Here is a 288,358-nt window from a genome sequence, read left to right on the forward strand (position 1 = left end):
CACCTGCCAAAACACACTCACTAAGTACTCATGCACAACTGGTGAGGAAATCAAAGCTTTAACAGCTGTAAGATCAGAAAGCAGTGAGGTGGACAGCAGTAAATATGTGCAAAGCCCGGTTCTGCCAACATCTGGAGAAATTCTTGGGAAATCTAGAAGTCCTCTAGAAACGGCAGCAACCATAGCCAGCACACATGCATACACACTCTCTCACCTTAGTATAACATCAGCAGAATCAACAGAGGCCTCAGCCTCCCTTGTCGGCACATTCAGACTGCAGCATCAGGACCACACTGAGAGCCTGCGTCCTGCAGCTGCCCTGGTAAGCAAAAAAAGAGATACTCTGCACTCTGAAGTCATACTCAGCGCTCTGGTTCCATCCAGCATGACAAACACAAACCTTCTCCTAGCCCTCTAACTGCAGGAGTGGATGCAGAGTTGGAACCTAGTTGCACATGTATAACTCCCTGATGGACTGAGTTGAGAAAACTGCTGTTCAATTACAAGATAACCACCTACTTGGTTTACTGGTTGATTGATCATATGCCTGACTTATACAACAACAACGGGGAATGCTGTATTTCTTTCACTTACATTTACCTTTATTGCATTTTTTTTTTATTTTTTTTATTATCATTACACATGCAGAGACAACAGAGAAACACAAATTGAACAAGAACAAAAACCCTCTCCCACCCCCCACCCTCTGCAGTCTCGAGGAAAACAAAACAAATAAACAAACAGAAATCACACCTTTCCTAGTCACGCTCCTCTATTTCTTGTGGCGCTGAGGTCATTAAGTCTGATATTTGTGCTGCTGTGTTTTTCCATGTGTAGTCAATGATTTGGCTTTGTTAATCCTTGCTGTAGAGAGCTCAAGCATAACTATGTCTAGAAAATACGCTAACCACTGTTTTATACAAAGCGAGTGAGGGGGGAGCCAGCATTGAGCTATCATTTTCTTGGTTGCTAGCCAAATCTTCCTCTGTCTCTCAAGCAGGTGTAATTTAGAGTCGTCATTAAGTAACAAAACAATCAGGTCAGTAGGAATTTGACATCCTATCACATCAGATATTATTGATGTTGTTTTATTCCAGAACTCATGCACCTGTTCACACTCCCAGGCCACATGCAGGAAAGTTATAGTTTGTTCAAGTTGACAGAACGTGCAATAGGGAGTTGGAATGACTTTAGAGACGTATCTCTTCTGGGGAGTCCAATGTGTCCTATGACATATGTTAAAGTGGCTATCGTGGTGATTTTGGTTCTTGGAACAGTGGAAAATGTTGTCCTAAACTGTCTCCCAATTAATTGCGTTCCCCTCAGGGCTCAACTCTCGCTCCCATTTCTTTACTATTGGGAGTTCTCCTATGGAAACTTGCATCGGTTTAGCATAAATCTTGGACACTAATCGTCTCACAGGAAAATCAAAAAAACATTTAATGACTGGGTGTGCCTCAAGACTGTTTCCTCATGGCACTCCATAACATTTTAGGGCTGATCTTAAGCAAAGATAAAAGAAGAAGGATGTCCTGGGGACCTCAAAACTAGCTCTCAGGTCTTCAAAACTCAACATACCTTTCTCATTGAATAGCTGGTCTAAAGTATAAATACCTCCACTCACCTCCAGTCACTCAACTGGTTACAAGCAAAGGATTTGTTACCAGACATTAAGTGTGCATTGTGCCATATTGGGGTATTTGAATGCCACTTATTTGTGTAGCGTAGTTGCTCCTCCACCTGTTTAAAGTTGGTCAATGTGTTGGTGATAATAGGGCCACTTTTTTGGACACACACCTGCAAAGGCAAGGTCTTGCAGTCTTAGACTTCCAGTGAGGTTTTGCTCCATTTCTGTCAATGCAACTGTAAATGAGGGGTCCATCCACACTCTGAGGGCTCGTAGCTGAAAGGCTCTGTGATATATTTTAAAGTTGGGGAGGGCCAAGCCTCTTGTGTTTGTGGTACGTTGCAGGGTAGAGTACTTTAGCCTAGGTTGTTTATTATTCCAAATATACTGCCGAATTAAGGTATCAAGTTTCTTCCAGAAATGTATTGATGGGGGTAAGGGGATCGTTGTACTTAAGAAATTCACAAGAGGAACTTTATGTTCATTTTAACAACAGCGATCCTGGACCGTAGCGATGCAGGCAGCGCAGACCAATTGGCCAGATCCCTTTGAACACTACTTAATATAGTTTCATAGTTGTCCTGGACAACTCGGTGTAGCGATGCTGTAGGTGATGCCCAAATAATTTTGCTTTGGGTTGGTATTGTTAACACTAATAGCTGATGTCATCTGCCTGTTGTTCAATAAAAGAAGATTAGATTTATTCCAGTTAATTTTATAGCCGGAAATTGAGCCAAAGTCGTTTCAAAGATCTTAAGAATTTTTGGGATAGAGTCCTCAAGATCAGAGATGTACAACAAAATATAATCTGCAAATAATGATAATCAGCTGCTATTGGATTTAATCTGGACATTACAGATTTTATTTTGCCTTATGGATTGGGCTAACGGTTCAAGAGAGATTGCAAACAGCATGGGGGAAAGTGGGCATCCCTGTCGCGAGCCCCGCTCGATGGGAAATGGCTGAGAATGCAAGCCATTGGTTGAGACTATGGCCGTGGGATTCGCATATAAAGTACGCACCATGTCAATGAATTTGGCCCCAAAACCAAGCCTCTCCATTACTCGCCACAAGTAGTTCCACTCTAGGCGGTCAAAAGCCTTTTCCGTGTCCACTGATGAAACTGCTGCCGTTGTTGGAAGGTTTCTGGCTTCTTCTATTACATGAAATAATCTGCGTACGTTGTCTGCAGCGTGACGCTTTGGTATAAAACCTGACTGGTCGGGGTGGAATAGCTTCTCGATAAAGCACTCTAGGCGGAGAGCCAAGACTTTGGAATAAAGCTTAATATCAGTCTCGATGAGGCTGATGGGCCTGAAATTTGGGCAATCCGTAAGATCTTTGCCGTTTTTGGGCATAACAGAAGTTAGCATAGTGTTGGTTTGTTGGTGGAAAGCACCTTTCTCTATGGCTGAAGTTAAAGCTTGTAAAATGGTAGGTCCTAATATGTCAAAATACTGTAGAAGAAATTCTGATGGAATGCCATCCAACCCTGGTTTTTAATGCTGATTTGAGTTCCTCTAATGTTATAGGTTGACCCAGTTCTTCTGCCTCCTCTGGGTCAAGAAGAGGCAGGTTTAGTTCTTTTAGAAACTTATGGCACTGTGTCGGATCTGGGTTGCAGGAGGACTCATGCAACTTTGAATAGAAGGATTGAAAAATGGCACTGATATCCTTAGGATTTGTTGAGACTTAGGTCTGTGCGGATGCTGTTGATAGTAGCTCTGGATTCACTTTCACTTTTTTTAATTTCAGAGCAAGCAATTTGCTTGGTTTACAGCCATTAAAATAATAATGTTGCCTCACTCTGTGCATTATGAATTCAGCTCTCCTTCTTAGCAAATCATTTAGCTCTGTTCGACTTGTGACTAGAAGAGTATGTGTAGATTTAGAAAAACACGTCTTAAGAGACTGCTCTAAAGATTAACAGCATTCTTCCAACTCCACAATCCTTGCCTCTCTTTTCCTCTTCAAGTTGACCGCAAAGGAAGATGTGAAATCTCTAATAAATCCTTTAGTTGTGTGCAGGGTCAGAAACTGAGTCGGTGTTGATTGATAACAGCCAGTCTGGATCTAAATTCTGCATCAAAAGCTGTGTTCTGGAGAAGGGAATTATTAAATTGCCACCTCCTAGATCTTTCTCCTAACATATCACAATGGAATGTGGTTATCAGCGCATTGTGATCAGACAGAATTGCTGGTTCTATTGCTATCGTGTGGAACATTGCCTTAAGCTCACTGGTGCATAAAATATAATCAATGCGGGAGTCGGTGAGGTGATGTGTGGAAAAGAAGGTGTAGTCCTTGCTAGTAGGGTTGTGCATCCTCCATATATCTGTAAGATGGTGGGATTCCACAACTGCTTTAAACATGTCTGATATATGTTTCTGGGCTTTTGTATGATTGACCCCTGATCTAGCCTGATTTAAATCTAGTACTGCATTCATGTCTCCCCCTATGATTAGTGAATATTCATTGAGAGAAAGCAATTCATTGGTTAGGCGCGGGAAAAAAACTTTCATCATATGTAGACGGTGCATATACCGATACAAAGGCTATTTTCCTACTCCTTATTGTGGTACATATATAAGATATCCTGCCTGATAGGTCTTTACTACTTTTGTCTACGGTGAGTGTGCATTTCCGCGACAGCAACACAATGGAGCCCTTGGTTTTGGTGTCGTCACTAGATGAAGCAGCAACCTTGAAGTATTTAGTTTTTACGATTTACTTATTTTAATAAGTGCCACATCTATATTCTTCCTTTTTAAATAGTCCAGAAATTTAGCTTGTTTGATTGGCCCATTTAGCCCCCTGATGTTAACTGAAAAGATTGAAAGCTCAGCCATCTTCAAAATTTACACGTATACATGTCTCGAGTACCCTACCGGAATTTGCTGATACATTTGTAGCAAAGGGTGAACTGTTAGATCTAAGCAAAAACATAAAAAATAAATCCCCTAACTCTCTGAGACCGCAGACCTCCTCCTCTATCTGTAAGATACGCATCAAACGCAGTTCGCGGAAAACTCCAGCTCAAAACTTCCCCTTCTGTCTAAAGTCACAGGTTAATTGAAACAGGTCTAGTGCACTCTTACGTCAAACATGAACAATGTTACCTTAGAACTATGGGGTGCCGAATGTAAAAGTTCGGTTACAATTTTTTAGCTGATAAATTTTCAACATTTAGCTCACTTTCCTCACATTTAGCGCATTTTCCTCACATTTGAGACAGAAATTATATATATATATATATATTATATCTAAATGTTATATCTAAATCTAAATGTTATATCTAAATCTAAATGTTAAATTTAAATCTAAATGTTATATCTAAATCTAAATGTTATATCTAAATCTAAATGTTAAATTTATATCTAAATGTTATATCTAAATCTAAATGTTATATCTAAATGTTAAATTTATATCTAAATGTTATATCTAAATCTAAATGTTATATCTAAATGTTAAATTTATATCTAAATGTTATATCTAAATCTAAATGTTAAATTTATATCTAAATGTTATATCTAAATCTAAATCTTAAATCTAAATCTTAAATCTAAATGTTATATCTAAATCTAAATCTTAAATCTAAATCTAAATGTTAAATTTATATCTAAATGTTATATCTAAATCTAAATGTTAAATTTATATCTAAATGTTATATCTAAATCTAAATCTTAAATCTAAATCTTAAATCTAAATGTTATATCTAAATCTAAATCTTAAATCTAAATCTTAAATCTAAATGTTATATCTAAATCTAAATCTTAAATCTAAATCTAAATCTTAAATTTATATCTAAATGTTATATCTAAATCTAAACATTAAATTTATATAAATGTTAAATCTAAATATTATATATAAATCTAAATCTTAAATATATATCTAAATACTATATCTAAATCTAAATATATATCTAAATGTTAAATGTTAAATCTAAATGTTATATCTAAATGTGTCGCCAAGTGTAAAGCTAAATATTTAGAAAATATTCAAATCCCCAAGGAAACCACGCCCACTGCAGTGGCTGCACCCAGTGATGCCCCAGCAAGGGGTATCTCTGCTGTAGCCAGCGGGTACTTGGAATGATTGTGGAGCAGCTTAACTAATCAAAATAATAACTGAATTATGATTGATTTAAAACAATATATCAGTTAAAACAGCGAAGTAATCAATGGTAGAAAAAAAATAGCTAAAAGTGGCCTACTGACTTAGCTAACAGTTGAAATGATTAGCTAAAAGTAATGGATGACTTTTGAAAAATTAACCATACTTCAAGTAAAAGGTCTAGTTAGTAGAATTTCTGACCAAATCAACCTAAATGTTTACAGTTCAATTGCATGAAAATGTAAGAATATTCACTTTAATATGATAAATAGTGTAAACACATTGGGAATTGATAGGGCGGGGTATGTGAGTTTATATGACAGGGCTGTGGGGGGAACCTCAGACCAGAAGAGTTGGAAAGCACTCATCTACAATATTTTATATTATTGGCCAACCGGTATATTACAGACATGCCTTAATAGTTGTGTTAATCACAATACCGTTGTTTGAATTACATATCTCCGTGTGTGACTAATGTCATCCTTCCCAAGCAATCTAACATTAGCCCAGCATGGATAAAGTCCAGCTATGCATCCAACATATTCATCCGAACACAACTAAAATGTCACAATCCAGCCACTTGTAAGAAGTTTGTAATACTGGTTACATAGCTAGTTATCGTGTTTTATTAACCTTAATTCTGTTTGCCAAGGCTATATTTTATTGGCTTGCAAAGTAGCTATCCGTTGCTAACTCTAACGTTAGCTAGCTAATTTATGTCAAAAAGCAGTAGCTAACTATTGTTACTGCCAAGATATGGTTTCATTGTAAGACAGTGTAAACACATGACAACACTTGACGAGTCTTACAACACCTCTCTGGTCTCTAGTGAAATCATATCTTGGCAGTAGTTAGCTAACGTTTCTGCTTTTTGAGATAAATTAGCGTTAGCAACGGATAGCTCCTTCGCAAGCTAATATAGCAACATAATTCAGGTTAATAAAATACGGTAATGTAACCAAAGTATTGAAAACTACTTACATGTGGCTATAGTGTGACAGGCCTACTGCTGTTCAGTCTCGCATTGCGAGACCTAGCTAACTTAGCTAGTTACAGTGCTGCGAGGCCTGTTCAGATGACATGTCGGCTGCAGTGTGTGAGCTAGATTGCTTGTGAAGGATGAGTCAAACTAACGTTAAACACACAAGGAGATATGAGTAAAACAAAACAACGGCATTATAGTACACATAAATATAAAGACATTTCTGTGATACAAGTCAATAATACAAAATACTGACCGAAGTGTGTTTTAATCCAGTAACATTGGTCGAACAGCTCCACTGTAGTCAGTATTTACTGTACCAACAGGTATTGACTGAAAATTGCGGTGCAGCGCGATTTGAAGCCACTGCAGTGGGCGTGGTTTCCTTGGGGATTTGAATATTTTCTAAATATTTAGCTTTACTTTACACACGCGATTTAGATATATATATTTAAGATTTAGATTTAGATATAACATTTCTGTCTCAAATGTGAGGAAAATGCGCTAAATGTGAGGAAAGTGAGCTAAATGTTGAAAATTGATCAGCTAAAATATTGGAACCGAACTTTTACATTCGGCACCCCATATAGAACTAGGTCTTAACCAGCTATTAAGTTCTGAAATAGGCTATGTGCAAAACACACCAAGTAGGAGTAGTAAACTTAGATTATAAGATGAATAGTCTGCATTCATCATGTTCTTTCAGTATAATTAAATGTCCCTTTAAAGCTTGGTTCCAAAACTTACATACTAGGTTTCAATCAGCTATTAAGTTCTGAAATAGGCTATGCGAAAAACACACTAGCCTAGTAAGAGTAATAAACATAGATTATAAACTGAATAGTCCACATTCATCATGTTCTTTCAGCCTACTTAAATGTCCCTTTAAAGCTTGGTTCCAAAACTTACGTACAGTGCCCTCGAGTCAAACTTAGTACAGTACTCCAGATACTGCTAGTCCATAGCCGCTCCAGCACCAGACGAGAGTTCCCCCCCCTCGTCCTCTGGCCCCGACGCTGGTACTCGGTCCAGCCGCGGAGCAGCTTGTGTGGATGTCCCGTCATCCTCCGTATCCAGCTCCCGACAAAAAACATCTGCATCCTTGGCTGTAGTGAAGGTGAGCACTCTCCCTCCGTGGGTCACTATCAGGGTGGCCGGATCAATAAGGAAGTTTGAGATGCCTTTAGCATGTAGCTTACGCTGAGCTCCTATAAATTCTTGGTGCTGCTGGATGGTGAAAGCACTGTAGTCAGCCTTAAAGCGTAGCGTTGCTTTAGAATCACGAATTGGGCCTTTCTGCTGTACTTGTCTCGCCCCCTGAAGGATTGCTTGGCAGTCCTGGTATCTCAAACACCTGAAAATCAGAGTACGTGTCGTTGTATCCTTGCCGTAGATTCTGTGCGCTCTGTCAATTTTGATGGTAGCCCTGTTCTGTAAGGAGGGGAGCCACACCGGTAACTGCTTTTGTAGGAACCCAACTGGGTCATCTTTTTCGCTGCCCATTTTGGCTAGCTTATACTCAAATTTCTTCTGGTCCTCAACACAGGCGTTCACCATGTTTCTCATCTGCCTGTTATCCCCTTGTGTCTTGTCTAGTCGTTGCACCAGATCACGTACCGTAGCTCCCTGCCTCTTGAGCTCTGTCCTGATGTGTTGCAGCGAGTTATCAATTTCTGCTAGCGCTTCCTTCACTGCGTTGCAGACCACTGATTCAAGCACACTTTGTTGCTTTTCCAGGGCCTTGGCATGTTTTCTATGTTTAAGTCCGCGCTAGCATCACTAGCCATATTAGCCGCCGCCACGTTGGTAGATTTCTGCTTTTTTGCTCTTGCAGGCATTTCCTGAGTCACTGTGGTAACAAATAAAACAATTGATGTCGGAAAAGAAGGAATAGACCTGTTTTTTAATGAAAATACGGAGGTGGGTGAGGAGCTCTAGCCCTGAGCGATAGACGGTGATGAACGATGTAACAGTTATTGAGACTTCGTATCACTTTTATTTTAAAAGCCAACTCCTCTTGTATCTTCCCCTCGATAACCCTCAGTTCTACTATGCCCTCTTCTGCCGTACAGTTAACACCAGTTACTGTTGGCGGAGCGGAAGTTTCGGCCTATTTAAAAGGAGTTACTTCAGATACTTTCCTGTTTTAAGTTTATTATAGAGACACACACACCCATACTAAAGGGCCCTCGTCTGGGTCAGGGAACCCAAAGGCGAGGCAAGAGACTTTGATTAACACCTTAGATGTCCCCTTATTCACGGGCGTTTTAACCTCCTATACAGAAAAAGTATTGCCCGAGGGAAGCTTCATAACCATATGATTTTCAGTAATACTCACAGTTTAAAGCTGCTCTTCGCGGAATCACCAAAAGTTCAAATCCGCTGAAAAATGCAGTCTCCGTTTAGTTGATCGATCCCGTTAACATCGTTAAAGAGGAGTCAAACTGCCTCCCGTAGGGGTGTTCCCCTACCGCTTGGCAGGTTTGAAGAAAAAGAGGAAAAAATAAAAGTCTTCCAAAAAGGCACAAAACAGATACGCGGGTTTTGTTCCCTAGTTCAAACTTGAACTCAGGTATTTTTATTTTAATTAAAGCAGAAAGTTAAAAAAGGCAAAAAGCTAAACAGAAAGAAAATGAACAAAAATGCACTAAGTCCCTAACAGAATAAAACTAATGCTCTAATACGGAGATTCTTTCAGTACAAAATGCCCCAAAAAGAAGAGACTCTATCATCGAGTTACTCCTATTTATACATACATTGACCAGTTCACTCCCACCATACCAGCAGGGGCTGTCTCACCATTTCTTGTGGCCTAATAAGGTATCATTTTTTAATGCAACCACAGGTTAACAGACACTCACAGGAAGCCTCACATGTGATGACGTTTTGTATCTTATGCATTGCTCAATCTAACAGCCTTATACATTACACAAGCAGGTGGTAATGCTCTTCCATCATATATGACAGCTTGACTCTCTTCTCCAAAAAGAAACAGGACAGTGTGAAGTTGTTCCAGTACATATGTTTTACATCAGCTCCCCATTACTTTCTCTCATACATGAACTCAATGTACCCCACATGAACTCTTCCCCTGTCTCAGCTGCAGTCTCTTACAGGAACACACAAACTTCCCCTCTGCATGAACTGCAGGCAGGCCTTCTCATACATTTACACTAAGCAAATGAATATAATGCTGTATCTAACATAGTATCTAGCATGATTCTTATTCTTAAACCAAATTATAATTACATTTATAAGCTGCAATATGATTATATCTATAAGCAGAAATATAGTTGTAGCTGTTTTTGGGCTAATAAATTTCTTAAAGCAGTAATATATTGTTTAGCTGTTTTTTGGTTTTCAATTGAACGCTTCGTTCAACAACGGTCACATGACCTCCCCTTCTTACAGCATTTTAGAGCCCTTTATTGCATTTTGAATTTAAATTTGTGAGCCTAGGAAGTATCAGCAGGAGAAAACTTTAGATTTTTGTTTTGAAATTAGTGATGTATAACCTAAAATTACGAATTTGTGCTTTTTAAAATACTTTTGTTACCTACATGTAGTAATTTACACTTTAAATTAAAGTTTTGTGCCCTCCAGTAACTCAATTATTCATGCTCTCATTCCATTTCTCCTTTGAGTAGTGTGTATAAGTTTTGACCATTAAACACCATGTTATCTTTATTTCATTTTTTTCAAGGTTTACTCCTTGACGCAGCGGCTGCGGGTTTGACTCCGACCTACGGCCTTTTGCTGCATGTCATTCCCCCCTCTCTCCCTTTTCATGTCTTCATCTGTCCTGTGAAAATAAAGGCCTAAAAATGCCCAAAACAAATAATCTAAAAGAAAAAAAAAAGGGGAGGGGGGAATTATCCAATTCTTATCAAAGCATGATTAAGTTTTAAAGGCACAAACTATTGAGAATGTAGTTACTAAAAATGTATGTATTTGTTAAGGTTGTCTCAAAAAAATGACAAACTTGTATCAGAAATATCCTCCCCTAACAAATCGAGGGCTCTGTACGGTCTTTGGTGTTTTTTTCCCCAATGTCTCCTCCCAGGCAGCGCGACAATAGAGGGTTTTCACGGCGCGTCATCAGACTCGAAGTCGCCATGTTGGAGGTACTCCGCATCACAACAAAGCACAGGCACTGAAGTAGATCCCGAACAGCGTTAAGGAAAATGGTTAATTATTGCCGTGTTGTAGGTTGTACCAATAGGTCAGACCGAGAAAAACATTTGGAATATTATCGACTTCCAAAAGTTATTAAAAATCAGGGAGAGGAATGTCAGAAGTTATCAGAGGAAAGGAGGTGCTTATGGTTGGCAAAGCTCAACCAGGATCTACGAGGGAAAACTCTGTCGTGTTCGGTCTTTGAATTGAAAAAAAACAACTATTGAGAGTCACTTGGCTACACTTTGAGTATCACAATGATATCATACAGTTAAGGTTAGGTTGATTAAAGACGTTATTGCATTATTTACTTTGGCCTTCACAACACAACGGTCGTTAATGACTTGGTACTGCGTCTCCCTCACCCATCCACACACCATCTGGTTATAAGCCTCCAAACTTTTGTAGGATTTAAGGTAGGGTGACCAGACGTCCCCGGTTTCGGAGACCTTTCCCCGGTTTTCACTGTGACTGACAGACCCGAAATTGGAATGAAATAGTCGTGCACCCTACACGCACAGGTTCAAGACAGCCAGAGCAAGCCTCAGAGCTCAGAGATGTTCTGGAATGCCCATTTTACGATGCTAAAATTACTGTTTATTTACATGGAGTCTGGTGGGATAAGCGAACGCAATTTCGCGGACTTTTTATGTTTTAAAAAATGATCTTACTCTTTAACAGAAAGGTCGACCTCCTTAGAAATACTTTCCATAATGTTGTCAGACACTTAGAATATTAATCTGAGTCTGTCAGTGGTAAAACAAGCTGTACAATTGACGTCCTATTAACTTACATTGTAGCTTGTTTCGCCGTTGCCGACTGCAGTGATCTCGTTTAATACTGGACCAATGTCAAAGGAAAATATTTCCTCAATAGTTTTAATTGTATCCGATACTCAATGAGCTGTTGCAGAAACAAGCCCAGCGTGAAGCAATAAAGCAAAAGCTGTCAGATAAATGTAGTGTAGTAAACATTACAACATTTCCCTCTGAGGTGTAGTGGAGTACAAGTATGAAGTAGCAGCAGGGGCGATTCTAGGATCAGACCTTTAGGGGGGGCTCAGCCCCTAATGAGAATGTGACATGGATATGGCGCATGCAAAAGTGTTAACCCCATTGCTGTGACAAATTGCAAGAAAATTAACATTGAACTTACATGAAATGTTATCATATTTGCATTCTGCATAAATCTCTGCACACCCATTATTCTCTGTGAAATATCTCACAAACTCTTCACTCAACACATGCATCGGTACAACAAGCGGTCCCTGAGTAATCCAGTTTTGAAATTGCAACATAATTTCTACATGATCTACAAAATTATAATGTATTCTCATGTAAACTATTTATGTCAGCACAGATATTTTTTGTAAATTGCTTAGCCAGTGTATTCCACCATAATGGTTATTATAGTGCCAGATTCCAGACAGTCCCACTTACTTATATATATATCCCACTTAGAAATATGAATATATATTTCTACTGGTATGCTTCCTAGTGACATTAATGCAAAAATATGAAAAAAAAACTATTCCACCTGTGTGTGCATGGTTAAAATTCTGAAGTGCAAAATAGCTCAGGCTACAGCACAAATATTCCCATCCAATAATGAATAATAATCAAGTCTAACCTCTGAATTTCTTTTCAAAGTGCACCAGATTGATGCATTTAAACATTAAAATACACAAAATTTTCTTACAGGGGAGCATGCCCATGGACACCCCCCTAGGGGAGCTTGTGCCCCAGTGCAGCTCTAGGTCTAGTGATGCCCCGTTTTAAGTTTACAAAGATAAAAAATGACCTGTTTTGGAGGTATTTATGCTTCTGAGCTGAAAATGTCCCGGCGAGAAAACCATGTAGTTGACTATATCGGGATATGCAACTGAGGGAAGAATCACCGGGTTGCCATGGATCCAAGAAGAGGGAGCCAACTTGTAGGGATCTGCACCGCCAGTAAACTGTAATTTCTCAAAATATTGTGCCTTTTTTTTCTGGTCCAAGTCCTTCCATGCCTTTGCATCTTGGACGCGTTTTGATGAGCTTTTCTGTTGTTTAGACATAAAGTATTAAAGTATCCAAAGTGCACAATACTCCATCGAGCACTCTGTACATTCACATAAAGGCCCTGACACACCAACCAGATGGGCCGACCGTCGGCAGAAAAGGCAGTCGGACTGATCAGTCGGGTCCCCGAGGTCCAAAAAGTGCCTCAGAACACACTGAGGCGACGCCAACTTGAGCGTACGCTCTGCGCGTGCGCGAAACGTAATACATCTCCATAGCAGCAGGCGGCGCTGCTCTGCTTTGTATTGTTTCCATTAACAGTCTGATTATTTTCCAGAAAATGAACACCGGCAGCTGATTGGACGAATGCGTCACGTGGTTCTTTTTTCTCTGGAAATTCACAGCCAGACTGTCATGGCGGCTTGTTCAGAATACAATCTCATATTGTACTAAAATAGTTCACCGAAACGCGTTTCTGAAAACATTTTAAGCGAGAAATAGGCTGTGCAGTTTCTGAATCTGTCTTCATTTCAGATAAACAAAGGTCAGTTTAAAAGATTTTCGTCAGATTTTGAGCGGCTCATCCGCTCCCCATTTCCGGGCGAGTCCTGACTGCCCTGTCTCCGACTGAGCATGTCGGGTCGGCCCAAATGAAGGCTGACGGCTCCTCGGACGGCCGACGGCACGGGACAGACTTCAGTGACATCAAAGTCTGGTGAATGTTTGAGCCGCATATTAATCCTGACATTTAAAGCAGCTTTGTTGACTCTTGGTGTTCACCTCGTGTCAAATCCTCGGTAGTTCCCTGGCAACTGTGTTCATAGAGCCATGAAGTCATGAAAGAAAATCAGTCATTTGAAACATTGTGAGTTTGAACTTGCACTGTCCAAAACGCTCATAATTCATTCTGAAAAGAAAGCAGGGGTCAAAAAAGTTCAAAGAAAAGAACAGTAAAACCTATAGATGGAAGTTCTGATAGAATAAAAGCTCAAATGATTGACAGCTACATACGGTTAGAGGAGGAGGTAGGGAAGTGTTTGTATTCTTATGTTAACCGCTTACTCTGCTCACCTGGCCCTCTGTCTCAGCTCCACCCCTGTAGCCTGAGGCCTCTCCTCTTCTCTCTCTGTGCCTTACTGTCATTTTCTCTCTCGCTCTTCCTGTGACAACGAGTCGCTGTCACTGGAGCCCTGCCAGTGCTCCGGGAAGTGATTTCTGCCACAGGTGGGTGGAGCAGAGAGGGAAAGAAAGAGAAGAGAAACTTAAGAGCTAGGGAAAGGTGTCAACAGAGACAGACAGAGAGAGAGCAAGAGATATAACCAGGCAGGGGAAAGAGACTGTAGGTGGTAGTGTGAGAAGTAGAATTACAGGTCAGAGTGATATTTTTATGTTCAGTGTTAGAGCTACAACCTGTTAAGGTAGAGTCAACTTAAAAGTTCTCCCCCTGCTTTCCTCGCCCTCTCTCCACCTGTGACCATGGAGCACAGAGGTTCAGCTGGGTGTGTTGTGTTTGTGTCCCAGGCCCCAGAGGAGCCCCAGCCTGGGCCCTGCCCCCGTGAAGGTGTCCCCCATGTGTCCCTGGAAACGCTGGACCAGCTAGAGCTGTGGCTGCAGAAAGCCCAGAGGAGCCTGAAAGCTGGCGGAGCGGCGGCTTCCACCATGCTGGACAGCGTTGAGCAGCAACTCCTCACCTGCCAGGTAAGCCCCGCCTACCACAGGAACCAGTGCACTCCGGGACTCTCAGTTCACAAGATAGATATCTGCAGTGTGATTAAAATAGGCTAAATGAGGCTGAAAAGTGAATGTTTTCAGATATATAGGTTATATATAGCTATTGTTTCAACAACATTAAAATCAGTCCCTCCAGGATTTCGCAGCCTTTTTTTGAGATTGCTGCTGCCCAAAATGCCTGATTTTGCGGGAGCATTCGCAAAAAAAGTTTGTTGCAATGAAGTTGCGGGAGACAGTGAAAGTTGCAAAAAAAGTTGTGATTTTTTTTAATTTTTTTTTTATAGTTCTTTAAAAATAAAAATAAAACTTGTTTCAGGGAGAATAAAACTACTCTGGTCTGAGTTTTCCTAGTAACCTTACCAAAAAGGCTTAGGATGCTGCAAATGTTGGTATAATATGAAAATGGCTGGTGGATTTAAGACAAAAAATAATAATGTATTGAATGAATCAAATTTGAACATATGTGTCAGTGGCTTGTTACATTGTTAGTTAATTTCCTATCCTGGCCTGGGACACACATTCATACGGTTTGATAAAGTACTTATTGGACTTCAACTTATCATTGCACTTACAATAACGAGCGTAGCTGTCCTCAATTTAGGTCATCGTGTCGTCTCATTTCCGGTTTTTCCTGCATCCACCGTGTGTGTGTGCCATGGATGTATTAAGAGAACGTGTGTGCGCGTCAGTAGCGGGGAGAACTGTATGAGCAGCAGCCCCGCCCCTGCCTGCTGCAGACAGCCGACAGGGTTGAAACAGCAGCCTCTGACTTTAGAGTGAAAAAATGTTACAGCGTACATTGATAAAATGTATACAGGTTGGCAGGGCGGTCTGAAATGTTTTGCATTGTCTTTCGCTGTACGTTTTGTTGGTAAATGTGAAATGTTTGAGTCTCGTCTTCATATCGGAAACAAGCTCTCTCACTCCCGCTTGGTCAGTGGCACTCAGAGTCACATTATACTGACGTAAAGTCTGGCACGTGGGACTGCTGGGATTGGTTGAAGTTGCGGGAAACTCCGGTGATTGGTCAAAATTGCGAGTCGCACCAAAGTCATGGTGATTGGTTGAATTTGCGTGAATTGGCGCGATCGGGACATCGTGAAATCCTGGAGGGACTGTATACAGGCATAGGAAATAGTCTCTGTAACACTAATCGATGTACATAGATAACTTCCGTTTCAGTTAACGATTGAACTTTAATAAGTATTTTTTGTTTTCATTGTGTTATTTTTAACCCTTTCATTTTGCAGTATCAGTTTACTTTTCTGATGTAGATTTTTAGTTTATTCTATCATTCTTGTCCCATTAATACTGTGTCCTTTTGAAAAGCTGTTTTTATATATTTTTTTAATCTTGACCCTAAGGAGACTAGCTAATGGAGATCAGATAAGGCATGAAGGAATTATGTTGAAACACTGGAGCAGAAACCTGTAGAGATTTCTAAACAAATGTAGCTCAATTTTAAGCTACATATCTGGACGTTTTTCGACCTGCAAATGACCAAATCAATGCTTCCTGGGCTGCTGTGTGATAAAAACATTGGTTGTTATTCATGATGAAGAATAAATGTCTGCTTTGAAACTATTGTTCTCAGGAAAACAGGCAACTTTAAACTCAGGTTAAATTGCAGAAACAGTGATTTAGAGTCAAGTTACAAACTAAGAAGTTAAACTAGTTTTTTTCAAATTAGCACTTGCAGTCTGAGGTTTTGCCGAAGAATAGTTACAATCACACAGCAGGTCACTGGTCGAGTCATGAGACTTTACAAACATTTCAAATTGCACAATGTTGTTTCAAGAGCAAAATATAAGTCATGAATCATTTCCAAATGATTGCTGACTATTTCAGATCTTGCTGAATGTCAGTTCAGCACAGATGTGTGTGTGTGTGTGTGTGTGTGTGTGTGTGTGTGTGTGTGTGTGTGTGTGTGTGTCATTGTCAGCTTCCTCCTGCAGCTAAATGTTATAGGTTTGACTCATAGGTCAATGGTCTGTTTGTTTTTACTATCTGATTGCTGATAGCATATTAGGGCCGACACATACGGATGTAAACACAAGTGCCATATTAATATATTTGGCATGTGTGCCTCCTTATTGCTCAGAGGGGCGATCAACATTCCTGAATAACAACTTCTCAGTGAGCGGAGTTCATTAACTGTCACCTGCTCTGATTTTATTACTCGGAAGTTGGCTTTAAGTCTGCTCGTAAATGGAACACCATTCAAAGCAGGACTGCTGGAGAAAGTGAAAGAACAACTGTCTCTCTAAACATTAACTCAAAGAGGTCTTATTCAAACATCAAACATTTTTACTGGGTTTTAGAATCCGCTGCGACTGTGTCACTCTTTGTAAGCCCTTATTATATATTGTACAGTAATGCTAGTTGGCTATCACCAGGTCTCACTATGTTTACTGTCCAAACATCAACCCAGAAAACAAATGGCTTGTGCAATTCACAGGGTAACAAACACTAAATGCCATCTGCCGGTATTTGCACTGAGGGTGTGGTGTGGCTGCAAAGATCTCAGAAATCAACTAATCTAGTGTTGTAGTTTTAAACTCTGCCGTACGCTCCCTGACGACCAAACACACATGGAACAACAGGTTGTAGAAGACAGCAGAGGCACTACCAACATAGTTACTTTTAGACTAATAAACAGTTTTTTAATGATCAGTTTATATTGATATTTGACACAGTGTATGGGTCAGTTAACATGTTGTTGCTATGATGCTGTGAAAAACATGCATCTCCAAAGTGTCAACTTTTCATGAGCTGACTAAAAACATTCCTGTTTTCAGGTCTTTGGCAAAACATTTCTCTGATAATCCAATAGGTTTATAAGTAGTTTATTTGCAGGAGAATTGTATCAACCCATAAACTGGCACAAGGTTTTAACTGAACAGTGATGATATGTGAAAACTCTGTAATGCGATTTTATTTCCATTACTCATTTATTCACACAATTGCTTCATCCTGTTTTGGTAAATTGATTTTTTCCAGTTAAAAGTGGGACATTCATAACTATTTAGCAAAAATACGATATTGAACCATTCACTACAGATATTTTTATGTTGTTGTTGTTGCTTCCAGAAGAATCATCCATCTACAGAGGGAGACAGAGTGTTAACATTTATATAAAAAATCCATGAAAGTGGATATGTTGATTTATGTTGAATGTAAAATGTGAATATAAAAGTAACATTTAAAGTAATATTTGCCTAGAAGTAAAAGTCTCACAAAATGGAAACACTCATGCAGAGTACCTCAAAAGAGTATCTAAAAGTTATGCATGTAAGTAGATATACTGATATCTCTGCTCAAATTGGTATATGAGTAAAATCTTATGTTTCAGTATGAAAACCCACAAAGTTTTTCGCCCAATGTATGGACAATTTTATGGATACATGTTAACACTCTGTCTCCCTCTGATTAGATTCTTCTGGAAGCAACAATATAAAAATATCTGTAGGGAATTGTTTGATATCGTATTTTTGCAAAATAGTCATTTATGGAAAGTCCCACTTTCAAATGAAACAATTGTGTGAATCATTGAGATCTTGTCTCCCATTCAAATTTACAAAAGAGCCTTCTTTCATCCGCTTTCCGACTGGAGGGATTTTTGCAGTTCCTAGAACATAACGTTCCTAGAACCCTTTTCTCCTGTTCTGACTGGACCAATTTGGGGATTATTGAGTTCCTCTGGCTGGTAACTCTTTCAGCTCCTACTTCAGGGCAGGGTCTTTTCCCTTTTCTGCATAAGGGGCTTTCCGACGTTTTCGGAGTTGAGAACCTCCATAAAGTGAGGCAACAGCCAGTAAGCGCCTGTCCCGGCCTCTAGCTCATCGCTCGGCCAGTCTTGCTCAGACACCTCGCTGTGAGCTGGAGGTCTCTCAGACCGCTCTCGTAAATAAGAGGCTTTTATTTCGCCGTTGACGGTTCGTTTGTTTAAATATCACAACACATGTCCATCATAAGATTAATGGGAACCTGTGGTTAACTGTCTTTTCGGAGTTAAACTCCACAAGCGTGTCCTGCGGCTCGCCGGCCGTCTCTCACACACACACACACACACACACACACACACACGTCCACAGCGCAGCAGCAGGCAGAGGCGGGGTCTGTTCCGAGTATAATAAAGCCCCGTCTGTGTTGAGCAAAACATTACGTGAATTACTACGAAAATGGACGGAACGCGGAACTCGGAAAAGTGGACTGATGCGGAGGTGCGGGCACTGCTGGCCATGTACGGCCTCCTCCATGCTGCTTTGTTGTTGTATGTGGTGATAAGGTCTAGTGGCAATGCTATAAAGACCGTTGCCGTGCTTGCGTCACTCCCTTACCCCTCCTACCAGTCCCTATGGCCACTTGGCCAGTGGGAATGCAAACGGAAAAAAAGATTTTGGGGGAGAGTAGTTCTTAGAACTGCTTAGAAGTGTACTTTTCCTCTAAAAAATACAAGTACTATCCGGTTGGAAAGCACCTAATGTGGTGGTTAGATGGCTGTGATTATAATAACAAAAGGTCAGTTCCTATGGCCACTTGGCCAGTGTGAATGCAAATGGCAAAAAACAGTTTTGGGGGAAGAGTAGTTAGCAGAACTGTTTAGAAGTGGACTGTTTCTATAACTACGTTCCTGTAACTACTTGGTCAAAAAGAGGCTCATGAGCCAGATCTAACTTTAACATGATATACTGTATGACCTTTGTGCTGCAGTATTCACAACTGATTAATTTACACACTGACACATTTCAACCTCAACGCCACACAAAGAAAATTGGTTGTGTGCAAAAATCTTAATTTGTTAAGTAAGTAAGGTAAGTAAAGCTGTAAGATGAATGTAGTGGAGTAAGGACAGTACTTAATGTAGTAAATGTAATTAGTTATATCACTATGTGACATGTATATGCTCCCTGCTCAGCACTTGAGTTCTGGTTAAAAATGATGTGTGTACTGTATAGGAGATGTTCCTGGAGATGGAGCGGGGGGTTGCCAGCCTGTCGGCACTGGACCAGCAGCAGGATGAAGCGACTGAGCTGCTCTCCTCCAAACTGGAGCTCCTGAAGGCCAACCTGCTCTCCTTCCAGCAGCTGCTGCAGGACAGGCAGGGAGAGGAGAGAACTACCAGCCACAGAGAGCCACAGCAACAGGTATGCACCATTGTTTGGATGGGTACATAGGTAGTAAGTGTAAGTTGTGGTGGTAGGATAAAGCACAAAAATGCAGCTAAAACTTAACACGTCACAAGAACACTTTTCAGTCAGCAGGCTGTCATACAAAATATTGTAGTTTGTCTCACTTTCTTAGTACCACACTTTCAAGTTTTTGTATCCTACATAAAGTGTCTCATATTGTTTTAAATAGTTTTTTGCAATCTATTAATTTTCACTTTAACAACAAGTAGAAGATGGATACATTTAGAGCTGTAACAATTCCAAATTAAGATGTACAAATAAATAATTGCAATTAATATAGTTGTCTCTTTCAGTCAAATTTTAAAAATATTACTTTTTCAAACAAATTAAAGTTTTGAATGAATTCCAGGATACATATTTTGGTTATATCGTTGTTATATGACAGCCTATGAAGTAAGGTGGTGTTTGGTGTTTTAAGCCCCCAACGTCGCCTTCTAGTGCCTACTAGGATTAGGCAATGGGTTAAGGTTAAGGTTAGGTGCCTTGAAGTCGACAGTCGCAGCGCTGCCTTGAAGTCGACGTTGGGGACTTAAAGCACCATCATAAAACCATGTATGTTTCTTAAATGAACATAAAATTGACAATAGTACAGTAATATATGGTCCTCTGAAAAAAAAAAAAAAAAGTGGGGGGTGTTGATGGTGGCCAGAAAAAAAGACTAATCATCTGGCAGATTTCGGGCCAGAAACACGGACAAGTTCAATTGATTGATGTTTCGAGTTGCTATGGCAACAAGTGACAGCTGCCGCTAGCATAGCTAGCGGCATAGCATAACGGTCCGACCAATAATCACTTGTATAATTATAATTTGGCATAGCTAAACAAAATCCACAATTACATCAACAGTCATACCTCTTAAGACCTTAACTAATGTTAGCAAATAATTACTGCGATTACGTAAACATTTTTGCCAAATTGACAATTATGTAATAATTGTTACAGGCCTAGATACATTATGATATCCACCGGAATGTTAGGCTCTAGTTTTTGACCCAGACTCAGAGACAAACACAACGGAGACAGAGAAGCAGTTAAAGAGTTTATTTACACAATCGGAATAAGGCAGAGAGGAAATAGTTCAGGATTGAGTAGCTTCCGATGGGGACGGGAGCCAGAGGTAGCAGACAGGTGAGTGGCCAGGCAGACTGAGACTGGACAGAGGTAGGCGGAGAGTGACCTGTCCCAACTCACCCAGGCGATCCGGTGTGGAGGTGATGAGAGCCAGAGGAACTCGGGCAGGCAGCTGAGTGGCGAGGTGAGCAGGCAGCAATGTGAGGTGAGCAGGCAGCAATGAGAGCTGAGTGGCGAGGGGACCAGGTCACAGCAGGAAAACAGCAGGTTCAGAACGGGATCACTGGTAATGTTGTAACGAACTGGTGTTGAAGAGGTGAACAGCCCGGGTTGATAACTGCTGGTTGATTAGTGGAATGTGCTGCAGCTGGCTGGAACAGAGCAGGAGAGAGTGGCCACGCCCCTTGACCTAGATCCTCTTTGAGACACTCGCCACAGCAGGTGGAGACAAACACAGACAACAAACACAGGAAAAAAGGGAAGGGGAAAACAGGCAGGGAACAGGGAAAACAGAGCTGACCCATAACACGGAAAGAGAAAGAGAGAAAAAAAGTACAAAAGACGAAACAGTTGTAACAAACAAACCAAAACCACAGAGCTCAGATTCATACACCAGAGGTTACATGTGCAATTAAAACAATCAAGAAAATCCCTGCAGCATGATGGCAGAGGCTAGCCTGGTCCTACCAGACTCTCGTACATTTAATTTGTACAGAGAGTCTGGCAACTCTCCATTGACAAGTGTTAACTTCCTTGAAGGCGGGTACTCTGTTTAAAGTTTAAAACTATTGGATCTGCCCAGAGCCACTCTGCATCTGCCCAGAGCCACTCTGCATCTGCCATAACCAATCGCTAACGTTTGGTCGTGACGTATGTCATGTGCATGGACTGGGAACTGTGTGGTGTATGGGAATGTGTGTTTATGTGTGAGCTGCTGGACACTTGAATTTCCCCACGGGGATAAATGAAAAAAGTCTTCTATTCTATTCTCTATTCTATCCTTCACCACTAACGGAGCAAGCTGGAAAATTAAACTTTTCCCGAACCCCATGGGCAGGAGGGCCACAACATCATGGCCACCAACAAAACTCAGCAAAGATTGTTCTTGCTTGGGCCTTAACTTCTGGATATTCGGCAGCGTTGCCACAACGAACTGAATGGCTTTGCTCGCATCTTTCTCTGCCGCCATTACTGGAACTACAACTCTAGCGCACGGCCTCAACGTCATCGTTCTCAGCCACTCCCTCTGTTCGCTGAATGGACCGCCAAAAATTTGGCTGGCGAAAACCCAAGACTATACCGCGGGCAAGTTTTTTTTTTTTGCAGGATGGTAGGGGAAGACTCATGAATATTCATTAGGGAACTTATCCCTGATTGGCTAACCCTGACATTCTTACCCTAACCATAACCAATCCCACTAGAGCAGGCAACAAGTACTAGCCATTCAGAGGGCGAGTAAGGCGGGTTCTTCCCCAACCATCCTGCAACAAAACTAAATTCCACATACCGTGGACATACTACCCAGACGTAGTACTGAAGGGAAATGAAAATTTAGCATAAGTACATAGGAGGGCGGAGCCAGGCTAGGCAGAGGCACCATGCTTTATGTAGTGCAGGAAGTTTCCAAATGTTGTAGAATTGGTCTGTAAGGTTCTCAAAACCAAGCAGCACTCTGTGCCAGCCTGTAACAGTTGGTACTTTTTCATTAATCCACTGTTATAAAATGTTGTGCCTCGCGGGCGCCCGGATAGCTCAGTTGGTGGAGCAGGTGCCCATATATAGAGGTTTACTCCTCGACGCAGCGGGCCCGGGTTTGACTCCGACCTGTGGCCCTTTGCTGTATGTCATTCCCCCTCTCTCCCCTTTCATGTCTTCAGCTGTCCTGTCGAATAAAGGCCTAAAAATGCCCAAAAAATAATCTTTAAAATGTTGTGCCTTGCAGCATAAGTAAGAATACAGTAGCCTACAATCCGTTATTGTTTTTTGATGTTACATATCAGCTTGGGAGGCCCAGGATAAGTGACACTGGGTCCATATTGCTTGTTTTGATGTGGATATGAGACGTTTGGATGTACGTCACGCTTTTTGTCAGACTAAAACCTTGAAAAGTAGTGCACATGTGAACAAAGTCTGAAAGAATATGGTAAAAATACAAATGATTGTGGCCGGGTTTGCTCGGTGGGTAAAGCAGGCGCACATATACTGAGAGGGTTATGTCTCGACGCAGAGGTCCAGGGTTCGAATCTGACCTTGGACGATTTCCTGCATGTCTCCCCCCTTTCTCACCTAGCTGTCCTATCAAAAATAAAAAAATTATCTTTAAAAAAATATATATACAAATGTTATTTTTATTTAGGTACATTTGCATCCGAATTCCTCTTTCCCACCAAACACAAGGTCAAGCTCTCATGATCCATCTCATCGCTTCCTGTCTCTCTCTCTCATTTTACTTGGACATTTTCATTTAAAAGATGTTTCTGCTGCTGACAGCAGAGCAGCTGGTGCACATGTGGCACTCACAAGTCACTCCCTGTTAATTATTAACACGTTTGCAAACGAACCACTAGAGGCTCATGGGTACCCCGTTAGTGCTTTCCCACTCAGCATGGAAGCAGGTGTGTTTAGTTGTTAGGAGGCTTTTGAGGCAAATCAAGTCAAAAGCATTCTCAAGCAAAATGAAAAATTATGAGTGAATGAATCCTGTTTGTAATATTTATGGACAGGATATCGAGGCGTAGTTGGGGTGGGGAGGGGTTGCAGTTTGGTGGGCTGGGGATCTCATTGCTGCTCTTTGCAGATTATTCAGCACTCACTGGATCGGTTCGCAGCCGAGTGTGAAGCGGCTGTGATGAGGATCAGCACCTTTAAATCTGAGGCCATGGTTCTCAGCAGGAAGCCGATGGAGTGCCTACTCTGGGTAGGGAATGAGTCCTTACCCCAAGTGAAGGAGTTCCAATAGCAAGGTATTGGAGTGAGGGGACAATGGAGCGGGAGATTGGTCGGAGAATCGGCGCAGCAGGGGGCGGTATTACATTCAATTTATTGCATTGTTGTGACGAAAAGAGAGCTGAGCCAGAAGGCAAAGCTCTCAATCTACCGGTCAGTTTTCATTCCTACCCTCACCTATGGTCATGAAGGCTAGGTCATGACCGAAAGAACGAGATCCAGGGTACAAGCGGCCAAAATGGGTTTCCTCAGGAGGGTGGCTCCCTTAGAGATAGGTAAGGTTGCCCCCTTGGCGCCTCCCTAGAGAAGTGTTCCAGGCACGTCCAGCTGGGAGGAGGGCTCGGGGAAGACCCAGGACTAGGTGGAGGGATTATATCTCCAACCTGGCCTGGCAATGCCTTGGGATCCCCCAGTCGGAGCTGGTTAATGTGGCTCGGGAAAGGGAAGTTTGGGATCCCCTGCTGGAACTGCTGCCCCTGCGACCCAACCCCGGATAAGCGGACAATGGAGTGCTAAACTTTAAAAGTCCACCTCTGCTGTTTTTAGTGTTTTTATATGAGAACGAGGCCTGCCTGTCGCTGTCTTTACCCTTGTGTTGTCCATGGGTCCAATTTGACACGTTTTTTTTGTATCAGAAATATGGGTTGCTTTCAACCAAATTGCCCAAAAAATTACTTGGATGCATGGATGTACGTTGTATGGAAGCCATACAATATTCTTTGTAGGTAAAATTAAAAATTACTTCCATTTAATTTGGGGTGTTTTATTCATTTTTATAGCATTTGAAAAATGTTTTTAAATGGTTTTAAAACAGTCTCCTGACTAAACTTTGACATAAAATCAAAATAAAAAAAAAAGGGATAATGAGGGGCAACCTCTAGCTCACCCAGTAAGAGCATTTGCCCCATGCTGGTTGAGTCCTGCAGCGGTGCAAGGTTCAAATCCAACCAGCTCCCCTTTGCTGCATGTCTATCCACTTTCAAAATAAAGGGAAAAGCCCCCAAAAAATAATCTTTAAAAAAAACAATTAGGCATAATGCTGTTTAAATTAGGTTTATTGACCATGAATATAAAAAAAGCGCCGAAAGTATAGAAAAAAAGCGACAAAAATGTTGAAAAAAGCAACAGAAAGTTAGTTTTCAATTTTGACCCGGAAGGACAACAAGTTCATGGTCATGGTAACGTATTGGTTTATTGTTCCAGGTTTAACCAGGTCAAAACTTGACAGTTGAATGGTTTTGCTTTCAACTCTCATGTCAAGTCAGGTCTGTCAGTAAGTAGGGATGAACGATTAATTATTTTTTTAATCAAAATCACGATTTGAATCTAATCGTGAAGACCACGATTAATCGAATATGCAATATTTAGTTGAATGTTTGGTATAACATTTGGTTTAACATTTTGTATTCCTCTTTTTATTAAAGTCAGGTCTCAGAGCAGTTCAGTCTTAAGTCCTCAACTGTGGTGGAGAATAAAAAGACAAACATGATGAGATATTTTTTAAACTGATAACAAGTATATTTTAACTTTCTTCTTCCTTCTTTTTTTTTTCTCTTTGCGTCTCTCCTTCATTTATCTCTCCTCAGAAGTTGGTAGCTCAGCCAGAGCGCCCCCTGCTGTCTCATCTGCAGCGCAGCAGCAGTGTTCAGGAGATCTTCTCCTCACGGAGAAACAAACTGCTCCGACAGAGCAGCCTGCAGCAGAAGAAGGTACAGGACTCTACCGACTTCTTCGCTCAAGGGTTTGACTGTTTGAATGTGACATTTTAAAGGATTACTAATACTGACATCAATATCAATACATCAGTGTCATATCTTTAAATTTGACCATTATCAATTAAATTAAATTTTATTTATAGCGTCAAATCATAACAGGAGATATCTCAGGACACTTTACAGATAGAGTAGGTCCAGACCACACTCTATAATTTATAAAGACCCAACAATTCCCCTCCCAAGAGCAAGCATTTGGTGAAACAGTGGTGAGGAAAAACTTCCTTTTTACAGGCAGAAACCTTGGACAGACCCTGACTCTTGGTGGCTATCTGCGCTGTCGGTTGGGACACAGAGACACTGATACAGATATACAGATATGGAGACATATGATTCATAATAATTATAGGAGTTGGTATGATGAACAGTAACAGCAGCAGCAACCATGATTTAGGTGTCACCCCAATCCAAGGAAATCTGCAAGGCAAGAAAGCATAAGGATTCCGGGGAATAAGCTCCCCACATTACTGGGGTATGAATGCACAAAGATGGAGAAAGAGAGAGGAGTACCAAAGGAAGTCCCCCAGCAGTCTAAAACTATAGCAGCATAACTAAGAGCTGGTCCGAGGCAAACCTGAGCCAGCCCTACAATGGTTGGTAGTTGAATCTGACAACTTAGTCTATATCCACGACCTTCCACTTCAGGGATTGTTCAGGTGCCGCCGGAAATTCCGGCGTATGTCCTTCTTTTCTGCCTGATGTCCGTTACCTTACACTTTCTTTGTGTTGGAGTTCTAAACTCTGGTGGATTTATTAGGACTATGGTTAACTGCTCCTCAGATCTCTGCAGGGTAAATCCAGACAGCTAGCTAGACTATCTGTCCAATCTGAGTTTTCTGTTGCACGACTAAAACTACTTTTGAACGTACACTTGTTCCACCAAAACATATTCCTTCCTGAGGCAATTTTGCTGCGGCTCCGGGGCTAAAGAAATGCCAGTAAACCAGAGCACGTTTCTCTCTCATCCCAGAATGCTGTGTGGACTAGCCAGACCTTCCTCCACAGCACTGCGAAGGAAGGTCTGGCAATGCAAGACTACTGACAACTATGAGCAGAAGCAGAGAGAGGGAGGGGGCGTGCCGTGACTATGGATACACACCCTCCTCCCTATAAATATTTTTTATTGAAAGCTCAAGGAAGAACTGATCTGAAGCTAATATGTATTGCCAAGCCAATTTGTTTTGGGAAACATTATTGCTACAGACCAATACAAAGCAAAACACAACAAGACATGGACTAAAAACTTGCCCTAGTGAAGAGTGGGACTGAATTGGAAATAAGCTTGGCCTGTCATGTATATTTCAGTTTCTAAATCTACTGCCACTGTGAACTTAGTTATTTAAATTACTGAAGGGAGGGGTGCCTGGGTAGCTCCCCTGGTGGAGCATGCGCCCCTGTACAGTACAGTATATACAGTATATAAAGATGATGTTGCTCTGTGCGGGTGATCCTTGCTGCTGCTGTTTGTGTCTCAGGAGTTGGAGCAGCAGCTGACTGAACAGAGAGGACTGACCCAGGCTATCGCTCGGGCGGGCAGCAGAGCTCCACTCCACAGCCAGCTTTTGCAGCGGTAAAACACCCTGTACCATCACTCTAAAATATAGTTTTATATATATTCTAAATATACATTACATTTTAGTTGATGTCTCTCTTATTTTTTCTTCTTCTTTTTTTTATTTTTACAATGTTTTTATTAATTCATCACTGCAGTTACAATTTTCCACAATTAAATTCCTCTCTCAACCTCTGCCATACTACAACAATCCAAAAACAAAAAGCAAATGATATGACAGTATCATAATAGCATCTCCCCTATGTCGTCTTCTTTTACAAACTGGTCAAATGGCCTCCTGATTTTCTCATACACCCCCAATTTGCCTCTCAATATATTTCAGTCACTCCATGGACATACATTGCACTATATTCTTGATCCAAGCACCAGTTGTAGATGCATCCATTTTCTTCCAGATGAGAGCTATAGTCCTTTTTGCCTGTAGTATAGCAAAATATATATATTTATATTCGTGGGGTTTAAGATTCAGATTTGTTGGTTACAGGTGCAGCAAAATCCTCTTATGCTTTGGATACATTGAACGCGTAACATATGCGGACTGTTAGCGGAGCAGATGTGTCGCAGAATGTATCTTTTAACTGGCTACACCTGCTGTGCACACACGGCGTAGGATTCTGTGAGTCACAGGCTAGACGGCGAGCTTTTGCTTTGAGATTGTTGTTGTTTCTTCAGTTTGTGGAGCTGGTGTGCCAGTTTAGGTGGTGATCATGTTAACTGGTGACATTTGCATGAAATCAGTGAATATTAAACAAGGCCCTGCCCTGCGTTCTGCTCTGCCTCCGCCCCTCGAGTGCCAGAGGTTCACATTTTCACGAAGTGTTTGCAAGTGAGACAAAATAATGGATATCGCTGAAAACATCACCAGTTTATGTGTAATACATTTAAGCATTATCCACACAAATACAACACATACTGTATGAACGGAAAAAAACCAAAATAACGCACTAGAGATCTAGCTGGGATACGAACCTTGGATGTCATGGACAAAAAAGTTGATGGACCAGCATCATTAATACCACTACACACCACTGAAATGATTTTGTGATTTATATCTATATATTGGACTTTTAGTCAAAGTTAACACAGGTTAACATATGAGAGAAATATATGCCCATGTTAACTGGTGATATCACAATTTAACATGGGCAAATGCAAGCCTCGAAACAGTAAAGTAGGTTCATCTTTGCCTCACATACCAAAAACTAAAAATGAAACACGTCAGTCATGCGCAAACGTGATCATTCATCATTGTTATTGTGGGCCATCTCATACGAAGAAGCTGTGTCACACGTCGAATGATTATAGTTGTGTTTAATTTCATTGGACCCATAGTATGTCTGTATCAACCCAGACTCACGATTTTTGTCTTATGGTAGCCTAGTACTTGATACACTATTGTTATGACCATATGGCCATTGAATGTTTTGCAGCAAAGTGCTGATCCTCGTTTTCTCTCGGGCGACTTAGTGTTATCTTAGTCTGGTTAAGTTATGAAGTGAGTTGCAGCAAAAGTCTAGTGATTTGAAGTGAAGAACATATGAAGCTTATTTTCTCAGAGTTTGACTTTTATTTATTCCACACATAATTTGTTGGCCTACTTTGACGACACAAAATGGTCATTAGTATATGATTACAAGATGTAGATGTACTGAGAGAGTTTGATAACATACAGATATGTTGCTGTTTCAGATTCCTAATATGGGTCTAATGAAATTAAACATAACTATAATCAGTTGACTTGTGGCACAGGTTGAAAGAGACTGTTTGTGCTGAGATAGGCCTTCACATTCTTCGTATGAGATGGCCCACAATAACAATGATAAATGATCACGTTTGCGCATGACTGACGTGTTTCATTTTTACCCCCAAAATGGAATAAAGTGTTAAGTGGGGTCATGCCTGTTTGTTGTACATCAGTTAGGTTTTGGTATGTGAGGCAAAGATGAACCTACTTTACTGTTTCGAGGCTTGCATTTGACCATGTTAAATTGTGATATCACCAGTTAACATGGGCATATATTTCTCTCATATGTTAACCTGTGTTAACTTAGACTAAAAGTCCAATAGATAGATAGAAATCACAAAATCATTTCAGTGGTATGAAGTGTAGTGGTATAGATGCCATAGAAGCTGATCCATCAACTTTTTTTGTCCATGACATCCAAGGTTCGAATCCCAGCTAGATCTCTTGTGCGTTGTTTCGTTTAATTTTTTTCCGTTCATACAGTATGTGTTGTATTTGTGTGGATAATGCTTAAACGGACATGTATTACACATAAACTGGTGATGTTTTCAGCGATATCCATTATTTTGTCTCACTTGCAAACACTTCGTGAAAATGTGAACCTCTGGCACTCGAGGGGCGGAGGCAGAGCAGAACGCAGGGCAGGGCCTTGTTGAATATTCACTGATTTCATGCAAATATGAAAATATGAAATATAATATTTTGTAAAAAGGGCCGCACACACCTCGCGTAAAAAATATAAATAGAAGACTGTCCTATTTTTACGCTTGTAGAGCAGATCTCCGCGGAGCATACGCATCACTATGTGCTGCTCTCATGTCCGGTGTAGCCAGTTCCAATGGTTATAGTGAAAGTGTAATGTTGGAACATCTGCTCCGCATACCTTACGGTTGCAGTGTAGCTGGCCCGTTAGGATCAAGTGGAATATTCACAGACTAGCTGAACATACATGTAGTTTTATTGATGTGTCTCTTCTTTCCAATTTTATTGTTTTCCTACACAATAATACTTCTTTATTTTAACCATTCTTTTTTTGCTTTCATTGAGACCTAAGAAACGTTTTTTTTCTTTTTTTACGTAAACAACTGACTCACAGAATTTTTAAGAAATGATTATCAGTGTCTGTAACAGGACCGAATAAGGCTGCAGCACAATTAAGAAAATAACGTTTAACATTTAAGAATAATTTAATTTTAAAATCAAATTATTTATCTTCTACTTTCTTAGATTGTTTGATTTGAATTGTCCAATTAGTGCGATTAAATTTGAGATTCATTTGCAGATTTGGAGAGAGAAAAAAACACAAGGTTCAAACTTCAAACAATCAAAGGGCCGCTGAAAGGAAGAAGGAAAGAGAGAAAGATGAAGTGTTAATTTCCAGCCTTTTCTCTCCGTGCAGGGGGCCTCCTGCTGAGGCTGATGTGGAGGAGGACTCTGCTCAGAAGAAATGGGACGGCCTTCACAGTGGGCTGCTGGCTCTGGAGGAGAGATGGCTGCTTCCCCCCGCCGAGGTAGCACCTTCCTCAGGAGAGCTGAAGTGCTTGATTATCACTTTCCAAATACAGAAGAGAAAGGAGAAATCGGTTTCCTTGTCGTGCTTGATTATCACCTTCTTTGAGCAGAAGGCACTTTGTTGTCTCTTTGGTGTTATGGGGACTCCTACAGGGCTTGATGAGAGTGGTGTGTGTGTGTGTGTGTGTGTGTGTGTGTGTGTGTGTGTGTGTGTGTGTCCGTCTTCTTATGTCTCTCTCTCTCTCTCTCTCTCTCTCTCTCTCTGAAGGTGATGGACTCATCTACGAGGCGTAGTGATAGAACAGCAGGACGCATGATTGGCTCACAAACCCTGAAAGAGCTCCGAACCCACATTAGCCATCTGAGGGAGCTGGGACTCACAGCGATAGAGCCTCAGGATCAGGTACAGAATATCGTTAGCACAGAATATGTATGTTGGGATGTGTGCTGAGACCACAGGTTCCCAACCTGTGGGTCAGCGCCCCTCAAGGGGCCATGAGATAAATCTGAGGGGCCTCTACGTCAGGGTTCTTCAATGTTTTTTAAGCCAAGAGAGACAGATCTACAGATCTTGTATATAATGAACTTGCATATTATACTGGGCCTACAACAGTGGTGGAATGTAACTAACTACATTTACTCAAGTACTGTACTTAAGTACAAATGTTGAGGTACTTGTACTTTACTTGTCTTTTCTTTGCATGCCACTTTCTACGTCTACTCCGCTACATTTCAGAGAGAAATATTGTACTTTTTACTCCACTACATTCATCTGACAGCTTTAGATACTAGTTATCTAAAGTAGTTTGCACACAAAACACCAACAATATAACGGCCTACAAGTCCAGCTGAAATGATTAGACCATTAAACACACAACAGTTTGGATCGTTTCAAGTTTCTAAAATTTCCTGATGATACTTACACACTTTTACTTAAATAACATGTTGAATGCAGGACTTTGACTTGTAACAGAGTTAGGGTGACCAGATGTCCTGAAACATTTGGGACAGTCCCAAAATCCAAGCAGTTATCCCGAATCCCAAATCCTGCCCTAAAAGTCCCGAAAATGATAGCAAAGTCTCAAGAACAGACTCTCGAGTAGTTATAGTCTGATAGAACATTAAAAACGTCCTGCAGCCAGCTCCTGTTGGCTGCTCATTGGCTGCAACAGTACGTAGGCCCTACGAATTTGATAACACGCATTGCTATTTTCATTCATTTATTCATTCATTCATTGTTGAAATGGAGGCTCAGGCTGGTGTTCCGAAGAATACGTAGCTAAAAAGCAAAAACGTCTCTGCAGGTACCGGGAGGACTGGGTAGGGAAATACCCCTGGATTACTGCAGTTTTACGTGATGCAAACAAGCGTTTTGCAATGTATGTAGGAAGGAGTTTGGTATTCACACGGGGGGGAGTCAGACGTCAGGCTGCATGCTAGCAGCAAACTATATATAACTAACAGCACAACTGTACAGACCAACACTTTGGTCTCATCCTTCTTTAAGCGGGAGGATGACTCCATGTATAATAAAAATGAATGTTAAGTGCAAGTAGCCACGAGAAGGAGTGATTGGATGTTGCTGATGTTAAAGCACAGTCATTGTGTTTGTTTTATTTGTTTCATAATGACATTGAGTTCATGATTTTACTGATTTTTTATTTGTATTTTCGGGTTTACATGACAGGCAGTAAAAATAATAAATAATTTTGGTGCAGAGTTTTGAAATTCATGTTAAGTGTTTAAATGGGCTGGCCCCAGGCGCCGTGTCTCAACTCATTACACAGAGAAATAATCACCGGACTAGTCCAGGAGGAGTAGCTAACCAGAGCTGTAGAGTCCCAATGTGCCGAACAAATTTTGGTTAATCCTAGAACAAAATGTTGAGAAGAAAGCTCGTTTTTACAAACAGACATATTACGAATCAGGCCCTCAGGCAACTAAATTACTTGCCCGACGTTTACGTAAAAAACAAGCGGATAGTACCATACATAAGTTGCGGGACCCAGAAACAAATCAACTAAAATATCATCCAGTAGAAATAGAAGCCATTTTCCTAAACTACTACAAAAAACTATATACCGAAACCTCCAGTACTAAAGTAGAAGCAATGGAACAATTTCTTATCGATCTGGATCTACCTCGTATTGGCAAGAGACAAAATGATTGTATCATAGCAGAGTTTTCACTGGAAGAGATAAATAATGCAATAGCCAACTTAAAGTCAAGTAAAACTCCAGGTAGAGATGGTTTTCCAGCAGAGTGGTATAGAACCTTTAAAGAAGAGCTAGCTCCCCTCCTACTGAAAGCATTTAATTGGATTAAAGGAGAAGGTAAACTCCCCCCATCATGGAAAGAGGCACTCATTACAGTACTCCCAAAGGAGGGTAAAGACAGGGAATATTGCAGTAGCTATAGACCTATTTCAATTCTCAACGTGGATTATAAATTGTACACAGCGACTATTGCAAAAAGACTTGAGAACCTTCTCCCGGAATTAATTCGATGAAGACCAAACTGGGTTTGTTAAAACCGGCAAACACATGACAATATCAGAAGGACGCTACATTTGATAGATAGAATAGAAAAGGAAAATAAAGCTGCGATACTACTAAGCCTTGACGCTGAAAAGGCTTTTGATTTAGTTTTGAGTAATGTACTTGGCTATAAGATTCCTTTCGTGTGCACTGTCTTGTTCAGTTCTTATAATGTACTGAAAATTCAATAAAAACTATAGTAATAAAAAAAAAAAGAACTGTTTAACACAAACGCCAAATTATGGCTTAAACAACAACAGAGATGTGAGGACTAATAGTTTCCCCTAGCAACACAATTTTTATGTACTTTTTTTTTTCTCTGTATTTTCTGAGAATTTGTTTTTGTTTGTTTTGTTGTTTTTTGTAAAAGTCTGACCAGGGACAAGGACTCCAAATTGGCGGAGGCTAGACATCCTAAACACCTTGCATCTTTCACATCTGGTTATGATAGTTATAGGTATTCCATCCATCCATCCATCCATCTTCATCCGCTTATCCGGGGTCGGGTCGCGGGGGTAGCAGCTCCAGCAGGGGACCCCAAACTTCCCTTTCCCGGGCCACATTAACCAGCTCCGACTGGGGGATCCCGAGGCGTTCCCAGGCCAGGTTAGAGATATAATCCCTCCACCTAGTCCTGGGTCTCCCCCGAGGCCTCCTCCCAGCTGGATGTGCCTGGAACACCTCCGTAGGGAGGTGCCCAGGGGGCATCCTTACCAGATGCCCGAACCACCTCAACTGGCTCCTTTCGACGCAAAGGAGCAGCGGCTCTACTCCGAGCTCCTCACGGATAACTGAGCTTCTCACCCTATCTCTAAGGGAGACGCCAGCTACCCTCCTGAGGAAACCCATTTCGGCCGCTTGTACCCTGGATCTTGTTCTTTCGGTCATGACCCAGCCTTCATGACCATAGGTGAGGGTAGGAACAAAAAACTGACCGGTAGATTGAGAGCTTTGCCTTCTGGCTCAGCTCTCTTTTCGTCTAACGGTGCGATAAATTGAATGTAATACCGCACCTGCTGTGCCGATTCTCCGACCAATCTCCCGCTCCATTGTCCCCTCACTCGCGAACAAGACCCCAAGGTACTGAACTCCTTCACTTGGGGTAAGGACTCATTCCCTACCTGGAGAAGGCACTCCATCGGTTTCCTGCTGAGAACCATGGCCTCCGATTTAGAGGTGCTGATCCTCATCCCAGCCGCTTCACACTCGGCTGCGAAACCGATCCAGTGAGTGCTGAAGGTCACAGGCCGATGATGCCATCAGGACCACATCATCTGCAAAAAGCAGCGATGAGATCCCCAGCCCACCGAACTGCAACCCCTCTCCCACCCCGACTACGCCTCGATATCCTGTCCATAAATACTACAAACAGGATTGGTGACAAAGCGCAGCCCTGGCGGAGGCCAACTCTCACCTGAAAGCGAGTCCGACTTACTGCCGAGAACCCGGACACAGCTCTCGCTTTGGTCGTACAGAGATTGGATGGCCCTGAGAAGGGACCCCCTCACCCCTGTACTCCCGCAGCACCTCCCACAGTATCTCCCGGGGCACCCGGTCATACGCCTTCTCCAGATCCACAAAACACATGTAGACTGGTTGGGCATACTCCCAGGCTCCCTCCAGGATCCTTGCGAGAGTAAAGATCTGGTCCGTTGTTCCACGACCAGGGACGGAATCCGCATTGTTCCTCTTCAACCTGAGATTCGACTATCGACCCGAACCCTCCTTTCCAGCACCTTGGAGTAGACTTTACCGGGAGGCTGAGAAGTGTGATATCCCCTGTAATTGGCACACACCCTCTGGTCCCCCCTTTTTTAAAAAGGGGAACCACCACCCCGGTCTGCCACTCCTTAGGCACCGTCCCAGACTTCCACGCAATGTTGAAGAGGCGTGTCAACCAAGACAACCCCTCCACACCCAGAGCTTTAAGCATTTCTGGACGGATCTCATCAATTCCTGGGGCTTTGCCACTGTGGAGTTGTTTAACTACCTCAGCAACCTCCACCAGGGGAAATTGATGCCAATCCCCCCCTCATCCTCCAGCTCTGCCTCTACCATAGAGGGCGTATTAGTCGGATTTAGGAGTTCCTCAAAGTGCTCCTTCCACCGCCCTATTACCTCCTCAGTTGAGGTCAACAGCGTCCCCATCCTTACTGTACACAGCTTGGATGATTCCCCTTCCCCCCTCCTGAGGTGGCGAACGGTTTTCCAGAAGTACCTTGGTGCCGACCGAAAGTCCTTCTCCATGTCTTCTCCGAACTTCTCCCACACACGCTGCTTTGCCTCTTTCACAGCAGAGGCTGCAGCCCTTCGGGCCCTTCGGTACCTTGCAACTGCCTCCCGGAGTCGTCTGGGATAACATATCCCGGAAAGACTCCTTCTTCAGTCGGACGGCTTCCCTGACCACCGGTGTCCACCACGGTGTTCGTGGGTTACCGCCCCTTGAGGCACCCTAAGACCCTAAGACCACAGCTCCTCACCGCAGCTTCAGCAATGGAAACTTTGAACATTGTCCACTCGGGTTCAATGCCCCCAGCCTCCACATGGGATGCACGAAAAGCTCTGCCGGAGGTGTGAGTTGAAAGTCTGTCGGACAGGGGCCTCCTCCAGACGTTCCCAATTTACCCGCACTACCCGTTTGGGCTTACCAGGTCTGTCCAGAGTCTTCCCCCACCCCCTGACCCAGCTCACCACCAGATGGTGATCGGTTGACAGCTCCGCCCCTCTCTTCACCCGAGTGTCCAAAACATATGGCCTCAGATCAGATGAAACGATTATAAAATCGATCATTGACCTTTGGCCTAGGGTGCTCTGGTACCAAGTACACTTATGAGCATCCCTATGTTCGAACATGGTGTTCGTTATAGACAATCCATAACTAGCACAGAAGTCCAACAACAAACAACCACTCTGGTTTAGATCAGGGAAGCCGTTCCTCCCAATCACGCCTCTCCATGTGTCTCCATCATTACCCACGTGCGCGTTGAAGTCCCCCAGCAGAACTATGGAATCCCCGACGGGAGCCCCATGCAGGACTCCACTCAAGGTCTCCAAGAAGGCCGAATACTCTGAACTCTTGTTTGGTGCATATGCACAAACAACAGTCAGAGTTTTCCCCCCCACAACCCGCAGGCGTAGGGAGGCGACCCTCTCGTCCACCGGGTTAAACTCCAACGTAGCGACGCTCAGCCGGGGGCTTGTGAGTATCCCCACACCCGCCCGGCGCCTCACACCCTAGGCAACTCCGGAGAAGAAAAGAGTCCAACCCCTATCCAGGAGTATGGTTCCAGAACCAAGACTGTGCGTAAGAGGTAAGCCCCACCAGATCTAACCGGTAGCGCTCCACCTCCCGCACAAGTTCCGGCTCCTTCCCCCACAGAGAGGTGACATTCCACGTCCCCAGAGCCAGCCTCTGCTGCCCGGGTCTGGTCTGTCGAGGCCCCTGACCTTCACTGCCACCCATGTGGCAGCGCACCCGACCCCAGCGGTTCCTCCCACAGGTGGTGGGCCCATGGGATGGAGAGATGTCCGCCACGTAGCTTTTTCGGGCTGTGCCCGGCCGGGTTCCGTGGCAAACCCGGCCACCAGATGCTCGCTGACGAGCCCTCCATCTGGGCCTGGCTCCAGACGGGGGCTCCAGGCTTCCTCCGGGCAGGGTCACTTCATCCCTTCCTCGATTTTTCATAGGATTTTTTAACCATTCTTTGTCTGGCCCCTCACCTGAGACCACTTTGCCTTGGGAGACCCTACCAGGAGCACAAAGCTCCAGACAACACAGCCCTCAGGTTCATAGGGACACACAAACCTCTCCACCACGATAAGGTGATGGTTCCCGGAGAAGAGTGTTGTAGTTATAGGTATTGTCCCTGATAAATAAACAATAAAATAAAAAAACCTGTCCGCCCCCCAGGCCTCCCCTGCAGACGGCTTCTATCAGATGCTGGACGAGGGTTTGTTTCATGTGTTGTATGGCGCGTCCCTGTCCCTGTCTTCCATCAACAACGTGCTGCACTCGCCTGCTGGGACGACCCATAAAGAAGACATGCAGCGTAGGCTGCTGCAGCTGCAGGTGGGACTCACCACACCAAACACTCAACAGCATTCACTTATTTTGGGGTTGGTCTCTTTTTAAATGAGAGGGTGGTTCAGTCGGGCCACTACATTGGTCTAGACTGAAATATAACAACTTGATGAACTGGCGCAAACACTTGCACAGACATTCATGGTTTCCAGAGGATGAATCATACTTACCTTTTTTTCTTTTCTACAATATAGTACAGACATGTGAACGACCAAAACTATTATTAAAGCCCTGAGAGGCAAGCAAGACATTTTTTGCAGGTTCATTTTTTTCCAAGGTTTTTTTTTGTTTTTTCATCTGTGAAAATGGCTAAAACATCTTTTTTTTTGCAGGCTAAATTTTTTTTTCTAAGCAAAAATCAGCCTGAAAATAAATCATCCATTTCCACAGATGACATAGAAAAAAGAGCCTGCAAAAATGAATATATTTCCACCCATTTTCACATATGAAAGAAAATGAGCCTGTAAAAAATATGTTTTCACAAATGAAAAAAATAAATTAATGAATAAAAACTTTGAAAAAATGAGCCTGAAAATAATATGTGTGCGCTTGGCTGTCAGGGCTTCCATAAACTATCCTCCACACACTCACTACACTTTTGTACCAGCTGTACTGATTATTATGCAAACTCACTCTAAATAGGACTTTCCTTGGATTGCCTTTTCAGAGTGTGTCAGCCGAGCTGGCTACTCTTGGCAGCGAGCTGGCCTCTCAGGGGTCAAAGGTCAACCGGATCCTGGGCTCAGCATGTGGTCAGCGGTGTGTGGATGATCTGTGTAGAATACTTCCTGTGGTCCAGGCTGCACTGACCAGCAGAGAGGAGCAGATCACAATCCTGCAGGACGATATCGTAAAGAAACAGGTAAGATATCATCATCACAAAAGGCAGATTTATGCTTCTGCGTTAAATCGACGCCGTGGGTATGTAAGAGATACTGACCCTACGCCGCAGCCTAACGTGCACCTCTCAAAAATGTCACTATACGTCACGGCGACGCACATCGCTCGGCCGTGGCCAGCGGTGGAAGAAGTTTTCAGATCCTTTACTTAAGTAAAAGCACTAATACCACACTGTAAAAGTACTCTGTTACAGGTAAAAGTCCTGCATTGAAAATGTTACTTAAGTAAAAGTATGTAAGTATCATCAGAAAAATGTATTTAAAGTATTAAAAGTAAAAGTACTTAATGCAGAAAAATCCTCCCATTTTAGAAACTGGAAACAATCCAAACAGTTGTGTCTGGTCTGATCATTTCAGCTGGACTTGTAGGCCTGTATAGTGTTTCATTTTTAATAAAACATCAGATTTTATAAACTACATGTGTTTTGTGTGCAAACATCTTCATTTGTAAAGTAACTAGTAACTAAAGCTGTCAGATGAATGTAGTGGAGTAAAAAAGTACAATATTTCGCTCTGAAATGTAGCGGGTTGAAGTAGAAAGTGGCATGAAAAGAAAAGACTCAAGTAAGATACATCAAATTTGTACTTAAGGACAGTACTTGAGTAAATGTACTTACTTACATTCCACCGCTGGCCTTGGCTTGGTAGCGTTGCATTTCCCCCTACTCATTTCCTGGTTCTCATTCTCCATAAATCAAGGAGAGGGATAACTTTTCCTGCTACAGATTTCCCACCGTCATCTCATTTTTATCTTTACTGTATTAGTGTTCTGTTTTTTTTGTTGCTGTATCAACAAAATAGTAAAATAATCTTATACATTATTATATGTAACATATTTGAATTACCAGTGTTATTTGAAACTTTTGTTTATTTAAAAAAAAAATGCATGCACGTGAAGAACCAGTGTTGTGTGTTTAACCAACAGATACAACTGAATGAGTTGCATGCAGTCTTCACTTCTAACCAGGCGACAGTTGATCAAATAATTAATGAATTCAATGGAACCCTGGACCTTAACAACCAGCTACAGGTACTGTTTCCAAAAAGACTCTTTCACTTTTACAAGCAACTCATAATCTGAGTGATTTGAGTGAACTGCTCTTGATGTTTGATGGTTTTAGGACTGTAGCGATTAAACGATTAACTGAAAATTAATCTGCAACTATTTTTAAAATCGCTTCTCTGGTTCCAGTTTTCAAATGTGAAGTAAATATAATTAAATTTAAATTCAACTAAATATCTGACTGTTGGTCAGAAAAAAAACATTTTAGATGGAAAAATGTGCTGGACATTTTTTCTCCTTTTTCTGACAGTTAATTAGGAAAATAATTAGCATATTTATATTTAAAATGATCGATACTTGCAGCCCTAGATGGTTTTTGGTTTCAACCTACCTTATTGACACTCAATACATAGAGGACAAAATTATACACTGTTTCAGTCTGCAGTATTTCACCAAAGTTGTCGTAGGTTACAAGCCTTTGTCATTATTACCAAAACTCACAACTATCACCTAAAAGCTCAGAGGTCAGGCATATAACCTTTTTACTTACAGTCTGTTTTGCATAAGTAAGCAAACGTTTCATTTGGATAAGGTGTCAAAAGGAAAAATACTATGAGCCACATTTCGCCTTCCCAGCACTGAGATACTGAAATGGTTCTGGATATAACCTACAGGAAAAACCTGACCTAGTTTTATGGGGTAACAGCCTACTGTAGTTCAATGTACCCTTATATGTATTATCTTTGTGTCATTGACATAACTAACAGTTATGTCTATTTCTCTCTAGAGGATCTAACTTCATCTAGGACTTCTTTCAGAAAAGCGACGAGAGATTTAACAAGATAGACCAGAGATCTTCAACAGGGGTTCCTCAGAGTTAGTGCAAGAGGGCCGCTAAAGTATGTTAGAAATATTTTTTAGAAAGTTTCTTTTTCCAAAAATTTAAATAAGTCTGAAAAATACATTAATATGAATCCAACATATTATAGCAAAGATAATTTGGCCTATTTGTGGAAAAATAAAATACACATTGACGATAAGCTTACTATAGGTAAGGCAGCCACTACAGTTAAGCTAAGAATTTACTGTGCTTTCCACATGTATGTTTAACATTAAACATGATGGATAAATAATATCCATTTATTTTCATCAATTCGGCGCAGTTTAATATGCAAATATATGTAATAGGGGGTCCCTACTTGGTCTCTCTTTCAGCATGGGTCCCTGGCCCAAAAAACATTGAAGACCCCTGAGTTAGACTGTTTGTCATAAGGTTATTATTCGTCCCTCGAACAGTGTACGTGTGTTCACTTTCCAGGCTGTGGTTCAGATGCAGGAGTCTCTGCAGCAGCAGCAGGTTGAGCAGGTGAGCTCCATACTGGAGGAGGCGGAGCGACGCAACCTGCCTGCCTTTCTCATCCAGCAGGCCTCACAGCTGCAGGTATGCTAACTGCTCTATGTCACATCTGGGACTGGAGTTAAGGAAGGTGCTTTGTGTGAGCACTAAGACATTTGGGAAGCTTACTCCCTTAAAAAAAAAAAAGGACCAAATAAGTGATCATTCAGTTGCCACAAATATATTTTGGGGTCCAAGCCCAAGGGGGCTGGGAGTCCCAGTACTGGCGGTGCTGGAAACTCTATTGTAATCGCTAAGATTATTATTTTTCCGGAGATAAAAGTGTTGCTGTAGCCTAAACTGTGCATGGTGGGGCAGGGCAATTTTCTGGACTGGTCCAGAACCCTGCAAGGACCTCAGGCACAAAAATGGACACACTTCTGCCAGCAGGGGCGCGCTATAATAATAAAAAAAGCGAAATTTGGAGGGGAGGAACTAGGGCCACTCCTGGGGCGCGCCTACAATCTTGTACTAATTGGTGTAAATGGGCGCCTATTACACCGAAAACAAATGCATTGATGCTTTGAAATGGATGTATGTCATGTAAATGGAAAGTTTCTTGCAGACCTTGCAGCTTACACATTGCAATATTTCCTGACATTTGCCTTGCCGCCATTGGCTTTGGGTTCAACTTCCCCGGACTCCGCAGGTTGCCGGGAGGGATTTTTGCTTGGGAGGCTTGGACCCCTTCATAACTGCTTGCAGTTCTAATTAAATCTTGAAATTGTGTTTCTCTTCTATGCGTAGGGTAAGCTGGACAGTTCTCTGGGTGGTGTTCGCTCCCGCTGTGAGGAGCTGAACAACAGTGTGGAGTTGCAGCAGCAGTATGAGCGGCTGGTCTACAGCCTGGAGGAGCTGCTCGCTCTGGGCCCTGAACGCCTCGCACAGCCCCCTGACACGGAGCTCGGCAGCAGAGCTCAGCTCCAGCAGCGGCTCAGCAGTCATACGGTCCGTCTGTGGGATACAGAGAAAATACAGTTTAGAGTGCTAATCTAAAATATCATCTTTAACATTACCCTTTCTGTAATCAGAAGTTCTTCCAGTTCCTGGGCTATCATTTTAGTATCCTGCAGTACCTGAGCCAGAGAGTCCCAGAGAGCGCCCTCCAGAGGTGGGAGGCTGTAGTGATGGGCCTACAGGACGAGGTGGCCCGGCTGCAGCAGCATGGACTGGAGAAAGGGACCATGATGCAGGAAACGTTACAGGTAGTGTATGGAATGAAGTTTTATTTATCTGAGGAGTAAGTAAGCATGAAATTAAACAACAAAAGATTATCCAAACAGCATCTTCTCACAGAGCCGCTGGCATGGCTGTGCACTCTTAAGCGTGATTTATGCTTCTGCGTTAAATCGGTGCCGTGGCTACGTACATAGGTACGTGACCCTACACCAGACCCTACGCCTGACATGCACCTCTCGAAAAGTGTGACTACACGTCGTGGTGACGCACATTGCCCGGCCGTGGCTTGGTAGCGTTGCATTTCCCCCGACTCATTTCCTGGTTCTCCTTCTCCAACATGAAATCAAGGAGAGGGTTAACTTTTCCTGCTACAGATTTCCCACCGTGGTCAGAAAGAACAGGGGAGACACTTTGTTTCTCCCACTATGACTCTAGAGTCGGTCCTCGCTCTACCACACACTCCCCACACACACACATGCCAGCCCTGCTATGCTCTTAAAGAGATCAACGCACACACCAACGAGTATAAACTTTAGGCCACTAACGTAGGCTACGCCGAAAGCTCTGCGTGGAGCCTCCGCAGAACCATAAATCACGGTTTAGTTTTCTTACAGTGACAGTTTGAAACTAGAATGTTTCTAAGAGCACATAATGGATTTTTCCACAAGTACATGAACATAGCATGATACAGTACCAAACAAGTAAAGTATTCAGTCACTTCTGAATCATCAATCATCAAGAGTAATCTGTTCATCCTAATGATTTTGTAGAGATTTTTTGCATGCACACACACGCACATGCACATAATGTTCTGGGTGAATTTTAATTATACAACAGGTGAAGTTAATTAAAGCCATCATTATGATAATTAGAAGAATCATTAAAAAAAAACAATCGCAGAAGTGATTTTAATAAAAAGAGACATCTCTTCTGACCGTCCTCATCTCTATCTGTCTCAGGTGTGGTCACAGTGGGAGGAGGACAACGCCTGGTCAGACTCCCTGCTCAGAGCCATTGAGACTTCATTTCCCAAGATGCACGAGGGGGGTAATTCTGAGGAGCAGATTTCAGAGAAGCTCTCTGTCTACCAGGTAATCTATTAATACATGTGTTCTTTCTGACCTTTGGGGGACAGAATGATGTTGGTGATGTACCAACAAGCAGCTGACCAGAGGACTGAGCACATTTGGCAATGTTCCATTCTGCTCATTTGGAGACTATTGGAGACTCCATGCTGTACTTTGTGCATTGCACTCAAAACCTAATTGGCTCAATTAAATACAAGCGAATGGGTTGTTTTCTGTACGGGTACATGATGTTCCTCGGATTTGATGTGAGTTATTAGCCGAACTCAAATTAATTTTGGTTCATATTACCTGTTGCTCTAATGTGGGATTTGAAATGTGTCTCTTATTTATCTGAAATGGGCTACAGTATGTGCTGCAGCTCGCTCAGTGGTCAACAAAGTGTCTATGTAGTAAAATGAGGTGAAGAAAGGGGCATTGAGGAATGGAGACATCAGAGCCAGGCTAGCTGTTTCCCCATGCTTCTAGTGTTTATGTAGTTTGGATCAACAAAAGTACATTTCCAGGATTAAGCCTAATATCACACACCGGAATTCAGGCTTTGCCCCTCACCTTCCGCTCTTGTGTGTTGCCGTTCTCAAAATCCCTTTGCTACGGGAAACAACAACAAACTTCGAGCTAGCTACAAGCTGAAAATGACAAGTTTTGAAGAAAATTTGGATCGTTCAACAAGACAGGCCTGCTTGGTTCTTTCAGGGAATGGTTGTAAAGATTTACAAAGAATATGTTTAGGTAATTTCCTCTCTAACTGGGACGTTTTGTTACCGATTGGTGGGATTGCTGTGGACAAAGAACACACGGCCATACACTGGTAAGAGTAACCATGTATCCAGCTAATTTAAATAGCTCACATTGCTGTATTGTGTCAACAGTTAACTGTATTTAATGTTGTATGTCCATTTATTTTTTTGCGGGATGCAAATGTTCCACCAAAACAAGTTCCTTCCCGAGACTATTTTGCAGAGCCACCATCGCTGCGTCCGGAGCTTAGCGCCGCCCAAGACCATTGTGATTGGTTTAAAGAAATGCAAACAACTCAAAGCGTTTTTTTCTCCTATCCCAGAATGTGGGGTGTAGCCATACCTCACTTCACAGCACTGTCTGGTAATGTGAGACTAGCCTTGATGCTAAGCTAATCGCCTCTTGGCACTAGACATGAGAGTGATATTGATCCTCTCACGTCACTCTCAGAAAGAGAGCGAATAAGTGTTTATAAAGTTTTGTCTGTGTGACAGGAGCTGTGTGGCGTTCTGGAGGGGAACAAAGCACGGTTCAGTGGGATGCTGGAGGCGGGGCTCTGGCTGCAGGGGGCGGGCTGTAGAGCAGTGGGTGTGTCCACCAGCCAGCTGGAAGCCCGATGGAGAGCGCTGCACAGAAAGGTGGAGCAGCAACGCACCAACGCAGACAGGAACAGGAAGCTGAGCCGCAGGTGAGAGATGAGGAACAAAGAAATATATTTTGCTGCAAAGTTAGAACTTTAAGGTTTACTCTTTGGTTTAGACCAAAGAGGTTTTGTGTATTAAGTATCAAATATAAAGGGTTACATGTGACATCAATTTTTTTATTTTCATTGAAATGTTGAAATTAAATTTTTCCCCATATTTTTGACTGGTGGAAATCTTCATCCTAGTATAAGGGTTTAGTTGTTTAGCAGGGTGGGTTATAATGCGATCCAAACTTTAATATTTTTGATAATAAAATGTGCACAGCATCTAATAAAAAAGCACCTAATAAGAATGTTAAAAGAAAGTCTAAATTAATCTATATATAAGATACAATTTGCTTTAAATAAATATGGGGCGCCCTGTTAGCGCACCTTGTGGAGCGTGCGCCCCATGCGCCAAGGCTCGGTCCTTACCGCAGCGGCCCAGGGTTGGAGTCCAATCTGCGGCCCTTTGCTGCATGTCTTCCCCCTCTCTCTCCCCCCTTTCCTGTCTACAACTGTCCTATCAATTAAAGACCAAAATGCCCCAAAAAATAATCTTACAAAACAAATATGTAGATGACACTGTAATCTTGTAGATTTGTTGATCAATGTTCTATTTTCCACCAATAAACAGTTTTTTTCGTGACTCTGCGGTACTGGCTGACTGGATGGGTGGGGCCAGGGAGTTGATTGACAGATGCAGTCAGCTCTCAGCTGAGGAGGAGATGGATGCTGAACAGAGGCGTGACCACTACCTCCAGTTTGTGGTGAGCAGACACCCACAGACTCACTCTTTGCACATAACAAACTCCACTGAGGAAAGAAATCATTTAAACCAGGAGTGTTAAAACTCATTTTCACTAGGAGCCACCCTGGAAAATGAAAATCAAAGGGCCAGACATGTAGAGTTTATTGACATGCTTTTATTGAGAAAAGTCAAATAACTTTGACTGTATGACTGCATGTCGCTTTTTTTTTTATTTTTTACCATTTGTTGCATTTTTCGTAGAAAAAAAAAAAATTCAATAGGGCCTTCACCGCTGTCGGCGCTCGGGCCCTATTGAATTTTTTTTTTTTTTTCCTCCGTCTGGCAAATTAATCGCCTTTTTGGGGACCTTAAAGGGATACTTCACAGATTTAGCATTAAGCTTTGTATCAGTAGAAACACCGTGCTTCCCTCCCTCATGTCCCCCTGAGAGGAAAAAAAAAATCTTCCGATGATGTAAAACAACAATTTTTGTGTCATCGGAAGATTTTTTTGCCCAGAGGCAAAGGACTACAGCCAGTAGTAGGAGCTACTTCCGCATATTTTCAACCCGCCCATAGGGGGTTGGACTGTCGTCTTTCTCCGAAAATTCCCGAACCAAAACGAGTGTCAGCCATCTTGAATTTTTGCTACTCCCTTCTCAGCAGAAAACTTTTAGATAGATAGATTTATTCATCCCGAAGGAAATTTTAGAATAACAGTTATGTGCATTCAAACTACCGCACACGTGTACCACCGGGATACATTGGTACAGATCGGAGAATATTACAGACAGAATACTCAACACAGCTTCGCTCGACCTGCTATGGAGACCAGCGGTGTTGCTCGATGCCTCTGGCCGGTAAAGGGACATCATCAGCGGGGAACGTTGAACGAGTGTGACGGTGGAAAGCTAACGCTAGCCGGCCACCTGTTCCATCAATCCTGCTTGCAAGTGTCCGCTCATTAGACAACAAACTGGACTACATCCAACTTCAACGAAACTCCCAACGCTAGTTCAGAGACTGCTGTGTTTTTGTTGTTGTGGAAACATTGCTGAACAACAGCTATCCAGCTACCAGGCCGGCTGCTCTGTCGCCGGGTAAGACTAGTGGAGGAGGGTTGTGTTAACACGGACCGGTGCTTGTATCCAACTAACTGCTAACTGCTGGTGGAGTTTGTGACTGTTAAATGCCGACCATTCTACATTCCACGCATATATGTGTTTATACTTGGTGTTTAATGTTGGGGACATTTTCGGCTCAGAAGCGTAAATACCTCCAAAAAAGGTAATGTTATCTTTGTAAAACTTAAAACGGGGACACTGCCCCAGGGGCGTCACAAGACCTAGAGCTGCACTGGGGCACAAGCCCCCCCTAGGGGGGTCCATTGGCATGCTCCCCTGTAAGAACATTTAGTCTATTTTAACGTTTAAATGCATCAATCTGGTGCACTTTGAAAAGAAATTCAGAGGTTAGACTTGATTATTCTTATCTATAGTAGGTAATATTTGTGCTGTAGCCTGAACTATTTTGCACTTCCGAATTTTAACCATGCACACGCAGGTTGAATAGTTTTTTTTTCATATTTTTGCATTAATGTCACTAGGAAGTATACCAGTGTATATATATATATATTCAAATTTGTAAGTGGGATATATATAAGTAAGTGGGATTGTCTGGAATCTGGCAATATAATAACCATTATGATGGGATACACTGGCTAAGCAATTTACAAAAATGTCTGTGCTGACATAAATAGTTTACATGAGAATACATTATAATTTCGGCCCAAAGCTGGAGACCATGTAGAAATTTTGTTGCAATTTCAAAACCGGATTACGCGTGCGAGTCAGTGCGACTATGTTTGGTCAATGTTTTCTTTCTTTCATTCCAATTTCGGGTCTGTCAGTCACAGTGAAAACCGGGGACATTTCCGGGGACAGCTCCAGCCGGGGACAGGTCACCGAAACCGGGGACGTCTAGTCACCCTAGTTTACAGCCCACCAAACGCTAATGCTAGTAGCTATGTGTTAGCTGAACTTTACGGAGCATATGTGTGCGCACTAAATGTAGCCTGTTTCGTATGTCGTTTTTATATAATGTTTTTATTTATTTTTAACTGTGTAACCACTTGAGCCACTGTGAAACGTTGTTTCGTGTATATGGTTGAAATGACAATAAAACATACTTGAGTTGAATGCTGCCTCACTGTCTGTCTGTAAATGGTAGGCGTGGCTTGGGAGTAGACGCTAAAGCAGCGAAGCAAGTGCATTCTGGGATTTGGTGTCTTTCATCCACATGAGCCAAAAACACATTTTCTGTCTTTTCTCGGCCTAGAAGCCACCAATTTCAAAAGAAAATTCACATTTCTACTACATAAGTGATCCAATTTAAAGATATATTCATCTTTCCAATGGTGAAATATCCCTTTAACATACTCAAAAACTCACCAAAATTGGCGGTCGTATCAAGCCTATTGAAAATGTATATATTTTAAGGGTTTCGGTAATAGGCCCACAAAAATTGAGCCCCTCCAGTACGTTTTAACGTAGACTAACGAAACGTGGTACGCATATGTAGCATGTCAAGACGTACAAAAAAGCTCATTGGAGCCATACCCTTATCGCAACAGGAAGTCCGCCATTTTTAATTGAAAGTTCGAAATTAGTGTGATTTTGGCCATTTCCACATGTTGGACTTTAACGAACTCCTCCTAGAGATTTCATCCAATCGACTTCAAATTTGGTCTGTGCCATCTTAAGACGTTAAAGACGAAAAGGGGCCTAGCTGTGGTGGGGCGGCCATTTTATGTGTTTGCCATCGAAACAGGAAGTGGGTGTACATTGACGAATTGGCTCGAAACTTTTCAGGATTCATAAGAGTCCAACCCTGACGACATCTACAGGCCAATTGGCTCAAAGTCATAGCACCCCCTAGTGGCAACAGGAAGTAGGCATAAGAGTCAAGGTGCTATACTTTAACTAACTCCTCCTAGAGATTTCATCCGATCGACTTCAAATTAGTTTTCTGCCATCTCAAGACCTTAACAATGAAAAGTTATTAAAAGCTTGAGATTTCGTCCAACGGTGTGGGCGTGGTGGCCATTTTGAGCATTTATCTATGATGAGCTGTTGTAACTTGAGTGTACGTTGTCATATCTGCCCAAAATTTCTCACGATTGACAAGGGTCCAGGCCTGAGGACATCTACAGGCCAATATTGACTTTTGGTTATAGTGATGAGTTTCATCATCCGACGACATGAAATTCATAATGTGTGGTCTACATGTGATACTGAGCCGCCCCCTATACTTTAACCACGCCCATGTACTCAGCCACGCCCCTTTATGGCTGTTTAAGGTTAAGTCTTGTGTGAGATATCATTGAACTCAACAGAGAGTTCCTTTTTGATTGGTGATGTTTGACCCGCCCTCTATGCTTTAGCCACGCCACTTTTATAACTAATGACCCGTTTGATGTACACTATTGTGTGAGGTATCATTGAACTCAGCAGAGAGTTCCATTTTCATTGGTCATGGTTTGGCACACCCCCAATGCTTTAGCCACGCCCCCTTTCACAGCTAAAGAACTGTATGACGTAGAGTTTTGTGTGAGATGTCATTGAACTCAGCAGAGAGTTCCCTTTTCATTGGTGATGATTTGCAGTGTCTGAGTGCCACGCAAATGCATGGCCGCAAGGAGTGGCGTCCGCCAGTAACCCCGACGTGCAAGGAGATGCGAGGGCCTGTCCAACGCTGCTTGCAGCTTTAATTTTTGTTGCTTTCTCCGACACTTTTGTCATTTTTTTCCAACTTCTGTCGCATTTTTGTTGACCTAAAAGCCCTACAAAAGTCAGCAAAAAAGTTCCTTAGCAAATCAAGCTAAGTAGGCTACCATACAGCCGACTTACAGCAACCTGTTTCACAGCCTGAATATGAAAACTCTCTGCTTCTGTGGGAATTTCGGCAAATCTGCCAACTTCTACTTTGAGTGTTGCTTAATTACAGTTTGAAAAACAGTTTTCTGTCTTTTTGGGTTTGGCGCACAAATAGATTAAATTTATTGTGAACCTGAAGTTGATAAAAACCTGAGAAGGGCCGGGTTCAGCCAGCAGGCCTTGAATTTGACACGTGTGATTTAAACCTTTTCAAATATAAGGTTTAATTAAATAATTACTAACTTTTCCCTTTATAAGTGGCCAAATTTGTTCTTCCGGAAGTTTTTTTCTTTGCATTCTGCAATAAATGAAATCAGCTTCAAGCAAGTCATCTTTCATATCACTATGATAAAGACTTTCTGAAGTCTGTCCACATAGAATCAAATAGATTAGATTAGAATTAGAGTATCACGTTTTGAGGTCAGTTCAGTGAGTCAGAACCTTCTACGCTCTGCAAATGTAAATGCTCCTGGGCCACCCTCCTATAATTGCACTTGGCAAAATGTTTAAATTATTTTGTTGTTTGTATAAGCTGAATCATGAGTTGAGAATGTCAGATATTTTGGCAACGACCCTGTCAACCCCCACAGAGCACATTATGCTAATGTGGAGAAGAGAATATAACAAAACCTTTCTATTTTAGGCTTTGACCAAAGAGTTTGAGGCCAAATGTGGACTGAAGGTGGCTGTGATCAGTGCTGGAACCCAGCTGGTCCAGCTGAGTGAAGAGGAAGAAGACTCTGAAAGAAATCCAGAGGACATAAAGACTTCACTATCTCAGACTTCAGAGCCAGATCTGGGCTCCATCCCGTCCCAGCTCAGACAGATAGAGCGGGACTGGTCCAGTCTGCTGGCCCATGTTCCTGTCGTCCAACAAGCCCTGCATAAGGTCAGGAGATTCCCCATGTAGTTTGTCACTTCCAGAAGCTTTATATAAATATATAGGATAAGATGTTTCAGAGGTGTGACTTATTTAAATTTGTAATTCTCAATTAGAATAGATAGTGTTTGTGGTTTCTTGGCCTCTTCTAGTTTTTCGGACTATTTATTGACTTTTTTATTGCATTATTTTGACCAAAATAACAAAAGGAATGGAGATTTTGTTTCTAAATGTTAAAATGTGAACCATAATTTGCTTCTTTGTGCACACATGTGGCATGTGCCTCAGAATGTAGAGAGGGTTGGCCCTTAATCACAATATTGGCGGTTCAGTCCTCCGGCCGCATCTCAAAGTGTCCTTGAGCAAGACACTGAACCCCATGTTGCTCCCCGAACGCTGTATGTAAAGCTGCCCACTGCTCCTAATGCTAAGGATGGGTTAAATGCAGAGATTGAATTTCACTACATTGTACTGCAGTTCTATGTGACGAATAAGAAATAAAGTAAAGTGTTTCACATGTACAGTAAAGAGCAGAGAGTTTGATATTTTAAAAACCACACCATAGTCTTCCTGTCACCAATTAGTTTTAAACATCCCCACCGTGCAGCACAATGCCATCCAAATGACTCTTCTCTCCCGTATTAGTGTGAAACCATTCTCCCCTCCATCTATCAAGATCTGTCAAGATCTTCTCTTTCTTCTTTTCTCTACTCTTCTCCGTTCTGCCTCTCTATCTCTGCCCATCTTCCCAGCATCCTCTTCTCTCAGCTGTCGTGCTATCAGTCCCTCTCTCCCACTTCTTCATCCCCTCTAATCTCCTCTTCCTGTAGTTATTTATTTTCTATTCCTCTCTTTTCTCTTCCTCACCTCCGTTTTTGTCGACTCTTCTGATTCCTAGTCTTTTTCTCTCCCCTCCCTCAACTTTTTTGCCTTCTAACTCACCTCCTTTTCAAGTTTAAGTTCAAATTGAAAGCTTATTTCAGATATACGCATCTTATACTGTAGGTCTGTCACAAATTAACAAATAAAGACTACACAAACATCACATACAGTCATGTGAACAAATTAGGACACCCATGCTAAAGTTGACTAAAAAGAGGAATAAAAAAATCATCTTTAGGAAATTGATCTTAATGCCTTAATTAAAAAAATGAGGAAGAATCCAATCTTTAAGGACACCAATTTTCTTTGTGAATGAATAATGTATCGTAAATAAATAAATGTTCTTCCTTAAAATACAGGGGGCATAAGTAAGTACACCCTTATGTTAAATTCCCAGAGAGGCAGGCAGATTTTTATTTTTTAAGGCCAGTTATTTCATGGATCCAGGATACTATGCATCCTGATAAAGTTCCCTTGGCCTTTGCAATTAAAATAGCCCCACATCATCACATCCCCTTCACCATACCTATAGATTGGCATGGTTTTATTTCAGTTAGCCTAATAGCTGGTTTGATTTGCATTGAGAGATGATTTTATGGAAAGTACCCCAATTTTTTCACATGACTGTATTCTGTGTATACATGTTAGAAGCAATATCATTAGCTTTTATCAATATGTAAAAGGAGTTAAACACTAGCCCAGATGAGATGTAACAACAATCTGATATAAACGTCAGAGCAAGGCCATTTACAGCCTAATAAAACGATAACATTGAATCAATCCTGAAGCTTACACCCGCCAATGGAGACACGGTCAGACCAGTATGGAATAAAAATAAGGGACATAAGAATTTCAATTTCAACAGGCACTGATTACTTAAAAATTGAAATATTTTACTTTGAAAACCATGTATCTGAATTATTTGTTCTGAATCAACCTCTTTGAAATTAAAAATAAGTATCTTGATTTGCAATTTCAAAAGCTGAATTTTTTTTTCTTCTTTTTTCAATGGTCACAAATTCAACTGAAAACTGGATGACTACCGGAGCCCCGTTGTTCTCCCTGGCAGTCATCTTTGATTTTAAATTTGCAAGCTGCTTTCTTAGATCACATGACTGACAGACCGTGCTCTGATAGGCCAGAGATTGGTTCGATTGCATTCAGGCTCGATTGCCTATCCTGGGTAGCCCGGCTGTTGCTATGTTAATTATTTTAAATTGAATATTTGGATCTGAATTTGTCCTGTTAAAAAAATAAAGTTAAATTCAGCTTTTGAAATTGCAAATTAAGAAATTTCATATTTTAATTTCGAAGAGGTGAATCCAGAACAAATGCATTCAGATACATGGTTATAAGTTTTCAGTGGCAGTTAAAATTCAAATACTTATGTCTCACTTGCTTTCATAGAATGGGACTATATTTTCAAGCAGGGGCAGCAGCACTTGCTGAATCTTTTTTGGCTTTTATGAAGAGTAGAAAAAGTTATTATTTTAAAATTCTTGAGGGTCAGAGAGTAAGTATTTTATTAATTCTATAGAAAATTGAAGTCATTCCTTCCTTCTCCTCCTCCTCAGCAATGGATGGAGACGTTGAGCCAGCAGGGGGCGCTGCTGGAGCTGCAGGCCTTGCTGGGAGCGGCCGAGTCCAGGCTGGAGGAGCATCGCAGCAGAATCAACCAAAACTCCTCCACCAACGCTGATCTGAGTCAGCTCCTGACATACTGCAAGGTACAGAAGGGCTGAATGATGGACTGCAGCAAACATCCTGCCGAAATGTCCGGATTACTTTAAGTGTAGTCTCATATTGCCAGACCTTCCTCCACAGCGCTGTGGGGAAGGGTCTGGCTTGTCCACACAGCATTCTGGGATGGGAGAAAAACGTGCTCTGGTTTATTGGCATTTCTTGAACCCAATCACAATCGTCTTGAGAGGTGCTAGCGCCGGATGGAGCAACGGTGCCTCTGCAAAATAGTCTCGGAAAATTACTTGTTTTGGTGGAACATATGCACGTTCAAAAGTTGTTTTAGTCGTGCAATAGAAAACTCAGATTGGACAGATGGTCCAGAACCTTGCAGGGTGAATCCAGACAGCTAGCTAGACCCCTGCAGGGTTTTGGACCAGATCTGAGGATCATTTAACCATAGTCCTCATGATCAGATCCACCAGAGTTTAGAATGCCAACACAAAGAAAGTGAAAGGTGAGGGACATCCGGCTGAAAATGAGGGACATCTGGTGGATTATTATTATTATTATTATTATTATTATTATTAACCTTTTGACGGATTCTCTCTCTCTCTCTCTCTCTCTCTCTCTCCCTCCATGACATTTTTCTCAGGAGATTCAGACAGAGATGTTGGCCCATCAGGCCACACTGGACTATGTGAGCCAGCTGTTACAGACATGCAGTACTGAGGAGGGCCAGAGGAGGCCCTATGAACACATGCAGTGTGCAGAGGAGCAGGGCCGTCTCCAGCATCAGTGGCTCAGTCTGCAGCAAACCCTCAACTCTCAGGTCAGAAAACAAACGGCAAACTAAAAATTGCATCCCCGTTTCCTCCACTTTCTTCCCTGTCTTGCGTCTTAGTCCGTCCCATCGTGGAAGCATGGGAGAGACATAGGAAATTATGCAAGGAGAGAGGTAATGTGTTTTTAGAGGGATGAGATGTCCTTCCCTCTGAAGCATCGTGAATTCGTCAGCTGTATGGGCGGAGTAAGCAATGGCTTTCAGCTGTACGGTTTCCAGGAAGGCTGCTCTCTGTATCCTCGCTCATAGCTCCTCAGAGATCCATCCTAGCTCCTTGGGGCAGGAATAAGAGCTTTGAGACGGCCTTCACAAAGGAGGAACAGAATGACTGGTTCAGGCGGGGGAGTGAGGAGATATCGCATAAAAGGACATGAGATTCAGCCAAGGTCTACTTATTAGGTAGAAGTAGGACAAAGAAATGTTAATGTTCCTTATTGTTGTAAACAAGGGCATAGGTTGTGTTTCAACATTGGGGGGGGACACATTATAACCGGGGGGTCTTGGGGTCCTCCCTGATAAAATTTGGAAACATTTCATTTGCTGCATTCTGGTGAATTTTTATGCAACAATTGAAGGTGCAAATGTCTTTATTTATGTAAATAAAATTATTATTATCCTGTAATGTTCAAAACCTTCTCCATATTCAAAACATCACACCTGTTTTGTGGATAGTTTTTTTTTTATTATGTTTATATTTTGAACATACAGAACAAACAAATACAATCGAACAAGAACCAAAATCCTCACCCACCCTCTACGGTCTCAAGGAAAACAAAACAAACCAATATACAAGAAAACAAAAATCACACCTTGCCTAGTCGCTCTCCTCTAATTCTTGTGGTGTTGAGGTCACCAGGGCCGATACCTGTGCTGCTGTGTTTCTTCATAGGTCTATAGTCAATGGCTTGGCTTTGTTAATCCTTGCTGTAGAGAGCTCAAGCATAACTATGTCTAGGAAGTACGCCAACCACTGTTTTATACAAAGTGAGTGGGGGGGGAGCCAGCGTTGAGCTATCATTTTTTTGGTTGCGGTTGAGCTGGCTAGCCAAATTTTCTTCTGTCTCCCAAGCAGGTGTAATTTAGAGTCGTCATTAAGTAACAAAACAATCGGGTCAGTAGGAATTCGACATCCTGTCACATCAGATATTACTGATGTTGTTTTATTCCAAAAGTCAGGCACCTGTTCACACTCCCAGACCATGTGCAGGAAGGTTCCAGTTTGTTTAGGTTGACAGAACGTGCAATAGGGAGTAGGAATGACTTTAGAGACCTATCTCTTCTGAGGAGTCCAATATGTTCTATGGGATATGTTGAAATGGATCTGCTGGTAATTTGGTTCTTGGAACAGTGGGAATGTCCCATACTGTCTCCAAATTAATTACGTTCCCCTCAGGACTCAGCTCTCGTTCACATTTATTTACTATTGGGAGTTTTCTTACGGATACTTGCATCAGTTTAGCATAAATCTTGGACACTAATCCTCTCACAGAAGAATCAACAAGCCATTTAATGATTGCGTGTGCCTCAAGACCTCCATGGCACTCCATAACATTTTAGGGGTGATCTTAAGCGAAGATAAAGGATGAAGGATGTCCTAGGGACCTCAAATCTAGCTCTCAGGTCTTCAAAACTTAACATACCTTCCTCATTGAATAGCTGGTCTAAAGTATAAATACTCCACTCCACTGGTTACAAGTAAAGGACATTAGGTGTGCATTGTGCCATATTGGGGTATTCAAATGCGACTTATTGGTGTATCGTAGGTGCTCCTCCACCCGTTTAAAGTTGGTCAGTGTGTTGGTGATAATAGGGCCATAGGCTAGCATGCACTTTTTTGGGCACACACTTGCAAAGGCAAGGTATTGCAGTCTTAGACTTCCAGTGAGGTTTTGCTCTATTTCTCTCCATGGGACTGTAGATGAGGGGTCCACCCACACTCTAAGGGCCCGTAGCTGGAAGGCTCTGTGGTACACTTTAAGGTTAGAGAGGGCCTCCCATGTTTGTGGTACGCTGCAGGGTAGAGTATTTTAGCCTAGGTTGTTTATTATTCCAAATTACAAATTACGGTGTCAAGTTTCTTCCAGAAATTTATTGGTGGGGGTAAGGGGATCATTGTACTTAAGAAATTCACACGAGGAACTATGTTCATTTTAACAACAGCAATCCTGGACCGTAGTGATGCCGGCAGTGCAGATCAATTGGCCAGATCCCTTTGAACACTACTTAGTATAATTTCATAGTTGTCCTGGACAACTCTCTGTAGCGATGCATGAATGGTGATGCCCAAATATGTAATTTTGCTTTGGGTTGGTATTGTAACACTAATAGCTGATGTCACTTGTCTGTTGTTCAACAGAAGAAGATTAGATTTATTCCAATTGATTTTATAGCCGGAGATTGAGCCAAATTCATTAAAGATCTTAAGAAGTTTTGGAACAGAGTCCTCAAGGTCAGAGATGTACAGCAAAATATCATCTGCAAATAACGATATTGAGTTGTTATTGGATTTAATCTGGACATTACATATTTTATTTTGACTTATGGCTTGGGCCAACAGAGAGATCGCAAATAGCATGGGAGATAGCTGGCATCCTTGTCGCGAGCCCCGTGTGATGGGGAATGGCTGTGAATGCAGGCCATTGGTTGAGACTATGGCTGTGGGATTCGCATATAAAGTACGTACCATGTCAATGAATTTGGCTCCCAAACCAAGCCTCTCCATTACTTGCCACAAGTAGTTCCACTCTAGGCAGTCAAAAGCCTTTTCCGCGTCCACTGATAAAACTGCTGCCGTTGTTGGAAGGTTTTTGGCTTCTTCTATTACATGGAATAATCTGCATATATTGTCTGCAGCGTGACGCTTTGGTATAAAACCTGATTGGTCGGGGTGGACTAGCTTCTCAATAAAGCGTTCTAAGCGTAGTGCCAAGACTTTGGAATAGAGCTTAATATCAGTCCCAATGAGGCTGATGGCACTCTGTAGGATCTTTGCCCTTTTTGTGTATGACCTAAATTAGTGCAGTGTTGGTTTGTTGATGAAAGGTGCCCATCTCTATGGCTGAGGTTAAAGTTTGTAAAATGATAGGTCCTAGTATGTCAAAGTGCTGTAGTAAAAGTTCTGATGGAATTCCATCCAACCCCGGTGTTTTCCCTTTCTTAGCTGCTTTTAACGCATATTTAAGTTCCTCTAACATTATAGGTTGACCCAGTTCTTCTGCCTCTTCTGGGTCGAGAAGAGGCAGGTTTAGCTCTTTCAGGAACTTTTGGCACTGTGTTGGATCCGAATTATAGGAGGATTCATACAACTTTGAATAAAAGGATTGGAAAGTGGCGGTGATATCTTTAGGATTCGTTGAGATACCTCGGTCTGTGTGGATGCTGTTGACAGCAGCTCTGGACTAATTTTGTTTTAATTTCAGAGCCAGCAAGTTTGCAACTAGGGCTGTCAAAATAACGCATTAATTTCGATAAATTAATCTGAGAAAAAATAACTTGTTAAAAAAGCAGCTAACGTTAGCCTACCGCTAGCTAGTAGCTGGATTAAACATGGTTAAAATGCTGACAGCTAACGCTAAACGGTGTAAAGTTTGACTGTGTTTTACTGTAGAGGATTCAACACCGGTAGTAACAATCTGCAGTGCGTTCAATGAAACTGGTAAACTACAGCCTCGTGATGCATTTGAAGTTATTGTAAATGTCCTTTTCCCATCTGGTGGTTGTTTTTGTCGTTCAACAGCAATTTACTAGTGAAATAAATTATTGTTATTGTTATACATTATTATTAAATCAGTTCATTTTGACCATATGGCCTTAGCAATAAACAAGCCGTTCTTTAATGTCACGACTGTTGTTTAGTACCCTTTTTTTTTCTTTTCTTTTTTTACTTTCTTAAAAAGTATCAGTCCAGGCACCGTTAATTATGTATGCGATTAATTTCAATTAATTAATCACAGAGTATGTAATTAATTAGATAACATTTTTTAACCTTTTTTTTTTCAACCATTAAAATAGTAATTTTGCCTCACTGCAAAAGTGCATTGTGGTCAGACAGGGTTGCTGGTTCAATTGTTATCGTGTGGAACATTGCCTTAAGTTCACTGGAGCACAAAAAATAAGCAATGCGGGAGTGGGTGAGGAGACGTGTGGAAAAGAATGTGTAATCCTTTTTAGTAGGATTGTGCATCCTCCATATATCTGTAAGATGGTGGGATTCCACCACTGTTTTAAACATGTCCGATATGTGGTTTTGGGCTTTTGTGTGGTTGACCCCATGGTCTATCTTGATTTAGATCTAGGACCACATTCATGTCTCCCCCTATGATTAGTGAGTAGTCACTGAGAGAAAGCAATTCATTGGTTAGGCATGGGAAAAAGCTTTCATCATATGTAGCCGGTGCGTATACCGAAACAAAGGCTATTTTCCTACTCCTTATCGTAGTACATACATATGATATCCTGCCTGGTAGGTCTTTACTAATTTTGTCTATGGAGAGTGCACATTTCCGTGACAGCAACACAATGATGTCGTCACTGGATGAAGCAACAACTTTGAAATATTTATTTTGTAGACGATTTACATCTCTTTTACGTAAATGTGACTCTTGAATAAGCGCCACGTCTATGTTAAATAGTCCAGGAATTTAGCTCGTTTGATCGGTCCGTTTAGTCACCTGATTTTAACTGAAAGAATTGAAAGTTAAGCCATCTTCAAAATTTACACGTCTTGAGTACCCTACCGGAATTAACTGATACATTTGTAGCAAAGGGTGAGCTGTTAGATCTAAGCAAAGTGTGGTGAAAACATAAAAAATAAAATAAATCCCCTAGCCCTCCGAAACCGCAGACCCCCTTCCCTCTCTGTGGCCGCATCAAACGCAACTCGCACAAAAACTCCAGCTCAAAACCTCCTGTCTAAAGTCACAGGTTAACTGAAACAGGTCTATTGCTTTCCTATGTGAACATGAACAATGTTACAAAAAACCTTAAAACTAAGTCCCAACCATCTATTAAGTTCTGAAATAAACAAACCAGCCATGTAGTATTAAACATAGATTATAAGATGCAGTCTAATCAAACACTCCTTATAACTTCACTCCCAAGCTCATATATTGTTTCAACCAACTATTAAGCTCTGCAATAGGCTGTGTGGGAAACAAACCATGTAAGAGTAGTAAATATAGATTATAAAATAAGTGTTTATCATGTTCTTTCAGTCCAGTCAAATATGTCTCCACAGCCTGGCTCCCAAACTCACATACCATGTTCCAACCAGCTATTAGTTTCTGCAGTAGGCATGTAAAGTGAGCAGACCGTGTCCATCATGTTTTCAGCCTAATTAAACATTCCTTTAAAGCGAGGTTGTCAAACTTACATGCAGTGTCCTCGAGTTAAAGTTGCACAGTGTTCCAGATACGCTAATCCACAGTCGCCGGGTCCGCCCGCCCAGGTTCCCGCATCGGTCAAGAGGTCTCCACGCCGCCCTCTGGGTCCGATGACAGCGCCCGGTCTGGTCGCGAAGCAGCTCGCGCAGGTGTCACATTTCCCTCCTCCATATCCAGATCCCCACAGAACCTGTCCGCCTCCTCGGGTGCAGTGAATGTGAGCGTTCTCCCTCCGTGGGTCACTCTCAGAGTTGCTGGATAAATAAGAAAGTTTGGGATGCCTTTAGCGTGCAGCTTACGCTGCACTCCTATAAATTCCTGGCGCCGTTGGACGGTGAGAGCGCTGTAGTCAGGCTTAAAGCGCAGCGTTGCGTTGGAATCATGAATCGGGCCTTCCTGCTGTACTTGTCTCACCCCCTGGATAATTGCTTGACGGTCCTGGTATCGCAGACATTTGAGAATCAGCATGCGTGTTGTTGTACCCTTGCCGTAGATTCTGTGCACCCTGTCAATTTCAGTGGTAGCCCTGTTCCGTAAGGAGGGGATCCATTTTGGCAACTGATTTTGCAGAAATCCAATTGGGTCATCTTTTTCGCGGCCCTCTTTCAGTCCAATGATGTGCACATTGTTTCTTCTCGATCTGTCCTCCAGTTCGGCTAACTTCAACTTAAATTTCTTCTGGTCATCAATGCAGGCTTTCATCGTGTTTCTCATCTGTCTGTTGTCTTTGCGCCTCGTCTAGTCGCTGTATTAGGTCTCTTACTGTAGTTCCCTGCCTCTCAAGCTCTGTCCTGATGTGTTGTAGCAAGGTGTCAATTTCTGCTAACGCTTGCTTCACTGCGATGCTGACCGCTGATTGAAGCCCATTTTGTTTTTCCAGGGTCTTGGTCATAATCTCCTCCATGCGTAGGTCCGCGTTAGCATCAGAATCCTTGATAGCCCTGTTTTTTCGCTCCTGTAGGCATTCCACTAAGTCACCGCAGCAAGAGATGAAATGGTTGACGTTGAATAAAAAAGACTAGACCTGGTTTTTAATGAAAATGCGAAGTTGGGCGAGGAGCCTCAGTTTCGAGCAGCCATGCGATCGTCGGTCACGTGATCTCTCTCTTTCGAGATAGTTTTTTTAGGAATCATGTACATCTTAACAATAAATCTGTTAGAGAATGAGACGTTGTTAAAGATTTAAGCTCCAAAGTTTAAAGCTTCATAAATATATCTTCTGTACATGTTTTGAGCCACCTGAATGGTTATTTTTACTTCTTTTGGGGAGTGGGTTGTCTTTCATATTTTTTTGAGGAGGACAAACATAAATATATACGTTTTATATCTATGAGGACAAATCTACATCTTCTAAATATTGGGGGGGAAATATCCCCTGCATCCCCCCTAAAATCTACACCTATGTTTGTACATATTCACCGTTATTATTTTTGTATTTATTTACATACTGTATCTATATATATTTTTTAAATGTTTGGAATAAAGTATATTTAATTAATTTCTGGCCAAAATATCAAGATCTTTTCTAACATGCTCAAGTTCTTCCTCGATCCTCAGAATGTCTGTCGTTGTTTGTGGTGTTCAGATGCAGGAGGTGGAGCAGGAGCTGAGGAGCAGAGCGCAGTGGGTGGCCTGGCTGCAGCAGATCCACAGCTGGATCACACATCACAACCTCTGGATGGACTCAGCTCAGACACCCAACAGCCAAACGGAGCTGCGAAGCAGCATCAACACCTGTCAGGTCAGAGGTCACATCTGTACTAGTCTCGCATTGCCAGACCTTTCTCCACAGCGCTATTGAGGTCTGGCTAGTCCACACAGCATTCTGGGATGGGAAAAAAACGTGCTCTTGTTTATTGGCATTTCTTAAAACCAATCACAATCGTCAAAAAGCTTTGGATGGAGCAACGGTGCCTCTGCAAAATAGCCTCAGGAAGGAACTTGTTTTGGTGGAACATGTGTACGTTCAAAGGTTGTTTTAGTCGTGCAACAGAAAACTCAGATTGGACAGATAGTCTAGCTAGCTGTCTGGATTTACCCTGCAGAGATCTGAGGAGCAGTTAACCATAATCCTCATAAATCCACTGGAGGTTAGAATGCCAACACAAACACTTTGTCGTAGTCTGTACTCTGACATCTGTACGAACAATCAGAACACCTCAACCAAATGTGCTATTTCAGTTTAATATTTCAGTGGTAGAGTCATATTACTTGAAGGCTTTTGCAAAGAAATACTGAAAATATATAATATTTTCTTTAAAAAAAAGGTCATATAAACAGTTTGCCAGATTGGATGTCTATACTAGAAAATGGGAAAGGTACCTGAACTTTCTGGAGGGCTCCTAAGAAGCTTTGTGCTGGGGAGAGACGTGCAATGGTGGAAGAAGTGTTCAGATTCTTTACTTAAGTAAAATTACTAATACCACACTGTAAAAATATTCTGTCCATTGAAAATGTTACTTACTAAAGTATGTAAGTCATCAGGAAAATGTACCCTCACATTTTAGAAACTGGAAACGATCAAAACTGTTCAGTCAATCAACATCAAAGTGTTTAACTGGCTAATCATTTCAGCTGGACTTGTAGGCCGTTATATTGTTGGATGTTTAATTTATAATCAACCATCATATTTTTATAAACTACGTTTTGTGCGTGTGTGTGTGTGTGTGGGGGTATGTTCATGTTGCGAATTGTATGTTTTGTATGTTAAATAATGTTAATCACAAACAGAAAAATATGATATTTTCATCTTGTTTTATTGTGTGTCAGGGTCTTGAGGAGAAGATCAGGCAGAAGTCTGCAGCTCTTCAGGAGTTGAGAGACAAAGTTGATGGCGGCCGCTGTGGTTTCGTCTCTCAGACAGATAAATGCATCCAGGCCTGCGCAGCTCTCACACAACAGGTGAATGACGCTGTGGAAAATGTAGAGGTAAAATGTTTTATGGGCGGAAAAGGAAAGTGATGCGTTTGGTTTAGTTTTTGTTTGTGACCAATACTTCTAGTTGTTATTTTCTTCTTCTCTAACCGTTACCACCATCAACAACCTTTACTGGAACATACACAAACTGTTTTACATAGCATCAATCAAAAATAAAAAAATATGCAGAATGTATCCATACATTTGGTTTGTAAACTAGGAAAAATGTGTGAGGTCTTTTAACTGGAGTCCTTGTTGTTTGGTCTTTGTCTTTCTCCCCCTATTATTTTAACATCCTGTCTGTTCTTTACCAGCACGACTCAGTAAAACAGAGGCTGATTCAGGCACAGCAGCTGTGGGATAGTTTGGAGAAGCGACTGCATCAGATGATGCTGAAAACAGTGAGAACATCTCAGACTCTTGATTATCACAACGGTTCTCAGCTCTCCCTACAGGCACACAGAGAGCGCCATGAAAAGCTGCAGGTAGGCCTGGTGCACCTCATATACATACATATCAGAATTGGACAGGAATTTAAATACTTTAACACCAGGGCTGGGAAGATATGCTTTTGTCTCGATTCAATTCTTTCTCGACACAGTTCATGGGTGCTGATTCGCTTTGTATTGCAATTTTTCATTTATTGCGATTTAAGAGGTATTGCTATTCGATAGTATTGCGATTTTCTTTACCTTCTTTAACAAAAACAAAAGTTGAATTAAAGCTGCACGCAGCATTGAACGGGCCCTCGCCACTTGCTCCGGGGGTACTGGCAGACGTTGCTCCTTGCGGCCGTGCATTTGCACGGCACTCAGACACTGCAAATCGTCACCAATGAAAAGGGAAGTCTCTGCTGAGTTCAATGATACTTCACACAATAGTGTACAAGAAATGGGTCATTAGTTATTAAAGGGGGCGTGGCTTAAGCATTTGGGGCAGGGCAAACCGTCACCAATTAAAAAGGAACTCATAGCTCAGTTCAATGATACCTCTCACAAGAGTCTACCTTAAACGGTTCACAAGTTATGAAAGGGGCGTGGTCTGTATGCATGTGGCTAGAGTATAGGGGGTGGCTCAATATCACATGTAGACTACACATTCTAAGTTTCATGTAAATCGGAATAACTTTTGCCAAGATACAACCGTTCCTGTTTCGACAGCCACCTAAAAGTAGGTTTCGCATATAGCGATTTTGCTAATTCATTTAAGAAATGAAAACGGCGCCATCTAAAGGCTGATTGACGCCATATTTGGCACACAGCCTCACATTTGGCACATGAGGAACAACTGTGTTAAGTTTTGTGTCCATCGGAATAGCCGTTGGCAAGATACAACCGTTCCTGTTTCAACACCCACCTACAGGAAGTTGGTCCTCCATAACTTACTTATTGTTTTAGCTATCAAAATTCTTTTGAGAACTTTTTGTCATGATGGTCCTCTGAGTCTATATGCAAGTTTTTGTGCCGATCGGACTCACGCCCAAGGAGTAGTTAGACAAAGTAGGTTCCCCATATATCGATATTTTGCTGATTATTCAATAAAATTAAAACAGTGCCATCTAATGGCCGATTGCCGCCAAGATTGGCACAGATGCTAAACCGGCCATGAGGAACAACTTTGTCAAACTTCCTGTTTAGACAGGGGGCGCTATAGAGCAACCATACCACTCCCAAGCCTAAATGTGAATTCAGATGAAAGAGTTAACTATTCTGCACATGCCTGCACAATTTTGTTTTCGTGCATCCTAAAGTCCTCAAACAAATGTTCGTAAAATGAAGATTTTTGCATGAAAACCAAGATTTTGGAAATTTTGTAATTTTTTCTAAAAATAGCTCCATCGACTTCAAGATGAGACCTATGTTCCCTCAAAATTTGGTATATTAACGTATTACTTTTTTTTCGAATTAAGGTGCACGTTAGAGGGCGCTATGGAGCCCCCTGGCAAAGCCTGAGTCCAATCACTGCAGAACTTTGCAATTTTCACCAGTTCTGATGTGTGCAAATTTTTGTGAGTTTTCGTGCATTCTAACCCCCTCAAAAAAGGACTTACAAAAACAATAGGTCCTTGCACTTTCAGTGCTTGGGCCCTAATAATACACTTCTAGAGACATTTCTAAAGACTGATTGTTTTCTAAGTCAGTCAGTCTGACATTTAGTTCATTTCTAAAGAAGAACATAACATGGATTTTCTGCTTTCGCTCTGATTTGCTGGAAACGGATATGATGTAATCGCCATCGGTGGTACCGTATAAACAGAAAATATTTAGGTCAATCATTGGTAAAATAATGAATGACAAAAAGATTGATTCCAGGGAAAATAATTGATTTTAAAAATTGTTGCAAAAAAATCACGATACATACATGTACGTGAATGGATTTGTTTCCCACCCAATATTTGATATAATTTCATACATGTAGAGCATGCAAAAATACTGTGAAGTTTCTGCCTCCAATGTGCAGAAAGAGGATGATTCATTGTTTGGAAATCGTACCTGTGATGCTTGACCGGTGTTTGTTGTGTTGGAAGCAGCTTCTTCATGCGGAGACAGAAGCCTCAGCGGCAGAGTGGGACCAACTGAGTCAAACTGCCTCGTCCCTCAGAGACATCATCAGTCCTGCTGCTGTCGTCCTCCTCACGCAGCAGCTGGACAGACAGAGAGACAGGTGAGACATGCAGACAGACACACGCACGCACGCACACACACACGCACATACACACCACACACATGCACCCACACACACACACACAAGCGTGCACACACACACACACACACACACACACACACAGTGACACTCCTCAATCAATGACTGAATCGTCCTCCTGTCCTCCAGTTGGAGTGTGGTGTGTGGAGCGGTGGACCAGCAGCTCCAGAGAAGTCGGGGCGTCCTGCAGGTGTGGGAGCTCTACGACCGGCTGGCTGCGTCTCTCTCCCAGCGGCTGCAAACGATGCAGAGTGACATCAGGTCAGCGCTGAGTGCAGCGCCTGCAGACCATAACACCCTGGAGCAGCTCGCTGTCAAGATACACAATGTTCAGGTAAGGACATACACAAGCAAGACTGAAAAATAACAACAAAAAAACAGGAAGTGTAAAAGAAGTATTTCAATTAATGAAACTTAGTGATTAAAAAAAATTGTGAAACAACGCTGTGGAGTAAGGTTTGGCTACACTACAGATGCATTCTGGGATAGGAGAAAAAAACGCTTTGGGTTATTGGCATTTCTTTAAACCAATCACAATTGTCTTGGGCGGCGCTAAGCTCCGGACGCAGCGGCGGTGGCTCTGCTAAATAGTCTCAGGAGGAAACTTGTTTTGGTGGAACATTTGCACCCTGCAAAAAAAAATGCCACATACAATATTAACTTAACTGTTGACACAGTACAGTAACGTGAGCTATTTAAAATTAGCTGGATACACGGTAAAACATCCGACCAGTGTATCGCCGTGTGTACTTTGCCCACAGCAATCCCACCAATCGGTCCCAAAATGTCCCAGTTAGACAGGAAATAGAGAGGCGAAGTCCCTCACTTTCCGGTGGATCACCATGGGACCTTAACTCGGAAAAAATATGAACGGTAGTGAATGGGGAAAGACAAATTTCTTTTTTGATCCCGTTTGAATTGAGCCATGAATTACACATATGATGTTCATCAGTTTAATAGATAATTTTGCAAGTCAAGAGAGTCTCAGTTTATTGTTAAACTGTTGAAGTATAAGACTGTAAAAATACGTAATTAGAAAGACTACACACTTCAAAGTCGCATGGATGACGTCTCACTGAAGCTACCGTATCGTACCGGGGATGTAACGTTACTCAAATGAGCAGAAGATCTTGCTCGTTCTTTTGCTTATCTGCTGAAAACACTTCACTGGATAAAACACATCAGGTAAAATAACGTTACATTTGTTGTTGAACAGAGCTAAGCCAGCTAGCTAGCGAGCAAGTTCAGCATCAAGTTAGGTGACGTAAATTGTGTGAGACGAGAGATGTAGTTCATTGAGCGGTTTCACACAAAACTAAGTGTTCATATGACAAACCTATGGCTAACTGAGACTTTCTTCGGTTGAAAAATTATCTTTTCAATTGATGAACATCATATTTGTAATCCATGGCTCAATTCAAACAGGATCAAGAAATTATTTGCCTCTCCCCGTTCACTACCGTTCATATTTTTTCGAAAGATAGGTCCCATGGACCGGAAGTAGAAGGGCGTGACTTCGGCTCTCTATGCCCTAAACATATTCTTTGTAAATCTTAACAATCATTCCCCGAAAGAACCAAGCAGGCCTGTCAGCTGAAGGAGAGGGACATCGTCAGGCTTTGTCTTGGCAATGTACTGTACATCCATTGATCTAGACTGTATTTCCACTAAACAATATTTGCACATACATTTACTATAGAGATACTATACCAACTATCAATTTTTTAAATTTTTTTTTTAAATACTATTTTTATTGAGTTTTCATTTTCTTTTCATACAGAGATAGAGGACAGTACAAAACGTACAATGCAAACAGCATCAACCATGACCCTCTGGAGCCAAAAAAAACTAAATCTACTTGTACAACATTAGACAAAGCATGCTTTTGTATCAGCATGGCTCTTACCTTCTCTTTGTACACCTAAATAGTTATGTTACGTTCTGTCTTGAGGCTTCGAAGTGTGTGTCGAGAAATCCCGGAGGTTTTCCATGTAGCGCGTATCAAGGCTTTTATCGTTTTAGACAAATGATGTCATTGATGACATCCGAAGCATTGCTACCCGTCCGTACCACGTGACTTTTATTACACATCCATGATCTACATGAGAACATTCACCGCCATCTGCCCGGTTAAACCGTGGCCACTTTCCAGTTTTAGAATAGCCTACTAATATTTTATATAATAATAATAAGAATATTTTTGGCAGGGGTTTTTTTCAACATTTTTGGCACTTTTTAAAATGCTTTTTCTGACGTTTTTTTTTGGCACTTTTCTACCGTGGCACGTACAGTACCGTTTACTTTTTTAGGTACTGTAACTGAGAAGACTATATGAGACATGCAATAATACAGTCAAAGATATGTTACTTTTGTCTTACATAAAAGCATGTCAATAAACTTAACGTCTGGCCCTTGATGTGATTCTCATTTTCCAGTGTGACCCTCAGTGAAGTTGAGTTTGACACTCCTGGTATAAATGGATTAGGTGGAAATTTATATTTTCTTCACTACTATTTCTAAGTCTTTACTGGTGCAAAATACAGTCAAAAACAGTCTCTGATACAGTGTATCACAGATCATCTCTAATATATCTGCCACTCTGTGACCAACAGGTGGTATGGTGAGCAAGTGAAGCCTTGAGAAATTAACCCTTTTGCAAACCAATTTGCTGGAAAGCTTCAAAGCTTCATGAGGCTTCATCTCACCATCAATACACCTAAACACTAAAATCTTGTATAGAGCGTGTTTGTATCAGCACAGCTTCCCGCTCCCTAAGCAGCAAAAGCCCACTGCCTTTATAGGGCTCTACTACAATAATCAGCCCTGAACCCCGCCACTATCTTCCAGTGGTGAGTCTATCAAACATTTCTAACATTACCAAAGTCTGGATAAAGCTAGACACAGTTTGCACTCATTTTACACAAATAAAGAAAACCTTGTGTTATATCAGTTGCCCTTCAAATGCATAAAACAAATACATAAAAATAGCCTACGTACAGAAACCTCCCATGACTTGGTTCTGTCCGACGATCATCATCACAAATACACCATGCTGCCAGGCGGCTCCTCCCCAAACATTTTTGCATTGTGAACCAAACAAAGGAGGAAAGAAAAGGTGAGTATAAAGAAACAAACAATTAACCGTTTAAACCTGCAACTTAATAAATCAAACTGAAACTAAATGGTGGTTGTGTGTGAAATGAATACCATATACAATAACTAAAGCAATGTGTAAAATAAATATGGAAGAATGTACATAAGCACCAAGGGACAAGTAGTGAGTGCATCAGCCACTTTGTCACACATTTGTTTTTGTTTGTTTTTTCAAATTGCACTTGTACATTTGCACAGTGCAAAGTTAATATGAAAGCATTTAACTAACAAAATGTGTGATGGGATTGAATTCCATTTGTGAATCAGAATCAGAGAAGAGTTTAATGCCACAGTAAGTTACACTTACGTGGAATTTGTCATGGTATTTGGTGCATACATAAACAAATATACATATTGAACATTAATAAGAATAAACAATAAATACAGAAACAGATGGAATCAGAAGCAGAAAAGGTTTTATTGCCACAATAAGTACACTTATGTGGAATTTGCCTTGGTGAAAGGTGCAAACATAAACACAGGGTTTTTCCTGCGTAGAGAAACTTTTGGTGCCCCTTTTTTTAGGCAGCCCCAAAGGGGAATCACCAGCACCAAAATGGTAAGAACTCATAAAAATAGTAATTCAAATCCTCTTTAAATGTGTTTTAGAGTAATTCATCAAGCAACCGTTGAACAAGCAGAACAAAAACTTGAATAGGAGAATCTGGCTGTACCAGACTCTTTATCATTTTTTAACCAGTTTTGTTAACTGGGTTTTTATTAACTCAAGCATAATATACATTTTGTTTTTGTCAGATATAACAGGTAAATGCATATATTTCAGTCAAATAAAGTAACACAGCCTTTACTGTATGCAGACCGGTCTCTAGTCCCCCATATATATATATATATATATATATATATATATATATATATATATATATATATATATATATATATATATATATATAAAGATATAGATATAACAGGTAAATGCATATATTTCAGTCAAATAAAGTAACACAGCCTTTACTGTATGCGGACCGGTCTCTCTCTCTCTCTCTCTCTCTCTCTCTCTCTCTCTCTCTCTCTATATATATATATATATATATATATACACACACACACACACACACACACACAAAATAGCTGTTAAGCACAAGTTAAAGGAGGCGGAATGGGTTGAGTGCAGAGTGTAAACAATATATAGTAGGGGCAGATGTATAGTCTGTTTAGTCTGTAAGCAGTTTTGGACTGCAGCCTCCTGCCAGAGGGGAGGGGTTCAAACAGTTTGTAACCGGGGCGAGAGGGATCGGCTACAATCTATCTTGACTCATTCATTCACAATAAATAAATAAGTCCAGCCCTCCAGTTGCAAAACAACCTCACTAGTCACTTGACTAACTCTACATGCTATGGAAGCTCTCCAGTCCTCTTATTTATTCACCTAAATCTGTATCCCTGTTTGTCCCTGTCCACCTGTGCTCCAGAGTGTCCTGGAGAGAACGGGCGCTCTGCAGTCTGACCTGCAGGCTGTGCTGGAGGCCTCCAAGGATGTCAGTGGCCACCTGGAACCTTCAGCTGCCAGTCTGGTCCAATCAAAGAGCCGGCTGCTGTCCCGTGGTGTTCAGCAGCTCAGCCAGACAGTGACCGGGAAGCTGGGTCAGCTGCAGGTAAGACTTAATTAATGAATAAGTCTGTCTATGGGATGTCCAGGGTGAGCCAAGAACAAGGGCACAGGTTTAGTTTCAACATTGGGGGAGGGGGGGTCTGGGGTTCCTCCCCAATAAAATGTAGAGCAACAAACACTTCATTTCCTACATTCTGGTGAATTTGTATGCAACAATGTATTGTGCAAATGTCTATTTATGTGAACTGAAATATTATTCTGTATTGTTCAAAACTTTCTGCATATTCAAAACATCACACGTGTGTCAGGATGCTTTTTTTTTTTTAGGAATCATGAACATCTCAACAACAAATCTGTTAAAGCCAGAAGCTCCACCATTTAAATCTACATAAAAGACATGAAATCACAAGAAAACATACATTTATTTGTTACGCTCCTGTTGTGTTCTTTATCCCCCCAATGTAGCACAAGGTAGACAACAGTTCTTGTTTTCCATACATGTTTTGAGCCCCCTGAATGGTTATTTCACCTCTTTTTTGGGAGTGGGTTGTCTTTCATATATTTTGAGGGGGACAAATCTACCTCTAAATATTGGAGGGGACGTATCCCCTGCATCTATGCCTATGGCTATAAATTTAAGACACGGATGGGTGTGTGTCCTTTGTCATGTCTGCATGTAGGAGGAGCTCCAGCGTCTGCAGGAGTTTGAAAGCGTCCTGGAGTCACTGGAGGGAAACCTGGAGCTTTGGCAGGCGCGTCTGCACGCTGTGAATCAGACAGCAGACCAGGTGAGACAGCATGATAAGATAGACTTTAATTCCACACTGGGGAAATTCCTGTGCTACAGCAGCTCAAAAGAAAAAAAATGTATACACATCAGAATAACACAAATACACATTAAGTAGACATAGGAGAAAAAATATAAAGTATAAGAAATAGGTTATAATAATAAAACAAACTTATTTACACAATAAACACCCTTATATAAACACAGATAAGTAAGGTGCGGAATGGAGTTTATGAATGACTGTAGTGCTGCTGCATCCTCTCTGTTGTAATCCACCAAACAAGTACTTTTACTTTGAATTAAAGATGTCTGGAATTGTTAAATTTAAAACAAGCAGATAAAATGAGTTGGCAGAAAGATTGAGATATTTTATTTTTCAAACTATTTTTAGTACAAACCAACTTTTTAGACATTTTTTGATGATTCCAGTATCAAATTCTTGTGTCATTTCTGGAAAAAAATTGTTTCGAGGCCTTGAGTCCGTATTGTAGCTATACTGGAGCTTTTGATGGTATCACAAGATCTTCAGCAGATGGAGTTTGCTCCGTTTTCATGTAATTGTAGATGTTAAATTTTCCTTTTTAATTGTGAGTACTTTTGTGAGTACATATACTTTTCGTATATGTTGGTGTAAAGACTGCAATTTCAATCTCAAATTTCTTAATAAGTTTAAAGGTTGAAATGACAAATTTGTTTTAGGAAAAAAATATATTAAGTACTCACCGACATACTTAAAGATGTGTTAAATGGAGATTATTTATTTTAGTTTATTTGTTTCACAGAACATAAAATACAAATTACTTTGAAGAAATACAAAATTACATGTGAGGTTGTGGTAGAAACTTGTAACATCTTATATAAAAACCACAACCAAAGGACATACAGAATGAATGTTAAATTTGGTATATGAAAGGGGATCTCACCAGAAAAATGTCAAGAAGTGAAAAAAAAAAGTCTGAGACTAAATGGTGACAGAAGAACACAGACCATGTGTAGCATGTAGTGTTCCTCAGCTGTGATGCCATGCGTGCAGTCGTCCAGTCTCTTGTGATCTGATGCCACCATACATGTTTCCAGTCTGGCCTCCTGGAGCTGAGCGGCCTGACTGCTGACCTGGATGTGCTGAATGAGCAGAGCTGCAGCCTGACGCTGGGCAACGCTGCAGCACGCCGCCTGCAACGCCTCAACCACAGCTGGGCCGACGTCGCCGCCAGAGCCGAGGAGGCCTGCAGGTCAGATCCCATGAATATGCCAAACTGTGGACTAAAGAATGAATATAGCTGCATGATGTTTTTCAGTGTTTTCCCTAGGGTTGAAGGGAATTTTTTTGACTTAGTGTGCATATTTGGTGGTGGTGATTGTACACTACCTGCATAGTTTAAAAATAAGGATCAGTGACAATGGTGTCATTGTCCCGCTGGAAGGTGAACCTCTGTCCTTGCCTCAAATCACACACAGAGTGGTACAGGTTTTGCTCAAGAATATCCCTGTATTTGGCACCATCTTTCCATCAACTCTGACCAGTTTCCCAGTCCCGGCTGCTGAAAAACATCACCACAGCATGATGCTGCCACCACCATGTTTCACTGTGGGGATGGTGTTCTTTGGGTGATGTGATGGGTTTGCGCCAGACATAGCGTTTTCTTTGATGGCCGAAAAGTTACATTTTAGTCTCATCAGACCAGCGCACCTTCCGCCATACATTTTTGGGAGTCTCCCACATGCCTTTTCGCAAACTCAAAACGTGCCATTTTGTTTTTTGCTGAAAGTAATGGCTTTCTTCTGGCCACTCTGCCATAAAGCCAAGAGTGTACGGCTTATTTTCGTCCTATGTACAGATACTCCAGTCTCTGCTGTGGAAATCTGCAGCCCCTCCAGGGTTACCTTAGGTCTCTGTGCTGCCTCTCTGATTAATGCCCTCCTTGCCCGGTCCGTGAGTTTTGGTGGGTGGCCGTCTCTTTGCAGGTTTGCTGTTGTGCCATGTTCTTTCCATTTGGTTATGACAGATTTGATGGTGCTCCTGGTGATCATCAAAGATTTGGATATTTTTTTATAACCTAAACCTGACTTGTACTTCTCAACAACATTGTCCGTTACTTGTTTGGAGAGTTCCTTGGTCTTCATGGCAGTGTTTGGTTAGTGGTGCCTTTTGCTTAGGTGTTGCAGCATCTGGGGCCTTTCAAAAAAGGTGTGTATATGTAATGACAGATCATTGTGACACTTAGATTGCACACAGGTGGACATCATTTCACTAATTATGTGACTTCTGAAGGTAATTGGTTGCACCAGAGCTTTTTATGGGCTTCGTAACAAAGGGGGTGAATACATACGCACATGCCAATTTTCAGTTTTTTATTTCTTAAAAATAGTTTTATGTATATATTTTTCTCATTTCACTTCACCAACTTAGACTATTGTGTTCTGATCCATCACATAAAATTCAGATAAAAAAAAACATTGAACTAAAGGCTGTAATGTAACAAAATAGGTAAAAAGCCAAGGGGGGTGAATACTTTTGCAAGGCACTGTACATGAAATAAAATGTACTACTATGTACAGTAGCTTTCAGGTTCAGCTTTTCAGAAGTGTTGTTTTTGTTGTTGGGTGTGTAGCGAGCTGCAGACGGCAGCACTGAGGCGGAAGAGCTTTGAGCAGAAGTGTGAGAGCTGGATGTCTTTCCTGCAGAAGATGGAGGACAGCCTGACTGTGGATGTAGCCGGCTCCTACATCGGCCTCAGACAGCAACTCTGCACACACAAGGTATCACACATGACTAACGCACTCACTCACAAGTCTTCACACAAACACTACAGACACACAGAGATGTAATCTGCTGCTCTCTCCTGGTGTTTTCAGCGGTTTCAGGCAGAGCTGTCCACTGGTCACCAGATCCTTCATTCAGTGGTCACTGAAGCTCTTCATCTGCTGCAGAAAGGAGAGGTGGAGGATAGGTGAGAAGATCCAACTGAAAAGTGACTTTCTGGGATAGGAGAAAAACGTGCTCTGGCTTATTGCCATTTCTTTAAAGGGGTGATAGAATGATTATATAGGGCATTTCACACTGTTCCTTAAGGTCTCCTAATAGGGTATGTAACATTGGTTGGCCTGAAAATGGCCAGAGTGCTATTCTATGGGCCCTAACGCTACCCTGTGGAATGGCCGATTTTGGAACGAGATCTTTTCTTCCAAATATGGCATGCTCATGAATATTTAGATGAGCTGCGCGCTGATTGGTTGAGCAAAGCACATACACACACACAGTGGAGACGAGACAGCAGGTCTCATATTTCAGACACTGCAATGTTATACATTGTTCATTACTAAATTCACTTCTGAGACTTTTTTATGCAAGAAATCAACTATGTAAAGCTCAAATATGGGCCGTTTTACAAAAATTGATGGCTAATTGCAAATTTGGTAAGATGGTGTCGGACTTCAGGAGCTCCACACAGCCTGACGAGAGAGGGCAGCCCGCGGCGCTCCATACCCAGGGCAAAGTCACCATTTATGGGTTACTGGACTACCAAATGCCGGCAGCCTGTGGCCGGCAGGCCGCAGAGCCCGCGGATGGCTAATTTGTAATTAGCCATCAATTTTTGTAAAACGGCCCATATTGGAGCTTTACATAGTTGATTTCTCGCATAAAAAAGTCTCAGAAGTGAATTTAATAATGAAATAGCAGACAAACAATCTATAACATTTCTGAGATCTGCGCGACCTATTCAGAAGACTAAGCTGATCTCAGGTCAGTGGTGTATGTACATTTTGGGGCGTGACAAAGGTAGAGACTAGAGCCAAATAAGGTACAGCCACAGAGTTGACGTCAACTATGAGCTTTGTTGTTTGTTGAGTCGCCCGTTTTCAGCAGCAGTTTCAAATTGTGAGATTTGCATAGGAAAAGGGATGTCAATGGGACTTTGAGGTACTATGTATGCCTATTATACCCACCGAACTGTCGTAATTCAACTATGACGAGGTAAACTCGGTTATGCATTCTATCACCCCTTTAACGACTCAGCTGCTAGAAGCCACATGTCCACATTCTCGTCTGAAGCTCCATTATTGCGGCCTGTTGAAAGTTCCATATAAACAATGTTGAGAAAAAAAAACCCAAGTGTGTGGGGGGCTTCCAGCACACTCCAACCATTTTCTGTGCGGCTGTCCCCAATATGAATGACATCAAGTCGGAGGAAACACTCATTACTCCCAGAACATGTAAAGAATTGTTACCAGGGGCGCCGGGGTGGCTCATCTGGTTGAGCGTGCACCCTGCCCCATTTGCAGCGGCTTAGTCCTCGTTACAGCGGCCATTGGTTCAATTCTAAACCATTGGCCCATTTCTGCATGTCACTCCCCCTTTCATGTCTTCAGCTGTCCTCTCTAATAAAGGCCTAAAATGCCCCCCAAAAATGATAAAAGGAAGGAAAAAGGAAGGTGTGTTTGCCTCACTCTCTTTATTTTACTAAAAGTCACTTTCCAGTTGTGTACAGAGGTTCAGGAGGTTGAATTCCGACCTGCGGCCCTCTGCTGCATGTTATTCCCCCTCTCTCTCCCATTTCATGTCTAAGCTGTCCTATCAAATAAATATATATATATATATATATATATATATATATATATATATATATATATATATATATATATATATATATATATATATATATATATATATATATGTGTATACATATGTGTGTATGCCAAAAAAGTCATCTTAAGCCCGAAGTTAAAAGCGTGCCCAAGATCTTCAGCAAACATAAAGTGGCATCACCAATAACTTTCATTAGATACAGCTTGCGAGAGGTCAGACAAGTCCTATGAACAAAATGGTACTGGATTGGTGTCAATATAATATAAACCCACACAATGCTTCCTTACTGTTACTGTTAATGTGCCCAGGAGTGACTTCCTCCTGAAGCTGGCCCAGCTCAGGGAGCACTGGCAGGGGGCGGTGCAGCGGGTGGACCAGCGGTGCTCCCTCGTGGAGGGGCTGGTGAAACACTGGCATCTGTACGGGCGCAGCCTGAGGAAGCTGCAGAGGTTCCTGTCCGAGACAAAGACCCTCCTCCCCCCAGCCGGACCGGCTCGCTGCAGCCTGCAGCAGCTGCCACGCTCCCTCCAGGACCTCCAGGTGAGACAGACAGCCGCAGGGCTGGAATATCAGGGAATCAGTTATTACAGACACGGAAACTATGGGAATTTTCTACATTTTGTGAGGAAGTTAGTGGCAGGGTTTCCGCGGGGTATTAAAAAGTCTAAAATTTGCTTAAGTATTGTGTTCTAGGATTTAAATCATTTTAAACAGGTCTTAATTTTCCTACCTCCATGCAACTGACCACTATTGCTCTTTTTTTTTTTTATTCCGTGGTGTTGTAGTTCTTTCTATCGCTAGTCTAAATATAATTTTGCTGTACTACGACTACTAATTACTATTTCTAACATTATTCTATCAACACAGACATTTACATCGATAGTCTGGTGTTATAATTTATTTGCCTCGGGTGTACTGTGGAGTGGGTAAGACTGTTTTTAGTGGCAGGCTAGCAGATACTGTTGACTTGCGCTAGCCTAGCACCAGCGAACTCTGCAACTGGAAGGACTGGATGAAAAGTGTTGAACGGTCTCCACTGATAAATAACACACTGGCTAACTTGGAAATGAGGTCCTATGTCCAAAATTCTGAACCACCCCTTTAAGTTTTTACTAATGTAAACTACAAGAACCTCAAACTTGTACTTACAGTAAGTACAGTGCTTGACTAAAGGCTACCTTTTACCTCTGGCCCTAATTTTTTAGAAAGTACTCTGTGCACTTGTCAGGCTTTCCAGAAACAACCAAACAGTTTTATGGTACATTTCCAGGACTGTCAAAGACTCCTGCAGAGAGTTGATGGTCTATAGAACAGTTGTTTATTCAGACAGAAAAAAACAGCTGTCTGAGGGCTGATTTTGAGATTTAGGAAGAGGAAACAATTGATGCTGATTACATTTAAAAACAAATGAGGAAGAGCGTTTCCATTCTGATGCTTTGATTACCATGAAAAGAAGAGATGGGATTTAATTTGATTTTGAGTGAAGATACAATAAACAGCTTCTCACTAAAAGGCACCAGTAAGCCCTTCGCTGTAAAGACCACAGAACAGCTCATTGGCTAACCTTCTCTCTTGGTTTCTCTCTGTCTCCTCCCTTTTCCTTTAAAACAAAAAAAAAAGAATCATCTTTAACCTTCTCTATCCTCCATCTTGCTCCTCAGCACACAGAGCTTTTGTTCCAGAGGTATCAGTGCAGTTTCATCCACACTCTGGAAGTCGGCCGGCAGCTCTTCTCCATGGGGGACGAGGAGACCCAGGCTCGGCTGCAGACGGATCTGGGATCCCTGCAGGAGGAGTGGGACAACATCCACAGCTTGCTGGGCCGGAGAATGGAACTCACCGAGGCGATCGTCAAGGTAATCTGTCGCTCCGTGTCAAGTTGTTACTGTGGTTTAGTAGGAGATAAAGTGATGCTGTCAGGAACATCTTGTTGGTGTATTTCACTGCACAGTTTTGATCTCAGTCGGCCAATTCTCTGAAATGTGTGACTTTGGTGACTCCGAACTAACCCTTTAAAACACCAAAGTCGGCTTAAAGATGTAATGTTTTTCTTGAAACTTGAGTAAATTAAGTACAATATGAGAGTAAACACTGACAAGTTTTTTCATATATGGCAGCTGTTTCTATCATATTTCGCAGACTTGTATGTATGCATATGATTCCAACTAAGTGGGGTGCCTTTTTTTGTTTATATTTTGTATTTTTATTTCTTTGCCTTTTGTGTATAATTTGTTGTGCTCTGTCACTTTGTTGTTTGTGTCTTTTTCCTGTTTAAAATCTAAACTTTACAAAATATCTATTTTCAAAACTTGATTCTGTTTTTAATAAAATGTTTCCAAAAAACAAAACAAAAACCCACCAAAGTCACACAGTACCACAAACAAAGTAACTGATAGAGGCAGCGGTAGAGCAGCAACTCCCGTGTTCTGTGAAGTAAACTGTAAACTGTTTTTGTCAAAGGAGTCTGGTGACTTTGAAGAGAGCAGAGATAACAGCTTCAGTTCCCCGTTGTTTTACAGTACTGTAGTGCACCCACTAAATGTAGGCAAACCCATGTTAAACATGTTGCAGGAAAGGCTCATTACAGCTTAAAAAGAGGGAACAGGAACCAAGTACAGTACAGCCACCTTTTCAGTGTCCTCCTGCCCTCAATCAGCTGCAGGTAGCTACAATACAGTAGAGTCTGATTGTAAGAGTTGAGTTTTTGTTTATTCAACAAGGACAAACACCTGTCTTGTCTCTGTGGAAACGTCTCAATCCTTCATTTGTTCCCTGTAGCCTCTGACGGCTTCTGTTTGCCTGAGAGCAGCCAAGTTAATCCAATCTGCTCTAATTAATGGTTATTAAAGACAGTGGACATGTTTAGGAAGTCCGCGATAAAGGAGTGTAATAGCTCTCTGCTCATTCTCTCTCTTTTTTTAAACTTTCTTTTTATTGTTTTTTCAGGTTTAAACAAGAACAGTAAAGAAAGAAAAGAGGGTAATAGAAAAAAAATAGACATGGGCCATACTACAGTGCAGGCAAAACACACTGGAAAAAAAACAGGGATTTACAATTAGAGTGGGTTACATTCCTCACAAAACAGACCATTTTCTCGAGACCTTAATATAGTGGTCAAATTGTAACCTTAAGGAAAAGGTCAGTCTATAATACAGTTTATTAGGCTGTCCTGTCAATCCAATCATCCTTAGATGCCGGATTTATCCACAGCCACTTCCGTGTGATGGCTTTCTTGCTTGCAACAAGAAGGATTTATAGAGGGTTTTCATGGCGCGTCATCAGACCCGAAGTCGCCATGTTGGAGGTACTCCGCATCACAACAAAGCACAGGCACTGAAGTAGATCCCGAACAGCGTTAAGGAAAATGGTTAATTATTGCTGTGTTTTAGGTTGTACCAATAAGTCAGACCGAGAAAAACATTTGGAATATTATCGACTTCCAAAAGTTATTAAAAACCAGGGAGAGGAATGTCAGAAGTTATCAGAGGAAAGGAGGTGCTTGTGGTTGGCAAAGCTCAACTAGGATCTACGAGGGAAAACTCTGTCTCGTTCGGTCTTTGAATTGAAAAAAAAAAACTATTGAGAGTCACTTGGCTACACTTTGAGTATCACAATGATATCATACAGTTAAGGTTAGGTTGATTAAAGATGTTATTGCATTACTTACTTTGGCATTCACAACACAACGGTCGTTAATGACTTGGTACTGCGCATATCCCTCACCCATCCACACACCATCTGGTTATAAGCCTCCAAACTTTTGTAGGATTTAAGGTCTAACGCTGTATGGGCTCGGCGAGAAAACCATGTAGTTGATTATATCGGGATATGCAACTGAAGGAAGAATCACCGGGTCGCCATGGATCCAAGAAGAGAGAGCCAACTTGTAGGGATCTGCACCGCCAGTAAACTGTAATTTCTCAAAATATCGTGCCTTTTTTTGTGGTCCAAGTCCTTCCATGCCTTTGCATCTTGGACGCGTTTTGATGAGCTTTTCTGTTGTTTAGACATTAAGTATTAAAGTATCCAAAGTGCACAATACTCCATTACTCCATTCAGTTGTTTACACCGAGTGCCTCCAATATGGCCATGCATCCAGGTTACCACCCAGAACGTGACGTCGGTGAAAACCCTCTATAGCAGTGTTTCTCAAACTTTTTTCAATATTGTACCCCCTTTGAATTGCTTTTTTAAGCCAAGTACCCCCTGAACAGTGGAAAAAATAATTTTTGGTAGAAAAATAAGTCAATATAAAGAGGTAGAATACAGCGCCAGCAGTGATAGGTTCACTCAACAACAACCTTTCTTTTTTTTAAACAAAAACATTTAAATGCTACATTTCAAATGTTTAGAATCCATCACTTTAAATTAGCATTTTTTTCATGTACCCCCTGCAGTACTCCAAAGTACCCCTAGGGGTACATGTACCCCCATTTGAGAAACACTGCTCTATAGGTATATAGGTACTTATCATGGGACATGAGATTATCTGGTAATTTGCCCAGGTATATATGTAAAAAAGGAGCAATCCACTTTTAGTCCAAATAGCTCTCTGCTCATTCTCTAAGCCAATCAGCTGTTTAAGAACCCAGTGCATTGATATGGATGATCAATGTTTTTTTAAATTATGTCTCAGAACTGGGAGCGCTGCGAGGCCGGGCTAGCAGGCAGCATGCTGCAGCTGAAGGAACTGAAGAACAGACTGAACCAGTCGATGCCAGAGTTTGACGATGATCTGCAGAGTGCCGAGAAATACAACAAGGTACATCTGCATTGGGGATTTTTAAGTTCCTCTGACCACAGTTCCTGTAACACTTTCAGCTCCTACTTCAGGGCAGGGTCTTTCTCTTTTCCCTTTTCCACCCTTAGTGACCTAGCAACATCTGAAACACAAACAGTACATATTCTTCACTGTCTGTTGCAATTCGCCTACGTATGCTAACTCATAAGGCAAACATCAGGCATTCAACCAGCTAATTGTTAATGCTGTTAAACCTGTACATCTGCAAACAGCTGGTCACCCAAATTACAATGTCCCATAATGCTGAAGTATATTTTGAATGGTTCCGTCCACTGGCAGAGTTTTATTTCTACAGAACATACAGTGGAGAGACAGAGCCACTCTGCCGGCAGCAGTAATCTCATTGGCTGGGTAAACCTCAGTGGGTGGAGCCAAAGGCTGATTTTCCAGCTGAGTAACTTGGGACAGAATATGTCACCGATAATACATTTTTTATATATATTTTGACCAGGACTCCCTCCCTCCGTCTGTTTTTGGCTTTGCTCATTCAGAGAAACCTCAAATAGTAGCAGTTTTAGGTGTATCAATGTCAGACAAGTTTTGAATTTAGGAGGAATTTCCAATGGCTGCACTGGTGGAGAGATGTATCCACTGTTTGAAGCAGTCTCAAACATGGTTAAGAACATTTTCAAAGAATGGAATCATTTGAAACCCATTTCAACCCAGACCCCCTGAATAAACACATTTCACGGAATATGGAAGTACTCCTTTAAGGATTCAGGTTTATACTTTGCTGTGCATTGTACTGGGATTATTTTCACAACAGATCATTCTTTCTGAACTGACCACAATGTCAAGACAAAAAGACAAGAGTCTTATCTATGGAATCATATATGACAGGCTCACATTCATGTAACTTTTCATAGCAGTTAGCAGCCCTAAACGCCCCTTTTCAAAATATATAAACTACAGGTACAGAGATACAGACAGTGTAAGGACATCAGCAGACAGTGGAATAACTACAAACAGACTTGGTGCTTTCAGGCAGTTTGAGTTTGACTGGAAACAATCACTTAAAGTCCCAAGAAAGCAAAGAAAGCCAAGTTTAAAACAGGTTTGACTCAACTCATCCTCCGAGACCCATCCCAGCCTTTATCCTCCTCCCCCACCCTCAATCCCCTCCCCCTCCACACTCACCCCTCCCCCCTGGCCCGGCCTGCAGTCTGTGGCCCTTAATCCTCTCTCTGGGCAGGGAGAAAGAGAGACAGAGAGAGAAAGGGGCCTGGCAGAGAGAAACATTAGGGGTGTAGCTGTGAGACAGCGAGCTGTGAGTGGACAGGGGGGTCGTTGACGGTTTGTTGTGGTGGTCGGTGTGTTATGGTATGCAGGAGAACGAGGACTCCCTGGATGACTGGGCTGAGAGCCTGACGGAGCTGAGCACCATGAAGACGGATCTGTCCCAGTACATCATTGCTGACGACGTCCTGCTATTGCAGGAGCAGGCGGAGCACCTGCACTGTCAGTGGGAGGAACTCTGCCTCAAGGTTAGTCTGCTGGCTGTCATACACTAAACCAGACGGGACTCAAGTCTGGATCAAACATTTACCTGTTAAAATAAGCTGCTTCTGCTCTTTATCTGCTTTTTATTTGACCCTATTCCATTTGTGAAAGTACTTTACTTTGTAGTTCTGTGTAGGTAATGTTTTTAGTATGGCAAAAACATGACTGAAAATGTTTTTTAAAACTTGTATTCAAGTTTTGTTTTATCTGGCTTGAACTTAAATGACCCTGGGAAGTCATTTCAAGATATTGCTGGTGCAGAGATTCATATAAAGTGCACAGTAAGAGCGCATGACACTGTCAACCAACTTTTTCTTACTTTTAGACCAATTTTTAACGCCTTAACATGTGGTGCCCTTTAATATCTTTAAGGTTGTAAAAATCATCTTGTTACACAATATCTGAGAGAATCATGTATATATTATTTCTTCAGCTCATCATTAAAGCTGTATGATATTTACAATGACTGAACTGAATAGTTCAGTAATAGAATTACCCAAGACTTTTGTTTCAATGGCTGCTCCATTCAGTCAAATTGAAAAAGTCTGGTTGTGCTGCTCGTGCATAATTTCATACACATTTTCCCAAATTCAGCCTGGCATATTTGGTATCTCTGGAAAACTTTGGGGTCGCCACTCAAGTTTCAAATAAAATCCTTGGAACAATGTTGGGTGTATGTAATGTACAATGCACAGCATGAGTTGGTATTGACTTGGAAAAGCTTGTATTTTAAGTGATGTATGTAATTTGGCTCACATCAAATGAAATGAAATCACCAAGAAAAGTATCACTGGTGCAAACTGTGGCGTCCTACAGAGAGAGTTCATATAAAGTCCATGACCATTAAACCTTTTAGCTCCTTCGGGACCCTTTTTTAAAAATGATCTTACTTGTTTTCTATGGGACTATATTTAAAATCCAAGCTAGCCCATCCAAGAAGTGCTAGATAACACAACTCAGGTCAAATAGTCACTTACTTTGTGTGTGTGTGTGTGTGTGTGTGTGTGTGTGTGTGTGTGTGTGTGTCAGGTGAGACCATTTAGCTCCTCAAACTGCTCCAGGACGAAGAGGCCGAGGGAGGGGAAAAGGCTTTATGCAGAAACTTAATTTTTTTAATGTTTGATTTGAAAAGGAGTAATGTGACAGTTCTCAAATCTGCAGTGTTTATGCACAGACTGCTTTTTAACCACAGAGTTCACTATTTCTTTTGTTTCCGGTCATCATTATTAAAAGCCTAAGCCCTGAGGAGTTAAGTTAGTAAATCTTATGGCGACTGAAGTGACCAACATGTCTGGGTTGGGGGAAGTGAGGGGCATAGCGGGGATGGGGGAACAGATGGTGACAGGGGAGAAATGTTGTAATGAGCTGAGAGGCTTCAGGAAGAAGAGCTTTTGTATTGAAATTAGTTTGGGGGGAGGGGAAGTAGTGGTGGTGATCATACTGACTTTTACTTTTTACTGTCTGTGTGTTTGTTTCACTGAGTCTTTGTTTGTGTATTTGCACTTGTAGCTTTGTGTGACTGTGTGCTGATCTACACGGGGTGGAAAAGTTTACCCAAGATATTATAGTTTTCAATTAGGACTGGGCGATATGGAGAAAATCAATTATCACAATATTTTTGACCAAATACATGGATGTCGATATTGCGGCGATATTGTAGGGTTGACTGTTGGTGCTTTCACAATGACAGTTTTGATAAATGATCATCAATAATGTGGACATAATGATTAGGTGGGTAAAGGCAAATAATAAAACAGCTAGTAGGTCTGGTAAGTTCAGAAAATCACATCACTTTACTGTAATGCAGCCTTTGAAACCGCAAAAGACAACACTTTAAAATAAGATTACAGGGTATATCTGTATTGGTGATAGTAAGACGTAGATTAGGCATATGACGTAGCATGTAAAAGTAATAAAGTTTATTTCATTTCTTTGTGTCAGGTGTCTCTGCGTAAACAGGAGATCGCAGATCGTCTGAATGCGTGGATCATCTTCAATGAGAAGAACAAGGAGCTGTGCGAGTGGCTGACGCAGATGGAGAACAAGGTCGCGCACAACTCGGACCTCAACATCGAGGAGATGGTGGAGAAACTCAAGAAGGTAGGAGGCCGCAGCAAAGAAGACACTTCTGTCCCGATAAACAGTAGATACCTAACCACTAGTTACAATGGCCTGGGGATTGGACTTATGTCTTGCATTGCCAGACCTCCTCCACAGCGCTGCACAGGAGGGTCTGGCTAGTCCACACAGCATTCCGGGATGGGAGAAAAACATGCTCTAAATTTATTGATGTCTTTAAACCAATCACAATCGTCTATTTTGCTGCATCACCTCTGCATTCTGAGCTGCTGTGTGTCAGGACATGTCGGGCCGGGTGGTGGAGGGACGCTCTGGGCTTTTCAAAAAGTTGTGAATTCCCTCCTGATTGTTAAAGGGACGACAGCTGTTGGAGCCCCCAGCAGGGCCACGCGGGTTTGTTTTGTGGCGAACTCACGGCCCCTTTCATTTGTAAGTGTCTGTGCGGGGGTGACTAGGAGGGGCAGGGAGGGGAGTAAAGGCAATTGGTTATAGAAACTACAACTACAAATGTGTGTGTGTGTGTGTGTGTGTGTATGTATGTGTGTATATATATATATATATATATATATATATATATATATATATATATATATATATATATATAATGTGTGTGTGTGCGTCAAACACAGTGTATTTTTTCATTTTTTTTTCTATTTTCTTTCTTTTGTGTTTGTTTGTGTTTCATTCCAGCAATATTATGTTGCTAATTTATATAATTTCCTCAAATGCAAAAAAAAATAAAAAGTTGTCATGATTTTCTGCCTAAAGTAAAGGGTAAATCAAATTAAACATTAAATGCTACATGGCATTTTGAGGAAACAAACTTTTCATGAGACATGAACACTTTCTGAAAGTGTGGTTGATTTTGATTGTGTTTGTTTTAGGGAATGTTACATATTTTAATTTTTCCTTACTTTAGCTGGTATGAAGCCAACTCTGTCCTTAATGTCAGACTTAATATGTTGATTTACTAAATCCTGTAGAGAAATGATTAAATGAGTATCACACATAATCACTGGTGGTTTGAAATGTTCTTATTCCGCCCTCTTTGTTCTGTGTTTCTCCATTAGGACTGCATGGAAGAGATCAACCTGTTCAGTGAGAATAAAACCCATTTGAAGCAGCTCGGAGAACAACTCATCATAGCCAGCAACAAGACAAAAGAGACGGAGATCAACGACAAGCTGAAGGACGTCAACGACCGCTGGCAGCATCTGTTTGACCACATAGAGACCAGGTCAGAAAAGAAAAGATGGTGGGAGGAAAGAAGAAGGGGAGCATCAGGGAGAACTGTGTGCCATGTTTACAGTTTGAGACTGATTTTAGCTGAACAAGTTCATGAGTTTTAATGTTTTTAAGGATGTTTTTTTCTGGTATTACCATTCGGGGCATGGTAATGGCACGGCCTGCTGGTTGTTTCATAGTAAAATATCTGACAACTGTTAGATGCTAACATTAGCATGCTAAAATGCTTCACACTAAAGGTTCTGATATAGTTCAAACCCTTGTGGACCTGACCTTTGCAGCTTGATGAACTTGGGAAAAATAATTTAAGCCTGAGCATTCTAACATCAACATGATACGTAAATATTAAATATGACGTGCTGAACTTGAGAATATTAGCAGCCAGGAGGTTTTTCCTCTCCACCGTCGCACCAAGTGCTTGCTCATGGGGAGCTGCTCTATATAAAAAGTGTCCTGAGATAACTTCTGTTATGATTAGAAAATTTTAATTGAATTGAATAGTTGTTAACATGCTTGTTGCATGCTATGTTAGCATTCTTGGGGTGGCATTTGGCATAACATCATTCATCCTAAAGCATAGCTGAGTCTGACAAAGCACAGCTGAGACTAAATAAAGTTGAAAGCCTGACAAGCTGAATCTGAGATGTGCTTAAAAAGCAACTTCTGCCCTTCTGTATAGGAGCTATATTTTAGTCTTGTTCCATTAACACCAGTGATTTGTGTGTACCGATCTCTGCTGGTTTTCTGACCAGACCATAATGTTGTAATGATGACATAACCACACCCTCTGGGAATTCTCATCTCCTATAATAATAATAATAATAATAATAATAATAATAATAATAAAAACAATAATACATTTTATTTATGGGTGCCTTTCTTGATACTCAAGGACACCTTACATGAACAAATAGTTAAAAAAAACAACAACAAAAAACAGATGCACAACAAATTACAAAGACCACACAGAATTACAAAGCAATGAACAACAACAGACAAATACTATCAAATTACACTGAGTATGCCAGTTTGAAGAGGTAGGTTTTTAAACAGGATTTGAATGTTGATATGACTCAGCCGTGGCTGCATATTAAAATTTGAAAAGCTCAGAGCCGACGGAGGATAGAGTGATATTAATATTAATCCCATTCATCCATCTTTGTCCGCTTATCCGGTATCGGGTCGCGGGGGTAGCAGCTCCAGCAGGGGACCCCAAACTTCCCTTTCCCGAGCCACATTAACCAGCTCCGAATGGGGGATCCCAAGGCGTTCACAGGCCAGGTTGGAGATATAATCCTAGTCCTGGGTCTTCCCCGAGGCCTCCTCCCAGCTGGACGTGCCTGGAACACCTCCCTAGGGAGGCGCCCAGGGGGCATCCTTACCAGATGCCCGAACAACCTCAACTGGCTCCTTTCGACGCAAAGGAGCAGCGGCTCTACTCCGAGCTCCTCACGGATGACTGAGCTTCTCACCCACCCTCCTGAGGAAACCCATTTCGGCCGCTTGTACCCTGGATTAATATTAATCCATGAATGCAAATCTCATTCCAATACACAGATGAGTGGTGGCTGTTTGCTGGAAGCTGCTGAAATGTTCATGCTTCAGCTTAGTGCCTCTTTACTGCTGATCTGCACGAAACAGCATTGTGCAGTGTGACTGAGCCACATAACATGCACTAGGGGTGGTACGGTTCACAAAATCCACGGTTCGGTTCGTATCACGGTTTTAGGGTCACGGTTTTCGGTTCTGTATGGTTCTTATTTTTTCTTTTAATCTTTAACACTCCAGAAATATACTTCAGCATATGATATATATAGCTAAAATTAGCATATTGAATGCATGTTGCACAATACATGCATACAGTGGCAGTTCTATCTATTGTTTTATTTCTGCTGCCATCATAGGTAACATGAAATCCAAAATGTTCCCACACACCAGACTATATACGACGCTGGCGCATCCTCCAACTCCGGGCAGCCTTCCTTATCTCTCCCACTTACCATTTCTGCATGTGACGTGACCTGCAGCACTCCACACTCCACCTGAGGAGCGGTCGGTTCGGCGCCTCTCAAAATCTGACGAAAAATCTTTTAAACTGACCTTTGTCGATACAACAGACAGATTCAGCAACTGTATGGCCTATTTCTCACTTAAAATGTTTTCAGAAACACTTTTCGGTGAACTATTTATGTAAAATACGAGATCGTATTCAGAACAAGACGCCATTAGAGTCTGTTTTGAAATTCGGGAGCAGCAAGCCATCATCCAATCAGCTGCCATGTGTTGCGTTCGTCACGCTCATCCCCCTCGTCGTTTCCAGTAAGTGTTTTAACATAGGTGTCGAAAGTAGGCACTACGGCAGTAAGTGGTTAGTGCACATTAACAGTGTACTGACGAACCGTGCGACACACACACGCTCCGAACCGAGACAAGAGAACCGAGACATGTGAACCGAGACATGCGAACCGAGCGGTTTGGATGTTTTTTCATGAACCGTATCACCCCTAACATGCACATAAACACTGAGAGTGAGACGAACCCATTGGCTGATCCACTGTGGTGAATAAATGGAGTTGGTCCCATTTTGTTTATTTTAATCAAATGTCCTGCTGTTTGACTCAAACCAAGTAGGTTTTCTGACCACACCTGAAAGCAAAAGGGCTGACAAGCCGTCAGCCCTGTCTTTCTCCTGGCTGCATCACGCGATGCACACTTTCGGACAAGTCTCTCCTGGAAGGCATGCATTTTGTTGGTTGTACACATGGAAAAGTGACAAAGTATTTTTAAAGTAGTAGTACTTGAGAAGAGAAGTTCCAACCCTGCTCAGTGTCACTCCTCCAAACACCTGGCCACTTGGCTTTCTCATCATCAAATAGCACAGTCATTATTATGATCATAGCGTGTCCTCGCTGTGCAGCACAAAGGATGCGGGGTTGTGGAGTGCACAACAATTACTGCTCTATCTCTGGCAAACAGGACAGCGAGTTTAAACTGATGACTGCTCCTGATAGTTGCCTGTTTGGTGACCGTAAAGGACTCCATGTTTAGTAGACGGAAAATTCACGAAATCCACATTAAATCAGAGCAAACTGAGTCAAAACCTAAGTCAAGCCGATCGACAGTGGGCTGCTTTCTTGGAGCCAGATGGGTTAAATCAGCCAGGGTGGGGGGTGGAGGTGACTTATCCTCCATGGGAATGACTGACTTAGATCTGCCATATGGTGACTGTTTAGTGACCGTGGTCTCCCATCAGGCCCTGTATCTCTCCCACATTTTAGCATGAAGCTCATCTTAATAAATTGGCATGAATGTTAACACATTCAGCAGTTCATACAGTTGTGGTGCGTTCACACATAAAGAGACAACGAGACAGTGATTTGAAAACTTAACTCCAAGACAGTTATTTCTGAATGTGTAGCAGTGGATAATGAAGTAGTTCCTTTCACAAGCCATGCATCTTCATGCCTCAAGAGATGTTTTATCTGCAATATATATTTATATTTATAGTAGGAAAAACTGTTATTAAAGTAACTTCCATGGACATTTCCAAAAAACATCAGTGTACGTAACTACCTGTGAACTCACATTTTCAGAAGGGCTCCTCCGAAATAATGAGTACCACACCGTTAACGTGAACTTGGGCCCATATAATACCATCTTTATTGTGGATGGAAGCCTCAACTGAGAGCAAAGGATGATTTCACAATATCCTACTTACAGTGGACACGGCCTGAGTCGGGACTACTAGACTTAATAAAGAGTTATCAAGAGAGATGTCATGACTGACAGGTTGTTAGTACAGAGATATACCCTCCATCTTAATCATTAGAAGGGGAACCGGAGTGTACACACAATAGTGGATTTGCCCCCCTCCCCTCCCCCCACTGTCCCCTCAGGGACTGTCCAGCATAACGAGGCTAAGCCTGTTAATGAGTCGCTGCTGAGGCATGAGCCTCGTGTCTGTGATGGAATGTGCATTTGTCATACTGTTGATTTAGATTATAAAATACCACAGCAACGAAAAAATGGCCTGTTTCTGTCTGCGTTCCAGTTACTCCAGAAGGTGTTGGATGGGTTTACGGTCAGAGCTCTGTGCAGGCCAGTCAAGTTCTTCCACAGCTATTTGTGAAATACACTGTTGTGGAGCTGGCATTGGGCACAGGGGGGCCATTGTCAAGATAAAAACAGGAAAGGGACATCCCCAAAATGTTGACACAAAGTTGAAAGCACACTATCTCTTAAATATCATTGCATGCTGCAGCATTAAGGTGTCTCTTCATTGGAACTAAGGGGCCCAGACCAAGAAAAACAGCCTCAGATCAAAGTATGTACTGTAGCACTTCACTGAATATGTGTAACATGTATCATATTATAATAATCATCCTGAGAACCCAACCCAGAGTCTTCACACGATCAGGGAACCATTTCTCCATTATCACGTCCATGTTGTTCACCACAAAACCATCAGAGCAGTTTTAGGTGCACATAAAGGATGAAATTAGATTATTCAGTGTTTAACACTGGCATAGCTATTCATTTATAATATTGATGACCAGCTTTAAAATACTAAAGACAGGACTAATAGTTGCTTTGGGTGGATCAGTGGGCTCCAGTCCTCATTAACCCTCAGTAATCTAATCCAGCCAGGCTCTACACGCTGAGAGAGGACACACCCCAACTCTCTGAGCCAATTCAACATGCAGTGCAAGAAGCTGGTCATAGTGCATTCCATTTACCTCGGAACTCGGAAGCCGAAGCTGGGAATGACGTCACACCCGAGTTGAATGCGTTCCATTTACAAGTTGGATTTTCATTGTTTTTATTAGCTCCAGCCAGGTTAGCCATTGTTAGCAATGTCAGTTTATAACAATGCATTACGCTGTTTTTTGTGTATACTAATATGTCCACAGATAGAAGTTTGACAGGTCTGTGTGTATGGCTGATTTAGTGAGACACAAATAAGACAGAAGGGCTTATAACTGTATGTTACTACAGCTTTCACAACTGTTGCACAGCCATGTTGGAATTTTAGCTCGGGGTACTCGGAAAGCCGAGGTCAGGGGGCGTGTTTCCGACTTTGACCTCAGAAAATCCGACTTCCGAGTACAAATGGAAAGCACTATTATTAGAATGAAGGCGCTGAGTTTACCCAAACTTTGCTTCCTGTGGTCTGATTCATAGTAAATATTAAACCTTTGTACCACGATCTCTCACATCCAAAAACGCCCCTGTGGAAATGAACCATACCCGTTTTTAGGCACGTCCATGACGTCGAACGTTACACACCAGGTGAAAAAAAAGACATACTTGTCTACTGGCAATGGTAGAGGAGTCAAAGGTTTTCCCGCATGTAAAAAATTCACATACGTGATTATACGACGATTTTTGTGTAAGTTGAACCTAAACCAGAAATGCCTGAATATGCAGTACCACTATTGGCCACTAGGTGCAAAAAAGTCTCAGTCTGCATGGAAGTTAATTCATAAAGTTTCAAACGAACCCTCCCTAAACATTTCACTACTTAAAGTCTCATTACTTTTTTTGTGATTAACATTTTTTGGGGGGATTGACAGCACCCCTTTATTCTTCCATCCTCTCACCCTTAAAATAATCTGTCTGACTATCATTAAACTAGTAAAGTCTTCATTTCACAATTTGTTTCCATCATATTCCTCATCTGCACAACATGAAGAGAAGACGCTTACTTCATAGGCATGAAGTGAGTCAGTGTTTTCGTTAATGTGTCATTGCCAGAGTCCTGCAGTACTGTGTCACACGTTTTGATAAGCACCAATGGAGTTGAAGCTGATTCAGAGTCAGTGATGTCCGTCCCTCAGCCTTTGTCTGCATCTCTCCAAACTAAGTTACGGCAGATGACTGCTGAGGTTTGACTTGCAGAAGGATTAGATGCGTTGGCACTGGTCGGCCGCTCGCCTTTGTCCCCCAAAACAAACTGGGTGCTCCGTCACCCGCCACAGCAGCTGCCGTCTGCTGACACGAGCCTTTGTGCCGACGGGCCCTGAGCCTCGGCGGCCAATGGGGACCACCATCCTCTCTCTGTCTTTGTCTGAATAAGACGTACGCGAGGCAGATGTTTGTCTTTAAAAAAAACAATTTCCCCACTCCTCGCACCTGGTCCAGCAAACGTCCTGCCTTCATTGTCACACAGTGGGTTTTTGTTTCTAAACTGCAGTTTGTCGAGTCATTACTTTTCAAGTGGAGCGTTTCCATTTTGTTTAGTGTCATGTTGTTTGGCAGTTTAATGCCGACACATATAGACAACACAGTGCTCCCTTTCTTCCCAAGTTCTTGTAGAGCTTGTCGTCATGGCGAGGATGGCGCACTTCCCATGTTGCTGGCTTGGCTCGGTAAACACAGTGATTTGTTAAGTCTGAACACAGGATTGTGAGACGAAAAATGGTTTTGCCTGGGAGTTTGCGCGTGTGTGTGTGTGTGAGTGAGATGGCAATTAAGATTAATTTGAGATTTGACATGAAGAATGTCTGAAAGAATATTACTTAAGACCAATACAAAAAAGGATTTTTAGAAATGTTGGCCAACTGAAAAGTATGAACATGAAAAGTATGAGCATGTACAGCACTCAATACTTAGTTGGGGCTCCTTTTGCCTGAATTACTGCAGCAATGCGGCGTGGCATGGAGTCGATCAGTCTGTGGCACTGCTCAGGTGTTATGAGAGCCCAGGTTGCTCTGATAGTGGCCTTCAGCTCTTCTGCATTGTTGGGTCTGTCGCATCGCATCATCCTCTTCACAATACCCCATATGTTTTCTATGGGGTTAAGGTCAGGCGAGTTTGCTGGCCAACAGGTATACCATGGTCCTTAAACCAGGTACTAGTAGCTTTGACAATGTGTGCAGGTGCCAAGTCCTGTTGGAAAATGAAATCTGCATCTCCATAAAGTTGGTCAGCAGCAGGAAACATGAAGTGCTCTAAAACTTCCTGGTAGACAGCTGCGTGGACCCTGGACCTCAGAAAACACAGTGGACCAACACCAGCAGATGACATGGCACCCCAAACCATCACTGACTGTGGAAACCTTACACTGGACTTCAAGCAACGTGGATTCTGTGCCTCTCCTCTCTTCCTCCAGACTCTGGGACCTTGATTTCCAAAGGAAATGCAAGATTTACTCTCATCAGAGAACATAACTTTGGACCACTCAGCAGCAGTCCAGTCCTTTTTGTCTTTAGCCCAGGCGAGACGCTTCTGACGCTGTGTCTTGTTCAAGAGAAAGAGAAACCCATGTCTTGCATACGTCGGTGCGTGGTGGTTCTTGAAGTACTGACTCCAGCTGCAGTCCACTCTTTGTGAATCTCTTCCACATTTTTTAATGAGTTTTGTTTCACAATCCTCTCCAGGGTGCGGTTATCCCTATGCTTGTACACTTTTTTCCACCACATCTTTTCCTTCCCTTCGCCTCTCTATTAATGTGCTTGGACACAAAGCTTTGTGAACAGCCAGCCTCTTTAGCAATTACCTTTTGTGTCTTGCCCTCCTCGTGCAAGGTGTCAATGGTCGTCTTTTGGACAGCTGTCAAGTCTTCCTCATGATTGTGTAGCCTACAGAACTAGACTGAGAGACCATTTAAAGGCCTTTGTAGGTGTTTTGAGTTAATTAGCTGATAAGAGTGTGGAACCAGGTGTTTTCAATATTGTTGTCAGTTATGATCATCAAAATTAAAAGAAATAAACACTTGAAATATATCAGTCTGTGTGGAATGAATGTATACATTATACAAGTTTCACTTTTTGAATGGAATTACTGAAATAAATCAACTTTTTCATGATATTCTAATTATATGACCAGCACCTGTATAATCATCAGTTGGAGGCCTAGTGGCGAGTGTCCTTGTCCTTTGTCCAAACACTCCTCCTTGATATTATTATTTTTCTTTTTTTTAAAGATTATTTTTTGGGCTTTTCCACCTTTATTTGACAGCACAGCTAGGTGAGAAAGGGGAGAGAGAGGGGGAAGACATCCAGGAAATTGTCACAGGTCGGATTCAAACCCTGGACCTCTGCGTCGAGGCATAAACCTCTAAGTATGTGTGTGCCTGCTCTACCCACTGAGCCAACCCGGCCACACTGATATTATTATTCTTTTTTTATTAACGCGTGCTGTTTTGTCAGACGTGCAACTGCTCCTTCCCTCACACCAGGTGCTAAATATCAGGTGGTCATTGTAGCTCATGTCTGAATAACGCCTCTACTGTAACAGGTGAAGCCAGCAATGTTATGTTATCCGTGTGTGAAAGGGGCTTTAGATTTATGGTTTTCTTTCTGTGTATTTGTGTGTCATTCCTCCTCCTTCTCCACCTGTTGTCACTCTTATCATTCAGTCCTGTGATGCATTACTTGCCCTTAGTGCACTGAATCCCAGGGCTGCTTTATTTGAAATGGAAGAAGGTGGCAGATGGAGGTTTTCCACACTGACGTTCCCCGCTGGGTCTGTCTGTGTCAGCAGCTTCAGCCCTGTTGGCGCTACCGTCTGAGGTCGGATCCAATAACAGTAACAGCGGTCGACAGCTGCACCTGTAACCTGGACTAACTTTAATGGGCTTCTGTTTTGTTTTTTGTTTTTTTGTTCCTGCTTGTTGGCGCTGTTTGTTGTTGCAGGATAAGTGCTATTACAGTTTTATAGATGGTTTGTTTCCAGCCTAAATATGTACTTTTTCGACTCTTAAGTGCCTCGAAGACGATCTTTGGTCCTGCTGAGTTGTTAATCCAAACATGTATATAAAGAGACCCACAGAGAGACTTGCACACACTTTCAAAGCTTTATTTCTAGGATGTTTGTCTTTTTAAACACATAACATTCATCACACTCACTTGTTTAAACTGTCTAATTCACTGACTATCTGATAGAACAAAAAAATAAATCTGTATTCAACATGGGCAAGTGAAAAAAGATTCTACTGGCCCGAAGTCAATTTTGACTGGCCCCTATACAAATATTTGTTTTTTATTAGTTTCTATCTATAATTTCTTTGACGTCATACATTTTTAGGTCCCGTTATTTCCACTACGTCAAAGAGTTTGAGTTGTAACATTTGTATTTTTTTAGTTCCTACAATAACTGCAAATAAGCAATATTTAATGCAAACACTTTAACAGCACTGATAGCGTAGGATCGTTTATTAAAAGACCTGGAAATCAATGTGGAACTGTAAGCAGGTTCCAATCCTGTATAATGTTATTTATGATACATTGATGATCAGGAAAAATGATTGAACCCCTTTTTTTGTGGGTTGTTATAATAAATTTGTCCTAAGTGGCTTTTTACTTGCCCCGGGTCATTGGGCAACGCCTTATTGTTAAACCATGTGTGTATTTAAAAAAGACAGGAAAAAAGGGGAGAATGATGTGGGACATTTCAGACTAATTAATTAATATATTGATCGTAAAAAATACCTCTGAATCGATAATGAAAATAATTGTTGGTTATTTTCCAAAGGAGATCCTGTTCCAGTGTGTCCTTGAGTGAACCTGATGCTGTTGCATCCAGATGTTTGGAGAGAGGGGAAGAGACAGGCAGACTGCAGAGGAAGGATGGGGGTGGAATGGGGGGGTAGTTCTTGCTAGCGGACGAGCCATCACCATGGAGTAGCCTCCTCAGCAGCCCGTAAGTAGCTTTCGCCCTCATCGTGCCCCGGCACACCCGGCCAGCATGAGGCTGAGGAGGCCAGCGGGGCATATGGGAGCAGATCGGCTGTTTTGTTGTGATAAAAAAGGAGGAGGAGGCAAGGGAGACACAGAGAGCTGTAGCAAAGGGGGATGGGCTGGGCTTTGTCGGTGTAGGCATGTAGATAGGCAGACGCATGCAGAGCAAATTCAATTGAGACCGCCAGCTCGAGCTGTCTTGTGTGTGTCGGTATTTAGATGGCCGCTTGGACAGCAGGGGTGTGTGTGCGCGCGCATGGTTGTGGATGCAAAGACCCGATACATGCCCTTCTATGATCGCAGCAGCATGTTTTAATATGTTACTGATGTTGCTGACGCCCCTCCACTCTCAGCCACGTCCTCACATACTATAGATACATGCAACTGTGAGCAGGGCTGACACCTGCATGCAAACACAAACACAAACAAAAATAGATCAAGAACGTCCCCCTACATTTTTCAGTGTGGCCAGAAAGTAAAGCATAACGCAGCTAAGCAACGGTTGGATGACAGCTTGTTGTTGCTGCTTTGTTGCATCATTCTGCTGTGCTGGCTTACATGGACACTGGATTCCTTGAGTATCACGCGCACACACACACAGGCACACACACACTAACTGGTCGTCTAGGCGGCAGCTAATGGGGATGTTATTTTATGCTAATGTTGATAGAACATCACCATTAAACTGTGAAAATATTGTGATGTGTTCGTTTGAGGCGCAGTCTTTCTGCACAACCTGCTGCTTCCTGTACCGCGAGATGCACTGACCTTAATATCGCTGTCCTCCTGTCAAACTCATGTTTCTCTAATGTTGGGGATTTTTTTTATTTATATACATTTTAAAAAGATGAAAAAGAAGTTGGTTTGTAGAAAGCTGAAATTGAGATGGACAATTTTAACTGGAGAGCAGAGTAGACACTTAATTTGCTAACATATGCTAATGATAATAATAATATTATTAAAAATAATAGGTTTGTCCAGTTCCCAGGCAACCTTTCTTTGCTCTTCCAGTTGAACTTCAGAGAAAACAAAAAAGTTTTTCCGTCTCGAGGAGAAAGCTGAGAAAAGCTTCCTCCACTGCTATAAATGTCATTGTCAGTGTGATTTCCATCTTTGTACTAATTAATATTTATAGAACACACAACAGTGCACCAGTGTCACAATTAGAGTGACATAACCTTGTTTAAGAGCAATGACACACTGAACTCTGGGTGTGTCTCGAGTGCAGTCTCAATCACTCATACACAGACACACACATGTCTGAATTCTTTACACACTAGATACTCAGAGGTGGATTTTGGTGGATGGCTCTCACCGGTCATTGTGCTTGTTTGTAGTTCACTGACCTGAGAGCTGAACTGGAATGCAGTCTCTCAGATGTAGGTCAGCCTGTTATGGCTCCTGTTGTGTCATACGTGAGAATGGTAGCAGCACTTCCCACACACTGTGCCGAGCTGCCCCAGTGCTAATCTGCGGCGTAGTGCTAACAATGGCAGGGTGATGGGTGGGTTTGTCACTGTGGACGGCCACGCTCGACATTTCTGCACCATGACGTGAGGATGTGTTCACACTGCATCTCAAAGTGTCCCCACTCTGATTATGTTCCTCTCACACATCAGATGTGTTTGAACTAGGAAAGTGGCTTCTTTTCAATTTCAGTTCAATTGATGTGGTTTTAATAGTTTTTGGACAACAATGGAGCTCTATGGCACAGAGGAAGAAAATATATCACACACAATACGTTAGTGGATACATTAGTGTTTTCATGGGAAGTATGTTGACAATGAGAACAATTTTTAAATATCCCCTGTCAGTGTAAGAGACTAAAAAATGAGTTAATCTCCACAATGTTAAAACTATAGTGCTAGAACTATTTTATATTATTGAATGTCCGTTACATTCAAGAAATTGCCAAATGAGTTGCTACAAAGCTAATTAAGACTATCAGCTCCACACAACTCTCTCTGTATTTGTCAGTATGGCTATGTTCAGAAGATTGTGTTGTCTGGCGACTTTCACGTGCAGAAACTTGAGTGAAGATAATTACCTCTTCTGAAGAGTCCATCATATTTTTTCAATCCTCTGTGTTCTCCTTGCATACTAGCAACTGCGTGGAGGAGGGGTGGGGGCGCGATCACGTATGACTTGTAATAGTTGTTGTCATTACTTAGAATTCCTCATGGGGGAGACAGAAACTACTATAGCTTTAAAGAAAAAAAATTGCACAAATTGCTGGTTAACCCTCAGGAACCTGCAGGAAAGATGAAAATTGAGATTAGAGCTGTATGAACATTTTAAATCATTTCATAATAGAGTAGTAACACCTAGGTCTGGGTATTGTTAAAAAATAACCAGTACCAATACAGCTCCTACTATGTGAGCTCCGTCTTTCTGTGTAACGTAGAGTTTTTTTCTGCCTGCCTCTACAACGTGTAACGCTAAACAGCCAATCACAAACATTATTAGCATTCTGCATTCTGCACGTACGGGCTCACTGACACTGATGAAATGTACTCCTTAGGTATTGAATGACGAGGCATTTTTCGATACCCGATACTTTAGAGGCAATTTGGTCGGTGCCTAAAATTGGCGTCGTGCCTATCGAATTTGGTACCCAGACCTAGTAACACCCCAGGAGGATATGTTGCCAGGTTTTATCTTGTGCAGGCTTTTCTTCAAACTAGTTATGTAGATGAGAGGAAGATCAGAGGAATAAAACAGTTTCAGGTTTCATCGCCTCTGACCAGCGAAACTCCAGCGACACCTTCCATAACATAAAATGTTTTCCCTCCGCAGGGTGAGGAAGCTAAAGGAGACGCTGGTGACGGTGCAGCAGCTGGATAGGAACATGAGCAACCTGCGGACATGGCTGTCTTGCATCGAGGCAGAGCTGGCCAAGCCGCTGGTCTACAACGTCTGCCACAGCGACGAGATCCAGAAGAAACTGGCTGAGCAGCAGGTAGGCCAAGACGGAATGATTCTTGTTTTAATGATTTTAATGTTTAATGAGTATTAAGGCGGAGCTAGGAAACCCAAGCGCTAGACACGGGGGGGGGACAGGAGGCAGGAGTATAGTTGAAGGAAGGTTTATTACAAACTTAATCTATATCGAGGACATTTCATTTCCGGGATTGTTCAGGTGCCGCCGGAAATTCCTCCGGATGTCCCTCATTTCGGCCAGATGTCCGTTACCTTCCGATTTCTTTGTGTTGTAATTCTAAACTCCGATGGATTTATGAGGACTATGGTTATGGACTAAACTATGAGTTTTCTGTTGCACAAATAAAACAACCTTTGAGCATATACATGTTCCACCAAAACAAGTTCCTTCCCGAGGCTATTTTGCAGAGGCCCCATTGCTTAGCACCGCCCATGACGATTGTGATTAGTTTAAAGAAATGCCAATAAACCACAGCACATTTTTCTCCTATCCCGGAATGCTGTGTGTACTAGCCAGACCTTCCTCCGCAGCGTTGTGGAGGGAGGTCTGGCAATACAAGGCTATTACAAACCAGAGTTAAGCAGGGAGTTAACTAAATCCAAAAGGTGGGGAACTGAAGTTGGGAATCCAGGAAGGGGGTAGCCAGGAGTTATGTGTGCCAGGCAAAAACTGAGACCGAAGTCTCACAGGAATCAAAAGATGGCGCAGACCAGTGCTCGAATTACGTGGGAGCCAGAGGGAGCCGAGCTCCCATAGAGTGAGGACTGGCTCCTATGAAAGCAACAAAGTCAAAAATCTGAGGGGGTCTCTCATATCTGAAGGTGTCTGCCATATGTGGCATTGTACTTTAATCTTAAACAACGCTCATTATCCATCCCTGTGCGGTCCTCTTACCATTAAAGACGTTAAATTAAAATATAGGCTATAGACCTGAGCCTACCCTACGCTCATGAACGCAGCATGACTGCACTTCACCACCACACCACTAGGCTATGTGAGCAAACCGCATAGGCTACGATCGATTTGACAGCACTCGCAAGTCCGAAGAAGTCACTTTGCTTTTAGCTTAATGTGCTTTTGAGGTAAATACCACCAATACATCTTAAATAAATAAATCTGTAGCTATCCTCTGCCATTCAGAGCTCCGGAAAAGTTCCCAGATATTTTGAAACACCTGTCAGCAATACAATGCAATCTCTGATGGCGGAATATTCAGTGAATAGGCTACCCGACAACATCTCAGTGCAAATTCCAAAATTGTTCGTCTATTTATTTCCACGGTTCAACACACGAGATGACTGAACACCCAGGTTTTGTTACCACTACGTGTACATTATAAGAGTAGAACGTAGTTTGGCTGTGCAATGGCTTTATTCATTTATGCCAGTTAGTGCATTTTCCCTGTGTAGAAGTTAAAGACTACATGCAATTGACACTGAGGCTATCTGAGACGGTGGTCTGGTTCAAATGAGTTACGTTTTATTTCATTGTGAAATTGAGAATGACACTCAGAATAAATCGTTAAAGTCTATTTCTTTGTATTGCGAAATTGAAATGAAATATGGACTATTACAATCAATAATATGTTGAAATAAATTAAAAGGAATCCATTTCTGTAAAAAAAAAAAAAAAAAAAAATCTGTCTGTTGTGTGCATGTGTCAAGTAATAGCCTAGGCCTACCGTGCGCATATACTGCGCAAAAGCGCCACTCGCGCCTAGGCTATTTAATTGTATAGCCTTATTAGGCTATGTGCAGGGTGTGCCAACTTTTTTTTTATGAGATAGAGAGACCCCCTTAAAGACAAAAAGATAATTTGAGCACTGGCGCAGACGGAACTGCATGGAGAGGAAAACGTGGAGCTTTCTTCAGTTTAGAGTCTTAGTGATGAAGACCAAGACTGGAAGTCAAGTCAGCTGCGGTTCAATAGAGAAGCAAGGTGGGAGAAGTTTTCATCAGGCAGCCAGGGCCCTGCTTGTAAAAGTGCTTCTCAGTTAATGCGTAGACAATGTTAAATGAGTCCAGTGTCACAGTGACTGAGGCTCATTGGTTTTGTTGTGTTTAGAGCCATTCACCAAACCACACTGACAGAAAAAAGGGAGCTCTCAGGAACAAAGTTAAACTTATTAAACCTCAACAGGAGACATTCTGATGTTTCTATGTAAAGGGGTGGCTTGTGGCTCAAGGTTGGCGGTTCAATCTGGCCACATGTCAAAGTGTCCCTGAGCACTGAACCCCAAGTTGCTCCCCGGATGCTCTATGTATAGCTGTCCACTGCATCCTAATACTTAGGATAGGTTAAAATGTAGAAATAGAATTTCACTACATTGTACTGTGTGTATGTGACAATTAATAATACATTTTGTTCGTTTTGACAAGTGAAAGAAAACTTCCAAATGGTATTTGACGGCGGTAAAAAAATATGGAACAGCGCCTCCTCAGACCTCGCACCTATAACTGGTGAGCTTAACTAAAGGCTTAAAAAGCTTTATGATGGCGCGGGGAAGAATAGAGACTCCACTTTGAGGGGATACACTGCAGGGCACTTTGAGTGGACTTTAGGGAAGGAAGTAGCTCACTAGTGATGCACGCCTGCTTTTAAAGCCTTTATGTTCCGGCCACCCTTTAGTGATCCACAGCGTAATAACAGGAGAGTAGAGTAATGTGTGCTGCAAAGTAAAATCTCAGCAAGCTGCAGGAAGAGGGGTAGGGAGAGACGCTAAATGCACTGCGAGCTTGGCCTCAGCCGGCAGTCCAAAGAAAGGAAATGGACGTCAGCCTGTCCACGTTTGTCCATTTGCAGCCTGCCGTACTGCTACTTTACTGAAAGGAGAAAGGTTTCTGGTATGAGAGGCTGAGGAGGGATGGGAAGGTTCATAGAGAGAAGATTAATGAGATTTAAACTTTTAGGTACAATAAGCTGTCTACTTCACTGCCTTCATGATCAGATTTGTGTGTTTGTGTTTAATTAAAGATAGAAGGGGAAATAGGTTAATTTGCTAAAGTCACAGCAACATATCAACTAGGACAGTAGTTCTAATAAATGGAACTGAAATTTAAAAGAATTGCTGGTCACACTTCTGTCATGTCACATCTGCATAAGAGCGACATGACATAAACATTGATGACATAATGCTTCTTTTAGTAAGTGTCATTCTGTTTTTTTTCAAGTTAGGGTTAGGGATCATGACTGTCATGACAGTGTCATGTGTTCACGACAGTGTCATATCATGTAGATACCTTCAGGTAAAGTGTTACCGGATTGCTGACAAAATTGTTGCATTAAAAAGTATTTTGTCGAAACACGTTTAAGACAGTTCCCCCCTGTTATTTAAATCAAATTGCCAGCACTTGTGCATCTTTGTGGACTGTCGGCATGCATGAACATGGTTTCTCCATAGTGCTCAACGTTGGTTGACGAGTCATTGCTTTTTTTTCTGAGAAGCTCAACATCTTCTAAACTTTGAAAGTTCTCTGCTCCATCAAAAGCATGTCAGGCAAAGTGCTTCACGCAACAATTTTTGTGTTCACAAAAAGCTACTGACCGTTATGAAACCAGAACCTGTTGGTGCTGCCTATACCCACAGGTTGCAGGAGAGTTTGGATATTTCTTTTTCTAGTTTTATTATGATTTGTGGTTCAGAGCAGCGGAGATGCATTCATTTCACAAAACGTTAACAATGGAGGAGACTGTGCTCATTTTGTTGATGCACTGATTAGGCGATAGTGTGTCAGTGTGATTGGCGATTGGATCAGGTATCGATTAGAGATCGACCTATATCGTTTTTTCAGGGCGGATATCGATACCGATTATTTATAGTTAATGAAACCGATAAGGGATATTTGGAACCGATATGCATTTACAGTAAAAATTCACATTTTGGAATGTTGCAAACTCCAACACAAAAGTTTGTTTAAATGCTTTAGGCAAGTATGTAATAAAACGAAAACACTAAGCCTAATACACAGTCAAAAAAATCCATAAATCAATACAAAAATAGCTTCCTGAAGCCTAAAACAACAGTTAGTTGCAAGTGTTGCAGACTGCTCACAGAGCTGTAGCGCACTATAATAATTACTAGTGCTGTCAGTTAACCGCGTTATTAACGGCGTTAATGCAAACGGCATCAATTGTTTTAACGCGAGATTAACGTTCTTTTTGTACGCAAACGCCCTGCAACTTAAGAAAACACACGCAAATAGACAAAACACAAGCAAATTAGGAAAACAACTTAATTAATTTGACAACACGTGCAGCATTCAGCAAACGCGCTGCAAATGCACACAACACAACCAAATACATAAACGCGCTGCAAATAAAAAAGATGCTAAAAGAAAAGCACACAAACCCCGAAAAAAGAAGCAATGCAAAAAGAAAAACAACTTCATTAATTTGACAACACATGCGCAGCATTCAGCAAACGCGCTGCAAATACACACAACACAACCAAATACATAAACGTGCTGCAAATACACACAACACAACCAAATACATAAACGCACTGCAAATACACACAACACAACCAAATAGATAAACGCGCTGCAAATACACACAACACAACCAAATAGATAAACGCGCTGCAAATATGAAACGATGCAAAAAGAAAAGCACACAAACCCAGAAAAAAAATGCAACAAAAATACGCAGCATCCAGATTACACAACGGAAGTTCCCCAGGCCTCTAGAGGGAGCAGCTAAGTGGAACAGCTTGATTTTCGACCCCACAGAGAGAGAGAGAGAGAGAGAGAGAGAGAGAGAGAGAGAGAGAGAGAGAGTGCATAGACTGTAAATATTAAGTCTATGTTTGAGATATGTTTTCTCTTGTTTGGTGGGTGTGTCTCGGCTCAGGTCACAGGTGATACTCAATCAGCAGAGATGTCTGTAAACTCGTGGTAATAAAACATTTAAAACTGCATCAGCGTTTAATGTTGACGTTTGTTTAAGCCATATAACATGAGAGGGTTTAATTTCGAGGTCCGAAAGGCGCATTACTGAAGTATAGGCCTCCTCAAGTGTAATATTGTTACGGTTACCAACAAAATAAGTGATCAATCTGTATTCATATTGTGGAGCAATTCGCTCTTGAAATACAAAAAACAGACACGATTTATAGTCCCTCCCTGTTTAGTAAACCAGCCAATTTACTGTGGGATTTATCAAACTGAATAAATCCCGCTCGCACATATAAACCCAAAACTGCTTTGCTAACTCCGTGTTGTAAGTAAGACATCTGCTGAAAAAGTTATTGTATTCATTAGCATGATTGCCGTACTGTTTAGTTCACAAACATCCAACACACCAAAGTACAAAGACATAGCGGACCAGACGCAAGCTTTTATTTTGAAAAACCGAAGCTCGGGGATGGCACCAGCCGGGATGGCATGAGACTGGAGCATAGACTGTATATTATTAATATATTATGTTAATAATAATAATAATAATATGACTTTAATATACAGTCTATGGAGTTCGCCAGGCTGCAGCCATACCCGACTCTAATAAAAAGGCAGAGCGCTCTCCCCCCCGTGGGGACGAAAATCAAGCTGTTCCACTTAGCTGCTCCCTCTAGAGGCCTGGGGAACTTCCGTTGTGTAATCTGGATGCTGTGTTTTTTTGTTGCATTTGTTTTCTGGGTTTGTGTGCTTTTCTTTTTGCATCGTTTCATATTTGCAGCGCGTTTATCTATTTGGTTGTGTTGTGTGTATTTGCAGTGCGTTTATCTATTTGGTTGTGTTGTGTGTATTTGCAGTGCGTTTATGTATTTGGTTGTGTTGTGTGTATTTGCAGCGCGTTTGCTGAATGCTGCGCATGTGTTGTCAAATTAATGAAGTTGTTTTTCTTTTTGCATCGCTTCTTTTTTTCAGGGTTTGTGTGCTTTTCTTTTTGCATCGTTTTTTGTTTGCAGCGCGTTTATGTATTTGGCTGTGTTGTGTGCATTTGCAGCGCGTTTGTTGAATGCTGCGCATGTGTTGTCAAATTAATTAAGTTGTTTTCTTAATTTGCTTGTGTTTTGTCTATTTGCTTGTGTTTTCTTAAGTTGCAGGGTGTTTGCCCCCTGTCGGCCACCGTATTTTTGGCCTAGCTAACTTTGTAGTTTTTTTCACATGCTGTTGCAACAACTAGTAACGTTAGAAAAACTACAACACCACACCGGATCTAGCCAGACCGGAAACAAAACAGGCACGCCGCACACACTTGTTTGGGCTTGCGAGCCAGCCAAAGAGTAATAGGATAACGTTACGTTTTGAGTGGATGGCGGGCGCGAGACGCTGAAATGGATGCCAATAAGATTCTGAATGGAAAGTTTACTTTTAAGAAGTTGCCAAATGGTTCCATTGACAAGACCAAAGTGATCTGTGTGTTTTGTCGTTGTGAAATGAGCAATCATCGCAGCACGTCCAGTCTGAAATACCACTTGATGGCCAAGCACACAGCTGATGTGAATTCTCCGCCCCCTCGTCAAAGCCGTTACATTGTGTGAGAGATTATTTGCTCCAAGTGTGAATGATTGCTCCAAGTGAAAATGTGAGTGTGAAATTAAACACTACAGTATGCCAATGTTGTTTTCAATAAAAAAAAACATTTGCACAAAGTAAGCCGATCCACTTTTTCATGTTGATAAGAGCATTAAAATGACAAAAAAATAATGGGACAAGAAGAAATCAAGGGACATTTAGAATAGATAAAAATATGCGATTAATTGTGAGTTAACTATGATATTAATGTAATTAATTGCGTTTTAAATATTTTAATAGTTTGACAGCACTAATAATTACCTTTATCGGTCATTGGTTAAAATAAAACACAGATACAGATAATCTGCCAATTGCCAAATATCTGCCGGGATAATCCGTCGATCCCAAGTATGGATGCATGAAGAGATGTAGAAGAAGTGTTTTTTCTAGGCTGCTATTAAGGCGATTTTAACTAACTTACTATCAGAAGTAATATCTTAATAATTTTTTTTTATCTCTAAATCTGCGCCCTACTGTGCATTTAGAAATTTTTCCGGTGGATCTCTGTTTTCCATGCCCTTTGCTCTGCGCTCCATAAGAACAGTTAAAATTATGGATAGGTTTTGGATTGTGATGTTAAAGATAATAATGTTACACTGCACATAGTCTCGCTTTGCCAGACCTATCTCCACAGTGCCGCGGAGTAGGTTCTGGCTAGTCCACACAGCATTCCGGGATGGGAGGAAAAACGTCCTCTGATTTATTGGCATTTCTTAAAACCAATCACAATCGTCATGGGCACCGCTAAGTGCCGGACGGAGCCACTGCAAAATAGCCTCGGGAAAGAAATGTTTTGGTGGAATGTTCAAAGGTTGTTTTTACCCTGCAGAGATCTGAGGAGCAGTTAATCATAGTCCTTATAAATCCACCTCAGTTTAAAATTCCAACACAAAGAAAGTGCAAGGTAACGGACATCCGGCCGAAAAGAGTGACATCCGGCGAAATTTCCGGCTGCAACGGTGCAATCCAGAAGTGGAACGTCGTGGATATAGACTAAACGGAACATGATGCTGGTATATTATCGCGCCAGGTACTGACACACAGACTTTTGAAAGGAGCCCGTTTTCTTTTTTTTGTTTTTCTTTTCTTTTATAAATGATCATTCACATAACTAACTGTATTGCCTGCAGAAAGCCTAAAGGTCTGATTATATCAAAGCTCCGTCAGATGCTGAGCCACGCCGCCGCCCCCTGCGATCAGACCCCATATCGGCTACGATTGGACGGATTTAACAATAGAAACCATCGCCTCACCCTAGCACTGATGATTTCAATGATGATTTAATCATTTTTGGTTACACTTTACTTGAAGGTATCTACATAAGAGTGACATGACACTGCCGTGAACGTGTCATAAACATTATAAACAAGTCATACACGTTTATGATATAACGCTTCTGTCATCAATGTCATTCGGGTTTTTTGTCATGACAAGTTAGGGTTAGAGTTACGGTTAGGGTTCAAGTGTCATGACAGTGTCATGTGTTCATGACAGTGTCATGTCACTCTTATGTATATATGTATACCTTCAAGTAAAGTGTTACCTCATTTTCTCTCCTCTCCAAAAACACGTATTACTTACTATGCTGAATTTAGACAGATACATATCCGATACAATGATTGAAGAAGGAAAAGGTTCATGAAAGAGAGGGAGAGATGTATGACAGACAGGCAGAAACAAGTAAAAGTTAAGAAAGAAACGGAGCGCACAGCCATGCTGGCTGAAAGAGACGGCTCCTCAAAAAAGGCTGCAGCTCTCTCCATTAGTGGATGAAGGATGGCTGAAATGACTCCCGCGTGGATGGGCTCTTTAAGCGTTCATCTCTCACCATGGCAACCCGGAGAGTTGTAACTTCGAACAAACAAACCAACGAAACGCTCTGATTATCTGGCTCTCTCTCACTCAGACACACAGACACCAAAAATCACATCTGGCGTTGAAGTACTGTAATAATCCCTCAGGACGACTCTGCGGCTGACAGTGAAAACCATCCGGACTCTTGTTATCTCCTGCTGTAACTCCACTGCTGCTTTGAGGACTCTCTATTCCGCTGCTGTACTGAGCTCGAATATTTAATCATGATTATGATTTTGGCTTTAACGATCACAACAACAAACGGATTCATAAAAAAATAAATAAAAAAAATAAAAAAAGATTATTTGGCACATTGCGTTTTGATGTTCTCTCTAGTTAAATATCATTTTTGGATAACGCTCTTATCAATATAGTACGGTAATAGTGCTGGCTGTTATATTTGAGGTATTACGGTTTTACGTTTACGTAAGGTATTGCGTTTTCTCATACCTGTGTGTATGCCAGTTGAGTTCACTTGTATGAAATGATTGAGACGGATGAACATCTGCAACATGTGCATATTAAATAAATAATTGTATGGAACAAATGCTCCGCTTATACTTTGACGTCAAGTTAAGCCTGCGCAAGTCAGCTAACTTAACACTTAGTTTGTCTTGTGTTCTAAATGAGAAAATAAAGTTCAACGGGAAAAGTATTGAGGGAACATTCACAGTTCAAGGTGTTTTCACTGTTGATTGTTTTACTGTTTTTTTAACTTCAACAGATGCAACACCTTTTTCAAAAGTAATGAGTAACGACGAGTAATCACGATAAATAATCACGATTTTCAATATTAACCAAAATATTCGTGAAAATATGATCCCCCCCCACCCCCCATAATCGAGCAGCCCTTCACTCAGGAACAAATGCTAAATTATGGGTTGCTTTATTTGAGCAGCTGAAAACTGTTTTGAGAACTCAAACTCAAAGAGACCATACCAGGGATCGATCAAACGTGCGCCTCGATCTTCCTTCCGAGCCGTATTGTTGTATAGACGAGGACGACGTTTACCGACTGTGCCATTCACCCACAGGATCTACAGCGGGACATTGAGCAGCACACGGAGAGCGTGGCATCAGTGCTGACGCTCTGCGACATCCTGCTCCATGACGCCGACGCCTGCGGCAGCGACTCGGAGAACGACTCGATCCAGCAGACCACCCGCAGCCTGGACCGCCGCTGGAGAAACATCTGCGCCATGTCCATGGAGAGGAGGATGAGGTGAGTGCTCGGACTGTGTCTTAATGCTTCATCGTGCCACAAAATGTGTTAAGTTAGCTGACTTGGATTCAAATGCAGAACTTGGAGACAGAGACAGGAAGTGAACGTGAACAAACAAGATTTATTGAACATAATACTTAATGTGCTAGGGGCAGAGTTCAGGGAAGGATCCAGGTCCGAGGAAACAGTCAGAGGGGCATTGGGAAATCCAGCAGATTCTGAGATTCAGGGGAAGGTATCCAGTTTGACTCAGTGTGCAAAGCATTATTTGTTTACATTTATTAATCAGAGCATATACAAAAATCACTCAAAATCAGCAGGGGGAAGCATGTAGAAACAGCTTTTTACACTGGTCTTTTTCGTTGTCGAGGGGTCGTGGGGGAACACCAACCTCATTATGCTTAGGGGTGACGACGCAAAAAGGTTGAGAACCACTGCAGTAGGGTACAGGAAAACAGGATTAGCAAGGTACAGATCAGGTAACAAGATATTAAGAGTTCCTAACAAAATAAGCAGAAATCTCTCACCTATAAAAGCTTTATTATGTCAAGTTATGACAGGGTGACTCAATACTCCCAACACAAATGTAAACATATAAAGGAGAAAGGTTTCTGGTATGAGAGGATGTGGAGGGATGGGAGGGTTTTACAGGTTAGGTACAGTAAGCTTTCTACTTCACCGCCTTCACTAATATCATGATCAGATGTGTGTGTATAATCAAAGATGGAAGGGAAAACAGGTAAATGTGTTAAAGTCACAGCAACATATCAACCACGACTGTAGTTTTTTAAAAAGCGAAAAAAAAATAATCTCAGCCTGTGCAGAGGGCCTTTTTACATAGAGTACGTCATGAATAAATGAAATGAAAATCTTTCTATAAAAGCTTTGTTGTGACTCAATACTCAGAAACAAAGTGAACATAATATATAAATGAGCATATAAATCAAGCGGCCAGTCTTTATTTGCATATTTTATAAAAAATAATCAACATAGAGATTTATTCTATAATGAATTTATTTGAGTGACCTATGTCTGTTGCTCAGGTTTTAACCACACACAAACAAATATTGCCCCCTCTGTTGTTTGTCCCTCAGGATTGAGGAGACCTGGCGTCTCTGGTGTAAGTTCCTGGACGACTTCTCTCGCTTTGAAGACTGGCTGAAGACGGCTGAGCTGACTGCAGCCAGTCCGGACTCTGCTGACGCCCTGTACACCAGCGCCAAGGAGGAGCTCAAGAAGTTTGAGGTCAGTTTGGGAGAATACTGGAAAAGGGAGGCATAAAGGCGGATTTATGTTTCTGTGGGGGCTACGCAGAGAGCTTTCGCCGCAGCCTACGTAATTGGCCTGAGGTTCATACTTATGCGCTGGTGTTTGCGTTGTTCTAGCGTATGTATGTATCCTCGAAACGTTGTGAAACGGTGTGCAGCGGTCTCTGAGGTTTCTCTCGTTCAGTGGCTGTGTCACAGGTGATACCCAGTCAGCAGAGACATGTATGTATCCAGTGTTTTCCCTAGGTTTGTGGAAGACTTAAGTGTGCGTATTTGGCGAGGGGTTTAGGCATAAATCCTCAAGAAAATGTTTTTCTATAAAAAAAACAAAAAATGCAATTACCCACATTACTTTGTGGGATGTTGTCTTTGTGGAATTTTGTGTCTCTTTGTAGTCATGTTGTGTCTCTTTTTGGTATTTTTTGTTTTTCTTTGGGGTTGTTTTGGGTCTCTGTGGTCATTTGGCATCTCTTTGTTGTTTGTGTCCCTTTGTGGAAGTTTTTGCATCTCTTCTTCACATTGTTTTGGGCTGTTATTATCACCATATCTGGGTCTAAAACGTTGGAAAAGTTAGAGCAGATAATAAATAAAAAACACCCAAAAAGCTTAAAGACAAAACTTGCTAAAGAAGTCCAACTACAATCATTAGTTCTGAGAAAAGTATTTTAGTTTAGTTTATTCGGCTTAGGTGATGTAGTTAAACCTTATAATGGCAGGGAAAACCCTGTGTATCTAGTTAGTTTTTTTGAGAGGTGCATGTCAGGCTACGAAGTATGTACGTACCCACACCATTGATTTAATGCAGGAGCATAAATTGGCCTTGAAGGCAAAGCAATGGCAAGAAAGACCATGAGTTATCAGGAGGACCTGTTGCATGTCCGGTCACTGTCTTTCAGGCTGTGGTCAGGAAGCCTAAAACCCAAACTAAACTTAGAAATAAGTCCTGATGATGATGCTACAGGAAATATAGATATAAATGTATATAGATGGATATATAACATTATTCACACATAACATTCTGTGTGGACTCAGGACTCAACCTTGGATAACCAAAGAACTTAAATTCATCATAAATAAAAAGAAAAGAATGTTGTATTTGGGCGACCCTCAGGAGATAAAAGCTGTTTCCAGAGAACTTAATAATGAAATAAGGAAAGCCAGGTCTAAGTACAAAAATAAAATTGAAAACCAGTTTAGTAGTGGTGACCTCAGAGGAGCCTGGAGAGGTATAAAATCTAGAGATGCACCGATAGGCCGGCCGGTGACCGGAATTGGCCGGTTTTCACGTGCTCGGCCATGACCGGCGACCGGCAGGTCAGTCTGACTTATGTCGATTTCATGCCGGTCAATGCTACAATTAACTGACAACATAAGTTATACGTGTTACAGTTTTCAAGGACGCACGCACACACGGACGCGACAGCACAGTCTCTTTTTCCTTTCTCTCAACTTTTCCGCCGTGTCGCACATACCCGCTCGCGGTGTGAAGCGCGTGTCCGCGCTATTCTCGCACATGTAGGGAACCTCGTGAATTAACCTGCAACATGTCAGCTGTTTGGAAATTCTTTAGCGTGTGTGCAGAAGATAACAAGTTTGCAATATGCAACACCTGCAAGGAAAAAGTAGGGCGTGGAGGGACGACACCAAAAACCAAAATCACATTTTTTTAGTTGGATATTAGAAGTGAAAAGAAGGAAATGGTTCTAACATTGCACTTTAGATGTGTGTGAATTTCCCACACCAGGAGTAATTTATATAGTTCTATTTTATAGTGATCCATTATCTGTTCAAAAAATGTTCTATGTTCTGTGCAAAATGTTCTATTAAAGAAAAGATAGAAAATAAATATTTGTGTGAAATCGGAATCGGCTAAAATCTGTATCGGCTGGCCTAACTCAAAGAAAATCGGAATTGGCCTAGAAAATTGTAATCGGTGCATCTCTAATAAAATCCATGGCATCTATTAATCAGTTTTCCCGTGAGCCCAAGTAGGTAATCAATACAAACGGTGCAGATAGTGCCAGCTTGGCTAATATCTGTGATTCTTTCTTTTCTCGTTTTGAAAGGTCAGATTTTAAAGATAATATTTCCAAGCTGCGAGAGTCTCTAGTTCCTCTCAATGACTTAGTGATATCCCAGGAAAGTGTCACAAAGTTATTCAAGAAGGCGAATACTCGCAAAGCTGCTGGCCCTGACTTTATCTTATATATATGAAAGGAGTCGACGATGCTAAGTTATTCATTTTAGACAGAGTATATAAGCCTAATATTTTAATTCAGCGACTTGCCTCTTATTTTCGCTTACCTGATCAGATCTTATTGTTGTTTTTAAACTTTTTAACAGAGTTCAGCAAGTTTTTCTGAATGGTCACAGGTCAAACATTATCACCTCCAATACAGGCTCGCCTCAGGGCTGTGTAGGGGGAACCCTTGCTGTTCATTATGTACACAGGCAGCTGTAGGATTTCTCAAGAGGGCAGCTACCTTATGAAATTTTGTGATGACACTGCCCTACTGTCTCTTCTTCAGGGGGCAGAATCGGGGCACGGCTGCGCCTTGTCAGCAATTGTACAGTGGTGTGATGACAACTACCTGGACCTCGATGTGGCTAAAATTAAAGAGTTAATTATTGATTTTAGAAAGAATTGTCTCGAGCCTTACGCCAGCCTCATCCATGGTGGAAATGTTGAAATCATGAAATCTGTGGACTTCAGTTACCAGACCTGAGCTCCCTCTGATAGAAAGTGGTAGTCCAGAAAGATCATGGGTAATAGATTCTCTTTAGTGCCATCAGGGTGGTGCTATCTTGCTATATTATCTTGCTTGGGTTTCCCATTTGTTGACCTGCTGCTACTGATAAGTTGGTTGATTGAATGATAGCGATGGTGTTTATTCTTGTCTGTTTGTTTTCATGTGACTGGTTGACTGCAAAATTGAATTGCCCTTAAGGGTTAAAGAGTTGTTTGAATTGAATGTAGCATAGATTTATCATAATCAAGTGTAGTTACTAACATGATTGTGCTCAATAAATTTCAGTATGTTTTTGACCCAAGGATGGCACCAATAATGTCTGTGGTCTAAAAGATGCATCCTCTGGGGAGCATGACTGTAAATTTAACGGTAAAAGTCCATTAGATTTAGATTTTCTTGTGAACGTGATGATATTTCTACCAGTGAACTGCCACCTGGGGAAAGGTCCAAAACGACCCCAAAACATTAGCCTTCAGTGTTGATCTACGCTATACATCTACTACTCTATCTGTAAGTCCTTAAATAACTCCTGTTATGATTTGACACTAAATTAAATTGAATTGAATTGATGTCGCAAAACAAAGTAGCATCTCAACCAACAGAAATTCAGCAATGATTTCAGTCTTTCAATTATAAGAAATTGAATCAGCTGTCTTTTTTGTTTTGTGTCCCTTTAAAGGAATATGCCATATGAATAGGGTTATTCACCGTCTCCTCTATATTTATATATGTGGGCAAACGCATTTTTGTCTCAGTGCATGCATTGTCTTAGTCCTGTCCGGCCGCCGCTAGTTTAGTTTAGCGTAGTGAATGGAATCCTATGTTGCCAGTTAGCATGTCGTGAGTAAAAGTGACCTGACAACAACAAAAACAAAACTTAATTACTTCTTGTGGCCTGCATGCGGTATCCATGGTATCTCTGCGCCCGAGTAGCAGTGCTTCAGCTGTAGCCTACTTCCACCCAATATAGTCCCAAGTCAATATCTGTCTAGGAAATCGTCTAGTCTTAATCTGCATTGCTATTTGTACTCGTTGTGAATACGCAGGCCACAAGAAGTAATTAAGTTTTGTTTTTGTTGGGTCACTTTTACTCACGACATGCTAACCAGCAACATAGGATTCCATTCACTACGCTAAGCTAGCGGCGGCGCTAATTTCAAAACGTTACTGACATATAGACACTTTACAAACGGATAACCTCGTCATTGTAACCAAAATATGTCTGAGTTTATATGCAAAGCTTATGTCAGTGAACTAGCATGTTGCTACTCCCCACAGTAGGCTGCTTGAAACACCGACTATCAACACACAGGATGAGTTGACCAATCACAGTCCTTGCGGTCTGTGTTGTCTAGACGCAAAGTTAAATTTTTTTGGAGGTGCACGTCGAGCTACGGCGGAGGGCTCGGAAGGGGGTACGCCGTTGATTCGATGCAGAAGCATAAAACAGCCTTAACGCTGTCTGATGCACCCACCGCTAGCCTAGTATAGCACAGATCCTGGAGGTAACCGGCTCCAACCGGCTCCCAATAAGTGACAAAATAACGCCAACATTTTCCTATTTACATGTTGTGATAGCGTGTACAAATAACAAGGTCACATAAGACACAGCCATCTTCTAACTGTATACAGACTGGGAACTATATTCTCAGAAGGCGAAGCACTGCAACTGCTGCTACTTGGGCGGAGTGATTTGCTTGCAGCACACGAGAAGCCCCATGGTGAGGAGCAGAGAGTAACAACGGTACCAGTACTTGGTTATCAAGATGGCTCCTGTGTTTGGTTTGGCCGCTGCTGCATCGCATCTGTGTCAACTTTCCATGTCTGTACTCGTCTTATTTGTTGTCATGTCAGCCCTATCGTCTAACGATTGCATCTCTACTACTCGGACTTATGATCGACGCTCGTTATTGGACATCAGAGTGTCTATGGAAGGACTCTTTGAAAGCTGGGAAAGTTTCAGACAAACTTTTCCGTCCTCCCTCCTCACCTGAGTACCGGCTCCTGTTTACATCCAGGGGCCCTGGTAATCCCAAGAAGGGAGCGCGGAGACAGGGCTGCAGAGCTGGCACTCCGGTCACGAGACGAGGCGAACTTCCTGGACGGGGGTTCTCTGGCCTTGTCGCGGAGAACGGTCCCGGTGGTTGCGGCCGGTTTCCCTCCAGGAAGCGGGTGTAATTACTCCCCAGCCGCAGTACCCGCGGATGTTTCTGCCCGTTGGACGGGTGCCTCTTCTGACCCAGCGATGTGCTGCTGGGAACGTGGACCTGCCGCTACAGATGGTTGCTGTGCTGTCTGACCAGAGACTGACCGCTCGCCGCAGCTGGCGATCACGTGACCGCGTCAGCTGTTTACGGTCCGTTCCGTCACAATCAGCTGTTGAGGATGCAGGTCTGCCATCATCATTACGGTTTGCCTTGCTCAATGCTCGTTCCATTTCTAACAAACTTTTATTCTCAGCGAGCTTTTTACCAGTGAGAATATGGATTTTATGTTCCTTACAGAAACGTGGCAAAGGGAAAATGAGTTTGTTCACTTAAATGAGCTCTGTCCTGTTGGCTGCTCTGTTACTGGGACGCCCCGCATGGCACGCCGTGGGCTTGCTGCTGTGCATCGTGACAGATTCATATGTAGAGCCATAAACTCTGAAAGTTTTTCCTCTTTTGAATCACAGATGCTCAAAGTAGGTTCTTTTAACACTTTTTACAGTGTGTTGATTTACTGCCCTCCCGGCCCGGCAAGCATCTTTCTTACTGATTTTACTGACTTCCTATCGTCTATCATCAAACTGGAAAAGGTCTTAATTATTGGAGACTTTAACCTGCATATTGATGATTCTACATGTAACACAGCTGCTGACCCTGACACGCACGGAGATGAGAATGGTATGTATGGACTTGTGTAACTCTGGGGGATACGGTGAATAAGCTAAAGTCCCAATAAGTCGGCGTGTTCCTTTAAAATACATCCAAAAGATGAATATTTTACATCTTTACACAGTAGAATTTTGACTCCTGGAAGTGTCTATCATCTGGTTGTTACCAGTTTGTTGTTGTTTATTTTATTAGAAAAAAAATGGCAGGAATGCAAACTGCCTGCAGCTGTGGAGTTCAGCACTTGATGGGATTAGTGTAATTTGTTTTGCTGGATAGTTTTAACACTTTTTTTTTTATGTGTCACAGTGGGAGTTGAGCTTCAGTTGCTCTGAGACACAGAAGTAACCTTTGACCTTCGATGTGTCACTCTGGATTAGAAACAGATTAGTGTCTGGTAATCTGGACTGGGATCCAGTGTAGACCAGCAACCTATATACTGACTGTAATGGAAGCTCTGGGAGCGTAATGGTTAGAATCACCATAAAGTGACTGGGAAATGTTGTTAATGGTCCTGAGCAACTGGTAGTGGACGCCTGCTGCTTTAGCCTGCTTTAACTTGTCAGACTGGATATTGACCTTATTTAAATGTGAGATGGAAAAAAGACAATGTGTGCTTCCTTGCCAAAAATCCAGGCTTGGCCCTTGATCAGAGCTTTTGGTTGACCATTGGCATTTTGAGTTCATAATCTGACCTTGTTGTGAGTGTAAAGGTATTTGTGAAAATCAATCAATTAGTCAATCAGTTGATACTTCAAGATCCAATCAAGTACATCTTTCATGTGGTGATATAGTCAAAAGTGTTTTACAAGTGAGCGATTCAAAAATCGAAAATCTGTACTGAAACACAAAAAGGTAAATAACGGTGAAACCTCAAGATCCATATCCATCTAATGTAGAGATATGGCCGGGATGTTTTAGTATTGTTGCTATATAAAGTGTCATACTTCTTTTCAGCTCCATGTACAGTAAACAGAAGTTATATACAGCATGTATGCCCGATTTCATGTGGAGAATGTGATTGGTGCAGACCTATAGCCACTTCCTACTAAAGATGGCTTCTCAGTGTCTCATAGCATTTGCCTGATGAAGGTCTAGTACAGAAACAAATTGATCTTTCTTAAGTTAGACAGTGTGCGGGAGTTTGTTTGCGACTTTGGACCTGCTTGTATCTCTCCCCCGCACCTGTCTAATGAAATAGATGTGTATATTCCTGTTCTAAGAAGTTTTCATAAAATACAATCTTACTTTTTGTGACCACACACATTTAGAGAAATATAAAATGACCATACTTACAAAACACGCAACGATACAAGCTTTTCAAATGACTCTTTACAAAATGCAACATTTCAGATTAACCATGACTACTTAAGTCAATCTAGGATTAGAAATTCAAAAGGCCTCTCTATTAAGGAGCCACTTCTTTAAATCTCCCCCTCTCTCTCTCTTTCTGATAAACCTACTATTTGTCAATAAATTCCCATATCTTTCAGGAAACGGATGATTTTTTTCCGTAACATTTTTACATTGTATGGCGCTATTATGTTCTATACTTTCTTTTGATTCTTTTGATGTTTTTCCCAACATATCCTTTTCCACATGGACATGTTAACAAATAAATCAGACGTCCAAAGCTGCAGAGTGATATTCTATATGTGCAGATATCACACTGTCCCTTTCAGTCTGTACACCTGAAAAATAATTCTGTGGCCGCTCAAGAACCTTAACAGAGGACTCATACATTTGTATTTTATTTATTTTATCTTGTTACATCTGAAGTGCAACCGATGCAATGTAACGTATACGGGACTTCTCAGCCGTTGATTAATTTGCCGTCCTTGTCCCTGGTTAGGCTTTTAAAAATGACACCTGGTAAAACATTATTAAATAGACATACAAACTAACAATTGAAGCAGACAAACAGGCAGTCACTGATGCATAAAAACTAACAGTAAAGCAAACACGGCCCAGCAGCCACATACAGTACATGCATAAAGAGGAATGATACAGCAGACTGAGGCAGCAACCTAGATGGTTAAAAGCTGACAATTAAAGCAAACGGTCACATAAATGCATAAAAACCAACAGTAAAACAAACACAGACTTTTGTAACTAAGGAAAATAAGTAAAGACATTTACTAAAATAACAACTAAGAATAAAAAAGAAGAGCGTAAATTATACTGTGCTGTATCAAACATCTGACTTAGTGTTGGCCAAGCTATAATTTTACCTTAGTATTAAAAACTTTGTGATCAGTTTATGTTTTTAAATCAGATGGTAAGCTATTCCAAATCTGTGGGCCTTTAACTGAAAAAGAGGACTGCCCGAATGCTGTCTTTCACTTTGCAAGTTTACAGTATCAACGGACTGCACCTCTTTCATCTCCTTTACCGGAGGATTTTTGAATCTTTTGAGTTACCAGTTTCGTACTCGTATGTCTTTCCGTTCCGCTCTCAGGCGTTCCAGCGGCAGGTTCACGAGCGTCTGACTCAGCTGGAGCTGGTCAACAAGCAGTACCGCCGCCTGGCCAGGGAGAACCGAACCGACGCCGCCAGCAAGCTCAAAGTCACGGTGCACGAGGGGAACCAGAGGTGGGACGTCCTGCAGAAGAGGGTGGCTTCTGTTCTCCGCAGACTCAAGGTCAGCGTGGACCAATCCCGTGTAGTCCTGGGTGATATACGGATATTATACCAACACCGATATATGAGACTAGATATCGTCTTAGATTTTGATTATGGTAACATCGTGATACGACATAAGCGTTGTCTTTTCCTGGTTTTAAAGGCAGTAAAGCAATGTAATTTTCTGAACTTACCAGACTGTTCTAGCTGTTTTATTATTTGCCTTTTCCCACTTAGTCATTGTATCCACATTATTGGTGATTATTTATCAAAACTCTCATTGTGTTCAACATCGATGTATTTTGTCAAAAATATCGTGATACTTTATCCGTATCGCCCAGCTCTAGTTCTGGTGATATAGTAATTACAAACGGCGATGTTTAGTCCCTTTTAGAAACCATATACCCAGCATCACATACGGCAGCATGGTATCAACTTCTTGATGTCCTTTAGAATTGTAATTGAAATTCTGTTTAAAATTTAGACTTATTTGCATATATCAACATCTGTCTAATATGAAAAGAATCCGATATTTTGGGATTTAAAAATCCCTAAACCCCAGCAACTCGTCCCCCTCGTGACCACGGATGGAATCAACATTGATCAAAGTTAGTAATAAGGTGTAAATGATATTGTTTTAAAATATTGCTGTGATATAAATAACAAATACCGATGCGCGTGCTCTGCATTCCTGCAGCACTTTACCTCTCAGAGAGAAGACTTTGAGGGAACTCGGGAGGGGCTCCTGGTCTGGCTGACAGAGATGGACCTCCAGCTCACCAACGTGGAGCATTTCTCCGAGAGCGACGTCGAAGACAAGATGAGACAACTGAACGTAAGTCCCTGACCTGCAATATGTCCTAAATTAGCCCACACTGTTGACATACTGTACATACATGTTGGTGACTCTGCCTCCTTACATGTCCCAAATGTTTCCTGGTCCCCTCATGTCATTTAAACCCCAGACAGGCTCCAGCTTTAGTGTTGCAGCGCCCCCCCCAATATCACAATGCTACATCCCTGGACATGTTTAAAAAAATCCCTCAAACAACACCTGTTCACCACACACTACGACCTCCCCTAGCTCGGTTTCCCTCGTGTCCTTGGGTTTCGTAAAAGGCACTATATAAATAAGTTAGTATTATCATTATTTTTATTATTATTATGTCCCCCTCTGCAGGGCTTCCAGCAGGAAATCACCCTGAACACCAACAAGATCGACGCCCTGATCGTGTTCGGAGAGAACCTGATCCAGAAGAGCGCTCCCTTGGACGCCGTGCTGATCGAGGACGAGCTAGAGGAGCTGCACTCGTACTGCCAGGAGGTGTTTGGCAGAGTAGCCCGCTTCCACCACCGCCTTGTCCACAGACGGCCCGTCAGTACTGCACATACACATTTCTCCAGGGTTTCCCCGTGTTTTGCAAGCCTGGTGGCCCACCGTTCCTAAGTTGCCCCTTCACCGGGCTTAGGTCACTGGGAATTAGTTTTTAACTAGTTACAGCAAGACGGCTCGGATGGAAACTTAAGACTTAAGTCATATTTTCAAATCTCCTGTTAGCTTTCAGCACTGACTTAATGTAGGGCCCTATGCAATTTGTCTTGTTTTTTTTTTTGTTTTGTTTTTTATTCTTCTCAATTTCTCAATTCCGTCCATGATTCTGTGTGTGGCTGGCCCCAGCCGGGCCCTCGTTGAAAAAAGACACTTGCCACCAGGCTAAACAACTTTTCTGGGGGAAACCCTGAAATTTCTCTGTTCATCACAGTCCATTACACATGGACATTTTGCACTATGCCCTCCTCAGTGTGTGTGTGTGTGTGTGTGTGTGTGTGTGTGTGTGCGTGCGCGTTTGTGTTTGGTACTTAATTTCTTTTTCTTTAATGTTTTTGAAGGTTCTGGAGGAGGAGAGGGAACTGTCAAACCTGGACGACTCCCCTGATCTGACCAACGGGACGTCCTGGGGGGAGGTGAGGAAGAAGGAGGAGGAAGCGGAGGGCCCAGCAGCTGGACTGCAGGTCATGTGCCACCTCCTGGCCCCCCCTCTGGAGCGGTCGGGACGAGAGACCCCCATCAGCGTGGACTCCATCTCGCTGGAGTGGGACCACACGGTGGACGTGGGAGGATCGTCGTCACATGAGGATGACGAGGAGGCCACTTTCTTCAGCGCTCTGTCAGGTGATAACAGCTGTTTATCGCAGAACTTGTTTTTAACGTGGTTTTAACAGGATTTCGTGGCCTTTTTTTGAGATTGTTACGGCCCAAAATGCCTGATTTCGCGGGAGCTTTTGTAAAAAAATTGCGATAAAAGTTGTGATGTCTTTTGTATATTTGTTGCAATTAAGTTGCGGGAGACAGATTTCTTTTTTTTTTTTTTTTTGTATAGTTTAAAAATAAAAAGGAAACTTGTTTTGGGGAGAATAAAACTACTCTGGGCTGAGATTTCCTAGTAACCTTTCCAAAAGGCTCAGGATGCTGCAAATGTTGGTATAATATGAAAATGGCTGGTGGATTTAAAGGGGTGGACAAACATAAGACCTCATTTCGAAGTTAGCCAGTGTGTTATTTATCAGTGGAGACCGTTTTCAACACTTTTCATCCAGTCCTTCCAGTTGCAGAGTTCGCTGGTGCTAGGCTAGCGCAAGTCAACAGTATCTGCTAGCCTGCCACTAAAAACACTTACCCACTCCACAGTACACCCGAGGCAAATAAATTATAACGCTAGACTATCGATGTAAATGTCTGTGTTGATAGAGTAATGTTAGAAATAAAACTACCCTTCCATCTCAATGATTTTTGACATTTTGAGGGACTAGTTTCTCTGCAGCGGCAGAATTTTACTTCGCTCTGGTTAGTAGTACTGTGCCAAAAAGTAAACGGAGAAACGCACTACAGTCGGGACACCTAGTAGTAGCCTAGTACAGTGGTATTGAAGCACTGGATTGGAAACTAAAGACTAGGCAACATTGGTGTTTCAGTGTGCATTTAGAAATTGTAAAAATAAACCAAACAGATGGGCACCACAAAGTTTCCACGAATTTCCAATGGGAGATCCAGAAAGGAACCAACTGTGGCTTCTTGCTGCTGGCTTGGACATCAAGGCGGAGACTCTACTCAAGTGGCAAATGTGTAGTGATCATTTTAGACCAGACGACTTTGAAAAACCCAGCAATCTAAAGGCCCACAAGTCTACTGATAGATTGAGACTGACAACGTTAGTGGAGATGACATTACAGTTCAATGCATTGTGGAGAGTGACAACGTTAGCTAACGGTATAGCTACACTCTTGGTAGATACCTGGCTGGGCTAACCGCTAACTTTAGATAATTGTTGACAGAAAAGTCATGTAAGCTCGGCCAGTTTACATGCAAATTGCAGCGGCAGGTAAATAAACTCGTGTGATTGTCATGGAAACCGGCTTTCTCAGTAGCCTAGGTAATATCACTCCGCTGATGCTGTAGCCTATGCTACCAACTACAGGGAACAAAGTATAACTATTGCAATGCGATGCAAGGGTAGTTTTATTTCTAACATTATATCAACAGACATTTACATCGATAGTTTGGCGTTATAATTTGCCTCGGGTGTACGTGTCGATCTCCGAATGCAACGTAACAGGGAGGAGAGTAAAGATGGAAAGCTCCTAAAGCTTAATTCCATATAAATGCACGGATAATTCATTGTTTTGTCGTAGTGAAAAACAATATTGACCTTGTAGTTGGAAAAAGGAGCCTCATATAAGAAACAATACTAAAATCAATAGATGCGTTCATTCGCATTCAGAGATCGACACTTTTTGACGGGCAAGATGCCGGCGAGCGGAAAAACCAACTGCCAAGTGAGTTATTCGAAACCTTAGTAAACTCTGTGTACACAAACAATGTTCTCAATGCTTGAGTTCATGTGTAGAGCCCCTGGTGATACTTCAAGCAAAGTTTCATGTTGTCGAGCCTTCTTAGTGTTTTAAAAATGGTGATTTTGATGCAATCATAGTAGTGCTCCTAGCACTCCCATTCAAAAGGCCATTTGACCGAAAATGAAAATACGGTCAATCTTAAAAGTGGCGTTTTATCCAATTATGCTTTTACGAAAGTTTGACTCGGGTACATTCACAAAAAGACCCTAGGTTGCATTTTGGCGAGAGTTACGCTTTAACTCTCCTAACAGTTTCGCAACCTTTCCAGAGCAGCTTCTAGACACTGTTGACCTCCACTCTCTCTTCCAGATGCGAAGTCGTCAGAGAGCTCAGAGTGCTTTGTTAAAGCGACTGTCAGAGCAGCGAAAGCTGCCTCGGGTAGGCACTCTGTATCCTGCACGCCACTGCCTCGCTGTGCGCTGTATCCCACATCCCCGCCCCTCATCTAACTCACAGATGTTTTGCCACATTTGTACCTCGAGTGACAGATGTGGCTGTGAACCACTCATCATCCACTTTAAAGATTACAAAGATTGTTTGTTTACCCAGATCAAATCTTTAGAGTGAAAACATGAAGCATGCAGCAATGGATGTTACTTACTTGTGCTATCCATTTATGTTTATATAATGCTGTTTTTGCACGTTTGACAGATACTTAGTCTTATGCATGTGTCGGCTGGTTTGTGTGAATCATAAGACTTGCACGGTCCTTGTTCCCCATTATTACTCTGTTTTCTCTCTCTTTATCCGTCCCTGTGGTTTATTTATTTTTTGGTTTTGACCATCACTTTAACTTTTTTCCTTCTCTCTCTCTCTCCTCAGTGAAGTCAGGGACCGACCCGCCCAGCTGGCACCAGCCCTGCTCCCCAGAGAGGAAACGAGTTCACCGAGAAATCCTCCGGGACCTAAGCTCGTCTCCCACACACACCAGCAGTACTCCCTTCCACCAGCAGGGCTATGTAAGGACACGCACATCAACATCTTCGACATCTTTTAATTTTTCAGTTCAATTCAATTTAAGTATCAAATCATAACAAGAGTTATTCAAGACACTTTACAGATGGAGTAGGTACAGTGTTCATTTTAGGACATCCTCAGATCTCAGACTCAGGTGTCAGACTCAAACGAAAAGACATCAGGTCACAGGCAAATTGGCATTGGAGTAGCCTAAAAGTCACTCAGTCTCAGAAAAACCTCTGTCATCTTCAGACAAAACTGCATTAGTCTCAGAAAAAACGGCCTCGGACCAAACGTCGTCTGTCAAGTCTATGAGTCAAGTGTCAGACCAAAAAAGCATCATGTCTCAGAAAAATCTCCCTCAGCTGAAACTGCTTCAAACAAAATCTCCCTCAATGTTGATAGATGTAGCGTTATAGTTTTAAAAATATCAATAAACAACAAAGCAATCCTGCTTCCCTGGCAATAAGACCGAAATAATAATACCATTGAACCAAAACCATTGAAATACATTAGTTTAAAAAACGTGCTGATATCACGAAAAAAACGAATTAAACATGTCGGTACACAAATCAATAGATTAAATTACGTGAACATTTCACTAACTGCCGTGAGACTGGGTATTCACTGTAAAAGCTGCTATCTACTTTAGCTAATTCAGAAAGCTAGTCAACAGCTCCCTCATCTGGGCAACGTTATCTCTGACAACTTTTTTTCTGACAAAGTTTTGTCTGAGGCTGAGAGAGGTTTTTCTGAGACATGACGCCTTTTCATTTGAGGCCGTTTGGTTTGAAGCAGTTTCAGCTGAGGGAGGTTTTTCTGAGACATGACGCTTTTTGGTCCGAGGCCGTTTTTTTCCGAGACCTAATGTATTTTGTCTAAAGATGACAGAGGTTTTTCTGAGACTGGGTGACTTTTAGGCTACTCCGATGCCGATTTGCCTGTGACCTGATGCCTTTTCGTTTGAGTCTGACACCTCAGTCTGAGATCTGAGGATGTCCTTAAATGAACCCCGTAAGTAGGTTTAGACCACATTCTATAATTTACAAAGACCCAACAATTCCCCCAAGAGCAAGCATTTAGTGCAACAGTGGCGAGGAAAAACTTCCTTTTAGGCAGAAACCTCGGACAGACCCTGACTCTTGGTGGGCGGTTGTCTGAGTACAAGTAAAATGACCGGTATAAAAATCTACTCAAGTAAAAGTGAAAAGTAGCTCATTTAAAATGTACTCAGAGTAAAAGTTACTCTTTAACAGCAGGGGGAGATACTTATTCATACTTTTTAATATCTTTTAATAAAAATACTTATTAAATACTTATTAAATCGCAGTCTTTTGCGATTTGATAAGGGCACAAAGACATTCGATTTTAGTTTGTTGACAGATACTTTGCCAAAGCGACGGTGCAAAACAACGTCAGAGACCTTTTTTTTATTTCCTTTTTTTTTAACTCGGTAACCAATGTGATTTCAAATGTAGCAAAGTACAATACTTGAATCAAAACATACTGAAGTAAAAGTTAAACTACAAATTTAAAAAAGTACTTTAAAAAGTTAAAGTACACAAAAAACTATTCCAATAACAAGAGTAATTGCAATTTGTTACTTCCCAATTCTGCATTTACTTAAAAGATTTCTTCCATCGTCCAAAGAAATTGAAATCCAGCTTGACACAGCATGTTAAGTGGCTGAAGATGAGGGTTGTAGGTTAAAGTGGTGTGTGTGTGTGTATATATGTGTGTTCAGGCTAAGCTGATGTCGGAGTGCAGCGGCAGCATCAGCAACGTGAAGCGAGTCCAGCGGATCCTGAACGACGAGGAGGAGCCGGAGGATCCGGGTCTGACCAGCAGCACGGCCGACAAGCAGACCAGCACAGGTACGTACACAGAGGGGGGGAAATTGTTTGTCTTTGTAAATTATAGAGTGTGGTCTAGACCTACTCTATCTGTAAAGTGTCCTGTGTTGTGATTTGACACTATAAATACAATTGAATTGACTAATGGACATTTTAGAAAATACAGATTGTACTATAAGTGTCGTGGACTGGTCTGTGTGACCAAAGGAGGACTACTTTCCCCTCACAAAGACCACGTTGCAACTTTCAAGGTTTTTCGTTCTTGATAAGATTTTTAGAGATGTAATAAAAAGCTGCTTGCAGTGCACAGAGCTCTGCCGGACAACGCGAAAAGGACACACTCACCGTTCTTTTAAACCCACTGCCACAGATGACACAGAGCTTGGTGTGACATAAATTTAAATAAACCCACAGTTACATTATAAGATAAGAAAACCTTTATCGTCTGTAACGAGTGACATAAATTTGTCTTTGACGAGGCAGGCTCAAAAACATACAAGGGCATAAAAGATACATACCATTAATTAAACGGTAAAGTACCGAAGCGATCCTGGTGCGATACAGGAGTCCTCCTTAAAAAGTCAGAGTTAACATAATGTTTGTGTAACAGAAAAACTTATTTGTGTATTTCATATCAATTTTAATCATCTCGAGACCCCTCAGATGTACCTTGGGTTCCACCGAAGGTTCCCCAACTCAAGGTTGGGAATCTCTGCTCTAAAAGAACAACATCTAAGCCTGATTAATGACACAGCGAAAGAAAAAATAAATGTCAATTTATGTCCATTTAATGGTCAAATGCTCACTTACATATACACTTGTGCACCAAATCCTGGGTAAAATAAATTCATTGAAACAAGTCACCCTGCTAATGTTTTAAAAAAGAGACCTAACTAAAAGCGGTATCTTGAGAAACGCAACAATTGAACACGGCACATTTACAGCAGTGTTCACGAGCGTTTATTAACCGCATCTCCACAGGTGTGATCGAGCGCTGGGAGCTGCAGAGGTTCAATGACAAGACGGACGTCAAGCGGGACCTGGAGCAGTGGCAGAAGCTGAACTCTGACCTCTGCAATGTCACTTCCTGGTTGGGCAGGGTGCTGCCAGAGCTGGAGAGGCTAAAGCAGATCGCACCGCCCACCGGCATCCGAGACATCGAAGCCAACATCGGGAAACTGAAGGTAACGTCTCATCGCAATACGGAGGAGAAACACTTTTTCTGTGTTACTATTCGGTCCGGTAGATACCGGTTAAGGCACCGGTGCCGTATTAGCACCGGGTTTCGGTACCCAACCCTAGCGATCACGATTCGATTTGCGATTATTATTTTTTAAAAGTATAGCTGTTGTTGAATACTCACCGTGTAACAGATAACACATCACGGAGCATTAGAACACAAAACACCATCAAAACCACTCTATATTTCCGGCAATACGTGTCTTTCTTTTAATAAGCATGGAACATTAAACAGTCAAACACAAAACATTTATCACAAAAGCTAAATTTATAATAATAAGAAATCCAATAAATCATATCAGTACTTTTCTGTAAACTGAAATTTCTGATACGCCTCAGTTCAATAGCAATCTACATATTGCACCTTCCACGATCACGTTAAATAAAAATTACGATAATGAAAAATCCACTGAAAATTTCTGTAAACAATCTGTGACATTTAAAGTGGCTATATTATGCTCATTTACAGGTTCATAATTGTATTTTGAGGTTGTACCAGAATAGGTTTACATGGTTTAATTTTTGAAAAACACCATATTTTTGTTGTACTGCACATTGCTGCAGCTCCTCTTTTCACCCTGTGTTCAGGTCTCTGTTTTAGCTACAGAGTGAGACCTCTCACTGCTGGAACATCTTTGTTGGCAGTCGCACATGCGCAGTAGCTAGGTAAGGATTACATCATCTAGCATTCGTAGTACAAGGCAGGATTAGCCGGGAGACTTCTTCTAAGCAAGGGCACACTTCCACCTTTGCGTGGAATACCTGCAGAATAGGGACATGTAAGTAGTTCTTTTGTAGATTATGGTAAACTAGTGTGTGTTGTAGCAGTGTTTTGCCATTCAGAACGAGCTAGCGTGTTAGCCACCTAGTTTTGGCTAGTGACGTAAAGCCCTGCCGATTTTGAACAGCTCACCCGGAGACTGAAGGCAGGACGCATTCAGAAACCGTATCTCACTCAAAACAGCATGGATGTTTTTTTTCCAAGTTTGTATGCGTGTGGAAGCACCAGAGACACAAAATAACACCCCGAATCCCAGAAAAAGTGATTTCTTTAATAATATGGGCACTTTAACATTATTTCTGCATTTATCTTGTGAAAAAACAGTAAATGTAATAATAAAAAGAGGAATATAAAATGTTAAACCAAACATTCAACTTAATATTCACATTTGATTTTCACGTTCTTCACGATAAGCTAAACGCATTCTTTAAAATTTTAATTTGAAACAGATTCATCGTTCAGCCCTAATCCACACTAACATGCATTTCTTTCCTGGCTTCTTTGTAGGAGATGCAGAAGGCCTTCAACAGCTACAAGTGCTTGATGATCTCTGCCAACCTGAGCAGCCGTCACTTCACGCCGGGCGACGCCACCGAGCTGCGGGAGCTGCACGAGGCCCTCGGCTCGGCCAATCAGACCTGGCAGCAGGCGTGCGGCGGCCTGGAGAGCTGGGAGAGGAGGTTGCACCAGGCGCTCATGCAGTGTCAGGTCAGGTGACACGGAGAAACTTGGAACTTGCACTTGGAAGTCTGATTTTCCAAGGTCAAAGTCTGAAACGCGCCCTTCCGTGCTCGGGAACTCTGACGACCTCGTGGCACCCCGAGTTCAAAATCCAAACGACAGTTGCGAAAGCTGTAGTAACATACAGTTATTGGCACTTTTGAGGAAAACGGAACACGCCGTTAATAAGCGCGGTTTAGAAAATGTAATTTGATAAATGCAGCTCATCCGATCTCTGTGTACTCTATCTGTAAAGTTTCCAGAGATAACTTTTGTTGTTATTTGACACTATAAATTAAAATTAATTGAATGGTGTTCTTTTTTTTAGGAGTTTCATGAGACGCTGCACTCCATGCTGTTGTGGCTCGCTCGGGCTGAGAGCAAACTCGGCACCGTGAATGTCAGCGACCGCCGGGTGCCCCGCTCCATCCTGCTGGAGCACCGAGACACACTGATGGTGAGCAGACCACATTACATTACGTGTCATTTAGCTGACCCCTTAATTGGAAGTCACTTCGGATGAAGTGCTTTTAACCTTGAAGGTTAAAATTGTGTGATCATGTGGACTTCCTGTGTGCAAAGCTGCCCCAAAGAACTCACTTTCTTCTTAGACTCAGGCTGTTTGGAGTTGGGACAGAGTGTATGTTCTAGCTTTTTCATCTCTGTGCGCAACGACCAGTAGTTAAACACATGACTGGGGATATACCTGTGTAACTTGCTGGGTTCCAGCATGACCAGTCTGGCAACTGTAGGTTGAAAAGGAGTTTTTACACGATGCTTTAGATTTGAGTGCAGATATACCTGTGTAGAGGGAGGGAGGGATTTTTTCTCGAACCTAAACTCTAAACTACACAGTTGGCACAACATTTGTCTGCGTAGGCAGGTACAAAATGCATACAGTTGACACAAATTGAAAACAAGCTTAACCGAGCCCAAAACAATGGATTTTGACTGCCAAAAGAAAGAATCATGTTGTAAACCTAATGTGTAGGCTAAAGTCAAAGCGAACAGCTGTTGATACAAACAAATCTACACAATCTATGATCAATACAATATATACTATTGTCTTAATTCCATCCAATGTGCTACGGTTGACTGTTGGAAGTGAACACATATCGTCAATGTATTGGATGAATTATTTGATTTTGAGACAGTGTCTTGCGTTTGCATATTATTGTATTTTGAAAATTAGTGTTGGAGTGCAGTTCACAATGTGTTATTCGGAGTACAAAACTCCGATGCGTCCGGTGCGTCGGTGTGTCAAAGTATCGGAAAAATTGTCAAACCAAACACACATCGGGAGATGATGTCGAGGATCCGACTGGATGTATTTTCATTTCCACATACTATTTGAGCGGTATCGTATGTGTAACGATACCTGCCCGTTGCGTGCATGCGTCCCCCGCGGCGACTCCTGTGCGGAGGACTGCATCTTTGTCCTCGTTCAGGCAAAGAGGCGCCTGCTGGTGCCAATCGGGACTCATCAGTCTCACAGGTCAGATGCACTAAAGTTGCTGTTTTCCGTTGTTGCTTCTCAACAGCATCTTTGACTTTCACAAAGTTGCTGTGGACCTCATGCACGTTCACAACTTGTTTTAGCAGAAAAGTCACAGTCTAACCGCTGACCGACTGCTGTGCTCTCCATCCCCCTCCACAGGCTCTGCGAGAGGAGCTGCGCAGCCGGCGGCACCGAATCTCCTCGCTGCGGGACATTGGCTCTCGACTCATGCCGGAGGACGCCGGAGAAGAAGAAGACGAGGCTGAGGAGAAGGTCCGCGTCGTCGCCTGCAAACTGCAGCTGCTGCTGCGCCGGGTGGCCACCGACCTGCGCACGCTGTGGGGGAGACTGGTAGGGCCGTCAATTGGAAAAAGACCTTTATTCAGCTCAACTGTGACCACTTTGACTTTTAATACTTACGTACTTTGACTCAAGTTTGATACTTCCGCCGCTGCACAACAACCAATTAACATGTTAACTTGTCTGTTGCTTCAGGAGGAGGAGGATGACGATGCAAACGCCACAGTTGGACGACCGGCGACCGGAAGGTAACTTTTACAAACCCAAACTGCGCTTTGTGTATCAAATTAGCTTAAGGCTTCAGGTCGCGCTAATTTGAAACCACACTTTAGTAAATAAGACTCTATCTTGGCAATAAATAAATGACAAACTTCACCGTTAACAGTTCCTCCCCATCCAGGGAGGAGAGGTGCCGTTCTTCCCCGCGGCGCGAGACCTTCTTCCGCCGGGTTCTACGCGCCGCCTTCCCGCTGCACCTGCTCTTCTTCACCCTGCTGCTTCTGACCGGCCTGCTGCCTATGTCCGAAGACCACCGCAGCTGTACGCTGTCCAACAACTTGGCCCGCTCCTTCTACCCCATGCTCCGCTACATTGATGGCCCTCCGCCAACGTGAAAAAACAAGCGCCCGTCTTGTGTTTTTTGGACTCCGTGTTTTTGCCCTACTTCAAAATGTATTTATTCGACTTCCGCTGTTGTGTACAATAAAATGTGCTTGCTTTCACAGTTTTGAAAAAGTTTTAAAAAGTTTTGGAGAAAACTAAAGTAATCTGCGCAGTTTGCAAGGTCAAATTTCATTACCACAGAAGTAATTTGTCTTTGAAATATCACCTCAAAGCAAAACACCTAACTATATCTACAGGGCTTCGCCAATCTACATTACAGGAGTGTGGTACTCGTGGCCCAATAACGAAGCCTGTAAGTGAGAAGCTAACTAATGCTTTGGCTAAACTGTATAGCTAAAAACTTCTGCCCAATTAGCAAAGTAGAAGACGATGGACTGAGAGAAGCATTAAAATTGCATCGGGACACACCTCTTATAATCTACCCTTGAGATGTATGAAAGCGAAAGGGCACGGAAGATAAACATGCTTGAGCAAACAAAGAACGTCGCTCTTACAGGTGAACATTGGACTTCTGTGAACAATGACAACTACTTAGGCGTCACCAGCGCACTTCATTGATAATGAATGCAATCTGCATCGTTCGCACTGTGAGTAAAACAGAAGAGCAACACTACAACAGAAAAGAAATCCAAGGCCCTGCTGAACTCAGCAGAAGTGTTAGTTCATTACACCGAGAATTAATACTGTTGTGTGATGCTTCACCGTACGACGTGGGCGCTGTTTTATCACACCTGATGGATGATGGAAATGGATATGACATGAAACCCTGGGTTTCATGTCACGCATATTGTCCCCTGCTGAAAAGAAATACTTGCAGCTGGACAAAGAAGGCTTGGCAATTATATACGATGTCCAACAACTTTGCCTGCTCCTTCTACCCCACGATCCGTTACACCGACGGCCCTCCGCCCACGTGAAAAAACAAGCGCCCGTCTTTTGTTTTTTGGACTTCATGTTTTTGCTGTATTTCAAAATATATTAATCATTTGTGTTGTTCCGCAGTTGTGAAAAAAAAATAAAAGCCATAGCACCGGTTGGTTTGAAAGTTTTGTCATTTTTATATGTAAGTTTGCCATCCCGCTTCAACCCACCAAACATCTTCGATACGCAAAGACAAAATGTATTTTAATAACTATTTTCTACTTCACTCTAGTCTGTGGCATCTAATTTGAAGGATAAAGGGCAGTTGTTAACAAAGCCTCCAGAAAGTGACGAGTACACCAGCCATCTTCTACCGCTGCAGCTATTTTTACTGTTTTTCGTAGAAGGCGGCTTGTTGATAGCACATTTTGTACAGAAAAAACTGTTTGATTTAGAGATGTTTAAGAAGTGACGAGCTGTAAGATATTCCTTTTTCCTTTTAAACCGCAGTGACTCGTCTGCTGTTCTGTAACCGACGCAACTACTATAACTATCAGATCATTTTAATGGTGTTGACGATTTTTGTATATCCTTATATACAAAAATCGTCAACACCATTAAAATTTTTTTGCCCTTGCAAACTACTAAGAATGAAATAACTAAATTAAGTGCACAATGAAAGATCATCATATGTATGTAATTAACATTATTATTGATCATAATTGTAAAAGAGTAGCCTATGATTTGATACTGAGCGTTTGATCCTAATTTGTATATAATCTCAGCCTTGCCCTCATAACAGAAACAAAATACATAAATTGTGTAAAGTTGGATTTATTTTGTGAACTGTCATTTATGGAATGTATAGATTTTCAATTGACAATAAACTGTGTGTAGAGAAAGACACCAGCTAAGATCAAGCTGATCGGTTTGACCGGCAAAAACTTCTACAAGATCTGAAATATGAGTGTGTGTGGTGCACAAACACAAATATTTTCAGCATCAGATTTAGGTGTGTGTGTGTGTGTGTGTGTGTTGCATGCATGCACAAGCTACAGTACAGACACCAGAAAAGATAGTGAACATGTATCTGTCTATTAGCAGTGGCAGGATAATCTGGCACCAAGGTTGAATTTACATTGGCAGAGAAGTGGCGCGGGTCACGTCTTAACATCCAAAAAGGACATCAATTATGCATTTGCGGTATAAATCCAATATTCCGAGGACGAGCCGGTTCCGGACCGATGCTTGTGCGTTGTCCGTTTGGGAAAGTGCGCAAATTACACACAGAACGTCGACGGTTCCGTCGTGTTTGCTTGGTTTGCGATGTTCGCTGCTTGCACTAGGGTGTGATAGTAGTTAATTTAAATTGGCCAATAGGAGTTGTGTCCTAAAATAATTGCAAATAATGACCGAGATCTGGTCTACTGTACTTTAATATACTACGTAAAGAGCGCTTGCTGTAAAAAGTAGATTGAATAAACTAAAGCAAACTTTGCAGCCAAACGCACTACAATTTTACAAAGTTACATTGAATGTAAATTTGGCATGTTAGCTTGTTTAGCTACATGCTGATGTTGGCACATCATGTTAGCTTTTCTCTTGAATTAAGCTACGGCCGACAAGATTTCAGTCACTAGTATCACAGGGAGCTAGACTGTTACGGTGCTGACATTATAATGTGAGTACGTCGACGTGTGTACAATAAGCAAACTAATGTTTAGCGTGGTAGTTATATTAATAATATGCCTACATTTGGTACATTTGCTAAAGTACAGCTAAGGCGGACAGGACTTCATTGAATAGCTTTTAAAGGGGTCTTTAAATTTACGACTATACATCTATTGTACATACAATCGGCATTGGGTTAATTTGACTTATGCTGGTGCCGAGCACTTTATGTTAGGAATGTAACATATGTACAGTAAAAAGGTTGATATATTTACACAATAACTTTTAATACCTTAAAAAAGGGCAGTCGACTCGTGTAGCGTATTGAATTAAATTTGACTTTTTTTTCCCAAGTGCTAAACTCGCCACATATCCTACTGTGTAAATCCAGCCTTAGTTTAACCAGACGAACAGGGAAGAAAGCTCACGTTAACGGTCATTTTGTTTAAAGGCCACAAACAGCTGATTCTTGACTCCACTGAAACTTGTTTGTACAAAGAGTAGAAAAATCCTGGATATACAGGCACCGTTAAAACACAAGTACACAAGTAGTAGTGAAGGAGAAAAACACCCCAGTGTGATAGAAAACACCACCCTTTTTTTTCTTTAGCTATATGACTAACATCCCTTATGGAAATGGACCACATGCAACTTTTTTGTTAGTCATTGCAGATTGTAGATGGCTTGTTCTGGATGTTATACCGAGGTGAAAAAAGAGATACAAATACTGTATATCAAAAAAGAGCTCAAACTGACTGGCAGAGGTCCAGCGATGTTCTCGTGAACACCCGCTGTAGTGCACATTCACAAAGAAATATTTACGCACGTAAAATATACATTCGATCAAAAACGTTTTGTTTTCAAAGACTAAAAACACTTTACCTCACGACAGCGCTTTCTGCTTTTTTTTTTTTTATTTATAAATTTTGTTTGTTTCCTTTTCTCGATCTCTGGGGGATGGAAAGCCATGAAAGGTTCAATCTCAGTCTCTTTCAGGCCTGTCACCCCTCTAAGGCGGTTTCCATGACGACTCGATCGGCGACGATGTAGTCTGTCAGTTCTGCCGACAGACCTGTGTCTCCCGTATCCATTGACCACTGCTCCGGATGGATGTACCTGTGAGGAAAGTTATTACAGTTATTTAGCAGAGGTGAAGAAAATGAGGTCATTAAGGACCAGTTTGGCATACCGAGAGTATTTCAACTTTTTCTCCAACATCATAGTGTCAAAACTGGCCTCGCAGCACGTATTTCTGCATCACATCTTAATATTCTTGGACAATTATGTACAATAATTACTTGGTGCAATATCTCTCATTATTCTCTGCTGCTAATTATACTGTACTTATTCATGTTTGTACTGTATTCATGTACAAACAAATACATACTGTATGTACACTGCACTACAGTAGAATTTGTACAATCCATTGTTTTAGAAACACTTTTAAACCTTACTTTTTTAACCTCTCACTTTACTTCTTAATGTTTTTATTTCTTACTGTACCTATGTTACTTTACCTGTGTTATTGACTCGCTCTTTTCTTACTCTTTTTTACCTTGAATTTGACTGTGAGCAACTGTAACTCAACAATTTCCCTGAGGGGATCAATAAAGTATTCCGATTCTGATTTAAAATCAAGCATAAAATATTGATTTTCTTTTTTTATTACTTTTTCTTATAACTTATTTCATTTTCTCTCCCTCATTTCCTTTTCCCTCCCCATCTGTAACCCTGGGGAGGTAAGGTAAATCCTCTTACTTTCCTTTAGGCTTCATTTGCACCAAATCAGGCATCACGGCGGAAACGGCAGTTCTCCTACTCGTTTGAATGCGGGTAGCGCATTTAGGCTGCGGCAGTGGGGACCACAGGGGATGCCGAGAGAACAGCAGTGTGGTTAATGAGGACGTAGTCAAAAACACTGCAGCAAACGAGCCCAAAACGGTTCCTCGTGTCCATAAAGCCGAGAACAACTAAACGAGCCGGTTTTGGACCGATGCTCGTGCGTGTGTAATCCATTCGGGAAAGTGCACTAATTACACAAAGAACGCTGACGGTTCCATCGTGGACTTTGGGCTTTTGCACTTTGTAAACCTATAACATGCACAAAAATATATATATATATATATGATAGGAAGGTGGAAAAACAAAAAAGCATAATATGAGCACTTTAAAGTTGAATACATATGTAAAAGATAGTTTCCAATGTTCACTACCTGCACTGAGACCCTGTGACCACCTACTGCAGGTGTGATGTCATCCTCTTCCCTTCCTTTAGGTTGAATTCGCACCAAATCGGGTGTTGCGGCGAAAACGGCAGTTCCCTTATTCATTTTAATGTGGGTAGTGCGTTTAGGCTGCGGCGGTGGGAACTGCAGGGGATGACCAAAAAAATGTAGCAGCATGTGGCCAACAGTTGAAACAGAATCAACTTTTTTTATGATAGTTTTTATTGTTTTATATTTTTTAAACATACAGAACAAAACACAATTGAACAACCCTCTCCCACCCTCTGCGGTCTCGAGGAAAACAAAAACAAGCAAATAAACAAAAACAGAACTCACAGTCACAGTCACAGTCGCTCTCCTCTAATTCTTGTGATGCTGAGGTCATTAGGACTGATACTTGTGCTGCTGCATTTTTCCATGGGTCTTAGTTGATGATTTGGCTTTGTTAATCCTTGCTGTAGAGAGCTCAAGCATAACTGTCTAGAAAATACACCACCCACTGTTTTACACAAACGAGTTTGGGGGGGGGAGCCAGCGCTGAGCTATCATTTTCTTGGTTGTGGTTGATCCAGCTAGCCAAATTTTCTTCTGTCTCCCAAGCAGGTGTAATTTAGTCGTCATTAAGTAACAAAACAATCGGGTCAGTAGGAATTCGACATCCTGTCACATCAGATATTACTGATGTTTTATTCCAAAACTCATGCACCTGTTCACACTCCCAGATCATGTGCAGGAAAGTACCAGTTTGTTCAGGTTGGCAGAACGTGGAATAGGGAGTAGGAATGACTTTAGAGACGTATCTCTTCTGAGGAGTCCATGGCATATGTTGAAGTGGATCTGCTGGTGATTTGGGTTCTTGGAACAGTGGGAAATGTTGACCCAAACTGTCTCCAAATTAATTACGTTCCCCTCCGTGCTCAGCTCTCACTTCCATTTCTTTACTGGGAGTTCTAATTGCATCAGTTTAGCATAAATCCTGGACACTACACCTCTCACAGGAGAATCAACAAGCCATTTAATGATTGGGTGCATCTCAGACTGTTCTCCCATGGTACTCCATAACATTTTAGGGCTGAAGATAAAGCTAGCTCTCAGGTCTTCAAAACTTAACATACCTTCATCATTGAATAGCTGGTCTAGAGTATAAATACCTCTGTCACTCCACTGGTTATAAACAAAAGGTTTGTTACCAGACATTACGTGTATGTTGTGCCAAATTGGGGTGTTCAAATGCCACTTATTGGTGTAGAGCTCCTCCACCTGTTTAAAGTTGGTCAATGTGTTGGTGATAATAGGGCCATAGGGCATACACTTTTTTGGACACACACCTGTAAAGGCAAGGTCTTGCAGTCTTGGACTTCCAGTGAGGTTTTGCTCTATTTCTCTCCATTGGACTGTAGATAAGGGGTCCATCCACACTCACGCTTTGTTGCTTTTCCAGGACCCTGGTCATAGCCTGCTCCACGCGTAGATCCGCGTTTGCTTTTTCGCTCCTGCAGGCATTCCACTAAGTTACCGTGGTGACAAATGAAACGATTGACGTTGAATAAAAAAAGAATAGACCAGGTTTTCAATGAAAATGCGGAGATGGAGCGAGGAGCTTTAGCCTAGAGCAGGCACGCGATTCGTCGGTCACGTGATCTCTCAACAGAATCCACTTTTGAAGAAACGCAATATGACATCATGCCGTGATGAAAAAAAAAAAGTTAACTTTAGGGCTGAGGGCACATTGCAGCCTCCTGGCCTCTAGGTGTCCCACTAGCGCTCGTAGACCGCTCGTGTCCCACTAGACTCGTAGACGTGACCTACCTGATAGGTTTGGTATTTATGCATGCAGGTGTTATAACGTATATTATCTATTCTAAGGAGCTTCTATGGACGGATCAGTTTTAAGGTGACATTGGCCCAATCCCAAAGTGAGCCCTGAGGAAACTAAAGACTAAAGACTCACAGACTTAATTGATCTCAGGTGCTAAGTGAGTGAGTGTGTGAGGCCAAATGGGCTCAGATAGGTATAAATGGGATTGGGACAGCACTTCACGAGATCACGTTACCTTGGTGACGTTTAATAACAAAGATGTTGCTGACACTTGCCGGTTTGGGAATCTTCATTTTAAGTTTGTTGCTTTCCACACGGCCAAGGCACAGGAGATGGCTGCCTGATTCAAATTTTTTTCGAACTCTTGTTTTACAAGCTGGACAACAGGCTGGTCTGTGTTCAGTGGTCGTGTGTCGTGCTGTTATTTACCTTTGTAATTTCCGGATTTCCCTATGGTCTCCGCGGTAAACGCCACAACGCTTTGAACTGTGGGTAATTCCCTTTGGTGAAGTCTGCATCGACACAGACTCACGGAAAGGGCTCGGTAAGTGTGTACTCAAACCCTCACGCACTTTGAAATTCGACATTGGGACAACCCTAAGCCCTTACGAATTGCGCAAGAATGCGCACCAAAGTCCGTGAGTCTGTGAGTCCGGACTTTGGGATTGGGCCATTGTCTCACAGAAATACCTAGCTTAGAATGTGTGAATCTATTATGAGTTTGGTTACAACCTTCACACAGAGGCATTGGAGCCTGGAATGTGAGACTATTAGAAGAATCTTCCATAAAAGGTGTGGTGTACTGTTCCACTAAAATAGATAGCTTCGACTGTGTGAGGAAAAAAAAAAAAAAAAACAGTTTAAAAAGGATCCATTTTGATGTTCATGTTAGTCACCCTTGGGCAGACGCTTTCATATGCTCACGGTTGTCTCATTGTCATGAGAGTTTGTTCACTGTTTGAATAAGCTGCATTTGATTTGATTTGATCGGACTGGTCGTCATCTTTGAAGTCTCCCAACATCAACACTACCGGTGATCAACAAAACACACAACAACGGAGACACAAATGGGCCATTTAAAAGGACACTCCCAGACTGTCCCACAACACCGCACTAATCGCCGCAAGCCCGATTTGATGTGAATGCAACCTTATACCTATCCGTTTTTTTCCTTCCTCCTCCTTCCTTTCATCTGTCCTAATTTATTTCCTTTAGAAGAAGACTCGGGGTTCCTGGCACAACTTCACCTATAGTACTTCCAAGGTGCATGGAGAGAGGAAAGAAGTCTAAAGAGGTCAACACTTGTTGCACAAGCCAACGTGCTGCTGGAGTTTTGACCTCTTCTAATTTCTTTCCTTGCTACTTTTCTTCCGTCTTTTTCTTCCCTGCACTGTCCTTATTTCTTTTATTCTGTCCTCCCTCCTTTCTTTACCCTCTGCTATCTTTCTCCCCCTCTTTTCTTTACCCTCTGCTAACTTTTTCTTCCTCCTTCTTTACCCCCCTTTTTTCTTTACCTTGTGCTTTCTTTTTCTTTGTCATTCTGTTCTTCCAGAACACCTGCCATGAGTTTTTACCACATACAGAAACTCTTCTCCTCTTCATTGATACATGAAAGATAGTTAAATACCTTTTACATTTTAATCAAGGGAAATAAAAAATAAATAAAAAAAAACTCCCTGGTGGCATTACAACTTTGACTGAACTAGAGCATCTGAGTTGTCTCCTCTACTGCTGTAACTTACTCATTGCTGTCCATGTGAAATGAAGGTGAGGACTGGGGGGCCTGCAGGTGTCTGTTCAGGGTCGGGGCTTCGGCGGGTCCATGCGGAGGCACGGCGGCCGTGTGCTCTGGGCCCATCTGCGGGTGAGATGGGGGCGGAGGGTACTGGTACTGGTCCGAGTATGCGTCAGAGCTGGGTGAGGACGACGCCTGACTGCCGCTGCTGGACGTGTTGGCGTCCAGCATCTCCAGGAGGAGGTCGTACACCAGCACCACGTTCTTCCTCTTCATGGTGGACAGATGATCCATGCCTTTGTTACTGCATAGACAGGGAAGACAGAGGGAAGTATATGTTGCAGATTTAAAAAAAAGGCCCACAAATTGTTTGAGTGAGTTGTGGTTGTTATTTCAAGCTTTTGACTTTACTTTAGTATCAGGATAGTCTTGTCATTGTCAGACCTATCTCCACAGTGCTGTGGAAGTCTGGATAAACCACAACAAATGCATTCTGGGATAAGAGAAAAAAACGCTCTGGGTTGTTTGGATTTATTTAAACTAGGGCTGTCAAATGATTAATCGCTGAATTTCTATAGTTAATTGCATGTTTTATCACATGATTAAAATTCTATTATTTTGCATTTCAGAACTGTTTTTAAGTACATATTAACAATAGAAAGCAATTCTTACCAGTGTATTTTTATTGGGAATCAAATGAATGCAAAGAAAGTTACTTTATGAACTTGACTTTAAGATTTGTATTTGTTTATTATTTATTGTAAACAAAAGAAAAATGTGTGAATCTGTGTGAAAAACATGTAACGTGTCAAATTTTTAATTATTGTTTGTCAGCTTTCTCAATTTCTTGTATAAAAAGCACTGTGTGAAAATTATACAGGTTTTATTATCATCACTATCAACTAAAATGAGGTTGTTTTTATTTTCCTCTCAATCACCTTTACTCCATCATTTAAGAACTGTAAAATCAAGTAATCTGGTAAAGTGTCTGAAGTGTACGTCTGTGTGTGCTTATTCAAACCTGTTGAGGATTAATGTATGAATATGTTTGTAAGAGTGTACTATAAATAAGGCCAGACATAAAGTTGGCTAGTGTCTAAATGTCTCAGAGCACATGTGCTTTTCCGATCGTCTCCTCCGGATTCGGGCTGCGGTTTCCTGCAGTCTCTGGCAGTACCTGACGTGGCGGATGTGGGAGAGCAGCATGGTGAGGTGTCCAAGGCGCAGAGTCTGCTCCTGGGTTGACAGGCCCAGTTTGGAAATGGCCCAGACCAGAGCGTCAATCACTGAGTCCAGCAGACGCAGCAGCTTGTTCCTGCTCTCCAGCTCCTCAGCCGTCTGAGGGGAGCTCGTCACCACATCTGCAATACACGGCACAGCGAATTCTGGTCAGGTACACGAACAGGTCATTTTTACTTCGGAGATAAACTGATCATCTGCTAAAGTATCGGGCCAATATTGACTGGGCTGTATGGAAAAATCCAATATCGCAATATATTTGACAGAATTCATCAATGTAGACTATTGGTGCTTTCGCAAAATATAAACACAACGAAAATGTTACGGCAGTTCGACCAATAACTGGTTGGAAGCCAGATATCTCAAAGTATCTGATGAATCTTATATCCCCATCTTTTACACTTACTTGCAGCAGGGGGGAAAATTAAATAAACAGTTGAAACGTTAGTCTTTATTTTTTACAAATATTAGGCTTTGCGTGCAACTTTGAATAAAACGGTTAACAGGATATTCGGATCCACAAAAACTGTTCAACTGGTAGCTACCTCCTTTGATTAAACACTGGATTAATCAAAGTACACACAGCATTTTTGATACTCTGAGGTCAACAGTAGCCATAACCTTAAATGGTGCTCGCTGACATTTGTTGCATAATGTACCTAAAAAGCTGTGGACGTCGTGCATGTGATGGGAATGAAAATCAAAAAGATTATATATGGCACTGAAACTCAATCCGTGTTTCGATTTGTGTTGTAACATTTACACAACCAAAAACCAAATACATATTAATTCTTTAATAAAACACTAACTACTGTTGGAACCGAGACTGTATTTAACTGATCTTAAACAAAGAGCATGTGACCTCCAAGACAAAGGAAGCACATGTTGCCTAACACATGGCCTCAAACAGAGAAAAGGCCTTACGTAATTCTCAAAGCCTGAAAACTTTGCACTTCCATGAGAAAGAGTTCTCAAAATGGCCGGAAGTACGTCACCGCCAAGAACACTGTTTTCCAATTGGACAGCGGATCCTGAACGCAGCATGGGTCTGAAGCTAGGTGAAAGCTATAAGAGTATCCGCCACCCAGTCCTCCAGGCTTTTTCGCTTGCAACCTGTTGCTGAATGAGAGCACCCTGTCAATGTTGTACGAGAATAACTAGTATCATTCGCTGGTCGAGTGAGCTGTCTGTGATACAAAGGGATCCGACTGGGACACTGACCAAACCTCCCAGAAGTAATTCCCTGTTCCCACCACTTGTAAACATCTGGCTCATCAAAGAACCTGAATGACATCATGATGGACATTCCAGATGTAAAACTATAGATCACCCAATCCACTCACCACACAGGACAGACTGAGCAGTTAAGCCACAACCTTCCATCTGTCCAAATACATAAATCTTAAAATTCTTCCTGTTCTCTCTGACTTTTCAAACTCAATTTCACTTGTTTCGCAATTGTTCTTTTTTTTCAGCCCAGCTGCAGGGTAGCAGAGTCAACAAGCAAGAGTCTGGCAGAGGACGGTGCATGCGTCTGTTAGGGAGGAACTTTGTTAAACTCTGCAGGGACGCCCAGAGAGGTTGGTGACCTCCTTGAGTCCTGTACAGCGGATGCTGCTGCCGCTGTTGAGTGAGGACAGCATGACCGCTAGGAACACGTTACAGGTTAAAAAGTCTTCACTACAAAATCTTCTTCAAACAAACCAAACGTTCTGCCTATCCAACTTCTTTGGTAGGATCACCTGCACTTTCAATGAAACCACATCCAAAGACTTGTGCAGTGCATGTTTGTCTTTCTTTGTCTGCTGTCATGAAAGTGGCGCAGATAGGCAAAACATCATTTCTTACTCTTTATTTTGCTCTTCATCCCTTTCCTACTTTTTTTTTTTTTTAGCTATTTAGACTGCTTCAGCTGCTTTTTTAATGCTCTATCAAGTCTTACTTATGGATTCAAAATGCTCCACATCTTTCATCACTGGGAATTTTATACAACTTATAAATTATTTTCGTGCTTTATGGAAATATTGAATACAGCTGATTGAGATTTTCCAATTTGACCCACCCAACTCATTCATTACTCTTTTAAAACTGGCTTACATTTGGATGAACAAGTAACTTTGTTCATCCAAATGTAAGCCAGTAATTCAGTTTAGCATCAACTTTTACAAAAACTTCCATACCATATTGGTATTAGTCAGCTTTTTTAAGACACTTAATAATAACAACCCTTTCCACTTTTCCTTACAACTTCACCTTCTTACACATTTTAACCAGCAATTCAGTGCAGCGACAGCTTTTCGAAAAAAACTTTAAAATATTCCACTTTTTTTTTTGATACACTATAACAAATTATTCAACATTTCAATGAAATTCATACTTATTAAAACCATTCCCACGTTTCCAACTATTCTCACTACTTTTTTTTAGCATAATCTAATCTAAACATGTTACATTTTGTAGCAAATCTGTTTGGATACAATTTGCCTCAGAGTTCATAACTATGAGAGAAAATGTTATGCGTTTTATAAATATTATAAATATAATATTATATTATTATATAAATAATATTATATAATATTTATATTTAGCCCAATATAATTTATATATATTTTGGAGACACAAGAATGACAAATGTTTTGTGATTTTTAAGTACGTTCAAAAGTACTATTAAAAGTAAGCATTATTTTGACAATCAAACTATTTTGGCTGTAAGATAAGAAAGCCCCTTTAACCTAAATAGTGATATTCAGTCGGGTCAGATTTGTTTTATCAGATAAGTGGAAGGTGTCATTGACCCACTAGGTTCCACAACCACGCAATCGGGGTTATGTAAGAACATAAACACACACTGATGCGCTGACTGGACAGGATCGACACAAACTAACTTATCCGTCACAGGGAACACAAAGTGAAGACTGTGCTTCGTCTGCAAAACTCACTGGAGTTGAGGAGGATCATGGCCTTCAGACATACATACTCCTCCCGCTGAAGCTTCAGCTCACGAAACCGAGACGTGGCTGCCAGCAGCATGTCGAAAATGTCCATGATGCCCTCCACGCACACTCCCTCCTCCCTACAGACAGAGACAAAGAGATTAAAGAACAGAAAAGAAACATAAGAGACAGATGGAAAGGCAAAAGGAGAACAACAGAGCGGAGAAGCGAAAGGAATGAATTCAATTCACTCGAAACTTTATTCATCCCCTGGGGGCAATTTAAAAGCACGAGGAGTAGTTTCTGACGAGTAAAAAATATAATACACACAATGCCATGTAACATAATAAGTTTACTTAAAGTGCAAAAGTGCAATAAGATACTGCAGCACCATACTGTATATCCAGTTTTTTTTTAGAAAGAGAGAGGGAAAGTAGGGGAGGAGGAAGGCAAAGGTAGAGGATGTGCTTTAGTTTTGGCAAATGTAGAACTTGTACAGCTCATTTTGAATTTTAGAGAAAAAAATAAAAACTGAAAACGGCGCCAAGGCATGCCCATTCCCACAATGATAATGCATTGTGAATTTTCCTTTTTCCGATTATTCAGACACAACATGAATGCAGCACAAGCACCCGTGATAACGCAATGTTAACGAAAGTGAAAAATAATTTGTACATCTGCTCAAAATTCACTTGGTTCTTCCTTGGCCCTTCCACCAAGTTTAATGGAAATCGGGCCAGTAGCATCATTCTGCTGACAGGAAAGATTAATTTTTGGCCTTTATGGATAGACAGCTGAAGACAGGAAAGGGGAGAGAGAGAGAGAGAAAGAGGGAATGACATGCAGCAAAGGGCTCGGACTCAAACCCGGGCCACTGCCATTAAAAATGAGTATTGTTAAAAACGGTCCTTCCTATGATAGACAGTAATTCTGCAGGCCTTATGGCCATGGGGCACACATTGTGTGTAACATGCATGTAAATACGCATTTAAATATATATCACATTTCAGTCTTTTTGAGCGTGTGTACTAACATGGTGAGCACGCTCAACCAGGTGAGCTAACAGAACCCCGCCGGTTGTGTTTTGACATTCAGATCATTCAGCGTCATTATAGAGAATTATCGCGGCAGGGTCCTGCATCGCCCTGTCGAGTTTAATTTATAATAATGACCCGCTCACCCACATTATTATATGGCTACTTACTAAAGAAATCAATAATTTGACACAAAATATTGATTTAAAAATGACTATTGTTTAAAAATGGTCCTTCGGAGTCTATGATCAGAACTAGGGGTGCAAGACTCCATCGTTATCGCAATATCACGTTGCGCAATATTATATCGAGGGGCGCAAGATATATCGACTCAATATCGTTATATCGAAAGTATGCAATATTTTTTTTTGGTCGAGCGCTGCATCCCGTCCGTTGGCTGTGTGGCTTAGTTATGTTTGATTTAGAGCTCACTTGAAACGCTATAATGATCACTTCATTGGCCAGTTACCGTGCCACTTGCACATGTTCGTGCACGTCAGCGCACGGGTCCACTACGTGACAAACCCTATGGAGCGTACCATGTGACGTGTGTGCATATTTCAACAGAGTGACAGTGTAAGTGAAGAAATAGATAGAGACAACTAAACGGAACGAATCAGAGTAAAGAAAGAAAACTTGTGTCCTGTTCTCTTTATATATTTTATACTGTCCAACCAGTAAAACATGGTCCTTATTTATTTATTCATGTTGGACCAGTTGAAATAAACCTTGTAAGAAAACTTGTTTAATTTGTTATGAATCTATTTTTATGCATTTTCCCGTAACTTTTGAAATTTTACATGTTTAAAAATATCGAAATTAATATCGATATCGCAATCACATTTTGTCAATATCGTGAACTGTCAACATCAGAACTGCGCCCATACCAGAAACAACAGTATTTAACAAAGCTGTGTGATACACTTTTTAAACTCCTTATGTACTATAATATTCTGTTTCACATATACAGTGCATTACATTAATGCATAACTGCATAAACCAGATGCTTATTTCCAATATACAAAATGCAGGACAATATAAACCCCTTCTATAGGTTAAGTTATCAAACTTGTACTAGAATCCAAACATTATTATAAACACGGCCCTACTTTACAACCTCCTAGTTGGCAGGTGTGTTATTTGACACTTGATAACACTGCAGAGAGCAAACTAACCGACAGTTTGAACCTAAGTGCTTTGCTGCTGCTATTATTTGGATTATTGAACAGCACATCAAAGATGTAATAAACTCGGAGGATCTGGATCCAGCCACGGGCGTTAACAACTGTGATGCAAATTTATGTAGCTAACTGAAGACTGGGGACGAAAACAATATTCTAAGTGTTGATTGGCTACAACAGCATTGACTGGTTTTCTTCCAAAACTTTGCACCTCTGACTTGACAAACTCTGGAGACACCAACAGCAAACAGCTTCCAACTCGGTAATTCACACTGTGGCATCTTTCTCTCCTCTCATCTTTCATTTGGAAAAAAAACTGTTTTGTCTTTTGAATCATGAAACACAAACTGGCTTAAAAAAAAAATAAAAATAAAAAAAAAAAGTTAAAAAAAACCCCACATGGCTAATGAAGTGAAATAGTGATGGAGAAAGAAGATCCACAAATCAGAAACTTAGGAAACGACTCTTGCTTTCTGTCTTTGTTCGAGCCTCTTGTTGAGGATGGATTAGCAGTCAGGATGTTTTCCTGAGCTGTCCGGAGAAAGGGCTTTTCCTTCTTAAATAGTCCAGGAATTTAGCTCGTTTGATCGGCCGTCGGATGTTAACTGAAAGGATTGAAAGCTCAGCCATCTTCAAAATTTTCTCGAGTACCCTACCGGATTTTGCTGACAAATCTGTAGCAAAGGGTGAACTATTAGCTCTGAGCAAGGTGTGACAAAAACAGAAAAAGTAAAATAAATCCCCTAACCCTCTGAGACCGCAGACCCTCTCCCCTATTTGTAAGATGCGTGACCACATCAAACACATTTTGCGCAAAACTCCAGCTCAAAACTACACCCACTGTCCAAGTCACAGGTTAATTGAAACAGGTCTAGTGAATTCTTATGTTAAACATGAACAATATTATAAACACCTTCGAACAATTTCTGGACTAAGCTATGTGAAAAACAAACCAACCTAGTTGGAGCAATAAGCAGAGTATGAGCTTAACAGACCATATCCCTCATGTTCTATCAGTCTAAATGTTAAACAAACTGTAAACTGACCAGCCAGCATTTATCATGTATTTTTAGCCAAAGTCCTATTTTTAAGGACGTTATCTGACATTAAGCGTTTCTGCAGCAGGGAGCGGAGCAGCTGGGGGTTGACTCTCCACGGTTCTCATATGCTTTATAAGTCCTAATGTGAAAAAGCTTAACGTAGTTTAATGTACCTAAACAGCGATCAATTATCCAAAATTCTCTCTCATATTGCTCCTCATAAGCACTGAAAGTCATTGTCAAATCTGCAAACAAGTTCTTGTTTTAATTTTTTTATCATATTACAATTCAGTAGCTACAGTATTTCAGTAAAATCTTTAGAACGGTCATGGCTTTCATGCAGTAAAAGTCCGAATTTACTTTGGGTGAAATAGAGGCCATTCTGTGCGATGCTGAGAAGGACAAAGACAGTATTTTGCACGAACCACCCCTGGATCCCAAAGATGTGAGATGTGTACCTATATCGGAGTATGAAGGGAGGTAGATCAGACATGGACTTTCGTTTTGACCAAATGTCATGGAAGCAGAAAGGGTCAAACTACCATAACATAAAAAAATATGGTGGTAGAGCGCTGAAGTGGTACTTTCACATTAGGACAGCACAGTTTAACACTCTTTAGAGTGTAGTTTAGAGTGTAGTTCAACAGGGACACCCCGCTTTAGCATCTTAACATCTTATGAGGGCATCTTAACATCCTTCAGAGCAAGATCCCTTGCTCTGAGGGATGTTAAGATGCCCTCATTCTTTCCTTTAGAGAGAATAGTGGAACGAGTCAAGTTCAGTGTCAAAGATGAGCAATGTAGTGTTGAGAAACCTGCATCAAAACCATTGATGTCACAGACCTCCTTAGCAAGAACTGTGGTTGAGATGGGCCTGGTGAGTCTGAATTCATCTTCATAGTTAAAAAGTCCAACAAATGAGTCTGTCCATGTTGTTCAAAACACCTCCAGCATGCTCCTGTCCATGTTCAGGGAAATGTTTCCACATCCTTGCTGTGGAAATGGCTACTGGGCTGCATTTACCCAAAAAACGTACACACAGCCTTTCTTTGATGTGGAAAAAGGGGAGAGGGCGTGAGAGCAAATCTGGCAGGAAAAAACCTAGAACAAAGGACTATGATTACTCAGTCAATCTGGCCCCAGATTCACTCCTTTCACAAATGCATGACTCTTTGTCGCCTGTCAAGTCCCAAAAAGGGATTAACATTGATCATTGCAATACAGACTCATCAAATGAACAGGTAGCCAGCAGCAGCTATGATACTGAGCATCCTGATGTAGCAAGTTTCCCTCAGACAGACACTGTACCAGCAAATACTGAGACCAATACATTTGCTCCCTGGCTACATATACAAACACTGAGCCTAACTGGTGACATCAGTGTCTCGCAGAAGCCAGTGTCTTGCTCCAAAGATCTGGCTTGAAGGGGAGACTATTGAGCAGGTCATTGCAGGCTACATTGGTCAAGTGAAAAAGGTGGACTCCGTTTTATGTGTGCCAACCTACATTTTACAGATGGCTGCAGTTTCAAATTTTGGCCCAATTTTGCAGTACTGTGCAGCACAAAAGGCTCTAAATTTTGACACGATATTGATGCCGTTCAACACCGACGTGAAAGGTTCAGGCTTACACTGGGTTCTAGCTTCAGCAGATTTTAGGGATCGGGACATTTCCATCTACAATTCCATCCACAGCTCTGTAACTGCAAACACTGCCTGTTCAACATTTCTCAAAGTTATGGCCTGTATTTTCACGGCTGCTGGAAAAGATTTTCAGGTATCTGATTGGACTGTTACAGAGGTCATAAATGTCCTACAACAAGGCAATGGATATGACTGTGGTGTTTTTACTATTCTCTATGCCTGTGCAGTCATCAGGAACGATCAATTAGGGCAGTGGACAGCCACAAAGTCAGACTGTGGATCCAGTCTCTTGTTGAAGAGTACAAGCCAGGGAAACACAGACGGTCAGGCCTCTCCTAAAAAGAAATCCTATGTCACAGGAGAAAGGTGCAGTCCTATGATGTGGAGACGAAGGCTGTACTAGTGAGGGAGAGAGACTACAAGTCCACTTGGAAAAGGCTACAGATGGATCATGCTAACACCAATAACTGGACCCTGTGCTACTCATCCAGATGTAAGGGTGACCCAGAATACAAGGATGAGTACATTTTGTGTGTAATTTGTAGGCGGTTGTTTCATGTGAAGCGCATGACAGAAGATCGTGTAGTCATTGCTTGCACTGATTACCACAAATGTGTTATGTGCTCGAGCTGAGCTGAACCTGGGTGTTTTCATCTAACAAGCATACTGTGAGGGTCTTCCAGGCATTCATCATCTTCCAGGCATTCATCACCTTTTCTTGTTTGTTGACTGAAGTCTGAGGAATAAAGCAAGAGACCGTTGCAATAATAATAAATAAAAAATAAAAAAAATAATTTCAGCTAGCTAGTGTTTGAATAACTATAACGTTACCGTTAGCTCCCTATGTCTTGCTATGTTATAAAGTTATAAAGTAAACTGCATCTTAATTCGTATCAAAGTATAGCTATATTTCTAAAATATGTTAATGTAGGTGACGGCAACGTTACTTATTTTTTAGCTTAACGTAATATTAACTTTAGTTAGCTAACGTTAGCAGGCAGTCAAACGTTAAAATCAGCGTTTAAGTAACGTTAATTGCCGGTAACGTTAGCTAGCTCCCTATGTCTGCTGGCTAGTAGCTAAGTCACCCTAACGTTAACGCTAACGTTATATTAGCTAAGTTTTAAACTGCAGCATTGTTAGGCTAGCGTGAATAGTCTAGCTATGCCACAGAATAAAGCAACATTGCTAGATTTTGTACGTTAAGTATTAACGTTACATTACTTTTTGTTAATGTTAGCCACAAGTTGAAGGTAACGTCAGAAAATGGCAGACCAAAATGAGGCGAGAACCTTATTCTCAATGTTGAAAATGTAGTTTTACATTTGTTTTAATCATTAGTTTGTGGCGTTGTTTGTTTCTAATGAGATGTTCTAATTTCTCCCTAATCCTCCAGGACAATTTACACAAGATGGCCAACAATATAGTGGCCTTGGGCGGTAAGTTAACATTTTGAGTTAAATAACTTAACCTGGCTACGTGTGGTCAAGGCATCAGTGAACTTATATGTTTAGTCGGGCAACATATTTGTATGCAGCTATTCTTGTAAATCATGTGCACGTCTATTCATCAGGTGCACGTCTATTCATCAGGATGGATAGATAGACACACACACACACACACACACACACACACACACACAGTGTACGTGCAGTTTAATGTCCCAAGTCCCCCATGCCAAAAAAAATGGCAGGACGACGACCACATTCTCCAGAAAATATTGTGGCTAGCTAATTGTGATATATTAAATGAATGACAAATGAAAAAATGTATTTCTGACACTGATATGCATAACAGTGATGTGAAGTCAGTGAATTAATTACGTAAAATGTATTGTAACTGAAGTTCAGGGACAGCCAAGGTCAGGTAGTGAGGAGCAGAGACCACAGGGACCACCAGGGACGGCTAGTGTACATGTAGGTTCAGGTTCTTCTGTGCAGCAGAACATGTCCAGGTTTGGATATTTATTAATTCATTTTGGCTGACATTTTTTTACAAAGCAACTTACATATATCAATTATTACAAGGCCAGTCTCCAGCGAGGGTAAAGGTGCCTTTCAGCCCATATATATATGTATTTGGCCTAAACCCTCTAAATGTTTAAATGAAATGAATGTGTCTGTCGAAATACACTTTTCCAACTGTTTTGTGCTCATCCCAAAAAAAGAAAAAAAATGGGGACAAAAACTAAAAACAGTTTTATAGCCGAGATCTTAAATAGATTTAACTTTCATCTACACACTTTCTCGCAGGTCTTTCCCAGGAGAAAGTAGAATTCCCGTGCCATACGGACAACAAAAAAATGGCCTGCCGTGCATTTTTTCTTGTTGGACCGTCCACGTGCTAAAACCCCCAAACAGTCTGAAGAGCTCGTCCTTTTACAGGCCGGGATGGGGAGAAGGACCATTCAGGTCCCTGCGGGTGCTTGCCACAAGGAGGTACTATATGTGACCTGATTTTACACTGCTGTAGGAAGCAGGCTAATACTTTCTTTCTTTGCAGGATTCCACAGAGCTTCCATCCTGTTCCCAAGTTCCTGATGTTAAAGTAAGAACAAAACTCTACAAACCTTGAATGCAATTTCCCTTCCTGTAGGGATTCTGTTCTTCAAAATTGCCGTTTGTCATGTTGGTCTATTTTTCTTCATTTTAAATTGTTATATTGTGTTTCGTTAGCAGTTATGAGAAGCAATGTTAACCATATTTTGTTTATATCAGATGTGTCCGATATGTCAGGAGTGGATTTCCTCTGACATTGTGGAAATCCACGCAAGCATATGCGGTGAAAGGTATTTCTCAATTTGCCTGGACATTTTCTGAAGTACAATTTCTGTATTGCACAGTTCTTTTATCTTGCTATGCAGTTGACTAAGTCTTAGCCTTTAGTATAACCACAATGTGTTGCATATGTTTACACAGAGTTTGTAATGAAACTGAGGAAAGCCAGACACATCCGACTGAAAGGTACATACAAATAAATATTCCCTCTGAAGATATGATAAAGTTCACATGAATTAGAATTATCTGGACTGATCAGTGTTTTGTTTCTCTCTTTTTCCAACATTTTCAGCATTTCTGATGTCATCAGAGTACTCCATGAAAGGGTGGACAACACCGCTATATTCAGCATCTGTGTGACGAGGGAGGACATGCTTGAAAGGGGGATGAAGCAGTTGCAGCGCAAGAAGAAAGCGTCCCCCAAAAACCCTCTCAGGGTAACATTCCTCGGAAAGACTGGGATTGACAACGGGGCTCTGAGGAAGGAGTTTTTAACTGGTAATTTTTTCTCTCTCTCTCCATTCTTTCCATTAAATAATTCATTCCTTAAGATTTAAGAAAATACATTGTGTTCTATTAACTTAATGTGTATTGAGTTTCATAAATGCTGTTCAAATTGGTCATGTCTTCAGATGGTAGATTACATGTCTGTAATTTTCTATTTGAAAAAGAAATGGTGGCAGGTATACAGAGCAGATTCTTCGTGGGAGGGGACAATGGCAAAACCCCCAAGTATTCAATGACCGACATGGACAAACGCCACTTCAAATAGTGTGTGTGTGTGTGTGTGTGTGTGTGTGTGTGTGTGTACACACACAGGCCCCACTTAGAATGTTCACATGCACAAAAGGTGCTCACATTGATTGTGCATGAATAATTATTTATTTATGTAGTTGTTTATTTATTACAACTACATGTCCACTGGAGAACTGAACCAGGAAGCGATCATTGAGACGGCTGTTACAGACCCAGAACTCATCGATTTAATACAAGAGGTAAGCATGTCTTTTATGTGTGGGTGGTGTAAATCGTTGAAGTGTTGTCATTATTATTAATTGCACACTTTTCTGACCATTAGGATGCTTAATTTCAAAAAAATATGAGCCAACCATTCATTGTGAAAAACAGCATATGTGAATTTCAAACAACACAGTTGGTGCTTTCCGACCGGATAGTACTTGTACTTTTTAGAGGAAAAGTACACTTCTAAGCAGTTCTAAGAACTACTCTTCCCCCAAAATCTTTTTTTCCGTTTGCATTCCCACTGGCCAACTAGAAGCCGGGGCAGGCGCTTGCTGGCTGTCGCCTCACTTGATGGAGCTCCTGAACTCCGAAAACTTTGAAGCAAATTGTCAATTCGGCATCAATTTTCGCAAGACTGCCTATATTCAAAATCTAGACAGTTCATTTCTCGCCTACAACGTTGTCAGAAGTGAATTTAATGATGAATAAGATGGTGAAAATTGTTAAAAATGTCCCGTTGTTGCTCTGCCTGCAAGTTTCCGAGTTGGGAGTGGGTATAAGTTCGATCAATCAAGTACACATAGGAAAAGGGAAAAGGCCCTGCTCTGAAGTAGGAGCTAAAAAAGTACGCTACTGAGGCCAGAGGAACTTAAAAATCCCCAAACTTTTCCTGTCGGAACACGACGAAAAAAGTGTTCTAGGAACGTTTAGTTCTAAGAACTGCAAAAATCCCTCCAGTCGGAAAGCCCCTAGTAAGTGTGGTTTTTTTTTTTTTCCCCTCTAAGATTTGGGCAGCTGACAACACATCCCTGAGAGTGCACAGACAGGATTTTGTCATGTGGATATACAGGGCCAGTATCCATTGAAAAAGAAGACATTTTGCGGTAGGATATTTCCTAAAGTTTAATGTAAGGTCAAACTTCACAATATAATTGGACTTGTTTTTGAACCTCTTTTATTTTACCGATCTATTGTCCTATACTCAACAGTGAGGTTACTTCCTATGCGCCAGCAAATCTGCTCCGGTATGAAGCTGTATGGCCTCCTCAGCTTGGTCCAGAAAGAAAAGGACATCTGCAGACAGCTCTTTGTACTTGGATCTTTATTTACAATACATATTATTACAACATCACTTTTTCTGGGATTTGGGGTGTTATTTTGTGTCTCTGGTGCTTCCACACGCATACAAACTTTGAAAAAAATCTATCCATGCTGTTTTGAGTGAGATACGGGTTTCTGAAGGTGTCCTGCCTTCAGTCTCCGGGTGAGCTGTTCAAAATCTGCATGGCTTTTTACGTAACTAGCCGAAACAAGCTATCCACAACCTACCTTGTTCTCAATGGCAAAGCATTGCTACAACACACAACAAGTTCACCATAATCTACAAAAGAACTACTTACATGTGCACCCTCGTTTAGAAGAAGTCTCCTGGCTAATCCTGAAGACCTTTCCTTTGGTCCTCACTCAAAGGACACTCAATTTCAGGAACCACAATCGCCCCTTCCATCTCACCATCGTGGTCTGTGGCAATGTCCCAATCAATGTCTGGCTCCTCAATGTCCTAGCACAGAACAATATCCAAAGATTAATGAATTACACAATCATTTAGATTCAACTTTATGCAGTTTGCATCCAACCAGAAGTGCCAAAAAAGCAGAAAAGTGCAATGTGATATACAAAGTATAGGCAGGAAAAGAAATATGTTGCAGTGTTAAAAAGAATAAATGTGGTTATGTAATATGAACAATGTTATGTGCAATGTAGTAGCAGTGACGTTATAATAGTAGTAAGAATACCTCTTAACCTCTTTAACCTACAAATAGTCATATTTTTCTGTTTTTCTTATTATATAGAAGAAAAACAGAAAAATATGGATATTTGTAGGTTAAATTGTCACCGGGATGCAGAGCAAGAGTTCAGCAGGGTGGTATTAGGAGAACATACCTCAATATTTTCTGGCTGTTCAATATTGGTGTTCATCAAACCCAACTGCCATAACTGCTCGGGAGTCCTGTTATCCATGTCCGGATTGGATGGTGGTTCCAACCTTCCACAAAATGTTTAAGGTCCATCTCCAGTTTTGGGAGGAATACCATGTGGACGCAGAAAAGGTCTTCTGTCAAGTGTAAAGAGGTATGGGTAAAAGTTCAGCAAAGAATAGACTAACCTAATGCGTACTGATTTATTGCTTCAATAATGACTTTGTCATTAAAATCATGCTAAATTTATATTGGAAGGTTAATTTCCCCCATTCTCAATAGCCTTCAGTTACAGTGATTTGAGTTCTAACCTGTGGAGGAAACGTCAAGTAGCTGATCCCACTCCAGACTCCGAAGCGTGTTGTAATACTTTGAGGTGACACAGGTCCTGACATCCCGCCACAGACATTCAATCCTTATAATGCAGAATAGTTTTAATCTGAATCAATTTTCAAAGTAATGTCACCCACAGATATTGGTTTCTTTTTCTTTAACACAAATGCAATGACAGTGCGAGTAATGACAAAATAACCTTCAAATGCCTGTGAAACATGACAAACCTTTGATTGTGAACACTTTTCCCTGACATGAAGCTTCCCCTGTCAGTTCCCCGAACGCTGAACATAAATCTAGCAATGATGTCAACATTCTACTTGATCACCTCTGACTCTAATGGACAAACAAAACACAATGTAAAGTGACTATCATAATATATTTTGTAGCAATGTGAAAAAACTGTTCAAATTGCAAAATGTTTACCTTGAGGGAATGCCATGCTGCTCAGTAGCCTTCTTGAAGGCAGAAAATGCAGTGGATGTCAGTTGTAGTTAGTTGTATTATGAAATTACAACAAACAGTCCTTTTAAATAAACAAGTGTCACTAGCTAGTTCACATTATGGTGTGCTGTGCATGACAAGTTATGGAAAGGGGCTCCTCAAGTTTTAAGTCTAGTCCGATTCATTAGCAGAATTGAAATTGAACCAATGTAAATGCAATCAAACCAAATAATAACTAACCTTCCTGGAGTACCCGTCCACTGCACCAAACAGTACAATGTTGTACCTTTGGAGCAAACATGAGTTCAATTAACACAATGTAATAACAGTAAAACTAAAATGTACAGCCTATTGATGTTTATCACTATAGACCTCTGAAGTTCTTTGAGATCCGGTATCTTGCGATTTTTCCTATGGGAAAATAACATGGGGAATTTGAATTATCGCACCTGTTAAACTCTCGCAGGGACGACGAAGTCTAAAATGCAGACGTTTTGCTCATAACACTTTTGTCCTCTGCCTTTGAGTGGGTACTGTGATCTTTGGTACGTTAAGACGGCAAACTTAGATTTTTGCTACCCCAGAACTAACTTGCAATGTAACTTGCCATAGGTAGTTAGCTTCAATTAACACTCAGATCTCCTTATATGGGCAAATATGGCAGCTTTGGTTCCTTTTTGTAGGCAAACTTCAGAGGTCTATTTATAATCACTAACCTGATTAATTTGTGGTTTGTGTCCACATGCCACAGAGAAAGGGGTCCTCTGACAGAATAGGTCCTGCGTATGATGCAGCCTAACCCAGCAAGTCTTGAGAGAATGCCCACAGAGTCCACACGGTGTAATGATTCAGCCACTCTCCTCCACTGGACATTGATCCCAACAGATCGTAGCCTCCCCTTGACCATGCGGTAGCCTGCAGTTGGCATTTCATCTTTGATCTGTCGCACAACATTGTCCAGGTCGTCATCATCTATGACACTGTATCTCCTAGCTGAAAGGTCAAATTCCTTCAACCTCCTAAATAAGGTTCTCCTTGACACACCCAGCATCTTTGAGATGCAGGGCACAGGCAGGTCCAATTCCAGGAGCTCCTCAATGCTGTCCCCGACATCAAGCATGGGACGCCCCATCGCTCCAGGCACTGTGTTTGCTGTAATATGTACATCAGTCAACCCCAGGCGCTCCTTTACTGCTTTAAAAAACTCATCCAGGGCCTGCAGTATCTCTGCAGGTACATTGAAATGGCGTGACAATGCATTGCAGAGATATAGCTCTTGCCTACATGTAAACTCAAAATAATCAAAAAGGTCTATGGGCTGTCTGGCGAGTCCCATTTCAAATTTGGAAAGCAGCCTCAACAAGACCTGCCTTCTGAGAGTGTCCTGTTGAGACAGAAAAAAACCTAAATTAGAAAAACTCACGTTTAATCAACTTAATATGCCGCATATGCTAACATTTTCAGTGAGTATTTTCATAGGTTTTCAAATAAAGTATGTATAGTATAAGTATGTACAAAAGTTTGAGTCAGAGCTATGTATAATGCCCATAATACGCTGAAAGTAACATATTAATAAAAAAAAAATTAAAATAAAAACTTACCCCACAATTGTCCTGAGGCTGCTGCCCAAAGTCATTAACGTTACTGTCATCCATTGCTGCTGTAATTCTGTCTGGAATAGGATAAAAATATATATAACTACAAGCTGTAAGCCTAACGTTTGCAGTGTTTATGTTATTCCATTAACATTAGCAGCCAGACAGAGAGTTAACTTAACGTTAGCATAACTAACACAACATTAGTTGTAAGGCCGACCGCCAGCTGACTAACATTACTTATTAAAAGTGACGTTAATTAACTACGCTAAAACTGTTTCATAGAGTACAATAGGCATAGACATATACGTTAGCCTAATAATGATGCAGCTAAAAACTTTATAATGTAACGTTACCTGGAAGACATAGGGAGGTCTGACGTTACCTTCAACTTGTGGCTAACATTAACAAAAAGTCAGGCAATGTTGCTTTATTCTGTGGCATAGCTAGACTATTCACGCTAGCCTAACAATGGTGCAGTTTAAAACTTAGCTAATATAACGTTAACGTTAGGGTAACTTAGCTACTAGCCAGCAGACATAGGGAGCTAGCTAGCTAACGTTACCGGCAATTGACGTTAACATTACTTAAACACTGATGTTAACGTTTGACTGCCTGCTAACGTTAGCTAACTAAAGTTAATATTACGTTAAGCTAAAAAATAAGTAACGTTGCCGTCACCTACATTAACATATTTTAGAAATATAGCTATACTTTGATACGAATTAAGATGCAGTTTACTTTATAACTTTATACGTTACCAGCCAGACATAGGGAGCTAACGGTAACGTTAATGGTAGCTAGCTAGTTATTCAAACACTAGCTAGCTAACGTTAATCTTAACTAACGTTGTTGACATAACAATACACGTTAAGATGCTAAAAACATAACGTCGTTGTCACCTGCACTAACATATCTCCTAAATTTTTCCGCAGATATGACCAGCTTTAGCCAACAGCGACTTAGCTACCTCATAAACCGTCCTCCTCTCGTCTTCGTCAAGGTTCTTCCCTGGCTTTCTATGGTCAAGACCAAGGTCCATCCCTTCCTGGGCTTCCGTGTGGGAAATGACCAATCACAAGAGGGTCAGCGTTTGTTCCCTCCCACAACCTGTCAAAATTGGAGGTCGACTAACGCGAGCGAGCAAAACACCATTCCAAGCGAGCAAAACACCATTCCGAGCGAGCAGAATAAAAGCACAGGAGCAGAACTCACTTTCGAGAGCGCGTATGCCCCCCAGTGGTTGTTATGTGCACTCGCAGCTGTTTTTTCCTCACTCGCAGCTGTTTTTTCCTTGCTCGCTGCGGTGTCTGCGCGTGTGTTAATTAATATTATTTGCTCGTGAAGATGTTTCACTGAGCTCTCGACATTTGGCACTAATATAACGCCATACTAACTGTACTCTAATTTTGGTGATAATTGATCGCTGTTTAGGTACATTAAACTACGTTAAGCTTTTTCACATTAGGACTTATGTGTATGCGAACCGTAGAGAGTCAACCCCCAGCCGCTCCGCTACCCTGCAGCAGAAACGCTTTATGTCAGATAACGTCCTTAAAAATAGGACTTTGGGTTAGATATTTTGACAGTTTTCAGTGGAGGAGCAATATGAGAGAGAATGTTGGTGATGATTGGTCGTTGTTTAGGTACATTAAACCACGTTAAGCTTTTTCCTTACAATAGGCTCTAATGAAGCAGAAAACGTTAATGTGAGATAACTTCTATAATCGTTGGATTTCGGTTTAGTTTTTTTGACAAGCTTAAGTGTTCATGACAAGATATGGCCATGAGAAATTTGGTGATGATTTATCGTTGTTTAGGTACATTAAACCACGTTAAGCTTTTTCACGTTAAGCATTTTAGAATGTCCCCAAATAAGTGTCCTCAAAAATATAGATTGTAGACTGAGTAGCCAGCATTCATAATTTCTTACAGTCTGGTTGTTGGTCTGGATGTCCCTTCAACGGTTGGTTCCAGAACTTACACACAGCGTCCTCCAGTCAAACTCGGTACAGTGGCCCAAATACCGTTAGTCCACAGGTTTTGAGTCCCCAGCATCGAACGCAAAGTCCCACCGCCGCCCTCCAGTTCCTTGTGGCGCGGGACAGCCCGTGCATGTAGCGCGTCCTTCTCCTCTTTTAATACCAACCAGTAAACACCCGACTACGCGGCTGCAGCGAAGGCAAGCTCTCTTCCCCCGGGGGTCGCTCCCAGGGCAGCGCGGCAGATGAACGAGTCTGAGTTGCGTTCAGCGTGCAGTTCGTGTTGTATCCCTTCAGGCATCCGAAGCCGCTGGATCGTGAATGTGACGCAGTCAGATTGATCCGGCTCACATACCATGATTTCCTGCATCTCAGGTGTGCCCCGATGTGTTGCTGCGAGGCATTAATTTCGGCCAGCACTCCCTTCACTGCGCTGTAAATCACTGATTTAAGCACACTTAGCTGCTTCTCCAAGACCCGGTCGATTAATTCCTCCATATTGCAGTCCTTCAGAAAATGCGCAGTTTTTTTGTGATTGTTGCGGGCAAAAATCCTTGATTATGCGGCACGTTTTCTTAAAAAATGCGATGGAATATGCAGGATATTTATGCAATGAAATTGCGGGAACTTGCAAAAACTGCGGTTTCATCATGGCTTCATCATGGGGTTTGCAGCTTTTCGATGATGTTCACGTCGCGTAATTACGTCACTTCATAACGTTCCCATGGCAACAGGGGAAAATGGCTGCTCTTGTGTGAAGTAAATGCAACATTTTTCAACTTTCTGCTAAGATATGTGACTTTTTTGCAATGAAAATGCGGGGATTATGAAATCATGCAAGTTTGCATATGCATATTTTGCGCGGAAATTGGCAATTTATGCGGTGAAAGTGCGGCGTATTTGAAAAAAATGCGGCCCCCGCATAAATATGCAGACTTTGGCTGTTTATGCATTGAATTATGCGATCGCATAATCGCGTTTTTCTGGAGGGACTGATATTAGAGAACGTGTTCAGATTAGCCACCACTCCATTAGCCGCCGACATGCTAGCAAGCAGTAGACAGCCCAGGCAACAACGAGACCCGCTTTTTCGTGCCTGCAGGCATTTCACCGAGTCACCGTGTCAACAGACAAAATGATTTGGCGTCGAGGAAAAAGTAATAGACCTGGTTATTTAATGAAATACGGAGGTGAGTGTCGGAGCTCAGTCTCTTGTTTTTTTATTTTTATTTTTATTTATTTATTTATTTATTTATTTATTTATTCATTCATTCATTCATTCATTCATTCATTCGGGACAGTGCACATTAATGAACAATCTAACATTTCTGTACAGACTGTAAATGAGCCAGGTTATAGCATAAATGTTAATTTTCACCTGTAGTCCCGAGGCAAGAAGACAACATATAAGATAATACAACACAAAAGAATATGACAATATACAATATCAAGCAAGAAAAACATTAGCTGACATTCAGGCAGATTACATTACATCAATAACATTTTTTTACTTTTAAGAAGTTGTTTAAGATGCTTTTTAAATGTGCAGTAAGTTGGACATTCTCTAATGTTTGTTGGGATGCTGTTCCAAAAATGACCTCCTCTGATAGACAGAACAGTTTGTCCAAAGGTAGTTTTCTATGCGGGATCTCTATATCTCCTTTAAATGAAGCTCTGGTACAACAACCTCTGTCAGACCTTGGTTTAATGTATGTAGAAAGTGAAGGTGGGGCCAGTCCATGAAAAACTTTATAAATTAAACAACTATTTTTAAAATGAATAAAATTTTCAAAGTTGAGCATATTGTATTTTCCCAAAATATTACACTGACAAAGGTTTTTGATCAAGTATTTTTATAGATTTTTTGAATAACATTTCTATGGGTTTTAAAATTGTATTTCCAGTGAGTGACCAGGTTGTGATGCAGTAATCTATATGTGGAAATATCATTGAATGTAGCAGAAGTAGTCATTGTCAATTGTCATTGATGGTCTGATTTGTTTAAAATTTTGTAAATTGAATTTGATTCTATGTAAATTTGATGTGTTTTTTAAATGAAAGTGTTGGGTCCAGTGTGACACCGAGGTACTTGAACTCCTCTACAATGTCAAGTTCCACTCCCCCCAGGAACACATTGGACCGCTCCAGTTTTATGTTTTTTTTTGTGAAAGTCATAGCAACAGTTTTCTTTTTGTTCAATAATAGGCAGGATTTAAGCAGCCAATGCTGTATATTCTCCAGTGCTGATGTAAGGATGGATGATGCTTCCTGTGTGCTTTTAGCAGGTGTAAAAATAACTGCATCATCAGCATACATTTGAAAATGGACTTTTTGACAAACATTTGGCAAGTCATTTATATATACAGAGAACAATACTGGTCCCAAAATTGAGCCTTGTGCCCTGCTGAACATTCAAGGTAAGACGACTTAGTGGCACTAACACTCACAGATTGTCTTCTGTTGGACAAGTAAGATTCAAACCAAACTAGTGCATCTTCTGCAAAGTTGAAGTGAGTCAGTTTAAACAGAAGGGCTCGATGATCTACTGTATCGAACGCCTTCTTTAAGTCCAAAAAGACTGCACTGCAGATGGTTTTATCAAGCAAGGATTTCACTGTTTCTATGAAGACACAGTTTGCGTCTCTGTGGAGTGGTACTAGTGAAACCCAAATTGCATGGAATGCAGGAGAGAATAGCCATGGCTGAGGTGTTTATTCAGCAGCTTGGCGATCCACTTTTCTGCAACCTTAGATACAACAAGGAGTATGCTGATGGGGCGATAATTGGAAATGTTTGTTTTGTCTCCTGGTTTAAAAATTGGTGAGACTATAGCCACCTTCCATCCTGATGGAACAACTGCCATTTTAATTGATAGATTTATCAGATGTGTGGCATACCAGCATATCTTTGTGTATTTTAAAAAAATGTGTGTCAAGGCCAAACGCATCTTTGGCCTTTGAGGGTTTCATAGAATTAATAATGTTAGCCACTTCCAGATCAGTTATTTGCTCTAACCTGAAAACCAGCTGTCCAGGATTAATCTCTGAGGGACTAAAAATTTGTGTTATTTCATTGACAGAGTTAATAAAGAAATTACTGAATTCAGTTGCTAATTCTTTTGGATTATTTATCAGGTCATTGTTAACTTTTATTTCCAGTCGATCATTGTCCATTTTATTTTGCTTTCCAATTAGTTTATTAATATTTTGCCATATTAGTTTGCCATTTCCATTTGCACTTGTAATGACATCCAAGAAAAAATTTGCCTTGGCTTTACGTAGGGTTTGAGTTGTTTTATTTATTATTTATTAAAAACACTTTAAGTAAGATGACTCTTTCTTTCATAAGTATTTTGCAGTGATTATTCAGCCAGGGTAGATGATTTCCCCTTTTTTTACCTTTTCCTCTTTTTATGAAAGGTTCCATAACATCTCTAATTTTAGCGTTGAGTATCTGGGAATTGGTTTCAATATCATTATCAGAAAACAATTCAGACCAATTTACTTCATTTAGAATAATATCAAGATTTTGATGTAGATGTTTTGGAATAAAATTGTAATGGTTATGAAATGTAGATGAATTAGATCGCTTTTTACTTAATTTTCGGGCAACAAATACAATATTATGATCAGAAAGCCCTGTAATGAGATTGCAACCATAGCAGGTGCTGGTCACGTGCTTCTCCTCACTAGGAAGAACTTTAATGTTTCATTAACTGCTGCTACTGCTGACAAATGACAGGATTACGTTCATACTCTGGTTCATAAGGAAGTTGGAACTGCATACTATCATGAATAAAAAAGGGTAAACTAACGTGCCAGAAAACAGCCAAAGTCTGGCCAAAGTTGAAGGTCAGTGTGGAACAGTGAGTGATAAAAGGTTTTTGGCAAGAAAAAGAGCCGGCAGCCCAGAAGAATCAAAGATATATCATGCCGATATCTTTATGGTTTCAAGGTCTGAGCGAACTCCCTGTTTATTGTGTGATGTCAACGCATCAGAGTGTAACCATGTGGGAAGATTACACTGAAAACCCCCATCACTGTTATGGCAACCATGGCAGCTGCACACAAGCCTCACATTCAGAAAGAGCAGCTCCAGAAAGCTTCGAACAGAAGCCACAGCCTTTAAATGTATCTCGAGAGAACCAGGCCTTGGTATGAGACGAAAGTTTGTTTCGGATTTCCAACATGTGTGGAAGAAATATTAAGATCCTTTGAGTAAAGTAGCAATGAAATAATGTTAAAAATACTCCAGTCGAGGTAAACCGTGAAGTGCACAAGTTATTTCAGCTACACATACTAGTAGTAAAAGTGCTAAAAGGGGGGGGGGGGGGTTATGACTACAATATGATCAAACATACCTATAAGAATTTTTACACATCTTTTCAATTTAAGTAAATCAAGGCTCCAGCCTGACAGTATACGTTATCCAAAAAACTGAAATAAGAACACAGACTGAACAGTTTACAGTACATTGGAGAGTTATTTAGTTATTTAGTCACATTTAGATGGAAAAGACAGCTTTTTTTAGTTGGCAGCTTCTTCCTGTGATTCAGTTCTTAATTCTAGTGTCACGGTCTCTTATGGCGCTTTTTCATTACGTGGTACCTGCTCGACTCGCCTCGACTCTACTTGCCTTTTTTGGTTTTCCATTAAGAAAAAAAGTCCCTGGCTAACATGTACTTTTTTTAGTACCACCTCAGTCGAGGTTCCAAGCGAGCTGAGCCGATACCAAAAGGTGACGTGAAAGTGACAGAGGGGGGTGTCCTGAACAAACCCGCCATTTTTAAATAGTTTAGCCAGTTGTGTTTATTTTTGCTGCCTCCAGCTTCATTTGAAACAAAATGTGTCTTCTGGCTGTGGCAACAACAACACATCCTCAATGTTCTGTGTGTGTCGCGTTAGGTCACGGCAGTTCTGCGGCGCTGCTATGACGACCAGCCAGCAATGGAAAATGGACGCACAGTGAGGTGAGTAGAGTCGAGGCGAGTAGAGTTGAGGCGAGCAGGTACCATGTAATGGAAAAACGCCATTATTGGTTTGTATTTGAATGCAATTTTCCACCCCCCCTCCAAAGAAATAGTAACTTGTCCCATCACAGCGAGGCAGTTCACTGAAGAGAAGGATAACTTATTACCATAGCTCTAGAAGCAGATACATCTCCTCAGTCACCCAAAAAGCCCACTCCTCTTTTGATCGCCAGTCTTTCCATTTCTCAGCTGCCAATGACTGGAATGAATTACAAAAAAACCTTTAAACAATATAAACATTTATTCAACACCTCAAACAGCAGTACTTAAAAGTACTGCTGTTTGAGGTCTTGTCCAATCATTGCATTACTGCAATACTACTTAGAAAGATAAATCAACTATTTACTGATTCAATATTAAGACCGTAATTTTGGTAGATTCTTTACTGTTTGTTTTGTATGTTTATATTTCGAGTATTTAATGTGTAACTCTATGTTGTCTCGCACGTTTATGCTTTGTCTTGACCAGGTTGTCGTTGCAAATGAGAATTTGTTCTCAATCAGCCTACCTGGCTGACAAAGGTTAAATAAAAAATAAACATGTTACAACATATTTTGTATTTTATTTGGGGGAAAATAAAACCAAGTACTTGAAAACATCTCAAATCGACTTGCATTAACAAAGCTTTGACAAAAACCGAGAAATCAAGCAAAACATTGCACTCCTTAGGGCTGGGTACCAACTTTACCAATACTTTTAGGCACTGGTGGAATTGCCTCCATAGTATCGACTTCAATACCAAATTTCAATACCTAAACAGGAATTCTCATCTGCGTAAGTGAGCCAATAAGCATTCGGCATGCGTTTACCAAGATGTAATGATGCTGGTGATTGGCTGTCTAACGTTACCCATCAGAGAGGCGCACAGGAAAAACACTGCGTTATGCACAGATACAGGGCTCACACATTGTGTGTTGTTGTATTTTGAGAGGCACCTACAAGGACCTTAAAAATAAAAAATAAACATTTGTACCGTAATGTGTAATGTTGTAATTTCTTTTTGTAAAATGGATTTTTATAAATTCTGTATATCTGTATCAGTGTCTCTGTTTCCCAACTGGCAGCAGCAAATGCCGCCCACCAAGAACCACTCTGTCTGAGGTTTCTGCCTGTTTAAAGGAAGTTTTTCCTTGCCGCTTGCTCTTGGGGGGAATTGTTGGGTCTTTGTAAATCATAGTGTGGTAGACCTACTCAAATCTGTAAAGTGTCCAGAGATAACTCCTGTTATGATTTGACACTATAACTAACATTGAATTGAAAATTGGTGTAGAAAAAAGTATTGTTCAGGAACTGAGCCTTTTGAAGGGCCTAAAAATGCTCAGAAACTCAACAAAATTTGCACATGCATCAGGCCTGGTGGAAAATTTTATGTTTTAAGGGTTTTAGAAATAGATGTGCAAAAATGGCTCGTTAGCGCCACGTACAAAACTTCAAAAATTGAGCCCCTGCAGTAGTCTGTTTCCCGTAGACTAACGAAAGGACTAAGGAAGTCCGCCATTTTGAATTGTGCATAATTAGTGCATTTTGGCCATTTCCACGGGTCGTACTTTAATGAACCACTCCTACAGATTTCATCAGATCGACTTCAAATTTGGTCTGTGCCATCTTAAGACAAAAGCTTGAGTTTTCGTTGCAGGGCCTGGTCGTGGTGCGCCGGGCCATTTTGTGCGTTTCGCCATCAAAACAACGCCGCATACTCCACGGAGGAAATCAGCGCAGATGGACTGCCGTGAGGAGCGGCGTCCGGCCAGTAACCCCAACGAGCGCAGAGGTGCGAGGGCCTGTCCAATGCTGCTGCAGCTTTAATTACCCATTGATATTAAACCTGCACACTGGCCTATGAACACCGCTATTTGTGCATCAGACTGAGTATCAAAAGTTCCCAAGCCCGCTCACCTGTTGAGTTTGAAGTCGGGAGAGAAGATGAGTTTTCCAGGATGATCCACCGACCTCCACATCAGGCCCAACATCAGGATCTCGAGCCAGCAGCACTTCAGCAGGTGGATCTGGTCCACTAGACTCAGCTCTACAAAGCCTGGGGGCAAACACACACAGAAAACCAGGCAAGCTTTAGACCAGGGGCCTGTTTCACAAAAGCAGAATATATAAATCCAGGATAACTGATAAAGCGAGGCTTGACCTAGTCTAATCTGTGCATCCTGGCTTGGTGCGTTTCTCGAAGGCCAAGCCAGGCTGAGGAGGAGCGACTAGGTTGAGCCAGGATGAAGTCATTCAGATAGATGCGCGTCCACGGCTTTCCTCAAAAGACCGCGAGATCAATCACAAATTTACGGATGCCAAAATGGAGAATAAGCATTGTACATACTTTATACAGAGTGAGCAGCAGCTTCTTGTGGACGTATGATGACGTATATGACATGTTTTTCTAATTATCTCAACAACTGTCATAATATAGTCATCAAACTTCTAACAACAATATGAACAGCAGTCTTCATACAGCAATATAACAGTAACAATGACGGTCACATGAATAATTCTAAAAAAAAATAATGGTCACAACTTTAAATAATAACAGTACTTAAATGAACAGCAATATGCACCTGTTGTATTTTAATCCAGGCTGATAACAATAGGGTAAAACCACTGCTGGGTGATCAGAAAAGGCTCCAGGATTAAATAAATCCTGGCTGTTAGCCTGGTCGGGAGCAGGCTAGCTGCACAGAATAAATCTCCATGGTGATTTATGTGCCTCCGCTTTCGTGAAACCGAGTCAAGGGGAAATCCTGGATTAATCCCTTATCTTGGTTTTGTGAAACAGGCCCCTGGAGTGTTAAACTCAACTTCACTAAGGGCCACACAAGAAAATGAAAATCACATTAAAGGGCCATACATTTATAGTTTATTGACATGCTTTTATTTAATCGAAAGTCAAATATCTTTGACTGTATTATTGCAAGCCTCATAAAGCCTTCTCAGTTAGTTTGGTCCACATAAAGCCCTAAAAAAGTCAGCAAAAAGATCCTTGGCCATCATAGACTTTAGCAAATCAAACAAAACAATGATTACATTTTTTTTTTTTTTTTACAACAACCCGTTTCACAGCCTGAATATGCAAACTACCCAGCTTCTGTGGGAATTTCTGATAACATTTCTGTAAAAGTCTGCAAATGTGTCGTGTAATCAGTTTCCCGTCTTTTTGGTTTGGCGCACAGCTAGGCAGGCCAAAAGCTATCGTGAACCTAAACTGATATGCGGGCCATATCAAAATTTATGACGGGCCAGATTTGTGCTTTAGACCAACAATTCCTCCTTGGGTGCCATAAAGACGATTGAAGGTATGAGACATGCTCTCCCTGAGATTTACAACATAGGGCCCTATCTTTCACCCAGCACAATTGACTTACACACTTATACACCGACGCATGTGTCATTCCTGTTTTGCACCCGACGCACAGCAGACTTTTCCCTCAACAGACTCACGTCGGTAAATTAGGGAATTAACTTGCGCTCCTGGGGGCGGTTCAGCAAAAAGAGGAGGCGTGTTCCGGCGCAAACATTTCCTAGTGCTATTTTGCAGTTTCAGAAAACAGTTCCGCCACAGACCAGGAAAAACCTAGTCTAAAGTCAGTGGTGCGTTATTCAGATGCTATTTTAAGGGCGCATGCTTGGCCGTAATGTGCACACCGCGCATACACTTTGCTTCTCTCATCTCACGAACCCAGCAGTTCCCATTTTTGCAAACCATACATAAATACAAGGAAAAATATGACCTTGTTTTACACATTTCCATGAATCGTGCATCCATGATTCATGGAAATGTTGTGTAAAACAAGGTCATATTTTTGTTGATGACATAAATGAGGAAATATTAAAGGACTTAAGGAGATGTGACGTTGAACTGCATGTGCCGATGCCACTTAACCCAAATGCCCCAGCAGCAGCACGGGAGAGGAGAGACAGAAGAGCTGCATCGTCTGTAATGAGGTAATCTTGGTCTACATTGCAAAAATATCACCATGCATTCATAACCTTGTGATTCAGTGAGAGTGAGCCCAAAACATCGGAAAGTATGTTTTTGTGACATTTCTTTATTTACATTTTGACAAAAAGAAAAATCAATAGCATAGTCTCCTCAGCTGTAAACTGCTCCTGGCATGGGCCCATTATTAAGCGTGTGCCTAGCAAATCCGCCATTATAATAGTAATCCGCCATGGAGCTGCTTTTAAAGGGAATGTGAGATAACGCTCTGATTGGTTTATTGCACATTACGCCCAAACCACACCTATGAGTAATGTAACTACTTCAGACCAACCCATTTTAGATTTGCGTCGGGCGCAAGAGGTATAATAGCAACAGCGCCCGAGATCCGCCCACAAACCTACTTGCGTTTGATACTTGCGTTTCAGATCGTTAAAATAGGGCCCATAGGGTTTTAAAATGGCTTTAAGGTGCATTTTTCCTCTTTTGATGAAGGTATTTGATGAAACGTCATCCAGTAAATCAGGTTCTTTCAGGTTTTATGACTTAGAAACAGACTTGCCCTAATGTCAAAAATGACTACTCATTAGAATGACATCACCGAGCAGCAACTATGCATTTAGCGTGACAGAGCTTCTTAGATCTCTTATGAAGCAGACAATGCACAGACGGTTTCACTTCTGTCTGAGTAACAGGAAAAGGAAAATCAGGAAACATGGTCTTTGCTCAGAAAACATTAACACCTCTCCTCGGGAGTTACCTGCTGGGCTGAACACTGGCTGAGAGGAGGAGAGAAAAGAGAGGAGAGACAAGAGAGGAAAGGAGAGAGAAGAAAGGAGAAGATAGACAAGAGAGGAAAGGAGAGACAAGAGAGAAGAGGTTTTGGTTTTCAAAGTCCCTTTATTGAACCATTTTCAGAGAAGATTCACAATCACAGAAATCAAAAACGAAAAAACAAGACAAAGAAAAACACCCCACGGAGCATAACACCCCCCTTACAGCCCACAAACAACTGAAATCCAGCAAATTGTCCATCATCTGGTAGAAGGAATGTTCCACCCTCAATTCCAGAACCGGCACTGGCTACACTACCAGCACTTTGAGCCCGGTTCCTGAGTGTTAGCCAGATGGCCAACTTTACCGTCGCAAACAAAAAGTTCAATAAAATGTGAACAGTCTCTTTTTGCTTTCTGTATTTTGGACCAAAAATGAACGATTCCAAAGAAAAAAACTCCCCAAAACCCTGAACCCACCTTTTAAGAAGCTCTAGCAGAGCTGACAGCCCGAGGACACTGAACAAATAAATGTGCCAGTGTTTCCACCTGAAAACAAAAAATATATCCCTCCCCTAGCTCTGGATCTAGGTGCGCTCTGTATCTGTTCGTAGCTATAGCCCCATGTACAATCCTCCACTGAAGGTCTGCTGCCCACTTTTCAATGGGCAGTTTGTACAGGGAACACCAACTGTCTTTTGGGAAATGTCTGGACCAAAAAATAGGGTTGCACCGATCCGACTTTTTCAGTCCCGATACCAATACTGATGCCAGGGCTTTGTGTATCTGTCGATACCCGATACCGATCCGATACCGTTGTTGAATTATTAATACACTGTATACCTTTTAGGGACGTCACTAGGATTGAAAGACTCCAGGGTATTTGTAACTTGCGTTTGCAAAATCTTTGCACTCACATCTTTCGTTACTGTATTAGAGCTACACTTACAGTATCTCACAAAAGTGAGTACACCCCTCATATTTTAGTAAATATTTCATTATATCTTTTAATGGGACAACACTGAAGAAATTACACTTTGCTACAATGTAAACTATTAAGTGTACAGCTTGTATAACAGTGTAAATGTGCTGTCCCCTCAAAATAACTCAACACACAGCCATTAATGTCTAAACCGCTGGCAACAAAAGTGAGTACACTCCTATGTTAAATTCCCATAGAGGCAGGCAGATTTTTATTTTTAAAGGCCAGTTATTTCATGGATCCAGGAAGTATCCTGGATACATGAAATAACTGGCATCCTGATAAAGTTCCCTTTGACTTTGGAATTAAAATAGCCCCACATCATCACTTACCCTTCACCATACCTAGAGATTAGTATGGGATACTTTCCATAAAATCATCTCTCAATGCAAATCAAACCAGCTATTAGGCTAAACGACATAAAACCATGCCAATCTCTAGGTGGGGACAGCACATTTACACTGTTATACAAGCTATGCACTTACAGTGGTGTGAAAAAGTGTTTGCCCCCTTCCTCATTTCCTGTTCCTTTGCATGTTTGTCACACTTAAGTGTTTCGAACATCAAACCAATTTAAACAAAAGTCAAGGACAACACAAGTAAACACAAAATGCAATTTGTAAATGAAGGTGTTTATTATTAAAGGAGAAAAAAAATCCAAACCATCATGGCCCTGTGTGAAAAAGTGATTGCCCCCCCCCCTTGTTAAAACATACTATAACTGTGGTTGTCCACACCTGAGTTCAATTTCTCTAGCCACACCCAGGCCTGATTATTGCCACACCTGTTCACAATCAAGGCATCACTTAAATAGGAGCTGCTTGACACAGTAAGGTCCACCAGAAGATCCTTAAAAGCTACACATCATGCCGAGACCCAAAGAAATTCAGGAACAATTGAGAAAGAAAGTAATTGAGATCTATCAGTCTGGAAAGGGTTATAAAGCCATTTCCAAAGCTTTGGGAATCAGCGAACCACAGTGAGAGCCATTATCCACAAATGGCGAAGACATGGAACAGTGGTGAACCTTCCCAGGAGTGGCCGGCCGCCCAAAATTACCCCCAAGAGCGCAGCGGCGACTCATCAAGAGGTCACAAAAGACCCCCACAACAACGTCCAAGAACTGCAGGCCTCACTTGCCTCAGTTAAGGTCAGCGTTCATGCCTCCACCATCAGGAAAAGACTGGGCAAAAAATGGCCTGCATGGCAGAGTTCCAAGGAGAAAACCACTGCTGAGCAAAAGAACATCAAAGCTTGTCTCAATTTCTCCAGAACACATCTTGATGATCCCCAAGACTTTTGGGACAACATTCTGTGGACCGATGAGACAAAAGTGGAACTCTTTGGAAGGTGTGTGTCCAAGTATATCTGGCGTAGAAGGAACACTGCATTTCATAAAAGAACATTATACCAACTGTAAAATATGGTGGTGGTAGTGTGATGGTCTGGGGCTGTTTGCTGCTTCAGGACCTGGAAGACTTGCCGTGATAAAAGGAACTATGAATTCTGCTGTCTACCAAGAGATCCTGAAGGAGAATGTCCGACCATCTGTTCGTGTACTCAAGCTGAAACGAACTTGGGTTCTGCAGCAGGACAATGATCCTAAACACACCAGCAAGTCCACCACCGAATGGCTGAAGAAAAAACTAAATGAAGACTTTGGAGTGGCCTAGCCAAAGTCCTGACCTGAATCCTATTGAGATGTTGTGGTATGACCTTAAAAAAGGCCGTTCATGCTCGAAAACCCTCTAATGTAACTGAATTAGGACAATTCTGCAAAGATGAGTGGGCCAAAATTCCTCCAGGGACGCTGTAAAAGCCTCATTGCACGTTATCGCAAGCGCTTGGTTGCAGTTGTTGCTGCTAAGGGTGGCCCAACCAGTTATTAGGTTTAGGGGGGCAATCACTTTTTTCACACAGGGCCATGATGGTTTGGATTTTTTTTCACCTTTAATAATTAACACCTTCATTTACAAATTGCATTTTGTGTTTACTTGTGTTGTCCTTGACTATTGTTTAAATTGGTTTGATGTTCCGAAACACTTAAGTGTGACAAACATGCAAAGGAACAGGAAATGAGGAAGGGGGCAAACACTTTTTTCACACCACTGTAATACTTTACATTTTGGCAAAGTGTAATTTCTTCAGTGTTCTTCAAAGATATAATGAAATATTTACTAAAATGTGAGGGGTGTACTCACTTTTGTGAGATACTGTATGTCAACCACCAGTCAAGAAACCAATATGTTAACAAGTCAAAAGTGACAGACATATCCTCTTCTTCCATTTCTACTCTGTTCCTTCTGTCTTATCCTTTAAGATAAAACAAAACCCTGATGCTAATTTCATGACTTCGAAATGCAAATTGGTCACATGAAACAACAAAATGTCCAAAAACAGACAGAGGCCAGACAGCTTGGTAAGTTAAACAACTATGACAAATAGCAGTACAAGAAAAAGAAAAAAATAGGCATCACTGCATACTTTATCATGTAAGATATTAATACAGATCCTATTTAAAGTGGCTACTGTCTAAATACAATAACCTGATGGCGGAAGGAATAAAAGATTTGGAGTAATGATTACTGTATATACTGTATGTACTGTATGTAGGATTGCTTTCATTTTATTTTCACATGTGTATCTGTGGGCATATGCTCATCTTTAGCCTAGCCTACATTTAGGCAACATCTACATATTTATTTAATTTATCACAGCCAATGAATGAAGAAAGTTAAATTGGTTAGAATATAGCTAGCATATATAATAAATATAATGAAATAATTTAGTTTAGGCTATGCGTAATACCTAGACCTGCCAACAAATGCTTATTGTTAGAAGAAAACAAAACAATCCTTTGACTTGTAGACCATTACTGACTTCAATCACACCGGCTCCCTCAGAATCAACTGCCCTGCCAATCTCCTGCTTCTCTTTCTCTCTGCTGAAATATCTTCCAATATCCATCTCATCTGCTCAATGAATTGAAGGATACAACGGTAATACTCTTTGAGGACTCTTTGACTTTAGTTTCCAGTGACAGATATTGTTTTAGAATATGCCTACTATAGAGATAGGCTATATTATTGGCAATGAATAAAGAGTTGTGATTATCTTGCTAAGTTAACCATTTCTTGTATTTCCCTCGTTCACTCTAGCTAGACCATTGCAAACCAAAATAGCCGGTTTCCTTTACCTCAAGAAAACGTAGCAAAAGGTATGCAGGTCATTAAAAACACTCTGTATCACTACGTGTAATCAATCTTCCTTTCACCATTAACGTGTGTATCGGTGTGTGTATGTGTTGGGGGAGGGTGCATAGCGAGTTCAGACCAAAGAGTAGCAACGAGACGAATCCCCCAGTTACTTGCAACGCGCCGGTCTGCAACGCTCTGAAAGCTGCCAGTTCACACCAATGCAACGAGATGGTGCGGTGCATCATCTTGATAGCACAACGACTCTCTACTTCTGTCTAACTTCCAACTTTTCGGCTATTTTTTTGTAGCTATATAATATATAATTAATATATTAATGAGGTTAAATCGAATTATTATTGTTGTTCTTATTATTATTATTTAGGGGGGCTTAGGAACATTTTGGGGTAGCTTCAGCCCCCCTAAAATAGGCCTAACGACGTCCCTGATACCTTTCCACCCTCCACCTACCTTTCCCGCTTCCTTCCACCATGTGGAAGAGACTAAAGGCACCAGACTTTCCTAACTAATCATTACTTTCCTAACTAAGACAAAATAACATAGATGTAATGTATTGAATTCTTATTTATTTGTAATTTAAAAAAAACAAAAAACAATTGTGCATTCAAATCAAAAATATAATGTAATCAAACTTCTTAAAATACATTTAAATAAATAACAATAATGGGCCTTTATATAGGTTTATAATGGCTTATTCTACTGTCAGGAGTACATAGAATATCACAACTTACATTTTAATGTCATCATGTTTACTAAAAGCTTTGTTTACTAAAGGGTTTGCTTGACTCATCAACATTATACAATAACGTTATATGAAGGAAAATCCATGAAACAAGTTACAGAATCTAAACTATTTTTTTTCCTGCAAACTGCAAAGTAATAAAATAAACTCAAATCGAATGAATACACATACAAACAACTTTAACATTGTTTCCCTTTCAAAACAAAAGAGTTGTAAGCTTGTTGTATAAACACTACCTTGGCCACAGGTAAGTTAGGTTAAGGTTGTAGTGTGGTTGTAGTGGGCGACCTGAACGTAGCTCCGCTGTCAGCCTCCTTCGCTGTTTATATTATATTTCAGCGAGGCAAGGCATCTTAAATCCAGTGTTTTAATCATTGCTCTGAACCCGTCTTTCTCAACGGTCTGTAGCGGGACCGTAGCTGGATTGTGTTCATAATGTTGCTCCGCTGCATGCTTTGAAGTGACAAGTCTTTTACGTTAGCACTGTAACGTTAACATGGTAACGTTAGCACGGCAGAGTAACGGAGTAACGGGCAACGACAATTATGTCCGATTTTTTAGAAACAAAAAACCTTGCAACAACAGACGGCTCCTCTCTTGAGCATAGCCTACGTTGTTCTGGTGTATCTCCGGTCTTTCTTCATCCTCTAACTTTCTTCTCTGTTCTTGAATGTGCAGTAGCGACCGGAGCCTCTCCCAGCTTAACAGACTGTTATGCTACCTGGCTAGCTAGCAGCTATAATGTTACCCAATGTTCGGCGGTATAGCTACATTTGTAAATGTAAAATTATTAGTGTTAGAAACTGTTTAAGTCACAAATTGTTATGTGCTATGGTGTTTTATCAAGAAAGTTAGTTGTGGTTTATTAATTGTTGTGTTATAAAGTTACTACCAACGGTACGCAGTTAACCGGGGTCCCAGTGCTGCGAAGGAGGAAAAAAAAACAACAAAAAACTGGATCGGCCCGTGGATCTGTTAATTTTTTCCGATCCCCGATCCAGCTATTTTGTCAATACCGGGCCGATATCCGATCTTAATATCGGATCGGTGCACCCCTACCAAAAAAACTCAGTCCACCTCGACTCCTTCAGCTCGGGCAAAGATCGCAGGTTCAGGAGCTTTATGCAGGTGTAATAAAGCACTTTCTTCCCTGCAGCTTGAAACTTTTCCAGGTGAGGGGTTGAAAAAGACAGTAGTTGGCCTGCTTCCCCCCGCCACTCCCCCACAGCCTGGGCGATGTCAGAGAGGGGTAACTGTACTCCCACCCCTCACTCCACTGATCACACAGAGTCTGATTCTCTACCACAGTTGGCTGAGGTTGCTCTAGGGCAGCACAAACTTCATTCACCACCCTGTTGATCAGCCTGATGAAGGTGATGTTGCTACTCGCTCTTAGGATGTCAACAGATGCGGCAGTCATCTTCATCAGGTGAACCAGTTTGGTACACCCAGCCTCTCTGAGACTGGTCCGCAGGCTGGCAGACTGTAATGTTCGAGTCCTTAAAAAGTTGTTGAAGAACAAAGGTTCCTCAAACAGCCACATCCCACAGAGTTGTAGAAAGAAGTCAGTCCAGTGAGATCCATATCTTCAGTTTGTAGAAGGAAAAGCTGCTTGTCGTAACCCAACCGCCCAGCTCTCTTCAGCAGCAGTATCTAACCAGCTGGGGACATAGTTGAATAATATTCTTTGAGCATTCTGGAGTGACGAGTGAGAGGAGAGACAAGAGAGGAGAGGAGAGACAAGAGAGAAGAGAGACAAGAGAGGAAAGGAGAGACACGAGAGGAGAAGAGAGACAAGAGGAGAGGGAAGAGAGATGAGAGACAAGAGAGGAGAGACAAAAGAGGAGAAGAGAGACACTCCTCTCCAAAAATTAAAAAAAAGAGATTTACACTTTGGAAAAATAGCCAACGAAATAGCAAACATCCCAATGTTAACAGAAGAGAAGCTGGAAGTTCTCCTAGGAGAAGGGACAGCAGCTCCACCGGCAGCTACATATGGATCTGCCTGCCACAGCCTCACTACTATAGGATCCCAAAATTACAGATTGGTTTAGTATTTTATATTGTATATACTATATATACAATATAAAAATACTAAACCAATCTGTAATCGTATTATATTGTGTAATGTAATTGTTTTGTAATGTGTGTTGAAATCAGTACAATATATAATCTATGTGACACCTACTGAACCAAGAACATGTGTTCTTGGTTGCCAAAGCAGTTTACAGAAAAATCATGAATAGTATATTTCACATATATACAGTACACACTGTATTTAATGTGTGAAATATACTATTAATGATTTTTCTGTAAACTGCTTTGACAACAAGTGTTCTTGGTTGATGCCAATAAAGCAAAGGGATTTGACAAGAAAGAAAGAAAGAAAGAAAGAAAGAAAGAAAAAGAGAGAGAGAGAGAGAGAGAGAGAGAGAGAGAGAGAGAGAGAGAGAAGTACGGTGGCCGAGACGGTTCACGGAGCCAATGGAGGAAAGTTCTTCTATGTTTGAGAAGTAAAACATGGTTACTGGCTAATTATGATAACTGTCGTACGTGACTGTCACAAATAAGCTATGTTGTTCAATATCTTTTTTATTTTCATATGTATGTACTTAGGCTATGAAGCTACAGCTAAACGTCTAAGCGTCTTTTAACGCGCGAGTGCTACGTTTAAAGTCTATAGTTTGTCTCGTTTAGTGAAGCTGTTTAAATCACACAAATATTATATCCCACTGTTACGTGCTTGTAACTTGTTAAACGTATCTATTTGGTTATTGATCAGCTCCCAGCGGCAAATTCCCTCGGTACAGTTGGTTTGGAAAGTGTGTGTGTGTGTGTGTGTGTGTGTGTGTGTGTGGGGTAGAGTGCGGATCGGGCCGCATTTTTCTGTCCGAGCCCGGCCCGCGTCCGACAGAGCATTAACAGACAGGCTAATGCCTCGAGCCCGACCCGAGCCCGACGCAGTTAAAATCTCATTTTTTTCTCTCATACTAATGACACATACGTTTGTTTGTGTGGAAATCCCTGTAGGAAGGCATTCAGAAATGTCAACAGATGAGCACATCAGCTTGCTTCGTGCTTACTACTGGAAAATAAAATAAGTAAATAAATAGAATTCAGACTGTGGACACAGTTTGACACAGTTTGTCACTCACTTCCGTTGTCACTTCAGTTGTCGCTTATGTATTTGTGTTTAAGCTTTTGTGTTTGCATTGTGGCTTTTGTATTTGTGTTTAAGATTTTGTGTTGTGGCTTTTGTATTTATGTTTAACCTTTTGTTGTTTGTGTTGAACCGTCTCGGCCACCGTAGACGGGACATGTGACACATGACATGAATGGTGTGTGACAGACTGTACTGTAGCCTCGGTTTCGGTTTTACCTCTAGAACCCTCAGCTTTGGCTGCTGGCTTTTAGCCAGCCTGACTTCCACACATGGTTGATGGTGACAAAGCCCAAGTGTTTTCACTGACCCAGAATCCTCAGCGGTGAACACATGGCCAAAATGTTTACCCTCAACTAAACCTCGCCATGGCTCTTTCACTCAGCAGGGCAACCCAGAAGGCCTCCGCTTTTATTACATTACTGGATTACATTATACAAGGCAATATATACATGTATTTCCAAAAGTAAAAGGAATGAGCAGAAAATATGGAGTTTTTAAAACAAAGATGCAGATTAATTTTCCGTGTTGTCATTGCATAGGGGTTTTAGTATGGAGACAAACGAGGGCCAGAGGTTTTGTCAGGTAAAAACAACTAAAATATAAAATTAAATAATCAACCTGAACAAAACAAAACAAAAATGCATTATGTCATACTGTCACTTTTATGTGCAGCGTTATATAATATCTGATTTTTGTGTCAAGGATTTGGATATATGAAACAGTTCCAAGGTTAGATGTGATGGGAAAGGCCCAGCAATAAGGATTCATATCAAGTAGGTCTGCGCGATTTGAGGAAAATATCTAATTGCGATTATTTTGACTAATACTGCAATTTGATTCACGATATTGAAGGGAATGATCATTTTTGTCTCATTATTCTCATTTTCATTGAAAAATATTAAAATGAAAATGATTATAGTGATCACACTATAATCATTTTCATTTTAATATTTTCTTCATCCTTTTGCGAGGATCTGTTCCAAACAAAGTTTTTTTTAGGATACATTTTTGGAGGCTTTTTCCTTTATTCGATAGTGACTAGTGATAGTGGATAGACAGGAAAGGGGGGAGAGAGAGAGGGGATGATACGCAGCAAAGGGCCACAGGTCAGAGTCAAACCTGCAAAGAACTCAGTCTACGCACTACTAGGTGAGCTAGAGGTCGCCCCACAAAGATTTTTTTCTATATTACAGACGTAAGATAGGATTTGTAGGCTGGGACGTCTCTGCAGCACCAACACTTAATTCAGAACGGTTTGACACATATTTTGCCTTTGGATTTGGATATTGCACTAGACCATATTGCAATTTCGATAAAATTTTTATTAATTGTGCAGCCCTAATATCAAGACTGGATTCGACAGTTTTGGGTCTTACCAGGGATCTTTTTAGCCCAGCTGATCATGAGAACCAGTTCCTTGTCCGCCAGGTTGGTGAGGGACATCATCATGCTGGCCTCGGTGAAGGGCTTCTTCAGGTCCTCCATGAGGTAGATGTCTGGGGGCTCCGCCTCGATGATGCGGGAGATGAACTCCTCTGGGCTCATGCCCGATTGGTGTGCGTGGTTGGCCAGAGGGAGGGGGGGGGGCGGGGCGAGAGGAGCCTCCAGGTGGAGATGCCGCTGGGCCCGAGCACCCGGCCCCACCCGGACCAAACCCCTGCCGGTGTGATCCCGGAGCTGGAGTCCACCGCGGCGGTGTCGGGCTCCCCGGTAGCTGCAGCGCTCACGCCTTACACCTGGAGCATCAAGACAGCATGAGAAAAGTTCAGGTTACATAAGATGACAAGGATCTTGTTTCATGTGTTCCAAAGTTAAAGCAACACTAAAGCACTTTTCCCGCTTCGGTCCCCCTACAGGTTGGAAGCGGAATTGTCCATTACCGCTGTCGTAATGTCTCATTATGTCTCATTCGAACTACAGATCCGTTACCTTATCTGGCAAACTTGCATAAAGTAATGTAATGGTCAATTCCGCTTCCAACCTGTAGGGGGACCGAAGCGGGAAAAGTGCTTTAGTGTTGCTTTAAATAGTGATAGTATAAAATATTGGCTACTAGCAGCTTGAAAACAAGAACAAAAACACTACATCCACTATCTTTCTTAACAACTTAGATGCATTGGAAACCTTGATTATTAGTAGCAGAGTCTATACCTCTTTGAAGTGTACTTTGCTGATTTTAATCCAGATATATGTCATCTTTGTGTGAACAGTGTGTGTAGAATCTTTGTATCTATAGGATTGGTTCACAGCTGTTTGAGCATAACCATGGTACATTGGCAATAATGTAGGAATCACAACTGATGTTTCCGTTTAAGCCATTTATTTTTATTTTGCACACATTCAGGGCCAAGGCAGATGATGATGCTTGACCATTATGGTTTTTCTTTTATCACGCACAAGGCACAACCATAGGTTTTTGTCTTGAATCGTGGGGACAGAGGCTCCTCACATGCTGCTTCATGTTGCTGCCAGCCAGAACAAAGGGGGGGGGGGTCTAACTCTCAATCACTGCTCATGCACATGCATTCATTCTCCCTTGTGGGAGCCTCCTAACGGACTGAGAAGTTGTTGATGTTCACATTTTTTGGCTAAGTCCTGGATCTTCGCAATCCTACCTACAGCACCTTTAACTGCTCCTCAGATCTCTGCAGGGTAAATCCAGACAGCTAGCTAGAATGTTTTTGTTTTGTTTTGTTAGGCCTTTATTTATATAGGACAGCTGAAGACATGAAAGGGGAGAGAGAGGGGGAATGAGATGCAGCAAAGGGCCGAGGGGCAGAATCAAGCCTGCGTCCGCTGCGTCGAGGAGTAAACCTCTATATATGGGCGAATGCTCTACCAGGTGAGCTACCCAGGTGCCCGACTAAAACAACCTTTAAACGTACTCCTGTTCCACCAAAACAAGTTCCTTCCTGAGGCTATTTTGCAGTGGCACCGTGTCTCTTCCTGGCCGCTTAGCACCGCCCATGACGATTGTGATTGGTTTAAAGAAATGCCAATAAATCAGAGCACGTTTTTCTCCAATCCCTCCGTGGACTAGCCAGCAGCGCTGTGGGGGAGGGTCTGGTGAGTATGGACCGTGATTAGGAGGGAATGAAGGCAGGTGAGAATGGATGAGTCGATGCCATGAAAGTGGGCAGATGGTCACTGAATAATGTGGCTACAGTGTGTTTAGATGAGTGAGTGTGTAGAGTGTTTGTCTTTTCTCTGTGGTGCCAGTGCACAGAGGAGCGGAGGGAAGCCAACCACTGTTAACACAAACTGCAATGACACAGATTTGGATTTAAACTCAGCAAAATATCTCTTTAAGTAGAGCAAATGCATTTATAAACACAAAGGCCCTTAATCCCTACATTTAATACTATTTTCTCACTTGGAAAAGTGTGGAAGAGCCAGACCAGATTCACAGAGTAATCAACAGAGCTCAATGTGTCCTGACGTCAAATATGACACACTTAACAGAAATTAACAGAACTGTTACATTTTAAATAAACATACAATCTTAAACTTTGTTAATTTTGTTAATCTTAAATACATAAAGTTGTTTTTTAAATGTTTGACTGGACTTTGAGCCACTTTGTAAATGTGTGAACAGGCTGGAATCCTCCAGATCCACAAGAGCTGCTGTATGTAGAGACTGTAAAGTTCCATTTTGTAAAACATCTTTTGCCCAAAATGTTTTTTCTGTGAAAAGGAGCCAATCTGTGGAACTGGCTTCCTACAAATATAAAGACTCTAACTAAAATGTCCACCTTTAAAAAACTATCAAAAGCATGGTTCATACAGCAGCAGCAGTGTGATCATGACATATGAAATGTATAGCTGTGTGTATGCGAGGTGTGCATCTGTGTGAGCTTGAGTGAATGTGTTTATTTACTACACTTATTTTTATTGCTACTAACTGGTTTTTTGACTTTTTAATTGTACTCACTGTAAAAATGTGACTCCTATATTATTTTAACTGTTAAAAGCCCTTCTAGGGACAGGTGTTGCAAATTAGCCATGGCTATAAACACCGTGATACAGGCATCGGATTGTTCTTTGTGTAATAATCTATGTTTTTTGTATCTGTCCCTATTCAAATAAACAGAAATAAATAAAAATAAATAAATCTCAAAGTCAGCACCTAATTCTTAGACTTGTAAGAAATTTTAATTAGTATTTTACTAATAGTCCAAATTTCGTGGAAATCCATGCAGCCAAAATTTCTGCTTTGAAAAACAAGTGTGCTACTATCTGGAATCTGTGATTTGCAGATTTTCAAATTGCAAACTCAAATCTGGACGTCAGCACTCTTGACTGGACCAGAAGGTATCGACTGGTTACTCTAAAAATGTTTAAGTGTTTTATTGTTTGCACCTTGAGTTGCTATTAATATAATTATATAAAAATATGACCTCTGTTTTCCACTGGTTAGTTCTGTGGCGAAAATCTGTGAAACTAGTTGACTTTTTGCATTTTTCAACGAGGCAAAATCTCATCTGCTGGAAAAGAGCCTGACTTTCAGATTGCTATCCCCTGAGCAATATTAGCTGACATGTCTATTAATATGTATTTTTAGAAGTAGATAATATACTGTATCTGTGCATCAAAAAATCCTGATAAATTATTACACATTAGTATTTAAAATAGGGCTGTCAAACGATTACATTTTCTTAATCGCGATTAATCGAATTTCTATAGTTAATCGCGATTTATCGCGATTTATCGCATGTTTTATCACATGATTAAAATTCTATTATTTTGCTTTTCAGAACAGTTTTTAAGTAACAATGGAAAGCCATTCTTACCAGTGTATCTTGATTGGGAATCAAATGAATGCAAAGAAAGTGACTTTATGAACTTGATTTTAAGATTTGTATTTGTTTATTATATATTTAATCTAGTCACACATTTGAATTTAAGAACAACAACTGTAAATTACCAGTTTCATTGAATTGTCTGCGTTTTTCCGACAACGGCAGTGTTGCCGGTGTTGAATCCTCTACAGTGAAATACAGTCACACTTTACACCGTTTAGCGTTAGCGTTGTAACCGTGTTTAATCCAGCTACTAGCTAGCGGTAGGCTAACGTTAGCTGCTGTCGAGTGTAGGGTTAACTAGCGTCATGTGCAGCAATGTTTCTGTTTCCTGTAACGTCTGTTTCAGAGCATCAGAGAGAAATGCAGGCATATCAGTGGCACCAGAATGAGGCACCAAAATCGGCATGGCTATTCCTGCAGCAGCAGGATCTGTTACGAGGAAGTACGGCGAAATAGTAGCCTGTTAGGCATGACGCAAAGCCGAGTGAAGTGAAAATAAATGAATAAATGGCGGCATGCGATTAATACGATTAAAAAAAATTAACGCATTATGCTCGACCCTTAATCGCATCGCGATTAACGTGTTAATGCTGACAGCCCTAATTTAAATGATTCCTCTCCTGTGTGTTTTCAGAAGTCTCACAGGTAACACCTTTACATTTTCACTCTCAGTGCTAACAGAACTTTTTTTGCTGCAGGAAAGATGACAAAAACATCCAAAACCCAGATGAGACAGGTGAGCACCTACCACACTTCATCATGCCCACTTCATAGCATTTACGTAGGCGGCAGGCCTGGCAGCTTTTACGTCGGTTCTTGTCGATAGTGCATTGATTTGTGGCGGGGCAGATGTAGTCGTTGTGTCCTAAGAAGGAAAGGAAAGACATACTGCACAATTACTTTCGATGGATGAGAAGTAGGAATAGACTAGGGTTGAACTTGTAATCGTTTTTAAATGGAGATATGAAAAAGAAAGCGATAAGCTAATCATGAAGACTGTGATTAATCGAATGTGTAATATTTAGTTGAATGTTTGGTGTAATACGGTGAATAATCCTGGACAGAAAGACAGAAGTTGATACCTTGGATGCTCCTCTTGAAGAAAGCCTTGCAGCCCTCGCAGGACCACACACCGTAGTGGTACCCCGAGGCGTAGTCGTGGCACACGGCGCAGAAGTGCATGTCGGCCTTCCCCACAGCAGACGAACACAGGGAGGAGTTCATGCCTTCCACTCCCTCCCCTGGTCTCGTCCCCAGCGGCTTGTTGCAGCCGATGATAGAGCTGCGGGATGAAACAGACCGTGAAAAACGGAGGACAACTTGACATTTGGAAAATTTTCGCCTGTCATTCATCACCATCATGTCATTAGTCTTCCAATGGGTACTCTTGCCAAAAAAACGTCTCCACAGCCACATTTCAGTCAACTGGAAAATTACATCCGAAAACTTCACAGGGTTCATGATTGAAACATAATGGCGTGTATAAATCCATCCACGGCCAGTGCCATTTTGACTATCAACTGGTAGCACAGATGATTACTAATTATAAAGTATAACTACAGAGAAAGAGATTAATCCTAAAGCAACTGTTGTGGTGAGAGTAATCCATCCACTGGAATCACTGCGTAAGAGTCAACTAGCTTGGGCTTCAGGCAGGGTGAGGGTCAGGGGTGTTACAACAGGTTTTTCAATTCCTAAACATTTTACCCTCAAACTATCAGCAGGTATTATTGCTATACTCTGTCCATCCATGGATCAGTGTCCGGACACCTACCTGTTGGCGTTGATGCTGTGGGTTTTGGGCTCCAGCCAGGCTGCATGTGGGCTGGGTTCATTGTAGACGAGCGGCTGAGAGCAGCTCAGAGCCAGTGAGGGCATGTTGGGGTGGCTGTGGGAGGGCCAGAAGGCTGACGGGCTGTCAGTGACGGGTGGCCTGGCGTAGCTCAGCACGGACGGGCCGTAGAAGGTCAGAGGGCCATGGCCGTGGTTGTACTCGTGGCTGCTGTCCGCGTACGGAGAGGGGATGCAGACGGGGTGGCTGTCCATGCCCAGAGGAGGGCTGTATACGGCGGGCAGGAGTCCAGGGGAGCTCTGCCAATCGGAAGATTTGCTGGAGTCCACCTCCTGTAGCTGAAGCAGTGGTAACGTGTTAGCAACCAGCCCGGGGGAGGAGGCCATGTCAGGGGGAAGCTAGCGTGTATATGTCCACAGTGGTGATGATTATGACGATGCAGCTGGTTCCTCTTTAATTTTTGTCCATGTTCTAGTGAAGACAAGCCCTGTGGCAGAGGGGGAGATTGGGGGTTTGCACGTAAAACATTAAATTTGGTTTTTATTTTTAGATAAAAACCATCATTTTTAGATGTCAGAGTACATTTCAATGTAAAGCAGGTCCTAATTACAGTCCTATGAGCTGATGAGTGGCTGTAGAGACTAGGGCTGGCTACCGAATTCAAACATTTTTAGGCACCGACCGAATTGCCTAGTATTGAGTATCGGAAAATGCCTCGTCATTCAATACCCAATTTCAATACCTAAGGAGTAAATCTCAGCAGGGTCAGTGAGCCAATAAGCATGCAGCATGATTCTACCGAGATCTAATAATGTTTGTGATTGGCTGTCTAACTGTACACGTTGTAGAGACATGCAGGAAAAACTCTGTTACACAGAGAGACGTAGTAGGAGCTGAAAAATAAACAAAAAGATTTTGCCATTACACGTTAGTGTAATGTTGTAATTTCTTTTTGTTTTATAAAATTCGTATCGAAAAAAGGATCGTTTAGAAACTGGTATCGAAGTCACGGTAATGGTATCAGTACCGATATTGAATATTACCCAGCCCTAGTAGGGACGCCAATGTTGGTCATTCAACCCAACACAATATGGCAACTACTATCGAATGGATTGCCATGAAATTTGGCAAAGCCATTCATCTTTCCCAATGGATGAATTGTAATAACTTTTGGTTGATCTCCTGGAATCCCTGTCTTGCACCATCTGGTCAAATTTACAATGTGTCAAATACTTTGATTTATCAATACGGTTTTCAGTCTGGGACAATGCGCAGTGTTTATAATTTGTATGCACTTAATTTAGCGGAGAATATCTCAACTGTTATAGACTAATATGACCCCATTGAACAACGTGGGATGTGTGCCAAAATCTGTACCCGGGACGAAAGTCCTGCAAATGACCACAACAGGTGACACTATTATCACACCACAGGTGACTGGGACTTTTTCTTCCATTTATAGATATCCTCATAAATTTCTACTATATTAATCTTCATTTTAAGTGAAATACTTTTTGTATTACACTTTTACTTTTACAAAATATGCAAATGAGGCAATATCTCATTAAAAATGAATAAACCTTTGAAGCTACAGTTTTTCTGAGGTGATCACAATGTTTACAATGACCATGATTATAAGGTCATAGAAGAGTGTAAGCATTCTGATTTGATATAAAGAAAATGGCTAAAAAAAACAGTCAACCTATTACATACAACTAGCAACGTACAGATTGCCAGTTATTTATTAACCTAAACTTTAAAAGCTTACGTTTCCTACCTGTTCTAAATATTGCTGTCATCACCTCCAACTTTTTTTTCCAACATAAATTTAGATGGCAGCCATAGTGACCTGAGGTCATAGCAGAGCACATGGTTGTCAAGCAAGATGACTGATCAAGAAAAGTAAGGAAATCTACTCTTGATTCTTTGTCTTGGCATGTACACTTATTACGTCATTATTATATGAGTTGTAATTTTGTGTATTTAAATAATTATAATGAATTTGTATCAGTTTTATATTTAATTTGGTGTGTATTGTAGCTAGCTAACTACAGTTTGTTAGCTAGCTAGCTGCTAGTGTTTTTGTTTTGTTTTTTTTGCAAAATGGGGAAAATGTCATCACCAGTACATCACAACTTGTGATCACATAGTCTCAGACAAGTTGATAAAGTTACAGTGTCTTCATGTCATGAAGTTATTCCTCACAAAGAACAGATAAGTTGGTACATACCAATTACTCATATTTGAAACCTTATTTTACAAAATTCCAAAAGATCTGAAGAGAGTGAGAGAACAATTTATCCATCCAGTGTCACATAGATAATACTTCATTGGACTGGGCTACAGCTGGAAACATGGTAAGATAAGCTTTAATTAATTAATTTCAATTTATCTGTGGATTATGGGGGTTAAAAAATAGAAAAGTGACATGCCATGTTTAAGGTAACTTTTGTTTGAAGTGGGAAATATTTTATGGTACAAAAAAATAAATCGATCGCTTTTTTGAGCAACCTAACAGTAGTATAATTGTTTACTTACAGGATGAGGTACCTCTCACTGCTCCTTGTGCTACACCTAAACCGATCAATCTCGACAAGTGCATCCTATGCCAGAAGACGAAGCAATCTGAGTACCTCTCTAGTGGTGAAATTGGCTGGGGTGTTATTGTTTCGCTTGCCAAACAAACAAAGATCAATGACACTCGAACTGCTAGGGTTCTTCAACTGACAGTGCAAGAGCAAGATATAAAATACCACACCAAATCCTGCTAAAGAACATTTCAAAGGGATATGGCTAAGGCTGATTGCACAACCCAACCATTAGAACAATCTGAGCCATCTCAGCAGAATGGGTGTCCCTGTCGGGTAGCTGGTATCCGTTGTTGCAAGTACTGCAAATGCAAGGGAGGCAATAGTTCTATAAATCCTATCACTGAATGAGCTCTCATCATCATCCCCATACACAACTTCCCCAACAGGACTCTGTTGTGAAAGTTTTACCTTGCAACACAGGGAATAAACCTGTTGTTTTGTATTCTTCACTTTAAGTTAACGTTCCAATGATAATAGCAAGGTTGGATATAAAATGTCTGTATATTAATCAAATGCTTGTTTTCTCTCTTTTAAAAAAGTCCCATGTTTTATTGTTTATTATTTTATTGTTGTATTTATAATTTTCCATTCAATACAGCACAAAACAGGACATCCCCCCCACACACACACTGAACATCTACAGAAACACAATTATAAAACTAGAATAGAATTCTTACACTTACACTACATGGTCATTGTAAACATTGTGATCACCTCAGAAAATCTGTAGCTTCAAGAGTTTATATGTACGCATATTTAATGAGATATTGCCTAATTTGCATATTTTATTTTTTCGACAAAGTGTAATACAAAAGGTATTTCTCTTAATATGAAGATTAAACTGGTAGAAATGTATGAGGATATCTATAAAAAGGGGAAAAAAGTCCCATTCACCTGTAGTGTACTATTGTGGTCATTTTCAGGACTTTCGTCCCGGGTACAGATTTTGGCACACATCCCTCGTTGTTCAATGGGGTCATATTAGTCTATAACAGTTGAGATATTCTCCACTAAATGAAGCACATACATATCTTACCTAGGACCTAGACTATCTCCATTTTAAGCTGCAACTGCAGCAATAACAATAAATGAGAGTTGTTGTGTAATTCTAATATTTGCCTCTCAGTAAACAGATGGCAAAGCAGCTAAGTTTGAACAGGACAATTTAAAAGTGACACTTTTGCTGTCTTAGAATAAAATTTGAAGCAGAAAATTGAACAGTGTTGAACTTTCTGTTGGAGTGTAGGAATACATTGTTTGACAAAACACTTAATGAGATACTTATTTATATAAATGAAGATGATGATGGGTTTTTTTTTTAACCAAAATGAATTTACACCTTCAAAACCTTTTCAGTTTGTGTATCAAAAAGATCAGAGTTGCATTGCACGTTGCTGATTGATCAATTGATTGATCGTGAATTGAACGTTTTTATAAACAGGTAGCCTAATGTAGCTTTGGTTATGCTAATTACCAATGACATGAACATGCACCTAACCCTAACTCAAACAGTGTGTTTTTAACCCCATGAATTGTTTTAGATTAGTTTAAATGTATATTATGTTATTAAATGTTATTAGCACCTTTTTAAAAGGTGCTCTAAGCAATGTTGGGTGACATTACTTCTTGTTGAGGTTCAAAGTATTTTCAAACAAAACAAGACTAGCTCGCCCCTCCCTCCTTCTCATCCCGTCCCCTCTCCCTCCCTTCCATGCTTCCGCGCACTAACCCCCCACCCCCAAATCCTTCTTGTCGGTTATTGGCTGGAACTCTGGAACACTGTTTGTGTATGCTTCGTGGTGCAGGTTGGCACAGATTGGTTTTGTTGGCGTTGGTGGACCCTGGGCTGTCTACAGAGACTACTTTTTTTACAGTGTGTTCTGGAGACAGGCAAGCTCGCGGATAGTGAGATGTTTGCTGTATGTGACAAAAAATATTGTAGCCTAAATAACACGTGACATTGCTTAGAGCACCTTTAATTATCATTATTTAAATATTCATCATTGTTTAAAATTGATTGTCATAATGTGACGCCGGGGTATTACTTTTAATCTTGCCGGGGGAGAGATTGAGATTGGGGTAAATCGTTGGAATCTTTGTGAAAGTAACTCCCACTGCCCAGTGGCTCCTTTAATCTCTATTTAAAAACACTCTTACTCCTTTTAGATGGCTTTATAAATAACCAAACCAGGTTTTTTTTAAAGGAGTTTTTCAAGTGATTTTCCACATCTATGATCTACAGTGGCCCTGAAGTGCAAATCACAACAGCAAACAGGAAAACACGACAGCAAATATGAAAAGCATCAAAAACAGCATAAAAATATATGAAAAACAGCAAACAGGAAAACACGACAGCATTATCTTCTACCGGAAAAGGTAGGGCCTGTCTAGCAGAGGACGGAGCCTCCTGATTGGACAGACGGACTGTCTCTCTGTTAAGCATTAAGTTAATGCTGTTGTGTTTTCATATTTGTTGTCGTGTTTTCCTATTTTCTGTCGTGTTTTCCTATTTGCTGTCGTGTTTTCATATTTGCTGTCGTGTTTTCATATTTGCCGTCGTGTTTTCATATTTGCCGTCGTGTTTTCATATTTTCTGTCGTGTTTTCCTATTTGCCGTTGCGTTTTCATATTTGCTGTCGTGTTTTCATATTTGCCGTCGTGTTTTCCTATTTGCTGTCGGGTTTTCCTATTTGCCGTTGTGTTTTATGGTTTGCTGTTGCGTTTTTCTATTTGCTGTTGTGATTTGCACTTCAGGGCCACCGTAATGATCCCCTTGTGCCCGTGCATGATGGCCGCTACGTTTTAACCCAAACCTAACCCTCTTGAAAAGCTTTTGTAATCAGTCTAGAGTTTCTGTAAATCCTTAGTACCAGTCCAAAAATTGTCAAATGTTCCCACAGACTTTAAGTAAAACGACGCACAGTTTACTTACTGTGTCAAAGGTGAAGAGAACAGCTTTGTATTATTAACAGTGTATTTAAACTATGAACAGTTGTTACAGAGACGGAATATAAAAGCCTGTGTGACCTCACGCAGATTGCTAAATAAATAATACTGTAACCAAATTGTGCCAGATGAGCTGGTTAATCAGTACAATAATCAACAGCACAGCAGCCAGTAGCTCTGCACAGTGAACCTCACACACCATGAAACACACAGCTGGAATGTCTGTGAGGTTTGGGGTTTTTATGTATCTTTTGTGATATGTTTGGCTTTATTTGATACTCTACAGCATTAAGAGAGAAGAAATTCTTGAGTACAGGATACAAAAAGAGGAAGAACTGTGAGAATCCACTTTCATCCATAGACAAAGGCTCTGAAGAGTTGACATAAAGCTATGCATCTTGGCTTTAGCCCTAATTCCAAAGTGGGCCTAATCTTTTGCTGAATAGCGAGAACTGAACTGTGGCCACAGGATAATGTTACATGCTAAAATTTACTTGATAAGGTCACTTACCCAATATCTATCTGATGGTTGCTGATGTTAGCTAACATTAGCCACCATAAGCTACCGGTCATACCAGACCAAGTCAGGCTGTTACAGCAGCCCCTGGGTGTGTTGAACTGAGCAAAGGCAAGTTTTATTGCTTATGAATTCAACATTTATTTTGTAAGAAATAAAAAGGGATAAGGGATAGTTTGGATATTTAGAAGTGTGGCTGTATGAGCTAATTCTCCATAGTCAGTGTGTTAACTACAGTAGATGGCGGTCGGCACACCCCCATTTTGTTTGCAGGCAACAGCTTGAGTTTCTCGAGGTGCAATTGAATACACCATTAAGTCCCGTCAGTGTTGTTTCTCTATCTCCAACAGTCACAGCTAGACTACTCTGTAGTCTAGCTAAAGAGCTGCAGTTGTACATCCCGGTGGTTTATCAGTGTTTTAAGCCCCCAACGTCTCCTTCCAGGCAGTGCTGCCTTGAAGGCACCAGGATTAGGCAATGGTTATGGTTAGGGTTAGGTGCCTTGAAGTCAACGGTCACAGCGCTGCCTGGGAGGAGACGTTGGGGGCTTAAAACACCATTGAGCGTCCCGGTGTTGGAATCCTATACAGCCACACTTTCTGTACGTACACACCGCCGCCGACTTGAGCTGCAAAGAAGCTCTGGCCGCCCTGTCAAAGACGCTTGTCAAAAAGTACGGGGAAGCTTTTTGACGCTTTGGCCGCTCTGACGTGGTAGCATTCTTCGATCATGTTCAAGCAGCCACTGCACGGCCAATACATTGATACTAGAAACCTTTTATAAATTACATATATAATGACAGAATATGTATTGTTTGTTGGTCACAGCGGTGTCTGTTAGCAGTTAAGTCGCTCGTTAGCCGCTGAACTGCAGCAGAATGCAGGCAGAGCGAGCAGCCGCCAGCTGTTGATCCGTGCAGGACTTCACTGTGAGCGGACTGTTTAAAGACGATGTGACTGGCAGGTAACGTTAACTGGTCCCTATATGCAAACAACGTCATATCATAAATGATAGGGAACCCAGCAACGGAAATTATGAGCTTTTCCTCCATTTTCTCGGAACTAATGTTTTGGTAGGAACGAAAGTTTACATCCTATGTTTCTCCAGAATCAGCCAGCGCGAAGGACGTCTATATTCCGATTGGTTGCTGGGGTTTTTTCCGCTGCTTGCCGCTGAACTGCGTTCAACTCATTACCATAAAGTTGACCTACTTTCAACTTTCTGATTGATGCTCTGGTCGCTCAGAACGCCCAAAACGTGACACCGACGGATTTGCCGCTCCTTGCAGCTGAGAGAAGCCAGCTTCCATTGAAAATGAATGACTTCCGGGAACTTTAGAAGCTCAAGTCGGTGGCGGTGTGTACGTACAGTTTAGACTCTTTAGCTTTTAGTATTTTAACCAGCCAGCTACTAGCTATTAGTAGGCTAATGTTACCTGCTGCCATTTAGTCAGGTCCATACCGGTCGTATAGGAACTTTTCCGTATAGGAACATGGATATTGGCACTGGGTTTCTGTACCCAACCCTAGACAGGAGACACCATGCCAAACAGTTGCAAGGTCAATTGCATGAACAGTCAACACGTCAGGTCAAAGTGGCATTGAGCAAAACGATGCACACTTACCTGTTCGTTCTGAATACAGGGTACGAGCACAATAATGTCCTAATTTATCTCAAATATTTTCTAGAATTAAAACGTCATTAACAGGCCAACATGTTAGTCTATTCTAAAATTCTCCTTCAAATCCATCAGAGAAATGCAGCCCTACAGCCTTCTTTAATCTTATTTTGGACACATAGCCAGTCCAAACATGCTGTTGATCACAGAGATTTACAGATACATTTTTATAGATACAGCAGATATGATTTTCACTTAGTATACTATGCCCTTCATGTGTTGAAGTTAAACACCACAGCTTGTACTGTAAATTCATATATCATGTAACTTGTCCCAGTTTTTATTTTCAGGGCAACTCCATAGTGACTTAGAAACGTTTAAGTCTGGGAGGCTGTATGGTTCAAGTTCAACTTATTATACTGAATGGGGATACTGCTGATGTGTAACTGTGCTAATGTCTTGCTGCTTTCTGTAGCTCTGCATGGCTTACTGAAAAAGCTTATTTGTTGCTCTAGCTGTTTGTATGGTGTCTTGTTGATTACTGTCTGTATAGTTTAACCTGTACTAATGTCTTGCTGTTTCCTGCTGCTCTGGTCTAAAGTCATCTGGCCAAAGGACTACAGTTGAAAATTAGCCGGCTAGCTAACACTAGCACATTTTCAGAAATGTTGATTAATGTGTGTTGTCCTTTATAAAGTAAAGAATAAGAAAAAAGTTCAAGGGTTGAGTCAGCCTTGTAATTGGGATGCAGCCAATATCAACTCAGATAAACTGTTTTTTACCTTCAGATAAGTCTGGAAGACAATGAGAATCGGCTGACACTGATCACCTACAGAACAAACTGTACCATAACAATTGGCTAACTATGGCTAAGTATTTAGATAGTGTGACTCAATCATACTCAAAATCCAGAGCCTCCTGAACAATTAAGGCAACAGTACACTTTTCAGTTTTAGTCCAAAAAGCTGTCGACTGCAACTGACAATAACTGGAATGGACACAGACCAACTTCCAAACATTGTGCCCATGAAAATTTAACTTTTCAGAGCTAAACGTAACCAGATCAAGGTTTACAAAACAAGAAACTACACAGGAGGAGGGGATTCTACTTCAGACTGGCTGTATGTCGGGAAATCAAACTGTTAGAGAAAAAAAAACACAAGACGCACAGTAATAGAAATAATTATGGTAAAACTAACTCCTGGTTGACATTTCACACCTGAATATCTTCTCAGAATTGCCAGAATTAAATATTCACAGCCTCGATTTACCTAAATTAAAAATAAGTCTTTGATCAATGTTGCCTTGAAAGCCTGAAGTTAAACATTTCACCAACCTGCACAATGAATCAAATTAGATCATAAAGATTTAAGAGCTTACTTACTTTTGCGGGCTGTGTGGCTCAACAGTTAGGCTTACCCAGTGACTATGTAAAAGAACTGTTTTGTCAGAACGTCTAGCCGAAGTTTGAGCTTTGGACAGACTAGTGATCATGGCAGCCTTCCATGGTAAACCACCAGGCAGGCAAGGGTCAAAGGACACTATCTCAATGCAACTCTGTCTTTTATTCCACTAATTCATTCATATATTGCCTACATGTCTGCTTCTTTCTTTCTTAATTATTTTTTTAATTTCCAATGAACAAAAACGAGTTTTGCACAATACTTCATTCAAATATAGGGACAAACATGGGGACAAGCCTCCTGATGGAGATGGTGAGCAACAGTCTAAGGATAAAGTGTCATGAATGTAAAGCTATTACAATAAATTCCTCTGTAGTTGATCAACAACCAAATTGTATTCTGTAACAGGCAAGTAAGAAACCAAACTGAATTATGTTTCTTTTGTTTTATATTTGAATGCCACCCAAATATCCCAAATGTTTAACCCAGGTTTTGAAATTAACTTTTTGTATCTTGGCTTCAGCCACTTAAAAGATTACCATCATTTTTTTGAAGAAAAAAAACCTAGCAGCCACTTGGCTGGTGGCCATTGCCAATTTCCAACCCTAGTTTAAACTCCGTAACCCCTACTGTGTTCATTAATAGTTTCCAGCTTAGTGCACCCTCCCCCAAGTCATTTTCTGCTGTTATCACTTCTTTGGAATAAACAACAAAATCAAGGTTAACTAAACTAGCCGAGTCTTTTAGGTTATTCAGCAGCAACATACTGCATGACAGGTCAAAGGTCTCTGTGCACATAGAAACATTGTTTTTTTTCTTACTGCAAAGAAAAATCCATATCTTATATTGAGTCTTAAAAAAAAAAAAAGGTTATTTGAAGTGAACAATCTGCCATTTGTTAAATTTAGTGCATGGATCCGGAAACACGTGGTACATTTATAGGGATGTTTAACTCACTGAGTTAAACAGTAAAAAAATAAAAATAGGCTATACAATATATATATATATATATATATATATATATATATATATATATATATATATATATATATATATAAAAAGTGTCGCAATAAGTATGCAATATTTATTTTATTTTGTGCAGCGCTGCGTCCCGTCTGTTGGCTGTGTGGCTTAGTTGTGTTTGATTTAGAGCCCGCTTGAAACACTGTAATGATCATCATTTCATTGGCCAGTTACCGTGCCACTTGCACATGTTGCTACACATCAGTGCACAGGTCCACTACATGACAAACCCTATGGAGCGTACCATGTGACGTGTGTGCATATTTCAACAGAGTGACAGTGTAAGTGAGGAAATAGATAGAGACAACAAAACGGAACAAATCATGTTGTACCAGTCCAATATGACTGTCAGTTGAAATAAACCTTGTGTTTTAAAAACTTGTTTGAAAACTTGTTTAATTTGTTATGAATCTATTTTGATGCATTTTCCTGTAACTTTCGTAATTTTACATGTTTAAAAATATCAAAATGAATATCGATATCGCAATATTCATAATCGATATCGCAATATCACATTTTGTCAATATCGTGCAACCCTAATTTCAAGTTAAATGCTCAAGTCAAGTTAAATATCACTTATTCTTTTTGCAGTGAAGCAGACAGTATGGACTGAAGCAAGAACTCACATGAAAATAAAAAGTTTGGATAAAAGTAGACAACATGATGAAATAAAACTAATCTTTTTTTTTTTTTGTGATACATTTTTATTAGACTGTTTATTGTCTGTAAAAGGTAGGCGTGGCTTGGGAGTAGAAGCTAAAGCAGCGAAGCAAGTGCATTCTGGGATTTGGTGTCTTTCATCCACATGAGCCAAAAACACATTTTCTGGCTTTTCTCGGCCTAAGCCACCAACAAAAAAAAAAAAATAAAAAAAATAAAAATATCACATTTCTACTACATAAGTGACCCAATTTAAAGATATATTCATCTTTCCAATGGTGAAATATCCCTTTAATCACTGGGTGCACCTCAAGAGTGTTTCCCCATGGCACTCCATAACATTTTACAGCTGATCTTAAGCAAATATAAAAGTAAAAGGATGTCCTGGGGACCTCAAAACTAGCTCTCAGGTCTTCAAAACAACATATGTTTCTCATTGAATAACTGGTCTAAAGTATAAATACCTCTGTCACTCCACTGCTTACAAGCAAAGGGTTTGTTACCAGACAATAAGTGTGTCAATACACACTTATTGTCATAATATGCCATATTGGGGTAGTCAAATGCCACTTATTGGTGTAGGTGCTCCTCCACCTGTTTAAAAGTTGGCCAATGTGTTGGTGATAATAGGGCCATAGGTTAGCAAACTTTTTTGGACACACACCTGCAAAGGCAAGGTCTTGCAGTCTTAGATTTCCAGTGAAGTTTTGCTCTATTTCTCTCCATGGAACTGTAGATAAGGGGTCCATCCACACTTTGAGGGCCTGTAGCTGAAAGGCGCTGTGATACATTTTGAAGTTGGGGAGGGCCAGGCCTCCCGTGTTTGTGGTACGTTGAAGGGTAGAGTATTTTAGCCTAGGTTGTTTATTGTTCCAAATATACTGCTGAATTAAAGTATCAAGTTTCTTCCAGAAATGTATTGGTGGGGGTAAGGGGATCATTGTACTTAAGAAATTCACACAGGGAACTATGTTAATTTTAACAACAGCAATCCTGAACCGTAGTGATGCCGGCAGCGAAGACCACTTGGCCAGATCCCTTTGAACATTACTTTAATCAGTCCCTCCAGGATTTTGCAATGTCGCGATCGCGCCAATTCACGCGACTCGCAATTTTGACCAATCACTGCAACCATTCCGCACATTTGACCAATAACCTGAAGTTTCAGGCGCCTTCAACCAATCACAGCAGTCCCACGTGCACTCTGAGAGCCAATGACCAATCGGGAGTGAGAACGGGTTGATCATTTCCTTGTTTTTGATATGAAGACGAGACGTGTGTGTGACTCATTTACCAACAAAACGTACAGCGAAAGACCGTGCAAAACATTTCAGACCGTCCGATACATTTTAACATCAATGTAGATTTTAACGATTTAAAAGTCGCTGAAGTTGCTGCCGTTTCCATCCTGGCTGTCGCCTCTCTGCAGCGGGTGGGGCTACTGCTCCGTACCCCCCGGTGTCTTAAATCCACCAGCCATTTTCATATTATACCAACATTTACAGCATCCTGAGCCTTTTTGGTAAGGTTACTAGGAAATCTCAGCCCAGAGTAATTTTATTCTCCCCAAAACAAGTTTCCTTCTTATTTTTAAAGAACTATACAAAAAAAAAAAAAAAAAAAATCGCAACTTTTTTGCAACTTTCACTGTCTCCCGCAACTTCATTGCAACAAACATACAAAAGACATCGCAACTTTTAGTGCAATTTTTTACAAACGCTCCCACGAAATCAGGCATTTTGGGCCACAACAATCTCAAAAAAAGGCCGCGAAATCCAGGAGGGACTGCTTAATATAGTTTCATAGTTGTCCTGGGCAACTCTGTGTAGCAATGCGTGTACAATGATGCCCAAATATGTAATTTTGCTTTGGGTTGTATTGTAACACTAATGACTGATGTCACATGCCTGTTCAATAAAAGTGTTGAACGTCAAAAAGTATGGGCTTATATGGCTTATCTGCTAATGTTAGCTACCGACCGTTACCTTGAAACCATCCAGCAAATAGAAGTTACCGTAGGGTGATTTAACGTCACCCCTCATTTTACACACAGTTAACAACAAAACGCTGAGTGAACATTAATAAAAATGGTTTTAAAACAGTAACGTTAATACAGCTTGTCGGAAGAATACAGCGGGGAGTCAAAGGCAGAGGGACCGTCACCGCAGCGTTCACTAACGTTAGATTCTTGTCTCATCTGGGGTCTGATAAACAGTAAATGCATCAAATTCAGCATCCACAATGCTATTTTCCAATAAACTGTAGCTGTCATATTTCACGGGACACGCGTTGAGTGTGGATTTCATGTCGCGGCTTTCGGCGCTGTTTGCCTAAGATTGAGTAGTACCCACCCTGTTGTTTATTTGGTTGCCAAGACTTCGCGAGGGATGACATCCTGTCACTGTTCAAGCTGCTCACCCTAAGGGGAGCGAGAGCGGATGACAGTTCGCTTGAGTTCAGTAGAGCACACGACTCTGCAGAGTCGGGTAATTACAACTTTATGACTTTTCATAAACAGCTGAAGGAGCGGCGGTGCACGGTGTACAAAGCGGAAACCCTGTTGTGCGTCTGCCCTATTTCCGTGGCGGCAGAAATTGTACCGTGGTGGGCCGCCGCGGTAATATCAACATAGAGGAAACACTGTCTTCTATTACATGAAATAGTCTGCATACATTGTCTGCAGCATGACGCTTTGGTATAAATCCTGATTGGTCGGGGTGGACTAGCTTCTCGATAAAGCTCTCTAGGTGGAGTGCTAAGACTTGGGAATAAAGCTTAATATGATGAGGCTGATGGGCCTGAAATTTGAGCAATCCGTAAGCTCTTTGACCTTTTTGGGTATAACAGAAATTAGCGCAGTGTTGGTTTGTTGGTGAAAAGTTCTCCTCTCTATGGCTGAGGTTGAAGCTTGTAAAATGGTCCAATAGTTCTGATGGAATTCCATCCAACCCTGGCGTTTTCCCTTTTTTAACTGTTTTTAATGCTGATTTAAATTCCTCTAATGTTATAGGTTGACCCAGTTCATCTGCCTCCTCTGGGTCAAGAAGAGGCAGGTTTAGCTCTTTCAGGAACTCCTGGCATTGTGTTGGATCTGGATTGCAGGAGGACTCATACAACTTTGAATAAAAGGATTGAAAAGTGGCGCTGATATCTTTAGGATTTGTTGAGATACCTCGGTCTGTGCGGATGCTGTTGATAGTAGCTCTGGATTCGCTTTGTTTTAATTTCAGATCGAGCAATTTGCTTGGTTTACAACCATTACAATTTTAAATTTTGCCTCACTCTGTGCATTATGAATTCAGCTTTCTGTCTCAGCAAATAATTTAGCTCTGTTCGACTTGTGACCAAAACAGTATGTGTAGATTTAGAAAAACAAGTCTTAAGAGACTGCTCTAAAGATTTACAGCGTTTTTCCAACTCTGCAATCCTTGCCTCTCTTTTCTTCTTCAAATTGACCAAAAAGGAAGATGTGAAATCCCTTTATTTGCCTTTAGTTGCCTGCCAAATGAATGCAGGGCCCGAAACTGAGTCAGTATTGATTGATATAATCTTAGCCAGTTCGGCTCTAAATTCTGCATCAAAAGCTGTGTTCTGGAGAAGGGAATTATTAAATTGCCACCTTCTGGATCTTTCTCCTAACATGTCAGGGGAGAGTGGGATTGGGGCTGTGGTCGGGGTTGTGGATGGCCAGTAGGAGGGGCTAATGAGGGAGTATTGCTGTGGCCAGATAAGTTGTTAAAGGTTGCGTGTTGCTTAAAGGGATACTTCACCGATTTAGCATTAAGCTTTGTATCAGTAGAAACACTGTAGTATTTTTGAATGATCGTGCTTCCCTCCCTCATGTTCCCCTGAGAGGAGAGATCTCTGTATTGTGGGTCTGGAAAAATGTCTTCTGATGACGTAAAGCGACGATTTTTGCGTCATCGGTAGAATTTTGCCCAGAGGCAAAGGACTATAGCCAGTACTTCCGCATAGCCCATAGGGGGTTGGACTGTCGGCTTTTTCTGGAGATTGCCGAGGTAAAAGCGAGTGTCAGCCATCTTGAATCATCGCTTAGCTTCTCAGCAGAAACACATTTATTCATCCAGAAGGAAATTTTAGAACAACAATTATGTGCTTTCAAACTACTGCACACATGTACCACCGGGATACATTGCTAGCCGGTAAGGGGACATCCTCAGCAGTGTGCGGAAAGCGGGACGAGGGTAGGAGTTGGAGCTGGGTGGAAAGCTAACGCTAGCCAGCCACCTGTGCCAAGCTTCACCTGCTACGGAGACCAGCACATCAGCCTGCGGTGTTCCTCGATGCCGCTAGCCCGTAGGGGGACATCCTCAGCGGTGTGCGGAAAGCGGGATGAGGGTAGGAGTTGGAGCTAGGTGGAAAGCTAACGCTAGCCAGCCACCTGTGCCAAGCTTCACCTGCTACGGAGACCAGCACATCAGCCTGCGGTGTTCCTCGATGCCGCTAGCCCGTAGGGGGACATCCTCAGTGGTGTGCGGAAAGCGGGACGAGGGTAGGAGTTGGAGCTAGGTGGAAAGCTAACGCTAGCCAGCCACCTGTGCCAAGCTTCACCTGCTACGGAGACCAGCACATTAGCCTGCGGTGTTGCTTGATGCCGCTAACCGGTAAGGGGGTATCCTCAGCGGTGAAACGCGGAGGATGTCCCTAGCTCGGCTAACGCTAGCCGGCCACCTGTCCCATCAATCCTGCTTGCAAGTGTCTCTTTGGACAACAAACTGGACTACATCCAACTTCAACGAAACTCTGTGTTTTTGTTGTTGTGGAAATATGGCTTACCCGGTAACAGTGCTGCTCTGTCACCGGGTAAGACTAGCTAGTGGAGGTGGGCTTTTTTAACACGGACTGTTGCAGAAATGGGGTGCTTGTATCCAACTAACTGCTAACCGCTGGTGGAGTTTGTGACCATTAGATGAGACCATTCTACATTCCACGCAAATTTATGGCTGTGTTTATACTCTGTTTACAGCCTACCAAGCGCTAATGCTAGTATGTGTTAGCTGAACTTTACAGAGCATATGATGTTTCGTATGTCGTTTTTATATAATGTCGTTTTTATATAATTGAATTGTGTAACCACTTGAGCCACGGTGAAACGTTTCGTGTATATGGTTGAAATGACAATAAAACAGTTGAATTGAGTTGACCGTCTCACTGTCTGTCTGTCTGTCTGTCTGTCTGTAAACGGTAGGCGTGGCTTGGGAGTGGACTCAGAGCAGCGAAGCAAGTGCATTCTGGGATTTGGTGTCTTTCATCCACATGAGCCCAAAACACATTTCCTGGCTTTTCTCGGCCTAGAAGGCACCGATTTCAATTTCTTTTTCACATTTATACTACATAAGTGACCCAATTTAAAGATATATTCAGCTTTCCAGCAGTGAAATATCCCTTTAAAAAGGGCAAAGCACCTGACAATGCAGTCAAACGAGGGAGTTGAGTCACATGTAGGTGTCTCATGTCCACGATCTGGCACAGGAGCATGGTAGGGTCTGAGACGGTTGTAGTGGACAATCTGGGACTTATCAGACTGATCCAGGAGGTAGTGAATCCTATATGTCACTCCAGGAGAATCCACATCAGATCCAAGGCACTCCAATATTTCAAAGGGGCCTTTCCAGTGAGGAGCGAGTTTTCGTTTTGCTGTAGTGGGGTCATTTAACCAGACAAGGTCTCCGGGAACGTAGGGAGTGTGCTTAACACTCTTGTCATACTGTCGTTTCTGCTGATTGTGGGCCCGATCTCTGTTCCATGCAGCCAAACTGAAAGTGGACTGAAGTTTCTGTGTCAATTGTGCAACATAGTCAGCAGGAGAACCCAGTAGAGGAAGATGGTGTGTTGTTAGGTAACAGCATGTCGGCAGGCATCCTGGCTTCATGACCATGTGTGAGGAAGAATGGTGTGAAACCTGTTGTAGAGTGAGGGTTGGTATTGTAAGCCAAAGCAACTTGGTTGAGGCAGTCATCCCATTCACCAGGCTGTTGAAGAAGTGTATGGCTAACTGATCAATAAGAGTCCTGTTGAACCTCTCAATCATGCCGTCACACTGAGGATGATATGGGCTGGTTCGTGTTTTCTGCACGCCCAGCAGTTCACACAGATGTTTCACCAGGTCAGACTCAAACTGACGTCCCTGATCAGTGTGAAGCATCTCCGGAATGCCATGTTCACCGATGAAGTTTCTAAACAGACATTTCGCAACTGTTATGGAGTGCTGGTCTGGAATGGCATAGAGGTTGACATTCTTGGACAACAAGCACATACCTGTTTCCATGACTTGTGATGGGGAGCTCAAGTATGTCAGCTGCAACCTTTTGGAATGGCTCAGTAGCAACAATTGTTCTCATTGGAGCTCTCTGATGAGGTGTGGGACTCTGTCTTGCGTCACATGGAGTACATTGCTTGCACCACATCTTGATGTCATGTGACATAAAGGACCAATAGCACAGTTGCTGAGCACGTTTCAGGACTTTATCAGCAGATAGATGACCAATTACTGGATTTCCATGCAGCATCTGCAGAACAGTGTCTTTCAAAGCATGAGGGACAATCATTTGATGGAGCGCTGATTTTGTGGATGGGTTGAAAACTTTACGTCTGAGTACACCATTATGAAAGGTAAGTCTGTGGAACTCGTGCCAAAGTGCCTTCTCAGTTTTTTCATGCGCCAGTATGGTGGTTTCTGTCCTTTAACTTTCCAGCTAATGACCTCTGACAGTATGGAGTCTTGCTGTTGTTCCTTTTTGAAATCATCTTCAGGGAGCTGAAGCACAAATGTGGGGGAGACAGACTGTGAAACACACTGTGAGGAGGCTGGAGGAGGCTGTGGTCCAGTCAAGTTATAGCAAACTGGCTTTGTATCAGTACTGCAGAGACTGTGATGTACAGAACTGACAGGACTAGACAGACTTACAGGACTTAGACTAGAATGTCTCTTGTCAGAGCGTGGATTACCAGGAGCACTGGAGAAGGTGCTCTGCTCTGTTGGTCTGATGTCAGCAGGGCGATGTGATTGCATGCATTGCATGCATTGCATCTGCATTGAGGTGACTGTGGCCATTCTTGTGAATTACAGTCCATTCAAAAGGATCAAGTTCAAGAGCCCAGCGTGCACGACGACCAGTTCTGTCATTGTCAATGGGTATTTTTCTGAGACCCAGGAGAGGTTTGTGGTCAGTGACAATAACAAAGGGCTGTTTGTAAAGGTAGCGGCGGAAATGTCGCACGGCCCAGACAATGCCCCAGAGTTCTCTGTCATATGTTGACCATTTTCTTTCTGCTTTTGTGAGGACATGACTAGCATAAGCAATCACTTTTTCTTGATTCCCTTGTCTCTGAGCAAGCACAGCACCAACAGCAGAGCCTGAAGCATCTGTGTAGAGGGAGAATGGCACAGTAAAGTCAGGGAATGCAACCACTGGAGGGTTTGTGAGTGCATGTTTCAGGTAAGTAAATGCATCCTGACATTGAAAAGTCCATTGGAAAGGTGCATTCTTCTCTGTGAGGGCGTGTAGGGGGACACTGATGTGCAAAGCTTCTGATGAACTTGTGGTAATATGAACAAAGTCCAAGAAATGCTCTTACTTCTGTAGCTGACCGTGGAATAGGCCAGTCTTGAACACTTTTCACATTTCGCGGGTCTGGCTGAATGCCGTCTTTGGATATAACATGGCCCAGAAACTGTACCTGATCTCTGGCAAAACAGCATTTTGAGGGATTCAGCTTCAGGCCACTTAACTGGAATCTGGAGAGAATTTCTTCCAGGTGCTGGAGATGTTCACTGAAAGAGCAGCTGTAGATGAGGACATCTTCCATGAGGAGGTTTTCCATGGGAGGCCTCGAAGTACCATTTCCATCAAGCGCTGGCATGTGGCTGGAGTGTTGGTGAGACCCATTGGCATAACTTTAAAGTGATAAAGGCCACTACCTGTTGTGAATGCTGTCTTTTCACGGTCTTCCTCATTCAGCTCAACTTGCCAATAGCCATGTTGCAGGTCCATTGTGGAGAACCAGGCAGACCCCGACAAAGCATCCAGTGCGTCGTCGACTCTTGGAAGAGGGTGGGAATCCTTGATTGTCACTGCATTGAGTTTTCTGTAGTCCAGGCAGAAACGCCATGTGCCATTTTTCCTGCGCACCAAAACAACTGGCGCAGCCCAGGGACTGTAGCTTTCTTCAATGACATCTGCTTTTAACAGGTTTTCAACTTGAGTCTGTAGTTCAGCTCTCTGTTCTGGTGTCACTCTGTAGGCTCTCTGTTTAATTGGTGTGGCATCACCGGTGCGGATTTGATGCCTGATGATGCTCGTGCGACCTCTGTCCTCTGAGTGTTTACTGAATACTGCTGAGTATTTCTGAAGCAGTGATTTCAGAGACTGAACTTGGGAAGGCGACAGGTCGCTGTCATTTATCTGGACAGATGGAGCTAAATCATGTACAAGGGAGGTTGCACAACATATCCCTTCACCTGATATGATGTCAACAGATGAAGCCGAATGAAACTCACCCAGGTGTTGACCTGAATGCAGCTCAATGTCAACTCTGGAGGGATTTAAGATTCGAACAACAGTTGTGCCATTTTGAACCTCACTGAGAGAATGTGCCACAATGATGTCACACGATGGGTTGGGCATGAGAACACCATAGTAGTCAGTTGGCATGGTGAATCAGCCATTAGATGGCACAGACACATTACAGCAGGTGGCCACTTCATGTCCTTTTGTTTTTGATGTCAAGTAGGGCATGGTGTTTCTGCAGAAAATCGAAACCAAGAATGACCTCTGAGAATTTCAAAGTCCTGTTGCCATACCTGATTTCCAAGTCTGATCCCAATCGTTAACTTGCCTAAAATGTCCAGGCACTGTCCATTGACTGAGCGAGTTGGCAGAGAAGAGGGTGTCATGGGGTGTTTTCTCAATGCTGTGTGAGAGTTACGAAAATCTTTGCTCACAATGGAGACAGTAGAACCAGAGTCAATTAAAGTGCACACTTCAATGCCCTCAACAATAGCCAGGATTGTAGAAGAGACAGAATCATCAGGTTGTGAGTCATTCTTGTCAGGCATTAACTTGGGGGAATCATTCCGGGGCTGTGAGACAGTAGCTGATGTTTGCCCCTCAACAGCAGCTAAGGGAAGTTTCCCTGACGGTTGGAGCCAGAGTGTGGATATCTTTCAGGAGACTGGAAGCGAACACTGCCTCTAGTGTGTGGACATGCGTCTCTGTTTCTCTGTGGAGCAGGACAGCAGGGCTGTGTCTGTATCCGTTTGTGTCATCATTGTCATGACGACCATACCTGGAGTGCTGATAGGACTGGCGTGAGGGAGAGCGATGCGTCACGTCTGTCATTGTCATGCCACTGATGGTCTCTCTGAGCAACAGGGGAAGGAGGACAGCGTTAATAGCAGGACCCTGGATCACGACCATGATGCTGCTCAGGTAAGTAATTGTCTCTGCAATGTTGTCTGTTATGGTAGGGTTGTGGAGAGACACTGCGTGCACTGTATCGTGCATCGTTGGAGGAAAACCTTTCAGGTTTTGAGTCTACACACTGAGCCAGGTAACTGTGTTTCTCTCCTAACAGGTGTACTTCACTTTGTAAGCTGTTGACAGTAAGAGTCAGCTGCTCAACTGCATGCAGAAGCTTGTCATCAGTAAGTTTAGGACAAACCATAGCTACCTGCTCTGAAGATTGAATTGAGATACAGTCGTCCGTTGTGCTCTCTCACAGCGGCTGGCGATACGCAGGGCTTCCTCAAGTCCTCAGCACCCATCTCATGGACTTTTGACTGAAGATTTGGGTCCATCAATCAATCATCCCAATAACAATCCATGGAGCGGTGGTAGTGTGGCTATGTCCTCCAGAGGACAGGTCATGTCACGTCTTGAAGTTTATTCCCTCCTAAAAAAAAACAGTACACCGCCACAAGGAAGTGTTGAGATGCTCTGTCTGTCATGTATGCCAAAACTGTAAATAAATATACCAGCAGTAGGAAACAGTGTGTGGGGTACATACTCCGGTATTCTTCAGTTGGGGAGTTTTTAGTCTCTGGAAAGGCCCTGATCCTACTGTAATATTTACTATTTGATTAAATATCTTAATAGCATCTTTAAAAAAAGGTAATTCTCAAATTTGAAACTGAGATTACTTCAATTCACTGGTTTAAAAAGGTAAAAAGACTGGTCTACGTGATTATTACATGAATACATTTGCTCAAACACTTGCTTGGTTATATTTATTTCAAAAACAAGGGACAAATGTGGCCGGGTTGGGTCAGTGGGTAGAGCAGGTGCACATACACTTGGAGGTTTATGTCTCGACGCAGAGGTCCAGGGTTCGAATCCGACCTGTGACGATTTCCTGCATGTCTTCCCCCTCTCTCTCCCCTTTCTCACTTAGCTGTCCTGTCAAAATAAAAGGTGGAAAAGCCCAAAAAATAATCGTAAAAAAAAAAAAAATAATAATAAATTAAAGCTGCAAGCAGCGCTGAACGGGCCCTCACCTTCTTGCAGACGCATCATCATGTAGACCACACATTCTAAGTTTCATGTAAATTGGAATAACTTTTGCCAAGATACAATGTAAGATGTTTTAACAGCCACCTTCAGGAAGTTGTTCCTCCATAACTTGCGCATTGTTTTAGCTATCAAACTTTTAGTCACGAGGGTCCACCGAGTCTATATCCAAGTTTTCATGCAGATTGGACTCACGGCCAAAGGAGTTAGACAAAGTATGTTTCCCATATATCGCTATGTGGCTAATTAATAAAAAAAGTTCTAACAGCGCCATCTAATGGCTGATTCACTCTAAATTTGGCATGGATGCTCAAGCCCCTATGCGGAACAACTGTGTCATGTTTGGTGTCAATTGGAATAAATCTTGGTAAGATACGCAACTTCCTGTTTCGACAGCCCCCTACAGGAAGTTGGTCCTCTGTAACTTGCGCATTGTGTTAGCTATCAAAATTCTTTTGATAACTTTTTGTCATGAGGGTCCACCGAGTCTACGTGTACATTTTTGTGCAGATGGGACTCACGCTCTAGGAGGAGTTAAAAAAAAAGTTTTCGCTCAAAGCGAATTTGCTAATTAATTAAAAAAATGAAAACAGCGCCATCTAAAGGCTGATTGACGATTGATATTTGGCACACAGCCTCATTGGCACATGAGGAACAACTGTCTTAAGTTTTGTGTCCATCAGAATAGTCGAGTGCAAGATACAACCGTTCCTGTTTCGACACCCACCTACAGAAAGTTGGTCCTCTGTAACTTGCACATTGTTTTAGCTATTCAAATTCTTTTGATAACTTTTTGTCATGAGGGTCCTCCGAGTCTGATCGGACTCACGCCCCAGGAGTAGTTAGACAGAGTAGGTTTCCCATATATCAATAGTTTGCTGATTAATTAAGAAAAATTAAAACAGCGCCATCTAATGGCCGATTGACGCCAAGTTTGGCACAGATGCTAAACCAGCCATGATGAACAACCTTGTCAAGTTTCGGGGCAATGTGAATAATTGTTGCCAAGATAACGCAACTTCCTGTTTAGACAGGAAGTTGCTGTAACTTGCGCATTTTTTCAACTATCAAAATTCTCTGGATAACTTGTCATGAGGGTCAACGGATACTACCTGCAAAGATTCAAGAAGATTGAAATCACGGCCTAGGATGAGTTCGAAAGAATGTAAAACACATGAAAAATGCATAATTAAAAATGGACGCCTTCCGGTTGGCCGGAGCTAATGAAGGTGAATGGGAAATATGTCCGCAATGATTAGAGCAAAATGGGTATTAAATCTGGTGAAGATCGGAGCAACTATGTCCATGTTAAGGCCTTCCAGGCATTAGGGGGCGCTATGGAGCCCACTTACAGGTTTGGGCCAAAATCGCTGTACAGTCTCGCAAAGCTCCCAGGTGTTTATGTGGGCACCAATTTTTGTGAGTTTCCGTATATATATTGAGGCCGTCAAAAATGTGCCCAAGTGCTAAAACCAATTAGGGTCCCACGCCCACTTTGACCAATCAGTACCTTACCCCTAAGGGTGGCTTCATGAGTGAGCTACACAAATTTGTTTGTGCGTAATATGTGCAATTTTTATCCTATAAAAGTTCTTTGGATAACTTTTTGTCAGGTCCGTCTGGAGATGCTACCTGCCGAGTTTCGTGCAGATTGGTCGCACGGTTTAGGAAGAGTTCGGCAAAGTAGGTTTTCGATAAATTTTTCACACATAAAAATCTAAGCGGAAATGGGCGTGGCCTATATCAGAAGATTCAGCTGGATCCAAGGAACGTGAAAATATATGGTTTTTGAATGTGAGATGTACGGTTTGGGAGTTATAGGGCCAAATGTTTTTTTCTGCAATAGGGACACCTAGTGGTGGATATGTGTAATTTTTTTAATCTTTGCAATTTTCACCAGTTGTGACGTGTGCAAATTTTTGTGAGTTTTCGTGCATGCTAACCCCCTCAAAAATGCGACGAGGAATTGGTAAAAATAATAATCTGATCAAAAACAATAGTGTCCTTGCAGTTTCACTGCTCGGGCCCTAAAAAAGGGACAAATCAACTCCATCATTGGGAAATGGCAATGGTCTTGTGTAATCCTTATTGTCAAACATTTTCTGGTTCCAGCTTTTTTAAGATGCTGTTTTTACGCTGTTTTTACGCCTTAGACTAGACTAGCTGAATAACATTTTTTTTTTATAGATTAACAATTAAAGTCATTGTTTGTTGCTGCCCTACACTCCGCCTCAACCTCGTAAATGTGTTGTGGTTTTGTTATTTTATGATCCAGTCTGTAGATAGACACAAGGCCCGATGACTTCAACCCCTGACAATCTGGTTGCTTTCTGCTTATACACTTGGTAATATTAATAAATGTAAGTTTTTCTACTCTTGCACGTTTACATTGTTCTGAACATGAGAATAACAGCAGGTCCGAAAAAATTATGGGTGGATGTTTTTTCAGTTATTGACACTAGGAGTTACAACATTTTAAGTACATGAATTTCAACATCAAGTCCAAATATGTTGTAATAAACTGGCACACGATGAACAACAATGAAAAACCTGGAACAGCAGAGTCCAGTCAAAGAAAAAGTCCAACCAGGACCCTGCACTGTTTTTTTACATCTCATAATAATGGGATCTCTCGCATTAAGAAAAAAAATATTTCGATACCGTTTCTGACCACAAATGTAGCTCAGGTCTGCCACCTACGGAAAGATAGAAGATAAAAAGGTCAAAGTATGTCTGTCTTCACAAACACAAACATCACAAACAACTTTGTTGGAGCTGCACACACACATCAGTTTCAACACATCCACATGAAAGGTTCCTGAGGGCACACATTGCTGTTAGGCTTTAACAAAGCATGAGTCAGCAACAAGAAATATCAGGAGCGAGTTGCACGAAACAAGAAATGAATGAAAATACAATGCGTTTCTCTGGAGAGCATAGTTTGCGGCCAGTATATTAAAATCCTGTTTATTTCTGGTGTATAAAAAGGAGTGTGGAGCTGCCCCCCCCTCTCAAGACAAGGCTCCCAGCCAGCAACACATACTGAAACACAAAGACCCCCCAGCAAAACCATTAGCCAGCCCCAACGCTCCCATTTTCTCAGCCACACAAAGGCAACAAGGAGCTGCTGGAGGAGAGTTGTGTTGAGTTGAAGAGGTGGACAGATTATATGGTAGCAGGACGGAGCTGCTCCTGGCTCCCAGAGGAGCCCAACATCCAGGAGTGGGGCTAGAAGGAGGTGCACAGGGTGGCACCGGCACCCCCTGAATAACACATCCTCACTCCCATCACGTCAAAAAGCAATGCTTGGTCAGTATATATATATATATATTTTTTTTTAAATGTATTTTATGTTGTTCCCACTTAAAAAAATCCTAGAATCGCCCCTGCCAACAGCGGGACGCTTCAGCAGAATGGACAGGCTGATTACAGTGTCCAGATTTGGAGCAATTGTTCCTGTCAGTGCCGCTGCACTGTCTAGCTGCCAGACAGCTCTGTCCCGTCTACTGTAATACTGCACTCTGAAAAAATACACCACAACCTTAAGAAGTCATTTTACCTTCTTCGAAAGTGTCTCACTTTTCTTCAAAAGATAAAATATCAGAGATTAAATGATTATATAAAAAAACTTGTTAAAAGGTGCCACAGTGTAGACAGTTTATTTCAGTCAAACTAACAGCGATACCTTACCAATGTCTAATAAATGAAAATATTGGGCAAGATAGAGGAAAAAAAGCTGAGACAATTAGTTGATTAATTGCATTGCAAGCACATTTTAAAGATTTTAAAGCAAAAATGCTATACTGTATAGTTCCTATACTTTTCTTTGTCATGCATTACAGTAAACTGAATATATTTGGGTTTTGGGTTGTTAGTGAAATCAAATAAGAACTTAGATTAGTCACCTTGGACAAAATAATTAATAAAAATGTCCAAAAACAATATCTGCAGATAAATCAATAATAAAAGAATAACACTACGGGCCCTTAGCTGAAAATGTGAGTAACTGGTTTTTACTTAACAAATTGAGATTGTCCTTCAGAGAGCTTTGTGATTGCAGGAGTGACATATAAAAGACAGGGGTGAAAGCTAGGGCGTAGGTATAGTTTGCATTACAACCGAGGGCTCTGGGGGTCGTCCCCCAGAAAAGTTTCAGCGTCAAACATTCATTTCATGCACTCTAAGAAATAAATCTGTAAAATAACGTAACGTAATAAAAGTATAGATTCTGTGGTAGCTCATTACCCAGACTTTGCTGTAATTAAAAAAGCAGAAATGATGTGTGTAGCTTAGAGCTGGGCAATATATCGATATTATATCAATATCGTGATATGAGACTAGATATCATCTTAGATTTTGGATATCGTAATATGGCATAAGTGGTGTCTTTTCCTGGTTTTAAAGGCTGCAATTACAGTAAAGTGATGTCATTTTCTGAACTTACCAGACTGTTGAAACTGTTCTATTATTTGCCTTTACCCACTTAGTCATTATATCCACATTACTGATAATTATTTATAAAAAATCATTGTGTAAATATTTTGTGAAAGCACCAATAGTCAACATTGCAATATCGATATCGAGGTATTTGGTCAAAAATATCGTGATATTTGATTTTCTCCATATCGCCCAGCCCTAGTGTAGCTACAGTAAAAATACAATCAATTTTCTGTTATATCTCATATCTCATATAAAGATGCTCAGTTAGTAAACTTCTGAAAACATTGAAGAAAAAAAATCATAAAAAGCGTCAAAGTTAAAAAATAAATAAATCACAAAAATGTCTTAAAAAGCGACACGTCAAAAAAAGTGACAACGTGGACTTAATCTCCCAAAACCAATCTTATTTTTTTGAGGGGGACAAATCCACCTCTTCTAAATATTGGGGACATATCCCCTCAAACTGCCAAAGTGCTGTTGAGCAAGACACCTTTGCCGTGAGACCCCGGGCCTGCTTGCATATGATGGATGTTCCCAACAGGGATCAATAAAGAGTTATATTTCCTCATCTATCCATGACAAAGAAACATATGGTATCAACATACAGTATTATGAGAAATATATATATATATATATATATATATATATATATATATATATATATATATATATATATATATATATATATATATATATTTATTTTTTACATTTTATTCAGTTTCCACCTAACAAATGTTAAAGCTGCAGTGGGTAGAATGCAAACAAACACCAAAATTTAAAGTAGAGTGAGACTTCTTCCTGCAGCTTTCCCTCTCCCCTCTCTGTCGCGCAGGCAATGCAAGAGCAGAACAGCCAATAGGAACGCTCTCTCTCTCTCTCTCTGAAATGACCCGGGATTGGCCAAAGTCTCCTGTTACGGCTAGATTATCTAAAGCCTGAAAACAGAGCCAAGAGGAGGTACAGATGTCTAGTTTTCTCTCAGACCACATGAATTACAATACGCTAAAGGATTATTATAGAATTCTTGCCTGACAACGCAAAAAATAAAGTTCCTACCACAGGAAGCTAGGAAGCCGACCAACATGCAGATATATTGTCAGAAGATACACAAGTTGCATTCAAAGGTCAGAGGTAGGCCTGTAACAATTCAATCAAATTTGAATTGTCTCAGAAATAATTGTGATTAACAATATAATTGTCTCTTTCAGTTGAATTTAGAAATAATTTATTTATTACTTTTTCAAACAAAATAAAGTGTTGGATCCCAGGATTCATCTTTTGTTATATATATATCACTATTATGTGACCCAGATAGTGTAATAACACAGGTACACAGCCTATGAAGTAAACCACGCCTCTTTATAAAACATTGTATTTTTTCTTTAATGAACATAAAATTGAAAATATTACAGTATTATATATTTTTCTGGACCTTAGCTAATGTTAGCAATTAACTGCAGAAACAAAGAAACCGCGATTATGTACAAACAAAATTGCAATAAGACAATTACATAATAATTGTGGCCTAGTCAGAGGTGTGTATTTGGTAAACATGATGCAGCAACGTGAATTATCTGAAGCTGCTCCGTGCGCAAACACATTAAGGCCAGGAATAAAGCAAATGGTATGTGTATGCTATGGCTGGGACTGTTACTGCATTACCGCGGTCACGTGTCGCCTACTGTCATCACCACAAAAAAACATTGGCCTGCACGTGTGTGCACTTTGTGTCTAAGGTTTTCTAAACAAAATTTATCATCAAAAGATGGAGCAAATCCGACCTTTCGCGAGTTGGAGAGCGCAATGTTCCATTCGTGTTGACCATTAGGCCTATATGCTTTTCCTTACAGCGGCACTCATGCTACTCTCCGTTACCGCTCGCTCTCCTTGCGCGACCACATGGGCACTGACGTCACTCACTTAAGGCACCCTGCCATTCTCACTCTAACTTACGCTACTCTCGTAAGGGGTATACCGTGATACCGTGGGAATTTCTTGCTTTTCAACCGCGGTAAGAAAAAATCCATACCGTCCCAGGCCTAGTGTATGCAGAACCATGTCTGACCTCCATGCGCAGCTAGGTGTAACAAACCAATAACAGCATGCACACCCACACCCAACACTGTTAAAGCTTGATCTCCAGCACGTACGACAGCTATAATGATCCTAAATATACAAAATCCAAAAAAAGTCCTTAAAGGGATACTTCACCGATTAGCATTAAGCTTTGTATCAATAGAAACCCGGTAGTATTTTCGAATGACCCTGCTTCCCTCCCTCATGTCCCCCTGAGACTAGATTTCTCTGTATTGTGGGTGAAGCGAAGCAAGTGCATTCTGGGAGTTGTTGTCTTTCGTCCACATGAGCCAAAAATACATTTTCTGGCTTTTCTGTCTTTTCTGTCCTCTAATGACCAGAAAACACATCCTTCACACATTTTAAAAAATTAAATAAAGTGACCTCTCATCCAACAATCAGCAGCAGGGCAGCTGACTATCACACCGGCAGCAAGTGAACAGTGTTTCTCACTGAAAGACATAGAAAACATGCTGAACGCATTGCCTGCCACAAACATTTGCAAAACCTTTAATAAAAGCTTGGAAACATGCATCGTTTACATCAGCTTTCAGTTTTCTTCCCGGCTTCTTCAGCCACTGCATTACCATCCTCTGCAGTCAGCAGAAATGTGTATCATTCATGGCGTGCTTTGAGTTTCCGCTCCCAAACCCGACCGGCACAGTGCCTGTTTGAGCAAATCATCGGTTTATTTTGTTTTCCAAGTAGGCACTACTGTATTCCCAACTTAAAATATCAACACTTGACACTAGACTACAAAAACATGGTTGGAAAATGTTCCCTCAATTTTTAGAGTTTGATCTAAGTGAGAGTTTTTACAGTGCCCATGAGTAGCAGGAATTAGAGAATGTTGGATTTTTCTTTAAAAAATTACTGAAATGGTTAACCGATTATCAAAGTAGCCGTCAGTTAGTTTTCTGACATTGTTTCAATCAGCTCTATACTAGAGGGCATTTAACAACAAGGTCATACATGCAAAACTACTGGAATAGTACTTTTAAGATCAAGGCAGGAAGCAGCTGTAAGCATCAGTCACCAAGTTCATGTGCATTCACACATCTTCCATAAAACCTAATGGGACTTTTCTTCTCCGTGGTCGGGGACCTTATTCAGGATGTTCAGGTCTGCGGTAAAACTGCTGCAACACAAATGTGAGTGAATACAGAGAATGCTGGCTCCAGAGATCAAACTTTGCGCTTTCAACATGTTTTAGTGCGATTCCATCCCTGATACCACACACACTGACTGCACGACAGCCTCCTCTCACTGCTGCCTAACCTGCCTGGAAAACACCCAGCGAGGGTGACTGCACCGAGGAAACAAACGTGCGGCGCCGTGTTTTCATTACACTCTGTACTCTGCGTATCTTGGCTGATGGAAACCTGGGGATGGATGCGGGGGAGCTATCAGGAATTCTTGATCAGCGTGACCTTGACGAGTTTTCGGCGGTGGAATGCTTTTCAACGTGGGTGAAACCCGGAGGACGGAAGGGGATGTGCTTAAAGTCTGACTTCTTATTTCTGATAACGGCAGCACTCACTCACTCACTCACACACTCACTCACTCACTTCATGAGTGATAAAATAATCACCAGCGGCGTCAGAAGATTAGAGGGCAAACCAAATGTCCCTTACAAAAAAACTACAGTAATATAACAAACTGTGGAGGGACAGCATATGAAAATCTGCTGGAAGATTATGAAAAACATGAAATAAAATACAAATTAAAGTCACTTTTACAGTTCTGCTGACGGACATTAACTCTGAATATAAAGTACATTTTTAGTGAGGAAAACTGAACTGACAGATCTGACTGGATTGATTTACGCCTGCCATTTAGTGTTTGAAAACTTTTTCATATCGTGCATGCATATCAGCCGCAGAGAAAGATATGATTTAGTGCACAAACTGGTTGCAGAGGAAGGGAGATCTTGGATGAAAAGGCCATCCTCATTAGATACATACATACATACAATACATACAATACAAAGATGGAAATAAGATGGATTTTGTCATTTATTTTATTCTTTACAGGAAGTTCCATACATAAAAGTATGAAACTATGTGTCTAGTTTTCACACGTTTGTATGCATATGACTTCTGTTTGTGGGTTTGCAGTCTTTTCTATACCTTACAAGTACAATTCTGACAAAAATACTCTTTGACATCTTACAGATTTCAGATATTGGAAATTGGGCACAAAATTTCAGCATACAGATTATCTGTATTGGTGTTTTATTTGACCAAAAACCGATAAAAGTTAATGAATTAAAAAGTGTCTTACTTTGGCTCTCCTACAGTAGTTATATTATTTTTAAATGGACGTTTACTGTAGTAAATTTAGTATTTTTTATTTATGATTTTTTATTAACTTATTTATGTAAGACATGCTTGTATGCATTTTTTTTTTTACTGTAAATGCATATCGGTTCCAAATATCAGTTATCGTTTTTATTAACTACTTCGGTATAGTTATCGGCCCTGAAAAAACAGTATCGGTCAACCCTAATTTGTACACACAATTACTCTTTATGTACAGATATTACTTTTATTTGAAGGCAACATGGAAGAGATGTGTTCATAAATATGGACATTTTAACATCTGTAACTACATGAGGATGACTGTGTGTATGACTGAAAGCTCCAGAACTGCTACTAAATGGCTATTGTGGTAAGATTGTTCTGTCAACTGCTGGGATGTTTTGTCTTCTCTAGTCTCTCCCTAGAGGTTTATGGTGTTTGAAATCAACAAAGTAAACAGCAAAAAGGATTATATTAATTAATAGTGTCCCCTATTAGCTCAGGAATAAATTCCTACAAATTATACAGTTATAGTAAAACTGATTTTTTATAAGTATCTTAATTTCTAAGAGTTGGTTGCACACCTACAGTTGTATAAAAACATCAGTTCCTACAGAGGATGCTTTAAATCAAAGGGTAGCTTTTGTTTCAACATGGGTGGGGGACACACATTATAACCAGGGGGGTCTGAGGGTCATCCCCCATAAATGTTGAGCGTCAAACACTTCATTTCCTGCATTCTGGTGAATGTTTATGTATCAGCTTATGGAGGAAATGTATTTATTTATTTATGTAAAGGAAATTATTATTTGCCTGTATTGTTCAAAACTTTCTGCATATTCAAAATATCACGTTTCGGGATTTCTTTTTCTTTTTTAGGAATCATGTACATCTACAATAACAAATCTGTTAGAGAATGAGACCATGTTAAAGCCAGAAGCTCCAAAATTTAAATCTACATAAATCTCTTTACATAAAAGTGTGTCAGAATGCAGGAAATTAAGTATTTGACGCTCAACATTTTCCTGGGGGTGGACACTATGATATGGCCCCCCATCCTGTCCCATACATATACAGTACAGTATACCTACTACAATACATTAGACTACACCACTGGCAGCTAACCAAAATCATAAACCACATTAAGTCAATGGAGAACTCTTGAAGCCATAGGTGTAATTTACAGGGGGGGGATAATCAAAACTGGCCAGTGCAACCCACCCCAAAAAACTATTATAATTTCCTCTACATAAGACAAGACATGAGAACCATAACTCGATGCAGAAAAGGCACAAATTGTTGCAGAAAAATCCACCAGAACGCAGAAGTGTTTGATGCTCAAAATTTGAACCCAAAGTTATGCCCTTGCTTGAAGCTGCAAAGCACCGCGTAAAGTTTCCTGAGAAAACCGCGTTAGAACCAGCTGATTCTAATCAGTCCAATCAAAACAGAACAGAGCCCAGCTGCACCTGTCGCCCTGGAGACGACAGCTCTCTTTTACTCTGTCAGACTCTTTTGCTGCTTCTCTCCATAGAAAAAAAAATAAATTTAGAAATTAAAAGAAATAATATTCCATGTCACTAACCTGTCGCTGGGTCCAGACAGTGATCAGAGGACGGGATCAGCTGCTGCTTCCGCCGGGTTCCAGCGCCTCCGCTGCGGCTGCTGCTGCGAACAGTCAATGAATTCGGGTGGAGGCAAAAGAAAACAAGAACCGCGACGCGTAAAAGTTCAACTATAAAAACGGACACGTCACATGTACCCCGGCGCTTATTTCCTCCGCGTTATTCCTCCAAGAACTTCTCCATTCCCGGCGTCGTTAATACTCCCCTTATTCATCCCCACTCCGGTCCTCACAGCGATAGCCAGGTTAAGGTTTGGCCGCTTTGGAAAACCTCACTGGTCCCGCCCTTCTGGAGAGCTGCCCAGCAGCGCTGCGCACTGAAGGGGGCAAGGCCGCTTTATTTGTATAGCACATTTCAAAAACAAGGCAATTCAAAGTGCTTTACATAAAACATTCAAGACTAGTTAAAAGCAATTAAAATACGAGAATAAAAGTTACAGTGCAGTATAAGAAATGAGCAGCATCAAAAAGAAAGGTATTCAGCCTTGATTTAAAGTGCTAATATTATGCTTTTTGGCTTTCCCCCCTTTCCTTTATTGTGTCATATATCTTTTTTGTGCATGTTATATGTGTACAAAGTGAAAAAGCCCAAAGTCCACCCCAAAGGGACTTAACATCTCGAACAGAAAACACTGTTCACAAACTGTGAGCTATCCTGGTACTGCCTCTAAATACAATTATGAACCTAAAAATGAGCATAATATGAGCACTTTAACACAATTGAGTTGCGTGGCCGGTTAGCACAGATGGTAGAGCAGGCGCACATACTGTATGTAGAGGTTTACTCCTCGACGCAGAAGGTCCAGGATTCAAGTCCGATCTGTCACGGTTACCTATATGTCATCCCTCTCTTCCCAATCAAATCTGAGCTTTCCTATACATTAAAAAAATAATAAACTTAAAAAAGAACAGAGTTGCTGCAGACCTGCAGTTTTCTGGGAGTTTGTTCAAGATATGTGGGGTGCATAAAAGCTGAACGCTGCTTCTCCATGTTTAGTTGTGACTCTGGGGACAGAAAGTAGCAGATCAAATATGAAATATGTTGTTCAAACCCGAGAATAAAATGCTGTATGCCCGCTTTTCATATGATGCTAATAATGCAACAAACAGTGTAGTGATCAGAGCCCGAGGTTTATCTCTGAGATTTCCCTGCATCCTTCTGCTCGGGGTTAATCATTAAAAGAGATGGAACACAACCAAAACAACATGAGCGCCAAAAAGGCTTGCAATCACAAGCTGTATCCAACCAAGAAAATGAATGCTCTTATAAAACTGTGGTAAATTTAAAACTAAGACAAATAGCCAAACTGACAAAAAAAAAAAAATCTCAACATTTATCCACATGCTGCATTTTTGGTTTGGATAGGATTAATTTCAGCCACCTCTATACATTATTAAACTACAGTCAGTGTTGGGGAGTAACACATGTACTGGCGTTACGTATTCAGAATACAAATTATGAGTAACTGTATTCCGTTACAGTTACAATTTAAATAGTTGGTATTTAGAATACAGTTATATTGTTGAAATCAATGGATTACATGACGATACTTCTCTGTTTAAGGCAACTCCATGCATTTCCCAGAAGCCCCATATGAAAACGAAAAAATTAGCTATTTGCGTGCAATGCAACCTCTGCTTGCCAGCAACCAACCTCCTTTCAGCGTCCAAATTACTCCACCTCCAACCTGGAAGAAGCATCTTAAAGTATGTTTTTTTAATTAGCCAGGGGTAGTCGTCTGTTGTAGTTTTACTGGTCACCTTGCTATTTTACAGTTGTATCAGGTAGCTACCTGCTTAGCTGACGTGCGACTATACATTCTCCTATGTGCTGATTTACTAGCCCCAGAGCCGTTGAAAGACTGACTGGCCCCTTTTGACATGCTAGCTAACGTTAGCTAAAATTAGCTCGTGGTAGTTTAGACTGCGGTTAGATTTTTGTAGTATGCAGTTCGGGACTACAAATACAAAAATCTATCTGCTTGTTTAGGTACACATTCAGCCAGTTTGAACAGAAGAACACACCAGAATAGGCCTGTTTAGTAAGCAGGATTTGATGGCCGCATTCCTACACTTATAAAATGCAATTCAATGTGGAAGTAATCCAAGTATTCAGAATACGTTACTTAGATTGAGTAACGTAACGGAATATGTTACAAATTACATTTTTGGGCATGTATTCTGTATTCTATAACGGAATACGTTTTGAAAGTATCCTTCCCAACACTGTCTACAGTTTATAGCAACACCATACGTTTTTTTTCTCCCTTTGTTTTTGGGTCTAAGTGACTGATTGGAACAACAATCTTTGACATTGGTCCAGTACTAAGCGAGATCGCTGCAGTCGGCAGCGGCGAAACAAGCTACAATGTAAGTTAATAGGGCAATTGTCCAGCCTGTATTTACCTTCACAAAAGTGCTCGTTTTGCCACTGACAGACTCAGACTAATATTCTCTGTGTCTGCCAACATTATGGAAAGGATTTTTAAAGAGGTCGACCTTTCTGTTTAAGAGTAAGATCCTTTTTTAAACTTTAAAAAATCTGCGAAATTGCATTTGCTAAACCCACCAGACTCCATGTAAATAAACAGTAATTTCAGCATGTAAAAAACATACTCAAAGTTGACAGAAACAAAATAAAATCGTTTTGGGTCATCTTTCCATTTTTCCGACTATCACAACTCCAGTTTTGGTTGAAATAAATATATAGTTTACCGATTTACATGTGAAAATATGTTGGCTCTATACACGCTAAAAGTATTGTTTTTTTAAATGGAATCTGGTGGGTTTGGCGCTAGCGACCACAGAGCTGTTTCTGGTTAAACAGAAAGGTCTCAAAGAGGTTTTAAAAAGGTCTATTTCTGTAGGGATCCTTCCCATGATGTTGTCTCACACAATAATAATAATCTGAGCCTGTCAGTGGCAAAAAAAAAAGCACTTTTAGTGGACGGACATTGCCTGGTCTGTGACTGCTGGTTACGCTTAATACTGGAGGAATTTCAAAGATTGTTGTTCCTATCAGTCACTTACACACAAAAACATCGGAAAATAGGGTCCAGGTTGAACAAAAAAACTTTAATACATTTCATACTCTTGTATATTGTTTTTTTGTTCTCACATGAAGTCATATCTACTGATGATGTCTTCACCAATGGAATAGGCAGAAAAAACATTTGGACAGGCCTAGGTATTTTGTTTTGTTTTTCACAATCTACATTTTCCATGATCATCCTGCCGTCCCAAATCTACTGAGGTGATAACAAAAAAACAACAACTGTGTTTACCGATATTCCTAACAGGAGCACAGGCTGCACATAATGAACTCTGCACGTAACTGTGATACGCTCTCAGAGTAAAAAAAATGATAGCTGAGATGTACAGACGTAAACAACAAAGCCAAAGGAAAACCAACCAGACCTAAACACACACTAGCACGCAGTTGACAATCTCATGTCCTCGGGCAAACAGATTCATTTAACCACTTGAAATGCAAAGTGACCAACAGTTTCAAGGATTGTTCAGTGACCGCATCATTAATGACCAATGTATTTATTGTAATTTAACGTCCACAGCGTGCAAAAAGACTAGTTATATCTTACCCACAGTCTATGATCTTATCCCATGACGTGTGAAGAGACGCTGCCGCGTTTGCGTGCCGTGAATATGGACATGATTTAATCCAATGAATCAGCCATTCAGTGGTGGAAGAAGTATTCAGATCCTTTACTTAAAGCTACATTGTGTAAGAATGTATCCTATCTAGCGGTGAAATTGTATATGACAATCAACTGAATATTACTTTCTAGCTTGCATTTCTCCCCCTTGCATTTGTCACGGTGCAATAGGTGCAGGAGGGCGAAATGCGTAGGTATGTCCCTCTTTGGCTAATGTATTTTAAAGATGGAGACGCTACATGGCTGCTGTCATTTGAGCGAGTCGCTCGTATGTATTCTGAATGATTCTAAATGTCAGATTCTACGCTTACGAGAATACTTTGATTAGTTGGTGGAAGTAATTACACATGAATGAGTACATATTTGTGAAAGAACAAAGGTTTTTTTGCTAAGAATCAACTAAAAAAATTACACAATGTAGGTTTAATGGTGTAATCATTTTAGCTGGACTTATAGGCTGTTATATTGTTGGCTAGTTTCATTTATATTACATATAACATCATATTTTATAAACTACAAGTGTTTTGTGCGAGAAAATCTTAATTTGTAAGGTAACTAAAGCTGTCAGATTAATGTAGTAGAGTAAAGAGTACAATATTTCTCTTTGAAATGTAGCGAAGTAGAAGTAGAAAGTGGCATGAAAAGACTCGTAAAGTACGAGTCTTTTCGTACTTTACGAGTACGAAAAGACTCGTGTCACACATGTACATTACTTGAGTAAAGGGTATTTAGTTACACTCCACTACTGCTGCCAGTAAAGTCAAGTTGTTGATTGATGATCAGTTTGTTGTAGAAGACAGTCTCACCACACCGCAAGATGTCACTTGAAGTTTGGCCATGACCCTTAGGAGTGACTTTATATCCGGGAAAATATATATTAGTGGAAACTGTCAAGTAGTAGGCATCCAAGACAGAGAAAGAGTTGACAGAGAATTCGGTAGGCTCGTTTGAGATGAGCAGCGCCTCACCTGTAAAGTGGACAGGAGCAGGCGACGGCAGCTGGGGGCGGTGACAAAAAGCCGAAGTCAAGTTGGACAGTTTACAGCCGTTTCCAGCAGCCTTCAGTCCGAACAGGAAGTCACAGAAACACTCACATCGTGTTAGGTCAGATTCCGATTTAATAAAATTTTATCGGACCTATATATCAGCTTGTACACAGTCTTCAGTTGTTTTTATTATGATAGAGAAGCTGTTTAAGTGCTTGGTGTAGTAGGGCTTAGCAGGGGGTAGCAGGGCGTAGTAGGGCATAGCAAGGCATTGCAGGGCGTCGAGCAGGACCACTGCGGCAGATGTAACCATGATTTAGGTGCCACCTCAATCCAAGTAAAACTGTGAGGCGAGAAAACATAAGGACGTTTTATATCAACTTAAGCTCCTAAACTCCGGGAACCCCGGAGCTTAAGTTGATATAAAACGTCATTTTGTTGAGTCGATTAGATCAGCTGAGAGCCAGGCATTTCCCATTATGCCCTGGGTCTGGCAGTAGGTGGAGAGCAACTATGGCACCTGGCTCTAAAAAATGTGGCCGCATCGATCTCGTGAGGTTATCGTTGCCCCCGTGTGCATAACGTCAGAGCAAGTCGGGATCAAGTCGGACACAAATCTAACCGGCATACATTGGGTTGCGATCGGCCCAGGCCTAGCTCATCTCGAACATGCGTAGTATCTGACCCAGTTTGCCTGAGCTGTTTTGGGCATGATGGCGGCTGTCAAATCTGCAGTTCCTTCTCCTAGCCAGACTTTTAATTGGCCGTATTATACGAGTGAAAGAAATCAGATCCACAATTGTTAGGAAATATTCAAATTCTATTTATTTTTTAGTAATATATATATATATATATTATTATTATTATTTATGATGATGATGATGAATAATTTTATTTTGGTGTTAACCGAAATAAAATTATTTATCATAATCATACATGAAAGAAACAATTATTTCCCACAATTTGCCACAGTAGCTAACCAAAAAAGTATAATAACCTCTAAATTTAAAAATGAAAATGAATACCGACAGGAAGGCCATTGTTCACAACTCAAAAAAGCATGTCCAAAGTTCTTAAATATACAAGATCTGGAAAGTTTAAGATGCTGGAACTTATAAAAAAAAATTATTAGTTGATTCATAACAACAAGCTTCATGTATTATTCTAATTTAAAGTCAGATTATTGTTTCGCTGTAATATGTTCCTGTAATATGCAGCAACAATCAAAGGGTGAATTCAGAAAAACCTTTCGTACAAACTTATAATTGTCCTGGGAGGCAGAAAATACTCAGTGTGTGTGTGTTCACTTGCTGACCAAGTGCTTAACTTACAAACCAATTAAAAGTACCATCATTATTTTAGATGTTATGCTATTAGTGTGAGGTGTGATTAGAATAAACCTTTTCAGTGAGAGTTTGAAGTGGATGCAGAGTGATTTTTAACTGTGATGTGGCTCTAACTGCGTTGTCTGGGAGGATTTAGCTCCTACGGCCCTTTCGATCAGATTTCCACCTTTTGATTAATATTTTCTGAACTCCTCTCAGCACAATAAGGTCATGCTGCTTTATTTCAGCCGTAATCTACATGCAGCTGAGGTGGTCCGCAGGTTCAGTGTTGGAAAGTCGCACATTTTACAGCTGGAATGATATAACTTAACTGAGCTGAATTGCAGAGCTTGTTTGACATTTTGAAAATAGTTTCTAAGGCCACTAAAAAGGGACAAAAGGGTAAGTAAGGGCTGATGAGTTTGGCCTTTTGCTGAAAGTCGGCTGTCAATGCTGCCCTGTAACAATATAAAGGAAGTGTAGAATATTTGTAAAACTAGCAATTAATCCTGTCCTAACCTCCTTCTGTGCCGTTTTAGCACAGCAGATTTTTTGTTACTTTTAGTTACACAGCTTTAGTTACTAGTTACTTTGCACATTAAGATTTTGGCACAAAAAAACACATTTTATTGTCAATGAAACTAGCCAACAATATAACGACCTGAAATGATTAGACCATTAAACACACAACTGTTTGGATCCTTTACACTTTGCATTGAATGCTTTTACTTGTCCATTTTCCTGATGATACTTCTACTTAAGTAAAGGATCTGAGTACTTCTTCCACCACTGCTAAGCAAGACTTATTAACTATGTTAATTGTATGACCGTACTGCAGGTGCCTTGCACAGATATAGTACAAAGCCATAATTTAAAAAAAAGAATGCTGGTATTGGCGATGCTGGCATTTTCCCTTAAAAGTCAGCACTTTAAAGACAGTTTGCAGTTTGTCAATGTCATGAATGTATGTGTTAAGCTTTCCCAAAGTGTATCTTGATGTGAAAGCTCTGCATGAATTTACTAGCAAATGCACTGATCTTGGCAACTCCATGGACAGTTTGCTCCAAAATTTCACAGTTTTAAGATTAGGCTACGTTTTCCCAGCAAACACAAAAACAAACCAGCCAGAGTTTAAGACCTGTTATTGACCTGGTCGACAAGTGTTGCTCTTAACCAAATGTATGTGAATAATGATGTTCCGTTTTTCAGGATGAAATGCACAAAACTAACCTAAAAGAATCTGCTTCTACATTCAGTTCTTTAAATTAGAATATCATTTTTTTTCAAGTAAAAAAGTCTGAGTCAGGAAAAAAGGGATCTAAGCAGCAGCTGCAAGTTTGTTGTGAGGAGTGTTTGAATACTTTAAACGTGATATATTAACAATAATCCTCAGAGCGGAGAACAAGGCTGGAGGAGGACGCAAAGCGGGGAACAAATGGAGTGATAGTTCCGTTTGATAGAATCCAGCTTTGTTTTCTCCCCTCAGTATCTTTGCCTTCAGATGACTCATTCATTCAGTTTTTTAGAAATCCTTATACTGAATACTTGTTCTGATTCGTGGATTCTTTCTCTGCCCACTTTAATTATCTTCTGATAAATCTATTTGCCGTAGTTGTCACTGACACACACTGCAGCATGATGTTGTATGATACGAGGAAGCACCAGCGGACTCTTTCTGAGTGAAGGGAGGAACTGTGTGTTCCCTCTTGTGTCCTCTCTTCTCCCTTAGCCTTTGCTCCAGTAGCACAGAGACCGGCGAGAGACAGAAAGATAAATGTTTCCTCTCCCTCAGACTAGCCAGTGTGTGTGTGTGTGTGTGTGTGTGTGTGTGTGTGTGTTTGTGCGTGTGTGTTTGTGTATATGTGTGCGTGCGTGTGTTTGTGTGTAGCACTGAGCCCAGCGAGAGAGAGCAACATAAATGTTTTGTCCCCCTCAGACTGGCCAGTGTGTGTGTGTGTGTGTGTGTGTGTGTGTGAGTTTGTGTGTGTGTTTGTGTGTGTGTGTGTGGGTGCGTGCGTGCGTGTGTGCGTTTGAGCGAGTTTGTTGGACAGGGTATCTGCACCGTTGTGGAGTCGCTCTGATTCTTTCAAAAGTCCAAATTCTTTGCAAATGCAAGCTTTTCCTTTCCTTTGCCCAATTTTTTTTCTCCCTAAATCATAACTGAATTAGTTTCATTGGCCCTCTGTGCTTGGGCTGCTCTCGGGGATAAGGGGCTGGATTCCCAGCGCTTTCATTTGCCTGCCGCCTGTTACTCCAGTAATAGACTAAATATTCTGCTGCATGCACTCCGAGGTGAATCACAGGTTAAGTCAAGAGGGGACCAACGGACTATTAGCATCAATACAGAGCTATCTTCTGAAAGAGAGCAGCCGAGCAGAGCGCAGGTATCAGAAAAACCAAATGTGTCATGTCACTGGGGCTGAGGGGGGGGGGACTCAGAAGTGAGTTGTAAATCTCTCCTGGTTTCTAATTAAATTCTTTATTAGAGAATTTAATTTATGTTTAGCAGAAATAGAACTGACTTTTTAATTTGGGTGAAAGTAAGTAAAGTAGTATTTCATTAATTGGAATTCATTCATTTCATTAAAGTGGAATTTATACACTGACACAGCTTTTTAGTTTTGTATCTATCTCGAACAATCAACACACTTTAAATGAGAAAAAAGAAGAAAAAAATCAAATAAAACACAATCATATACAAATCAATGAGATTTCATAAAAGAACAAAAAAAGGATGAGTTTGAGAAGGAGCAGGCAGAAGCATAATGCTTATATAGTTATGCCCCTACTTCACAATATCATATTATTACAGAAAAAAATCCAATAGCTGTGCATATACAGCATTCAACATTTTTAAGTCATACAATAACTTACAATGATACAACAACATACAACTATACACGTACATTACATTTACATTTCTATATTTAGGTCTCCTTCTTTCTGTATTGGTAAAGTATTGTTTTCTTGAATCTATTTTTGAACCGTATCATACTATGGCTCGGTTTGATTTCATTGTTCAGTCCGTTCCACAAGGTCACCCCACAATCTGAAACACTCATGATTTTTAGAGTAGTTCATACAAGAGGTGGTTTAAACATAAATGTACCTCTTAAATAATATCCCCCTTCTCTATTGTTTCTATGCTTTGGTCTGTCTACAGCCGGCAATCTGCTGTCAGGATACAGGGGAAACAGATTAATGCAATTGTAGCGAAATTAATCAGGTCTGTGGAAAAATGGCATTTGTTTGGGGATGCGTTTCCAGTTTTTGGTAACATTTAGGTCATGTTTCTATGGGAGGTTGAATGCACTTACTGAAAGTAGCTTTGGATAAAAGCTTTTGCCAAATTAAAGTAATGTGATGTGACTGAACAGGAAGACTCTGCTATTTCACCACTAAATTCATTTCTGAGACTGGTTTATGCGAGAAATTAACTGTGTACAGTTTGAATATGGGCAGTTTTACAAAAATTGATGGCCAATTGCACATTTGCTCCAATATGTTGTCGGACTTGGAAGCTCCAGTCTTAGGTGACAGCCAGCTGGCGGTGGCCGGGATCGCTTGCTTTCCGGCAGCCAGTAATACTCACAGCAGCCGCTGTCAGCTGGAAGTCGTTTCAGACCCCCCCACCAGCCGTTGGGCCACGCCTCCTCATTTAAATTGACACCTGTCACTTCTAAATGAAAAGCTTAATGTTAAATCGAAATGTAAAAGGTGAATCTTAAAATGTCAATGTCAAATGTAAAACGTAAAATTCAAAAGATAAAATATCAAATTGAAAATTATAAAGGGGAAAGGCTAAAATAAAATTATTTCTTTTTTTCTATTTGAGATTTTAATTTAAGTATTTCCATTTAAGCTTTTACAGTTCACATTTAATTATGGCATGATTTTTCCTAGTAGCGTAGTAAAATAATACTATTTTCAATTTGATCTTGCTTCGTTTTCTCTTTGGACTTTCAATTTGTATTATGAATAAATATATCCTCCATACAGGAAAAGATGGTTTGGGTTTTTTGCTTCCCGATACAGATTCCGATAACTAACTTGCGTATCGGCCGATACATATACACGTAAATATATATATATATATATATATATATATAATGTTATATAGTTATCCCTGTATGGATATGGTATGATTGCTGTATTTGTTGTATTGCCTGGTTCAGGTTAAACCTTTTGTGAAACTTGAACAAACACAAACAATGAACGCTTGTAGAACTTTATTTTATTATCTAGTTTGACTAGGTTGAGTCAGTTATAAAGTAAAAAGAACATAAACTACTTTAAAGTAGATTTTCTTCATAAACTCCAGTACTTGCCGATACCAATACCAGCATTTTAGACAGTATCGGAGGTTTTTCTGATACTGGTATCGGTATCGGAACATCTCTATTTCATATGAGTACACACTTGAAGTACAGATACACTGTAAAACAATCCCCAATTACATCACCTCCTTCCTTCACAACTGTTTCCTTACACAGTGTCTTTGAGCTTTTGCCAGCTTCTAATTGTGATTTGGATCCGCAGAGCGGTGTGGGAGTGAGGAGGAGCGGCGGGAGAGGTTACCTTGAACTCTTGTACCTTCAGTTTTGTGGAAATCCTTCTCTTGTCTGGGAAATTTAGGGCTTTTTCTAAATTCTCTGGCAGGACACAGGCTGCTTTCGGTCCTTGACCACAAGACACAAAACCCCTGACGGCAAAAACTCCTTGTTCAACAAAAAAATTAGCTCCACAACAGAAATGGCATTTTACACTTTAGCAGTTAATTAATGCTGTGTTTCAGGAAAGAAGAAACACTAGAATATGAGTATGAAACCATTGTTAAAAAATGCAAGAGTCCGGAGTTAAAAGATAAGGCAGGTAATGTTTTGTAATTTAATTGCCAACAAATTCCATGAAAACGTCAGAAATTCCATAACTATTTAGTAGCTAAAACAGAATGTGAGATTTTAGTACGTCTGAAACCTTAGTATGAAACCAATAGTACGCAAATTGCATACTATTTCGGGTAAAATATTACAGTAAGCAATAATGGACACTACACCGGCATAAATATCCCACAATGCAATGCGGTAGTAACGTTCATAACAAACGTTGGTTTAGTTATTCACCTCTTTCAGTAATTTAAGCATTATCTGGCAATGCCGCTAGAGGGGAGGTCGGCAGGGTTACCATGGTTACGCTTCTTCAACGCATGGATTTATTAAGAGACCTTCAACAGCAAAGAGGAAGTGACGTTCAAAATTACAGCCTAGTGCGTCCGAAAAGATACACACTAATGTTTACTTAAAGAAAAGTATGTTGAACGATAGCATACATATTGAGTATGTAGCGCAGAGTATGCGATTTCGGACGCAACCCAAAATCAAAACTGAATGTGTCTACCCACAAGTATTGTGTGTGTGTACACAGCATGATATATATATATATATATATATATATATATATATATATATATATATATATATATATATATATAGACCTACTTCCTCTGTGCCATAAAAACACATCAATAAGCCACGCTGTTGCACTGACTGAAATGTTTCTTCATCACCATGAACACATACACTGTAGTTTATTTTGACTCAATCCCACATACACTGTCCTGCTGCCACAAATACTCACTAGAGCACCAAATGTGGATTAATCCGCCACTGAAAAAAGTCCCCAACAAATTAAATTTTTGCTTTTACTATCCTTAGTTTAGTCTCCAAAATCCGCCTGCCAATACCTCTAAAGCTCACTTATTAACATGCTAGGGTTATGATAGGGTTATCTTGGTCTGGACCGGTTTGCCTGGCAACAAGCAGAGACTCCAAGAAGTTGATGGTCCCAAGTAAGTTATAACCCAGTGATTTAGTGAATTTTGACGCATTTTGTTACACTCCAAGAGTCTCGACCAAGCGCGTCTAAACATGACGCCATAGAGCTAGATGCGAGTCCCAAGAGCGTCAAATAGTGACGCCAATAGTCCATAGACTGTTTATATTTTATGTATAGCTTTTCTGTTTAACAAACAAGAAAAAGCACAGCAGAACATAACAAAGCAACCCACCCATAGACAAGCAAAAAAACAAACAATAATAATAGACTAACAATTAGGTAGCTAAATGAAAAAGAAAATATTGTAACAAAGTATGCATACATTATACATGTACAAACACAGGATCAAATAAAATAGATAAAGTAAAAGGAATAAATTATGCTCTTCTGAGAAACAGTAAAACCAGTTGACACAGTCACCAATTTAAAATCAAGCATTTTAAGACATTCTTGGTAGATAAAAATGGTTGCCAAATTTCATCAAAGTTTACAGTTGAGGGAGACATTGTATCGTACTTTCTCCATATGTAGCAAGTTGGACATCTCTGCCAGCCAGGTCTTAAAAGAGTGGACATCCTCGCTTTTCCACAATGTCAAAATATTCCGTTTGGCAATAATCATGCCATATTGAACTTAGTCTTACGATGTAGGTGGTGCAACATTTTTAGATGACTGGTCCTGCCGAAAACCGCAGTACACGGGTCTAGTACAATGTCACAGTCATAAACAGTGGAGAGACAGGCAGAGATATCTGACCAATATCGGTTAAGCTTAGGGCAAGACCAAAAGAGGTGACCCAGGGTCCGACCATAGACTGTTAATATATAATATACAGTCTATGGTCCCGACCGAGAGCGTCAAAAAGTGACGCCAAGAGTCCCGACCAAGACTAAATATGACGCTAAAGGAGACTTTTTGCGTAAATAACAAACACCAAAGGCACCTGACCAAGTGTCACTTTTTGACACAATAGGAGTGAGAATGTGTTGACTAGTGTTACAAAAAAAAGTATAAAGATGAATATTCGTTCGCACAAGAGTACACCAGACTCAGAGGACACGTGTTTGCAGGAAATAGTGATTAAAACAGCACAAACACACAGACTCAGAGACAGAAACTGGTCTTTGTTTACTGCTACCTGTGTATTATAACTGGTTGCTATGGGATTTTCTCGTCTCTCATTCGCCCACGCTGGTCCTCTACACGGGACAGCAACAAGAGAATCCAGATAAGGTTACGTGAGAAAAGACGGCAGCATCAGGCCTGTCATCACACCATATATCCAGGTGTGTGTGTGTGTGTGTGTGTGTGTGTGTGTGTGTGTGTGTGTGTGCAGAAAGTGAGTGATCAGTTTTTAATCTGTTTCTAATTGGCTGAGTTATTTCAGTACACACTCAAGTGGAGCTCTCTGCCATTTACCGAGCAGCGATACTATTTATTTTCTTTCAAGCTGTTTCTGAGGTAAAACCTTTGGAGTCAGATTTAAAGAGATGCTGTGAAGGGATGAAGTTGACGGTGACAAACTCACGTAAAGACACCACAGCCTAATAATCCGATCAATCAGGCCAGTTTAGAGTATTTTTAATTAACAATGAGCCCTCCATATCTACACCAGACCCTGACATATTCCACCGCCATGTTTGTACAGTAGCCCAAAACGGAAACACCAAACACCGGCTTTAGAGAGGGCCTTTTGCATTGTTATGTTACCTGATGGCCACAGCAGGTTCTACTACTCGCATGGAAAGGGAGGGTTGTTGGTTGGTTGGCAACCTCACTGCTAGATGCCGCTAAATCCTACACACTGTTAAGAAAACACATGCAAATAAACAAAACATAATTGAACACAAATTAAAAGAAAAGTTTGACATTCTGGTAAAAAATGCTTATTCACTCTCTTGCTGAGAGTAAGATGAGGAAATTGATGCCACTTTCATGTGTGTATGCTAAATATGTAGTTCTATATAAATTTCCCAAGGTTGCTAAACCTCTGACATTCCCTGAAAAGACACGACATGATTTCAATGTCTGTTGCTACATCAATGGTAGATTTTTTTGTGTGGAGAAATTGGCAGAAAAATGTGGTTAGGATGAAATGGCAACATGATGTTTGGCCCGCCTAGTTGTGCGCCAGACCAAAAAGACGAGAAACGTTTTTTCCAACTGGAATTATCCAACAGTTAAAGCAGAATTGGGGCGAAGTTGCCAACTTTGACACTTTTGACAGAAGCAGAGTTTTCATATTAAGGCTGTGAAACAGTGTGTCGCCTGTGTTTTAAAATGTAATCATCGTCTTGCACGATTTGCTTATCTATGATGGCAAAGGAACTCTTTTGCTGACTTTTTAAGGGCTTTATGTCGACCAAAGTGAGAAGTGGGAAGACTATATGAGACAAGCAATAATACACTTAAAAGATGTTTTTTCTTTTTCTCTTATATAAATATCTGGTCTAAAGCAAGGAGCCACCTTTTGGTTGAAATTCCTCTGACGTCTGACAACAAGATGATCACAGTCTCCAGTGGCAGCTGAGCTGTTGGCCCTCAACCAAGCCAAGCCCAGAAAGCAAACGTAATCAAAATCTGATTCATTCACGATTATCAGATCTGTCCTTTCATATGGGTCAGACAGGTGTGTCATCTGGAAATGTCTGCTCACACAGAAAAGCAAAGACCTACATTTAGAGCTGGGGGTGTTTTTGCATCGTTGCTGCACAGCTCACAGCACTCTGCTGCCATGGAGACATGGAGGTTGTTTACTCAACCCGGGCCTCAGGCGTGGAGGAAAGTCAGCTGATTCAACTTGTGTTTTTCCACTCCATGAAAATAGTTTTATGTCGATGTGGTATGTTTTTTTTTTATCATGTTTAAAATCCGTACTCCAAACATGACATGATCTACGTTTCTTACCTGAATCATATCTGTCAGGCACGTCTATGCTTCCTGTATTACCTAATGGTAAAAGAAAAACTCACATTAGATTTGACAGTTAAGGCATTAAGCTGATGATGTAATCCAGAGAGTATTTGGATCAGTGCAACAGAATAAATTTCACTTGAAATGTCTTTAGGGATTCTACTTTTATGTGTGAAAGTGAATTTTACCTTCTCCTCTGCCAAGACATGTGTTTTGAATGATTTGGAGTTCGCCCAGTGTTTCCCCTAGGATTATTTCCAGGGGGGGTGGTCACTCTCCCCCAAAAAGTTGTTGAGTAGGGGGGACTAGTTCTTTTCTTAACAAGTCTTAGACTAGGGTCAAGTTTAGCCTAGCCAATTTTAAATTTATTAGAAATGCACTAACTTTTAATGCTGCCACATTATTTATGGATTTAAATAATGGATTTAAGTCTGACAAGCTGGGGACAAACTAACAGCGTATTACTAAAGCCACTCGCAACTCTTTACAAGAAAACCCTCAAAGTTTTGGAGCAGAAGCCTTACAGTTCACATCATTGTATTATCCTAAATAACCATAAACTGCTGAGCTGGGAAGATGTAATCAACAACAAAAACATCTGTCTGGTCTACAAAATTCTGCACAACACCGCTCCTCCTCCTTTTAACTCATTCATAATCCAACGTAACAACAGCAGTCAGATCACCAGAAGCACCACACGAGGTAACCTTCTAATTCCATTCAGGAAAAGCACATTTGGTCAATTATCATTTTCTGTTACAGCCAGTGTTGGGAAGGATACTTTCAAAACGTATTCCGTTACAGAATACAGAATACATGCCCAAAAATGTAATTTGTAACGTATTCCGTTACTTTACTCAATCTAAGTAACGTATTCTGAATACTTGGATTACTTCCACATTGAATTGCATTTTATAAGTGTAGGAATGCAGCCATCACATACAGCCTACTAAACAGGGCTATTCTGGTGTGTTCTTCTGTTTCAACTGGCTGAATGTGTACCTAAACAAGCAGATAGATTTTTGTATTTGTAGTCCCGAACTGCATACTACAACAGTAGATGACTACCCCTGGCTAATTAAAAAAAAAAAGTACTTTAAGATGCTTTTTCAGGTTGGAGGTAGAGGAATTTGGACGCTGAAAGGAAGTTGGTTGCTGGCAAGCAGAGGTTGTTAATGACATGTTAAACTAATATACTATTTATAAGGGATTTATTAGGGCTGTCGAAATTAACGCGATAATAATGAGTTAACACAAATTCCTTTTAACGTCACTAATCTTTTTGACGCCAATAATCTCAAATCAAACGCGACTTTAATAAATACTTTTACAGACATAAATGCCATAGTTCTGTCATTGTATAATGATTGTGATATGTTAAAAGAGGAAATTAAAGCGGAAACTTGGTATTGGTGTCTTAGGAAAATATTTTTTATATGGCTCTAATTGCATTGTGATAAATACAGAAAATGTGTCATTAATGGTGAATGGATGTTGTCCAGAAGACTCATGTTGTCTGATAAATACCAGCAGAGTCAACAGCTGCAGTGTCTCACATTAAGTAGATGAAGACTCCATTTGATCGGATGGGGAAACTTTTACTCACGTTCAAACGCAAAGTTCTGCTGTGTGTGTGTGTGTGTGTGTGTGTGTGTGTGTGTGTGTGTCACCAGAACACAAAGAGCCAGAGGCCAACAAGCATTAGAATCATCCTAGTTGCTATGCAACGCAAATTTTGAGAATGTGGTAAAAGCCACAAATTAGCATTTGCCACCTAATAAGTGGTAACAAAGATGATAATGATATTGAAAATAACAGACGAGAAAATGCTGCTGAAGAAAATGATAAGAAGCCCATTCTGAAACAGAGGGCGAGGGAACATGATGTCCCATCACAGAGTGCATGTAGTGTATAAAACTGTTTAAAGGCCCACTTCTGCACTCATGTAACACGTGATGCGCCTAATCTGTCCAACAGCGTGTAGCGTTTGAATCAGATACCTTCCTACTGCCACCAAACTAAATGCTTGATGCATTTAAAGGAACACGCCGATTTATTGGGACTTTAGCTTATTCACCGTAACCCCCAGAGTTAGATAAGTCCATACATACCCTTCTCATCTCCGTGCGTGTTGTAACTCTTTCCGATGGCTCCACCGGTAGCTTAGCCTAGCACGGATCCTGAAGGTAATCGGTTCCAACTAGCCAACTGCTCCGAATAAGTGACAAAATAACGCCAACATGTTCCTATTTACATGTTGTGATTTGTATAGTCACAGCGTGTACAAATAACAAAGTCACATGAGACACAGCCATCTTCTAACCGTATATAAACTGGGAACTATATTCTCAGAAAGGCGAAGCAGTGCTACTTCTGCTACTTGGGCGGAGTGATATGCTTGCAGCACCTGAGAAGCCCCGAGCAGAGAGTAGAAATAACGTATAGTCCTAATAGTAATATACGGGCTTATATTGCAATCTCTTAGGCCTACATGGTGTACCTATATTTAAATAAAGACACAGTAGCGGAGTTTATGCAGTGTCTTTTATTGTATTTGTTTTTTTCATGAGTCAGAACCAGGAAACAGCTGTGAGGGAGAGCGCGTGCCCCCCCAAACGTCCATATTTTACGAGTTCGGAATGAGAACAGGTTGAAACGAAACGTCATCTATATAGACTACTACTGCACTAACGCGATCAGGGAAACCAGGTTTTCGGGTGCAGCAACAGGGTGTGATCCCTCACTGGTTTCCCAACACACAAACAAACTGAAGGAAGTGTTTAACCTGCTGAGTCACCAAAAAGCTCCATGTGTTTGCTGCATGTGACCCATCAGCTTTGAGGGATTTTTGGAGATTGGTCCTTGTTATGAAAGCCTTGAGTGGCAATTTATAGTTGCGTGTTCTCATTTAAGATCATGGCGTAACACACAGAAGGTCCAGTACATAAAATATTATCCTAAATACCTTGGGCGGGCTTTCAAGTCATACCCACCGCCAATAAAAGGACTTGTATCTAAATGACATTGAATTATGTCAAAGAGCAAGATTATAAAGACGTGATGGGGGCCAAAGAGCCACAGATGTTCAACACATGAATACAGTTTTTGGTCAAGCCTTAACTTTCATTTTCTTTTCCAAATAAGTTAGTTTAAAAATGGTGTAATCGTCTGACTGCTTGGTCTTATGTGTTTTTGGAGATTTCTCTTACTGAAAACATACCTGGAATTATCTTTAAATTGGCAGTGGCTTTTGAAAGCCTCAGGTTGGTCGACAGCCATTGTCAAACATGTTGTCACTTGAAGTACAAAACAGAAAAGTAAATTAGTTGTAAAAATTCTTACTACAAAAAAAGCTAAATTAATGAAGTGTATACTGTGTACCATTACTTTCAAATTGGGACACATGGCTAGATTTGATCAATTGCTGCGACATCCAGCTCAGCGGAGTAAATGTGCAGCTGAGAGTCTGCCACATTATCCGTAGTTGCTTGTGTGAATACATTTAGGGAATGAAAGATTTCTCAGCAGCTGAGTTGTGCTCTGATTCTTTGATAATGTGCGACAGGTGCAGGACTTGTAAAAGGATTAGGTTTTACAGCAGATACTGTACGCAACGACTAAGTGGCATTACCAGCAGATTGACCGTGTCTTACAGAGAACACAATCATGCACAAAATCTCCCTTTGTTCAACTGTATTTAGCCTCGACACATCAACTAATACTTCCTCAAATGACAACAGCTGTCACTGCTTACATTGCAACTTAAACACTTAAACTATTAACACCGCACACACTTCAACTATCCCTGGCACTTCAGCTTCAACGGAAACTCTAATTTTGATTACTTTCATCGCTGGACCTTAAATAACTGCTGTTGAACTGCTTTTATTGCTTTGTCATCGACTGACGTGCCAGATAGTTTGTTAACACAGAACCAGCTAAGAAGCTGACAACTGACACTTCAACTGCTTTAAGTGCTTTAACTTAAACTCCCATACATCTCACATGCAAACAAATACAATTTTAAAATGTTTTTTAGCTTAAGTGAGTACTGCTTACATACCAACTGACACTTGAGGCTCAGAGGTAGAACGGTCGCCCCATAACCAGAAGGTTGGCGGATCAATCCGAGGCATGTCAAAGTGTCCCTGGGCAAGACACTGAACCCCAAGTTGCTCCCCGGATGTATAGCTGTCCACTACTCCTAATACTTAGGATGGGTTAAATGCAATAAAAGAATTTCACTACATTGTACTGTGTGTATGTCACGAATAAGGAAAAATAGTTTGTTCAACTGGCACTTCAACTGAAATTTTGATTACTATTATTATTAACAGTTTAACCTACATGTCAGGTGCTTTCCTATCATTCTTTCCTATCATTCTTAAAATGACAGTTAAACTGCTTTCATTGCTAAGACATCCACTGACAATTCACCTTTTTTCAGCTCAAACTCTTTATACTTTCAGCGCTGACATACAAACTGGCAATTGAACTGCCCAGCCCTGTGATGGGAGACTTTGGCCAATCACAGGTCATATCAAAGAGAGAGAACGTTCCTATTGGCTGTTCTAATGAAAATGCGCAATCACGTCCCTTCAGATGGTTGATTGATTGATTTTATTTGACCACTTAAATATAAAAATATGAAACAGTACATGTGTCATACATTAAAAATACATACATAGTCAGGGATGACACAATAAAGCCCAAAGACTTATTTCCATTGTGGTCCCTATAAGGGAAGGGGGAGAGGACATTCATTCATCATACATTAAACAAATTCATCCACATTATACAGAAAAATGAACAATAAAAATAGACTATGATATGATAATGACTACGATTGGCACCTAAGCCATACTTTCAACCTCCGTTTAAAACTGCTTCTGACTGTCTTGAGTGTAGCAGGTAACCGGTTCCAACCGGTAGTTCCAACATAAAGAAAAGACTGTTTGCCCAGATTAGTGTTAAATCTGGGGGGTACAAAATCTGTTGGGCTACCTCTAGTGGAGTACCTGTGAACTTCGTTTACTCTATTAAAATAATTTCTAAAATATTTGGGAACATCTCCATTAACAATTTTATGTACCATACCCAGCTGCATCTGAGACACTTGATCCTCCACTTTCAACCATCCCACCCTTTCAAAGTGGGAAGATTCCAGATGAGTTCTAATTGGAAGGTCTAAAATAAGCCTTATTAATTTATTTTGAGATGTCTGAAGTCTATGTTTCAGGTTCCCTGTGACACCATTGTACCATGAGCCACACACATAATCAAAATAAGGCTGAATTAAAGCTCCTGCCAGAATTAGCTTTGTTTTTTCATCCAAAAACTTTGATATTCTGGCCAAAAAGCGGACTCTCTGATTTACTTTGGTGATTACCTTTTGGGCCTGACCTACTCCAGATAAGTTGCAATCTAACATACATCCAAGGTAACCAATTGATTCCTTGGCAGTAATTACAATATCTCCAGCTAGGACCTTAAAACCTGAGGCTTTCTTTAACTTTATCTTTGTTCCAAACAATATAGATTCAGTTTTCCCTAAATGAAGTGATAATCTGTTATCAGCCATCCACATGCTAACATTTAGAAGTTCTGCGCTAAGTGTGCTTTCAATCATATTTTTATCCTTGTGAGAAACAACCAGTGCAGAATCATCTGCATATAAAAAAAGACTGCATGAACAAGCAGACTTTAAGTCATTTATATATAGCAGAAAGAATGGTGAAAACCTGATTCAATGGCAGAAAATCCTGCAGAAAACGTTACTATTCCAGCATTGGCAACAACTGCCAAAACTACAAAGCAACCCCAAAAAAGTAAGACAGACTTATCAAAGAGATGTCTAAAAGAGTCTGACAATAAACGCAATAAAACACGTGTCAATATCGGCGAAGCATTTCACAGATTGAAAGAAAAGGTTGCTAGAAGTTTAGCCTTCTGCTAAGTGTAGCCAAAGGCTCACGGCTGAGACTAATTCAAGTTCATGTTTATGTATGTAGCTAGAGCCTTAAATCACAGTATGTCATCTCAAACGGCATTACAAAGAAAACAGAACGGTCATTCTCATTACGTTTGTTTTGCCTTTTCCAGAAAACTGCCTACCCCACCTTTACACTTAAAATTTTAACTGTATTTACAAATTACACTTCAACTAAAGTCAAAAGATTGTGGTTTCAACAGTTCATCCGACACTACCTAACCAACCCTGTCAGAGCTTCAATGTCAGCTGACACTTCAATTGCTTCAACTGCAACTCCCATACAAAACACCAGCTTCTCTAGTTAGGGTTCAAACCCCGAAGGGGTAGAACCCTATTGTGTTTGCTCCAGTTTATTATTCGTCATCTTCCGCCGTGGCTCAAATTGCCGTGAGCTGGAATGAGCTAGAAACACCAAACTTGATGTGCATTCTGTTCCCAAGAAACATTAGCCCAATCTGCCACATGGTGGCGCTATAATTAATGATTAAAACGCCCCTTGCCCCGTAAGTCGGACTGACTTACATTTTTTTGCTAATTTTCATAATGTAAAAACAGTCAAATGCATAGAACTTTGTCAACTTTGATAATATCAACACCAAAATTGGTATACTATATATAAATTATATAATTATAATGTATATAACTATAAATTGTTTTTGTCTTTTTCACTCTTTAAAAATCATTGAATTTTGCATCAAACATCATTTGTTCTGCTGATGCTATAACTTTTCTCATTTTAGTGAACTACAGTAGTTGAGTCACGGAAACTTTGGAGATTTTCAGAACAGCTTATGTGCCTCATCTCTGCGATAAACTCATCCAACCATTTAGTCTCATTAATTCAGAGACTGATACAGTAAACACAGTTTATTACAGTGCAGAGCTGTAACCCGAGGAGGAATGTTTGCTCACTTTTAATCAACGCTCTCTTAAATTCCCGAAGGCTTTATTGGAGAAAATAAGAAGTGACAGTTGAATACTCACGCAAGCAAATCAGACGTCTCCTCCAAGGAGATCTAATACCCTTCATTTGACTGTGGCTTTACTGCTGAACCTATTGTCAAAAAGGTAGAGTTTCCTTTTTTTAATCTATCAGCCTTTTTTATTAGACCTCTCTCTCTCTCTCGCTCTGTCTCTCTCTCTCTCTCTCTCTCTCTCTCTCTCTCTCTCTCTTATTCCTTCCCATATAACTGTCTTCAATCTGAACTGGCAGACACTTTAATGCACCGAGCAGGCTTCTCCTTGCCTCACCAAAGAAATGACACTATTCAGCTCCGAAGTTTTTTCTCTATCTGACAATGGAACAGGAGGAGGTTAATATAAGTTTGGCGGTAGGAAAAGTATATTTGGAAAGATTCAAACTCCTCTTCCTCACTCACTATCCTTTTTTTCTGTCTCTTTATTGTTCTCTCCTTGCACAAAAGGGCCTTTCAGTGTCCAGATGTGATGGAAATTGAGAGTAAAATCAGGGAATAGTGTGCAACACAAAGGGGGCAGGCCATTCAATCAGGGAAAAGTCCCAGTCTCTCCTTCTGATTAAAGCGGGAATGAGAAAACACCATGCCAGCATGATGATCTACGGGTTGCCTGTTTCACATTAAGCTGACATGACAAGGATGTCATAACATCTTCTTTATAAATCTGTGCATACACAGTTCATTCTCATGGTGACAAACACATTTTCATTGAGCTTTTGTATGAAAACTTGCTGGGATGAAACAGCTTTGGTATTGTTTGAAGCTACACCAATCAAATTTTTTTCTAAAAACAATTGCTGAAACAGCTACATATATTGTAAAAATAAAAACGTCATTAGCTGTGTTTCCATTCAGTTGTCAAGTGAATTTTAAGCGAACGTTTGAATGGTTAAAAAAGCGAATTATGGGAGCTTACAAATAGCATAAATAAAGATGAGTTTTATATCAGAGTGAGGCAGCAGCATCATCCCCCCCACTCCCTTTTCATTTATGTATTTCATTTTCATTTTATTTATTTATTTTTTCTCTTTACTGTATTGATACTTATTTCGTAACATTGCACTAAATTGTATAGACTCCTTCTGCAAGATCTAGACTTGTAGGGACAAGCGGGGATGGTTGGGTGGGTATCTTTCATATTTGTTAATATAAAAATAAAATACAGCTATACTATGTTTGTATACGTTCTGGCCAATAACTGCTGTAGACAAAGATACATGATTTAATGGAAAATCAATCAAAAATGTTAAAGAATTAATAAAACCGCTAACTAGGCATGTTTCAACTGGTTTGGAACAAATAAACAAGGCTACAGCTGGTAGTTTGGTCAGGAGTTGGTGCTATAGTCCTGTTCCCTGCATTTGAGTGGTTCCCCTTAGGACTACGCAGCATTTTAGCATCCCAACACTTAAATACTGTTTTCCAGACACCTAAAGGTCCCATATTGTAAAAAGTGAAATTTAACTGTCTTTTTTTTATTATAAAGCAGGTTGAGATGCTGTATGAATACTGTGAAAGTATAAAAACGCTCAATCCACAGAATAATAAACACAGTCTGTATTTAACATTTGTGCGTTTAAACAAGCCGCCAGGACTTATGCACAGTTGTGATGTCACAACTATACCATACATTGGTACAAAGTGCCGCTACAGTGACAGTTACAGTCATTACCCAACTGCAATGACGGTGCAGAGACTCAGAGCGTAGAAGCAGAAGACCTGGAAACTGACCAATCAGAGCAGAGTGGGCTTTTTCAGGAAGGGGGCTTAAAGAGACAGGCGCTAAAACCAAAAAGTATAGAAGTAACAAGAGGCGAAACTCAATAGAACGTTGTGTTGCGTTCAGTCCAAGATGGCGGAGCTGCACTCAATAGAATGTTCCATTGCAACAAACGCACCCATGACCGAGCTGCAGCTTGCAATGGAACGTCCGCCATCTTGGACTGAACGCAACACAACGTTCTATTGAGTTTCGCCTCTTGTTTCTACTATACTCTTTGCTAAAACAGAGTGTTTCAGACGGAGGGGGAATACATGTATTTCAGACACACAGTTTCTTTTTACATTAAGGGCGTTTTCACACCTGTAGTTTGTTTGCTTTGGTCAGAATCAGTTGGTGAGTTAGTACTAAACTAAACTTGGAGCGATTTGCCCTTGGTCGGTTTGGTTTGGTTTGGTTTGACACCTGGAAAAATCCAAGCGTACCGAAATGCGTCATTACAAATCAGGCAAGAACGTCCAGCCCTCTTATTGGTCGGATATGTCTGGGGGTGGGAGCAAGAAAGTAAATACAGGAAGAAGGTCCTGTTTTCTGGTCTAGTGGTCAAACCAGCTCATTTCATTAAAATGATCAGACATTGTTTCGCAAGAGACGTGACTACGTCTGCTCTGGTCACCGAGACTTACTCTGCTCTGCAGGTGTCTGTCTCCAATTTTAGCAGTAGCTGGTTTGACCACGGAGATACGAGTGACGGACGGCAAGCTTGACTGCAGTCTATTTCTGTAATAGAAACACTGCAAGCTGCTACAGTTTGCTGTTATTCTGCAACGCAGATTGCGAATTCGAATCATTGTTCGAATGAAAGCGTACCGAGACCACCTCTTCAAGCAGGTCTCGGTACGCTTGTTTGGTCTGCTTTTGATGCGCACCAGAGTTCGATTGCCGTGTTCTCACCTGCCCAAACGAACCGCACCAGCGAGGCAAACAAACTCTAGTTCGATTCAGCCTAACTAAAGGCTGTCGGTGTGAAAACGCCCTAAAGCATGCCAACATGTTCTAGTAGAAACCCAAAATACAACCAGAAAATGAGCATAATATGGGACCTTTAATACTTGATGAGGTGATAACATGTCAGTGTTGTGTGTTACAGCTTGTTCTGCTGCCCCAAGTGGAATCTTTCTTTTAATCAACACTAATATGTGACTAAACAAAACATTTGACTTTAACACCAGTCTCCTTGAAAGTAAACATGCATACTTTATCACTTCCTCTAAGGGTGTTTTGGGGGTCAGGTTGGAACTAGGTTTAGGGTTCGGGCAAACACATGTTGTTTGTTTTGTGTTGTGGTGTGGTGTGGTGTGGTGTGGTGTGTGTTTGTGTCTCTCTTTGAAATCTCTGCTCGGCTGGAGGTTGGTAGGAGAGACTGGTGGATATAAGGAGGCGTAATGGCGCCATCTGTTGAACATAATAGCTTTTCTACTGAGTTTAAAAATCTAAAATCTACTTTTTAGCAGACCTCTGTTTGTTGATTTGAGCAACAGCCTCAGTGAGTGTGATGCTTAGTTTGACAAAGTCTCAAGACAAGGTCAATTTATCTTTAAGTTGAGTGACTGTTGCGATTCAAATCCTGGAGCCGTTTCAGAAACCGGATGCTGAGACTCTGTTAGCAGCCACCCTCTTCTGAAGGACTTTCTCAGCGTTATTAGACAGTCAGTCAGTTTTTTTTGTCCAGAATCAATGGAGTAACGGATGTCTATTCTGTTTTAGGATGGTTCGTCTCTCTAAAACACTGCTTACAGTAGAGAGAGAGAGAGAGAAAGAGAGAGAGAGAGAGAGAGAGAGAGAGAGAGAGAGAGAGAGAGAGAGAGTCTTCTTTTAAATCTCTTTTAAAAATGCACTTTTTAAAATGTGCCTGTACTTAATTATTGTAATCCCTTGTTGTGTATGTTCAATAATCAATGTTATTGTTTTATTCATTTTAATATATTAAGGTATACTTTATTTTAGTTTCTTAATTTTAAGTTCTCTTTATTATGCTTTTATTTAATTTTTGCTGTTAAGCACTTGAGTGTAACTCTAAAGGTGCTATACAAATATAATGTATTATTATTAGGGCTGTCAGCATTAACGCGTTAATCGCAATGTGATTAAGGGCCGATGTGGCGCGATTAATTTTTTTTAATCGCATTAATCGCATGCCGGCATTTATTAATTTATTTTACACTTCACTCGGCTTTGTGTCGTGCCTAACAGGCTACTATTTTGACCCTTTGCAGCACCGTTACTTAGAATCAAGCTGCCACTTCCTCCTAACACATCCTGCTGCTGCAGGCTGCAGGCATGATGGAGAAACACAGCAGTAATGAAATCCTGAATGGAGCTTTTTATTTTCCAAAACTCCCAGACGGCTCGTAGACAAGTCAAAAGCCATATGCACATTGTGTAAAGCCGAATTAAAATATCACCGAAGCACGTCAAGCTTGAGCTACCACCTACGAGCTAAGCATAGTACAGTTAACGTGATGCTACCCGCTAGCGGGCTAAACGGGTGGCAACTAACTGCAGACCTGTCAGCATCGTAGAGGACTCGGCTCTTAAAGACGTACTACGGTTGACCTGTCTCGTTGCCGTCAAGGGAGACAGTAGTTTCATCATACACATACCACACGGAGAAAGCAGCCACACTGGAACTGCTGCAAGGTGCTGTAAACGCTGTCTCATTAACCGGTGATCACTGGACGTCAGTGAGTAATCAACATTATTTAGGAGTTACTAAACACTATTTTGACTCTAGTAAGGATAGGGATTTTTAGTTTTTTAGTTAGGTACTTGGAGAAATTGTGCAATAATGACTCACACATTTTTCTTTTGTTTACAGTAAATAAATAATTACAAATCTTAAAATCAAGTTCATAAAGTTCTTTGCATTCATTTGATTCCCAATAAAGATACACTGGTAAGATGGTAAAATATGTGATTAATCGCGATTAACTATAGACATTCAGCGATTAAACAGCCCTAATTATTATTATTATTATTTGTATCATTATTACATGTTATGTTTGCATTTAAATATTTCTTACTGTACAGTTGCTGCCAATTTTTGTCTTCATGAATAGTAAAGATACACTCTGTGTGACTAAGTGATCAATATTGCCGCCAAATCTCTAAAATGAACACAGTTCACATTTGAGTATGAAAACAAACAAGGGATGTTTGGCAATATTTATTTAATACACAACCACGGGATACAGGACTTTTAATAACTTGTTTTGACATTATAGTATGAGTATTATACTATTATACTATTATTACTGCTCCTGCAGCAACCTTGACCATCCGTAGGAAAAGTTCAAATGTTTCCTGTCAGAATCATATGAATAGAGATGGAAAAATTATCATTTGAATTTTTTTTTCCGAGTCTTTTTATTTCAAACTTTCTCCCTATATGTTTCACTTTATTTTGTGCATGAAAAGCTTGTAAAATGAAAGTCTGCTCCATTTAAAGTGACAACCACACTTGGAAAAAATGACTGATTGCATTCAATTGAGACAAATTGTGGTAAACGTGGACAGATTGAGGCTAACTTCACTCAAAGCTTGACATAATGATAACATCTCCAGATTAGATTGTCTGTCTTTCAGAGACCGTCAATGATGAACATGAAATAATATAATTTCTTCCTTTTCTTCTAAAATGACACACAGCATTTTTGCATCTTTTCTAAAAACACATACAAAATACTTCTTTTTTTTTTGCCTCAACTACAGTACCTGAGAGTGCAGAGGACTGGATGTACCCAGCTGTATCCAGTGACAGCTTTCTAGGAATCTGTTTATCTGTTCTCAGTGCTTCATAGAATCTGTCTGGAGCATTATTGATGTTCATAAATATTCACCGATGCTCTGATGCAAGCTGCTATCCTCTCAATTACTCACACAGGCAGCAGGTCTGTCATAAAAACTCTCTGCTCTACACTAATAAAAATAATAATCTTTATTTATAGAGCACTTTTCAAACTCCACGTTACAAGGTGCTTCACAAAACAATAAAACAAGCCAGTTATAAAAACATCAGGTGTTTAAAACAAAAAAGAAAAGCTATTTGGTGTATAAAAACCTGTTCAGTGTATGTAGAAAAAGAAAAGAATTTGTAAAAGAATAAAAGAGAGTTCAAGGGGGTTCAAGCTCAACTGAAATCTGAAAGGATCTCGATAAAAGTGTGTTTTAAGAAGTGACTTAAAGATCACTCCAGCACAGAATAAATTAATTCCTTTTCAGGTTCAATGTAGTTTCCTCCAATCAGAGACAAGTTTGAGTGATGTCACTCAGTGTGTTTTTGAGGTTTGTTTCATATGTTAATACTGTCAATAAACACTATTAAAACACCTACACTGAATGTATCTACTAACAGCGGGGCTGACTCTCTGTGTGTGTGTGTGTGTGTGTGTGTGTGTGAGAGAGAGCGTGTGAGTGATATGAAATGTAAAATATTGTTATTTGTTGGATGTTTTCTTTTTAGTCATTAAGCGATGTTTAAATTTTTAAAATGTTTTTCGAGGGACTGCAGATGTAAATTAGCCAAAGGCTAAATCTGGTGCAATGCATCAAATGGTCACATTTATGTTTTAATTGCACATTGTCCCTTTTATAAATAAACTGAAACTGAAGTATTGTGTCCTGCTGCCAACAAACACTCAGAGCACCAAATGTGGATTAATCCGCCACTGAAAATAGTCCCCAACAAATGTGGTGAACACTACTTCCTCCTGATTGAGTAACTTTTCCAAAAAAAACTATAGTGACAGCCGTTTTAGGAAATTACTGGGCCTTCTTTAAAATAAAACCATATTTGTGAGACGTTTTTGAAGAGTTCCGTTTTCAGTAGCATCCAGCCAAGCCCACCAAAATCCAACTTTATTATTTTGACTACCAACGCAGGAATTTAAGCAAACTGTATAGCTTTTAATCATTCTAAGCGATCAAATCAAACCCAACAAGAATATTTTTCTCACTTGAACTTTTTTAATAATGCCGCAGGTGAATTAAAACTTTTCTTAAGCTGCCGGGTTTTTAGAAGAACTCATTACACTTTCATCACGCTCCTGTTTTCATCACCAGTTTTCAACCACAGAATTTTAACCTGTTATTACTCTGCAACATATTACAGGTCTCAGATTAAAGGGACAGTTCACCCCAAAATCTAAAACATATATTTGTCCTCTTGCCTGTAGTGCTATTTATCAGTCTAGATAGTTTTGTGTGAGTTGCCCAGTGACGGAGATGTCTGCCTTCTCTCCAATATAATGGAACAAGATGGCACTTGACTTGTGATGCTCAAAGCGCCAAAAATAAATTTGAAAAACTCAACAGCAATGTCTCTTTCCAGAAATCATGACCCAGTTACTCAAGATAATCCACAGACCTGGCTGATGGAAGAATAATAAAGGAACTATTTTCTTTCTATGACATTTTCTACATTAAACTGCTCACAACCAGAGGCCTATACTATGAAGCAAGATTTGGGGTTACCGAGGTAACTTCAGGCTCAACCCAGGGTTTTGTGTATCACGACGGTGGGTCACTTGTTACCGGGTTACATCGCCACGGTAATTTATGCCTAACCTGCTCAGGAGCAGGTTATGTTCAAGATTAGAGTTCAACTGGTATAAAAGCACCGCCTACTGACCAATAATAAATGGCGTCACCGTTCTGAGAAGATCCGGTGGAACTTGGTGCACAGGTAGTGAGAGGTGCGCTCAGAAAAGTTAAAACATTTAGAGACCGACAACCCCGTTAACATTCTCTGATGGGTATCTTTAAGAAAGATATAGATTTTCAGCGTAGGGAATTACGTATCTTTGTCAGCTTCTTGAGCCGTATGTTGCCAATGCGACACATCAGTTTGAATTACGTTTTTATATAACAAAAAGATTTGCTCCCACGATCGCTTACCACTGGGGAAGTGATATTGATAAGCCTTTTAATTTACGCATTCACAGCGTCGTCAATTTTTTTGCCAGCTTTCCTTCCTGTATTTAGCAGCAGCAACTGTATTGCTTTTTGCCTGTATTACGTGTCTGTGTTCTTCATAATTTCTGTAGGATTAGCGTTTGCTCTTCTTGTGTAAAATATGCGGTTCTGGTAGACTTATCCATGTTTGTGATTGGTCATATGGTGCAAACACCACCCCTTTTATGTGAACGAGCTCGTTGCTGGATTGGGAAACCCTGGGTTGATTGAACAAGTTTATAACCACCATCGTGACACACCTTATGCGGGACCGCGGTTGTTAGGTTTGGTGAAGCCGGGTAACGAAAATAAATTCAGGGCATGTTGACCTGGCTTCGTAGTAAAGGCCTCAGGTCTGTAGATGATCTTGAGTAACCAGGCAACTCACACACCAAAACAATCTACATAGAAAAATAGCACTACAGGTAAGAGGAAACATATGCATTTTTGATTTTGTGGTGAACTGTCCCTTTAAGGTATTAAAGGTAACTTCTAGTGATTTAGTGATGCACTTCCATAAAAGAGGAGAGAATTGATAAACAGAGAGATGGTCGAAACTGATGCAGCAGAGGCCAAGAAAACCTGAATTTTATTCTCTTGTTTAGGTCATGCCGTAAAAACACTTGATACAACATTTCCCATAATGCCATTCGATAACATCTGTCTATAGCATCCAACTGACTTCTGATCACAGAAGTGCTCAAGGGGAACATCTATTGAGGTGCAATAGCCTAAACACAACACTAGAGTGCAGCGTCCCCTCACATATATCAGCCGTACTGTCCCCTCACATGTTATCAGCCGTACTGTCCCCTCACATGTATCAGCTGTACTGTCCCCTCACATGTATCAGCCGTACTGTCCCCTCACATGTATCAGCTGTACTGTCCCTTCACATATATCAGCTGTACTGTCCCCTCATATACAGTATATCAGCTGTACTGTTCCTTCACATGTATCAGCTGGACTGTACCCTCACATACTGTATATCAGCTGTACTGTACACCGTGTTGAGGAGACCTCTGAATGCCTTGATGATTATCTGAGGATCAGTGAACATAAACACAGACAGACACCTGCTGGACCTGCGGATGGTCTCTCTGTTAACCGCCTGTCAGCGCAAACACATCACTTAATCAATGAGCTTGACACGTACAGTAGTAGTGTGGTTGTCTGCGACCACTGTGTGTTTTATTAAAGGCCCCATGGCATGAAAAATTCACTTTATGAGGTTTTTCAACATTAATATGAGTTCCCCCAGCCTGCCTATGGTCCCCCAGTGGCTAGAAATGGCGATAGGTGTAAACTGAGCCCTGGGTATCCTGCTCTGCCTTCGAGAAAAAGTAAGCTCAGATGGGTGAATCTGGAATCTCCTCCTTATGTTGTCATAAGGAGGAAGGTTAACTCCCCTTTCTCTGCTTTGCCTGCCCAGAGAATTTGGCCCGTTCATGAGAAAAAGAGAGACATCATGGCTTGAAAACAAGCGAAGCATAGCAGTTGGTCAAGGCCACAACCTTGCCCCCCTCTCTCATCCTCAATAGCATTTAAAACTACAGACACAGAAATGGCACATCCTAAGTAAAGCTCATTGTGGGACTGGCTCTAGTGGCTGTAATTCTGCACCAAGGCTGAATTTCGGGAAAGAGCGCATGCGTGTGTGCGTGTGTGTGTGTGTGTGTGTGTGTGTGTGTGTGGTCCGCTATGCATACTGTATTTATTATTAAATTAAATATTATTAAATATCTGTGAATACAGTTGTTGAGTGAGATTCAATTGAATCAATTTAGTTTTTCGTGTACATCACAACTCTGATGCCAGCAGTAGTGATATTAATTCAATCATGATTTATTTGTTTCATTATAGAATGAAAAATGGGAACAAGAAGGTATGAAATAGAATTAGAAGAGCATTCAGATGGAGTGAGGTGTCCAACTCAACCCAAACTAACAAAGAACCCAAATAATATTGCTGTTTAGATATGAGGACTTGTCAGACACTGGGCACAGAATACCAGAACACGTTTAGAGGCTCGTGCAGCTAGGAGATAATTACAGTATTTCCACTGTTTCCTCTTTACTGTGAATCAGTGCTGTGACACCACTGCTGCAACTGTTAGCACACAGCAAGGTCGGACAAGTCGCGGGACCATTTACTGAGTCCAGTGGTGGAAGAAGTATTCATATGCTTTACTTAAGTAAAAGTACTAATACCACACTGTAAAAAAAGTCAAAGTCCTGCATTGAAAATGTTACTTATGTAAAAGTATGTAAGTATCATCAGGAAAATGTTCAAAAAAGTAAAAGTACTCAATGCAAAAAGATCCTCACTTTTTATAAACTGAAAGGATCCAAACAGGTTTTTTTTTAAGGGTCTGATCATTTCAGCTGGACTTGTAGGCTGTCATATTGTTGGGAAGTTTAACTTATAATAAAACATCAGATTTCATAAACTACATGTGTTTTGTGTGCAAAAATCTTAATTTGTAAAGTAACTTATAGTAACTAAAGCTGTCAGATGAATGTAGTGGAGTAAAAAGTACAATATTTCTCTCTGAAATGTAGTGGAGTAGAAGTAGAAAGTGGCATAAAAAGAAAAGACTAAAAGTTGTAATTAAGTACAGTACTTGAGTAAATGTACTTAGTTACATGCCACCACTGGTTTTAATGATGATGCCCTGGGACTCCGGGTGGAAAATAGCACTTGTGCTACAACCTAGTGCAATGCATCTCTCATTGTTCTTATACAAGGTTAATGTTTAATTGTGCATTGGCCCTGTTTAAAGAAAAATTACATTACATTACATTACATAGCATGTGTGTGCACACACATGGAAAGGCATCTTATGTATTGCTGGTAATGTTATTTCCTGCCATATGTTTTTTTTCTCCTTAGATCTGTCCTAATAAAGCTTGTAAAGCACCTTAAGTTGAATATTTATGTATAGTATGTGATCAAGAGATGTTTATGCTAATAATAATTGATTGATTGATTGTGGCCTTGACCAACTGCCACTTTGCTCGTTTGAAAGCCATGGTGTCTCTCTCTTTCTCATGGGTGGGCCAAGCAGAGAAAGGGGAGGTAACCTTTCCCCTTATGACCTCATAAGGAGCAAGATTCCAGATCGGCCCATCTGAGCTTTCATTTTCTCAAAGGCAGAGCAGGATACCCAGGGCTCGGTTTACACCTATCGCCATTTCTAGCCACTGGGGGACCATAGGCAGGCTGGGGGAACACATATTAATGTTAAAAAACCTCATAAAATGAAATGTTCATGCCATGGGGCCTTTAAATACATAGATTTTTATTATTTGGAATAGTTAGTTTCTGTGTTTGTGTTATATGTTGACTGCTTTCTGATTGTTGTTACCGGTCTCAGTGCATGGGGACCACACTCGTTTCCCCTGATGATTAATGTTTTCTCATTGCAGCAGGGCCTCAGTTAATGTAACCTGCCGCAATCAGTGAATATTTTCAGAAAAAATACAATGTGTAGATGTGTTGAGGCATAAAATCTAGTTAGAATTGCTTTAACCTGATCTGATATGTGTGGGTATATTTAGTTAATAGTAACAACAAGCTGTATACAGTCCCTCCAGGATTTCGCGATGTCGCGATCGCGCCAATTCACGCAAATTCAACCAATCACCGTGACTTTGGTGCGACTCGCAATTTTGACCAATCACCGGAGTTTCCCGCAACTTCAACCAATCCCAGCAGTCCCACGTGCCAGACTTTACGTCAGTATAATGTGACTCTGAGTGCCACTGACCAAGCGGGAGTGAGAGAGAGCTTGTTTCCGATATGAAGACGAGACTCGAACATTTCAAATTTACCAACAAAACGTACAGCGAAAGACAATGCAAAACATTTCAGACCGCCCTGCCAACCTGTATACATTTTATCAATGTACGCTGTAACGTTTTTTTACTCTAAAGTCAGCGGCTGCTGTTTCAACCCTGTCGGCTGTCTGCAGCAGGCAGGGGCGGGGCTGCTGCTCATACAGTTCTCCCCGCTACTGACGCGCACACACGTTCTCTTAATACATCCATGGCACACACACACGGTGGATGCAGGAAAAACCGGAAATGAGACGACACGATGACCTAAATTGAGGACAGCTACGCTCGTTATTGTAAGTGCAATGATAAGTTGAAGTCCAATAAGTACTTTATCAAACCGTATGAATGTGTGTCCCAGGCCAGGATAGGAAATTAACTAACAATGTAACAAGCCACTGACACATATGTTCAAATTTGATTCATTCAATACATTATTATTTTTTGTCTTAAATCCACCAGCCATTTTCATATTATACCAACATTTGCAGCATCCTAAGCCTTTTTGGTAAGGTTACTAGGAAAACTCAGCCCAGAGTAGTTTTATTCTCCCTGAAACAAGTTTCCTTTTTATTTTTAAAGAACTATACAAAAATAAAAATCTCAACTTCTTTTGCAACTTTCACTGTCTCCCGTAACTTCATTGCAACAAACATACAAAAGACATCGCAACTTTTATCGAAATTTTTTACAAAAGCTCCCGCAAAATCAGGCATTTTGGACCGCAACAATCTCAAAAAAAGGCCGCGAAATCCTGTAGGGACTGTGTATTAGCAAACTCACAGTTTCTGCTTTTTCAAAATAACGGACATGAGATATTATAAAGCAAAGAACTGGCGTTGAGTTTGTTTTTAAAATCTCCAAATAAAAAGCACCTTTTATAAATGAAAAACTGCTTTTTGTTTTCAATTGTCAGCCACAATTTTAGGTCAATGGACTCAGCAGATATTTCAGAATAGAACATAATAAGACAAGAGAGGAGAAAATAAAGCAAACAGAGTTGATTATGTGGAGTAGTAGTGACACCCACTCCTCGTCCAAACCAGTAATGTGCAGCCAGCTGAGAGCTCCATTAGGCTAATTGCCTTTGGAACTGGGAGGGAGTAGCACTACCCGCACCAAACACCAGATCCTGGACCAGATCCTGCCCCAGCGTTATCAAACCGGCGTCCCTCGAGTGGCCCCCCGTCCACAATCCAGCCCTCTCAAATCCAATAAGTGGCGCCTCCCCGGTGGAAACGGCTAATTGCGCAGCTCATTGTAGCGGTGGGCACGTCTGAAACTGCTCACCCTTGCATTGTTTTCACATTTTCATGTTTTGTTGCCATGGCAGGGGAGGCATGGAAACGTGAGGGTTAGGCCCGGGTCCATATATTTTCAATAGGAGCTTGGCACCAGCCAGGCTGAAATGTAACCACACTTCTTATTCTTATTGCCGTCCCCTCCCTCCACTCTGTGCAACCACTTCAATTACACAGAGGGACGTGCATGTGACAGTGGTAGGATTACACAACGGGGGGGCGGGAGCAGGGGTAGGGGGTGTCCAAATGTAGCCAAAGGCAGGAAAAACAGTCCCTCTCCTCTGCTATGTTATTTGTTGGTGTCATGGGCTCTTCCAAATGCCTCCATACAGCCATAATAACATATTACAGAAGCAGCATGCTGTGTGCCAGTGTGCCCTGCTACAACTGACCTGAATAGAAAATGAACATACACACAGTTTTTTTTTACTGTTACAGTCACAACTGTTTGGAAACTACTTGGATGGTCAGGAGTTAGGAAACTACTTTGCATGGTGAGACCGTGGCCAATGTTCATGGATGCACAAATACACTCATTCAAGTGGCGCAATAACGGTTAATTACACCAACTGCTGCTGTAAAACTGCTTTAAATACTAGAATGGACACTGATGTTGGGGTTTTGCAGAGTCTACGGTTTGGTTTAGGGCCAACAACCCTCCAAATCCCCCAGCATGAACAGAGGAAACTGTTCAGACCTGGCATTCACATGCGTCATGGGTGATCCGATCACAAGTGGGCAGCTCTAAGTACAGGTGTGAATGTACCCAGGATGCATTGAGGACACATTGAGATCTGATCGCTTAGACCAGGGGTCTGTAACCTTTACTATCAAAAGAGACATTTTCAGCAACATTTTTTTTAATCTGTCTGGAGCCACAAAACATACTTGAACCTTATAATGAAGCTAACAGTCTATAAAGTATAAATTAGCCTAGTCTTGCTTTGCCAGACCTTCCTCCACAGCGCTGCAAAGGAAGGTCTGGCTAGTCACACAGCATTCTGGGATGCAAGAAAAACATGCTCTGGTTTATTGGCATTTCTTTAAACCAATCACAATCGCCATGGGCAACGCTAAGCACCGGACAGAGCCCCAATTCCCCTGTAAAATAGCCTCGGGAAGGAACTTGTTTTGGTGGAACATGTGTACTTTCAAAAGTTGTTTTAGTCGTTCAACAGAAAACTCAGGTTGGACAGATAGTCTAGCTAGCTGTCTGGATTTACCCTGCAGAGATCTGAGGAGCAGTTAATCATAGTCCTCATAAATCCACTAGAGTTTAAAATTACAACACAAAGAAATCGGAAGGTAATGGACATTTGGCCAAAAAGGACATTGGCGGAATTTCTGGCAGCAACGAAGAAATCCCGGAAGTCGTGGATATAGACTAAAATTAGCAATAACAACATTACTAATACTTCTAAATAAGCATTTTTTATGGCAAGCCTTGCAAAAGGTGCAAAATTTAGATGATAAAGCACTTGGCCGTATTTGTGTGTAGGCTGTAACGCACAATTTAGTTGAATGAATAACATTTCATTAAACTTAAATCACCGTCAATTATTTAATTAAGAATCACTTTAGGAGATATATTACGAGTCTGTCAAACATCTTGGGCGATTTGGGTTTGCCTGGAACACGCCAAGCAAGAGACCCAGTCTGTTTTTTTTTGTTGTTTTTTTTATTTCAGGCAGACTAGGCATGGGAGGTGTTTGTTTACATAGAGAGCAGGGACGTGAGTGACATACTTGCCAGGTCTGAACAGGGCCTGACTGATTTCACATTTAAGATTGCTTTATTGAAACTGATGACATTTCATCATCACCTGATCAAAGGGATTCTCCTGGTGCTCCTGATGGCCACTCGGGTTTGGTGGACACTAGTCTATATCGACAGCGTTTTATTTCCGAGATTGTTCTGGTGCCGCCAGAAATTCTGCCGGATGTCCCTCATTTTCGGCCGGATGTCCCACATCTTCCACTTTCTCAGTGTTGGCATTCTAAATTCCAGTGGATTTATGAGGACTATGGTTAACTGCTCCTCAGATCTCTGCAGGGTAAATCCAGACAGCTAGCTAGACTATCTGTCCAATCTGAGTTTTCTGTTGCACGACTAAAACAACCTTTGAACGTACACATGTTCCACCAAAACCAAAAGTTCCTTCCCGAGGCTATTTTGCAGCGGTCATTGTGTCCGGGGCTTAGCACAGCCCAAAACGATTGGGATTTGTTTAAAGAAATGCCAATAAATCAGAGCACATTTTGCTCCCATCCCGGAATGCTGTGTGGACTAGCCAGACCTTTCTCCACAGCGCTGTGGAGAAAGGTCTGGCAAAGCGAGACTAGGTGGATGAAGACTTGTAGCCTGCTCCCATAGGACAAACGGTGGTCAGCAGGGTGGGACAGGTCAGATTTGCTTCGACTTGCCCTTTTGATTTTGCGTTTGTAAAATGAGACAGAAACAGAACTTTAAAGTTCATGAGATCCACTGAAATCACTGTAGCTCTAAGCAAGTGAACAATAAGCTACTTTTTATTAGCACTTTGTGGTACTTTACTGATGCCAACGCCCTGTCAGAATGCAACAAACAGATATCATGCCCTCCATCTGCTCACATTCAGTACTCTTCAGTGTCTGTGCTGCCTTGCAGCTGAATTAAACTGAAGGAAATTGTTGTGTGTGCACAGAATCAAGCATAAATACTGTTTTCACTGCTCGGAGACCACATATCCTCTTCAAATTTAATGCCATGGTGAAAATGAGGGTTGCAGTTGCAGTTTGCCTCCACCGTACACCACAGTCTCCTAAATCATGCCGGGGAGGAGGGTGAGGGGGTTGTGGGTAAGTCAGCATGTTTGTTTTACAATGATTAGCCTATTATGCGGCCCGGCACTGCCAAGCCCCGCTGAGTGCTACATGCATGCCTCTGTGACTTTGCTGAGCTGAGTGGGTGAGTCAACGCGCGGGCGTCATTAGGGGCGCCTCACTGGGGGGCGGGGCTTCGCTGCTGTCGTGGAAACCGAGCGGACAGAGGCCAGAGAGGTCTGTGAGTTCACCGGTGGGGAGGTCACGGCGGGTCAAACACAGCTGTATGCGTGTGTGTGTGTGTGTGTGTGTGTGTGTGTGTGTGTGTGTGTGTGTGTGTGTGTGTGTCTGCAATGATAAAATGTAGCTTTCGTCTGAAAGCAGTGAGAGAAGCAGTTATTTGACAGCTATCTTATCTGTGGTCATTTTGGATTCACTGACCAATGGATACACAGACTGAGTGAGGAGACTGGCCTGTGTGTGTGCTTTCTTGGCCGTGTGTGTGTGTGTGTGTGTGTGTGTGTGTGTGTGTGGACTGGTGGCTTCCATTGTGTGTCCATAAAATTGCAAAAGAGAAAAGCTGCATGAGGCTGTTGGTCAGATTTGGCCTCGTGGATTTCCTAAAACAAACCTTATGGTTTAACTGGAAGCAAACAGACTACAACTGCATTTACATAAGAAACATGGAAATAAAACAGCAGCAACTTAAAACGAGCAGTGTCTAAAAGAGTCCTGAGATGTACTACTTTTACCCTTTCCTTATTTAGAATGCAAACAAGTTGATCTGTTTTTCCACACGCATGTTGTAACATCTGAAGAAGAAAAATACAACCATCCCTATTTCATCCTGTGTTTATCCAACTTAAATATATATTACAAAGATTTCTTTCAAATTTGAGATTAAAAGTCCATTCTTGATCTTGGAAACAAACTATCTGCAGGTAAAAAGGTTTCGTGTGATAGAAAGCTCAAAAAGAACAGCTACAAGAACAGTCTTTTTCTTTTTTTATCTTTTTGTATTTTTTTAACTCGGAAATTACTAATTAACGTGATCCTCCAGATTCAGGCCACAGAATAGTGAATAAAGTAGGGTTGTGCCAATGGACGATATCATCGTCCATCGTGATGGCTAGCCACCATCGTGATGCACCCTGTCAGACACACGCTAATCCTAGTCGCAGACGCTAAACGGGAAATTGACAACTGCGTCTGTCTTAAACTAGCAAAGACACTTGCGTTGGGCTTTGTGCTGTGCTGCGCAGGGTGCAAGATAGGGCCCCTTAAGTGGAAGCTACTTTTTTTCCCCTTACGTGCAACCTATTTGTGAAAAAGACAATTGCTTTGAGCAGACTGGATTGGCTGTAGTGATACATTCTCTCTCTCTCTCTCCCTGTCAGTTGTAGCTCGCTCTACCTTCTAGTAACGTATCAGCATGCGGTCAGGTCACGCTCTGCGCCTCGGCTTGGACACAGCGGTCTCGAGCGAGAAAGAAAAGGCGCTAACGTGGAATGCTATCACACTTTCCTTTCTACCCTCATTGGACTAAGTTTGTGACACTACTGTGTGCGTGCATCAATAAGTAAATCTGCATGTAAGCCTATTAATCCTATCCTAAAGACTAAAGAAAACATATTTGTTTGGTACAGATCCTTGCAAAAATCACAATATAATCATTTCAACTCTTTTAATTTTAATATTTTTCAATGAAAATGACAATAATCATACAGAAATGATAATTTCCTTCAATATCGTGAATCATATCGCAATCATCAGTGAAAATAATCGCAATTAGATATTTTCCTCACATCATGCAGCCCTAGATGGCATTTCTATCATGCTGCTGGCACCACACCGGAATCAAACAAACATCCAACCATGCCAAAATAATCAGACAAATTCAAGGAACAGCAAGAGACTCTGTTGTGTCTGACCAAATTACAAAACAGCGCCGTGCCCGGAGTGTAATCTGCGTCATGTCCTGCCTCCTGCACGCTCTCCAGAGGTGCCACTCCTCGTCTAAACCAAAAGGAGTATTTCCAGTAAGTGAGAACGTACCTGACATGGGTAATCTCCTGTTGTGTGCTACACGTGTGTAAAGGAAACTTCAGACAATGTCCGCACCTGATTCTTGGTACATTGTCCGGAGTTCATCGGGAGAAGCGATAAAAGTGTCGAAAAAGATGACCAAAGCCTTGAAAAAAAAAAGGTTTTAATTTGAAATTTTGACCCAGGAAAAAAGTTGCATGGTCGACGGAAAGATACATGGAGGTTTTCAAATCCTGCCTGAAGTTGTTGTTGCTAATATTAAAATTTGGTGCTTTGTTCCTCTGACAGGAGGAAGGATCATCTGAAAACAAACTGTCAAGAGTGAGTTGGGGAACACATTGCAACAAAAAGATTAACAACAAAATCTTTTCACACTTTTGAGCCACGTCACATACTTCTGCTGGCTTACTGATCGTGGTGTGTTTATTATCCACAGTTGAGTCAGCTTTTCACTGCCACTGTTTTCTGAGCCCCGAGGCCTGAGAGCAAGGATCTCGCCTACAGCATCACATCCAGTGTAGAACTGCACCTTTATCAGGGCAGAGCTGCAAAGAGTCACACCGCTCCCCATCATAACAGGGGTTTCCCTACCATTATAAGGCTTAGGCGCAGCACCCAAGCCGTTTTGTGCAACACCCAAGCCAAATGAATGTAAAATCAATGTGAGCTTCAAAACTAACTAAATTCCTTTTCTCAGATCTAATGATTGTAGTTGGTCCCCAGTGGACTTCTTAAGCAAGTTTTGTCTTTAAAGTTTCAGTGCGTAGCTTTTTGATATTAATGAACGTCCGTCACATTCAAGCCATTGCCAAATGAGTTGCTACAAAGCTAATTAAGACTATCAGCTCCACACAACTCTCTCTGGATTTCTCAGTATGGCTATGTTTACTAAATGGTGTAGTCCGGCGACTTTCGCACACAGAAACTCAAGGGAAGATAATTACCTCTTCTGAAGAGTCCATCATGTTTTTTTTGATCCTCTGTGTCCTCCTTGGCTACTAGTAACTGCATGGAGGAGAGGTGGGGGCTGGTGCACGATCACGGAAGGCTTGTATCATGTGGACGCGCCGACCATTTTGTTGTCATTACTTACTCTTGGGGGAGACAGAAACTAGGGGTAGGGGGTGTCCAAATGTAACCAAATAGCTTTATGCTTTTTGTGTTATTTGGTTGTCATCAGATATGATAATAATAAATGTCCCACCAAATATGTGCACCTAAGTCTAAGTCCACAAACCTAGGGAAAACTTTGCACAATACTACAACTTTTCATCCAAACTCCTGAGATAGACAAAAAAGTAGCTGGAGAAATCCAAAATCCCTGGTCTTAAAGGAGGTTTAAATCATGATTTCAGGGTAATGACTTTGTGAACACTGCTAACTTGGGATGCCAAAATTAGCTTGTGCAGCTTATTTAAAACAGCAATTATGTCACAACAATCACTAAAGAACATAACTTGGTACAGGCTGGTGGGATGCTGTCGTCTAGTTCAATGTTTACAAGGAAGTGTAGAAACTCGTTTATTTAACTGGTGTGACTCATCACAAAAAAATTACTCTTGAGTGTTTCTATTTTGAGAAACTGTGTATGTCAATACATGCATGGCAGTAAAAAAGTCCCCGGTCCTTGAATTTCAAAAGCATCACTCTCTTATGGCTCTCAAGCCACGAAAGCTGCCAAGCAGTGAGAGCTGACTGATTCAGGAGAAGGTCTGATTAACACCAGAGTCAATAAAAAAATCCCCTAACATTTGAGTTTTATTAAAAGTAGTGGTGGATGGAAAAAGCAGCTTTGTCAGGGCTGGTGCCGCCGTGAGAGCCCGAGTGTCTCCACATTGTCTCTCGCCTGTCGTCCCCGCCTCACTCTCCCTGACTGACGACATCATGTCTTGGCATGCAGATTAAAAAACCCTCTGGAGGGTTTTTTGGACATGGAATGATAACCACATAAGGGTAATTACTGCAATAGAAAAAAAAAAAACATTAGAGCCTTTTCTAGGAAGACTGCCTCGATCAATAAATCAGGCTGGAATGAGTGTTGGCTCTTAAAGACCCAAGATGTGGTGAAGTTATTTGTGAAAATGCATTTAAAAGGCAGTTTAACGCAGGAAAACGGAGTGGTTGAAGGGTGTGCGGTGCGCTACATTTCAAACCCATTTAGTCACCCCGTCAGCAACTGTGACACCCGTCTGGTGTTCAAAGCACTGAGATTCATCACTGTTGACTTTAAACCAAAAAAGAGGAAAAGGAAAGACAAAAAGTTTGGATTCTAACAGATTCTAGCCAGGGCTCAATCTTCTGTCTGTGTCATTTAATGTGCAAATGTGAAACAGAAAGTTTTAAACATGTCCTTGTAAATGTGCATTTCTGTAACAAAAAAACATATGAAAATGCATTTTTTTCCCCGAAAGGCAGGATTGAGACAGCAGAGGCTGAGATATCCTTTTTTTAGTCCCTAGTATGGCCAAAAACACTAGCTCCTACACTTCCCATAATGCAACTTGACATCAACTTTCTGTCCGACCCTCCTTGCTCGGTAAATGCCCACATTTTTCAATTGCTACACCCTGAGCAGGCTTTCTGTTAGAAATGTGTAGTCTCCAAGCACGAGCCATAATAAACCTGACGTCAGGGCTATTTTCTCAGACAGATCCTGCAGAGACACAGAGGACATCATAGGACTATTTTCACAGGCTGTGCAATTACTAGTTAACGGATGTAGATGTGTGAGTGCCCCTTTTAAAATAATTTTATAGTTCAGCCTCTATACATCCTCTTAGTTTATATTTTTTTCAATTAAATACTTTTTTCTATTGCTGTTGCTATTGTAATATCTGAATGCATTTTTTGTTAGAAAACATGAGTCATGATGACTCTCATAGTGCAGTCCATTTACATCGGAACTCTGAAGCCTGAGCTGGGAATGACGTCACACCCGAGTTGAATGTGTTCCATTTACAAGTGAGATTTTTCATTGTGGGGGGTTAGCTCTAGCCAGGTTAGCCATTGTTAGCAATACCTGTAGATAACAACGCATTACACCGATTTTGTGCATACAAACAGCATAGCAACATGTCCACAGATAGAAGTTGGACAGGACTGTGTGTATGACTGATTTAGTGAGACACAAATGAGACAGAAGTGCTAACAACTAGCTACTGCGAGGTTGCCTGAGTTCCGAGCTCGGAAATCAGAAAATCCAACTTCTGAGTACAAATGGAATGCACTATCGCCCTCTATACGATGGTGCTGGTCACGCACAGGAGCATCTTCAGCAACAGACTGTTACCACCATGATGCACACAGGAAAGCCTCTCTACTGTAGGTGTCTAGTACATGCTGTATAACCAACCCGTGTATAGGTCGGTTGGTCGATCGGTTGGTCGATATGCTTTAGTACAAAATTCTTATTGGTTCACACAATCGCTGGTGTTACTTTCATAAGGCCACCTGTTCATCAAAGCATTCCTTCCCAGCTGAAAATGCCAGGCACTCTTCTGAAAACATCCAGCTGGAAGCGCTAGAGAGAGTTTTTGTGGTATGTGTCCCGCCCCTCCTCCACTGTGATTGGACTGCTGGGTAAAAATGGACAGTGCGAGCGCAGCTTTTTACACAAAGTTGAACTTCTTCAACACTCTGCGAACAGAAACAAACTCCAAACGTGCAGCGATCAGCGCAGAATAGCTGCTCAGTGCCTCGTCACGCTGCCGCTGTTTGTAGCATTGTGTGAATACGCGGCGCACCCATGGCAAAGCATTAAAAACGTATAGTGGCCTCAGGAAAAAAGGCTTTGGTGGACACACAACCCTACCAGGTATAATGCACTCTGGGGACGATTTAGTTGATCTAGTGCAGGGGTCTTCAACACGTTTTAAGCAAAGGACCCCTTAACTGAAAGAGAAAAGAAGCAGGAACCCCCTACATTGCCAAATTTGTATTAAATTGTATACAAATTAAGTTTTGTATTAAACTGGGCTATGAAATAAGATGTAGGGCGGCCTAAAGCCTCCTTTTTTTGCATAGAATACTACGCTATTAAAATAATTGATGACATGATTTTAAAATCATGTTTTAATGTTAAACATACATGTGGCACAGTGAATCCTTAGGATTAACTGTATCTTTGGATGGCTACCTTAGAGAATACCTTACCTATAGGCCAGTACGCTTATCATCAATGGGTTTTGTCACAAATAGGCTGATTTATATTTGCTAATAATATGTTGGATTCATGTTTAATTTTCTTGGAAAATTTTCTCCGTTCAACAAACTCAAACTGCCTCCTTCTCCCCAAGACTAAGCTCAGCACCATGGGTGATCGGGCTTTCTGTTCTGCCGCTTCTCAGATTTGGAATGCCCTCCCCGACCATCTGAGGGCACCTCAAACTACTGAGACTTTTTAAAAACATGTATTTTGCAAGTTGTTGCACTGTCTATTTGTATTTTATATTGATGTTCTTACCATGCTTTTATGATCTTAACTGTAGCTCCAAATGTAAAGTGCATTACAAATAAAATCTATTATTATATTATTATTATTAGGGGTCCCGGACCCCCTGTTAAAGATCTTTAATGTAGAGATAGTGTGCAGATGTTTTTTCCCCCATCAATCGATTGGTTGGAGAGTCGGTAGAATTTCAGTCGGTCAAGATTTTCTTGGGTTGAATGCAGCCCTAAGTTTTTCTGAGCTTGAATGTTAAAGTCCAGTATTTGTAGCAGACACCCAGCTCTACTCTGGGTTTTTTTTTGGATGATAATTTGAGGATTACAAATGAGGAACTGGAAGCCCTGCGATCAGGATGGCCTGACCTCAGCCCCAGGCTGACGGCGAGGTCGAAGGTAGCAGGTGGTCTCCAGGAGAAAAAGAACAACTGTGAAAACAGTCTTATTAAACTGTACAGCCCCCTTTCCCCCTGCCCTGTAACTTCTTTCTATACAACTGAAAATGCAGTAAAGGAGACTGAAGATGAGACAATGGGATCAACTTTCAGAGGCGTCTACCCCCCCCCCGCACACGAGTCTGTGCTGCTGTCTGTCAGACTGCTATCAAGTCATCAATCAAACTACAAACACACAGACACAGGCGATAAATGCTGTTCCCTGCATGCAGACATTTAGAGAACCAATACACACACACACACACACACACACACACACACACACACACACACACACACGGAGGACATACATGATGACCAATACACTCACAGGACATGGGATATTTTCACCCACTTGTCTTCACATATGGACCAGTATTGCCAAGTCCGCTTATTATAAGCGAATTTGGGCTTGTTTTTCTGTAAAGTCGCTTACAAATATTAGTAGTCGCGGGTCGCGTTTTTTTTGGGCATGTTTCTAAAGTGTAGTTGCTTATTTGGGCTTGTTCCCAGCTCCATAATAAGTTGTCAAGCAGATATTTTCTATATGTTATTTAAACGTAGGAGTTTGTCTTGCCTGTTCCCTCTGTCCCTCCCCTTTCCCCATACACACAGGAGACAGCAGAGTTTTTTCCCACCCACATCCTGCTTCTAATTGGCTCTGACCCAGATGGCAATGAATACTAGCCAATCAGAGGCAGAGCAGGGCAATCAGTTTTTTTCTGTTTAGGGAAACGTCTGACGAAACGAGTGACGTTTAAATGAAAATACGCGTGAGTCGTTTGTCTCGCGAGATCTGACATCACTGATATGGACAGGTACAGTGGTGCTCATAAGTTTATAAATCCATGCTAAAGTTGACTAAAAAGAGGAATAAAAAATCATCTTTTGGAAATTGATCTTAATGCTTTAATTAAAAATAAATCCAACCTTTAAGGACACCAATTTTCTTTGTGAATGAATAATGTATCGTAAATAAATAAATGTTTGTCCTTAAAATACAGGGGGCATAAGTCAGTACACCCCTATGTTAAATTCCCATAGAGGCAGGCAGATTTTTATTTTTAAAGGCCAGTTATTTCATGGATCCAGGATACTATGCATCCTGATAAAGTTCAAGGGCCAAGGGGCCTTTGGAATTAAAATAGTCCCACATCATCACATACCCTTCACCATACCTAGAGATTAGTATGGGGTACTTTCCATAAAATCATCTCTCAATGCAAATCAAACCAGCTATTAGGCTAACTGAAATACAACTATGTCATGGGTTCATAAACTTATGAGCACCACTGTATACACAGACAGACAGACAGACAGTCACAGACAGTATCTCACACACACACACACACACACACACACACACACACACACACACACACACACACACACACACACACACACACACACAGTCATCTCGCCCTCCACCGACTCCCATTCTGTCCTGGTGGTTCAGTGTCACCTGTTGAAGTCCCTCACACACACCTCTCAGCCTCAGCCAGACAAACACAAAGAGCGCCTGTCAGGTCAAAATGCCACCGAGGGCCTGGCGCTGCTGTCTGGGGCAACAGGACACTTAGAAAAGGACAAACAACTCGTTCTGAACACTGCTGGTGCAACATGTTGCCCTATAAAGGACACGCTGAGTTGACTGCCAACACTTCCAAAAAAGACTCATATGACTGTTTATGATCTGCCAGCTGGATGGTGAACGTGTGCTTAGATTTAGGAAACAAACATTACTTCGTTAAGGTCGGTGAAAGATTGCCTTTATGAGTAAAATAAACTGTTGCTGACTTTGGCAAAAACAGCCCTTTTAGTGGACGGAAATTAAAGCTGCGCAATTGCCCATTAACTTTACATTGCAGCTTGTTTTGCCACTGCCGACTAAAGCGATCTCGCTTAATGCTGGACCAATTTCAAGGTCTGTTGTTCTCATTAGTGACTTAAACACAAAACAAAGAAAAATAAACAAAGTTACCCTTTAAGAGCGAATGCTGACAGACGGATACCAATACAGATTATTAGTAGTTAATAAAACTGATAACCAATTTCTGGAACCGATATGCATATACAGTGAAAATAAAAATGTCTAAATCAAAATTAAGATTTTGGAATGTTACAAACTCCAACACAAAAACAAAACCTTTGTTTAGATGCTTTAAGCAATTATTTAATAAATGAGAAACTTTCAACATAATAGCCAGTAACAGATAGTCAGATAGTGTTGTGGGCGGGACATTCAGAAAATCAGGAAATCAGGCAAATAAAACGCCGATACAGATAATCTGCAAACTGCCAAAAAAAAAATCCCTAGTAGAGACAGATTTGATCTAAAGTGGCGCGTACGAGTAGTTAAGAAACCTTGTTGTGTTCAACACTGTTCTCGTATTTAAAATGTTCTCCTTGGCACTATAAAAATTCATGAGTGGTCAGACCTGTCATACGACTCAAAGGTAAAAAAACAATTATTTGAATCAAGAATCATAACAGCTTCATCTGAGTGATTTCGGAGTTTAAATATGATGCAGAAATGAATTAAAATAAAATATAGAACTGAAAAAAAATCAGAACATCTCTACTAATAAGCGGTTATGATCGAATCACAAAACAATTACATTTAGTGAAAAGGATCCGTTTTGTGACAACAAAAGCCTGAAGAAAGCAATCAAATGTCCACAGCTATTGTTAATCAGAAGCTACAGAACTGTGCGTCCACCACAGGGTGTTTATGTCACACTGCCCTCCTCTTTACATTTTAACTAGTTTGTTGTGGCAGCAGGATGTGAAGACTGTCAGTGTGAGAAATCTGTTTACACACACCCTAAAACATGAACATACATTATGTCTGAACAGAAACACACACACACACACACACACACACACACACACACACACACACACACACACACACACATACACACTTCTTCTCCACTGTCACTGCGAACTCTGTACAAGCCATTTCCTTCCACAAACCACCGTCTTTTGAGGAGGTAATTACACCTCCCGTCAGATAAAACAGGAGAAATCAAAATAAACACTCTTTCTTCTTGCCGTCAATCGACCCCAAGCCGAGCCATCGGCTGGTGGCAGAGCCGGGGCGATGGAGATTATTCAACGAATGAGACAAAGCAAAACAACAGAGGAAGAGAAGGTGTCAAACTCAATTTCACTAAGGGCCAGACATTTATAGTTTATTTACATGCTTTCATTTTATCCAAAAAGTCAATATCTTTGATTATATTACTGTAGGTCACTTTTTGAGACATTTGTCACATTTTTGCGGACATACTGCAAAGATCTACAAAAGTCAGCCAAAAAGTTCCTTAGCCATGATAGAATTACATTTTTAAAAGCAGGCTACCACACAGCAGACCTTAACAGCAACCTGTTTCACAGCCTGAATATGCAAACTTGTTGGTTCTGTGGGAATTTCTGAGTCTCAAAGTCTGCAAATCTGCCAAATTCTGCTTTATATGTCGCATAATTGTGGTCTGCAAACAGTTTCCTGTCTTTTGGGGTTCGGTGCACAACTAGACAGGCCAAAATCTATTGTGGACCTAAATTAATTTGCGGCCCAGATCAAAATCTGCGAGGGGCTTGGTTTGGCCCGCAGGCCTCGAGTTTGATACGTGCTGTAACGGATAGGCAGGGAGAGAGGGAGAGCAGGAGGCCGGGAGGAAGGAGGGATGAGACACGGATAGGAGGGGAGATAAGGAGATTAGGAATGAGGAGGTGACATGTGAGTAAGATTGAGGTGATACAAGGTAGGGAAAGAGAGAGGGAAGAGAAAATGAGGGCAGGTGGATAAAGAGGGAGAGAGAAAGGAAGACAAATAGACAGAAGTGGAGGAGGAGAAACAAGAAATAAAGATGATAGAGGAGAAGAAAGAAAATGGGAGTGTAGAAGAGGAAGAGGGGGTCAGGAAAGAGAAAAGAGATGTAGAAGAGAAGCAGGCTTTAACTTTTTATATAATGTAAACCACGCCACTGGCGACTCTATTTGCAACAAATAGAATAATAAAATGCATCAGACTTAGTGTGCAATGTTTCTGTGCCTACTGATTTGTATCAGATGATGGATAAAACAATGCATACAAAAAAAAATAATGACTTGGTGTGCAAAGGCCTTTACTCAAACCTGTTTATAAAAATATTTGCAAAGCTTTTTTTATATTTTGAAATTTTGAAATATTTGAAATCTTTGCATCCATATTATACAGCAGTATAATTATAAATTATTATTATAAATTATAAAAGCAGTCTTCTTCTTTGCTGCCTTTGTTGGTTTCTTTGCCTGTTACTGCCTAACTGCCGATCAGTAAAATAGCGTGAAACCAACAGGGAGCCACTTGTAAAAACATTGGTCTTAAGGCTATCAATGGGCAAAAAACGTATAACAGAATTTTATCGCTTGAACTATAAATTTGCTCAATTTGCACCATCCATGGTGAATTTGTGTCCATTTGCTTCTTTGCATTGACTTTGTATGCAACCATGTTGCCTCTGAAATGTGCTTCACTTTCAGTCAGGAACACACCTGAGGCTAAACAGAGGAGGGTGTAAGAGATGCATATAGTATGAGAGGAAAAGACAAGCAGACAATGAAAATGTGAGGATGGGTGAAAAGAAAAACAAGAAGACAGGAGAGACAAGGGAAGAGAGAGGAGGAGGTGAGACATGGAGAGAACCAAGAAAGTGAGAGAAATGAAGAGAAGTAGAGAAAGAACATGGAAAGAAAAAAACAGAGGAGGTGAGAGTGTGATGCAAGAGAGATAAGGAGGAGAAGTGAGACACAAGATGGATGAAGTAGAGACAGAGAGGGAGGGAGGGAGGGAGGACAGCCATTGTCACCCCACCTGTCTGTGATGGCAGGATTTCCGGCGCTGGTGGTATTGTTTTCTCTCCTTTATGTGGTTTCCAGCCCCCAGGATATGGGGAAGCGTCAGGATATCTTTACACACTTCCTGTACAGCACAAAACTGCCCGCCCAGCACTGCTCTGCAGATCACAAGATAATCCCAACGCTTGCTGTGTGTGTTTAAGAGAGACGCAAACACCAGACCTGAGCGAGGCTTGGTATCACACCTGATGCCACTTTCAGCATCTCACATGCAGAATCACTTTAAATCAGCATAGTCTTCAGCATATTTTAAACCAAGGACCTCTTAACTGAAAGAGAGACGGAGAAGACCCCATACTACTAATATTGATTATAAAATGAAATGACAGTTTTACAAATAGGTTATTCAATCAATGTCTCTGTTGCCACCTCAATGGAAAGAATAGTGCTGCTATACTGAGACAACAGGGAAACAATGTCTGTCTTAAGCCATCGATCCATCTTGTCAGATGACAGCAACCGTAAACTTCATTCTTCCTTATTTCCTTCAAATGTCACGCTGATCATTTGTGACGTAAATTGGAGGCATTGTCGCAAAACGGTCTGCTTCACTGCAAGTCCGACAATACAGCAAAACAAATAATGTTTGAATTTACATACAAGTTTATTTAATATTAAAAACAACACATCTACGCTCCTTACTATTAGGCTTTTGAGTCGCTCGCAGACAGCTTGAGAATTTGAATTCAAAATATATTTTACCAAAACTACTCTTTGTTGAACTTTAACACCAAAACAAGTAAGGCTGTGACTACTCTTCTGAAGTGATTTTGGAGAGGGAAATTAAGTAGTTATATACACTGGTTGAGGGGCGACCTCTAGCTCACCCAGTAGAGTGTGCACCCCATGTAGGCTGAGTCCTTGGCAGCGGCCCAGGTTTGAATCCGACCCGCGGTCCTTTGCTGCATGTCGTCCCTCCTCTCTCTCTCCTTTCCTGTCTTCAAGCTGTCCTGCTGATTAAAGGCCATAAAAAGCCCAAAAAATAATAATACAAAAAAAAGATTCACATGACACCATTGTATTCATATAATACTATCAATCTAGGCTAAAGTCAATGATATTAATAATGCATGCATGTTGCTGCCTCTAAATTTCAGGTTGTGGTCGCCTAGCGGGGCCCGCTTTGTTTGTTTGATAAATTGATCAACATTGATTGTGATTGGTGGTTTGCTGTGCAGGCAGAGCCTGCATGTCCCACACTAGTAGTAAGTGTAAAAAACGTTATACCAGACAGAATTCTGTTGTAGATTAGTGTTACGTTTCCAGTTTCGCGGCTCCGAACCGTAACGTTAATTGAGACAGACCCCTTGATTCTTAAGGCTGACTATATTAGCCTTAGCCTGGCTGGTAGCAGCTTTCTGGCAACTCTGTGGTAAAAAATGGCCAGGAGACGTTGTGATAACGTTGCATTAATCAGGTGATTTAGTTTGTCTTTGCAGTGAACATAAAACATTGACTACTGTACCTTCACTACCCATGGAAAAGCATGTGCATCACTATGTCTGCGACAGCTTCCGCTTACGGTACTTTTCTACACATGTAGAGCCTCAGTTCCAGTGTTGCCAACTCTTTTCCAAAGAAAGTCGCTAGCACCAGCTCCAAAAGTCGCTAAAAGTCGCTAGATGACGTCATACGCTCATTTGCATATCTGTGACGTCATTACGCAATAATTTGTATAAAGCTTAGTGGTTGTGTCAGCAAGGTAGATAGAAAGAAATAGAACTCTTTAGCCAAATAATCACAAATTCAATACAGGAATTTATTTTACCTCATAATTATTACTTAGGTAGCCTATCTTTGAAGTAAAAAGAAGAGATTCTACAAAGGGAGGGAAAAAGATCGATAAAGAATTCTCAAAGAAGGCTGGCTTGCCAGGTCCAGGCCAGCTCAGCGGAGTCTTTCTCCCATCGCGTCCTGCTGTCTCTCCTACCTAAAAACCTGAAAAGTCGCTAAATCTAGCGACAAAGTCGCTAAGTTGCCAACACTACTCAGTTCCCATAACAAACCCTGTCGGACTAACGTTACGTCACATACACACGTTGCCCACATGGCCACCTGTCTTAAAGGGGAAGGGTTGGCTGCTAACAATCATGTAAAAGGAAAACGGTGAAAGTTTACTTTTCTATAAAGCAGCAAAAAAACTTTTAGCATCAACATCACATCGTCCTGCGATGTGACTATCGCACATGCGCACAACGCAATGTAGACAATGAAACAAAATATCTTGCAGCCCTATTCTTTTTTGGCAACTTTATTCTCCCCAATACTGTAATTTTTTCATAGTATAGTTTCAGTGAAGAAGTTTGGATATGACACAGCGCTTTTTTACAACTTCACTCCATACAACTTAAGTCACGCACACGTATTGTCATAAATCAACATCAGCATGAAGATTAACAGTACAACATCTTTGTAGCTCTGCAAACAACACTCCTGAATGTATATATGAATATATATTTCTAGGTCACAACATAATCACAAAATGTTTTTGTTGCAGAACTGTGGAAATTGGTCAGGTGTGTGGAACAACTGCATGTTATGCAGATGATACCCAATTATACCTATCAGTCAAGCCAGATGAAAACAATCAGTTAGTTAAACTTCAAGCATGCATTAAGGACATAAAATCCTGGATGAGCTTCAATTTCCTGATGTTAAACTCTGAACTCTGAAAAACTGAAGTTATTGCATATTTCTCCTTATTAGCTTCTCTGCACTGGCTTCCTGTAAAATCCAGGATTGATTTTTAAATTTCTTCTCCTGACCTACAAAGCTCTTAATGGACAAGCACCCTCATATCTTAAAGAGTTCATAGTACATTATTGCCCCACTAGAGCACTGTGCTCCCAGAAAACCTTTGAATGTACATATGTCCCACCAAAACAAGTTCCTTCCCGAGGCTATTTTGCAGAGGCACCGTGGCTCCGTCCGGCGCTTAGCACCGCCCAAGACGATTGTGATTGGTTTGAAGAAATGCCAATAAACCAGAGCACGTTTTTCTCCCATCCTGGAAGGCTGTGTGGACTAGCCAGACCCTTCTTCACAGCGCTGTGGAGGAAGGTCAGGCTATGCGCAACTTCCAGGAATCAAACACCGGCGACCACCCCACTTTTTTTATTGAGTTTTTCTTCAGACCTCCAAGAGCTTGATAAAGCAAGTACTTGAAATTACAGTATGAAGCAGGACCCAGTGCAGTGGCCCAGTTTCCATGAATTGTACTAATGTAATGTACTTTATTGAGAAATTTATGAGAAACAGTGTGTGTTACCGCAACCCTTTCTCCAGTTTAACCCTCTTAGCAGGCACCGCAGAGAATTGAAATGATTACAACAGTCTAATTTGATACATTTTCTTGGTTACCAACAATACAAGGAACGAGCAGATGAGGAATGTGAGGGCGAGGAGCCTCAACACTCCCCATTCTTCTGAAATAGACGTGTACGACAACACCCACGTTGTCTCCTGCCAGGAAATATGCCTCCAGGGCCTCTTCAACTACCAGGAGGACATGTTTTCACTCTACCTATGGAGATTTCTCAACGCACCACGGTCTAAGTTGACTGATGCGTTTTGTGGGGCTGAATAACGACACTTGTTGGCTGCACAAAGGCAGCTGGTAGCTTTTGTTGCCAAAGATGACAAGGAGAATCGCCTTGCTCTGTCCCAGGACAATGGAGGGCTGCGTTGATATGGTATTGTGTGTCAGCAGTATCTCTGTTTTTTTTAGGTCTCTGTGAAGAGGTGCTCTGCCATCACACAAGATTTGATTTCTTGTGAAGTCCCTAAACAACAAAGAAGCAGAAAGAGCAGCTGAAATGCTCCCTTTTTCTGCTGGAAAGTCTGAAGGATGAATACAAACAAAGGGCTCAGGATCATAGGGTTACAGCTGTTACTCCAGTGTGGGCCTTGAGAGGCTTAAAGGGAAAATCCAACTTAAAACATGCGCTCACCTACATCACTTACATCACTCCTGTGATCTACAGGCATAATGATGATCTTCCTTGCCTGTGATCTGGGAATTTGGAGGTACAAACAACTCCTTCAAAAAAGCTGCAAACAACAGAAGCGGGACTGTCTGTGGTGATGTCATTCAGAGACAAATCCTGCAGCTGCACCGCGGAAAACACTCTGTACAATTACTTGTTTAAACTTCACTATGTGCAAAAAATAAATTTTATTTAAGCTCAAATAAACATATCTAATGAAAAAACACCAAAACTAAAGGTACACTAGTCAATCAGGCCTATACAGCAATTAGAAAGTTCCATTGAACTGATAAATATACAGTTTATTATTCTGCATGTTTTGTATTTCTGGGTTTAGTGTGAATTATTGTACTTTTATGTCTTACATGCCAAGGAAAATGGTTTTCAAGTTTAAGGTTGTAGGACATTTGTATGAAAATATCTATACAATAATAATTTAACACAAAATGTACTAATTTGAAAGTAACTGTACATTTTACAAGTTATTCTTTTATCTTTTTTGTTGTATAAGATAAAACTATCCCCAGGAAAAATGCTGCAAAGTGGGAAGAGTGCAAATGTAAAGAGTGCAAATATGAAAGTCTAAGTTAAGATAGTAGGGGAGAAAAAAGGACCTACAGGGATGTAGCAGTATTTTTTCATACTGATTACAATTAATTAATAGAAGGTAGCATCAAATCACTCTTCACTTAGTAGTACAGAGTCAAATTATTCTTAAAAAAATTCATGACTTGGCTGTTTTTCTTGTTTTTTGTACTTAATTGTTTAGTTAATGTTTTATTGACCTGCTAATACTACATAACTGCAAATATTATAATTATAAAATGCAGTTTTGGCCACTTGGCAGCAAGCAGCATGCCGAAAACACATTATCACTATGTGACCAATTATCACATAGTGAACATGATAGCTGACTATATAGACACATTAACGATAGTTATGTTATTGTAACTCCAGATTCTATGAGCCCTCTAAGGGCTGTCGCTAGTGGGTTTATCCCTTCGTGCATGCGCAGTCGTGAAGATTTTCTTTCCCGCCCTTGCGTTCAGCATGGGCTTCAACTACGTCCAAAGATACTGTATATTACAGGAGTGGAATCGTTGTTCTTCTCCCAACATCAGCATTTTCTTCAGCCAATGTTAGGTGGCCCAAACCTTAGAGGGCTGCGCCTATACTCATAGAATCTGGAGTTACAATAACGTAACTATTGTTCTATTTCGTATAGGCTTCACCCTCTAAGGGCTGTAGCTAGTGGGTTAGGGTGAAGCTGATGTAGTCAATGCCACCTGCGACACAAGGTTCACAAGCAGAACATACTGTAGACTAATTCCTCTCCTTATTTGCACTGACAAGTCAATGTATCAGATAATATATTAGTTTGATAAAAAACCTGTCATGATTATGAGTTGGCCTAATACTGATTGTAAGGCCCAAGTCATGACTGTGGGAGTGCATTATTAGTGGTCAATTGTTATCATGATTACAAACGTGGGACACCCGCATTCCTCTCAGCAACCAGTGCCGGAGGGATGGGGACAGCAGGAAAAACACACATGCAACGGCGCATAATTTGCCGTTGAGTGAGACTAGGAGGACTCAGACATATCATGCAGATAGAAACGGATGAATGGGCATGGAGATGCCCAGGAAGCCACTGCGCAGATGTCAGCTACTGTCATGCCCCTGAAAAGGGCCGCAGATGCTGACAGCACTCTCGTAGAATGCGCTTGGAAACCCTGAGGGGGCTCCGCTCCCTCCATGCTATAGACCTGGGTGATAGCCTCGCACAACCAGTGAGAAGGACGCTGTTTTGAAAAAGCCGTGCCTTGGGAGTGCTCCCTGTAGTGCAGGAACAGCTGCTGCGTTTGTCTGATGTCTGCCGTGCGTAAAACGTACTGTGATAACACGCGCACCGGACACAGATAGTGAGAAGCCTCCTCTTTGTCGTTGTCATGAGGCGGAAGAAAAAAACCCTTGAGGGAAAACGCCCTCAACTGAAAAGAGCTCGTTAAAACTTTCGGTGTGAATGAAGGGTTTGGCTGTAAAGTGGCTGCGCCCCTGTCCCCTCCAATGGAGAGGCAGGACAGTGAAACTGACAGCGCGCATAAATCACTCACCCTCTTGGCTGACGTCAAGGTGAGGAGAAGTGCTGTTTTTAGTGACAGCATCCTCAGAGAAGCTTGTGCCAGGGGCTCGAAAAGGGGTTTCCCCAGAGCTCGGAGCACTAGGGTTAAATCCCATTGGGGTGTGAGAGAGCGCACAGAGGGTTTCTGTTGTCTGACCCCCTTCAAAAAACGCTTCACCAGGGGGTGAGCGAAAACCGTCCTCTCTCCATAGCCTTCGTGGCAGGATGAGATAGCCGCCGCGTAGGCTTTGATTGTAGACAGAGCCAAATCATTATCTACTAATGTCTCGACATTAGTTAACAGTTAACACGAGGGGCAGGGGGCACGATGTGGGATCTGCACCCTTCTCCATGCACCAGCGCTGGAAAGCAGACCATCGCCCTGTGTAACACGCCGTAGTAGAGGGGGCTCTTGCGCCCTGGATGGTGCGCACCATGGCAGAGGGCAAGCCTAATCTCTCTAAGTGTTCCCGCTCAGCGGCCAGCCCCATAACCGCTGGCTTATCACCGGGGGATGAAATATTGTGCTGTTCAGCTGTGACAGTGCGTCCTCACGCCATGGCAGTTGCCAGGGGGGCCCCACAAGCAGCTGAACAAGAGTCGGGAACCAGGATGCGCTGGTGCGCTCCGGTGCTGACCAACAGATTCTGGATGCGTTCCAGGAGGCGAGGGATCAGAGGGACCGGGGGAAAGGCGTATAGGAGGGCTCTGGGCCAGGGTTGGTGGGAGAAGGTGTCGACCCCGAGGGGTGGATTGTCCTGTGTGTTCAAGGAAAACCACAGTGCGCACTGTGTGTTCTCTTGTGAGGCGAACAGATACACTTCCGCTTTTTTGAACCTGCTCCACAGCATTTGAACAATAGTGGGATTCAATTTCCACTCATTGTGAGAGGGCCCTCCCCTCGACATGCCGCCCGGTTCAAAACCCCGGGGATGTAAACCGCTTTGAGGGACAACAGATGACTGTGGGCCCACAGCAGGAGGCTTCTGGCTATCTCTAATAGCCGGGCCAAGTGCACGCCGCCTTGACGGTTTATGTACGCTGCTGCTGTAATGTTGTCTGTACGCACAACGACATGCCTCCCCGCTACCACTGGGGTGAAGTGCTTTCACACTTTCAGCACTGTGGACAGCTCCAGGCAGTTTATGTGGGAGAGAGGGGGAGATGGCCATCCCCCTCCCACTACCTGTGATTCGCACATTCCTCCCCAGCCGGTAAGAGCTTATCTCCCTGTCACGTATAATGTCACTTTGCCCAGTGGAAACCTGGCTAACAGGGTCCGGGAGTTTCCGTTTTTTACATTTCATTTGTTGTAACGCTGCCTCACACTATAATTGATTCCTTTGGACACAGCTGTCCTTCCTGCAGTCAGAAAAAATGCCAGCATGCAGGAATGTGTCGTCCCCAGCAAGAACAGTCACTGTAACGCTAACACACACACACACACACACACACACACACACACACACACACACTTCAGGTTCTATATTTAACCTCAACCTAAACTTACATGGCAATTTATAACATTTAAATCTCAAGAAACAAACAGGTCTCTCTCTCACACAACACACGCCAACTGCAGAGCTACCACCAACACTCCAGGAGCAAATCAATAAGATCCACACACAAACACACACATACACACACACACACACACACACACACACACACACACACACACACACACACACACACACACACACACACACACACACACACCCTCCCTGTGACCAAAGAACAGGTGATCAGCTGCAAATGGGTAAAGTAAGGGAGAGAGGGGGAGGGAGATAAGCCATTCATCACCCTGGGGTCTGCTGCCCCCCCCCACTCACACTGCAGCAGACATCTCCATTTAAGAGCACTTGAATGGCAGCTAAACAAACTCGGGCCCTCAGGTCGGCCACTTGGGGCCACACAACTGGGTTTGAAGCTCAGCCGACGTGCAGCCTGGCCTCCTATTAGGGCGAAGTTCAAAGGACACACACACACACACACACACACACACAGCAGGGAGGGCTGAGGTGTACTGGATAGATCAAACAGGACCGTGTGCTGCTGAGTCCCCAGTCACTGAACAACATAGACATTTGTGGTGGGAAAAGTTTGTTTTTTATGTCAGTATAATGTTACATCATTTTCATACATTATTTATATTAATAATTAATAATCTAATTGTTTTGTTGATTTATTACATTACCTTTTATAAATGAATCAACAGAAAAAAAAAGCTGCGAATGGATACTAACCCACATTTCTTGTATGCAATTAAAAAAATTCCAGAATCTGAAAAACACTTCAGGCTGAAAAACATTGTCTACAGAGTCTGCCACAGGGCACCCTCAGGGGCCCAAAGGCTCCAGGTCCACTGGCAATACTGTGTGCAAATACATACAATGATGCACAAAGGAATATTTAAAAGAGAAAAAAATGCACAGAGCAGACCATGTCTGCCATCTCAGAAAACGCAACAGAAAATGATCATTGCTTTCTCCCTCAGTCCTCCAGACTCCGGTGTTTTCTCCCAGTTTCACACTTTGTAAATCAGCTGGGAGCGACAAGAGGTGAAGTGCGAGGTGAGATTGGCTGTCTGCTATCTCAGCCAAAGGCCAACAACCTCCTCCTGACCCCTGACCTCCATGTGAGCCCACACTTACAGTCAGGTGCTGCCCACTCATCCTGCAGCTTCCTAACAAAGTGTGGAAATACAATCATTGCAACATGCCCATAAGAATCATCCAAAATTGTTAAGCAAATTAAAGCAACAGTGACCGTTTTTTTTTTTTTAAATATAGGGCTTCTATATAATTTACTCCAGAGGGAGGTCTGGGACCCCCAGGGTATCCTCAGAGTTGCTGTAGGGGAGTCGCCAAATTATTGTTTAATCGAACAACAACATATTTATTACTCCGTGTCACCTCCTACTGTGCAATATGTCATTTCTATTCTTATCTGTATATCTGTGTATATATACTGTCTGTTTATATAAGGGTGTTTATAGTGTAAATATGTTTGTATTATTACTATTATTATTATTATAACTAATTCTATTTTTTTTCTATTTCTTATAATACTTTTTGTATATTTTTTTCCTAAAAAAACAGTAGTGTGGTAGTAGCTGCTAGCTGCCCTCCGGTGAGTGTATTCAGCCAGGCTTCTGGGATAATCATCCCGACAACAATCCACGGAGCGGCGGTGGTGTTGTTATTTTCCTCCAGTTACTGAAGGCTAGCTTTAGCTTGCGCTTGGAGCAGCAAGTTCATCTGCCTGTTGCCCCTCTGTCTGTCTGGTTCTTTCCAACTCTTGTGAGGCTAGTTCTTCGTCTGTATACTCGGGTTTGAATAAATAAGGATGACCATCAAACTCAAAAGGCTCTTCCGTGTGTTGTATATCGGCTATATTCTCCATAGTTACGTTACTCTAAGCTTCTTCCCTTGTGAACAACTCCGCTCTTCACTCTTCACACACTACGCTCTGATCTGCACACTACTGTTTACCTTTTCCTGCTACAACTGAATTCCCAGGAGACAGCGAGGCTACAGCTAGGCTTCAGTAACGTTATTACTGTGCAAGCCACAGACATCATTTATCCCGTTTCCATGTAGTTACATAGTCACTGATATGGTCATAACCACTACAGTGCTCAATTACCTATTTTTGAGGGAGAAATAAACTACAATTTTTTGCCGCGAAGGCATGATCTGTCCTCTGGAGGACATCCACCAGACCACTGGGCGCTCGGGGGATTTTTGTCGGCTGCAGGAGGGGGACGAAGGCTGCTTGCCTGGCTAAGGGAACTACCACACAGATCGACACTGACAAGCCTCCTACTCACCAACACCAGATCGACCACACACAAAATGGATGAGCTACAAATACACACGGAACTGCTGCGTGATGATTTTTTACAAAAGCCTGGCTGAACACATTTATCACGGACGGCAGATAGCAGCTAACAGGCCAAGCTACCCACTGGCAGGATCAAGACAGGGTAGGTGAATTTAAACAATGTCTGAGTTGAAAACGCATCTTGTTGACACGTAAGGGCCCTGTTCATATGGCACAAACATATTAATTGCGTTTTGTGTCTGTTAAGAGGCACAAAGGCACTCTAAAACTTGCCCTGACAACTGCCGTTTTAGCTCAGGGGACGCTTGTACACGTAGCTGCAGCAACTCCGTGTTGCCTGCACTGATTTGGGTCATTTTTTTTTTCTATTAAAAGTACTCGCATAGCTATAGCGATCAAGATTAACGTAAAAATTGGCCAGAATTCTCTTTTAAGCTAATCAGCGGTTCGCGCTAGCTTGTTTCAAGCTAGAGAAACATTTTATTCTCATGAAAACATCCCAGAGAACGGTCGACTAGGTACACGTGTTATTAACCCCTAGGTTCATTTTGCGGCAGAATTGTCCTTTAAGGCCGCCCTACACTTTATTGTAAGCCCAATTTAATATGCAACTCAATTTTATACAATATATATATATAGTAAGGGGTCCCTGCTCCGTCTATTTTCAGCTAAGTGGTCCTTGGCCTAAAAAAGGTTAAAAACTGCTGATTTAATCAACATGCTTTCTCACGTGGGGGCGCTACAGACAGCAACTTTATGGAGCTTACAGCCAGGTGAACTCCAACTATGGTGAGCTGATCTCTTTAATTACTGTACACTCAAAGGGGGAAATCTACACGGGGGCAAATCTGCGTCCAGGCTCAATCTTTTAAGTGCAGGCTGGAGTAGCAGCAGGCTTAATGTCTGTTTATGCTTGTTCACAAGAGGGTTATGATTACTGGCGACGGTGGCGTCACGGAGGGAAACACAGTCAGCAGGTGCAGACGCAGAGAGAGGTTTGACCAAAAACACAAGGCTGGGAGATGTAACACACGTCCAAATGTCCAGCTCTGCCATAAGAGTTAAGCTGCCGGGCTGCTGATGACCGTCATTGTCGATGATGATTTTACCGGCCCGTTTAAACAAATTGCTCTGCAGGATGGACTTTGTTTTTTCGCAGCATAGGCAGCTTATTAAAGCATTTAATCATAGCAGAAGCACTCTAAATTGATGGATGCACCTTTAAATGACTGTTATTGGTGTTATAGTTTTTCTCAGTCACTTTGGTACATTTCTCAGATCACAATTGATACGCTCAAAACTGCTTGTTCAACCTCCACATGATCTAGTCACTTGTGCACAAGATAAAAGCAATTTATCACTGTTTTGGTCAACTTGCAATTGCTTTATTTTGTACATGCATGCAATTGATCATGTACAATTGTCTGCTGTTTGTTTACATGATCAGGTGCTTAGGTCATGTTGATCATAATATAATATACTAGATGTCTGTTGAATTGTCTCAACAGACGCACACGCACATTTGAGTGATGACAATTTGCGCCAAATAATTGATTACTGCATTTTATTTAAGTCTACAGTCGTTTACAATGATAGTATTGTACTGTAATGTATTTCTGATCATTTGTTGAAAAAAAATAAATAATAGTATGCAAAGAAACACTAACACTGCAATTTACATCAGCAATTACACAGATTAACTCCTGCGTTATTTGGTGATTGATCGCGCTATTTATAGGGCCATAATGCAGTGGTGGAATGTAACAAAGTACAAATTCTTTGTTACTGTACTTAAGTAGCCTACATTTTTCACGTATCTTCGTTACATTTTGCAGCAATTATCTATACTTTCTACTCCACTACATTTCTACAACGTTCCGTTACATTTTCTGATCAGTTTTTCCCCCTGCCAAAACGTCTTCCTGACCGTCACACGTTTGTCTCACCAGTGAAGTTTGGTTACCATAGATATGGGGCACCGCCGACCCTTCATTGGCTTCCAAGCCGGCTCCGGTGCTCCAGAGTTCGGGCGCAGCGCTGCTGACCCTCGGTAATACAGCCTCCGGTAAAATGTTTGTTTTTTATTATTCCTGTTTAGTTTAAATCATAGTTGCCATCTATTTCTCTCTACATTGTTGTTTACTCCTCTGCCAGGCAGTGTAAGACTCGTTCATATCTTATTTATTTGGCTGGACCTCTTCACATCTCCTCATTTTCGCTGCTTCACACACTTTATTTGCTTACTTGCATGGTTAAAGAAAATAAAACCGTCTTAAAATACATCCATGAATAAAACCAACCGCATTCCGATTCTAACAACATATTTCTGTTTTATGCTGGTTAGGATAGGAACTTCTTTTAAAAGCTGCCTGGCTTGTTTGTGGTAGTGGACATCTTCTACTTTTACTAAAGTAAATATGTCTCTGGTTATTTGTACTTTTACTACTACTACTAGTACTGAGATTCAGTACTTCCTCCACCACTGCAATGTACAAATCATCTGTGACTCCGACAATCATCTCTTGAACGCAGTCTCCTGCTTCCCAGGAGGTGCACAGGAAGTGTCATGTCCTTATATGGGAATTTGCAGGGCGTTTTCTTATGCTAATTAGGAACAACTGGCATGCGCTTTCAGTTACAAAGACGTGGGATTCATCAATCCTAAGAACACAGTTGCGAACAATTCTGTTGTTTAAGAACACGTCATGAATCCGACGTAGACTTTTCTTAGGGACTTTCGTAAGAACATATTTAAGAGAAAACTTAGGAAGATATTAGTGAATGAGGCCCATTGAATATGTCTTTAAATACAAAATGGTTGAACTCATTGTCATAATCGGTCAAGCAAGTTTTCCTTGCAGAAAGAAGCGTTTCCTGTGGTTTCTTTGTTAACATAGTAATTTTTTTCTTTGTGCTATAAAATAGTTTTGTGTTTTTCTGTCTGAATCGCTATGACACTATAATTTGTTGAAAAACCAAAAATAAAAGCATAACTGTGAATCCTGTCCAAGCTCTTGCAATCCTACTCTGACATAAAGGAATGTATGACTTTGTACTGTTGAAATGTATGAATTCCATACAGAAAAAGTGCGTTCTTTGGTGTTTTTTGCCCCCAACGTCTCCTCCCAGGCAGCGCGGCAATGGTTATGTTTAGGGTTAAGGTTAGGGTTGGCTGCCTGGAAGGCGCCGTTGGAGGCAAAAAACACCATCGAGCAAAAAGTGCAGCCTTGTGCATTTTCAATCACTGTCATCAAAAATGTAGCCATAGTGTACACCAGAAAATACTTGGAGTACAATTTTATATTGACAACACGACTAAGCTTTTTGACCAAACTAAGCATCTTCTTTGTGAACAATGACACAAGGACTTGACATTCTGATGGCACTGACATGTTCATTGACATAAAGATTTACTTTTGAGGAATGGACTAGAGATTTTGAGCAAGTTACAGGCTTTTGCAGGTCATCCATTGTGTGGTGCCATTTGCAATAATTGTTTTGAGAAATCGACTTACTGGTTTGCAAATGTTAAGAATGATTTGTGAAATGTACCAAAGGGACTGAGAAACCCCAGTCTTGCTGCAGTTGCAATGTACAGCTTTGGTTTCGTTTGTTCCTGGCATGTGACATTTTCTGACATCGATAACCAGAGTATTTGGGTAATCCTTAGTGCAGGGGTCTTCAACTTTTTTTAAGCCTTGACTGAATAATGATAGAATACTAAGCTATATAAATCATGTTCTAATGTTATGTGGCACAGTGAATTAGGTAACTGGATCTGTGGATGGCTACCTTACTGACTACCTTACCTATAAGCCAGTGAGCCTATCATCGACAGTGTTGGATTCATGTTAAGACTTTTTAGTTTTTGAAAAAAGAAAAACATTTAAAAAAAATAATAATAATTTGGTGGGCGCCCTACAGTAACTCTGAGGACCCCCCTGGGGATCCCGGACCCCCTGTTGAAGATCTCTGCCTTAATCACTCGAGCAATTTATTTGCAACACTTGTAACCTGAGAGAGTGGTTGCAGGCGCAAAGGAGGCTGGAACACACTGCAGAATGCTGGCTGTGCAGGCAGGCACAGGCAGTGCCAGTCGCTAAGCCCAAACTGCCCGGGGCCTTCAGCTGTGCTGGGACACACCTCTAGAGCCTGTAGTTTATGAAGCCAGGGCCCAAAGCCTGGATTTACCAAATGTTATCAGGCACAGCACTGTACTATGCAAACTGGCAGCCATATGTTGGCCAGATCGGCTCATATTTGACTCTTTCAAAACCAAGGTTATAATCGTTAACGAAAACGAACGAAATAACGAAAACTAGGTGGGAAAAAACATTGTCGTTAACTGAAATGAAAATAAAAACGAGGCATTACAAAAAAACGATAACTAAACTAAAACTGTAATGTCTGTTTGCAAAACTAACTAAAATAAAATAAAAGAGTGAATGTCTTTAGTTTTCATCTTTGTCGATCTATCATAGAGCATAATTCATAACGTTATATCTCTCCAAGCATGACATTTCCTTTAGACATGTATAGTTTCCGACTGGAAACCCAGAAATTCCGACATTCCACGTCAAATTGAACACAACATGTCCGTGGCTCTGTGCCTCTCGCCTGGCATCATAGCGGTACCGAAAGTCGGAAGAAAGCGGCAGTCCTATTTGATTATGAGTGTGTCAGATAAAGTGCCTTGCAGTGGAAGGTGGTAAAATATGTGGTCAATTTATTACAGGGAAAAATCCCACGAATTTGAAAATACATTTGAGAAGCGCACACAAGCTAGGAGGCTAACCTAGCTTACCTTAAGGAGAACGCAAAGCCCCCTTTCCCCGAAACAGAAGCTAACCCCGGTAACGTTACGGGCATGGATGTATGGATACAGGGCCAGGCAGCATGACGGAGACAACAGCAGGACAGAGAACACTACAGGAGGGCTTTCACCGGCGACCCGATAGCTGCTGGTTAGTACATACGCAGGAACACCAAAAGCGGGAAGAAGCGTGGGTTAACATGTGGATTAATACTGGGATGTCTACACAACTGTGTGAGTCGATTGACTGCAAAAAGTTCGCCACTTTACTCGAACCAAAGTTGAAAACACCTGTTCATGTATGTCTTCTTTAGTCTGTTGGCTATTTAGGTTTTTTCCTGGAACACGTCACTTACACATTTTGCACATACTGCGGCGTCCTGTGTGGACTGTTTACATATTTATGACCATATGTAGGCTACATTTTATGTACTGGTGTTATTGTTGAATACATTGTGAATACATATTTCTAAAATTGTATGATGTTTTTGTTGAGTTATTATTACACAATACTTTTCTGATCTTTTTAAATCCCTGACAAATAACCCATATTACAAAAAAAGACTAAAACTAAGACTACAACTAATAAAAACTAAACTAAAACTAAGTATTTTCAAAAAATAAAAACTAAACTAGCAAACCTGCTTTAAAAACTAATTAAAACTAAACTGAATTTGAAAACAAAAAGTCAAAACGAAATAAAAATAAAAACTAATGAAAAATGCAAAACTATAATAACCTTGTTCAAAACACAGTCATGTACAGTATGCTGACACTGAGTCTGAGACGCAAACTAAAGGGTCTGGGGTCAGATTTTGTTCAAACATAATAAAAACTGAAAAAAGTGCCGCTCTCAGATTTCACTATTTTGTTCCTATTCATTTTCCTTCTTTACCTTATGTTTAATATTTCTCCTTTTCTTTCCTTTGATATATTTTTCCCTTGCACCCCCCATTTCCTTCCTTTCTTCTAATTCCTTATCCTTCTATCTTTCGTCATTTCCTCCCCTCCCTATTTTCTTTGTTGCTTTTAATTATCTGGAAGCATGAAAATCCCCAGAACTGGAGCTATGGGAGGCTAAGATCTACTCGTCTTCACTATTAGTACTTAGTACTACTTAGTACTTAGTACCGTTCCACAACTTTACTGCAAATAGTTATTGATTCTTAAATAAGTAACATTTTAAAGGTCTGTTAGAGTGCTTCTTTAACCTGTTTTCCATGATACAAATGTCATTTCAGTGTCTACAGTTACTTCACTGTGTGTTGTGTTGCACTGTAACACATCACATCACTGTGCGTGTGTGTCTGTGTGTGTGTGTGTGGACCGATGAAAAATTAAGACACAGAAACATCCCTGTAAACACAAAACATGCGAACATGATTTATGGCAGTGTAACTGAACCCCTCCTCTGCCTCTTCATCTCTCTGTAAACCTCCATGACGACCCACCGACAGTTATATAGATGAACCTTTGCACCATCTTCCGCCATCGCTGCCGTCACCCCACCACTCACTCACCTACATGCATACAAGTCGCATTCCTCTGGATCCTTTGGCTGTGCAGCAACGTCAGCTCACATGCCTGGGCTTGTCCTCTAACTGCAGCACTGCCCACTGAGCACAGACCTGCTGTTGCTACGACGCTCATCACAAACTGGCACAGGTCGCATCTTTAAAAAAATAAATATTTTACAGTTACTTGTCCATTTCAAATTTGACATTTTTGTCTCCAGCCTTTTGCTGTTTTTTTTATGCTAGTGAGCGGGGAGAGACAAATAATTATCTGATCCCGGTTGAATTGAGCCATGAATTACACATATGATCTTCGTCAATTTAAAAGATCACTTTGCAAGTGAAAAAAGTCTCAGTTTGTCGTAAACAGTTTATTAGAAAGACTCCTCAGACATAGCATGCACATACTCCACTTTTACCTCACACACACATAAAAAGCATGCACATACACACACTACTTTCTGTCCCATAAAAGTGGGAAAAAAGTGTATGCAAGGTGAAAAGTGGTAGTATGTGCATGCTTTTTATGTGTGTGTGCAAGAAAAAGTGGTGTATGTGAATGCTTTTTATGTGTGTGTGTGTGTGTGTGTGTGTGTGTTTGTGTGTGAGAGCTAAAAGTGGAGTATACGCATGCATTCTTGATATATGGCCCCCCATAAAGGGTGTCTCACTCGTTCTCCCTCTTCCCGGCTGATAAAAAGACGCTGGATAAAAGACATCAGGTAAGGTAATGTTACATGTGTTGTGGAACAAGCTAAGCTAGCTAGCTAGCAAGCAAGCTGAGCAGCAAACAAGGTGACATATATACAGTAGTGCTAGAGTTCACTGACAAACCTACAACGAACTGCGACTTCCTTCACATGCTACAGTAGGGCAAAAAAGTATTTAGTCAGCCACCAATTGTGCAAGTTCTCCCACTTAAAAAGATGAGAGAGGCCTGTAATTTTCATCATAGGTACACTTCAACTATGAGAGACAAAATGAGAAAAAAAAATATCCAGAAAATCACATTGTAGGATTTTTAATGAATTTATTTGCAAATTCATCGGGAAAATAAGTATTTAGTCACCTACAAACAAGCAGGATTTCTGGCTCTCACAGACCTGTAACTTCTTCTTTAAGAGGCTCCTCTGTCCTCCACTCGTTACCTGTATTAATGGCACCTGATGGAACTTGTTATCAGTATAAAAGACACCTGTCCACAACCTCAAACAGTCACACTCCAAACTCCACTATGGCCAAGACCAAAGAGCTGTCAAAGGACACCAGAAACAAAATTGTAGACCTGCACCAGGCTGGGAAGACTGAATCTGCAATAGGTAAGCAGCTTGGTGTGAAGAAATCAATTGTGGGACCAATTATAAGAAAATGAATGACATACAAGACCACTAATAATCTCACTCGATCCGGGGCTCCACGCAAGATCTCACCACGTGGGGTCAAAATGATCACAAGAACGGTGAGCAAAAATCCCAGAACCACACGGGGGGGACCTAGTGAATGATCTGCAGAGAGCTGGGACCAAAGTAACAAAGGCTACCATCAGTAACACACTACGCCGCCAGGGACTCAAATCCTGCAGTGCCAGACGTGTCCCCCTGCTTAAGCCAGTACATGTCCAGGCCCGTCTGGAGTTTGCTAGAGAGCATTTGGATGATCCAGAAGAGGATTGGGAGAATGTCATATGGTCAGATGAAACCAAAATAGAACTTTTTGGTAAAAACTCAACTCGTCGTGTTTGGAGGGGAAAGAATGCTGAGTTGCATCCAAAGAACACCATACCTACTGTGAAGCATGGGGATGGAAATATCATGCTTTGTGGCTGTTTTTCTGCAAAGGGACCAGGACGACTGATCCGTGTAAAGGAAAGAATGAATGGAGCCATGTATCGTGAGATTTTGAGTGAAAACCTCCTTCCATCAGCAAGGGCATTGAAGATGAAACGTGGCTGGGTCTTTCAGTATGACAGTGATCCCAAACACACCGCCTGGGCAACGAAGGAGTGGCTTCGTAAGAAGCATTTCAAGGTCCTGGAGTGGCCTAGCCAGTCTCCAGATCTCAATCCCATTGGAGGAGTTGAACGTCCGTGTTGCCCAGCGACAGCCCCAAAACATCACTGCTCTAGAGGAGATCTGCATGGAGGAATGGGCCAAAATACCAGCAACAGTGTCTGAAAACCTTGTGAAGACTTACAGAAAATGTTTGACCTCTGTCATTGCCAACAAGGGTATATGACAAAGTATTGAGATGAACTTTTGTTATTGACCAAATACTTATTTTCCACCATAATTTGCAAATAAATTCATTAAAAACCCTACAATGTGATTTTCTGGATTTTTTTTTCTCATTTTGTCTCTCATAGTTGAAGTGTACCTATGATGAAAATTACAGGCCTCTCTCATCTTTTTAAGTGGGAGAACTTGCACAATTGGTGGCTGACTAAATACTTTTTTGTCCCACTGTAAATTATCTTTGACATACATCATATGTGCAATGGTATCAAAAAAAGATTTGTCTAGCCCTGTTCACTACCATACATATTTTTTTACGAAATAAGGTCGCATGTGGTTCACCGAAAGGGGAGGGACTTCGCCTCTCTATCAGTGGTGGAGGAAGTACTGAATCTCAGTACTTAAGTAAAAGTAAAAATAACCAGAGACATATTTACTTTAGTAAAAGTAGAAGTACCACAATGACAACCCTACTTAAGTAAAAGTAAAAAGTACCTGATTTTAAATGTACTTTACATATTAAAAGTAAAAGTACTTGCATAACGATTAATTCTCTTAATTAAACATTTTTTTAAAAGTTGGTTAGTTCGTTAGTTTGCACCTTGGTCAGTGAGGGCAATGTGTCTAGTGATCTGTGATTTACAAAGGGGTGGTTCAGTTATTTTGATGCTGGGCTTCGACAGTATCCATACCGTCCACTACCACAAACAAGGCCTGGCTTTTAAAAAAAGTTCCTATCCTAACCAGCATAAAGTGGAAATATGTTGTTAGAATTGGAATGCGGTTGGTTTTATTCATGGACGTATTTTAAGACGGTTTTATTTCCACCATGGGAGCGTAAGCAAATATAGTGTGTGAAGCAGCGGAAATGGGGAGGCGAGGTGAAGAGTAAAGTAAAGTAAGAAGTAAAAGTCTACTTAAGTAGAATCAATAGTGCATACTTTTGACTTTTAGTACAGATACGTGGAAAATGTACTTAAGTACAGTAACAAAGTATTTGTACTTCGTTACATTCCACCACTGCTCTCTATAGAGCTAGCATGACTGTAGACTCAGTTTTCATCTACGCGTGTGAACACAATTTGATCCCAGCGACATCTTTTTCGCCTATTTCTTTCTGACTCTCTCTTTTAATTGTCTTCCTTTCTTGTATTTTTTCTCTACTAAAATGGAAATAGAAAAAACTCAAAACTGGGAGTCAATATATTTTGTTGCTTCTCACTTCTGACTGACTGAACAAAAATAAAGGAGATCATGAATGACAAAAAACAGAGAAACCAATGGATGCAGGTAACTAGTGGACTGGAGCGAGAGAAAGGAGGAAAGCATCAGTCAAGCATGAACGTTTCAAATGACTCCTCAGTCACAGTTAAGCGATATCAGTGAATCGCCTCTCAACACTTAGATATGAAGAACAAATAAAAACTATGAGAGCAGCTTAAGCCTGCCTGATGTTCACTATGTAAATGTTTCCACTTTCGGTGGATGCAGGGAATTTCTCTCCAGTGATAATAAAAACACACAGCGCATGCCAAACCTCTGCCATTAATCACACAAGCTTTAACAGAGCAGCGACGCAGAGAGGCCTTTATGTGGGTGGGATGGAAATAGGTTTTTCTCCTCCAGTAATTAGCTTATCAGACCATTTACACGGCTAAGAATCATTAGCACCAGTTTAATGAGGTGGCTAAAAATAGAGGAAGCAAATAAAGGATCAGAGGAACCTGCTGGAACCAGAGCTCCACAATCCGAGTGTGTGAGAGCATAAATTCACAACATTCATGTGTGGCTGCGAATTCTTGCATCAGTGTATTTCGATGTGTATTTGTGGGTATGTGTGTGTGTGTGTGTGTGTGTGTGTGTGTGTGTATGCGTGCGTGCGTGTGTGTGTGTTGTCACTTGTGTGTCATGTTCCTGTTATGTGTTTGTTCATATTTCCTGTGTTTTCCTGAGCGTGCGTGTTCCTGTGTGACACTATAACTGAATGAGAAAACTATCAAAGTTTCCTTATTTGGATGTATGGCACATCCATCATGTTTTTCTGATATTTATTTGTTGTTTGGTTGCCTAAATATATAAATCTAATCTAAAATCTAAAATCTAATACTTTAAATCTTTCAGAAGCACTTTGACTTTCTGCTAAGAGCTGAAAGAAAATCACCACATACTGTACAGCTAGAAATTAGTGTGCTAATGTCACACACACACACACAGCAGGACCTCACAAACTGTGCAAAATGAGACGTCTAGATACCTGAAACCAGGATTTATTTGCTAATATCATTTGATGATCATGTAGAGAGTTTACAGTCTGACTGCTCTCACCTTCAGTGAAGTGACGTGAACAACTGTGTGTGTGTGTGTGTGCGTGTGTGTGTGTGTGTGTGTGTGTGTGTGTGTGTGTGTGTGTGTGTGTGTGTGTATGTGTGTGTGTCCGTGGGTAGAGTAAGTTACAGTCTGGGGCAGCTGGAGCAACATCCTCAGAGAAAAACACCAAGCTCTCACAGACATACAGTACACAAACACACACACTCCAGAAACTGTGGAGGTTTATTAATGCCAAAACTACTAAATGAGCAAATAGCAAAATTCAAACTTCAATCAAATGCAAGTCGTATTCATAAACTCGTTTTCTCAGTGTGTTGGAGCTGTTCCTCAGATTTTGAGCATGTGAAAATGTACTGTACAGGGCCTTTAAGACCAAAGGCGGCAACAGCACCGCTGTGCTCTGAAACCCATGGTTTCCATGACTGCGTTTTTGCTGCAACGAGCAAAGTGCCAGTGCACTGTAGATGTAAAAAAACGCGTTTAGTCTGAAAGGGAGTCGCTTACCAACATTTATGCTTCAGCAAGACTTTCCCAAAGTTTCCCTGCCAGTGATACAAACCGCTAAAAGTGACACAGTGCAGCTCTAGTAACGTTAATAATTTATAGTTAATAGTTTAAAGTTTTGTCCAGTTGTAGATTAAATATTCCTATTCTTAAGTGGTAATGCTACAATGTAAAAATAATCCATCACAGGGCTGTGAAAAACAGCAGTATATTCAACACAGACAACATACTGTAAAGGAGTCAGTGAGCAAGCCCAAGCCCATTGGCTTGTCTCTGTGGTGCCAACCAAACATCGACACAACTTTACAGTAGCATAACAGCAACTAGTTTCAACGTATCGTTTGGTTTGGACTTTACACACTAACTTAATAATTACACAGCTGGTGCAACAGGCTGCTGAAAAGTAACTATAGCTGTCAAATATAGTTACTAAATATATCACAGCAGAAAGTACTATAAAGTAATAATGCCTAGTAGTATATAGGGCTGCACGATATTAGGAAAATATCTAATTGCGATTATTTTGACTGATATTGCAATTGCGATATGATTCACGATATTGGAGGGAATGATATTTTTTTTATCATTATTCTCATTTTCATTGAAAAATATATATATACATAAAAAAAAAAGATTGAAGTGTGAGGTTCTGTACCAAACAAATATTTTTTCTTTAGTCTGTAGGATATGATTTGTAGGCCGGGATGTCTCTGCAGCACCACAATACTTTATTTTAGAATGGTTTGACACATATTTTGCCTTCAACAAATATTGCGCCCCTCCTGCGATTTGGATATTGCACTAGTTCATATTGCGATTTCGATAAAATTGCGATTAATTGTGCAGCCCTAGTAGTATAGTATAAAGTTGTAGTTTAAAATTTAAATACTCCAGTAGAGCAGAAACTACCAATTATTTTATTTATTTATCAGCTGATACTTTTTCCGATTAATCATCTGGCTCATAACATATTATAGCAGTGAAGGATGACCATCACAAGTACCGAGTCCAGCGTGACGTCTTCAAATTGCTTATTTGTATGAACAACAGTCCAAAACCCCCAAATATTTAAGTTTCTATAGATTACAAAGCCCAGCCCAGACCAAAGATTCACGATGAGACGAGTTGAAACTTGCAACTACTTGCAACACGTCTGCAGCGTTCTAAAACCTGCCAGTTCACACCAATGCGCTTGTTGAGCCTCCGTCTAAAACTCTGCTATTTCTACCAGCTGACAGTTTATAACGTAGAAATAAAATGGATAATGGCTCATTTTATTTCTATAGTTTGTAGCTGACTTTACAAACTGACATTGCTATCTATTGGCCGTTGAAACAGGCGACGCCTCTAACGTAAAGAGACTTAACCAGCTAAGTCGCAGGCAACCCTATCAGCCGGTTTGAGTCGAGCTGAGACGGGGCGGTTCAGACGGCTGCAACCTTTTCCTGCAATGTTCTGAAATGGTTTCGTCTTGACGTGAATCTTTGGTCTGAATGGCATATAACAACTTACAAATATTCACATTTGAGAGGCTGAAACCAGTGACATTTTGGAAGATTTACACAATAAACGGACTTTAATGTTATTGTGGGTTCATTTTCTGTCGATAGTTTTCTACTCTAATCTCAAACACAAGTATTTTAACATTGTACTTAAGTCCTGAGTTAATGTACTTCACTCCTTCTCCAAAACTGGTTTTGTCATTAGTGCGCTTCCATAGCTAGTGTAGACACATGCAGAAGAAACACACACACACACACACACACACACACACACACACTGTGAGCAGAGTGAGTGGTTGGGGGGGGGGATGGCAGTAAGATTACTCCTGCCAGCCTCTTGGCCTTATCCCCATCCAGTTTGTAGCTGTTACTAAACCTCAAACTGAACGTAGCAACTGACAGCAGAATGACAGCAGCCCCTCTGTTCCTCTGAGTGGCAGCCTCGGCCTTCAGTCCAACAGGAAAAATAAAAAACAAAAATGGGAAAATGACACTCGTACTACCAGTGACCCACACACTGATGAGTGGAGAAAACACTGCTCATGTAAACTGCAGAAGTCTAATTTAATAATAATATGAAGTGGAAATTGCTTGGGAACTGTATTTTTTGATTTATTCAAATTGTAAATCAACTTTACATCACGACTTTCCTAATGTTGACAAAATGTCGGATTTTGTCTGATAAGGTTAAGTCAACTGGTCCTTGATACTCTGCATCCCCTAAGATTTATCTTGTGATCCCATGGTGGGGCTCCAACCTCCAGGTTGGAGACCACAGAGTTATTGTATCTAACTTGCCATGTTAACAGTATTCTAAATGCATTTAAGGTTTTTCTATCACAGCTATATCAGCGGCTCCTCCTCCACACAGTGTAGGTAAATCTGTAGATTATCATCTTATTCATACCTTTCTTCATACTATCTGAAAAGGTTTCTCTAGTTTAACTCGCGTAACTGTATGTTTAAATATTTTAAACCTTAACCATTTTATTGCATTTCTATATTCGACCTGTGCACTTACATTTTGCAGACTTCAGAATATTGCAGCCTAATTTCCCCCATTTTATCTTAGAAGAATCATTGTAATTGTAATTTGCATGGAAACAAGTGTGTAATTCCGGGTGGAAGAGAAGGTGCTGACATTGTGTGCAAGTGGTGTTGATGATTTAGCATGGGCTGAGTGCTGGTGTGGGTGAGCTGTTAGCTGGGAGAGGCCCAGGATGGGAAGTCTGGGAAAGTCTTAATGACAGACTAGTGGCGAGACGAGACACAGAGCCATAACCATGAATCACATGGTAATTAATGACCAGGTTCCCATGGTCGGGGCTTGTTTGATGGTAAAACAAAAGCTATCTGGACCACGCAAGCGTTATTTACACACACATTACACAGATTAAGATAGGGGGGAGGCGGGGGAGAGACGAGGGGAGAGGGGGAGTGGGGGGGGGGGGGGGGGGGGCAAGGTTAAAGAGAGCCGCTTACGTGGTGTTTGTGATAAGAGGGTAGTATAACATGACCAGCAGGTAAAGTGCAGACGACATGGACTGGAGCTAATGAGGGAGTGCGGGACCAGCTGGCTGCCTGGCTGCAGAGTGAAGGGGAGGGCCAAAGGTCCCGCTAATGATAGCCTCGGCCTCTCCAGACTTTACCGGGGTCACACACAGGGGCAATAAAGCACAGCCTGCCTGCATGAAGACGTTAAACATACTGAAAACCATGTGAACTTACAGTCATCTCTCACCTTCACAACAATGAGTCATGTAGTCACTTTTCTCACAGGAAAGAAAAGAGAGAGAAAGAGATAATAAAAATGATCTTTTAAGTGCAGGATTATAGGATACTATTAGTGTTGCAATAAAAAAAAATAAAAAAAAAACATGGTTATGAATGTCTAATGACACTTTCTGAAAAAATGTTGCCATGTTTATAATACTGAAAGATATTCACTGATAATGGCCAAAAGCAATGATTCCCGGGTAGTCTATATCCATGACGTTCAACTTCTTGGATTGCTCCGGTGCTGCCGGAAATTCCGCCGAATGTCACACTTTTTGGCCGGTCAGTTACCTTCCGCTTTCTTTATGTTGGTGTTTTAAACTCTGGTGGATTTATGAGGACTATGGTTAACTGCTCCTCAGATCTCTGCAGGGTAAATCCAGACAGCTAGCTAGACTATCTGTCCAATCTGAGTGTTCTGTTGCACGTACACATGTTCCACTAAAACAAGTTCCTTCCCGAGGCTCAGCACCGCCCAAGAAGATTGTGATGGGTTTAAAGAAATGCCAATAAACCAGAGCACGTTTTTCCCTCATCCCAGAATGCTGTGTGGACTAGCCAGACCCTCCTCCGCAGCGCTGTGGAGGAAGTTCTGGCAATGGGAGACTACCCCAGGTGGTACTTCTGCTAGTGCTAAGGGGTACTTAAAAAGATTGTGCAGCAGCTCAACTAATTTGAAGACATAGAAAGTATGATTTGATTAATAAAATCAGCTGTTACACACACACAAACACAGGAATTTTAAACTTTTAAACTTAAATTTTAAAAGTAATAAATACATAAATGGTAGAAATAAATAGGTAAAAGTGATGCATAATCAGCTGAAATGGTTAGCTAAAGGTATTGACTAAACAGTTGAAATAGTTAGCTAAAAGGTATACAATACATGGTAAAAATGAATAGCTTAAATTATTACATGGGCAGCTGCTGTAGGTAGCTAAAACTACTGACTTCAGTTCAAATTCAAATGTTTATCCAACATTTAGCTTCACTCCCAAGTAGTAGTAGTATGATTGCTGAACAAACAAGCATAAATATTGACCGTTCAGTTGAATGAAAAAATAAACAATATCCAACTTTATAATGGTATAATGTTAAACATTTGGCACACATTGGGAATTGATGAAGGGGTACATGAGCAGACCAAAAAGGTTGGGAAACACTGGCCTAAAGGACCGTTCTGAAGTTTTGGCATGTTTTAGACCCCATACATCAAATCTCCCAGACTTTACACCTCTGGTGGCCGTATCACAGTCAGGTGGTTTTGCAAGTGAAAGCAAGAACTGAGACCTTCTTCAAAATGATACTTTAATACTTTGGTGTCCAAATACCCATCAGCCTCAGCTGTAATTTGTGTGTAGTGCTATTTCTTGTACTTTATACAAACATATTAGCATGTTGAAATGCTATGTTTAGATGGCGACCACGGTACCTGGAAAACATCAACATGATAGCATTGTCATTTACGCGTGTTAGCATGCTGACGTTATCATTTAGCTACAAGCACCGTTTTGCTTAAGTACAGCCTCACAGAGCTGCTAGCATGACTTTAGACGCTCTGGTCTTGTGGATATTGAATGGGTTTGTTTTGGGGTTATATGTTTATATATATTGTCAAGTATAATATGTGTTGCACCAAATAGCTTAAATATGCAAAAATACTAGTATGTTACTTTTAAGTTCAATGTCAAGGTTTCTCCAGGCCCCAACTTGTCATGCATGCTACTGTTAAGACTATTTGTAAAAGAAGTAATTAAATCAAACTACAAAAACCCTTTAGAAAAATACTTAGTAGTACCTAAATTAATGAATATACTGTATTTGTATGGGCTAAGCAAGATGTGTATTATATTCTTTGTATACATTCTATAAACTAATCTATAAACTTTTGTCCGTTTTAGTGATCCAATCAAAGTAATTTCAGGTCCTGAAGCAGGATTAGGTAATGCATCATGAACCAAATACTAATCAAACATCAACACAGCATTTATTATCCTATAAATCACCCCCTGCACTTACAAAACATGTTTGTAGATAATTATACCTGCTGCATTTACTTACAGTACAGTGTCTTGGTTACCCACAAATTTCAAACTCTCGTCTGTTTTACTCACCACGCTGTGTACAAACACATGCACCTCCTCTCACAATAAAGACACCGCACAGAGGACATAAAACCCGTTTCAGAGTGTGTAATGTGAAACAATATCTTAAAGACCAGACCAATTAAAGTGGCCGGCAGGATTAAAGGGAAGGACGTGTACGCTGCAGTGACAGCGAGCGGGCGGGCTGTCAGCCATGCAGAGGGTGTGGCCGGCTGGGCGTGAGCAGGAAGTCCTGACAGGCGTGAGAACAGGAAGATGAAAGGCTGGGGGGGAGTTTGGATCATGGAGGACACCACACACACACACACACACACACACACATACACATACACACACACACACACACACACACACACACACACACACACACACACACACACACACACACACACACACACACCCCAGCGGAACGTTCTCACGCTTTAGCAACAATGCTAATCATGCTGCAGCTAATCGTAGTTGTTAAACTGAGTGATGATGCTGCTCTGTTGTGATCTGTGTGGGCGTAAAGCACACAGGCTTTTATAATAGATGCATGTAGTGCTAGCCTATTGCTGTTCACATGACACACACACACACACACACACACACACACACTTATATTTCTGGGTTCATTCTTTTTGTTTTGGTGTGATTTTATGGGCAAAAACATTCAACCTAGTCTCACATTGCCAGCTCTATCTCCACAGCACTGTCGAGTAAGGTCTGGCTACACCACAGATGCATTCTGGGATATGAGAAAAAAACGCTCTGGGTTGTTTGCATTTCTTTAAACCAATCACAGTCGTCTTGGGTGGTGCTAAGCTCCGGACGCAGCAAAGTAACTAGGTGGAACATTTGCACCCCGCAAAAGAAAACGCCACATAAAATATTAAATTAAGTTAACTGTTGACACAAAACAATAACGTGAGTTATGACTCGGTGAAACGCCTGCAGGCACGTCTCGTTGTCGCCTGGGCTGTCTACTCGTTCACAGAAATTCGCTAGCATGTCGGTGGCTAATGGAGTGGTAGCTAACGGAGCAGCTGATATGGACACGTTCTCTAACATGGAGGAATTAATCGACCGGGTCTTGGAGAAGCAGCTACGTGCGCTTAAATCAGTGATATATAGCACAGTGAAGGGAGTGCTAGCCGAAATTAATGCTTCGCAGCAACACATTGGGGCAGAACCTGAGATGCAGGAAGTCATGGTATGTGAGCCGGACCAATCTGACTGCGTCACATTCAAGACCCAGCGGCTTCGGACGCCTGAGGGGATACAGCACGAGCTGCACGCTGAACGCCCTTACATGTACCACGATAAGGAGTAGGAAAATAGTCTTTGTTTCGGTATTTGCACCGTCTACATATGATGAAAGCTTTTTCTCGCGCCTAACCAATGAATTGCTCTCTCTCAACGAATATTCACTAATTATAGGGGAGTACTAGATTTCAATCAGGATAGATCAGGGGTCAATCACAC

The 288,358-nt window shown here is 41.2% G+C and overlaps 2 protein-coding genes across 9 annotated transcripts; one reads left to right on the forward strand and one right to left on the reverse strand.

The window, feature by feature from the left end:
• The first annotated feature begins 13,281 nt into the window (after positions 1–13,281).
• On the forward strand, positions 13,282–127,466 carry LOC144535340 (nesprin-2-like). Of its 7 annotated transcripts, none has more exons than XM_078277757.1 (50): positions 13,282–13,766; positions 14,423–14,599; positions 19,591–19,779; positions 25,428–25,550; positions 27,089–27,183; positions 30,330–30,441; positions 30,711–30,845; positions 36,890–37,048; positions 37,728–37,922; positions 38,885–38,989; positions 40,281–40,403; positions 41,106–41,306; positions 41,390–41,563; positions 42,497–42,628; positions 43,858–44,051; positions 44,683–44,815; positions 49,374–49,619; positions 52,067–52,219; positions 52,828–53,004; positions 59,983–60,138; positions 61,167–61,298; positions 61,628–61,798; positions 63,844–63,977; positions 64,146–64,350; positions 68,600–68,782; positions 69,420–69,527; positions 70,604–70,758; positions 72,139–72,286; positions 72,383–72,477; positions 74,423–74,654; positions 75,776–75,970; positions 78,751–78,876; positions 80,244–80,399; positions 82,357–82,515; positions 83,565–83,731; positions 96,216–96,378; positions 105,764–105,951; positions 107,046–107,196; positions 115,301–115,483; positions 116,162–116,299; positions 116,645–116,839; positions 117,355–117,637; positions 120,199–120,335; positions 122,078–122,207; positions 123,168–123,370; positions 124,714–124,914; positions 125,255–125,383; positions 126,584–126,775; positions 126,920–126,972; positions 127,110–127,466. In XM_078277757.1, exons 2-50 carry the CDS (start codon positions 14,561–14,563, stop codon positions 127,336–127,338), a joined length of 7,782 nt encoding a protein of 2,593 aa, XP_078133883.1. In that variant the 5' UTR covers positions 13,282–13,766; positions 14,423–14,560; the 3' UTR covers positions 127,339–127,466. The 7 variants fall into 7 exon arrangements, with proteins under 7 accessions (XP_078133883.1, XP_078133884.1, XP_078133882.1 ...); XM_078277758.1 differs by having other exon boundaries at positions 13,282–13,616; XM_078277756.1 differs by lacking the exon at positions 13,282–13,766 and adding an exon at positions 14,229–14,319.
• Positions 127,467–129,104: 1,638 nt separating this feature from the next.
• Positions 129,105–211,225, reverse strand: LOC144535343 (estrogen receptor beta-like). Of its 2 annotated transcripts, none has more exons than XM_078277763.1 (10): positions 210,929–211,225; positions 179,223–179,727; positions 178,531–178,730; positions 178,197–178,313; positions 174,023–174,382; positions 161,728–161,866; positions 139,838–139,971; positions 136,837–137,020; positions 135,667–135,963; positions 129,105–130,996 (listed from the first exon to the last, which is right to left on the reverse strand). In XM_078277763.1, exons 2-10 carry the CDS (start codon positions 179,624–179,626, stop codon positions 130,882–130,884), a joined length of 1,950 nt encoding a protein of 649 aa, XP_078133889.1. In that variant the 5' UTR covers positions 179,627–179,727; positions 210,929–211,225; the 3' UTR covers positions 129,105–130,881. The 2 variants fall into 2 exon arrangements, with proteins under 2 accessions (XP_078133889.1, XP_078133890.1); XM_078277764.1 differs by lacking the exon at positions 210,929–211,225 and adding an exon at positions 199,692–199,708.
• Positions 211,226–288,358: the final 77,133 nt, after the last annotated feature.

This window comes from Sander vitreus, chromosome 20 (genome assembly GCF_031162955.1).
Source record: "Sander vitreus isolate 19-12246 chromosome 20, sanVit1, whole genome shotgun sequence".
In the NCBI taxonomy this organism is placed as follows: domain Eukaryota; kingdom Metazoa; phylum Chordata; class Actinopteri; order Perciformes; family Percidae; genus Sander; species Sander vitreus.

What these genes read in the sequence shown, in the direction of transcription:
- LOC144535340 (XM_078277753.1), top strand. Translation starts at nt 14,378, where the DNA reads ATGGAGCACAGAGGTTCAGCTGGGTGTGTTGTGTTTGTGTCCCAGGCC. An exon ending in GGCTGCTTCCCCCCGCCGAG is followed by an intron (nt 30,442 to 30,710) that starts GTAGCACCTTCC and finishes CTCTCTCTGAAG; the next exon opens with GTGATGGACTCATCTACGAG. An exon ending in GTGCCGAGAAATACAACAAG is followed by an intron (nt 78,877 to 80,243) that starts GTACATCTGCAT and finishes TATGGTATGCAG; the next exon opens with GAGAACGAGGACTCCCTGGA.
- LOC144535343 (XM_078277763.1), bottom strand. Translation starts at nt 179,626, where the DNA reads ATGGCCTCCTCCCCCGGGCTGGTTGCTAACACGTTACCACTGCTTCAG. An exon ending in CTGGGCTAAAAAGATCCCTG is followed by an intron (nt 161,867 to 174,022) that starts GTAAGACCCAAA and finishes GTTTGCCCCCAG; the next exon opens with GCTTTGTAGAGCTGAGTCTA. An exon ending in CCCGACTTCAAACTCAACAG is followed by an intron (nt 139,972 to 161,727) that starts GTGAGCGGGCTT and finishes CTCTGTCTGTAG; the next exon opens with GGAGGAGGGAGTGTGCGTGG.